The sequence below is a fragment of the Epinephelus fuscoguttatus genome, linkage group LG10 (assembly GCF_011397635.1).
Source record: "Epinephelus fuscoguttatus linkage group LG10, E.fuscoguttatus.final_Chr_v1".
Taxonomy (NCBI): Eukaryota; Metazoa; Chordata; class Actinopteri; order Perciformes; family Serranidae; genus Epinephelus; species Epinephelus fuscoguttatus.
The window spans coordinates 5609825-5898182 of NC_064761.1; the positions used below are offsets into that span (position 1 = coordinate 5609825).

At 40.8% G+C, this 288358-nt stretch overlaps 2 protein-coding genes across 2 annotated transcripts; one reads left to right on the forward strand and one right to left on the reverse strand.

Annotated features, from left to right (window-relative positions):
- The first annotated feature begins 9080 nt into the window (after positions 1–9080).
- si:ch211-51h4.2 (uncharacterized) lies at positions 9081–152026 on the forward strand. Its single transcript, XM_049588059.1, has 18 exons — positions 9081–9269; positions 26110–26151; positions 28277–28350; positions 32606–32674; positions 33097–33196; positions 43947–44085; positions 56141–56206; positions 65312–65435; positions 88936–89035; positions 91855–91913; positions 93068–93132; positions 110107–110256; positions 130385–130427; positions 139394–139508; positions 145513–145615; positions 147595–147664; positions 147802–147905; positions 150809–152026. Exons 1-18 carry the CDS (start codon positions 9119–9121, stop codon positions 151017–151019), a joined length of 1785 nt encoding a protein of 594 aa, XP_049444016.1. The 5' UTR covers positions 9081–9118; the 3' UTR covers positions 151020–152026.
- A 3642-nt stretch (positions 152027–155668) lies between these two features.
- On the reverse strand, positions 155669–224694 carry tbl1xr1a (TBL1X/Y related 1a). The gene is made up of 16 exons (XM_049588060.1): positions 224399–224694; positions 193974–194038; positions 170794–170895; positions 168082–168227; positions 167721–167946; positions 167253–167385; positions 165465–165606; positions 164641–164704; positions 164143–164240; positions 163374–163434; positions 163167–163288; positions 162725–162799; positions 162370–162497; positions 161519–161684; positions 160422–160523; positions 155669–159095 (listed from the first exon to the last, which is right to left on the reverse strand). The coding sequence occupies exons 3-16, from the start codon at positions 170849–170851 to the stop codon at positions 159069–159071; spliced, it is 1548 nt and encodes a 515-aa protein (XP_049444017.1). The 5' UTR covers positions 170852–170895; positions 193974–194038; positions 224399–224694; the 3' UTR covers positions 155669–159068.
- Positions 224695–288358: the final 63664 nt, after the last annotated feature.

A 288358-nucleotide genomic window follows, 5' to 3' on the forward strand; every position in this document is an offset into this window, starting at 1 on the left:
GCAACATTTGTCACTTAGTCGCAGAAAAAAACAAACAAACAAAAAAACAACCGCTCAAACTCTATTAGGAGCTGCACCTGTCAAAATAAATTCAAAAATATATGACCAGACCATGTGGGAATCTAATTTGAAAGGACAGACACAGGAAGTGACCACGCTCAGCAGGGGTCACATTAATTTATGGGGCTGGAACCTGCTGTTAGCACACAGACTAGTTAATAACATGTTGGGCAGGAAATCTTAAGTGTGGGATCATTTTGAGGTGAAGGGTTAACCCAAGGTGATATGTGAACTTTGCATCATTCAGTGACTACAAACATGACATATCATCTGAAACATTTAAGTAGCTACATGCCCAATAGTCACAGTCAATACTGCTTTGAATTAAGGTTCCTTGGTACGGTTTTGTATTTCTCTGTGATGTAGCACAGTGTTAACGATGTAATTTTTCTATTCTTTCTTAGACCTTGAACTCAAAAAATTGTGTCGCCCTGCCCAGAATATAATTTAATAATTTAATTGATATAGTAAACATGTGGCCGACTAGTCCAGTAATGGCCCTAAATGACGTCTGTTGGTCGACCAGGAAAATTCTTAGTCGGGGGGCAGCCCTAGTTTGTTGGTCTGCAGCTTGGCAAACCAATAGATGACATGCTGTCCACCATCCCCTCCACCTCCTGATGACAGAGTCAGCTTATACTGTATATTATGTCACTTTAGGAACATTGTTCTGATACCTATGAAATGTGCAATGTAACATGTTTGTGGTTTGAAAAAACTCACAATGCCAACATTTTCTTCTGGAGACTGAGAGCTGGCACACTATGTAGCACTGACACAGATATAAACACGTGGCACATAAGCTGGTCACACTGCTGTGACACATCTGACAGATTTCGGACATGTAAAAAAGGGATTTTGATCCCAATTGGCCTGTTGTGTAACAGTATAAAAGTCTGCCTCACAGCATGAATCTCCTGCACCTGTTTTATTTTGTACTTGCATGATAATACATCAAAGCAGAACTTCATCATTTCTCACTCATTATTGTGCTATGACTTCATGTTCATGTGTTACACTGTTGTACATAAAGATTTAAAGTGGTTCTTAGCCTTTTTTGCTTAAAAGAATGTCTTATTGTTTCTTCTGAGTTGGCTGAATAATGACAAGCGGGAACTTTAATGTCAGTAAAGCATAATATTACATTAATGTGACGATTTGCAGTACAAAATGAATCATTGCACAAACAGGACCTGCACGTACCTCTGAAGAGGTCTCAGCTCACAGGTTGAAAAAATACTTGACTTGGTTGAACCATGAGCTGTTTACTGTGTACAGTATTTATGTGGAAATTGGGAGGTTTAGGTTGACCTAATATGCAATGGTACATCATTTTTCATAGATTAAACAATACTAGAAACTGCTGTATTGTGGAATTTGCACAAAATTTTGAATGTTCTCTGTGATGTTTCTGTTTCAGATGAATTCTCTGAACATTTGCATTTACCCAGAACTAATGCTTACTCTGGACTCCATTATTACTTTTCTGAATTGTACATTTAAAAAAAACAAAACAATTGAAGATGGCTTGAAAACCTTTGAAACATTAAGAAGCTGACTCTCATATTGACCACTGTTATTATTATTTGAATCATCCGATGATTCCATGTGGCCTGGTTTCTGTATGCATGACATGATTACTTCAGTAGCTTAAGCAGGGATTTTCCCGGCATGTTTTATCTCCTCTAAACTGTTCAAGTCTTGAAATTTTAATGCAATAAAGAACATTTCAAACACCTGCCTCTGCTCCTGCTAGTGTCACACACAACTGGAAAGACAATACATAAAGACATAGGGCTCTAGTTTCGCAGACCGGGCGAGGTGGAGGCGCAGCACACCTGCACTTCGCCAACTGCTTGTGGCCAGGCGGATTTTGCAAGTTTGCCACACCGTGCGTGCTGGCGCAGCTACTCCTCTTTCCCACCTCCGTCCCTCCTACCTGCACAAGTCGGAAAGAGGGAGGAGAGAAGGCGTGGAGTGGGTTTTACACACATCACACCAATCAAATGAGCCCCTCTCCTCGCCCTTAAATGCGCCACGCGAAGGCGTAATGAGAGTTTACTCAATTCGCCATGGCAGAAGAGAGCAGCAGTGTCAGACAGCCAAACTTCTCCCAGGAGGAAACTGATGTTTTGGTCCGGGAGGTCCAAGCTCGCAGTGTCCGAATATACGGAACTGCGAGCAGACCTCCACGGGCTGATGATGCAAAGGTAGCCTGGGAGAAGGTCACCACAATTGTAAATCAATGATGTGTTTCTCTCATGCGTGCACACTCTCTCTTTCTCTCTCGCAGTCTCACTCTGTTTCTTTTCTTTTGACTTTTCTAAGATGACAGATGCTGAATATATACTATATATAATATATACTGAATATATATACTATCTGATGCTGTGGCTGTTTGTGGTTGGCTGAGAGGGATGTGAACTTATTAGTTTGCAGCTGTGTTAATCAAATCAGGTTGGGTTTCCATTACGCGTGCCAAACGTGACAAACGGTACCAATCCCCTTTGAGTTTTAGTTAGTTTAGTTTAGTTTATTTACTTTATTAATCCCCCTGAGGAGAAATTCAATGTTTTCACTCTTGCTTGTCAATTACACACAGGTCCAAAAGACACACACACAAACAGGACCTATACATGCACAAAGTGGAGAGATGTCAGAGTGAGGGGGCTGCCCTTGGTGAGGCGCCCCAAACGGTTGGGGGGTTCGGTGCCTTGCTCAAGGGCACCTCAGCAGTACCCAGGAGGTGAACTGGCACCTCTCTAGCCACCAGTCCACGCTCCATATTTTGGTCCGGACGGGGACTTGAACAGGCAACCCTCTGGTTCCCACCCCAAGTCCCTATGGACTGAGCCACTGCCGCCCAGTGACATCAGATGTGACGGGACAGTCGATATAGAGATACATTTATGTGCTGATTGCAGATAGTTGCATTGAATAGTGTTTTTTTGGGTATTTATTGCATTGTTAATGTGCCTGACATTCTGGAAACCTGCCTGTGAGGTTTTGGTGACGTGTGCACACTGTCCACCTTTCAGCCAAACTTCGGCTTACACCGGCTGCGCTCCACCTGCGCTGACAGTAGACCTGGTTTCAGACGGCGAGCTTTTAGCGCACCTTCGGCGAAGCCTTTTGGCACGAAACTGTCACTGCACCAAGCTGGATCTGTCAACACCTCCCCCTGCTGCGCCGCCACTCCCATCTCAGCGCACCTCGGTCTGCCAAACTACCAAACTGAGCGCGCCTCGGGTTGCTCTGCTCGAAACTAGCTCTGCGTGGGGTTCGCCACCCTGTGCCGTGCCAGGAAACTAGAGCCCATAATCAGCACAACAAAGTCCTGTAATTCCAACAAACACTTCTGCTTTCTAACAACTTACTTTTGTTAACCTTGTTGCAATGGTAGAGATGTGTGTAACTACACCAAGACATCACTGTTGGGTGTGGTCATAGGTGTAAAAAAACACACCTGTGACCACACACCACACCAGTCAGAGGTGCAACAGACTGGAAATTTACAACCAGAGAGGGCATCGCTGGAATGAAGCTCCTCTTAAATGTAAACTGTACCAGCCTTGAATTATTTTTTACTGCCTAAACTGCCCAAACTAATTACATTGCAAACCACACAATATTTCCCTTTGCTATAACCTGGCTCAGGAAGGGACTATACTTTAGATCACATCATGGAGTGTGCATTTAAAGATATGTTTTTGTTCAGCCACAACAGAAATATAAACCAAACTGGAAACATGAAACAAAATCACTGGATCTGTGGTGCATAAACGAGAGAAAGATGTACTGTGGGAGTGTTTTATTTTGCAATAAACACGTGGAAACTAATTTAATTCTAAAGTCATTGGAGAGTGGCAGAATGAAAGGAAATAGGGCAGTAGTGAAGAAGTATTCAGATCTTGTACTTAAAGGGACATATCACCTTTAAAATCAAAAATACACTCAATTTTTTATTTCTTAATTTCCCTTTAACTGTAGTAACTGTATTCCCTCTCTCTAATTTAATGCAACTAATTGGCACTCAAAGCACCAAAAAAACAGTTTAAAAACTAAACAGCAATGTCTCTTTCCAGAAATCACGACCTGGTCACTCAAAATAATCCATAGACCTTGTTGTGAGCAGTTTCATGTAGGAACTGTTTTCTTTCTATTCAACTGTATCACCCAACAGAAGGAAGCATGCATCTACTGCTAGCTCACTTAGCACCACAGAGCTAGCTGCCGAGGAGGATGCCATTAATAATTACATCTCACATTGTTAGGATCATGAGCCTCTCGTCTGTGAGTAAATGCACACTTCCTTTTGCAGATGATACCGTTGGTGGGTGTAGTTCAGTCTATAGTTTAGTACGGTATAATGATTGGATTATTTATTTTAGGGATAAAGAAATTCTACTATATTGATCCATTGATTCCAATTACTGTGTTTTCAGTTCCTCTACTGACCAGTGGTGGAATGTAACTAAGTACATTTATGTTAGTACTGTACTGTACTTGAGGTACTTTTATTTTACTTGACTATTTTAATCTCATGCCACGTTTTACTTGGACTCCACTACACTTCAGAGAAAAATATTCTACTTTTTACTCCATCACAGTATTTTGATAACTTTAGTTACTTTACAAATGAGATTTTTGGGCACAAATCATATGAAAATATTCAAGTGCATCTGAAATGATTAGTTGACTGATTAAAAAATTAATTTGCATCTATTTTGATAATCATTTAAATCATTTGGCACAAACTGCATTTCAAGAACTCAATATATGATGTAAATGTTTCTTAATATGTGTTTGCCATCAACAACCAACACACCAAATCACACACAAACTGCAAAAAAGGTCGACATGCAAACCACGTCTCTCCCTCTCTCTCCCTCCGTCGCCCTCTCCATCTCTCTCTCATACAACACACATACATGGTCCACTATACGCATCATTACAACATCATTTGAAACGGCAAATCTCCACTGACTGGATTTTTACAGCCCCAAACATTCCATATTTTGTGTCATAATGAAAGCCAAGGCTGGTGCCATGAAGTGACTTAAATGCATGTCCTACCTTTGGAAGAGTTGCAAGCAGCGACTGTTGGTGCTGAACCTCCTAAGGACAGTGTCCTTCCACTCAGTTGTACACTTTCTGGTTAAGTCCCTTTCAAGCGTCAGCTGAACCAAGTGGGCCTTTCTTTTGTGGAGCATTACGAGTCTGTGGTCCGAAAATATGTTTCTCAGGGTGGAGAATGAGTTCTCACACATGGCTATGGAGGCTCCAAATGTTAAAGCATGTTTGAGAGCAGTAAAAACACTGGGCACTGCAGTGAGATGCAAGTGGTATTTGGAGATGATGTGCTGTACAGTCCATTCCTCCTCGAATGGCTGCGATTGTTTAGCAACCTCAGGCTCCATCTCAAAAACAGGCAACCATGGAAAGTCCATAATGTGTTTCACAGCTTTCACATCCAGAAATGTGTCACTTTCTGGGTTCAGTGCAACAAGTGCATGGGCCAACTCCGAGTTGCGCTTGCTGAATCTGTCGTCCATTTCTCCAAGTACTGAATCAGTAGTGTTGTAGTACAGTGTCTTCCAGTTCTGCTGTGTCATCATCATCCTTGTGTCCTGTGGTTCCCACAACGACATACCTATCCATATTTGTGGCCGCTTGGCACCTCTTTTTGGAAATTATGGGTCTCAGCGAGGTGCTTGCACACAGGCTGTTGCGCTAGCTACGATACTTAAACCTGTCATCAGGACAGTGTCCTCTCTATGAAGAATCTTGTTTGATGGATCCAGCAGGGCAAGAACTGCATGCACCAAGTTAGCATATAATAAGGTCACATTAACACCAGGATAGTCCGGGGGACTTGTTTCCATTGGGCGGGGAATGCCAAAAAATTTCATAGCTTTATTTGGTTCAGTTCACTTTCACACTGCACTTTTTAAAGCGGACCAAACCACCTGGACAACGTCACGCAGTTACAACAGCTGCTTCTTTGGGGTGGTATTACCCAAAACGACCACTGAAGAAATAAAAGCATGAGGAAGAAGAAAACCCAGCTCATCGATTGGCCAGGACCGAAAATGGAAATCCATTCCCTTCAGCCGGCTTGGTCACCACAAAAACAATGGAGCCCATATATGACCATATATCAATAAGCTCCTGCACCTCTGCACTACTCCACGTCTGCCCACGAGACATTTTCCAACTTTTTCTTTTTTACCTCTGCGTCTCCTGGTTTGCATCGTTGGCTTCGTTATTTTTCTACCCAGAATGCACTGCGCTCTACGTCACTTCCCCTATTGGTTCACTTCCTCTCTTTGGTTCACTGGATAGTCCGTTTGCATTTCCCACTGTAAGCAAACTGCACCAGGGTTCACTTGCAAGTGAACCATCCCCCCAGTTTTCAATCTTCTAAGAATCTAAGAATCTTCGATGTGTACAGTCCAGCTTCATTTAGCTCCACCAAAACAGTGTCTGTTAATGTCTGTGCATCACCTTTAACAGCAGTTGCTATGGTTAGCAGACGCATCCAGTGTTTGAGACCTGTCATGAACGCTAATTGCTGATGGCAAAAACAAAATGCTGCATCGGCTTTGATGCTGTATTCAAGCCAGTCTCGGTTGTGATACCAGGCAGGGACAAATGAACGCTTCCTTCCGCTGAAAATGCTGGCATTGTACTGCTGTAAAACAATTTGGTTGGGCTGGTCGGTCCCAAAGTCATCCATGGGTGCTATTCCACAGGTAGCACTTAATGCTATAGTTGGTAATGTTGGAGAGCTAGCAAGATTTGAAAGTGGCACCTCCTCTAAGCTCCCCTTCCCCTCCTCCCCCTCCCGTCAGTGCTCCGTCCAAAGCCACGCCCCCACAAACTTGAACGCGCATCCTGCAGTACACTGACAGAGAAGCTAACTGTCTAACATCATCAGTCCAGCTATTCATGATGCTGTCATATGGTTCACACTGACAGCATTATGAATTGATGACTGACACATGTCACCGCAGTAATGGCGCCACCGCAAGATGGCAGCATACACAAATCGCTCGCCGAATTTGTCTATTGGATAAAGGAGATACCCCACCATAGGCTTATCCAATGTTAAGAAAACGGTTACTCTTCCTGTCTCCTAAGTGGGCGTGGTTAGCTCTCTGAGACGGACAGGGCTCAAACAAAGTTAACTTTCTCTTGATCTGTGCGGATGAAAAATGCAGCTTTAGTGTCAGAATGTTGGTAAGATGTGTAGCTTGTGGAAAATGAACCCAATATTTACTTTAGTGACTATAGGGCGAAAGAACTGACCACAAATTGTGATCACATTCATTTTCCTCATTGACGACAATACATTCAGAGCTGCCGCAAGTCTTCTACAGGGGCATGGCGCTGATGTCACTGAATCAGGAAGTGAGCTGAGTGGGGTATCTCACTTTATCCAATATCTCTGGCAGGACGAGACATGAAGGCATCTGATTGGTTCTTTCCATTCAGACCGAGAGGCAGGGATTGGTCAGAGTTTTTACAGGCCTGCAGCTGCCACAGAGGTTGAATTTTTTTCATTCCTTTTTCTGAACACATTATGTATTGATTACTCTCAGGATGGAAGGACCATTTTACCCAGTATAACAAAAAGTGTTTCTGAACAGGATTACCAACTATAGCTTTAAGCTAGCAGGTGCATTGCTAGCTGGCTCTTGCTCTTAGGGGGCAGCAGTGCTGTGGCCGGCCGCATTTGCTCCCTTTTCCATAGATGGTGCTTGAGGAAGCCTTGAAGAAGCAGCACCGTGTAACCACTTTCTTATATCCGTTCTCCATTCGAGGTGTTATTTCAGACCGATAATAACTTGCTCTTGCTGTGAAAAATGCTTACTGACCTCTTGACGTAATGGCAACAAATCAAACCAGTAGGTCATAGGTCAAGCATTGGACCAATGAGCATAATCCCAGAGATGTGATGCAAATATAACCAACAAATTGTGTTGTTGTTTTTTTTATTATTATTATTTTTCTTTTTTTTTTATTTTTTATTTCGTTAAGATAATATACATTTACAGTAATTATTAAAATACGAAGTTGCACAAAGGCTTGCCCTGCTTGTGGGTGAGTTACCACCCATAACGCTGACCCTGTAGCTGCACGAGGCCCAATGTGTTCTGTGATAAACTGCACATTTTAGAGCGGCCCTTTACTGTCACCAGCCCAAGCCACATCTGTGTAGTAATGATGTTTAATCAGCATCTTGATATGCCACACTTGTCAGGTGGATGGATTATCTTGGAAAAGGAGAAGTGCTCACAAATACAGATTTTAACAAATTTGTGACCAAAATTTGAGAGAAATAAAAGACCTCAGCCTGTGAAAAATGGGAGCAAAAACAAGGTTGTATTTCAATCTGTTGTGACTAAAGTTCTAGCAGAGTAAAAATTATAACATTTTGCTTCTGAATTATAGTGGAGTGGAAGTATTAAGTGGCATTAAATAGAAACAAGTACTTAGTTTAATTCCATCACTGGAGTGGAAGCATAGCCGTCACTTGGACCAGGTAAGATAGATTTGAACAAGAAATGTAATTTGTGGTAAAAAAAATATTTCCTGTGTCTCCTCTGAGTCCCTATTTTGTAGTTTTCTGAGAGTTTATTATTGAGCAATGTGGAACCATTACACTTAATGTTTATTCATACCTAATGAGCCGCTGTAAAGTTTAATTTGTGTCACTACTTGTGTCTGTGAACCATTCCAGCTACACTTTGTGGTTTAGTGAACTGAAGTGTCTGTGGCTTTTGGACAGAGAGTCGTCTGTATAATCTGTAGCTGCGGATGCTGCATGTAACCCAGCAGACTACTCCCTGTCTGTATGTTAAATTAGGCTATGGCTGTCATTTTAATGCCCTGAAGCTGCACGTTGCTCATCCTCGAACAGGACCAGGAAGCATCGTCGGGCGCGTGCAGCATCTGGAGGACCGTGCGCGTTCACGCGCCGCGAAAGAGAGGGGCGGGAGAGGAGGAGAGTGGCAGAGAGAGGAGGTGAAGGGGGGGAGAGAGAGAGAGGGTAATGAAAATGATGGCGACCGATGCAGAGGAGATAAGAATCCAAACAAGCCCCTGTCCCATCCCCGACAACAGTCTCAGCACTCTGTCCATCAAAATCACGCGGAAAAACCAGGATAAACACTGGAAGTTGCGCTTTATTTACCTGCAGTGCTGTGAGTACCGACACACAACACGACGTTCAGAGCCAAACACCGGCACAGGCTTCACGAGCCCGCTGAGGAAACACTGACAATGTGTCTGCCACATTAGTCTGACCGACATTAGCTTTCTCACCATAGAATAAATGCACGTTTATCTTATTCTTGAAGAACCCGACCTCCATTTAACGCGGTATGGAGGGGGTTGGGGGTGGGGGCGGACCGGGATACAACGCACGCGAGGACAAACATGAAGAAACATTGGAAAATAAATAAATAAATGTTGCTTATACTGCAATAAAGATACTTAACGTTACCTTACCTATTATCAGTGAATCCTTTGAGCATATCATTTAATTCGGCATGCATTTAACAAACCAAGTAATGCTTATTTATTTCAAATTTAACCCTTTTTTTGTTGGGTTTATTTACAAATAGCCTATTAAACTATTTCTCGTGTGAACTGTTACTAAAAGTTAACATTTTATTTAAGTAACGTTAAGTGCCTCTTGGATTTGCGCTACAGGTTTGTAAAGCAAAATAAAATTAAGCTGCCTTTTCTGTTATGTTCTCCAACAAGCTAATGTTTCGCATCATTAAAGTATAGTAGGCTACTGGCCTCAGTGACTAGTGTGGGCCATTTAAAAGTCCCATATTATGAAAAGTAGCCTATGATTACAATGTGTATTTATAATGAAGCAGGAATGCCTCTGGCTAATATATGAATACTTTGAAATATCAAAATGCTTAGTAGGCTACTCCAAGAAATTAACATGGTCTGTATTCAGAAAACGTGCCTTTAAATGAGCTGTCAAGACTATAGAAGTGAGCCTATCCCAGCTGACACAGGGTGAGAGGCAGGGTACACCCACCAGACTATTGCTAGGCTTACACTGACTTTTTTTATGACTTATATCATGACACTATATTACACTGGTGTAATATAGTGTCATGATATAAGTCATAAAAAAGTCCGTCTGACTTTTTTGACTTTTTATGATACACCATAGGCAAGGCAGCTGTATTTGTATAACACTTCATACACCAGGACAATTCAAAGTGCTTTACAGAGCAATAAATATAAAACATACCAAAGGATACATATTTACAATACAAGAGGAAGGAGAAAAAAGATAATTACTTTCAGTTAAAAAGAATAAATTAAATTAAAAGTAGCAAAAGTGCAGACAAGAGGTGCAAAGAAAAAAAATTGATTACTTAAAATCTGAAAAAAAGTTTTAATATACTTTTGCATTCATTACAGGGTGGAGTAGGCAGTCTGTTTTTAGCTTTGACTTAAAAGTTGTCAGAGTCTGGGCTGTCTGACATCATCTGTGAGATTTATTCCAGGTTTGTGCTGCATGATAACAAGATGCTGCTTCACCATGTTTTGGTCTAACTCTTGGGATGGTCAATAGGCCGGCCACAGATGTCCTAAGGCTCCTAGAAGGTTCATATGTCACAAGCATGTCAGATACATTAGGGCGCTGAACCACAGAGTGATTTATACACAGGCAACAAGTTTTGAAATCGCTTTTCTGAGTGACAGGTAGCCAGTGTAAGGATTTTAGAACTGGACCAATGTGGTCATATTTTCCTAGTTTTTGTCAGGACCTGAGCAGCAGCATTCTGAGCAAGTTGAAGTTGCCAAAGAGCTTGTTTTAAAGGCCTACAAACAGGCCATTGTCGTCATCTAATCTACTGGAAATAAAGGCATTTGTAAGCCTTTCAAGGTCTTGCTTTGACATTATTCCTCTGACTCTAGCAATGTTTTTTTAAATGGTAGTAGGCAGATTTGATGTGGGTCCAGGATAACACCAAGGTTGGTTGCTTAACTCTTAGTTATTATGTCGGTCTTGAGAAGATGTTGATGCATCTAATCATAGATTTGCTCAGTAGAGTGCCAAAGACATTCTACAGATCTATAATAACCTGATGAAAGCAATATGAATATTTGCATGTCATCTGCATAATCATGGTAGTCGACTTTATTAATTTGTATGATTTGGCCTGATAGAAGCATATAGGGATTAAACGAGAGGGCGACCCTTCATGTTAAGGCCATCTGCTCTGACTTATAGTTACTAATTGAGACAAAGTACTTCCTGTCATGAAGATATGACTTAACCCTAAGGACAGTTCCAGAGAGCCCAACCCAGTTTTCTAGTCTCTGTAACAAAATTGTGTGGCCCACTATAGCAAATCCAACAGCACTAAAACAGAGATTTTGCCTGACTTGGTGTTCAGGTGAATGTCATTTATTACCTTAATCAGTGCAGTCCCAGTGCTGTGATGGGGCAAAAAACCTGACTCAAAGTTATTAAAGCAATTGTTCAGCTTTAAAAAGTTGCCAAGTTGCTGGTAGACAACTTTTTCAACAACTTTACTTGAAAATGATAAGTTAGATAGATAGATAGATAGATAGACAGACTTTATTGTCTGTCACAGTGTGACAGAAATTCATCTGTGACAGGCTCATAAGTACAAATACAGAAACATTAAAACAACATTAAAAGCACAATACCAAAGTATACAAACAGGGGCTGTTAAAAAAGCAACATGTGTCTATTTCTGGTTGTTCAAAGTGGTTATTGCAGAGGGGATGAAGGATTTTTTTGTAAATGTTTTTCCGGACCAGTGGAACCTTACAGCGTTTCCCTGATGGCAGCAACTGAGAGCAGTGGTGGAGGGGGTGAGAGGGGTCTTCTGTGATCATGGTGGCTTTCCTGATCACAGACCAGCTGTGCAATTCTGAAAGGGGAGTTTGTGGTGATCCAGTGATTTTGGTGGCCTGGTTAACTATGCGGGAGACTTTCATGTGGATACCACCTGACATGTTCCACGTACTCAAACACCATTACAAACAAAGTACCCCCCCTCATGGCAACAGTACTCCCAGATGGCAGTGGACCCCAGCAGGATAATGCACCATGCCACACTGCAAACATTGCTCAGGAATGGCACAACGAATATGACAAAGATCTCAAAATGTCAATGAATGAATGAGTGTCTGTGGCATGTGTCATTAACCCATCTCATAACCCACTGGACTAAATGGATCTGCCACCAACACTGGTGCCAGACACCGCAGGACACTCCCACAGATCCTGTGTGCATGCCTTCACAGGTCAGAGCCAAGTCTGATCCAAGGAGATCCCACCTTGAATTAGGGGTACATCTGGGGTACCGGCACATCAAAAGTATCCATGTGCAGATTGGGACCAGGGAAATTAAGAAGCCAGGTCGACACCTTAATGGTGTTTGAGTGGGTGGAACATATCAGGTGGAATCCACATGAATGCCAGAACCACTTCACCTGTCAGTGCTTTAAAGGGCCAGTGTGTAATAGTTGGCATGGTTTATTGTCAAATCTGAATCTGAATCTGAATATTCTACCCATTAATATGTTTATGTAAGTGTATAATTGCTATAAAATAAAATTTGTTTGGTTTTCGTAGCCTTATAATTATGCTTTTATGTATATCTATATATATATATATATATATATATATAGCAAGGGCCTTGCTTTAGAGAGGTCGCCATCTTGTGCCTCCATGTATGTAGGGCAGACCGAGCGGACAATCCAGCCAGCCAGAGAACGCGTTTCGCGTGTATAAATGAACCAACGAAGACAGCGGAAGGAAGGAAGAAGGAGGAGGAAACAGCAGAGAGTGTTAGTAGTTCGTCGATAGAGAGTAGTGAAAAGTTTTTTTAGTTATAAAGTTTGCGAATGGACCACACTTACCACGCAACAGGAGAGAATGAACCCGAACCGTCATCTGTGAGGAAAAGAAGACGCAACTTCACTCCTTGTGATGCACTCTCTGCGGCGCTTTCCCTCCTGATGACATATCTCCCCAACGATGGTAGCAGTAGCGCCTAATCCCATTCTGTGCAGCAAAATGGGAGCGGAGGATTCAGCCTCTCTTCTCGCCCGCTCAGCATCCAACACATTGAGTTCCTCATCTGTATGCTCCAGCTCAAACAGGTATGGCTCTGGGTCTGTGTCCGCTACAAGAAACTCTTCAAAATATTAAAAAATAGATATAGGTATTGCTAGGCTAAATAAACAGTTGAGTTTTGTTTACAGGCTATGTCTGTGCCTGCTCACCGGTGTATCCCTCCGCAGATCACAGCGCAGGACGTACTGAAAATTTTAGTCTTATGTCAATAACAGACAATAGGATAGCAGTGATGTTACTCCTATGTACCCTGCTGATTGGATTCAGTGCAGCTAAAACCACCGTTTATTACTGAACAGTACAGGTTACTGTTGGCCGTAACCACGCCAAAACAACCAACAAACAAGAATTTAGCTGTAACTCCAACTGTGCACTGCTGCTCTCTCCTCCAGCTCGCTCATACACACACCAGCACGCACACTCACACAGCCCTCATTCCCGTCACACTCGCACCCCGCCCCCCTACCTATACTCATTCAATCCCAAACATGCCATTAACTCACACAACACTGACATTATAACAGAACATTTACTGCAGGGTAGCGACCCAGTGGTGAGTATGGTAAGCTGTCAGTCAGTGTGCGGGCTGGAGATTGGTGGAGCAGAGAATCAGAGAGGGAGGGCTGCCCCGCTGGGTACTGTAAGTGAGTATGTGTGTATGAAGTGTGTGTGTTACGCTAGAAGAGTCAGAGTTTGGGACGGAGTCTTTTACCCCCTGGAGTGTTACTGGAGTTTTTGGAGCGCTCAAATAAACGGGTCTTTTTCCCGAATGCTACTCTGGTCTCCTGCTCGTGAGGGATTCATTACAATATCGTAACATGGTTTAGATTTCTAAATAAATATTCACCTCGTCGTTAGATAGACCTACTCCTGAAAAACTTGTGTCTGCGCAAGGCTTTTGGTCCTACAAGGCCACCGTCATTTGCCCGACGGGAGGGGTGAGCGAGTGAGCCCTGCAATCTAGAATTTGACCACTGATGTCACTGTTTTCAACCCATTTTACACACTGGCCCTTTAAATGTTTTGGCTGATCGGTGTATATCATCAAATGTAGCTGGCTCTATAGCCTAGAGGTTAGTGAGGTTATAGCTTGAGTCCCTGGGGTGACTGAGCCAGTTGGGAAATTAAGTTAAAATAGTTATCAAGTGAATGATTAAAGTTCCCTCCAATCCCAACAGCTGCTATTGAGGTCCCCTTGAGCAAAGAACTCAGACTCCATTTCCTCCAGTCATTGTTAACATTATTACTAACACCTGTGCTTTGCCTACTTTCACAAGTCACAGTGTCTGCAGTGAGAAAGAACTATGGTTGTAGTGTTGCAGTTTTGGCTTGTGGCCGAGTTTTGGGTTTGGCGAAAGTAGTAGCACTCACTAAATTAAAGCTAATTACGTTATTTTAGAGCTATTTATACCTGTGGTGAAGGTCAGCTGTTGCACTTTTACGCATACCAATAAGTGATCAGATAGAGCATTCTCAAAGATCACTGTTAAAGATGGCTTATTGTCTGTAAGGAATGGTATTGTGGTTTAGTCACTAAAGTTCTCATTCAAAGTTGAGTTCACCCTCAGAACCACTTGGAGTTGGAGTAATCCATGCTGGAATTGCCTCTGGGTCTCCATGAATTCTTTCCCAGATTTGTGCAGTTTGCCCTTGGGCTGCTACTAAGGATTATTTGCATTGCAGATAAATGTACTGAATATCTCCATTAATCCATTACTCCTTTTGTCTGTAAAATGCCAGACAATAGGGGAAAAATGCCAATCACAATTTCCCAGAGCCCAAGATGATGTCATAAAATGTCTTGATTTGTCTAATTATATCTGGAACCCAAAGATATCCAGTTGAGTGTGCTATTTTACTGTGTAAGACAAAGAAAAGCAGCAGTTCCTCACGATTTAAGAGATGGAACCAGTAAATGTTTGGCTTTTTTGTTTGAAAAGTGACTCAAATTATTTGAATCTATCAGCATTCCTGCAGATCCTTAAAAAAAGCCAATGAATATGTAAATCTAAGAATAAGGCCTTCATTAGTATTAAAATTATTACTAAAATCTTCATGATTTTAGTAATCTTTTTTTGTTTTGATGTTGCATTCAGGGCTGAAACCGGAAATCATCTGTGTAAACTATCTGCATTGAGGCTTCATTGTTTGTTGCACTGTGTTTTGTACCAAGGATTATTGCAATGGCACAACGCGCTTATACTGTGGACAGGTGACGTTAAGAGGATGTGTCAGACTTCCATGCTCCCCATGATCTCCCCCGTTCATCCACCGGCAAATGTCTGAAGGGAAATCCTGAGACCCCTGCAGGTGAAGGAGCGTGGAGTGCCAGGCAGCACAGAGCGAAGACAAACTCCATACAACTGGACAAACTGCACAAATTGCGTTGACTCAAAGCCATCTGAAAATCGTTAGAGATTCCCTTTTAAAAACATTGCAGCATTTTGTTTCCTGTGTTTAAAACTGAGCTAACCTAAAACCATGGAAATTTAAGTGTTGCAGTCAGTTTGTTAAAGTCTGAGCTTCATTCATTAGTATTATTATCAGTCACAGAGTCACACAGACACAGTTGTGGCAGTTTCTCTATTAAGGAAACCAATTCATTGATCATGTTTCCAGAGATCTGTCTTATTTTCTCTTATACTGTATATTTACTAATGCTCTTTAATATAGAGAAGGTATTTCTTATCTGATGATTCATTATTTGATGGATTAATCGATAAAATACAGTACTGGACTCCTAAAATAATCAATAGCTAGAGCCCTGGTTGCATTGTAAAATCTCAAAATAACTGCAGTCATCCTCCTCCTTCTCCGCTTATCTGGGTCTGGGTTGCGGGGGCAGCAGCCTCAGCAAAGAAGCCCAGACAGTCCTCTCCCTAGCCACTTCTGTCAGCTCTTCTGCGGGAACCCCGAGGCGTTCCCAGGCCAGCCGGGTGATGTAGTCCCTCCAGCGTGTCCTGGAGCGGCCCCGAGGTCTCCTCCCGGTTGGACACGCCCGAAACACCTCCCAAGGGAGGCGTCCGAAAGGCATCCTTACCAGATGCCCAAACCACCTCAACTGGCTCCTCTCAACATGGAGGAGCAGCGGCTCTACTCCGAGTCCCTCCCGGATGTCCGAGCTCCTCACCCTGTCCCTAAGGTTGAGCCCAGCCACCCTGCGGAGGAAACTCATTTCGGCCGCTTGTACTCGTGATCTCATTCTTTCGGTCACTACCCAGAGCTCGTGACCATAGGTGAGGGTTGGAACGTAGATCGACCGGTAAATTGAGAGCTTTGCTTTTTGGCTAAGCTCCCTCTTCACCACAACAGACCGGTTAAGCGCCTGCATCACTGCTGACGCCACCCCAATCCGCCTGTCAGTCTCCCTCTCCATCCTACCCTCACTTGTGAACAAGATCCTGAGATACTTAAACTCCTTCACCAGAGGAAGGACCTCCCCCCCGACCTGGAGTAGGCAATCCACCCTTTTCCGGCTGAGGACCATGGCCTCAGACTTGGAGGTGCTGATTCTCATCCCAGCCACTTCACACTCGGCTGTGAACTGTCCCAGCAAGAGCTGGAGGTCACTGTTCGATGGAGCTAGGAGGACCACGTCATCCGCAAATAGCAGGGACGAGATCCTCCCGTCACCGAACCTGACACCCTCCACCACTCGGCTGCGCCTAGAAATTCTGTCCATGAAAGTTATGAACAGAACCGGTGACAAAGGGCAGCCCTGGAGGAGTCCAACCCTCACAGGGAACAGGTCCGACTTACTGCCAGCCACGTGAACCAGACTCATGCTCCTTCGGTACAGGGACTGGATGGCCCTTAGCAAGGGGCCACCAACCCCATACTCTCGGAGCACCCCCCACAGGATGCCCCTGGGGACACGGTCGTAAGCCTTCTCCAAATCCACAAAACACATGTGGACTGGTTGGGCAAACTCCCATGCCCCCTCCAGCACCCTGGCGAGGATAAAGTGCTGGTCCACGGTTCCGCGTCCGGGACAAAAACCACATTGCTCCTCCTCAATCTGAGGTTCAACTATCGACCGGACCCTCTTCTCCAGCACCCTGGAGTAGACCTTACCGGGTAGGCTGAGGAGTGTGATCCCCCTGTAGTACACACCCTCTGGTCCCCTTTCTTGAAAATGGGGACCACCACCCCAGTCTGCCACTCCAGAGGCACTGCCCCTGATGTCCACGCAATGTTGCAGAGGTGTGTCAGCCAGGACAGCCCTACAACATCCAGAGCCTTGAGATATCCAGGACGAATCTCGTCCACCCCCGGGGCTCCGCCGCCTCGGAGTTGTTTCACTACCTCAGCAACTTCTGCCCCAGAAATTGGACGACCCGCCCCCGAGACCCCCATCTCTGTTTCCTCACTGGAATACGTGTTGGTGGGATTGAGGAGCTCCTCAAAGTATTCCTTCCACCGCCCGACAATGTCCCCAGTTGACGTCAGCAGCTCTCCGCCCCCACTGTAAACAGTGTGAGCAAGTTGCCGCCTTCCCCCCCTGAGGCGCCGGACAGTTTGCCAGAACCTCTTTGGAGCCGATCGATAGTCTTCATCCATGGCTTCACCGAACTCCTCCCACGCCCGAGTTTTTGCCTCCACGACTGCCGCCGCTGCGCTCCGCTTGGCCCGCCAGTACCCGTCAGCTGCTTCCGGAGACCCACAGACCAACCATGCCCTGTAGGCCTCCTTCTTCAGCCTGACGGCTCCCCTTGCCTCTGGTGTCCACCAGCGGGTTCGGGGATTACCGCTGCAACTGGCCCCAGTGGCCCTGCGGCCACAGCTCGCAACCGCCGCCTCGACAATGGCAGAGCGGAACAAGGCCCATTCGGACTCAATGTCCCCCTCTGCCCTCAGGACGCGGTTGAAGCTCTCCCGGAGGTGGGAGTTGAAGATCATCTGGACAGGTTCTTCCGCCAGGTGTTCCCAGCAGACCCTCACTGCTCATTTGGGCCTGCCAGGTCTGCGCGGCGTCTTCCCCCGCCATCTGATCCAACTCACCACCAGGTGGTGATCAGTTGACAGCTGTGCTCCTCTCTTCACCCAAGTGTCCAGAACATATGGCTGCAGCTCAAATGATACGACTACAAAGTCAGTCATTGACCTGCGACCTAGGCTGTCCTGGTGCCACATGCACCGATGGACATCCTTATGTTTGAACATGGTGTTAGTTATGGCCAAACTGCGACCCGCACAGAAGTCCAATAACTGAACACCACTCGGGTTCAGATTGGGCAGGCAGTTCCTCCCAATCACGCCCCTCCAGGTCCCGCTGTCATTGCCCACATGAGCGTTGAAGTCCCCCAGCAGAACAATGGAGTCCCCAGTCAGGGCACTGTCCAGCACCCGTCTCAGAGACTCCAAAAAGGGCGGGTACTCTGAACTGTTGTTCGGCGGATAAGCGCAGATGACAGTCAGGACCCGTTCCCCAACCTGAAGGTGCAGGGAAGCAACCCTTTCGTAAACCCCAACGTACAGGCAGAGAGTCTGGGGGCTATCAGAAAGCCCACCCCGGCCCTCCGCCTCTCACCTGGAGCAACTCCAGTGAAGGAGAGAGTCCAACCCCTCTCAAGGACTTGGGTTCCAGAGCTGGAACTATGTGTCGAGGTGAGGCTGACTATATCTAGCCGGTAGCGCTCAACCTTTTCCACAACCTCCGGCTCCTTCCCCACCAGAGAGGTGACATTCCATATCCCAAGAGACAACTTCTGTAGCTGAGGATCGGACCGCCAAGGCCCCCGCCTTGGTCTGCTGCCCAATCCACATTGCACCGAACCCTTCTGGATCCCTCTGCTGGTGGTGGGCCTGCAGGGGGACGAGCCCATGTAGCCGGTTCGGGCTGGGCCTGGCTGGATCCCATGGGCGAAGGCCTGGCCACCAGGCGCTCACCCACGGACCCCAACCCCAGGCCTGGCTCCAGGTCGGGGCCCCGGTAACCCTCTGGGCCGGGTACACGTGTCCTTGTTTTTATCCATCATGAAGGGTCTTTTGAAAGACCCTTCAAAATAACTGATTTTTAAAAACATATATTTTCCAAATGCCTCTCGAATTAACAGATCAGGATAGCAGAACATATTTGGTATTGTTCGTCAGAATGCTCAAAGCAGAGGATCCACTGTCTGCAAGCTTGTTGTCACAGGGGATAACTCTGAGAAAATTAGATTTCAGTACAATTTTGTGGCATGGCCTCAACTGGAACAGTTTGATTACTGTAGCATTGGTCCTAAATGTTATTCTGAGTGTCATTAAAAAAGTGTTAAATTTAATTTGCTCTTAGCTGTTGTAGCTCTGTCTGTTGTGCGCAATCAAGACTACACCTTCTGCTTTGTCTTTGCAGCTGCTGCCTGATGGCCAGGCATGTAGTGGTGGAAATGTGACACTCATTTTGAAAAAAGGGGAACAAAGCAAAAAGGTTGATGGTTTCAGTGGTCAGAGATTGTGTTTATGGCAACATGTGCAAAAAGTTGGGAAGTGACCCCACTAAGTGTGGCAATTCTGTTTAGCAACTTTTTGAGATATAAACAATATTCTTTAGTTTGTGTAGTCAAACTTTGGTGTGTTGGATTATAACGTGCAAAAGATGGGACAACTGGATGAGGCATCAAAATCAAAATGCCATTAAATGTCCATTAGTGTTACTTTGTCCATGTGTCTGTCTGTCTGTCTGTATGTCTGTCTGTAACACAAGTTATTGAGTCATTACATTACATGCCTCAGCAGCTGTGAGAACACAGACAATATGAAAAAGATTATGATGACATGTGTAATTACTTACGCCATATGTCCCTCAGCCATCTTCAGGGGGTGGTGGGAGAGCACTGAAGAGGACTGATATGAGAATCATGAAAAATGATCGGGCTGATCCAAAATGACAGCTTATTTCTAGTGATGATGGGAGGTCCGCAGAGTGCAAGTGATGGATTTGAATGCGACAGAAAAGTGACCTGCCTCATCAATACAGCCATCAGCATGTGGTGACAGAGGGGTTGGTTGATGGTGTTTATTGTCATCACAGTAAAGGATCTCGCAGCTGCCTTACAGTGTGTAGGAATGAACTTTCTGGAAATATGTAGTGTAAGCATGAAAGCTTTTGCATCGAAGTCAGCCTTCAGAAAAAAATATTATTTGTTTTGTGCTGTTTTCAGAGTCGATTACTGCATCCAAAGGCATTGTATGAATGTACTATTGACATAAATATGAATTTCAAGTATGAATAGCATAAAGGAAGCCTTGTGTATTCTAGATTTTTCTTATGGTCAACAAATCCTATAACAAGATCAGAAGCAACAATGACAGCAACAGTCTATTTGTCGATACTTTCCAAGGTTTTCCGCAGGAAATTGGCTAATGGGGATCCAACATAGATACATATATTACTCATAGCACTGCAAATAAAAAACTGATTTGATTCTGTAGCGATTAGCCAACCCAATCACCCCAAAAAAAAAAAAAAAATATTGGCACTCTTTGCAAACTGGATACATTGAAATTTAATTGAACTCTGTTAGGTTTAGGTACAAGAAAAGATTATGTTTTGGCTTGAAATAACTGGGTTCAGGAGCAAAAGCAGCCATTTCTCATTAGCAGCAGGACACACGGCAATAGCCATGTTTCCATCAGCCTGAAGAAGAAGAATGCAAGACTTGTTTTGTCTCCGGTTCTGCGGAAAACTCGGGCGAGTTTGTAGTTTTCACCACAGTCCGTACATTTAATGGAAACACACAGGATTCGTATTTCTTTTGATGCACATTTCCCAATGATTCAAATGACTTTTGGATGGAAACATAGCTAATGACTCAATAAAAAACGGGGTCTGCCCACTGGTCCAACAACCCATTGGTCTGACACCCCATTGTTCCAACCATATTAAACCCATTGTTCCGAAGTACCGTTGTTCAGAAATCATCATGATGTCCTGTGGTTAAGGTCTGGTTAGGTTTTGGCACAAAAACCACTTGGTTAGGGTCAGGAAAAGATCATGGTGTGGGTTAAAATGAAAAAGAAAGTGGCAAACACATAAGCCGTGAGCCTGCTCCGCCTCAAGCCTTTCCCAGCTGACCCAGAGCCGGTCGCGGCGCACCATCAAGCAGAAATACGCCCGCCGGGAGCCGTTCAGCACCACAGAGAGCTCCCCACACAACCCCGACCCCAGAGATAATAACAGGAGGTTATGGTGTTTCATTCTCTCCTCTCTATGACACTTGTATCTCGACCAGTAGCCTACTTTTGTTGCATTGCTTGTCCTCTATGGTACACAAATACAGTATAGCCTAGTATAATCAGATATCAGAACAACGGGACGTGGGACTAATGAGAGGTCGGAACACTGAGAGGTCGGAACAATGCTATGGCACCTAAAAAACAACACAAGTATTGATGTTTGTTGGTCTGCAGCTTGGCAGGCATCTTGCCTCGGGGTGTCTTGCCATCCACCATCCCTTCAACCAATAGATGACAAAGTCAGCTTATATACTATGTAATTTTTGAAACGTTGATATGTCTAGCAATATTTATGCCTTTTTCAGTAACATAAGTGTGACCAAAACAAATCACTTTCTTTCCTTTTTGATCTTTACCATAGGTCTTTGGTCAATGTAATCCTTCTGAGTTTAGCGTTTTCAGTAATGCTGTATCAGGGCATCCAGAGCACCAGGATAAAAACCCAAACACATCACTGGCTGTATGATAGGATCCAGACCACGAGTTTCGCTCTCAGTGGTTTCTGTGACATGAGAAATACTTTCAAAATAAGTAATTTGACACAATGCCACAGTTTTCTATGATTTAAACATTATCTGGAAAATAATAGGGTGCGTCCCCCAAACACAGCGTTTACTGTGTCCTTTCAGATTTTAATGCATCATGTATGCAGAATGCGTACCTAGCAACATCACTGAGCAGTAGCTGCTAATGCTAGCATTGCTTGCCTTGTATGGGCTTCACCTCTGTTACTTTACTGTAATCAAAGTGTCATTTTTCCCTGTAGAACTGTGTATAGCTCCAAGCTACCAGGTGATGCTGGTTTCAAATACACTGTCAAGGCTTCAAATTTGTACCCACAGTTATTCAAACCACCCTTTTAGTCAGTTAAGTTTATTTTTCCTGAGAGGGAAATAGCATCCATAAGTTTATTAGAGAACATTAACAAATATGAAAACATACACAAATGGCAGCCAGCATCATACGAGTATAACAACTGAACAAAACTACATACTGCAGTATAATAACCGTATGCAGTTTGTGTAACATCATTCCTGTTGAGTTGGTTGTTATGTTGGGGTCCTTAGGGTGTGTATAGCGGATGGTTACAGCCTCTTTTATCTTACCTATTGTTGTGTCAGTGTATGTTGATACCTGCAGCTGCAGTTTTAAGGTAGGTGAGGTAGAGTCTGTGGTCAGGGTTATTTTGCTATAGTGTTGGCCTTGAATCCAACAGCGATATCAGTGAGGTAGGACACACTGATTGTGTGAGAATGAATGATCTCAGAGATGATGTGTGCACTGTGCAGTTAAAAGAAATGTATTTTGCTCTACAACTGTGAGTAGATTGAAAAAGCAGATGGAGCAGTAGAGGGGGACCAGCTGCTATGAAAGCTCAGCTGAGATATCACTGCTGGTACTAAACTTATTTGAGTTTGTGCTGGCTGTGGGTCATGTGGGTTTGTTTTTTCAACACAGCAGACTTTCCAGTGCAGTCCTGCCTATCATATATCTGCTTTTCTGAACTGTCTCTGACACAGCCTTTAAAATTAAAGAGCTGACTCAACACCTTTGTGAAACAGTCTCAACAACTCATAGAATTATTATTATTATTATTATTTTAATACTGACGTTTGTTAAATTCCAGAAATGTGGACTGATGACTTGGACTCGTGTCAGACTCAAGTCAAGAGTCTTGACATTAGACTGGCAATCAATGACTTTAAAAATATTCTCCAGAAAAGTGTGCAAATCAAATCATGTTGTCAGTCTTCATCTTGACAAAGGATACTTGCAGTAAAACAGAGTCTCAGCTGCTGTTGACATTGCACTAGCAGGAGGAAAAGGTGCACTTGGCAGTGCACATCGACAGACTCATAAATAATGACTCTTGTCAGTCCTGTGAGGAAACATATTGGACACTTCTACTTTTCAGTCTTTCACTTTCGCAGTCATATCTCTGAGTTAGACCCTCTTTGTTTAGAATTGTTGTTTTGTTTTGTTTTTTGGCTCGGGGTCATGATACAGTTGCAATCAAATGTATTCAACCCCCATTGCATATTAGGCTTATTGGCAAAATATACAATTTCTCAGCTGTTTGCAATAAACAAATTACACAAGAACTGTTTAAGTAGTTCGATGAAACTAATATTACAAGGGTTTTGATCCAAATTCAACACAAAATGCTACTTTTAATGACTACTGCAGTCTCAAAATTATTCAACCCCTTCATGACAAGCATCTTCAGTACTTAGTAGAGTACCCTTTTGCTGTTATGACCTGCTGCAAACGTGATGCATAGCCAGACACCAGCTTCAGACAGCGTTCCTGAGGAATCTTAGCCCATTCCTCATGGGCAATGGCCTCCAGTTCAGTAATATTCTTGGGTGTGCGTTTTGCAACCGCCTTCTTCAAATCCCACCAGAGATTTTCTATGGGGTTCAAGTCAGGCAACTGTGACGGCCACTCTAGAATCTTCCATTTCTTCTTCTGAAACCAAGCCTTGGTGGACTTTGAGGTATGCCTGGGATCATTATCCTGTTGGAAGGTCCAATGACGCCCAAGCTTCAGCTTCCTCACAGACGACATGACGTTTTTACCTAAGATTTCCTGATACTTGACTGAATCCATCGTGCCCTCCACACGCTGCAGGTTTCCAGTGCCAGAGGCAGCAAAGCAGCCCCAGAGCATCACTGAGCCACCGCCATGCTTCACTGTAGGCAGGGTGTTCTTTTCAGCGTATGCTTCATTCTTCTTCCTCCAGACATACCGCTGTTCCATAGGCCCGAAAAGTTCCAGTTTTGTTTCATCGCTCCACAGAACAGAATTCCAAAACTTCTGTGGCTTATTTATATGGTTTTGAGCATAATGGAGCTGACTTATCTTGTGCTTTTGGGTCAGTAGTGGTGTACGTCTTGGAGTCCCGGCATGGAGCCCTTCGGTGGTTAGTATGTGCCTTATTGTGCAAACTGAAACCTCAGTGCCTGCTGCCACCAAGTCTTCCTCGTCACTCGAGGGTTTTTGACCACTTGCCTCCTCAGGAATCTGGTGGCAGCCGCTGATAGTTTACTCTTTCTGCCACGTTCAGGTAGTGTAGCCACTGTTCCTTTAACTTTGAACTTGCGAACTATGCTTCGAACTGTATCTCTAGGAACATTCAGAGCTTTTGCTATCGTTTTGTATCCTTTTCCTTGTTTGTGCAAGGCAATGATTTCTTCTCTGAACTTTTTGGACAATTCTTTTGACTTAGCCATATTTCTAACATGCAATCAAATGTCACTCTCAACAAAACTCTAGCCAGTCCAGGTATTTATGTGTTCTGTCTCAAGCACACCTGAATTAATAAAGCCCTTGATTAGTTGCACCAGGTGTGCTTGAAACAGGGGGTTGAATAATTGTGATTAGTTGCATCAGGTGTGCTTGAGACAGGGGGTTGAATAATTTTGAGACTGCAGTAGTGATTAAAAGTAGCATTTTGTGTTGAATTTGGATAAAAACCATGGTAATATTAGTTTTATTAAACTATTTCAACTGTTCTTGTCTACTTTGTTTATTGCAAACAGCTGAAAAATTGTACATTTTGCCAATAAGCCTAATATGCAATGGGGGTTGAATAATTTTGTTTCCAACTGTAGCCATGGCTGGTTTTTGGGTTGTTCGTCCGTCCATATCTCAAGAATGCCTTAGTGGGAATTTCTTGAAATTTGGCACAGACATCCACTTGGACTTAAAGAAGAACTGATCAGACTGGTGGTCAAAGGTCAAGGTCACTGTGACCTTGTGTCCGTTTTATTCTTGTGAATGCATTATCTTAAGAAGGCCTTGAGGGAATCCACTTGGACTCAATTATGAAGTGATTAGAATTTGGTGGTCAAAGGTCACCAAAATATGTTTTTGCCCATAACTCAGGAATTCATATGCTAATTATGACAAAATTTCATACACATGTCTAAAAGGATAAAATGATGACATTTTGTATGCAAAAAGTTAAAGGTTGACTCCACCGTGACATTACATGTTTTCTGGTCATTACTCAGCGTCATAACTCAGGAACATAGAGGGAGACATTTGGTCAGATACTGAGTTGGTGATGGTGCTGATTGCACAGATCATCTGTTCTGCTTGATTAAAGATGGATGTGAAACATCAGTGTTTTAGAATATGTATCATACAGCCTTGAGGGGAAAATTTAGTTTTTTACTTTTTTAATACTGTAAGGTAGATCACAAATGTTAAGTTTGACCCTCCGTTATCCTGTCATAAGAATTTGCTATGTGTTGCTAAATATAGCATGTTGATTGGTTAGTGAGAGTCATGTGAGTGTGCATGAGAACGTAACAACATTACCATGTTTTCAGTTTGTTGTTGGATGTTGAACGGTGCTCACTGCATTGACAGCCTAGCTTGCTGTTCTGTGCCTGAGCTAGAGGCCACAACCCAACCTAAAAAGCGTGCCATTGAGATGTATGTTCTGTACTTACTGGCTGAAGTCCAGTAAAGTCTACAAATGAAGATTCCTTGTTGTGTGAAGTACTTTCCACCCACGCACAAAGGATTACAACTCATCAAAAGGTCCGAGCACAACAATACCTATTATGAGAAGAACTTGTTGACTTTTTTTTTTTTTTTGTATTTGTAGGTGTGAATTTTGTGACTTTCTGATTGATCTGACAAAGCTCTGTTTGTGTACCTAGATTTCTTGACCATTGCAACGATACTGGGAACTGGAATCTTAGGTGAGTAATTATATCTTCTTACTCAAGATAGAAAAATCTGAAACATTAAAGGTGCAATACTAGACATTCAGAACAATAATAGCAGAAAACCATTATTTGATACGTGAAGATATAGAGTAATGGAGTCCTTGAGGGCACACACACCGGGGCCGGTTACATAGGGCAATCAACCAGTTGTTTGGGCCAATGCTCAAAGAGTTAACCCCCCCCCCCCCCAAAAAAAAAAAACAAAAAACAAAAAAAAAAACATTCAACTTAAGTAATTCTCTGAACTTGCTTAGCGAGTGACATTACTACCTCTGGGCTGCTCACCGAAACTTCTCTCTGCTTTGCCTGTGTTGTTTCCAACTTTGACAACAGCTGGTATGACCACAGAGATGTGAGCAACGGCTAACGTTAGCTTGACCCTGTCCTGTGCATCTCGAGTCAGTGTTTGAAGAGGCAGTGTTTGATGTTTCTGTAACAAGCCAGCCGTCACTCACATCTCAGTGGTCAAACCATGCTGCTAAAGTTGGATTGGCACCCGTATTCTGACCTGTAAATGCATTAAAACGGCACAGGATACACACATGACTACATCTGCTTTTAAAATAAGGTGTTACCACAGTGTAGATACAGTACATATTTGGAAATAAGGTTAATTAGGTTATGTTCACTGGAAGTATATAAAAAAAAAAACCATTACCTGCTTGCTTTATGAATTAAGAAATCCCTCTAAATTGTGAAGGAGATTACTTAATTAAGTTGGGTTGCTGGAAAAAAACATCCTGACAATGAATGTTATCATTGGACCCTGCAGACATTTGGAGGAGGCCCTCTGAGACGGCTCAGTCATCCAAAAAACTACACTAACAGTTATATTTAGAGCAGAGGAAAATATAGAGTGTTTTATTTAAAAAAATATTGAAGCACTTTCTTTGATTTAAAAACAAATGCAATGTAAGTGCAATGTTGTAACATCAAAGTCATTGATATTTATTACATTTTCCTGTTGAATTGTTGAAATGTTGAATTTACCACATGATTAGACACTCTTTCTGTAGACTGAATGTGCTTGAATTGTAAAACAAAGAACTTGTGGAAAAAAATCGGATTTCATAATGCCCTAGCAATGCTGATAGCACTGTCAATGCTGTCAGCTGACTCTGAACATCGTATATTGCACCTTTAAAGGCAACTTAAGAGAACTAGCGGCAAAAAAAGCCGACTGTTGCGTTGCCTCACATCATCTGTGTCTTGGCCAAAAGTTGCATGTGAACACACTGCAAAGACTAGTGCTGACGGCCAACCAGCACGTCTGTTCTGCGCCTGCATGACACCATACCAGCAGACAGCAGTATTCTGTAATCATCACTCAAAAAGGAGAACAGGAAGACTGTCTTTTTGCTAGTTAGCCGGTTAGCACACAACACAAACCACTGTTGAAAGAACAGAGGATATTTCCTTTGCACCAGTGAACAAAAACACAAACCTTCACAACATCACATTTCTGCTAAAGAGCTCAGTAGCTAAAGAAAAATAATCTTACCCAAGAGAACATGTTTGTTTCGCAACATTCATTTCATCCTACATTTCACACTCCCTTTGACTTAAGCTGTTTGTTAACTTCCTCGCTAATATTATCTGACTCAACTAATATGATGGTAAAAACTTTGGTGAACTGTATTTGTTCTTTCTACAAGACTTCCTTTTTATAATATCAGTTCATTTGGAACATAATTAAGGCTCTGTCCATCTCTTGGCTGTCATTGGCAGAGCAAATTTAACGGTGGTTTATGAAGTGTAGTTAACACCAGAGAGATTTTTGTAGAGGTGGAAATTACATGGGACATTACATTTAACTACTTTGTTTTCAGCAGGGTCTTCATGTACTTCCACAAAGGTGGAGCCCTTCCAAGTTAATACTTGTTCAATCACTTAAATCTCATATTGAAATCAGTACTATCCATAAAGTTTTATGGTGAGTTTGAGCCCGAGCGGACAGGAGTGCCATGAGCGAGAAAGACGAGCAGAGACAGTGATAGACAGGCAGGTAGATATGCTGACAAAGAGTCGGACACATGCTTTCAGAACTACTGAAGTGGGATCAGATTCACAAATGGTTGTACATCATTTCTGTTTCTAGGTCTTCCAGTAACGATAGCCCATGCTGGACTGGTGCCTTTCCTTGTCTCCTTTCTTGTTGGCTTCTTTGTCCAGGTAAGTGATACATTGCTTCTTAGGACTCTTATTTTCTGTAAAGACTGGCATGGTCTGTGTAGATTAAAGATAGTGTGAAATGAGCACAAATCAGTCTGATCAGTTAGACCCTTAGGAATCATCACAAGCAGATGCACCTATTATAACAAATATTAATATAATTCACTTCTAGTATGTAAGATTGCTAGAGCTCAGCCTAAGGCCTTTAACAAAAAGAAATGACACAGGTGAGATTACTCAAATTCTCCTGTAAGATGGAAAAATGAATACAGCCCCTCGCCCTATTATGGCCCCCTAGTGTGTTTCACATTCAACATGTTCAACATTCTGAGAACACTCTCAGAGAGTTCCTTCCTTTGCCTAAAATATTTTAGTAAGTAGTCCCAGGTTAAGAGTGATTTAGGAAAGCTATTCTGACCAAGTAAGTGACAGAAACTTTTACCTTAGTAAGGAGGTGTGGCTGACCCCATTGCTAGGTATGATGCATTATTTTAACAGATGTGATTGGTTGTCACAGACACGCCCCTTTGTGGGGCCTGCAAGGTGTGGACAACCAGTGGAAATGAAATTAACTGCTGACTGTGAAAGTGTTGTCATTGTCAGTGTGATCACTGCTGCACTGTTGCATTTTTCCAGTTTTCCAAATATCTTAGCATTGTGATCATTTTATTTCTGGTGTTAAAGTGTTAGGAGGGAAATGAATGTGTATCCCTAATGGCATCAACCACACATATTATCCCTGCATGATTTAATTGGTAGCATTTCATTTATTCACTGTCATCCAGCTTTTGGAGAACATTTCTCTGACCTCTTTGTGTTTTCACCATTTTCTCCTGTGCTTAAAGTGCTTTTAAGCACAGGAGAAAATTACCTCTTAGAGGTCCTCCTCCCTGCTACTAACAGATTTTCATCTTAGGAGCTCTTTAAGGTCTAAGAGGCTCTGTGAATAACTTTTATCTTTACAAGGACCTCGTCTGAACTTTTTGGGGAAGAAAGAAGAGAACATCACAATTCTTAGATTCTGTTAGAATTTCGTCATAAGGAGCAACTCTTTGTATTAGGGAGCTTTGTGAATATGGTCCCTGATCACTACTTTATATTAAAAAGAAAACTGATTGCAACATGTTTCTCCTGTAGTGCTCAACCTACAAGGCCTTCAGATATGTAGGGCTGTGGTCAACCAAAGAAAATCTCGGTCAACTGAAATCCCACCTACTTTTTAACCACTGATTGGTTGATGGGGGAAAACATGGTCTCTGATCTATACTGTGGTGGAAACGCTAAACAGACCTAGGGTATAGGTATCATGTCTGAAGGGTTACTTTTGGTTACAAAGGTACCATGCCATGTTTTGTTTGGTAAAAACATGGCTATTGTGTGTCCACTAAAGTGTATCTTTCCTGTCAAGAGGCTCAACGTTCACACTTGATTGGGTCAAGTAAACTGTGTTTGGACAAGTGGAATGCCTCATGCAATTGTTTGATTGGCAGGTAAAAAATAAATGTGATATCTAATGTAATGTTAACTGAAAAAAAACCTTCTGGCTCTAACTCTGAAGCAAAGCTTTTCCAGGAGCTGAGTTCGTGAGTCCTTCTCACGCCTAAGCATTGAACAAGACTGATGAGAAAAATCGGACATGCTGGATACTATAGAAGTTAACTTTGTGGTCGACTGTATCATATGCAACATAACGTTACTAATGTTAAATATCTGTGGAAAGCTAGCTGTCCTGCCAGTCCAACAAGGGCTCCAGTGCACATCCCTTTCAAATGCTTTGTAATCCTGCTTTGTCATTACTGTGACTTTGTAAAATAAATTCATCATTATAATCTGAAACTGAATGTCTTCTGGGATTATTTATCTGTTTTTCTGATTGAAAAATGAAAGCTCAGCTTGTTCAGCTTTTGGTAAAACACTGGTCACTGTCACTTTTTACCCAGCTGTTCAATCACAGTGGAGAGGGGGCAGAACAAATACCACAAAGACTTACCTTGACATACATGTTGAAAGTGCTGACAACAACTGCTGGCGTTTTCAGCTGGGAAAAAAAATGCTGTGATGGACACATGTCCTTATCAGAGTCATACTAGTGATTTTCCAACCGATGAAATTCTGGTCAGTCAAAACATATCAATGAACCAATCAATCAACCAACGGGAAGGGGCCAAGGTGAGCCAGGCCCGCGTAGGATCAGTCACTGGCAATCGACTCACAATGCATTCTGCTTAGATATCTGTCCCACTTGATCCTGACTGTGACGACATGCAAATAAAAGCAAAAACAGCTTGATCTAAGAGCTGATTGGTTTAGATGTCAAATCAATCAATGTTGTATACAGCCTATGATAGTTCTAGTGCACAATAGTAATGTTACTTATTCAACTCTATAGTCAACACTGTCCCTGCCAGAGGATTACTTTAAAGTTGCCAGCCACCGCCAGCATTTTCAATCATATTCACTAATCTTTCTTGATCCACAGAATATTTTGTTCTATGAATATATGAACAGTACATGAAACTAAAGAGGAGACCTTCTGTTTTTAAACAAAAAACCCCCATTTTATTCTATCTTATTCCATTCCTTTTTTATCAACACGAATTTGTGCATTTTCAAAAAAAAAACAAAAAAACCCATTTCGGACAAAAAGCTCATTTACAAGTACAAAATCAATTTCACATTTATATTTTTCGTTTTTTCGCATTTCCTTCTGTCAGTTTGAATTGTATAAATGAAAGTAATAATAATAATGATAATAGTCTGTTTGAAGTTTAGCGGAAAACCTTGCCAGTTTCAGTGATTGTTCAGTGTTCTGCTGTCTCCCTCTCCTCTGTGGTCGTCTTGTCTGTGTCACGATCACCCTCATGGTGATCCTGTTTCGTCCCACCAAACTCGTTTGCTTTGTCCAAATCGGATTCAGAAGTTCTGAGTCCATCAACATCTCCAGGGCAACCATAAATTTTTCCATCAGCCCCGCATTTTCATGTGGTTTACAAGCTGCTACATTACTGTAAACAACATCTTCTTCTGTTTTTTTGACACAGCAGTGCTGTTTTATTTCACAAGATGTGTAACAGTGCCCCCTGTCTTATAACAGTGAAAACTGGATTGCCAGAATACCTCGTCAGTGGCAGGACAGCATTCTGTCATAAATGACAGAAAATCTCATCAATGGCGGGGATAGTGTTAAAGCATTTTGTCACCACCGTGTGCTCTAACCCACTTTCCAGACATGGCACAGGTTATCTTATCGTATCTTACCACAGGTTATTGTATATTTGTTGTGACTGGCCTGAAGCAGGACAGGGATGGCGGAAATCTTGGTTGCGTTCAGCCCCGACAAAATGTAGTGTGATGTTTATTTAAAGAGAAACTGCAGTAGGTTGAACAGCCTGTTGTGTTACGCAAGCACAATGCCTTTTAATATGTAGTTTAATTCAATTCAAAGGAGCATTTTTGGTGTTGAAAAACAAACTGTGTTCACATTGTCAAAGCAGGATGTGAAATACAAGCAAAAACTCCATGTATAAGTAAATATCTTAATATTTTCTAAATATTAGAATTTGCCCAGCTTGCACTGGACATCAGTATGATGTCAGAAATATGGTGGACCCTTTGTCAGACAGACGTTAAATTTTGGTTGGAATGAAAATGGGGTTGACGATATTTTAAATGTCCAATAGCGCTGCAATTCCACGTTGTGTGGATGTTAATTTTATGAAGTTTTGTAGACGTTGGGTTTTGTTCTTAATAACTTAAGACTGAATGTTGTTACTCTAGATCAAGATGAGGTTATGATGAGATGTTTGGAACATGTTACATTTTGGTGACCCAACAACGCAACTAAAAACAAACAAAATTTCACCTTGTTGACGCTGACATTTGACGTCCTGACATAGAATCTTGGTCACCTAACGTCACAACCTAAATTCATTCATATTTATTTATTTATATAAACGTTGCTACACCTAGGACACACCCACAAAATGAGAGAAATCGTATTTCAAAGCACGTTGCACACTGTTTAACACCATTTTAAGAAAACATGTCGTTCAACCTGGAAACCAAAGCAAAACAGTGCACACTGTTTTCAGATTGAATGTACCCGTTTGAACAGAAGGGGGACCAGACACATCTGCAAGAGCGAATAAAACATGAGCTCACAGATTTGTCTGTCTCTGAGGCTACATGCAATGTCATGAACTTACTACATCCATTTCAAGTACTAAAAATATATTTTCTATCCTCTGTTATGCAGGCCTTGCTTATCTACTTGTTTGTGGAACTTCTTCAGAAATGTCAGGTGATGCAGCTAGAATCTCTAAAGGTAAGCAGCTAAAAATAACCTGCATGCCTTTTACTTGTTAGGCTCTATTGGTAACCCTGAGCGCAGACTTTGACACCCAACACCTGATGAAAGCAGAACCTATTTGAATACACTGAGGAGCCTCAGTGACAATGTAAGACACTGACGGAGTTTATTTATGGAGATGTTAAGTGACTGAAAATTAAGAGGATGACAGCCAAACTTGCCATGCTGTTTCTTTTGACTGGACCAAGCAGATGTGTCCAGGACATCGGCAGATGTGTCCAGGACAGTGGAACTAGCTAGAACTAACTAGATCTGCACACCAAGTAAAGCTCCCGTTAAAATGACATATATTATAGTATACTGTGTCATGAATTTTGGTGATAAATGTTGACAGGGGAACATTTTTTTAATTATAACTTTGATTCATTTGATCTTAGACAGGTGTGGCAGAGTGTATTGTGATGGATCAGGTGGGTGTGGAGGATCAAGCCCCCACAGAGGAAGAGGAGGAGGATGATGGTGAAAATGCAGAAGCAGGTAAAAAAAAAAACCCTTTTTGTTAAGGGCATTCTTTGCTGATTTTCAAACACCTTCGTATTACAACAGTGTGGGTAGTGTCTGTAAAGGATCTGTGGTAAACCTTCCTCCATCTCGCAAGTGCCCAGATCTCCCTGCTCATTTGCCAGTGAAAACCTGCTGGATGATGCATTTCATTTCTCACAGCATATTTTCACTGGCTTTCAAGGTGTTGCACAAACTTGTACCTCTGCATTTTCATTTGCCCGCCATTATTTAAGCTTTTTTTTTTTTTTAAAGATTAAATCTTTCTGTTAATATGAATAATATAATAGTCATGGAGTACCCAGATAACTCGCTAGAATTAGTGCAGTACATGACAAAGAATACTGTGGTGCACAAGTCATGTTTAACTCATTCCATTCATCTCTTTAATGGTAAGAATGAAATTGAACCTTCTTAGGCCCTGACTGCATAGAGAGCATTTTGCAGGTTGCAAAAAGTGAAGTGCACTGCACTGCGTTGAATGCCACGAGTAAAAATACACTTTCTGCGCCTTTTTGTTGTTGCCAGGCAACCACTCCATGACCTCCTTACCCTAACCTTCCCATGTTATCAATCTACTGTTTATTTCTTTATGTTTTTATTTTATTTATTTCACTTATCAGTAGTTAGTAGCTAGTTCCTAAAATGGACAGACAGAGGCTACTTGCTGTACCTCTGGTTGAGGGTGGGAGGCTGTCAACAAATAGCACAGGGAAATAGAGATCCGGGTACATGAGACCCTAAAAAAGAGCGTGGATCAAGTGGAGTACCACCAGTTGGTCCAGGAGCTTTGCCTCCATGATGACCATTTCTAGACTTACTTTATATACAGTGGTGGAAAAAAGTTTTCGGACACCCCATGCATTTGTGAAATATTGCATTAAGAATCACTCTTAGGTCTTCAAGTGCAATTTCTTTTAGTACAGTCACAGCCAAAATACTAAATAAATCCTAAAAAATTGATTGGTTCCATAAAAATACATAAGAAATTTTGAGTATTGGGTCATTTTGGTACCAGTGATGAAAGTCGTTCTTTTTATTAAAAGACACAATTTTTGTTGCCAAGCTTCATGTCTACATAAAGCCAGCACATTTGAAAGTTCTTCAGACACAAAAATGGCTAAAACAAGGAACCTAACGCAGGAAACACGCCTGAAGATAAAGATTCTCAGCCAGGAAGGGTACAGCTGCCGCCAGATAGCCAGGAAGTGCAGATGCAGTCCTTCAGCAGTTGGATACACTCTGCAGAAATACAGACGAACCAACAGCTTGGAAGACAAACCAAGATCTGGGCGTCCAAGGGTTTCTTCAGCAAGAAATGACCGCATCCTGAGCCGCATGTGCAGGCAAAACCGCCGAATGACATCACAGGAGCTTCAGCAGCAGTGGTCAAACCAAACTGGTGTCCAGTGTTCCACCCGCACTGTACGTGGCCGACTTTTAGATCATGGCTTAAGGTCCTACAAGGCTATCAAGAAGCCCCTGATCAATGAGAGACAGAGGTTAGCCCTCCGACTTTTGCCCAAGGCACACAAAAACTGGACAGCCAGGAACTCGAAGAAGATTTTCTGGTCAGATGAGTCCAGTTTCCAGCTTTATCTTCCTCCTACTAATGTGAGTGCACAGAAGGCCAGGCGAGCATTATCTCCAGCATGTACAGTACCTACTGTCAAGCATGGTGGAGGCAGTATCATGGTTTGGGGATGCATGAGTGCTGCTGGTGTTGGTCATCTCACTGTCTGTGATGGCACATTGAACTCTACCAAGTATTGTACCATTCTCGAAACCCACATGCTCCCTTCTGCGCGTGCACTGTTCCGTCGAGGTAAAAACTGGATGTTTCAACAAGATAATGCCCCTTGCCACACATCCAAGGCCAGTAGAACTTGGCTGCAGGAGCACAGTATCCAGGTCTTAGAGTGGCCAGCTCAGTCCCTGGACATGAGCCCCACTGAAAATCTGGATTATCAAAAGGTCTGTTTCAAAGCATAAACCAAAGAATTTAGAAGAATTAAAAGCAGTAATTCAAGAAGAATGGGACAAGATTACCCCTCAACAGTGTGAAAGGCTCGTGGGGAACATGCCAGCCAGGATTACGTGCCAATGGCAGGACTACTAAATATTAATTTGATGATGTGATGGTTTATTTATTTTTTGTTCAGTTTTGAACACATTCTCTGTTATTTGTTGACTTTGATACCGACAATGTTGAGAACTGACATATTGAAACTGTCAAGAATTTAGTTTTGTTAGTTTTTCTTGTAAACAATAAACAAAAAAATATAATTTGTATTTGTTTGTATCTGTCTAATGGAGCCACACCTTTTGAAACACAAAAAGATTTTTCCACAAATATTTCATGATAATATTTGAGATTGTTGAGATTGATAATTGAGATTAAAATTTTAAGGGTGTCCGAAAACTTTTTTCCACCACTGTAACTCTTTGTATAACTCGGAGACAGTTTGACAACCTGCTGTCTATCATCAGGCCATATAGCTCTGGTTACCCAGCAACTGCTAACATCAGTTTCTCCACCATTGTTTATCAACTGTAAACTTGTTGTTGTGACCACCACAGAAGGCCCACCTCTCAAATCATCCGATTGGACAATGGGAAAAAGTGGAGATGACATGGGGCATTTTCCGCACTGAATTGAAATTTTTTCAACTCGAGCTCAAAGCACTCTGGCAAAAATGCCAGGGATCAAGAGCACAGAAACGCAAGAACAGTGAGCAAAAAGCTTAATTCTCATTAAAAACAATTACAAAAGGCTGCCTCCAACTGCTAAAACCTTTTCTGTGTGATTGAGGCCTTTGTCTGCTTTTTCCACTCATCAGGGCCTACTTAGACTTCCTGTCACATTGCAATCAAACCCTGATTTGAGTAACTAAGGGCAACTATTGACTATTTAATACTGATCCAAATAGCCTTCAGTATGATGAATCACACACCTCTACTCACATGCAAACAGTTGTTTTTGACAAATGTCATATGCCCTTATTATATTTATAATGATTTAACTTTTCAAAAGAAGAGATTACATACCGAAAAATGGTATATGCTTGTGGTAAAATATCTAACAAAGGGATCATCTAGAAATTAGGGAGTATTACAAAATTGAGATTCTGAATTGCAAGGTCACAGTTTTCTCTCAGTAGATGAAGAGGTATCAGGATTTATTTCTTCCAAGCAGTTTCAGAACTATAAGATTCATCAAGTTACAGTGCAAATGTCCACACTATTGCAACACACAGTATTGAATTGCATCATATTGCACCATAACCTGCTACATCAGGACAGGGCTGATTTGAATTATATCGATCTGTTAACTAGATGTTTCGGATCACTGATTGTATACTGAGATATTAATCAAACTGATCTCTGTTGGCGAGATACACACACTAAAGCCTAATTTGTAAAAGTAATTTCTGGAACATTAACTAGCGGGAGAATACTTGTTATTCGCAATGTCTGTTTCATGTGTATATTATTATATTCTAGTAGTATCTTGATAAATTTAGGAAAAAACATCCACAGCACTAAATCAGTACAACAATGCAGTCATGTCATTCTCACCACAGTGGTGGTGTTGATTGAAAATTTTCAATAATTGCTGTGTTAATGCCCTTCGCACTGGCGACAGATGTGGCCAACAGCATTTTGCTCTCTGGTTGTCACTTTGCCCCATTCTCCTGAATGCGATATCTCAAGAACAGTCATGTCTTCAAATTTGGCACAGATGTCCACTTGGACTCAACGATGAACTGATTAGAAGTGGTGGTCAAAGGTCAAGGTCACTGTGACCTTACCTTCATCTCATTCTGTCAGACATATCTCAAGAACACTTTGAGGGAACTTTCACAAATTTGGCACAAACATCCACATAGACTCAAGAACGCACTAATTGGAATTTCATGGAAACTGTATTGATTGTATAGATCCTCTGTGGTGTCGGGTTGAAGATTTGATGAAGCATTCACGTTTTTACAGAAATGGATGTAAACTGTAAGAGCAACTTGACTGGTTCACTGAGGCATACAACTGTACAGCCTTTATTAGCAGCTGGCCTTTATTTGTCTGTCACAGCCATTATTCAAAAATTTGAAAATGCCGCTATCTAACTTAAGAGCATCGTGAGTATGTTTTTTTTTCCTCAGTGATGTTGCATTTGTGGCAGTACAATTCAGTAATTATCACGCCTCAAATACGATTTCGTGTTAAGCTGTTTCATGTACTTGAACCCTTTGGACAGAAATGAAATCCTAGCATTGTTATTTTATCCATGCAACATTAGACTTCATGTGCAGAGACTGTTAATGTGTGGTTGGGTTCAATAACTCCTCTGTCCAGTGGCCCTTTGTCTCCAGCTGCATTACATAGTCACCAAAGGCACATATTTATCATATGTGTATTAGTATGTGTGCATGCACCAGTGTCGCTAGTCCTTGCCCTTGGTTTGGATGAGCAACCAGCATGACAAAGCCATCTTTTATACACTGAATAACAAAAGATGTTTTTCCCCTCAATGGGAAAAGATCTGCTGAAGAAAAATAGCCAGCTACTATTTTAATATTCAATTGTCAAGGTTTAATCCCCCCTACATACACACACACACACATACACACACACACACACAACTACACACCTGTCTGTTTTTATCATCTCCATTATAAGCGTCATGTGGCCAAACACTAACAGATGTATTTACACTTTCAGACCCACAGGGATATCAGACAATATGCAGAAAACCTTTCAGGCATGATTATTGGTGGTGGATTCGTGATGAGGCTTATTTCAGGCTGAGCCTATTATTTGCTAATAAAGTGCCAAATTCTCTCGTCACACTTCTGAAAGGATAGCGGGTTCATGTGGAGAAAAAAAAACAACATGTTTCACATATTCACAAATGGCACTCATAACTTGATCTTGTCCTTGTTTTCAGCCGTGTGTCTGTGTATTAACGTTAACAGCAACAAGATACCAGAGTCAGATTCTTTGTATGTGCACATATACTATAACATTCTTCTAGAATTCTATGTGCCTAGTTTAATGGTTCTATTGGTTTGCTTTGATGATCTACTGATGTGGAGACACATCAGACATGACTACTGCTGTCTGTTGTTTTTGTTTTATTTATTTTGTTGATGTTGTAAATTATCTATGCTGTGATAATTTAATATCTTGTATTTTGCATTTTCTGTGGACCCCTGGAAGAGTAGTCTTTACTGTGGTATCAGCTAATGAGGATCCTCAATAAAGAATAAAGAAAGAATAAATGCTTGGTTGGTACAGATGATAACATTTCTTCCCTGTGCTGCCTTGAATGAAAATTCTGACAGATAATGGCTGTAGATATGTTAATTGAGAATTATGGCAATCATGGAACACATTCATCAGTCATAAAGTGCCTTGTGCCTGATTTTCCTCATGCTGACAGTTTTTGGAGCTCTGCAACAAAAGCCCCAGATCAGAAGCAAATCAGCGTTGGTTGGCGCTCACATATCAGCGTTGAACTGTTTAAAGATTACTTGAGAGGCTCGGCGATGCATCACAGATGCTCCCCAGATATCTAGCAGGCAAAATATCAATATCTGTTGGGGACTTTGTTGATGAGCTACAGCCAGTGAGAGCGAGAGACATGTTAGGGACAAAGACAAGCAGCACTGCAGTGCTGTGCAAGGTGTGTGTTTTTTAGAGGGAGAGAGAGAAAGTGAAAGAGAGAGAGGAGGAGAAGGGTTACTATTGCACTCAGTGTCTCTGTAAGTTATTTGCGTTATAACTTAGTCTGAACAAGACTTTGTCCATTTTTGACTTTGATTTTTTCTAGTTAGGGGTCCTGACCGTGGGTTGTGGTTTAACCCGCACATCACAAGAATTATTGGTGATTTCTCCTGGTGAAAGATCTTGTAGTGTGTGACCCCCTTCACCTGTCAGTCATGTAGTGGGAAAAACACACCGACTTCAAGACCCCTGTTTACAAGACAGGAAGTTGTGTAAACAGTACAGCCATCTGAGGACTTTAAAAGCCATGTTGTGTGACGTAGGCTCTAAGCATGTAGCTCTGATTGCTTTAAATCACTGACTGACCTCTCGTGGTACTGTATGTGTGGAGATGGTTGGTCATAGGCAGTAAATTCTCCAGTATGTAAATATGTGAAATAAGAGACTGGATGTGACAATCACCTACTGTATCTCAGAAGCGTATTGTGCAGTTGTGCATGAAGAGGCATTGGAAACAAAGTAGACAATTATGCCTGGTACACACTACACGACATTTCTGTCTGTTCTGACAGTCACTATGTCACATTATGCGATTGTGGAGTCATAAAATCATGCCGTGACTTGGCCAACAGACATGACTTAGTACACGATGGTCCACACCAATCATCCCCCGTCATCTTTCACGACATGTGTGATGTCATCAGGTTATTCTTTTCCTGTTTTTATTAGTTTTACTATTATTTCAGTCACTGTGTCTGTTCATGTGCCAGGAGCTACATTTAAAGTACCGTATGCAAACATGCAAGTCACTGAATCCTCCACAACAAGTTCCTGCAAATGTTTCACGATAAAAGCGAATTTAGAAAATGAAGGGATTCTCTCAACTGAAGTTATACGGGGCTTTTAATTTGAAAAAGATAAGGAAGTGTTGAGTTTGAAATTACGGCGCAATGCAAATGGGAGCAGATAAAAAGTAAAGATATAAAAATACAGAGGGATTAATAAATAACAGTCCGTTTATAATGTAGTCTGTTTAAAATTAAGCTGGTAGCCTCTGCACTATTTTTGTATTTTCTTACTTTATGTCTGTCTCCATTTTAAAGAAGTAACATTGTTTGCTAGCTTGATGCAATTGGCTGGGTTGATAAAGTTGTTCTGCAGTTTAACGCCATAATTTTTCCTTTTATACTCTGTTGTGGTAACATCCCTAGAGAATGTATCTAAAACCCTGGGGTGTTGTCATACAGTTGCCTACAGCAGCAGACCACTCTGTGTTACTATTGGTCAAAGTGACGGGAGCAGTCGTGAACGACAAATCGAAAATCAAACATGCTAGATTTTCTGTGGGAACATCGTGAGGCGTCCAAGACATGGCGTCGGTTGTTGTTAACTATGACAGACTACATGAGATGAAATGATGGATTATCGTGTACGACACTCGTTGTCGTTCATGATCCATCCCGACACTGTAGGTCACTGCGCTGGTCTAGAATCGAGCTGATATCGCGTAGTGTGTACCAGGCATTAGACCTATTCACCAAACACAACATAGCTCTTCAGGCTATGTGTCAGCGAGTACCTGCTACTTATTTTCTAAACTTCACTCTGATTCTTTTCCCTTGACAGGATAATTGGCAAGTGTTAAAAACCTTTTTTTTTTTTTTTTTTTTAACTTGTCACGTTTGCTCAAGCGTAGACTACAGGAAAATTTATCAATTTAGTGAAACCAGTAGTTTCTTAGGTCTACATTTGTCAGCTGCTTGTACTATGCCACTGAGTATAATGGCTAATTTGTTGTCTGTGTACCTTGCCATATTTTGTCTGGCCATCAGTGTTTGACTGGTTGTGTAATTACTAGTTCTAACTAGTACCACAGAGCAACTCAAAGCAAGTTCAATGGGATCATTACTTTAAAGTCAATGGACCTAAAAATCATCTGTCAGCTAATTTCTACCATCATTGTATAGTTCTTAGATCAACAACAGATAGTGCCAGTCAGGCATGTTGGCTGGCAAATTGACAAAATTCAGTGTCAGAAGTTTGCAAAGAAACATCTGAATAAGCCCGATGCTTTTTGGAAACAAGTCTTGTGGACTGATGAAGTTAAAATATAACTTTTTGGACACAATGAGCAAAGGTATGTTTGGAAAAAAAAGGATGCAGAATTTCATGAAAAGAACACTTGTCCAACTGTTAAACACAAGGACGGATCAATCATGCTTTGGGCTTGTGTTGCAGCCAGTGGCACAGGGAACATTTCACGGGTAGAGGGAAGAATGGATTAAGATAAATTACAGCAGATTCTGGAAGCAAACATAACACCATCTGTAAAAAAAGCTGAAGAAGAAGAGAGGATGGCTTCTACAAAAGGACAATGATCATAAACACATCCTGAAATCCACAATGGACTACCTCAAGAGGTGCAAGCTGAAGGTTTAGCCATGGCCCTCACAGCCTCTCAACCTAAACATCATTAGAAATCTGTAGATAGACCTCAAAAGAGCAGTGCATGCAAGACAGTCCAAGAATCTCACAGATCTAGAAGCCCTTTGCAGGAAGAATGGGTGAAAATCCTCCAAACAAGAACTGAAAGACTGAGCTGGTTACAAAAAGCATTTAGAAGCTGTGATACTTGCCAAAGGGAGCACTACTAATTACTGACCATGCAGGGTGCCCACATTTTTGCCTCAGCCCCTTTTCCTTTTTTCGTTATTTTAAAACTGTAAAAGACTGAAACTAAAAAAGTAATCATCTACTTACTTAACTACTCACAGTAAACAAAATTTTGACCAGGGGTGCCCAAACGTTTGCATGCCACTGTATGAAGCTTCTTTGCAGCAATATGCATATTTGAAGCATTGCCTACTGTCACGGCAAAATGTGAGTCTGGACAGACATGGATGTAAACTGTAACTGCAACTAGACTGGTTTGTGAGGCATACAACCACAAGGCGGTAATTCTAATTTCTTTGGCTTTCTCTGTCTTTAAATAGGCTTTTAACAAGCAATGTGAATCACAGCTGAGTTGACAGCGGTGCTCTGAGTTACCAGTGAGAGGAGCTGCACTGCTAAAAGCTTCTGGTTCGTGCAGTGACAGTGTTGACTCATGGAAGTCAGTTCACTTTGAAAATACATTTGTTGATACATGTACTGAACACCTGTATTTTAAATGGAAGTATTGCACTTTTAACTCCACTACAATTTTTTTTCTGACAGCTATTCAGTTTCTAGTTAGTATGTAGAGAAATAATTTACAACTAAACATCTGATCAGTTTATAAAACATGATACATTAAATACAATCCAGTATTTAACAATATCATTTTTACTTGTCATACTTAAGGTACATTTTGCTGATAAGAGCAATTGTGATTATGGTGAAAGATCTGAATTTTTCTTCCACCACCAGATTAGAATTTGTATCCACCAGTATAAAAGCATTATCTAATCAAATAAGACAGTAACACCTCTTATCCATTAAAGTTGCATGTGCATTCTGAGCAGTTGCTGGTGTTGAGGACTGGCACATTCTTTTATTTAAACTCAAGCAGTGGCACAGATGGTGACGGTGGTGTGTTTCAGTGTGTGTGTGTGTTTGTGTTTTCAGTACCCTACTCTTATATTACGGACTTCTGCATTGCCATTAATTTAACATGCTTGTTTTGACTATCATGTTTAATAATGTACACTCTGCCAGGAACACTCACATTAAAGTTATAGCGCCATAAACAGGCAGTATAATTATGATTGGCTGCATGGTTTCCGCCCCCTCCATGGAGCATGCACGGGAGCTCAAACCAAGAAGAGCAGCAACAGACCCTCTGCAGAACATGCTGCATTTGTTAAAGTTCAGATAAGTTGACAGTTTAAGGAAGCTTTAAGATTCTTTAAAAGAGCAACACATAATGCAGTTAATGTATGTGAAAATAATGAATGATATGGTGGAGCTGAGGTTGGTAATGAGGGGTTGTGATGTAACCATGCTAGCAGCCTGTAAGTCTGATAGAATATTTAAACAAACTTTTGGCTGCCATTGTTTTTATGCCTCAGCAACAGCAGCAGCTGTTGCCGAAGGGGTAATGTTTTTGGATTGTCCATCCCTCCATCCATTTGTCTGTCCCACTCTCTTGAACGCAATATTTCAAGACTGCCTCTAGGGAGCTTCTTAAAATTTCGCACAAAGTTCGACTTGGACTCAATGATGAACTGATTAGATTTTGGTGGTCAAGGGTCATGATCATTGTCAACTTGCTCATGTATTATTTTTGTTAATGCCATATCTCAAGAACACCTTTGGGGAAATTTTCAAATTTGGCACAAACATCCACTTCTATATATAACTAGAGAATTCAAATGCAAATTATGACATCATGATGACATGATGACAATATATATCAAAAGGTAAAAGGTCAACTTCACCGTGACATCATAATGTTCTGCAGAAACACTTTTCCAGCTATTGTTTAGCATCATAACTGATGAACAGGTCGTATACTGAATTGGTGACACTATTCTTGGGTGTCCACCTTGAAACTGTGCTAATTGTATAGATCAGTGGCCCTCAAATGACAGCCCGCGGTCCGCATCCGGCACACGAGCTGCCTATTTACGGACCGCGGACCGCACTTTTTTACTTTCGATTTTGAAGCGGTACACTTATCGATACTTTGTCAGCAGGAGGAGCCTAGATTGAATAAAAACAGCATGTTTCAAGTAGGAAAGAAAAAAAAGGTGTTGAAAGGTTTTGTTTTATTTGAGTATTTATTTTAATTTATGTCAAAATGGAAATGGCATTTCATTTTATTTTATTGTGTATTTTTGTTGTTGTTTTGAACAAAAAGGACACTTTGTTTTGAATATATAACTATAATAAATGGCATGCAAGTATTTTCCTACTTTTCTCATCATCTGTAGTCTGGATGACATTTTCAGAGACGTAGGAGGAGTTTGCAGTAGTTTCAGGTTTAGTGTATTGACAGCCTACATCTGTCTTTGTCTTTCAGATACAGGTTTACTGCAGCAGGATGCAACAGCTCTACACAATCAAGCTGAGAGCCTGCAGCCCAACCTTCATCTGCTTGGCTACCTCTTCCTCTCCCGGCCTATGAGCCACGCCTTCAACTGCATCCTCCTCTTCCAGTTGTAAGTTACCATGATGATGACAGAGCCCATAATTTTGCAGGATCTTAAATATGCAACATTTACCAATTGCACAATCAACAACACTTAGTGTAAAAGAGAGGATGTGGGTGGATGTGTTTTTCCCATCACTGTAGTTCATTTGTGCTGTATGTGGAGTTCTATCTTAGTTATTAGGCTGTGAGCTGTTTTCTCAAAGAAGTAGCTCCCATTTAAGATGTGCATACGTAAACAGGGGTGATCACAATTGTCTCCCAACAGCATGTTTGAATCGTTTCCCCCAGCATGTTTAGTACATCTCCACGTCACCACCAAATATATTAATTGTTATTTTCAATCAATAGAGTGGGGTGTGGAGACCTTAAGAGGTCTTTTAGGGGTTAAGTGAAATTCACACACAATTATCAGAATTATACAAGAATGACTATTTAAATGATTGGTTTCACTGTAAACACAACAGTGGGTCCGGTGTCCTTATAAAAATTGTATGAATTTGTTCCAAAGATGATCAACACTCTGTTTTTGTTTTGTTTGATTATTATTATTATCATTATGACTTGTTGGGCCATATTTAAATGATCTATAGCGCATGGTCAAAAGTGCATGACACATAATCTGGGAGCAAAATAAGGCACAAGGAGCAAAGGGGTTTGATTTAGTCCATTCATTAATCATAGGTGTGTTTTGGGTGTAACATTCAACCAACCAAAGTGTCATCTCCCGTTCCCTGGGAGCTGGGTATACCTGTACCTGGCGCACTGCTATTTACATGGCAAATTTTGGCAAATTGGATATGTTTTGTATAGTTTTCTGCTGAGAGTAAGGGTACAGTTACATATGAGCAAATGTAAGCGTGTGACCATCGCCTGCTGACATGATATTTGGGCTGAATGTGGGCAGTGCCAAGTGTGATGCAAACAGACAGATAGCCTGCTAGCTAACAAATGAATGTTAGCTAGCTAGCTTGCTAATAAATACTGCGTAATATGACGTTATTGGTACATTTTGCATTTTCTTAAAGTTCCTGCCTGCCTCCAAGGCAGCATCTCTCATGTCGGGTAGTTTGTACTTTTCTGGCTGGTTAAACACATCAACAATAATATCTCCTCCACACATACTTCTTTGCTCTTGGGACTGTGACTTCCCCAGTCAAAGTTCACTAAAGTTAAACTAAGGTGACCAGATTTCTGAAATGAAAATCGTGGACATTTTCAGTGCGGCAGTGAAAAATCATTAAATATTATCATTACGAAATAAAAAACGGGGACAAGTACTTTTTCGTGTATTTTGACCAGCTTTTATTACGAAAAAGGTTGCAATCAAACAAATGAGTGACATCACCAACCATCCATCCACTGAGGAAGACAAAAATATCTTAATCTTGTTAGCTTGAGTTAGGATGGATTTTTTTTGGTCAAAGGTTTCAACTCAACTGAATACTGAACTGATATTTATGACACAAAAGGTGGCAATAAAAAAAGGGATGACATCACCGTGATCCCCTCATTCATCCACCTCCGTAGCCTCCGCCTCAGGAGCCTGGGTAGAATAAGAGCAGAGGAGAACATGAGAAAAACTGCAAGAACAGAACCAATAGTAAGTGAATAGTTTCTTAAAGAAATAACATCAGTTTTGGTAATATACTTATATAATTTAGTCATTGTGCTCTTTTTTATCTGCTCTATGTAACTGCCTCTGTTTGAAATGTGCTACATCAGAGGTTCCTAAACCTTTCAGACCATGTATCACTATGTACCAAACCAAACACACAATATAAATAAGTTCATACACAACATATCATTTAACGCGGCCGCTGGTCTCCTCTTCTCTCCTTTCTGCCGCCTCTAGATTGTTGTTGTTGATGCTGCTGTGTCTGGTCATGCTTCCTGATAACGTCTGTACATCATACGATGTCTTGCGTCGGTGATGCATTTACTGACTACTGTAATAACTGGTGTTTGAGTCTGCTCGCATTTTTCCCCCATTCAATGTCAAAATTGAGGACATTTTCAGGGACAGCTTTTACCAGGGACAGGTCACCCAAATCGGGGGCTGTCCCCGGAAATCAGGGACGTCTGGTCACTGTAAGTTAAACTCCAGGTGATGGCAAGATGTACATTTGCTTCACCACCAGAAGCAAATATGTTGTCCACCCCTTCACTCGCACTGAATAGCAGCAAATGGAAGGTGAATGTTCAGCAATGTTAATTTCTTGTGTGTGAACGGGCCCTAATGCAGTCAGAGCAGTAATGTCACTGCAGCAAATATTGTGCAGCATTTAAGCACCAAACCTAAGAACTGTAGTAATAAACTTGACAGAGGAAACAGAACTAAACTTTAAGCTCCTACAATAATCAATGAAGTTACGCTGCTCTTGTGTGTAAAAGTGCACAATCTCTCTAATGGAGAGTCAGACAGCAGCTCTGCAGCTCTTTGTCACAAGCAGAGTGTACACGTCTTGTGAAATGACCTATGTAGGCACGTCTTAGTATCTGAATAAAGCACCCCTTAAAGAATAGGAAAATACTGTGCCATTTTGACTGAAGATCAGGATTTTGTTGGTCACCAGTGCAGTTGCTTTCTGTTGTGAAAATATATCAATACACAAACAATGCACCTGATCACACCGCATTGTAAGTTCTACCTGTGTAGAAGGAATCCGGAGAACCTGGGGAAAACCTGCTGCAGCATGTACCAAGCTGTGGATAAACCTAGTGCCTAGCTGGTGAGTATGGTGGAGCATTCATAATGAATATTGTATTCATAAGGTGGCCAGAAACATGAGTCCAAATGAATGCTAATGTTGCTCCATGTCTGCTGAATGTGCAAATAAGCAGTGTAGTTTGTTAACAACATATTAACCTTTATAGATATTAAATTATTGTAGCATTGACAGCTTGTTGCACTGCCCCCAGTAAATGCAGACTTTGATGTTTGATTAACCCCCAGAGGGAAATTGGTTTGCATTGTGGGTACTAAATTTGACATACACAACAAAACATTAACAGAGAAAAAGAAAACAATTAGCAGGCAGTCAAAGACATAGACACCCACAGTAAACAGTACACAGTACAACACGACACAGACCTGCTGCAGCGCTTATAATGTTTTTGTTTCCAATATGACTGCCCACTGCCTTTTGAATATGTTTTACAGTTGGACTAAATGAACTAAGAAATAATTATAAGCTAACATGAAGCTAGATACTTTACTTTTTCTTAAATATAAGATACAAAGCCCTTATTATGACTTACTCCTAATTTCAATCCAGGTCATAATAATGAAGACATATAATCAGAACAAAAGATGGAAAAGCTTCCATGACTTGTTTTTAACAGCATGTGAAAAAGATATGGCACAGATTTTTCTGTGTACTAACATCAGTACAGACTGAAGCTAAAATACTGACCCAAGACATATTATATCATATATCATATTGTCTCAATTAAAAGCCACATCTTAGCTTGTGTGCTGTATCAATGTTGCCGAGTCATTTCAGTTTCAGTGTTCTGGACCAGCCCAATCTCTTTCAGCTGAGCCAGGGCCACAGACTTGTATAAAAACTGTCCTTGAGCTTCAGACTTAATATCTTTGGCTTCTACTGCACAGTCTTGAGATATTGAGAGTTACAAGCCTGAGCCAAATCCTGATAAAATATGATCATTGCTGCAGCATCTGCAGTCCACCAACTTTTTAAGATTACCAGCCTGTTTTCAGTCTGTTTTTTGTCCTTTATGCAAATCTGACAACTGGTAAATGACACTTGTTATTGAAATCTGAATCCATTGTGACTGGTTGATTTAGAAATTATTCTCAGTATGTAACAATACACAATGCAATTAATGCTGACACAAAAATACTGTACATTGTTATAAATCACAAATATACTGTAATTTGAAGAAACTCACACCATATTCTTTTTATAAAAGCAAAGGGATGTTTGATTTCCCTAGTTGAGAACATTTTGTTTCTGTTCTGTTTCTCCAATGACCACACACTAGTTGTCTGTCTGCATCTTTCAGTCGACTAATGGTCTGAAAAGTCATTGTATAGGCTGATATTTAATTTTTATCTGAGAAAAACACTGATGCTTCACCCAAAAACAACCCTAACCTACATTAGAGTTAGGATCAACTCTGGCTGCTGGGACAGCCAGTGAATGGACATTTACTTGTCTGCCATGTTATATACATCCATTCATCCATTTTCTAACTGCTTATCCTCTTGAGGTTCGCGGGGGGTGGGAGTCTCTCTCAGCTGACATTGGGCGAGAGGCAGGGTACACCCTGGTCAGGTTGCAAGGCTATTGCAGGGCTGACACATAGAGACAGACAACCATTCACACTCACATTCACACCTATGGGCAATTTAGAGTCACCAATTAACCTATTCCCAACCTGCAAGTCTTTGGACTGTGGGAGGAAGCCGGAGTACCCAGAGAAAACCCACGCTGACATGGGGAGAACATGCAACTTCCGCACAGAAGGAACCCTCTTGCTGTGACAGTGTTAACCACCATGCCCCATGTTATATACAGCATAGTAATAATAAAGAATGTGGGGAAAAAATAGATTAACTTAAGTATCCCAATTTTATTTTCACAGTTTTTTAAAAATTGACATTTAATGCCTTAATCAATAATTCAAATGCAGAGGTGCCTCTTCTACTGTGGTAATCTGCAAGTAAGGTGATGTCATATCCTTTCCAAGAAAAAGTTGAAGCAAGAAAACAGAATATGGCGGACGGTCCGAGCACACACACCTTCATCTGCTTCAATGGCATCTTGAATTCAGCCAGCCCAGCACAAACTTCCTGCTCGATCAGCAAACTTTCTGTTGCTGCCATTACACAGATAAGACCCAGCTGCTGTGAACCCTGGTGCTGGGGTTTGTATTTTGGAGAGGAGGAGCAGTGTGGTTAGTTAATGGGCTTGGGTAGTATCATGGTATTACAGTATACCAGAGTATTTAGAAATGCCAATGGTATGGTTTTCAATACCGTCAGAAATAGAGATGCTCATCTTTATATTAACCTTATACTGTTGAGGCAGTAATAAGGATGTTTTTATGTAGCACACATCATGTTCCACATCAGGTCAGTCTGGTGCAACAAGCAGCTGACCTCACTGCAAGTGGTGGGGAAAACATCACAGGACTATAAAACAGTGTCCGGATCAACATTTATGGGCGTCACACAGAGGCACCAATTAATGTTGTAGATTATTCTGGTGATACTATAAAAGAGGGGATAATATGTGTTGTGATCTAGGCACCGGTGCTATGCAAATGGCAGCACCATTTGTTGGGACTTAAGCCTTAACATAGGCCTGACCTTGTAATAGATCTCCAATTAAAGTATCAAATTGGTGGAAATAATTAGTAATTATTAATAATAATTATTATTGATTATGTTAAATAATGTGACTTTATTTACATCAAATGACCTCGTGGGGCACGATTCCCGGAAAGGGAAAATGATAGCCAGTTAAAGATAGCAGTCTCATAAAGTTTACTTAAAGCCACAGTGTGTAGGAATTTCTCCCATCTAACGTTGAAATCATATATTGTGTTCAAATGGATGGCACACTCTAGCGCCTCACTGTTTCAAACACGTATTGCAACAACTGTAGCCACTGTGTACCAAAAAGCTATGATAACACTGATGAAACCATGTCATCCGATACTACATGGAGTATTCATTCAGGCTCCTACACAGACACACGCAATGCGAGTTGACAAACCCCCTCCTCACCATGCTGGCTGTGTTTACAATGTAGGACTGTTGGGGCGGATGTAAATTGAAACAAACCTATCACGTCTTGTCCTTTGACAACTGACAAGTGGCTCAACCTCACACACCTCATCCCTCTCCTCGCATTACTGCGCCACTAACAGCTGTTAGTGGCCAGCGGCACTACTGCCGCATAACAAAGTCCCACTCTTTGAGCATAATGCAGGATCATGTATTATGCAGCATCACGGGAGACGGAATCCTCGTCGCCAAGAAAGTGCACAAGGAATCAAAAAGGCAGCGTGACCGGCAAATTAAAAAAACAAGGGTCAGCATTGGGGTTGCCTTTCCCAGGTGGAGAGAGCTGCTGAAGGAGAATGGTAATACAAACACAGGCCAGCACTAACAGCGGCTAACAGCCAACAGCAGCGCTGGCCTGTGATTGCATTACCATTCTCCCTCAGCAGCTCTCTCTACCTGGGAAAGGCAACCCCGATGTGGGCCTTCGTTTTTTTTAATTCGCTGGTCACGCTGCCTTTTCTATTCCCTTTTGCGCTTTCTTGGCGACAAAGATTCCGTCTCCCATGATGCTGCATATGCATGATCCTGCATTTTGCTCAAAGAGTGGGACTTTGTTTCAAATTTGCCAGGGTAGTAGCAAAGCGCCTCTTGCTCCTCTCCTTCGGCTCCTCAGTCACGCAGTGCTGGCCTGGCTCTCAACGAAAACGCCGAAGGCGGTGCTGTATGTCCCTTGCTGGCGGGTGTATTCTCAAGATGGCGAAACGTAATGGAACCCCACAGACGACTTACCCGCACAATGTACAAACAAATCCGAAATTCTCCTTTTACGAGAATAAGTCAGATTATTGGTGGAGGTAATAGTACACCAATGATGACATATTTATGAATGCAGACATCAGTTTTTGCCAATAAACAACTGAAAATGTTACACAATGTCCCTTTAACTATCAATTTGGAATTTTGATTAATAATTAAATTAATAAAAATAACCAAATTTCATAGTACAGCCTGAAGGATTTCGGAGTTCTTGACGCAGCAAAGGTTGACTATTCACTCACTCCTGTGCAATATTAAACAGACAGCAGGTATGATTCCAAAGAATTATATTTATTCATAAAGTGAGCAAAGCAAAACCAAAACACTCAAATTCTAACAAACAAACTATATACAACCTTGGTGTGTATATGTGTGTGTGTGTGTGTGTGTGTGTGTGTGTGAGAGAGAGAGAGAGAGAGAGAGAGAGAGAGAGAGAGAGAGAGAGAGAGAGAGAGACAAAGGTGGGTGTGGTGATCAAGGAGCCGTTTGGCCTACAAAACAAAATAGATGACAACAGAGAACTACACGATGGTTGAATCAAAGCTGGCTTCAGATCGGGGGAGGTGTTTGTCTGACCGTGTGGTCAGGACAACGACAAAGGAAGAGAAGCGGGAACTTTGAGTTGCCTCTTTGGGTGTAGCTCTGTTGACAGCCTATTTCTTAATGAGTGTATGTGAATGTGATTTGTGTGCATAGGGTCTGGATCAATGCAGAGGATGTTTAGTTGCATGCAATATGTTGTCTGTGAACAGCGTTAGCAAACTAAACTCTTAGCTTTGGCGAAACCAACTAACCAATAACCTAACTGCAAAGAATCACAACAATAACTCAGTAAACAGCATAAAATCACATACAGCAAGTTAAACAGTCTTGCTTAGCCTGTACAGCTGTGATAAAGCTATGCCCAGTTGTTACGTTACTCATCCTTGAATGGACGGAAGAAAGAGTCGCTTTGTGGTGTGCTGCTTTTGTTAGCCGGCAGGCTGGAAAGACCTGTGGTTCCAGAAGCAGTCTTTGTTGTGTCCTTCTTCCAAAGTTGCAAATCCAAGGAAGCCAGTCACTCAGGGTCCTTGCAGAATTAGACGCTGGGGTGCTAACTCAACTTGGCTCTCCTTGTCGCTGGAAAGTTAGCTGCATACCTTGTGCTTGCACCTCTAACTTCTTTGGATCAAGTCAAGAGAGTCTGTGATCAGAGGTGTGAATTAGAGGTGTTTTACAAGGAGTTAACAAGGCAACTAAGCCAACGCTAGTCTTAGTTCAACGAAAGGGGGAAACTTGGATTCAGAAACTGTGGTAGGGTTGATGGTAGTATGATACTCATAACTGTTGGGTTTTTTTTTTACTTGTTCATAATCACTTAAAAATAAGAATCATTGTGTTGTCGTCACCTTAGAATCAACCAGTTATATCTACAAACAAAGTGGGTCTGCTTTCATGGAGTCTGCCATGAACACTGGCCCTAGATATGGCCATTCAAGTTTTTGTGTTTTCACGTTGGCCACCACACACTTGGCACACAGGAGAAGTTTCAGGTGTTTGCAATGTTGCTACATCACTGCTAGATATCACTAAATCTTACACACTAGACCTTTTAAATACATTAAAAAAGACATAGAAAATGAATAGGTGTTGGTCTATGTTGATATTGTGGGAGCCCCCACAATAAATCAATGTATGGGAAACACTACAAGCTTGATAAGGAGGGACAGCTAAATGTAGCAGTTTGTTTACTTTAAAAAGTATAGATTTTTTTTCACTATTGTACAAACATCTTAGTAAATAAGTAAGTGAAGTATATATAATAAAGTACCTTTCACAGAGCAAGGTCACACTGCTTAACTGGATTAAAACTGTTACATAAACACACTAAACATTGATTTATTACCACCTCTCTATGCAGGTGCTGCAGACATTTAAGTCAGAAATACTGATTGACATGAGATGTGCAATGTTTTTGTGATTATGTCTCATGATATACAGCTTCTAGAAGTGAATGATTTCAACTTTTCCCATGGTCTAGTGTTAAAAACGCAATTTACAGTAAAATTTAATCCTAATACTTTTTTTTCTATTATTAATTACAGGCAAATAATAATACACATAGCACAGATGACAACATGACATGACAATGTAGTCTCACAAACAAAGAAAACAAAAAAGAACAAAGTGAATAAAAGAAAGGACATTAAAGTTAGTCGGATCACATCAGTAATAAAAAAGATGAAGATGATAGTATTAGTACATAAAAATTACATTTATGTGACAGGTAGAGCGTAAAACAGACAGATATTGAATCTGCACCCAAGTATCAGGATAGTAGTGAATCAGGAGATAAGTATATCGCCCCAGCCTTTGTAGTTATTATTAATATTGTCATCATTTTTGTTTATTTTTTTGTGTAGCATAAATCAGTATTGTCCGGTATTGTTTGTATGATATGTTTGTGGCATTGACAGGGTTTTGTGTGTATGTGTGTATTTTTTGATGTGTGTGTCCTTTCGGGCACAGAGGGACAGAGCTTTTAGTATTGCTTGTGGAAGGTCTTGTTATCAGTGTGCGAGCAGCTCTGTAACACCTGGCCAATCGATAGTTCCCTCATTGTGTTCAAGGAGGCTTAGTGGTCGATCAATGCAGAGGCTCCACCGCACGCACGCACACACACACACACACACACACGCACACAAAACATGACCTGCATCTTTTACCCTTGCCACCCCTTGGTCTTTATGTACTGCCCTACATGGTGGAGCTGTTGTACAGCACACACAATGACACACTCACACCGTATGTAGCACAAAGAAACATGCAAATATACACACAGAGAATTCAGTGAATGCACATAATTCAAAGTGACCAATAGAGAAGTTAGAGATACCAAAAAAAAATTGTTTGCTGATGACAAATTAAATAATTGCACATAATTAATACACAATAAAATTGTGTGTATGTATTAGGTGTACCTGCTTCAATGTAATATATCTAACTATTCATAATTAAAGTTTGGAGAATGAAACATAGAACTATTGTACTTTATTCTGCCCCACTAAGCCAGCTTACATACACATGCACACATGCAGACGGTGATAAATTAAAGGGAAATTCTCTCTAATGAGTGGATAACACAGCAGAAAATAGCCGAAATACTTCCATAGAGGAATGAAGGTAAAATGTCCAAAACATTTACAAAGATCTTTGCTGTCCTTACTGAACTTTATCGAAAACTTATCTTAATTTTCATGTACAGTAGCTATGTTTGTTAAAGAGAGAATCTTCATGCAGATGTGCAGATTCTTTGAGAACTGCCTCAAAGAATCAAAGAGCAGTGCCTTTTTTGCCAGATCTAACTGTGTAACCATTTGCTATAAGTACTCAGTTCCTTGATGTTATTTCCCCTGACTGAACTTGGAGAATCTGTCTCAAGGAGCACTGAAGTTGTTCTGGAGGGTCATGGTTGACAACTTTAACTTCCCTTAATTTGTCACCCATCTGTATGTATTGTGTTGATGGATCATTTGGAATCACTCTCAAAGATGTTGTATATAATTACAGTCTTTGCACAAGCATGCTGGTAACATTTATGTGAGAGTGTGTATCAATGTGGATTAACTCTTACACTGCCATTCTGCTTTCTACCTATTAGATTTAGTATCAGGCTTCACACAGATTAGGTTTAGAGTTTGCAGTAATGCTTGGTATGGTTTTTACTTGTTGGCATTGGATAGTATGTGTTATTGACCAATAGTAATGTGTGGACATGAGCTCAGCAGTCCTATTGTCTCCCAGAAAATAAGTAAGTAGTGCACTGTCACACCCCATACTGATGGTCAATTTTAGGTGTTACACTAGAAATATAAAAGAGGTCTGGGAGGGCAATAAAGCAGCACAGATGCACATAACTGGGGCTTTTCAATTGGCACTTTTGGCCATGCTGAGTCAAACCATTCTCTGTGGATCTGCATTATTATTACTAGTTTAACCACACCAAGTTGTGCTGAGCTGTGCCCGAGATGGACCCTCTCCAGGGTATGGCCACCAGTGTACCCACCTGTCTCCCCCTAAAACAAGTGTGTGTTATGAGACTCAACTCATGTCTGTGCACGAGACCAGGGAGAACAACATTTTTCTGTTAGGGATGCACTGATTTATCGGCTGAGCATCGTTATCAGCCAATATTCACTATATTAACTGCCATCAACCTATCAGAAAATAAGATGACATTCACTGATGGCAGTGGCCAATGTTTCTTTTGCTGTGTCACATTGGTTTTGCACAGGCTAAAAAGCACTGCTTGGGACTTGAATTAATGGACAGGTACAAGAAGAAAACAATAACTGTTTGGTAGATGGGCTTTGTGATCTCAGTGTTGTGTGACAAGATGTCTAGCAGCAACCAGCATCCTGACGTCCAGAGGACATTAGAAAATGTGTTTAGGACAAACCAAAATCTTCCTTGGGACACTGCTGTGATGAAAGGATGCAGTAAGCTCACTACTTATGTGTCAGAGGATGCACCCTATTGTTATCACTATCACCTATCACTCAAGACAAGCCATCATCAGTTAAAGATGCACTTTCAGGCAGGTAGCCCTGTTATAATGGAGATTCTTGAGCGCCAGAGAGTTCAAGAGAGTCAGAGTTTCTATCCAAATGAGCAAAAATTAAGCGCTTAATCCCTGATGATTTTAGTTACATTAAAATATAGTTCATATCTTGAGTTTGAATCATCTCATAGCTTCCCTGACATCACACATTCTCTGTTCTTTGTTTTGGAAAGTTATTCTTGTTTTAAAATGTGGCTCAGACTGCTGAATACGAGAGGACTGGCCTGCATGAAACTTCCTAAATTTGTTGGTATTCCCTTTTAAGATTTAAAAGCGAGGAGATTTGAAAGTGTGGGTGTAACTCAGCTCTCCAAAATAACACTTAGCTGTCTGGAGAATCTGCTAATGGATTTGCACTCTCAACAACCAACTGTTGAGAGATTACTGAGGCTTAAAGTTATAAGGAACGGAACAGATGTTGAGCTACAAAAACCTTGTCTTGTCATTCACTTTGGATTGAAGCCTACTGTAAAAACACTCATTTTGTTAAGCAACATCCAGCATCTTTGTGAAGGCACAACATTTTCCAAACAGATTTCTGGCTTGATATAAGTGTGTGATGCTCAAAGCACATACGAAATGTATACAACCAAAGCATTTGCTTTAAGTAGCCCCCAAAGGCAACTTGTTTTGAGGAAATCTGAAGTAGAGAAGTTGTTGAGGATCAAGGGAACTGCGCTGCAAACAAAAAATGATTTTAAAATTAAATCTCTTAGCTGTTCATAGCCTCGGGTGTTATGATGAGGCAACATCCTAATGTTTAATACAACAGAGGAGTGCTTGTTTAACTTTTGACTTTATTGTTAGAGATGACAAGTAACCAGGACAAAAGATGATCTAACAACCTCTCTTTTCTCCTTTTTTCTTTCTCTTCTCTTCTTCTTTCCCCAGCATTTCTATTGGAATTAGTTATGTCTTAGCTGGCAGTGAGGCCTACGCTGCTATTCTTAATGTCAGGTAAGTCTTCCACATACATACAGAATCTTTAAAAAATGAAAGACATTGTCCAAACTGAGACATATAACTGCAATTAAACTGACACTGACTCTTCCTTATAATCCTAAGTAACTTGAGGTTACATAGGTTTGAATTTAGTCACAATTTATTGAGGTCTGTGGCAGGGGAGGGGGGGGGGGGGGGGTTGAGCAGATTGTCCACTATTTGGAAGATCGGCAGTTTGATCTCCAGTCTGTATGTCGAATTGTCCTTGGGCAATATACTTGCTCCTGATGGCTGTGCCATTGGTGTGCAAATGTGTGTGTGAATGATTAGATCACAAATTAGGTTAGATCCTGATGAGCAGACTGGCACCTTGCATGAGAGCCTGTGCCATCTATGAATGTGTATGTGCATGGGTGAATGTGGCATGTAGTGCAAAGAGCTTTGTGGGGTCGGAAGACTAGAAAGGCGCCGTCCAAATGCAAGTCTGAATCCAATATCAAATTTGCTCTTTTTGTCTGAATCCTTTCAAATCTTAACCTTTTAAAACAGACCACCCATGGACGGCTGCTGGAGATCATTGTCTGCATAATTCTGTTTCAAGTAGCTCTAAAATAAAAGCCATAAAAGATAGAGCATTCATTGATTTTGAGCAGAAATGTATGGCTTCTGTCCTGTCAACATGTCATTACCTTATATTACCTTATCTTACCGTGCAGTGCAAACATAGTATTTTACCATAATTATGCCAGAATTTCCTTGTAATAGTAGCAGGAGATTGTTGTTTGCATAATCCTGTGTATATGGATCTAAAATGGCAATGAACTATAATATTAACACGAGTTACAGTCTTCCATCAGGAATATTTGCCATTCAAACCTCAAAAAGTCCTTCCTGGGAATCTGCTTATGTTATGTGGTCTGGCAGATGTGTCTGGTTACAGAAATGCCACTGACAACCTTGAGGTCATTTCAGCTTTTCAAGTCAAGAATTATGAAGGCTTTAATCATCAGGCCAATCAATGTTTTTATCCTTTTATTCATGTTTTACTCACCTCAAGTTTGCTCGCTTTTTGTGTGTGAGTGGTGTGTTTCAAGCTATTTTGTCATTAGTATTATTTCTGTTTTCCAATATGCCAATAACATAGGTCCTGAGTCCAGGGTGAGTGTAATTGTAACACCCACAGTGTAATACCCACTGCATATTCCACATGCAGTGTGGTGAAAGGAGCTTAGATTATCTCCTTTGTAACACATGAGTCATGTTCATTCTGAGTTATGTTTTCCTCCTACATCTAAATCAGTGGAATTCTTTTTAGGGTTAGCAGCTCTTAAGAGTGTGTGACTCATTGAGTCATTCAAACAAAGAATTAGCAAAACACTTCACTCAGCAGTGAAAAACATAATTGAAAAAAATAAATAATGTGCAGAGAAACTCTAACATCTTGCAGCTTTTCAGACTGTCGTATGGAGGAAAGAGTGATTATTAACAAGAACCTTCTCCCACACCAGTCTGACCCTCCATCAATTCCACTTTCATTTCTCAAGAAATGAAAAAGTTGAAAGTGAATTGTCAGTTCAGGGAAGTGTTGCTTAAGGCTTCACGATCTCACAATAAAATCTTTTTAGTGAAAAACCTGATGCAATCCTGAGAGATGATAGCTGCCCACTAGAGTGGGAGGCTCTGAAAGCATTGCATGAACTTACAGCATTCATTTTAATTAGAGCAAACAAACACACACAGTAGAGATGTTTCCGCGGGCAAAAATATTCCATTTTCTGATGATAAGGATTTATGTATTATTTTTAAGTTCTGTTGGATGACCCTAGACTGAAATTTGAATCTCTACTAATGAATACAAAATAATTAGCTGGAAGCCTTCTTATCTGTCACTCACTTCACTTTACTCTGTGGCCACTACTTTCAAGTGAGTAAACTGGCCTAATTGATGCCATGAGTATGAGTGTTTGTAAATGCCCTCATGTTTCTCTGAAAATAAATTAAATTATTGTGTTTTTTCAGATTATTTTTCAGAAGTTCTCTATCGTATGGAGATTATCTCAGTAGTTATATCGTAACAATGGGAAGTATCCCCATCTGGAGAAATCCACGTGGAAAATGAATTATCTTTAAGACACACCATTTTACGTGGCCGGCATGCACCAGGCTATAAATGCCCCACCTTGCGTTTGCACCCACTGATTCATTGATTTCCACCTGTCGGAGTTGAAGTGAGAGCAGAAAGAAAAGAGAGAGGAGTTAAGCATTTTGTCCACTTACCTTCGTTTATGTTGGAGAGCTGGCCTTTATGGGTCCCTCTCAAGGATAGCTAAACGCTGTTTCTTCTTCTTGACAATAAGGAGTGAAACAGCTGAGAGGGGTGCCATATTGGTGTATTGCAGCTGTCTGTTTACGCACGGTGGAAGCATAGTAGCTCGCTCGAGCCTGACTCAGTCAGGGGGCAGCGTCCCTCTAGGACCTTAGTCACTGACAGGTGGACCGCAGTCCGAGTCCGGACTCAGATGTCGTCCTATATGGACCCAGACCTATAACCAGTAAATTATTAAGGAATTAAAAATTTTGACGGGATGCTTCTATTTTAACTTTTAACTTTTCCAGTCTTTACAGCACCGATTTAGCTGATCAGGAAAAGCACAGACCAATTGCATGGGAGTTAAGCCATCCCACGTGATGCCATCCAGCCAATCACATCTCTGCATTCCAGGCGATTAACATTGTGACTGTATACAGTTAGATGAGAGATGTGAGAGGCAAGTGACAAGCGGAAAGACAAAAGAAAAATAGAAAGATAGAAATATAGAAGGATAGAAATATGGAAAAAGAAAGAAAGCAATACAGGGAGAGAAGACAGAGAGGAAGAGGCGAGTGAGCGAGGGACAGAGAGAAACAGAGGAAGAGGCGAGAGACAGGCAGAGAAACAGGAAGCTTTATTTGATTTGACAGTCAGATGTGAATTACATGCAGACGTTGATACAACTGCTAAGCTACTTCAGTATATATCACACTAAATAATAGAGCGAGTTAGACATTATGATGTAAGGAGAACTATTATGCTTTTCCTCTTTTCTGACCTATAAATGTTGTTACAACGCTGCATACTTGTGTTAAACAATGCCAACGCGTCAAATAATGAGGTTCGTGCATTTGGAAGTGAGCCCTGCAAGCTGTTTTGGATGGCTCTGCACACTGTGTTTTACAGTCTTTATTTAAAAAAGTGTAGTCCGTGTGACGTTAATGCGTGCCGGACTTACTTATATGGGCATGCCCAGGCATGCCGGCAGCGCTCAGCAGCCCTTTGGAAGTCCTCGGGAGTGTGACCAATCACAGCGGAGTGGGCTCGGCGGGAGGCGAGGGCTGGGGGGTGGAGTAAATTACACAGACTGTTTTCGCGGGATGCAGGAAATACAAGGAAGCAGTGCGGAGAGAGGCACAGCGTCCTGAGGATTTACAAAGCTTTGTGTGCAGGTAATCGTGTGTAGCTGCTCTATAGGAGTCCAGAAATCAAATACAAAGGCCCGAAAATGAGTATAATAGGTCCTCTTTTAGGACACCTCGAGGGAATTTCTTTGCACAAACATTCACTTGGACTCAATGATGAACTGATTAGATTTTGGTGCTCAAAGGTCAAGGTCACTGTGACCTTAACTATCTCATTCTTGTAATTCTTGCGGTATATCAAGACGGCCTTAAGGCAGTTTTCTTAACTTTCGCACAAACATCCACAAGGATCCAAGAATGAAGTGATTAGAATTTGGGGGTCAAAGGTCACCGGGACCTCAGAAAACATGTTTTTGTTCATAACTCAATAATTTATATGCTAATTTTGACAAAATCCACACAGTCTAATAGGAATATAAAAATGAAGTGATGACATTTTATATCCAAAAGGTGAAAAATGAACTTCACTGTGTCATCATAATGTTCTGCAAAAACATGTTTCTGGCCACAACTAAGCGTCATATCTCAGGAACAGAAGGAGAGACATTTATTCAGATGCTGAATTGGTGATACTGATCTTGGGTGTCCACCCTGAAACCTGATTGTATAGATCTCCTGTGCTGCTGGGAGAAGATGTGTGTGAAGGATCCACTTTTTTTTTTTTTTTTACAGACATGGATGTAAACTGTAACTTTGCAACCTGGCTAGTGTGCGGAGGCATACAACTGCGGAGATGTAATTCTAGTGTCACAGATAATCTGTCTCATTTACTTTTTCCAGAATATAGTGACAGTTTCAGTAAATACTGTATGACAAAACTGATTTTTATAAAAGTTACAGACTGTAGCTTTAAAGGCAGCTAATTTCAATTGTCGTTGAGTTATTGGTAAGGAAATACTTTTTCAATCCATAAAGTGTAATTCATAATTGATAACATTTTCACCTAACTTCTTCAACACTGGTGACGTTTTTATTTATTTCTTGAAATGACAGTAGAGTACAAGTTTAAGTATCTTCTATCACACAGTGGGACTGCATGACAAATGTAATTCTACACACTATATCCTTTAGCCTATATAATTTCAAAACCTTTATCATATGTGGGAAATAGATTGTCCACACCAGAACACTTTATATGACTCGTGTTTAACAGCTGACTCTTGTTTTAGGATGAATTCAAGTTGCCATGAATTGTCTGCCCCAACTCTGGTGTCTTTTATCATGAAGATGATCTCCATCCCCCCAAGTCATTAGAACAATATGAAGGATAATGCTGTGTATAACGAAAAGAAGCTAAATGTTACTGTTTGTAAACTAAATTTGTTCAAACTGAGTAGTGTGATATCATACTGGTGTTGTTGCCTAACTCCTACAGCACTCTCAAGTTCCTGAATCTAGAATCAATGCAGCACCGTTAGCCATTGAGCCGTCAAGTGATCGTTGTCTCTCCCACACCTCCTCTCCCAAGCCTGTAATTACCTTTATCAGTTAAGAGGACTAATTTATTTTGTCATGCCCCAGTAAATACTTAACGCAAATAATATTATTCAAACTCTGCGGGTCGCCTGGGTGCTTCATTATCAGCCTGCTCAGTGCCAGGGGAGATGCTGTGATGCGTTGTGGGAGTGGGAAGGCAGGGTTACTGGAGTGAAAAAACCTTGGGCATCCTCCTTCGGATAAACCACCTTATTCCCCCTCCCTAAGGGCAGCAATCAATAGGTTACTACAGGTCTCTGCACAAAAAGTCTCCTCTCAGTCCCACTGCTGGAGGATAGTGGGTGTCTTGGAAACAAACCCCTCGGAGCTCTACAAGGTTTAAAGCATTACTGAGATTCAATTTCAACCTAGGGACCAGATTATTGTCTCTTAATATTCCTTCAGCAGAGTTTGGGGTTTAAAAAGTGCTCATTTTCTATCAAGCTTAGAATATTAGAGAATTAGAGTACTATCTAAAACTATTAAGAAGTTTAATCTCATGTGTTTAATTAAAATGAATACAAGCTTACCCTTGTCTCTGCAGCTGGTGAAGTTAAATCTTATAATCTTACTCCTGATAATAATTATCACAGTTGACCATATTTTTGTTTATTTTATTGCTTATTTTGATTGTTTCAACTTATATACAAACTAGAAAAGCACTCGGAGAGCGGAGACCTCCGCCAAGCAGCTTGGATTTCCCGCCATTTTATTATTTTATCCACTTTGCTTCAACCGATCACCACCAAAATGTTGTCATTTGTTCCTTGTCCCATTATCAACCTTTCCTGAAAATTTCATCAAAATCCGTTCAGAACTTTTTGAGTTATTTTGCAGACAAACAGACAAACAAACAGACAAACAGACCAACGCCGGCGAAAACATAACCTCCTTGGCGGAGGTAATACCCATTTGTAGCAGTTATTACTCCTGATAATCAGTTTGACATAATAATGAATAATAATAATCAATTATGTATTAAACTGTTGAGGCGATAACACACATTTTGTGTGTAACAGAACATTTTGTAAATTATTACAATAATTATAATTTAAGTGGCATTCAAATGTTAAGCTCGAATTACCTCTTTGCAGTTGTTTGTCTTTGCAAAGGCATCAAGTAGCACTTACAGTTTTTTCATGTCAGTAAAAACATGTATGCTTCACAGATATAATTAGTGTAAGAATTCCTGAGTTAAGGCCAAAAACATGTTTGTAAGGTAACAGTGACTTTGACCTTTGACCTTCAACCATCAAATTCTAATTAGTTCATCCTTGAGTCCAAGTGGACCTTTGTGCCAAATTTGAGGAAATTCCCTCAAGGTCCTCTGAAGATATCGTCTTTATGAAATGAGATAGATGCAAGGTCACAGTGACCTTGATCTTTGACCACCAACATCTAATCAGTTCATCGTTGAGTCCAAGTGGACATTTGTGCCAAATTTGAACAAAATTCTCTCAGGATGTTCTAGAGATATTGCATTCACTAGATGAGACAGATGGGGTCACAGTAACCTGGACCTTTGACCTGTGGCCACCAAAATGGGATCAGTTCATTATTAGGTCCAAGTTGACATTTGCCAAATTTGAAGAAATTTCATTTCTTGAGATATCACATTCAGGAGAATGGGACGATGGACAGACGGATGGAGAGATAGACGGACAGACGACCCAAAAATATAATAATGCCTCCAACCATGGCTATCTGTGGTGCCGAGGCATAAAAACTATAACAGTGTAACATACTATAATTTGTAAGCCAATAAGAATAAATACATTACTTTTCAATCAAACTAAAATTTGCCAATATATCTTTACACACCAGTAAAGGCTTTATCATGGATTCCAAAAGAAAATATTCAAACATATTCATTATATTCATTGGAAGATGGCTTACAAAGAGAAGGCACACAATATGTGGCTTCATGTGTTTGCCCAGATTCTTCAAGCGGAATTGTCTTTATAATTGTAGAAGGAAAACAGTCAGAAATATTCAGCTATTTTTATTGTATCTGCAGGACTGAATATCAACATGGGCAGAGTTTACTGGCGCTATCCTGCTGAAAACAGCAAGCATAGGGTTTGTTATGCACCGCACTCAGTACCACCACAACGTGCACGCTGCAGAGCATAAATAAGAGAAGGAGCAGGTTTGCAGTGTCCTGTTTTGGGGATTTTTATGTCTACCTGGATGCTTTGTCCTTTATACCAAATTTATTGGGCAAAGATTACAGAACCATATATTATGAAAGTGTGAAAATGGCCATAGCCAGATGTGCAATATACACCTACACATATCATGCATTTCATATCATACTATATACAAGCAAAAGCACATGCACATCCACACATTGGCTGCCTGCAGACAGATAATGTGCAGTATAATAAGATATTTTTTCACTACTTTATATGGACCCTGCACAATATGCCCTCTTTGCACTCTGAGCCTTGATTCATGAATTCAGGCCACTTGAAATTCTACTACAACAGGTTAGGAGAGGAAACAGCCAAGAGTCAGTACTGAATAGAAACACGTAATGTAATTCAAACTCATTTAAAACAAGTGCTAATCCAGCATGTGGCCTCCAAACCTGCGGTTTGTTCACTGTGGGAATAAGTACACAGATTCAGTACAAGCAGCAACATCAAGATGTAAAACTTGCCTTTTGAACGCAGTGGAGTAGAAGTATGAAGTATCTAATGAAAAAAAATCAAGTGAAGTGCATGTACTTCAAAATTGTTCTTAATTATGGGACTTGAATAAATGCACTGACTCTGTGACTGAATCTCTGGTGAACTGTTGTTTTTATGTGCAAATAAATTATTAGCCTTTGGCAGTATCTGTTTTTTCATACCTTTATGAAATTTGTCAGTGTATTTGGTATATGACTTTATTTCTGTGTGACACTACCTATTGCAACTTTGCATTTCCTAGGATAGCAAAGGCATGAGATGCCCTACTTTGCCTTACTCTTACCATTTACTTACATTTTGAGTCCTAACCAATCTCAGTCCTCTTGTCTAAACATAACCAATCCAACCAATGAAGTCAATGAGTACTAGGCAAAGTGAGGGAGAGTCGGCCGTGTCAGGCCTTTGCTAAAACAGGAAATGCAGATTTTTCTACCTTACCTTGCCTGCACACACCCACACCAGCAAGCAAGTTTGTTACATTCCAAACGCTGTCTTAATTTTTTCAGTCTAATAAATAATATAAACTCACAAAATGTCAAGAACGGTAGTATTCTTACACTTATTTTCTTCATTAAACAGAGAAATACAACCGTACACCTTGTGAAGTTTCTCTCTTTCATCAAACTAAAACTAGCATTAGCTTAATTAGCCTTGTTAACTTATTGTAAAACACACGTCATTCAAATTTGACAGAAGGAAAATACACCTCACCAAAACCATCTTAGTCTTGATAGTTAGTCAGTCCACTGTTCTGACAATCAGCAACTCTGCTTTGCTTAAAATAAACCCTTAATTCACAGAGTACGATCAGAAAATATGCCCTTTTTCCATGCAGTCACTCTCTGGTGTCACTGGCCAACATTATAGTCCTGTAATGTTATCCCCACCACTGACTGGCCATGTTTCTCAGCTAAGCTGCCTGTTCCATGAGTAGAGATTGACCTCTGGTGGCTCATGATGTGCACTACATGCATTACATCCTCAATACTGGCTCTCCATATGAGGTTAAGAGAAAGGTGAGTGTTTGTATTGTTGACAGTTTTGTTAATAATACATGTTCAAACTGTCCAACAGGCATATTGATGTGTTTTCAAGCCTAACTGTGAACACACCAGATGCTGCCTTTGTTAATGAGAGCAGCAGGCAGATTTTTGTTTTGGAGGGTGGCTGTAATTTGGACCACAGTTTGGAGGAGGTATTTCCTCACCAAGGTTACAGAGTAGCAGCCTTTATTTTTCCCACATCTTGGTCACGAACACTTACTGCTTGTGTTCATATTTAGCAGTCAGGTAATGTTTACTGTTTGTTGATGAGGATCGTGCAGGTGACAGGGATGTTAGAGGGAAAAAAAATAAAGGTTCTCTGTGTCTGCAGTCACCATCATTTACTACATGTGGGAAGGGCTCTACTGGGTCCAGACAGAAGTGTGTCCTTTATTTTACATTATTTTTCATTTTCATTGAAATGTGCAACTGCTTGTGTGTTTTTTCCACAGACACATCTATATGATCCCAGCCTTCACCTGGATTCTAACTCTTGCTATCTTACTGGCCCACACAGTCATCCAGCCAATCACTTCACTGCTTACCCTGCTGAAAGGAATCCTGCTCATTGTCACGGTAACCATTCTTTTATTTTTTTAATTATTTTCTGTGTTTATACTTTCCTTGGTAAGTATTTGTCATCCTTATTAATAATATAATGGAAGGGGAAACACTGGTGATTGTATGTCTGTTAAAGGGAAACTAATGGACCCTGTTTTCTCATGTTTTTATGGAACACAGAAAGGCTCTGAACATGTATTTTGACATCCTGGGTGTGTTTTTTAAAAAAAAAAAAAAAATGCAGCGTGATGATAGAAACATTTTATACAGCAGATATAATGCGGACCTGCCAAGTCAGCTGTCTCTGTTTGCCTCCATTAGTAGAGACTCCACTCTGCAGTGTAGTTTATACACTTTGCTGATACACCACAGAATTACACACTGGACCTCATTATTTTTTTTTTTTTTTTTAGATATTTTTTGGGGCATTTTAGCCTTTAATGGATAAGACAGACAAGCGTGAAAGGGGGAGAGAGAGAGAGAGGGAGTGACATGCAGCAAAGGGCCACGGGCTGGAGTCGAACCCAGGCCGCTGCGGCAACAGCCTTGTACATGGGGTGCATGCTCTAACCACTGGACTTCATTTTGTCCCTCTCTCTTACCGTTAACTATAAATTTAATACTGATTTAAAGTCATTTTACTTCACATCCTTGTATTTATTATGTTCATCTGTAGTGTAGGATTATAAGGGGGCAGAAGCACTGAGGATAGGCTACTTACCAATACCCTCTTTTTCACAGCCTAATGTTGGCCGGTATGGAGGAGCCAGAACTGTTGTTTGCTTTTCTTGTGTTAGCAATAGTGATACCAGTTTGATTTGGTTAGGTCAGGGCCATGGAATATTAAATCATCCATATTTTCTCACCACATCTTAGCCTGTCTTACCCTCAGGTGTACATAAACTACAGGTTATACGCCTACGTTATCTTATCAATTATCAGCCATGAGAAGCAGTTAATTATCCGTTATCGGTATTGGTTGAAAGAAATCCATATCGGTGCATCCCTAGACAGAATTTTTTCCTCACATACAAAATGGACTGTCCCAAATACTAAACTAAAAGACAGGTGATATGTACGTAGCCAAAACATACCCACTAACAGGAGCCCACATTGGCCAACGCAGTCTGTTTAAGTGTCGCTGAGTGTTCAAACACTGTTTCATTTCACATTTCTATACACTGCCACTTTTTTTATTGGGAAAGGAGCAGCAGCTTGAAGATCTTGTTTTCTGCTGTGCACTCCTCATTTAGAAAATGGTTCTTTGATAATGGAGATGTAGCTACAGGCCCAAATTAACCCAGTCTTTACTTCTTTGTTATCGTTTGGTTTAAAACTATAATATTTACCCTTGACAGTGCTGACAGCCATGTACATTAGACATCATGTCATTGATTAAGGTTGAGAAACGATGCACAACCTCAAATTTAGGGAAAATGTATGTACCTTAGTGTAAGTTATGTCATGTCTTTGTATCTTAATCTTAAAGGATTAGCAGTTCACACATTATGAAATATGACTTTCCTTATTGAATTTAAACGGTAATTAGAAAACATAATTATTAAGAAATAAGATAGTAGTAGTATATCATTCATCATGCTTGGTTTTATTCTGTCTTTAAAAAAAGAAAAAAAGAAATGGAAATGTTTCAACAGTCTCCACTAACCTTCGTGCTTCACACTTTCTAAGCTTTTAAGCTTTGTCTTTATTCACTCCCTAAAAGTGTATATCCTTCGGCCATTTTTGATGGATGTCATGTCACTTTGACATGTTTTCGTGTGAGGTCATGCTGGTAAAATGGATGGAAGTGGCATTGTGTGCTGGTCACCTTATACAGATGCCGTAGTGCTCATTGAGCTCCCACTGTGTGTGTGGTGGTTTTGAGCTTTTCCAGGTCAGTGCTTGCCAACATCAGGGAGTGTCAGCTGCTCAGCAGGAGCTCCTGAAGGAAGTCTTTAGGCTTGAGTCAGAGTACATTTAACAGCATCGTATTCCACAAGGTTACACTGCCTCAAAGGCAGCTAGCTGCCACGACTGCTCTGTTAGGTTGTCAATTAAAGTGTTAGCCAACGCCCCTTTCTGTATCATACTTACATGATATTACATTAGATTAACAAGTCAAAGGATATGTTCCATTTTCATTTCAATAAAATGCTCACATACATGTACATTGATAGAATTGGATTTTGACCTCCATCTCTTAGATATGAACCAATCCACTGCCCATACGGACAAGAGGAATGACTTAAGTGAGCAAAAACATATAAAATGTACATAAGGCATGTGGATATTGTCCACTATGAGACAGACTTGAAAACATGTAAACATGTTCCAAACACAAAAATATTGTAATGGTGGATTTCTACTCTAGATACACTCATAAATCATTAGCAATTTCTTTTTAGACTAATATACTTTAATATGTGTTCTTTTTTCTGTCCATTCCAATAGATGGAGAATCTGAGTCCAGAAAACACCTAATAGTAGAAATTACACAAAATTAGTCTTAACAGACCTTTTTTCAACAGAACATTACGTGATTCATTTTCATTAATTGGTAAACTCGTATAAATGAATAAAGTGATGCTTTGAAATACATTGCATATATATTTTGTATTGTATCTGTGATCCTGATTTTCTGAAGTACATAAGTGTAAATAATCAAAAAGATGCATTATAATCTGATTGTGTCAGTAGAAAACTAAATCAGAGAAGTGTTTTCTTATTTGAACGCGTAATTCCCCATTCATTTTTTAGTGGCACTCACATACCCTGTCCATTCCAGTGGATGGATTTTTATGCCTCTGTGCAGGCGATAGCGGTGGCTGGAGGCATTATGTTTTTGTGTTGTGCATCTGTCTGTCTGCAAATCGGTCCCATTCTCATGAACATGATATCTGAAGAACATCTGAAGGTGTTCGAAGTCAAGGCCAGTGTGACCTGTTCTGCCTCACTCTTGTGAATGCAATATCTCAAGTACGCCTTGAGGAAATTTCTTTAAATTTGACCCAAACGCCCCCTTAGACTTGACAGTGAAGTGATTAGAATGTGGTGGTCAGTGCTCATTGTAACCTTGCGTCCAACTTATTCTTTTGAAAACAATATCTCAAGAATTTCTTGAGGGAGTTACCTCAAATTTAGCACAAACATCCTTTTTGACTCAAGAATGAACCAATTAGAATTTGAAAGTCATTATGACCTCACAAAACGTGTTTTTGGCCTCAACTCAAAAATTCATACACAAATTGTGACACAATTTCATGCAACTGTGTGATAGGATATAATGATAAAGTGATTGTATTTTATATCCTTGATGCATTCACAGAAGCATGCAATTGCAAAGCAGTTATTCCAGTTTAACATTAGAACACCACTTACATTATGATGTATCATATCTCAGAAACAGAAGGGGAGACATTTGGTCAGATACTGAGTTGGTGACACTAATCTTGGGGGCTCATCTTGAAACTGTGCTGATTGTAATGATCATCTGTGCTGTCAGGAGGAGATGGGTGTGAAGCATCCATGTTTTCACAGAGAACTGTAAGTGCAACTTGACTGGTGTGCGGACGCATACAACCGTGAGGCAGTTTTTTTAATTAAATCCTGAGTAAAAGTAATTAATCTTCGTATTATTTTTTGACATGTGTAAGTAATATAACATCTCATGTTTACTTAAAAACTGTTTGAACATCAATTATGAACATGAACAGTATGATTAATAGATTAAAATGGGCCTTTTTCTTCCTCCTTGCCTTACAGTTGGCCATGTTTGGTGAAAAAGGGGGTGTGGCTCTAATGTAGTCCAATTTAGGTGATGTAAAACACTGTAATTGGCTTGTAGACATCCAGTCAAATGAATTTGTACATTTGGGTGGAGGCAGTTGCCAGTAATCATAAATCTAAACAATAAGAAAACAATGACGAAAAGTTATGCCTATTGGAATGGACCTTAATGGGCTGGTATTACTTTCTGGTCAAGCAACCAGTCATATTACTTTGAGAGCAAGACATATGAATGTCTAGCGAAAGAGTGAGACGACTGATTGCTCTGTGTATACAAACGTAGATCAGAATCTTGTATTGGGTGCTCATGGAGAAAGGGAAACAACAGGCTTGACAGGACATATGAATGTCTATATAAAGCCAACAGTGCAAATACTCCCACGGTCCACAGACATGTAGGTTAGGTTCATTGCTGACTTTAAACCACCTGTAGGTATGAATGTGAGCGTGAATGATTGTCTGTCTTAATGTGTGTTAGCCCTGAAAATGACTGTCAGCCGGGAGATGCTTCAGCTCCCCACAACCCTGCAGAGGATAATCAGGTATAAATCATGGATGGATGCATTTATAACTATTATTTTAATTGGACAGCATTACAATGTGGCCACCTCACAGTATGATTGCCCCCTGGGTGCTTACAATTGCCTGTGGGTGGCTGAGCTCCTGAGCACCCATGCAGTCGAGGCATATGTTTTTGACTAACAGGCTCAGCTCTGCCTATGACTGTGTATAAAATTAGCATTTAAAGATATCGTAATCTCCAGGGACTTTAAGTCAGTTAAGAATGGAGGAAAATGTGTGTTTTTAATGTACTGTAAATAAGATCTAATGCCTTTTACTTTGTAGGAGGAAAGCAGAATATCCTCTGTACTTCTTTATGATCAAATACATGATAACTTTTTAAAATTGCAGCCATTGATAGGAACTCTGAAGCACCTAAATGTGTTGAGTACTTGCTGTTGTTTGATGTCTCAGTCTGAGACATAAACCCCATATAAAAGTCGACGACATGACGGTAACGCAAAGTGAAGCTAAAACATCTTGATCACTTCCTGGTGGCTGACTGCAGTATAGATAGGATGGGACGAGTAAAAAATCAAGTGCATGTCAGATTTGTTTTTCCCAAAGATAGATTCTTAAATTTTTGGTAGTTCTTATTAGCTCATGTGTGTTCAAGTGTCTATTCTTGAATCTTTTTGCTGAGAGATATGTATAGCTGCAGATACATTCTGTTTGAATTGTACACGACATTGCTCCTACCACTAGTACAAGACAAATCCACCATTGCAACGGTTATTTGAACCCTGCTACCACAAGACAATGTAGTAAATAAATATGAGGCAATAATCCACTTTCTAATTCATAAACATAGAGACGTGATTCTCTTTACAGGTAACAACATGTAACCCTTAACTGATTATTTTTTTAACCTAGCACTAGCTAATAGCTAACTTAGCATTTTTGGTGGGCCTTCCGCTTCTAGGCAGAGGGGCGAAGGGAGCTGATTCTGAACTTAAGTGTAGGTATGATAGGCGAGTCATGTAGCTAATGGGTGGGCCACGTAGATGCTTCAGCTGCAACTATACCTACCCGCTTTCCCGATCACTACTGCACAGACTTATGATTTTTGGAAATTTTGGCTTCATTTTTATACAGTTGGAGGAAATAGAGACGTATCATCCATCTTTATGTATAGTCTTCGGTTTGAGAACTCCACAAGGTCAAGTCTCTCCATCTTCCTGAAACATTCTTTTGTAAGTTTTTAACTTACAAAAGAAATGTCTCAGTCACTTGAAGAAATGCTTATACAGCTTTCTGTTATTTTTCTACTGGGCTCGCCTCTCTTTGATTTCTGTTGCTAAAGACAGTTTGTCACAATTCTTTTATAAATCAAATCTCCTCAAGGGCAGAGCATTCACTTTTCTTCCATGCCCTCTACTTTGTTCCTCTGTGCTTTATACATTCTGTTGGTTCAGCTTCTTCACTGCCATACCGGTAAATGAGCTGATGCTGGGTTAGTAACGGAGGAGATCAATGTCAGTGTTAGGCTGGGTTCACACTGGACGTGTCACTGCAAAGTGTGCCGATTTTCCATGGAGCCATGCCCTCTTGCTTTCGGTGCACATGTTAACCGATTGGGCTAACACGGTGCAGCACCACATGCCCTGGCTGGCTCGTGATCTGCACCAGTTGTTTCAGCGTCTGGTCTTTTTTTTCCGTGAGAAGGAGAAAATTCATTGAAAATGTGTAGTAAATGATATTAAGTACTTACTAAATATGATATAAATGATCTGACTGTGATAAATGATAGAATATGCGCCCCATGCTTCCACGTATTTGTCAGTTGTGTCTAATGAGAGAGTGAGACAGACAAGCAGAGCCACACACACATTTGCACACATGCAATCACACACACGCACAAGCAGACAGAGACAGAGCTCTACATGTGATTTAAACAGAGCAGAATGCTTCTGGTGTGATCAGCAAGGCGACTGCTGGCAGGCGCTGCATGACAATAATTGGGGCATTTCTGCAGCATTCACTGTATTTCAAACCGAACCCTGTTAAGTATTTTTCCCATTATTTCTGACTGTGATTAATACAACTTTACTGATTCTTTCTTCTCTGCTGCAGCTTCATAAAACAAAAGTTCAGTCAGGTAATTACTTTGTCCTCCACAAACCAGAATAAATACTGTAAAATAGTAACTATATTGATATTGATCCTGTTCCGTCCACTGTGGCAGTCTAGATGCAGCAAAACACATTTGAATCTGCTTTGTCCTACAATTTTCACACATCTTATGAATCAGTGTTCTCAGTCAGTGTGCCTTTCTTTCAGGAAGAAGGTGTGTCCCAGGTGTAAGAAGTACATTGTCATACATACACAAGTACTGTATTTAAACTTCTTCATGGCACCTTGTGTTTGTGCACACCAGGGGCTGGATGCACCAACTAGGCTAACACCTGGTCTTAAGCTATGTCAGTTGTAATTTGTCCAACCCAACAGTTACTCCGGTTCCACCATCCAGACTTTAGCCTTCTTCTCGCCAAGGCCAGTTATAAATCTATGATTCATTAGGAGCAGGCATAAATCAAAATCTTGACTGCTTCTGTGTATCAGCAGCCTGGTATACAACACAAGAACCACAAACGTTGAACGTTGAAAGCATGCTGTTTCAGATTGTCTGTCTGTTTGTCCATCCCATTCTTATGAATGTGATATCTCAATATCGCCTTGAGGCATTTTCTTTGAATCTGGGACACAGGTCCACGTGGACTCACAAAACATCAATCAACCAATCAGTCAATCAATCAATCAATCAATCAATCAATCAACCAGTCAATTTTATTTATAAAGCCCAATATCATAAATCACAATTTGCCTCAGAGGGCTTTACAGCATATGACATCCCTCTGTCCTTAGGACCCTTGCAGCGGATAAGGAAAAGCTTCCCCCCCCCCCAAAAAAAACCCCTTTAACGGGAAAAAAATGGTAGAAACCTCAGGAAGAGCAACTGAGGAGGGATCCCTCTTCCAGGACGGACAGATGTGCAATAGATGTCGTACAGAACAGATCAACATGATAAAGTAACAGTAATCTGTATACAAAATGATACATGAAGAGAGACAGAGAGAGATGCAGGACAGACAGTAATGACAGTAGCTTACAGCAACATTAATTTAAGTAATAATATTATAATAATAATTACGGCTATTGTGGTACAATATGTTGTTGGTATATATTAATATATGATAGTATATGTATGTGACAAAAATCATATGTGTATAATAATAGTAGAAGTATGACTAATGATAAACAGCAGCAGTAGGCGGTGTCAGGCAGGACCACGGCAGCAGTTAATATGATGAAGTGATGACATAATGTATTACAAAAGTCAAAGGGTCATCTTCACTGTAACATTACAGTCTTCTACAGAAACACTTGTAGCCATTATTCAGTTCAGCTTTAACTCAAATACAGAAGGGGAGGCATTTGGGCAGATGCTGAATTGGTGGCATTAATCTTGGGTAACCACCTTGAAACTGCGTATAATGTATAGATCGTCTGGGGGGAAGATGTGTGTAAACCCCCTATGTTTTTACAGACGTAGATGTTAACTGTAACTTGATGAGTTTGTGTAAAGTTATCTTACCAACATAAACTTACGTCTTGTCCTTCACCTGGACTTACTGATCAAGAGACTAAATAAATGTTCACCTATGAAAGGTGCACTTCTAAATTCAGTTATAGCTAGCTAGCTTCCATACTAACGATGGCACAGATAAACTATTAGCTACACTAGCATTAGCAGGACAACGGGAGATAGTTAATAATGTATCATAGGATGTGCTGCTTGCTACAGCCATAGTGGCACATGGAATATGCATCGCTGAGAGCAGGCTAAGAATAGGATTAAATTTTGTTAGTGTAAGCATCATAAAGTAAATTCTAAAGACTTAACTGGTGTCTTCAAAAATATTGATTTGCCGATACATATCGATTCTGAATATTTGAAACGGTTTTGATTCTTGTTTTCCTCAGTATTGGTACATCTACACTTTCTTGCCCTCTTTTACTGTTACAGCAATATTTACCACAGTCATTCTGCTGTTCTCTGCTTCTAACCAAGAAAGAAAATTTGTTGTTGTCACTTTATTTTTTAATTAAAATTGAAAACTGAATGCCCTCCATGTCCATTTTCCCCATGTTATCAGAAATGGTATCAAATATCGATACCTTCAAGGTATTGTATCAAAGTTATAAATTCCAGTACTGTAATCACAGTAGTCTTAACAAAGACCGAACTTCCAGTTTGGACCAGGCTTAATAAAGACCAATTGGTGCAACCTGCTCCAGTTTACATAGTGGCTCTGTGGTTTAGTGTCTGGTGGCCAATAAAAAGGGCCAGGGCTCAAACTTCACTGTGCATTCACTTATTTCTGCCTAAAGTGGTGACAGAGAGTTGTGGTTTTTGGTTATGAAAAACTTGACTTTGAATTTGACATTCAAATAATAATACAGTAATATCACTAGAGGCTGCAACTGACCACTTGTGGGTTTTTTTTTTTTTTTACTTTTTTTTACTTTTTTACTGCTTACTGTTTTTACTTAGTGTTGTAATGAGACATCAGATATATGAACACCATCTCACCTCCACCTGCTGCAGTCAGACATGCTTATTATGTCACTCCGTCTTCTTTTCATTTCCCCTGAAGTTGGTTTCATGTTACATTAATAACATAATTCTGTGTGTGTGTGTGTGTGTGTGTGTGTGTGTGTGTGTGTGTGTGTGTGTGTCTGCTGCCTTCCGCCTCGGGTCTCCTGAGCGCTCGCATTGGACGCTGCTCTTTTCTAGTCTCAGACTGTTGAACGAGAGGACTCATGCTGACGGGCATGAGTGCGGATTCTGCACCGACTCGAGGATTTTAGTCTCAGATCAAAGACATTTCTGAGACAGGCAAATTGTGTCAAAAGTCTTGTAGTCTGCTCTAGCCCTTAATTGCTCTCTGAATTAATCTCTGCTGAGCGTAGGAGACACCCCTTGAGGTTGACTGACATGCAAGAGTCATCCAGAAATAAATATGCCATGAAATAAATAAAAGACGGAGGAAAAAGAGTGAAATGAGGTTTTGAAAAACCTGCCTACAAATTGCTATTCGGAATTAATTAGAACGGTATAAAATAGAGTGGGAATAGAGTTTTACAGTAATAAATAGATGTTTGTTTATTTCCCTTGATACTTATTTATTTCCTTTGACATATTTTCCATTGCCTATATAATTATTCCATTGTCTTTGTATTTATTAATTTTTGGAGAAATATTTATTATGGGAGATTTCTTTCATTTAAGACTGAATTATGTATTGTCTTAGTAAATGTCTAATTTGTCATTGCCCTTTAATAATACCCTAGTCTGCCATTTGGAGCTTGATGAGGTATGCATTGAAGCACTACCTTTCAACAAAAGTGAGAGCACTCAAAAGTGTCTTTATCTTTGTGCGTGGTTCTGTATGTGTGACAGGGAGAGAGACTACCAGCAACAGTTCTGTTTAAAGTGTTTCGTCAGCACACTAGGAAATGTATTTAAAGACTAACTTGCTGGTTGGCGACCCCACTGAATCAGTGTGGAGCAGAAGTGATTTTGAATACTTTGGCAGGTGTTTGTCTGTCTCTTTGTCAGTTGGTCGATCGGTCGGTTGATCGGTCAACAGACATTGTGATGCGATGGCAATACAGCCTTGCAAGATGCAGTTAGTGCACTTTACAGGTGTGGAGTCGAGATCAAAATGAAGGTCAAGTGTGAAGACAAGTATAATCTGTGCAAGTGCCCCTTAAGTAGGAACTAGGAAAAGCCCCTCGACCATTTTCCCCTGGCCCAGTCGCACATTACTGTATTGCAGCTGGAGTCATTCCATCACAAGATGGTCTCTAGTCTTTATGGCAGTTTTCATGTCTCCACATCGGCCATCACCACATCACATATGTTTTTGGGTTGTCTATCCATCCGTCCATCCGTGCTTACATGCGTATGTCTGTCCATCCATCCCATTCTTGTGAGCATAATATGAATGTGTCAAGGTAATTTTTCAAATTTGACACAAACGTCCACTTGGACTTAACGATGAACTGATTAAATTTTGGTGGTCAAAGGTCAAGATCAGTGTGACCTTACATCCACCTCTCTTGTACATGATATTTTAAAAACACTTATGTCCACTTTGACTCAGGAATGAACTCACTAGAATTTGGTGGGTGAAGGTCAAGGCAACTGTGACCTCACAAAGCACATTTTGGATATAACTCAAGAATTCATATGCTAATTATGACAAAATGTTTCACAATTTGCTAAAAGCATATAGTGATGACAATTTATATTTAAAAGGTCAAAGGTCAACTTCACTGTGACATCATAATGGTCTGCAAAAACACTTTTCTGGCCATCACTCAATGTCATCACTCAGGGACGAACAAGGAGACATACTGAACCAGTGACACTAATCTTGGGTGTCCACATTCAACTGTGCTGACTGTATAGATCTTCTGTGCTGCTGGGGAGAAATGTGTTTGAAGCATCCATGTTTTCTCAGACATGGGTGTAAACTGTAGGTGCAGCTACACTGGCTTGCAGAGGCAAATAAGCGCAAGGTGGTAATTCTATTTTTTTATGCACAGATTAAAGAAACTGACCTGATCAAATTTTAATGCAATTGTATTCTATCATTTCATGTGACAAATAAATTGATTGATTAATTGACTGAGAAGGCCATGTCTGCAAGATTTGCAAGGTGCCACTAGTCGCCATGCAACCAGTAGCTTTCCACAAAGTGTCATCCCTGACCTGACAGATGCTTGTGAGGTTGTTAAATGTAGCTTACAGAAAGAAAAGTTATTCAGAAGGACTCTAGATGATTAAAATATAATCCATGTATTTTGCGTGATGTTCAGGGGCCATACAAAATGTTTCTGAGGGCCACCATTGGCCCATGGGCCACACAAAAGTGATTACACTAACATCTGCAGTTGTAAGGGATATTTATTTCAGCCTGAATTTTTTTAAAATACTTAATGTACTATTCAAACATGTGGAAGCATATGGTAAAGAGAACCATCCACTGTACTATATATGTACAGTGTATATTTAGACCTGTACCTTGTCCTAAAATGCCACAGTAGAGGTGAATGAATAGATGTTTGGGCTTTAGAACAGCTATGCATACAACAACATCAGATCAGTGGCTTCATCCGTGCGGGCAGGAGGCAGCTAGTGGAACCTTTATGACTCCCTAAAGGATCTCATGTCCTTGAAGAACAATGGAGAAATTGGACAAATTGATTTTAAATTGCATTGATAGCACACACACAAACACACCCTCAAAGCACTATAAAGGTATTCATGCACAAACTGAAGCATGTTCTCAATCTAACCTCAACTGAGTCTGTGTCACAGAGGCATTACCTCTATTCTGTAGTCATTTCTGAGGCAGAAGGAGGTTGACAAAATAATCCTAACACCACAAAAAATACTTACTATCTGGTATTGCTTTGGCGAGGCTGCTGTTGTTTCATATATGTCCTGTAGATGGAGACATTTACAGAGAAACACACTCATTTGTATCCATGTGCACTCACACATACACACACAATAGGAGAGAAATGTGTCCTAGAGCTAAGTCCCAAACAGGGGGAGGTGTTAAGATTTAGAGGTTCAGTTGTGGAGCAGGGCACTGAGAGCCATTCCCTGTACTCTGCATCAATATGAAAGAGAGCTGGGCAGGCAAGGCCGACTGCACCAGAATAAAACACACTATCGTCAAGCACCAGCCATTTATGGCCCAGCAAATGTGATTTTTCTCTTTATGGCTGAAATATTAATGTTTCTATCTTGGTATACTTAGAAAGAAAACAGCAGTTTCCAGGCCCTGAGCTGCCAAGATAGAGGGGGTAGAGAGAGAGAGAGAGAGACAGGGGAATTTAATAAGTGATGTCATGGCAAATAAAAGGGTGGGTGAAGTATGACCTTCAGTCAGTGACTACGGTTAAGCATCAAAGCCAAAGAAACAGACAAAGCATGTTTTTCTATGTTTATTTTAAGCCAATTTTTTAACCATTTTAACCATCCCCTGCACATCCCAGTGAAAAACTCAGTTCATATACTACATCATTTTATAAATGTTGGTATTGTACATTTCTACAAACCATGGATACTGCATGGGCAGTTACATTTGTACATACCAACATTTATAAAATGATGTAGTATATGAACTGAGTTTTTCACTGGGAGGTGCAGGGGATGGTGGATGGTGTGTCACCTAGGCTAGACGCCTGCCAAGCTGCAGATCAGTGTTTAAGACCAACAAACAACAAAACTGGTTGTCTTTAAGCCAATCAATGCTGTGTTTCCAGCGGCTTTATAGCCAACAAATGTAGGTGTTTTTTAGCCACCAGTTGCTCTTCCCATTGGTGTAGTGCCAAAAAAACTGGTTGTTTGTTTTAGCGAGACATTGCTGCATTTCCAGCTGGGATAGAGCCACCAATACTGGGTATTTTAAAGCCGCTACAAGGAACTTTTAACTGGACATGCAAAAGTCTCGCGTTTCTGCTGATGTCTGTGCGTGACCTACAACAGCAAATGAGACCATCGGTGTGAAGATAAGCTATTTCTATATAGTGTATATCCATACATTTAGTGTGTCTGGGTCCGCCGCAGGTCACTTCCAGGACGAAACGATTTACAGGACTCAGACGGCACACGTCATCTTACCTAGCTGCTTACATTTATAGTGCCTCTTATAAATAGTCGCTATTCCTCTGCGGGGAGTTAAAATAGCATCAATCATCGGGTAAAAGTTCTGTGAAAGCACTGGACTCACCAACAGTCAGCCACGTCTCAGTCACACAGAGAAAATCCAAACCTTGGGAAGTCAGGAAATCCTTCAGGATAAATGTTTTGTTTGCTAGCAATCTAGCATTTACCAGCCCAATCCTGGCAGGAGCAGGCGGGTCCACGGCGTTAGCTGTCCGGGGAGCCACACACAGAGGCCACAGGTTGCACAGATTCACCCCGCGCCAGCAGGGACGAGGAGAGCAGGGGCCGCGGGGCTGGAACACCTCATCCGGGCTGACGACAGGGTCCAGCAAAAACACAATCTTTTCCAAACCACTTTTTTTGCCTAAACCTAACCACATCTTAACCACAGTGTTGTTGAAACATAAGCAAAGATTAAGTTTTAATGTTTCTGCTGCATAATAACATACAGATAATCCATGGTTTACAGAAACAACGCCAACTTTTATTCAGGTGATTGTGTTGCCATGAATGTTCCTTAGTTATTATGACTTACATCATTACATAATGAAATTATTAATATCATAACAGCAAGAGGTAACATTAGTTGAACAGGGCAGACTGATCCCTCCTTCACCGAGCCAGTCATTGATCTTCTCCAGTTTGCCCGTTTCTCATTTCTCTCCATTCTGAACATTTTGGTTCTGAAAAGTGTAGCTGCTTCTCCTCTTCCAGGCATCTGGACTCAGAGCTAGAGTTGGCATTAGCTGAAATAAGGTTGATTTCATGTCTTTAGTTTTGTGTTTAGAGGACTTTGATAGTTTAAGTGGGCTTGTTGAGGTAACTGCTTCAGTGACAAGCTGAGGCCATGTAAGTTGCCAGAACCGGAAGGTCATACTCGGCTCTTTGTTTAACATTACCTGGCACCAAACACCAGCCGTTCAGAGTGGGCAACTTTAGTAAGCTGCTTTTCACCAACTGATGTGAGGCTGCACAATGATTCACTTAGGCTTTTGATATTCTTCAAAGAAAATACTGCAATGTGCTTGTAATTTTTGAAACTACTTCAGCCTAATCTTAAAAAACAACAGCAACTCTGCCTCTAAACTTCTGCCCACATTTCCCACTGAAAAATGTAAAAATGTAATGTTGAAGTGCTTACTACTCTGAATACCATGAAGTCACATTTTGTTTGTAGAAAATAAAGTTATCACAAATATGTATCGCTGGTTATATACTAAAAATGTGGGTTTCCTCACCTGACAGACTCCAATTCCCAAAACAGCCAATCATGAAGCATTCAGCCCGCTGTAACACCTGTGTTGAGGGATGAAATATTATAGCTGTGTCTACCGTCCCATTTCAGAGACCGTTTGTATTGGCTGATGTGGTCTTCAAAGGACGTGGCGGACGTAGACTTCGTCCTTCAAAGGCTGCAGCCCCTGAATTGAGACACAGCTATTTTCTCATTGATGAAGAGATGACCTCCTTTTTTACTACCATGAGTAGTACATCATGACTTAAATGACTTAATGACCTATATGTGTGTGTGTGTGTGTGTGTGTGTGTGTGTGTGTAGATATAGATAGATATATATGGATACATAGATAGATATAATATATAGGTATATATTACTAATAAAGTAGGGTACCTGTTATTCCCAGCAGAACTAATTAGTAACACATTCTGTATAATTTAGTTGTACAATACATTTTTATGAACTGAAATATGATAATGGAAAGGGAGCAGCGGACCTTGGAAAAGAGGCAAAATTTGACAGGACCTAGTAAAGGGTTAGGGTTGACTTTAATATCCTTCTTCCATTTCTCTTTCTTGCAGGAACTAAGTGTGATAACACAGCCCATTTTCATTCCCAGGTTGTACCGACGCTTTGTCACACCTCTAGTATGTGGCACTGACGCCAGAGGCACCCTCTAGCATCTTCATGAGACACACAGGGCTTTATTCCAGTGTAACCCAGAGAGGTAGATGAGTCAAACAAAACTGGACTTTCATCCAAGAGACCACAGTTCATATCTTGTGTAAAATCAAAATGACATGGTTTTAACATTACGTGACTTACAAACCTACGTTCCATGTGAGTTTTAGCTTACTATTTTGTAATTTTAAGTAAAGTCATTGCGCACTGACATTGGTCATGTGATGTACATGCATCACGCTATGCGATGCTGTACATTGTTACAGTGTGCGCATTCGTAAGTCCAATCTGATACTCAACACTAAAATGAGAGCTCTGAGAAACAGAATGTTCTTTTTCTGTATCAATCAATGAACACTTAAGTCAATCATGCCTTTATTTTGCTTGGTGCTCTGCTGCATCGTCCCCCCAGACTGAGTTTCCAGAATATACTCTACTGCTCAGAGACTGTGGTGTTTTGAATAAGTGAACAGTACACTCCAACAGTTCTCTGCATTTACTAAAGGTTCAGTTTGTGCTAGAGTGTGTTCTGGTACTGGGAGTGAGTACTCCCAGAAGCACCCTTTGTGTTTCAGTTCACTTGGAGACAATAAAGTGTGCCCTGTGTGTCGCTATTAGACAATGAGGGGCATGACAAAGCATTAGTATTTGACGACCTGGGAATGAGAAAGAGTTGGATTATACTGTCATCTCATAGAGCTACAAGAACAGCATTGGGCAGTTACACATTACTCAGTAACACATTCCAGTTACTAAATATGTTACAGTCACTAGTTGTGTCTGTGCATGCAGTAGAGAGTCTGGTCCAGATGTATTCTGTGTTGAGGCTCCAGGCTAGAGACCCCTGAGGGAATGTTATGACTGCCAAGGCAATGGTCACATGACTATTGTGGGCATTGACTGACTGACGATAGCATGTTTGCTGCCTGCTGACCACAATTGGGGGTGTGAGCTATGTCATGCATTGTTACCTCATAGACCATACGTTGTGGGTTTGACAGTGTTTTATGAGTTTTTACAAAAATGTTACAATAGATGCATTTCAGTAGGGATTAATGATTGAAATGATTTGTCTGTCATCATGCCTTCTTCCTCAGCTGTTATTCTCATGAAAACAGAAATGTTCTCTTGCAGAAGAGAGGACAGACCTGCACTTTAAGGAATCAGGTGTAACATTATGCGATAATAAAACTGTAACACAGAAATGGGAAATAAAAGAAACCTCATTAGTTTCCAGAATCTGATTGACCAGAAGTTTGAATTAATATCCCTGAAGAGTGTAATATCATATTTTGGAGGGAAGTTGGCTGCTACATGTCTAGTTTGTCTGTCTCATCATCAACGTTGTACAAAAGAAAATGACTGTGATCTTTAGTACATAGGAATGTGTCAGGCTGCTTTCCTGTATTTTTACATTTTTCCTGTAGAGAGTTTTACTAACTTTCAAGGACAGTTGTGTTCTGTGCTTCTTCAGTGATTCACTGACAAGTGGATGAGCTAGCAAAGCTTTTGAAAAGTAGCCCAGTGACGCCTTTGGCTGTCTCTGTCTGTCATGTGACAGGCTGTAGCGTCCCTCAAGAGTCTGCATGCCCCAGGTGGGGATAGAAGACAAGCTTTTGACTAAAGAAGAGTGAAACACCTTTAGCAACTCTGAAATTGTGTTACTCACATGTTGTGTTGGTAGCTAGAAATAAAGTGGGTTTTTCTCAGAGTTGGAGGGTGTGTGAACCCTGTGGCATGAGGATGGGAATTCTGAATTACTCCTGCATACACTTGGGCTGGGTGTTTATGGTGGGTGAGTAGCTTAAAAAATAGGTAGGCTGGCTGCTTATGAAACTTCATCTCATTTTCTTTTTCCCATCTTAACCCTTAATCATCCTGCTCAACCATTTGGTAGCATATAGAGTCACTATATATTGGGACGGCTGTGGCTCAGAGGTAGAGCAGGTTGTCCACCCATTGGAAGATCAGCGGTTTGATCCCCAGCTCCTCCTGTCTGCATGTCAAAGTATCCTTGTGCAAGATCCTGAACCCCAAAGTATGACTTTTGAATTGTCATTATGGTAAAAGTAGACATGCTAAGATAAAAAAATTTACGATTTTCTAAAAAATAAAAAAGACGAAAAATCACTGTTTTTAATTCCACATATTTGATGTAATTCCAGTATCTATTTGTTAAGTCAATTCAGTTTTATTTATAAAGCCCAATACCACAAAACGACATCCCTCTGTCCTTTATATCAGTGTGATTTTTTTTCATCAATTATGAGATGTTTTAAAGGGATTGTAATGATAAATATATACATGTCAATAATACAAGTACTGAAAACTCGTGATTACATGGTGACAAATTGATATATGTTGACATACTAACACAAGCATTATAACAGTACATGGTTTGTAGTTTTTATTTTTTTCTTTCTGCCTTTCTAATACCATGAGGTGACATCTTAACTGTTTGATAGAGGCCGGTATTTAATAAAACATATTTTTTCCACATTAAAAGACAGAATATGTTTGGAAATGGCCTTTACAGCATTTACCAGGATTTCCGAATGTTCTCAAAACAAAATCAATGCTGGCGTCTCTTTGATTGCCTCCCTTCACAGAAATATAATCCTAAATAAAGCAGTCCATAATTTATTCCAATCTCCAAGCAGTGGCCTCAGGGAGATGTTTCTCCGCTGCAAAAAACACTTTATAAGAGCCAAAGTTAGATTGGTGCATCCAGCCCCTTTTAAGTCAACTTTATGAAAAGTGAATGTGAAACCTTGGCAGTAAACAACTTCTGAAGCTGACTGGTGTTTTGAGGGGGATAAATAAGATGTTGTTGAAGGTCTATAGAGAGGCAGAGTGGGACACATGTAAGCATCCCTCAGGGCAGCTTTGTTGATTGGGATTGATTCTGGTGAAACAAAGGCCAGTGTAAGCAACCTGATGGCTTCAGACACACAGATACATCAGCAGTTTGTTTTCTTTTAGGACATTAATAATGGAACCCACTTACGTCTTGCACCCTTTACTACTGTCGCAGTGATGTTGAGAGTGGAAATTTAATTTTGAGTGAATTCATCAGCAAATCCTCCATGTCTGAGTGTGGTGTGTGATTTGTAGAGTGTGTGTATCTGTTTTAAGGATCCTTACCTGTCAGTTTGGGTGTTCTTGTGTATGCCAGACAGGTATACTGAGCAGCCATAGTCTGTACAGAAATGTCTGTACACAGAACTAGGAAAAGTATAAGAAGCCAAAAAATTAAATCTCCTGTGTAGGTGGACCATGGGTGTGCAGAATACTCAAACTTGCATCTGTAGTCTCTTTTACACAGAGATGGGGCTACTGGGACACTACAAAGTCCCTTCTCTGTGCATCCTTTTCACTTTTACATGGGTACAAACAATGGTGGCATCATACTGTTCCAGTATGTGATTAAAGATAGCATGCTCACATCCCAGAAACAAAAAGGTGTAATGGATATGATGTTCAACATAACGTTGCTGGCCTCTAGTGTGACATATATCATAAGCGTCAGCAGCACTTTTGAAACAATAACAATGGCATAACATGGCAATAACAATCATTTACCATCTCTGCTATATGGCAGCTGGTCTCATCTGCTCGGAGGGTATGTAGCTCCTGAACCCTATTGCTTTACCAATTTGCGGACATTTATGGCCAAACCCTGATCAAGAGAGGAATTAATGTTTGTATGGTTTTGATTACAGCACATCATCACAAGTGTTCTTTAAATTAATGTGAGGTGTGACCTGGCTTTACAGTGTTGTTATGGTGGTAACATAACGTCTTGCGACCATAGTGTAGTTCGTTTATAGCCTCACATTAGCGTTTTACTTCTGGCAATTGCTTTTAGGCTTAAATAATAGTGAAAATAGGGTTCATTTGTGATTATCTTGCTGAACAAAATGTGTAAGTATTGTAAACATTTATTTGCCACAGAGCTTATTTCCTGCAATAATCCAAAATCCAATGCAAAAAATTCTGTTGGCTATTTGACGAGGGAACCAATACTAACTTCTCCATCAGCCTACAGAAAAACGTTGTCTCTGGAGAACTTTACTGGTACTACTAATTACATTTTTAAACAATACCCAGCACTAATAATGAGATACTGCATTGTCTAACTTGTCAGTAGTTTGTATATATTTTGATTCAATACACAGTGTTGATTGGAATTAAAAGAATAGTTGTCAGTCTTGGGAATTTTTTTTTTTTTTTTAAGATATTTTTAGGGGATTTTTGCCTTTAATTGATAGGAAGGCTCAGGTTGAGGGGGGAGAGGGGATGACATGCAGCAAGGGGCCAGAGGTTGGAATCGAACCTGGGCCGCTGCGGCAACAGCCTTGTACATGGGGCGCCTGCTCTATCCACTAAGCCACCGACGCCCCAGTCTTGGGAATTTTATTGCCTCTCTTGAGTTGCATTACAGTTGAAGATGATTGATAGCAATCTCATGTCTGTCCATTTAGTATGGAGCTGGAGCCAGGAGGTAGCTCACTTAGCTTTGCACAAAGCCTTGAAGCAAGGGGAAGCAGCTGCCATGCTCTGTCCAAAGTTTAAAAGGTATTCCAACCCTTCTAAAACTCACCAGTAAACACTCTGGAATATATCTTTTTATTACACGGCTCTATTAAATGCTGTATTCTGATTGGTCAGTCGCGGCATTCAGAGGTCTGATATTACTGTGTAATGACCGTTGCTATGTAGCCCAGCGTTGCTAGAGACGCTGCCCTGACAACAGTTACTTTTTTATCAGGCTAACGTAGCCGTTACCACTTCAAAATAATAATTTACAAGATACAAAGATGGAGTATTTTCATGATATTTCATGATTTTCATTCTCTCTTGATTCCCTGTAGCTATTGTAGTGCAGATTCAGCCGTTGCCAGCAGTTTTTTTTCCTCTCCTCCCGATTTAATTTATAAATCAATAAATCAATAAATATATATCGTATTGTATAATTAATCAATATTCTGTCTCAAATTATTTATTTAACTGATAATTAGCCATGTAATAAGCAGGATAATATATAATGATCCCACTGCGCGTCGGGGTTCTATTCCCCTGTTGGGAGTTATTTTCCCAGTATTCACCGGCTCATTATACATTATCCCTTACATATTTCTCAGATTTCTTAAATATCTCACTGAACTTTGGTCAGGGCAAGGTTAGCTCTGCTGCCCTGCTTCCAGTCTTTATGCTAAGCTAAGCCACTGTGATTGCCTTCTGGCTCTAGCTCCATACTTAATGGACACAAGGAAGGTATTAATCTTTTCCCCTAAGTCTTGGAAAGAAAGTGGACTACAGAATAAATATGAATCAGGCCAAGGCAGTAATTTCCACTTGAGAACCAGACAAATCTATGACCTCATTTGTTATGTGCTCTGGCAAATTTATCTGATTCCCCTTTGCTTTGGACAGATTTCCAGCAGCCTGTGACTAGCGGGCTTATTATAAGGGTTCATCTAGTATGGGGCATGTTTGAAACAAAGACTATAAAGAGGAGAACCATTGAAGCTTTTCCAAAACCAACCAAGATGACTGCACCTACTGTTGCAGTGGCAACAATGTAACATTCTGCTAACTGCTAACAGCTAACTGTTACCAGAAGCTTCAGGTTCACAGCAAAACATCAACACTTCTTCAAAATACAAGCACCAATAGTTCAGCTTTATTCATTGAATTATAACAATGCTTTATTTAACTTTATCTTTGCATTATCTACTTTAATTAACTTTATTGTGATATTATTTGAAAGCCATATAGCCAAGCCCTACATATAATAGAACATTATCACACTATCTCTCATAAAGTAACAGTTATCTAAAAAGGTAAAAGGATTTAAAGTAGAGTTAGTGCTTAATTAGCCGGAGGTTAAGAGGTTTACATAATATACTAGCATTACTATGGACATCACAGTTTTTGGCATCTCACAAATACTCAGTAAAGAATAAAGTCACTCCTGCTTCTCCCATGTGGGACCTCTCTCTTGTGAAAATTAATTCTCTTCTCCTCTTCTCTCCCTTCTACGTCTTCTCTCCTCTTCTTTTCTCTTCCCTCCTCATCCAAATCAGTGTGCTGTGCAGCAGCTTCTTTTGGCCTGACTTCTAAATGATTGTTTTACACAAAAAGCAGCAGCTTAGTAGAATAAAAGTGTCACCCAAATGAAGTTGATACATCTTGATAAGAGCTCTATTGAGTCATTATGAAATAGGCCTGAGTGATGCTTTAGCTGTTACATCAACTACACATAGAAATGTGGATCAACACACACATGCACACACTTTTTAAATGAATCTCATGCACTGAGCTGTGGAATTGTGTTGGGAGGTAGATTATTCACGGAGAATCGACTACAATTTCACGGTTTTCTGAAAATAATTAGCGTGACATTTATTCAGGCTTTATAATTGGTTAAGACTCCAGACCCTCACCTCTAATAAAGTTGTCATTGAACCTTTAATGCTGCTGGCTCCCATGACAGCAGGGGTATATTGCAGCCTGGTGCAGGGTGGTCAAATCATTCGAAAGAGGATAATGCAGTCAGGTTTATGGTGCTTGTGTGAGTGTGTGTATGTGTGTATGGTGAGTAGTTAAATAAAATATGGTCAATTGTTCGTCTCAGGCCTAATGAAACCTGCCCATCGTGAGATGAGGACACAATTTCTTAAAGATTTTTGAAGAACCCATGCTGATGTTTAAGTCCATCTAGAAAGCATTAGTTAGCATACAGGATTTTCACTTAGACATCATTAGAATCAATCATCCTGTCTTCCTCAACCCTCCTCCTTGCCCCTTTTCTCCTCTTTATCCTCTTTGTACAATTTTGTGTCTTGTTATCTTGTTCGGAAGGGGTTTGCTGTTGTCCTCATCTCTAGAGTTCTCACATATCTATTTGTCCATTAGGAAATCAGACGATGGTGTGTTTTTATGCCTCCACGCTAGTGATGGCCGTGGATGGGGGTATAATGTTTTCAGGTTGTTCATACATCTGTCCCTCTGTCCGTCCATACATCAATACATACATACATCTTAGTCTTGTGATATCTCAAGAACACTTCAAAGGAATTTCTTTCAATTTGGCACGTATATCCACTTGGATTTAACACTGAACTGATTAAAACTTGTTGTGCAAAGGTCAAGATCGCTATGACCTATGGCTGCTTGATGATGGCAGAAATAATAATCACAATTATTTTGATTGGTATTGACATCAATCACGATTAGTCATTGGCTTTGAGAACATCATGCATTTATTGAACATAAACTCTGATGTTTCTTTTTAACACTGGATGTCGTTAAAATTTAAATACAATCAAACTGAAAAACAATTAAATGAATGAGAATAAATAAATAAAAGCAACAGACTGTGATCCAGTGGCAGCAGTAGAGGGGTCTTTTTATGCTATTTGTCCTTTTATAACTTGGTCATACATCACTTTTTGAGTGGACTTACAGTGCTGAAACAAATCGGTTGTTTTGCCTTCTAGAAATTCTTAAAAATCTTCTTAGAAATTCTACCAACAAAGTTTCAAAACAACTGGAGAGGCAAGCATCGTGACTGGCTGTTTTCAACTCACACTGAAACTTCTGTTTGGACTTTTGGGGGAGGGGCCGAGCACATCTGCTGGGAAGGGGTGCACTTGATGTATAAAATAAAAGACAATTTGGAGTGCAGCATGAATGGTCCGCGGAGGTATACAACTGCAAATTTATTTCTAGGTCTAGTTGTTGCTCTAAAACACAAAGGTTGCTCTTATTTTGGTCTGTTTTCTGGGCCCTCTCTTTTTGACCATTTATCTTTCTGAATGTTGCACAGGTTCCTGACTTCACTGTGGTGGTTAAGTGGTTTTACCAAATCTTACAGTGTGAAAATTGTCCTTTGCAATGCAGATCTTTATTAGTTAAGTAAAACAACTTTTTCAGATATACTGTCTTTCCTGATATGTGCTAGAGAAAACGAGAAAACAACTGAGAGTAACTGACAACTCTGTAATGAGTCCTTTTCAACTAAAAGAAAAGGACAAAAGTATTGACCAAAGTCCATTAAGTCGTAGCTATTACGGCTCATGCACTCTGTGTATGGATAACTGCAAATACATGAATACAGCAAAAACACTACGTATGTCACAAGGGACAACATCATGGGGAATATGGGAGACAGTTACTCTAATATACCCAACTTTTTCTTTTATGTTTATCATGAATTGTTCAGCTAAGCTCGTATGGTTATACTTTCAATCCAAAAATGCTTTTTGCACTTACAGCAATCAATGCTCAACAATTAATCATCTAACATCCTCATTCACTGTTTGCTTTAGAAGAAAAAGCTAAATGTCTCTTTGATATTGCTGTTTGTGCTGCTGTTGAGGGTTTAATTATCTGTGTACATGACAAATATCCTCATCACCTTGACAGAATGCTTTGTGTTTGCATTGATACAACAGACCTGTGTGTGTGTGTGTGTGTGTGTGTGTGTGTCTCAGGTGGCTGTGACATTTGCCGTAGGTTCAGAGGTCGGCCTTCAGAGCAGCAGTGACTTCAGTCAGATGGGGAAACCTTTCCTAATGGGCACAGTGGCTCTGGGTGAGAATCAACAAAATGTCTCACTTTCTTTTTTTCTGTCTGTCTTCATCTTTTTACTTTTTTTCCAGTTCATGCTCCTTCTTTTACCATCCTTTTTTTCTTTCCGTCTAAGAATACTGAAGGCCCATGATGGACCTACTCCCAGTGCACCAGCCACAAATAGAGTTTTCAGATTTGGAAAACTAACGAGTAGCACATTTATTCAATGTTAAAAAAAAATGAAGCCACAAGAAATTGAAAAAAATCAGAAGTCTCATATATAAAGCAGTGCGAAGGATCTGTACTAAAAGTGTATGTGTGGACAGAAGCAGAAAATGGAGCGCACCAAAAAATATTCTGATTGATAAACCTGTCCATACACCTGACAGTTTGCAATTTTCTTTTATGAATCTGAAATCAACTTGGAATTTGCCGCACATGGATCGGCCCTGTAGATGCCCACATTCAACCATAAATGGTCAATGCAAAGCACCTCATGAAGGGTAATGTATAGAAATGAGCTTGCTGATTAATGGGTCTTTACAGGTGATTCACGGCAACAACCGATTTTCACCACAGTTTTAATATATATTTACAGCATTTAAACTGCTCGCTTCACACCTCACTAACATGATCATAATAATCACTGTATTCACAACCTTGTGATATCGCTTAAAGATGAAAGTTTGATCGCTGAACACAATTTATTTATTTAAGTTTGTTACGGCGGCCTTGGCCTGCGTTATAATTAAGACTTATAATGAAGATATGGAGTTTGATAATTGTGCAGTAGGTGCTGCTGGCTTTATTTTCAGACTTAACGGATTTACACAGTCCATATATGCAGGTGGTGAAGATATACATAATTTGACTGGAGAAGTAAAAGTGTGTTGCAGCCACCCCAATGTCTCCAGCGTGCTCTTCATGTGTTGTTATGTTCACTCCATGGAACTAGTTTTGAAGTACTATTGAGGTACAACTATACTTGAATGGGCCAGGTATAGTTTAAAAAAGTGATTACACGCAGATTTCTTTGCCAGTTTCCATCAAATAAGTTCAGAAAGTGCCATTTGATTTCCATTTTTTCTTCGCCCTCTTTTGGTTATATTTATTTATCTGATTTTAACAGCACCCAAAAGCCCTTTCCCCTGAAATCTGCCTCACATATTTTGGTTTATATCAGTTATTTTAGTTTATTGTAAATGACACACCTGGCTTTGTGTTGATTCCGTTTCCCTGTAACAGGCTGGTGCATAGCAATAATTTTAAAACCCCATCTGAAGATCTTAAATGTTGTTGGAAGTATCTGATATGAAATAGCAAGCTTTATACCTGCCACCATTTTAGTGATATATCAAACAATTCTTCCAGTAGAGTTGAAATTCCTTTGGAAAGTATGGCTAAAATATGTTAGACTGCTGCCCCCATACTCAGCTGCCAGACTCCATTGACAGAAACAGTAATTTCACTTTGCAGAGCAAGGAGAGTTGCTGTTCTACCACTGGTTAGTTAGTTTGTGCTGCTCCTGTAGTGGTGTGTGTACTTCACCACACTGGGAGCATGTCAACCACCATACAAGTGTAGATAATACACTAACTGTGGATCTATAAATGTTTTAGAGTAGTATAAAAATTGGTTGAAATAGACAGTGTAAATGCAATATTGTACTGAAACTCAGTGTGTCCACCTGCACCTAGCACCCTCTTTCACCTCCATATATACATGATACAGTCACAGTCAGTAGAGCTGTCAGCGAACGGGGCATGTATGTGTGTGTGTGTGTGTGTGTGTGTGGTGGTGGGGGGGGGGGGGGTGTTGAGGGAGAGGAGGGCATTGCCACTGTAACCTATGTTAGTGCTTTTTGCAAACGGCTGTGTGGGAGTTTCCATTTGAAAATTCTGCAAAAAGAATGCAGATGGAGTCGGCCTTTAACAGAGATTAAAAGTGCCTTGTGGAGTTTTTGACCTCTATTAGCACTATGGAGCTGTTCTGTGTGCATGTCCCTGTACTTCTGGTCTGTGTGTGTGTGTGTTTGCCATCCACACCACTAGCATGTACTTTGACTTCCTAAAGTCTCTACAACACATCAGTTGTGGCAGGTTCTCACTGTGTTTCATTAGGGTTTGTGTTTCTGTGACAGCTCTGACTCTACTTCCCACTAGCTTTCATTACTTAGAGCCATTTGAACATGCAAACTGCCAACCGTAATGGCTGCTTTACAGTTTGTCATTGCCAGTTGTGGGAACAGTTTATAGAACAAGTTTTAAACAAATTAAGATAAAAAAAAGAGGATCAGGGGGCGGTACGGTGGTGTGATGGTTAGCACTCTTGCCTCACAGCACGAGGGTTGCTGGTTCGATCCCAGGTGTGGGAGCACTTCTGTGTGGAGTTTGCATGTTCTCCCCGTGTCAGCGTGGGTTCTCTCCGGGCACTCCGGCTTCCTCCCACAGTCCAAAGACATGCAGATTGGGGACTAGGTTAATTGATAACTCTAAATTGTCCATAGGTGTGAATGGTTGTTTGTCTCTATGTGTCAGCCCTGCGATAGTCTGGCGACCTGTCCAGGGTGTACCCTGCCTCTTGCCCGATGTCAGCTGGGATATGCTCCAGCCCCCCCGCGACCCTCAAGAGGATGAAGCGGTTAGAAGATGAATGAATGAATGAAAGAGGATCAGGTTTACTTGAGAACTGTATTCTCTTTAGGGTTTAAAGACCTCTGAAACAACATTCAAGCTATGATGGGATTCGGTGAAACACAGGTTGCTTTGCTGCTCCCTAAAGTAAAGAAATAGTCAAGAAATCTGTGGGATTAACCCGCTGTTTTGTTTTCGTCCCAACAGGAGGGATTGTAAACGTGATGCCTCTGCTCTTCTCACAGATCTCACACAACAGAACACAGGTAGGTATATCTAGTCCTCTCCTATGTCCTCAACTGACTCCTCATTTGTACACTTGATGTACTGAATTAAAAAATGGCTTATGAGGCACTGTATTGTTCATCTTTTGTAATGGTACACTGAGAGAGTAAACTGTAACTTGGGAAGCAGTGAAAGGCTGTGGTGACCCTGTAACAGGCTGGCCAGTGTGGACATAGGTTGAGCAGGTCCAGTAAATCAGCTCAGTGGACAGCTCCTGGTGTTCATTTGTACATTTTGTTGGTACATTCCCTTGACAGCTATTATTTGAAAATATTAAGTATAGGTCTGAAATTGTACCTTGATTTCAGTGCTTGGCACCACACACTTTTAAAGGGACTCCCCCAGATCAAAAATATACAGTTTTCTTAATACCTGTAGTGCTGTTTATCAATCTAGATTGTTTTGGTGTGAGTTGCAGAGTGTTGAGATATCGGCTGTAGAGATGTCTGCCTTCTCTCCAGTATAATGAAACTAGATGGCACTCAGCTTATGATGCTCAAAGCACCTAAGAAAAAGTACGTTTGAAAAACTTAACAGCATTATCTGATGCTTTGCATTTCCATCTGCTACTGTTATGTGAATATTAAGAGCTGGGTGCATCAAGATACTGGAGGGAGATGGTGGCACTAATTGTTCAATTGGGTGTCATTGCAAACCGTTGCAGAATAAGAGGTTATAAAAAGATGACCTAATTGCTGGAAAACCAGGTGAAAAAGATGTTTCTTGTACACAACATATGTCTTGATTTATTTGCAACGTCTGTTTCCATTGCACTTTTTTTAATATATTTTTTTTACTTGTGTGGTCCACCAACTTTTCCACTTCAGCCAAGTTAAAAGGCTTTTTTTTTTTCCTTTTCAAATTTCCAATCCACAAGTTCCCATCAGGTTCTTTTTGGTACATGTTGAATATGCAGATAAAAACAGTTGGATGTCTCAAAGCAAAAAGTACCCTTTATATGTCTTCCTGCCCCATTGTCATTGGCTGCGACCCTGCCTTTCTGCTACAGCAATTTCTCAATGTCTTTGTTACAATAACATACTCTGCTTTGGTTATAATCATACTGTGTTATTGTAAAATTCTGTTGTAACTTTGCTTTGGTCAACATGTGCTGCATTACTTTTTTTATGTCCAGATCCTGTGGTTTCGGAGAGCAGTGCTTGGAGGTCTGACAACCTGCACTGTGCTCAACATCCTCTGGTAAGCACATTCTTCTCCAAACTCTTCTCTTCTGGTCGTGCTCTTTAATTGCCTGGGTCCAGACCTTTGAATCTGCCCATGCTACGAAGTTTGATTGAACTGATTAGTCTGGCATCATGACATGAAACAGTTTCTCGATTAAAATTTAAAAAAAAACAACCAATGAGCACTGTGGTGGGACTCAATTTGCCAATCACAGTCATGGTTAACCTATTTTCAGGCATTGCTAAGTGGTGCCCCAGAACCAATGAGGAGTCAAAACAGTAGGCAGCTTTGGCTTTGCCATTGAGGCTGTCCTAAATCGACATGGGTTTTCAATATCACCTGACATCATAGCTTTAGTTTTGTTTATGTTTTGCTACAGTGTGGACTTAAAATGACGTTAGATTGGGAAATTGGTCGGCTCCATTTCAGTGCACTGGTGCTCCACTTAAGGTGTAACAGCGAGGGCCTGGAAAACTGTGACCAAACACACATCAATGTCAGCCTGCAGGGCAAAAGCCATGGTAGCTTTCCTAGTTGACAAATAAATGCTTGCATGGACAGTGACACTCACAATGTGATTTTATTTAATCCTGAATGACATTCATTAGTTCTCTATCTCACCAGTTTCCCTTGACTTGTTTGTGTTTTTATGAACCATGTAGTCATGATGACCTATATGCCGCTCTTGCCACTGAAGTTTAGTGGTGGATTTGATGTGGCTGCCAGCTGAGACAACTGTCAAATGATGTGCAGACTCCACCTATTCCATGCAGGCATTTGCTGGCGTTCTAATGATGCAGATCCATGCAGGTGGATACACTGGTCACTAGTGATTGGTTGGGGAAAATTGAGTTCCCCTCCCCAACAGAAATCAGTTCGATTGAACACAATGTCAGACCGAAGATAGAAACAGACTGAAACAAGCTGACAATTTTGTTTGATGTCAGGGAAGCTCTTTAAAGGTTTAGTCAGTAATTCTGGAAAAGTATCATTGACTGTTGAGTCTCATATCCAAGTTTCTAAATACCGATGAACTTGGGTTGGTATTCTAACCAAACCAGCCCAAAGCATCAGTGTTTGACAGCCTGAATGACACTCAACAATCAACTATATTTCTCCAGAATTACGTCCTGCACCTTCTGTATTAATAAAAATGGAAAAAAGATTATGACAAAGCAAATTTAAGCCAAAACACATAGAAAACATTATTTTATCCAAAGTGCTATTTTCCAGTTTTCTAAATTTACTCTTGTGCCAAGGCAGAACCCCTCCCCCCCACCCCCCCCAGGAGAGCATGTGTTTTATTGTCTCCCAGGCGAGAGCACTACAGGACGCTGATCTGTTTCTGTGAATAACTGCCACAACCTCTCCATAGGCAGAGGGTCAGGGATTATGGAGGCAGGAAATTCAAGGGGATGACTTTGTTTTAGGCAAAGAAAGGAGGACTGGATTGTCTAATGTGTTAAAATCCTTGCCAGGAAAAAGATTTGTCATACTTGTGGCAATAGGTGGTTTGTTAAAATAATAAGATTTTGCTGGATGATTCTAGAAGTAATAAGAAACTTGTGCGATACAACAGGGTTTTGTAAGAAATGCCCATACAAGTTGAAAGTAGAGATGACAGCAGTGGAGAATAGCAGATGTAAGATTGCTTGGTTGGGATGAATGCTGAAGCCTGTCATGCCTAGAAAGTTTTATTGGGTTCAAAAGGACCCTTTTAAACCAATAACATACAGAAAATTCAGCTATTATAAGCTGATTTGTGATCGACCATGACTGACATTGAGCATTGTTGTCAGATGATCACATGTGCCCACACTGCAGGAGACAGAGAGACAGAGACCGTCAGCACTGGTTGAAAAGGCAGGATTCTCTGAGACCTTCAGCAGACATTTAAGGAGAGCAGTTAAAGCGTCACCCAGGATGGGAGAGCAAATACGGTCCAGAGAGAGGCAATCTTGTATTACAACCATCAGCAGTGAACTCCAGATGCACCTGAGAGCACAGACCATCCACAATGTCCGTAAACTGAAGAGTCTAAGACGCATGTGGAGAGAACATTTAACATGCTATATTCTACCGTTAACATAGAAACCAGCCTCAGGGACGTTGAGGTTCAGAGTCAGACTGCACTTTTTTGCAGTGGAAATTAAACTCCACTCTCCTCATTAAATATAGATAGCAATCCAAGACAGTGGCCATATGAACATAACAAATGTGTGATGTAGTCTGCCACAATGAGGCTAATATTTTCTGCCTTGTTTGTAAGTGTATGTTTTTTGTATTTACAGTGACATGCAAAGGTTTGGATACCCATGTTCAAAATTTTGTTTACTGTGAATTAGGCTTGGGCAGTATCTAATTTTATAGATACCACCCAAGCCTAAATCCACCCTGTGTTTAACAGTTGGACAGGTGTTCTTTTCATGAAATTTTGCACCCTTTTTTCTCAAACATATCCTTGCTCATTGCATCCAAAAAGTTCTGTTTTATCTTCATCTCTCCACTCCAGCACTAAATTTTTGTGATGAGGACACAGGAAAGGTTTCCCTCTGATGACTTGCACACATGTCATGAATCCAACAATAATTTTGCATGCACAATTATTTTGTATGCAAAGAACATTTCTACGCAGATACTAGTGAATGAGGCCCAATGTTTTTGAAGTTTGATCCCAACTAGGCACTACAGTCAGGATACCTCAGCCTCTGCTATTTTTTTTTTTTTTTTTGATTGTGACCTTTTATATTTTTAATTTGTCTCTCACAAAGTCCCCAACTTTATGGCAGTGCAATTCTATATCATTGGACTATCACTTATGTCAAAATAATAATAGTGCAAATAATGGAATCCTTGTACAAACACAAACAGCAAGGATATCATGGACCAGCCCGCTTTCATTCCCAATTCATCAGGTACAGCTGCTTTGTCAATGATTTTGGCTTCAGACACCATCATGAGAAGGCACCTTTTATGGTGATATGAGGGTACCAAGTGTGTCATATGTAGACATGAAAGTCCAGTCCACTGACAAAGCAATATTTGATGAGTTGGGATGAGAACGCATTGCATGGACCAGTAGGCCTACTCTCCTAACACAGTTCAACACGCTCATTTCTGTCCTACCTTCTTTGCTATGTTACATTACTTCTTGATTAACACATTTTACAACTTCTCTACCACCAAGAAACTGACTACACATACCAATGAATGCATTTTCAACCTTTTTATGTTTTAAGTGGATATTCTACATATCATCCCGACTCTTAGCAAGACTGACAAAACACGAAACCTTATATATGATGCTATATCCATCAAATCCAATAATTCATGTCTTAGTTCAGAGCTTTCACCTCTCTAAATTCAGATTGTGCACCATGTTTTTCAGGCAGATTTTAAAAACAAATGGGAAAAAAGCCAAAGACTTAAAATATAAAATGAACAGGTACTACGTTTTAATCTCAAGAAAATACTCTGCTGCACTGCTTGCATGAGATACACAGCCGTGACAAATTTCACCGAGCTATGCCCAACAATTGGCTGTATCTGACCTTTGATGTACTTTACTGATCAGCTTCTGGCAAAACAACTTACAGCAGCTCCACACAATAAGTCTCTCTCCTCTGGGATACTTCTCTGAGATTTATGAGCTTCAGGCTGCTGTTTTTTTGTTTTGTGTCCAACCTACACACCAGATTCTGAGAGCAGTGTTCCGTGGCAAAGCAATGCTCTATAATGGCAAGTTTTTTCACAGGGGAGCTCCATTTATCGATTCATGATAACATTTCAGAGTTATTTCAGTGCGCTGTAAACAGGTTTTACTTTCTCTCTCCACATATACAGAGTTCTTAGGTCAATGCATGCACCGCAAAAACCTAAACTCTCCTTTTACTTTTAGTTCACTGAGTGCATGGTTAGATGAGCCTTCAGCTAAGTGCTCTATTTCATATGGATCTAACAGGGCTGTGTGTTTAACTTTTCATCCATGTGGATTCACACGGAAGCTGGATGAAATGTGGTGTACACTGGATGGTGGGAAGGTCGGCCTTGTTTTCAGTGCTTTGTCACCCTCCATCTAGTATACTTCTTCTGCTTGGGGCCAGATCATGTTACGCCCGGATTTTGAGATTGGCCGACATGTTTGCACTGTCAGGTCCTCTTGGTGATCTGGCATAAGGTGCACTGAGTTTACTTGTATGTCATATATATGATCTGGATGGTTTTATTAACTGACATTATTTGACTAGAATTGTCTAGTCATATTTGTGAAGTGTTCGGCTGTTTGGCAAGTGTCTGTCATGTTCTCATAATAAATAATAATTTGAACTACAGTTAATTGTCTGGTATCTTCAGCTGTCACTCAATAGGAAAAAAATCAGCCTTTTAAACTTGAAAGAAAAAATGATTTGACTTTTTAGCATGATAATTACTAATATCAGTTAATATGGAAATGTTTATCGTAATAACATTTTTGGCCATATTGCCCAGCCCTATCTTTGTATATAATTACCATGAATGAAACTAGCCACAACCAATTTTAGCTATGGCGTAACATAACAAATTTAGTCATTACTTCACCAAGCTTCCAGCACCAGGTACTCCAATAAATGAGCAAATAAATGTAATTGTGCCGCTGTCTGGTGTGAGCGGGCACTGAGTGTATGTGTGACCTCTGTCTGCAGGACTGACAAGGAGATGTTTAGGAGAAGGACAAGGATGAAGTGAAATAGCTAAAAGAAATACCTCCTGGTGGCCTGGTTGTTGATGGTCTCCTTTGGTGTTTTGTTGGTGTCCACTTACAGTCCCTGAAGACCTTCACCATAGTGAAGCTGTAGCTTGTGTGTTGTGCAGCTGTGCAGTTCAGTAACTGATTTGGGGCGAGTGCCACAGTTACAGAAAGAGTCCCAACTGTAGTCAGGCTGGACTCAGGGAAGATTGACATTGTCACCCTCAATGTTTTGTGATAGGAAGGTGTTCCTTTGTTTCTGCTTATTTGTCTCGACCTCCAGCAGCTAAAGAGAAGTGAGCAATGCTGCATTTCCCCTTTGTTACAAATTCACTAGTTATCCATCCTTGACCAGCTGTTGTCAGCCAAGCAAACGTCAGCTTTCTAGAGAAGCCAGGAAGGATCTTTCATCTTCCTGGAAAGACAAATTTCACCTGTTTAGTCCTCATGCATCCTCCCGGCAAAAATGCCCTTCCCACTGAGGAGATGAGGCTAGCTGCCATCCCATGCTGTCCCTCTAGGCAACACAGCAAGAGGGGCTGACATCACTTAGTTCAGTATGGCTGCTCCGCCTGTGTCACACCACGGTGAATCTGTCTGAGACAGACAGATCTGTCCTCTAAATTTGTCCTCCGGGGGCTCCAAAGAAAGACAGGCAGGCCAATCTGCATGATATACTGATAGCTCCCAACCAATGGATCCATAGTGGAAGAGATCTCGGAGGTTGCCTCTTCATCAATCTTTATCTGATGGATGCATCAGGGAGTCTATTAAGGTCTATTTGGAACTGTGGTTCAAATGACTTTTAAGAGATGAGTTGTTCACTATCAGTTTACCCCTTGCCACTTTTTTTGGAATCCCAATTACACATGTGCCTCTTCCTTAGTCTGTGCTTTGCACCTCTAGGAGCACAGTGCATGTGATTCTCAAGATCCTGGGAACAAAAGGACTTCGACCAATGCGGTGCCATTTGCCTCAATGAGTTTGTAGAGTCTCATAGCTTCATTTGCATCAACGATCAGCAAGTCCAGCTAAGTTCAAAGAGGCTATCACTGTGACTGCAGGTTCATTTTCTGTAAAACAATAGTCAACAAAGCCCAAAACTACAGCATATCTTACAGTTCACACCTCTTTTGCACTGACCCATTCAATCAATCAATTTTATTTATAAAGCCCAATATCACAAATCACAATTTGCCTCACAGGGCTTTACAGCATACGACATCCCTCTGTCCTTTGGACTCTCACAGCAGATGAGGAAAAACCCTTTAATGGGGGAAAAAATGGTAGAAACCTCAGGAAGAGCAACTGAGGAGGGATCCCTCTTCCAGTATGGACAGACATAGATAGACAGTTTGACAGTAGCTTACAACAACATTAATTTAAGTAATAGTATTCTAATAATAATTACGGTCATTGTGGTACAATATGTTGTAAGTATATGTTAATATATGATAGTATATGTATGTGACAATAATCATGTGTTAACAGTAGAAGTATGACTAATAATAACAGCAGCAGTAGTAGTAGGCGGCATCAGGCAGGACCACGGCAGCAGCACAACCACATCACACAATCCAGGTGCAGCTGTGATACGAGGTAACCTGCCACATAGTGAAGCACAAAGGCTCCGGAGAAGAAGTCGAGTTAGTGACATGCAGTAGAGCCGAGTTAGCAAGATGCAGTAACAGGACATGAATGTTAGCAAAGGAGAGAGCGAGGAGAGGTGCTCAGTGTATTATAGGAGGTCCCCCGGCAGACTAGGCCTATGTCAGCCTAACTAGGGGCTGGTCCAAGACAAGCCTGAGCCAGCCCTGACTATAAGCTTTATCAAAAAGGAAAGTCTTAAGTCTAGTCTTGAATGTGGAGACTGTGTCTGCCTCCTGGACCAAAACAGGAAGATAATTCCACAGAAGACGATCCTGATAGCTGAAGGCTCTGGCTCCTGTTCTACTTTTGGAGACTTAAGAAACCGCAGTGTTCTGGTGGGATAATAGGGCACTATGAGCCATTCAAGTGATCCATAGGCTCTACCTTGGCTGTAGAATGTTGGGGTCGTTAAAAACCTATAGTTAGCTCTTACAGCCTTTTTAGAAAGCCCAGTTGCCAGGAAATGTGTTGGCTTTGTGTGTTTCTGCAAACCATGGATATGTTATATTTTCATGTTATTATGTAGTGAATATGTTGAAAGTTTTTTTTTCTTTTTTTTTAGCAACGCTGTGGTTAACCTGCGTGTAATTAGGGTGCCCGGTTTTGGAAGCAAAATCCCTGCGGGGAAAGCAGCACTGTCTCTGTAAAAAACAACTGCTTTTAATGGTTCTGTGCCTGGTGGAAAACAGCATCAGGTATTTAAAAAACAGCCACATTTGGTGTCTAAAAAGTCAGAGGAGACACAGCGATGAGTCGCTAAATCACCTGATCACCCAATCCTCCTGAAAGCCTGTGATCTCATATGAGGACACTGCATTGTGGGTTTCCTGGACCTTCTACTTCAATCTGCTTAACCTAGGCCTGTTGTCCTCATTCGTGGATACTCTTTTTGTGCCATCTAGTGGTAATAAGAGCACAATACACTAATTCATGTGAAAAACAAGGTCAGTCTGCAGCTGACCCTGACACAAAAATGGACAAGGTACAAAACCTGTTAAATTATTTATCATTAAAAACGTGTAGTTTGATATGACAGAAATTTGACCAATTTTAGCAACAGTAACAAGCTAAGATAGTGGTAATGAGAGAGTACTTGTTTGAAGACATTGGGAATTTATCACCGTTGCCAAGTTTTTTTCTCAGCTAGGAGAAATTAAAAATATATACCATACAAAAGTTCAGGTTCAGGAGGACATACTGTGTCACTTTCAAAACGTTGATATGATAAATATAAAACATACAAATTTAATGTATTCGTGGCAGAAACATAGTATGCTAACATTTTCTTCTGGTGACTGGACTGGTGTAACACAACAATGAAATTGTATTTTAACTGTCTGTTAACATCGGCAGAATCCATGAATTTTGCTACCATGCCACTTCACAAGGCTCAAAACCTCAATGAAATGGAATTAGTGTGCATTAGGGGTCATTATGTTTTAAATAAAGTATTTGACATCAAATAGCATTTGAAAGGCCCCCTCCGCATCAGGTAGGCCAGCTTTATGAAGCAGCTAGCCAGGTATGCATACTTAAGAAAGGGCAGGATTTCAAAACCTTCACGCTCTCACTTCTGTCTTTACAATTGCAGCACCATGATGCCCTCAAGGAGAGGCTGTCCTGAAGTGTGTGTTGTGTTGTTATCCCCATTTTAACATTTTTTATGCTTTCTGCATATCTTTATGACGGAAGGGGTTTTTTGCATCATGTTCTCCTCAGTAGTTCCTTGTGAGGTTTCTACCATTTTTCCCTGTTAAAGGTTTTTTTTTGGGTGGAGTTTTTCCTTATCCGCTGTGAGGGTCCAAGGAGGTGTCATGTGCTGTAAAGCCCTCTGAGGCAAAGTGTGAATAGTGATATTGGGCTTTATACAACAGTTAGTTCCGGCCCTGCAATCTGATTGGTCGAGGGACAGTAAAACAGTGATGATATTGGAGTACAACATCACGGTTATTTCACTGTGTATGTATCACTCCGCCTCACAGCTGATTGCAATCAACAATCAAATCAAAACTGACTGTTAGTGTCAGTTAGGTCAGCAGTTGCGTTGTAGGCTAATTAATTCATCCACTGTCAAACAGCCAAAAATATGGATTTATTTCTTAAAATAAGTTTTGAATTGAACTATGAATGGTCATCAGAGGAAGATGAGGGAGAGGAGAAGCTGAATCCACCTGAGCACACATCCAGGTTTGTCAGTGTTTCATCAGCGGAGCTCAATGACTTGGAGAAAAGCAACATACTGTCAGATCAGAAGGCAGAGTCGGCTGTGCCTGTGAAGCGACAGTCCACCATGCAGTCACCAGAGACTTATTTCACCGGCTGCACAATTAATGGAAACGTGCTGATAAATGTGTATAAAGAGTAAGTGCCTGGCGCACCATGTCTGCGTTACATAGCAACGGTGACAGCAGAGTCCTGAGGGAACTATTTTTGTTGGCGGAAGACAAATAAAATTCTTAAATTATCTATTTTGTCCTCATTTTTCAACATTTCTTAATCAGCCTTGCTTATTTAACTGTTGAACTGTTGTATAAAAGCAATATCATGCTCGAGCTCGTGATGTTGTACTGTGATATCGTCACGGCTGTAATTGTCTTCGGCCTTCGACCGAATCACAGCCGTGATGATATCACAGTACAACATCACTCCCTCTCGTGTGATATTGCTTAATTATAAATAAAATCGAATTAAATTGAATCTTCTAGCACAAACATGGTAACAGCTAAACACTGTTGCCCTCAGGTGCAACACATTCTACAAGCTAGTTACTTTCAAACACTGAACCAAGAAGTTAATGTAAAGCATTTGAGTTGTCATTATTTGTTCTTCAAAAGGCCTGTAGTCTGGCACAGTTTGTTACCATAAGTTGACTGAAATCATCATAGCTTACAGTGCACAGATGCAAATCCTCTCTCTCGCCTTGCTTTCTCTCACCTCTCTCTCTCTCTCTCTTATCACACTACTTCTTTTTGGGGTCCTGTTCCTGCTTGACGTCCTGGTAAGCAATTTCCTCTGCCTCCATTTTTTAGACCATAATTTTGATTGATAATTATCGTTGGGGACATAATTCTGTTGAGCCACCCAGCAGAGTGAAAGACTAGTAGAATAAAATAGAAATGGTGTGTTGTTGGGTGCATTCGAGCGTAGCCACAACAAATGAATGGATAAATCTCTCAGAGCTGCACTGTGCACTGCCGATTCAATGAGACCAACAGCCAGTGCCGCAGAGAGAGGAGAAAACTTACTTGTCCATGACTTGCTTTCTCTCTCTCTCTCTCTCTCTTCCCGCAGCCTAACTTTATGGCCTTTGGTTTCAAACAAAGAACTTGTGATTCATCCTCAGTTTCCCAGTCTCCTGCTTTTGTTTTTTAGAAAACCTTCAAAGACTAGCTGTACCCTAAAGGATTATCAGGCTGATTTCCACCAGACTTAAACACTTTGCGAATCCAAGGGGAAATCCCTACTGGGGGCCTTTTTGGGACTGCTGGTCAGACATGATTATCTCTCATAATACACATATCCTAGCTGCAAATAATACCACACTTGATGTAGCAGTTGACAGTACAGTCTCAGTTATATTGTTATAGTCTGAGATACTTTATCCTTTGCATAATCTAGTGTGAACATCTTCAGATTAGATACCAACAACTACTGATGGTACTACTGATGGTAACTGAATGATAGGATGGTAACTTTATTCTTGACTTTGGAAACAGTAAATGACAGAAAAATGACACCCACATATCGTCATTCAGCAGTTTGTATGATTACGAAAATGCACATATAATGGTTCATATGATAACTTACTAATTAGATTCGACAAATGGCGTCATCACATTACATACATAATGTAGAGCAGCTTATCCTCATAGAATGGTTCATATGATATCCCACAAACTAGTGCACCGCGAATGACATTACGTCCTTAACGTAAAGTTGCGCAATTAATGTAAAATTACTGAGGATTGGTTTAAATAAGTAAAGATGCTGTGGTTAGGTTTAAGAAAAGAAACACAGTGAAGACTTACACTGAAATGGTGTTCACTCAGATTTCACATGGTTCTGAACACACATCTCCTGGGGAAAGTCTGGCTGGCTCATCATTACATGGGGTACGTACGAATTTGGGTGCGTTACTTTTCATAGGAAGACATAAGTAAAGTTTATGAGAAGAGCTTGCATAAACTTACTGTGGTTATTTTTAGGAAAAAAAAGATGGTGATGACGTACCAAGTTCACATGGTTTCATGTGTAACACGAACATCAGTCACCTGGGGAAAGTCCTGTTTTCTTTTGACCCATCCACCCCCTCAACATGGCTCCTGACCAAGGATGGGTACCGAAACCCAGTATGAAACGGATCCCAGGGGAAAATTATTAAAGACCATAGTTTTGATAAGGCCCAACGTTAACGGTTCTATTGGTATTGGAGAAATTCATAAGATATATTTCTTGTTTATTTATGTTACATAAACATTATCTTGTACAGTTATCTCAACAACTCACTTTCTAATTTGCAGTAAGATTAATACATTAGTCACTGATGCATTTTTGCTCTTCAACCCAGAGGAGAGCTCTGTGTGTCAGAACCTCACAATCTGCTGTATGTGTGGGAGGTGGGGCCAGCTCTGCCACTCTGGGCTCTAGTTTCCCGGCACAGCACAGGGTGGCGAACCCCGCACAGAGCTAGTTTCGAGCAGTGCAACCCGAGGCGCACTCAGTTTGGTAGTTTGGCAGACCAAGGTGCGCTAAGATGGGTGTGGCGGCGCAGCAGGGGGAGGTGTCGACAGATCCAGCTTGGCGCAGTGACAGTTTCGTGCCAAAAGGCTTCGCCGAAGGTGCGCTTAAAGCTTGCCAGCTAAATCCAGGTCTACTGTCAGTGCAGGGGGAGCGCAGCCGGTGTAAGCCGATGTTTGGCTGATCGGCGGACAGTGCACACACGTCACCAAAACCTCACAGGCAGGTTTCCAGAATATCAGGCACATTAACAATGCAATAAATAGCCACAAAACCACTATTCAATGCAACTATCTGCAATCAGCACATAAATGTATCTCTATATCGACTGTCCCGTCACATCTGATGTCAGATCAAAGGGGATTGGCACCAGTTAGCATCCAGTTGCTAATGGCTAACGTTAGCCTACAGTAGCATAGCCTCTGAAATGGAATCTTCCTTGTGCGTTTCCACTTACTAGTAATGTTAACGTTACTATCTAATGTTAGCACTGTAACCTTATTGTAAAAGTCATCAGTCATCACTGACTCCGGTTAAGTTTTAAAACTCCAGGGTTGTGTTTGACTGTCTTTGTTGTAACGTTACACTTGCTCTCCTCTTCCGTGTATCTAACGTTACCTTGCCAATGCCTACGTCTATCATAGACATAATGAGGACATAATGGAGGAGGGGGGAGTAGGCCTTTGGAGGGAGGTGGAGTTGCAGGAGCAGGGGAAGGGACTTTGGAAGGAGGCGGGAGTTGTGGATGTTCAAATTTTTTCTGAGTGCTGTGTGAAATGCAAGAAAGGTAAGAGCTGCTTTAATCCCTGCAGCATCTGAAGGCAGCAGGACATGGATGGTGATAAATCTGCAGCCTCTGGTCTGAGTAGTGCCTCACCAGAGGGCAACTGTGTTTACCTTGATTGGCTCATGTGCAAATAACATCGGAAATTTGCAGAAGAACCACACACACCTCTACACACATCAGATGGGTCAGTTATAACTCAGTATCCTGCTTTTCATGAGGTAAACGTTGGTTTACGAGGGTTTATTAATCCTGTACATCGCAGCCTTCTCTCCAACTTCCTTTTTAAGCCACAGTGGTGTCTCTTGTTTCATTCCTAAATGCAAATGCTGGCACCACATTAATTACAATATGATGTGACCATTTATAACACGAGATACAGCTGAATTAAAACTGATAAGTGTTGGATTGACGTGATCATGTAAACAACTTCAGCAAAAAAAATGATTTTCTTCTTTATTTATAACCCAGGTGAAGAAATGAACTGTAATATAAACGCACACTATTTGCCTCTGACTGCAGATTTGTGGTGCTGTGTGTTCACCACTCAAAACCTTCCACACAGCAATATGATGTCCTTCGCATTTGTTGAGCTGTTGTCATCATGCATCACTGTTATTGGCTGAGCTGTATCAGAGCTATAAGAGCAGTAATGTTATTGGCTGAGAGTGTATTTATGATATACCACACCCTCCGATATATATTCCACTTCACCTAGGCCTTTTGCACTTTGCCCTGCTGCACATACATGAACCAAAATGGCAGTCGAACCTGGGGACACCCACACGGTCTGTTTGCCCAAGAACACTTTGTACTGATTGTTTTGCTCACATGATGCAACCAAGGCACTAGAACCTAAAATAATAGATATGAAAGGCCAAAGCTAATTGACATCAGAAAAGACGAGCTAAAACAATTAGAATTGCACAGAGTATAGAATTAAGCCACTAAAGTTACACAGTCAAATGTGATCTTCTGAATAGGCTTTGCTCTTAAAATTCTTCCCTTAATAATCATTCAGTGGGGAGTACAATAAAGCTCACAGGCAGAGCACCCAGTAGACATACAGCACTGAGCGATGCCGTAATAATACACAAGGAAATGAATGCCAATGTCAAGTATAGTAGGAGTGACACATTGTCAGTTTCTAAAGATCATCTCATCTCCCTGATTGAGCATGTTTTGTGATTCAGCGCAGTGCCAGAACTAAGGTCATGCTTCATTTCAGCCTAGCACGGCTCAGTCTTGCTGATAAATGTGACGTTAATTCATGATGGTGTCCTTGCGAGGCTTTAAAAGTATAAGTCTCTGTTTCCATGTCAAGCTTGGAGACAGTCTTGTCTCAAAAAGGGAAGAAGAGAAACCAGGCCTAAATAAGACTGCCATGCCTTCAACATTACGCAGTCTCTTGTAAAGTCTCCAAAATAGTTTGGGCCACCCTGTTAAAACTAAAATTCCCTTATAAGACCACAAACCTCCACCATAACTTCCCACCCAGCCTGTAGAATATGAATGAATGCATAAAATTTGAGAAGGAAAATACACATTCCTGTATTTATGATATCTAGCATTTTTTTCTTCTTATATTGAAGCAGTCCCCAAAAACAGTTGTGATAAAAGTAATCTTATTTGGAATGATTTACCAACCCCAATTATGTGTGGGTACTGTGGGAGACGATATAAATCCATCTGTCAGCTTATTATTAGCTTATTATAGACCCACAGCCCAAAGGGTGGGTTCGGAAGGATTACTAGAAAATAACGGGTTATTAATTATCAGTAACTCACAGGAACATTGCTAGCAATAGTCCACCTTCCACCTTCTCCCCCTCTCTCTGTTACTCTCTCCCTCACTTACACACTTGCACACCACGGCGCTCAGTCTATGGGCTCTAGTTTCCCGGCGCAGCGCAGGTTGGCGCAGGGTGGTGAACCCTGCGCAGAGCTAGTTTCGAGCAGCGCAACCTGAGGCGCGCTCAGTTTGATAGTTTGGCAGACCGAGGTGCGCTGAGATGGGTGTGGTGGCGCAGCAGGGGGAGGTGTCGACAGATCCAGCTTGGTGCAGTGACAGTTGCGTACCAAAAGGCTTCGCCGAAGGTGCGCTAAATGCTCGCCAGCTGAAACCAGGTCTACTGTCAGCGCAGGGGGAGCGCAGCCGGTGTAAGCCGAAGTTTGGCTGACCAGCGGACAGTGCGCGCACACAATTGTGGTGACCTCCTCCCAGGCTACCTTTGCATCATCAGCCCGTGGAGCCCGTGGTGTGCTGGCAGTTCCGTATATTCGGACACTGCCAGCTTGGACCTCCCGGACCAAAACATCAGTTTCCTCCTGGGAGAAGTTTGGCTGTCTGACGCTGCTGCTCTCTTCTGCCATGGCGAATTGAATAAACTCTCATTACGCCTTCGCGCGGCACATTTAAGGGCAAGGAGAGGGGCTCATTTGATTGGTGTGATGTGTGTAAAACCCACTCCACGCCTTCTCTCCTCCCTCTTTCCAACTTGCGCAGGTAGGAGGGACGGAGGTGGGAAAGAAGAGTAGCTGCGCCAGGGCGCACGGTGTGCCAAACTTGCAAAATCCGCCTGGCCACACCCAGTTGGCGAAGCGCAGGTGCGCTGCGCCCCCGCCTCGCCTGGTCTGCGAAACTAGAGCCCTATCGCTATGTCCTCAGTCCCGGCACTGTGCCACTACAATGCATAAAGATGGCAGATTGTAGGTTTGGGTGGCCTTTGTAAATGGAATGCAGCATGTGCCATATCTTTATGCAAGACGGGAGACAAACTCAAAGCTCTCACCTACATTTTATTTAACACTTTTTTTTCACATGCTGTTATGTAACTTGTAACATTTTGTTTTATTTACTTTTAATTTATCATTATAGTATTTTTTTTATTTATAATGTAACACTTATTGATTAAATTATTCAATAATGAAAGGCTGCTTTTGTCTAAATACTATGTACTATGGAAGTATAGGTGTTTGCTTGGAAAAATTCTGGACCTTGGACAAATGTAGCCAATGACCCCTGTTGTGGAGGGTATTTATATTTCTGAATGTCAGTAACCAACCCTCAATAAATATTTGGATGGTCATGGTGAAGCAGAGATGATGAAACCAACTAAAACAGTCCAAAATGTGCATGCTGCATTGTAAAATTATTGTCAGTAAACCTGAAAAGTAATTTACAATTAGATGGTAAAGCTGCTGTTAATGTTGCTAACATGTGCAAATAGTTGCCTGTTTAAACATTAATTAACAACATTAAACATTAGCATTGGCATTAGCATGTTGTTTCTGGCCACCTAATAAATGCAAGTCCAGTATTGACTCACATTTAGCTCTGTTTTGCTCTCCACCTACTGAAGGGTAGGTGCTAAATGCTTCACTGTGTTGCTAGTCTGGGGCCGTTTAGTGGCCGTTTTGGTACGGAACCAGAACCAGGGCGAGAGAGACAGGATCCGGAATTCGATGGATGTGCCTTTCCGTCAAAATAAAAGCACCAAGCTAATAAAAATGCGGTGAAACTTTTTAATTTAAAGAATATAATTTACAAGAAAAGCCCCAAGCCATTAAGTTAACCTTTTTCTTTTATTGTAAATCGATGGTGCGCCAGAATTTAAAGTTTTACTTTGGTGAACACTTTTACTTTGGTGAATTTGGTGAATTCAACAACACAACAATGAGCTACTAATGTGGAACACTCAGCAGAGCCAAGGGGAACTGCAGAGTTGGATGATAATTCTCTGTGGGTGCCTGTTCACATGACACGTAGTCATTTCATCCATTGTTCACATAAATATATAGATTAGTGCAGCTTAGTGGCAGTGGTGGTTAAGCTCTGTGTATGTGTGTGTGTGTGTGTGTGTGTGTGTGTGTGTGTGTGTGCCAACATTGGCCAGTTAAGGAGTTACCTGTTAGTCTGTATAACTGTTTATACCTGTTTAATCCTCTTGTTTTTAGAATGTGTCAGTGTGAAGAGGAACTGGGCTACATGCAACAATGCATCTTTTTTTTTTTTTTACCTTGATCCAGAACAATTGAACCAAACTACAGGTGTGAAAGCACCCTAATGCTGGGCTCAGATGACACAACATTTTTATTTATCATTTATCATTATTGCTATTATTATCTTGCAAATGTCTCACGATAGAAATTTAGGAAATGAAGGGATTCTCTAACCCAAAATGATAAGGGACTTTTTCATTTCTAATTTTAACAGCTACAGCAGGTGCAATACATTAACTTTAACAGGGCAAACGGGGGCTGATTAAAAGTAAAAATAGAAAAATACAGAGGGAATGAGAAAGAAAGGCCTGTGTCTGGAAATAAAAGCCTAATACTAATGTTTACTATTGTACTATTGTACTACTATTTACTAATGTAAACTGTTTCAAATGAAGCTGGTACCCTCTACAGTTGTGGTTAGTAAAAGCCCTGCGACTAAAAATTTAATTGCTGTGACATAACATACTGATGATGATAATGATGATGATGATGATGATGATGTATTAATTTTCTCTGTAGATCTAGGGGTGGGTGGGGAGGTGAATCGCCACGTGTATATGTGAGGAGAGAATGGCTGCTTATATTGTTCATTTATGTGCATATGTAACTACATAATGTATGCCACTTCTCTTCTATGTAGGAAACAAAAAACAAAATAATTGATCCAAAAAAACTGAATTGAATTGAATTGAATTGAATTGAATTGGTCAAATTAACGTCTGTAATGGCAGAAGTCGTGAAAGACAAGAAAATCAGACATGCCAGACTTGGCATGTCTGGACGTTGTGATGCATCCCAGATGTAGCTCTGCATGTCGTCTACTATGACACTAACCGAGATAAAACAATATTCGCACACGTCACTTGTCTTTCACTATGCAAGCCGCCACCATATGACAGCTGCATTGGGCTGTATTTCGGGCTGATAATGTGTAGTCTGAACCCAGCATTGGTTGGAGCTTGCATATTGAGAATGGCAACACATGAGTGGATGTATATGTGCTCCACTGAATGCCATGTTTTTAATAATGAGATACTAATTTGGATCTGCCCTAAGTAACTGTCAGTGTGTGTATGTGTGTGTGTTTCAGGTGCTGGGCAGTGCTGGAAATCGTGCCCCAAACATCGATACCAGAGAGGCGGCTGGCAGCTGAGACAACAACCCAGCCCGACCCTGCCAGCCTGTTTGGTCCTCCTCCCTCTGTCTCCCCTCTGCAGTACTCCAACATCTCACTAGAAGAGTGAGTCTTTACTCTGAATGATCTCTTGTTCTTTTTTGTGCATTTCATCAAATCCAACGGGCCCACTTCTGCAGTCTATTGCTGTCTAAACATATTCTCTGTCATTAAGGTCAGGCACTTCCTAATCTGCCCTGCAGTGGGCATGCTTTACAGTTGATTCAATTATGTTTCCACAGACATTAGATGAACCAGGTTTCATCACTTCTAAGTGGCTTGTCTGAAGTGGTTTGAGTCCAAAAAATCTGATTGCAGTCCAGTTAACTGTAGCATGGCGGACCTGTCTCTGATCTATGATATAATAGATAGATTGATTAAATCCAATGAGACATTGCTACATTTTTTCCTTGTTCCCTGTATCCTTGTATCCTTGTTACACTGATATGAATATGTGCATCAGTCCAGAGTGTTCCCCCTTTTATCTGTAGGTAAATATCTGATGTATCCATCTCCATTTTTGCATAATGGTTTGGGATCTTCTCTTGTAGTCAGTTTGGATTATACTCACTGTACTTACTTTACTTACTGTAATGAATCCCACCACATTATTGATTAAAGAGCAAGATTTTACTGTAAATGTCTCGGTGCAGTACGGGGCAGGGCATTGCTCTTACCTGATCAAATGAACCAAAATTAAAGAGTGAATGCTCCACAGGTCACTCTGTGGCAGATGAGAACAAGCCTGTACATGATCTTGGGACCAAGTCAAAGCATTGATATTGGGTTGCAGAACAGAGCTGTAAAGCAATGTTTAGTTTTGTTTTCCTCAACAGAAACTTTTAAGAACATTCTTAGAACTCAGAACTGATTTAGCATTTTTTCAGTCCTCAGGCACTGCAATTGTGTGCATTTCTGTCACAAAGGAGACATTAGTAAAACACCTTGGTCACTGCAGAACTATGATACTGCTAGTTTTATTGAAGTTGACAGTTTATTTTTGACCTTGTAAACAACAGTTGACAAACAATCTCAACTCAACTTACCATATTATGTGATCATCAGCAGTTGTAGCGTACTCAGTCGTGGTAGATCTTCAAGGCCCTGAAACACCAAGCCATTGGTCAATGTTGGGGCGTCGGTGAGTGTCCGATGCCCTAGTCTTTGCTGTGCGTCCCGCACCGTTGGCTCTCGTCAGCCCTTGTCAGCATTTTTTCAGCCGATTCAGCATGTTGAATCAGTGGAGCCCAGTGGTGAATAAAATCAGTCTGATTGTCAATTCAGCTTGGTGCACGAGAAGACAAACAGAAGTGACGAAAAGTAAACAAAGAGCTCAAGTCAAAAGGGAGTGAGGTCGAAACAAACTAAGGTAAAAAAAAAAAAAAAATCTTAAGCCACTGAGCTCTGATGGTTTGTGTTTATATTATATGTGTTATTTGTGCTAACTGGCTAACTAGCATCATGACGATCTACTAGTTCCCTTTTTTTGAATATTCATTAGAGACTACCCCTGTCTGCTATTGTGGAGAGTTACTTCCTCTCATGCAGGTGTAGATGGTACGTGCTGTCTGGCCGACGGCTGTTGTCTTGTCTGTGTTCATATGCAACTTCTTGGCCAAGACACAGGTGACATAAGGCCATGTGACAGTCAGCTTTTGTAGCTTCTCGTTCTTTGATGTTGTTTTGGTGTGTTTGAGCCTTTAGAGTTACACTGAAATAACATCAAGCAGCGGCAAAGTGCATCTTGCTGCAATACAGACATTTCTGTGCAGCTGGGAGGTGTGTTCATGTGTTTCAGATGGGAGGAAATTCTATTGTTACCTCTCTCAGTGACAGCTTACCGGCTCCGAACTGTAGTTTGGAACAAGCTGGCTTATTAACATTGATTTAGCTTGGATGGTTATTAGCTGGTAATTAGCTTCTAGCAATCCGGACCACTCTGCAAAAGGAAGGATGGCGAGGCGTTTGGATGCTGTTCTCTAACATTGGCTTTATTGCAGTCTTCACCACAAAACAAACATGGCCTTTTCATGAGTTTAAGATGTAGCCCTGACCTTATCTAGACACTTAATTCTGCTGACATTCATCACTATTTGCCGCCTGTCATCTTCTCCATGACACCCACAGAGAGCTGCTTCCCTCCTCACAGGTTACCCATAAGGCCACCGCCGTTAAAGAGGAGTAAGGGTGTGCCGGTAACACTATGTAACATAGGTCAACATGTCTCGGGAGTGACAGGACTCTGTTAACTGAGTGGCTGCGGGTATTCTTTGGCCGGAATCAAACGGCTGCAGCTTGGACTGGGGGCTGCAGCTTTCCATAGACTAGACCTTGGAAACAGTGGTGGACAATAACATCTCAAATCAAGGTCTACTTACTCTTTTGTTCTGGAGTTTCAGATAGTTATAAAGCATGGAGAGGGAGACTCAATAATAGATTTTATATACTGTGGACATGAAGAGTGATGTACTACCAACTATAAGAAAAATAGAATCAAAAACATTATTCCAAAGTTATTTGAGGTAGAATCAGATATTGTAGAATAACATCCATTGACATCAGCTCAGCGCTTAAATAATTTGGCCGTCATGGAGCTCTTTCTATGCCATTACATTGTCATTTCCCATTCTGAGATGATAAAACAGCACCAGATTTCTAATAATAAGTCAGCTTTTTGTCATCACAATCGTATAGTGTGCTATTCCGTTGACGCCCAAAGGTGACAGTGATGATACATCAGCAGAGAAGTGTGTGAATGTGCACAATTAACAGCTCTTGTACTGAATATGTAATTATTTCAAAGCATCTTTGAATTGTAATAGCTCCTTGGCTCAGGCCTTTCCTTTCCATTAAATCCTCCTTCATTCCACTGATTTGCAGAACAATCGTTTCTCATTCTGATTGCTTGGCATAATTTTTTATTTCTATGTTATTCTTCCCCCCTTACCCATCACTGTTCATCATTCATCTATTTAAAAAGCACAGCTCCTGTGACCCACATGGCTGAGACAACCTCAGCGACAGGTACTCTCCTCTGGCTGCTCGGCACAGCTGTGGCTTTCACAGACCAACAGTGCCCCCTAGTGGATTTCTGTCAATTGTGTGGGGAGAAAAATCACCTGTTAGGAGTACATGGTTGTTACAGTATACCCCTTAAAATCCCAATCCTCTAACCTTGTTCCTTTCCTCTGTTGAGTCCATAAGAGCAGCTCTGTGAATTTAAAGCATTATTAGGATGAAGAGGACAACAGCTTTACAGAAAATACAGTATACCTGGCTATGTTAAATTAGTTAAAATTTACTGAAAGAAAACAGTCCTTTATTCATGCAGACTGATCAAAAATTGTCACCAGTAGGTCCTCCAGATCTTTCATCAGGTGCTCAGTGATGCAGTAAGCTAGCATTTATGGTATATTTTTGTTCTGAGAGAAATGATTACCTTGTCTTCCAAGTAAAATGGGAACCATATTTGTACATCTATCAGTAAAGCTTACATATTTGTCTTTTGATTGGTGTCTGTAATTTATTTGAATTCATTTGGCAGACACTTTTTACCATAGAAATGTACATATGAAGTACAATACAAGCCGCAGCAGATCAAGAAGCCTTTGAGAATAAATGCTTCAACACCCACTTCTATGTTTCACCTGATGCAAGTGCAACAAGGCTTGCAGGTGCATATAGTAACATAAGTGCCTACTCACAGTTGAGTTTATGACTAGATGTTACAATACCCTGATGCACATACTCGAGACTACGATTGGGAGTAATAGTGCCATCCAGGGGATTCTGAGTGGGAGCCAAAGGGTTAAGGTTAGATAGATATAAAAGTAGGAAAGAGCACAGAAAAGTAAGAAGAAGCCTAGGGAAGGCAGAGCCAAGGAGAGACGTCTGTGTGTACTGAACTCTCCCCCACCAGACTGGGCCATACTCTCTACCTCCCCCTACTCCCACATTTTGATGAGGGAAGAGAGGGGAGAACAGAGAAGAAACTCACAGGAGAAAAATTTACCTAACTTTATTCGAGATGGAGTTTACCTGGTCCATTGTTGTTGCACATACTTGCAATTGTGAGTGATAGTTGGAGCCATGCTCGGGGAGGGGGTTTGGGTTTAGGAAGGGTTAAAGCTTCACAGGGGTCATCAGGTGGGTACTCTCTTTCAGTGGTGTTTCGATGATAGGCCCAGAGGGCTCATGTGGCATCCCAGGTGTGCCTCCCTCTTCTTTTACTCCCTCCAACCCTGCTGTTGTAAGTGTCATTTCAGGGCCCAAGTGCTGTCACTCATCTTAATCCATAGCCACCTGCTTGCCTGTTCGGCTACACCAGAGAGGGCTGATGTTGGGCTTGGCATTCCCATTTCTTTGAGCAGCCTGGTAGTTGACTTGCCTACAAAGCCTCTGCAGCCCACCTCAACTGGGCAAACCTTCGCTTTCCAGCTGTGTTGCTCAGCGTCAGCTTCCAGCTCAGCGTACATAAGGCTCTTGCGCTCGTAGGCCTCCTCCACTGTGTCCTCCCAGGGCACAGTGAGCTCAATGATGTAGACAAGGCGCAGTAAGGACGACCAAAGCATGAGGTCTGGTCTGAGATTAGTAGAGGCAATCTCAGATGGAAAGCACTACGCTGATTCAGAATCAAGTGTGGTAACTTATTCCACCACTGAGGGAAGGACCATACAGGAGAAGAGTTTTAATTGAGACATCAAGCCTCACAGTGACAGTATAAGTAGTTGTTCATTTGCAGATGGAAATGAATGAGAAGGCTCATTAATCTGAACGAGGGAGTCAACAATAAGAAAACAGTGGGCTTACAAAAATTTGGCCAGCCTGCATCAAAATTGTTGCCTGATATCAGACAAAATTGTCTCTTGGTTTCACTTTGTTTCCATCTTTAGTCTGACATTGTGACCACTCAAACCGGTTTCAGTGGGGTAAGGAGATTTGATTTTCCGTAGCCAGCAGATACGCTGGATCTGCCACTAAATATCAGTGGTAAAAGCAGTGTATACGTCACCATAACCACATGGCCCACAAACAAGTCAAGGGAGATTGATGAGTCAGAGAACTGATGAATGTAATTCAGGCTTAAATAAAATCAATTAATTGTCATCTAGGAAAACTACCACGGGTTTTGCCCTGTAGGCCGACACTGATGTTTGTTTTATCAGCCGACAGTTCCGTTGTTGCTGTTGCTAGCTGAGACATTACACTCCATTTAGACAGGTTACAGTTTTCCCGGGCCCTCATCAATTTGTGTTAAGTGAAGCACTGGTGCACTGAAATGGAGTAGACCCAGTCTAATGTCATTTTAAGCCCACACTGATGCTCAGCCATGCCAACATACTGGTTTTTGGCAGGTCTTTAAGAGTTGAGCAGCGAGAATTGAAAACAAACTATGATGGTTCTAGCATGTGGCTTGACAACACTCAACAGCTTGACAACATCCCACCCATAGCGCTGATTGCCTAATTGAGTCTCACTGCTGTGCTCATTGGTTGTTTTTTAATTTTAACTGAAAAACCCCTATTTCATGTCATGATGCCAGATGAATCCGTCATCTCGAACTTAGCGGAGTGGTCGTACTCAAAGGTCTGGCCCCAGGCAATCAAATTTGTGCTTTTGTTTGGTTCTTAAAGACAACCAGGAGGAACTAATTCAGCAAATTTTGATTCTTCTGTGTTCAGTTTTTGCAGATAAAATGTGTGATTTTCAAATGTTGGCTGTCCAACAGCACCCAGTGACACCTTCTTTGGCAGAATTGACAGCTTTCAAACATCTCTAGCTGCCTGTGAACATTGTGAAGGGGAATTTAGTCTGTTAGTAGTTTGTTTCCAAAAGTTGTGCAAACCTTGAATACAGTCAAATACAGTGACAGATAATGCTTTCAATGTGAATTTTCAAACAGAAAACTGCACAGTTTTTTTATTTCGTTGTTTGGAAATGTAGTTAATGTCAGACATTTTAAAATGTTGCCAGGAAAACACTGATGAAAGCAAAGAATGATAACATTTAAACAAAATGTTGCACAATTCATCTTTTTTGTTTTTTTCAATATTTGGAAATCTAACAGTTTTAAAAAATATTATTCGGAAGGCGTTTTTTCACCTTATGTGTCATTTGCTTGACTCATGGCAGGAGATATAATTGAATCAGTATCATGAGTTGATCAAGGCTGAGGCAGATGAAAGGAAAAACTTCACCAACTTCCACTCATAGAGAGAATTGCTGCAATAACTCAACTCACTTTTATGAATACGTTCAAGTGTAGACCAAAGAAAGTTTCGTATTATGATTAAAGGCCTTTAAGCTGGAAAAAAATTCTTTATGGGGGTGGAGAGACTATTGAAGACAAAAAAGTGTTAAAATAGGAGTCTGTGTTACTGAGAAAACTACACTGAATCTGAATTTAATACAGATGACAACAAAGTACACTTGATACCCCAGCACCAAGGATAAACAAATTAACACACACCACACACTCCAATGAGTATGTCCACTCCTGTGAGAGCTGTAACCTGTTCATCAGGATGGTTAAGGAAGACTGTTGCATGCTTTCATTCAGGGCATTCAGATGAATAGATGTGTCAGTTGTGCCGACTTGGCATGAGGCATAAAAGCTCTTCTTAGAGGTCAAACAGGCGAGTCAGCACTTTGCCCCAGGACAGCCACCTGCTGTCAAAGAACAGCAACAGGTGGGAGACTTCCCAGCTCATTTGCATCTCTACAAAGTTGAAATTAAAGTGCCCCTCCAGCCAGTTTTACTCCCTGTTTAATGGCTAACATTCTGTCTTAAACAGAATGGGGATGTGTATAATAATTGAACATAATGTTAATCCATAACCATACCAACAAGATTGCAGTAGCTTGGAATACAGCAATATGGCACTTTGATTAATTCCCTGTTTATAAGAGCACAAATTAGACAACAATTAACACAACACCGTTAGTCCCTCTTTCACTCACTCTCTTCCTAAATATCTCCTCGACTTTTTCAGATGTTATTGGAGACTTTTTGGAGACTCTGACGTGAAAGCACGTATCGTTCTTATTCTCAATGAGCAGCGGATGCTGCCGTGTGTATAGATATCATATACAGTAGATACCTCGTTGACGGCTTTGGCCCGTTTCAGCGACATTTATGAATGATCCATATTTGTATTGTTTTTAATGTTTTAACCTGAATCAGCTGGTTTCTGTTAAAAAGGACACACGCCCACAAATCATTAAACGCTGAGGACGGCTTTGAGCTGAAACGCGTCTGTTCAACTGCTGCTGTGCAATCCACTATATTAAAAAGTATTATACTTATTAGTGAGTGCTGTTGGGTTTTTCTGCTTTGCTGTAATTTTTTGGACCGGCACCCAATTACACTTTGAGACTTTTGAGTGAGCACGCCAAGTTTGCTGAAGACTTATCTTCGTGACCTCCCCAAGATGGCCGCGACGTTGACGCACAGTAGCCACAGGAATGCGTCATCTATGATTATATATATCTATGGCCGTGGGCCCCTCCCAAAGCACTCACAGGTGGCCCAGTCCTCAGTCCCAGCTGCAGTCAGAGCAGGAGATACTAACCCCTCCACGTCCAGACTGCAAGTCAATCGCGCATGTGCGGAACCGCCGCTGGCTGATCCCGACCTGGTTTACAGTCAGGGCGGGATGTAAATCTAAATTTTTCTTTATCTAATATAAATCACTGAAAGAAGGTTCATTTGTAGTTCTAAACGTATTCAGGGTGTTTTTTACTTAGTTTTTGTCTCTCCCACGACGTTATTCCTCTCTCCTACAACTTCCATTACAATTACATGCATATGGACAATTATGCAAATTAGGCGATGACATCATTTAGCGACTTCTAGCGACTTTTAGGACAGCCAATAAGCTACTTTTCTTACTGAGGAGTTGGCAACAGGGGGTTGTAGTGACAAGTAGTGAAGCTGCACCACCATATGCCGGCCACAGTCCAACGAAGAAGGATAAATAAGTTGCTGAGGTCCGCTGTTTGAAACGGAGATATGAGACGTTTTGGAGATGCACCATCCACCAGCATCAGCCGCTCTCAGTTCAGCACCGCCTCTGCCCCAGGCAGCACTGTGATACTTGTTATTTTCTAATGGGGCTTTTCAACTTTTTGACTGAGAGTTGTGCACTTCCCAGTGTCCCGCCCTGTTAGAGGCCAATGCTGGTGGATGGTGCAAACATTTCAGCATTTCAGACGGTGGTCCTCTGTAACATTTCTGTTCTTCCTGCAGTGCACTGTGGCTGGGCAAGCGAGTGAAAGAGAGAGTAGGTGTGTTGTGATATTTCTGCCGGTTGGATTTGGTGTAATTCACCGTGTTGATTGCAGCTGTTCGCTGTACTGTACATAGACTACTAGTTGACTAAATAGCTTTTAATGATGTGTATAATGTTTATAACAGTGTACCTGCACAAGCTTGGAGGATGACGTATGACTTGCAGAGTTTACTGGTCATATGTCATCTTCCCGTTTTAGCAGTAATGTTCTATTTTTAACTTTGAGCAAATGTAACAGCAAATGATCAGTGTAACCACAGCCCTGGATGCTATATGGGAGTTAGCATCTCTGTGCTGCTCTTAACTGGATTTCAGTCAGACAACTCACGTTTAAATGTTGTTTTCAACAGCAGAACCTAGTTAGATTTTGGCGTCTAGATTCCGGCCTTATCACTTCCCGCAGATATGTTTACATGAGATATTGGGAAGTGATGATTTAAGCTTTTCCCCCCAAAACTGCATGGATTCAGAGCCTAGCGCTGCTAATGAGGATTTTCTATGTGTAGGCCTAGGTACCGGCCGCAGTGTGGCCATTTCCCGTGAGCTCCTCGGCTACAAGGGGAATTAACAATCTAGTGAAACTACTATGTGTGGGCCTAGGCATCAGCCGCCCTGTGGCCATTCCCCATGAGCTCCTCGGCTACAAGGGGAATATACTCTCTGGTGAGCAGCGGTTTGCTTAAGCACATTGACAGATGCTAAGATGGATAACATGCTAACCCAGCAAAGCAGCTATGAATATGTATTTATCCATTAAGGGTTGCATGAGCTTATGAGCTTTTGTGCCGACAAGATCTCCTTTTTGTGGAGCCCGACATAGTGTTAGTAAGCAGATGATGACCAGCGGCCCAGGGATTTTAATGTTTAGATTGGCAGATGGAGAGCTGCAGTTGTAGCCACGCCATTTCTCAGAGAATGAGGTGAGTAGCAATCAGGAGGTATGCCACAGCTCAGGCAGAGATCATGCAGCTTTGAGGTGAACCAGGATCTCGTTAATGGTTTGCAACCCTCGTGATGAACAGTGGTGCCAATGGTGGGTGGGCGAGCGATAACGCAGGAATTTCATCATGGAAGAGAAAGGACAGAAAGTAGTATTAGTTTTGGCAATGACAATTGGCAAGATCTATCATAATTTGAGTGTTTTAGGTATACTGAGCACAGGTGTTCTTCTATGGTTAAATCAGAGAATGTGAGATCGTGCTGAGGATTAAAGGAGACAGATCTGGTTGTGTATTCACTGCACCTTGCCTGGAGGACGTGCCTTTTTCAGGCCGTTGAGGAGCAGCTGAATAGAAGGATTTCCGAGAAGGCTCTGGGATGCTGGGTCCTGGCATAAAATATAGAATTGAATCCCTGCTAGCATGGCTTTAATACTTTGCATTTGAAGATTGTGGGATACAAATAAAAACACAATAAATGCACAGACTACAGAGATATTTACTGGTAAAAGACTAAGGAGGAGGCTGGCACAAAAGGAACAGAAGAAATACCAAGCTGAATCATATGCTTTAATTGTGCTTTTGGCTAGACCAAGTCTCGTGTATTTGGGGTTTGGAGGTGCTTGATCGAGAGTCAAAGGACTGAATTTCAGCTGGCCAGACATCTTCAAACCACTCATTATTTTAGAATCCCCCAAAACCAACAGAAGGGGCTGCATCGATAAAAAACTGAAGGGAATCAGAAGGCTCCTCGATGTCATTATAGAAGAAAGAAATACCATTCCATTCATCACATAGCAAGGACCAGAATCGCGGATCTGAGCAACAACCTTCATCTAAGACTACATTGTCATTTAGATTTGAAACGGAATTAGCCAGTGCTAGTAAGTGTGAAATGAATGAGCAACCGTGAGGAATGATACGCATATCAAAGTTAAGGTGGCCTAATAGAGATAAGAGATTTCTTTTGGAGATAATGGCAGCTGCGGACCAGGATTTAATAGCAGCTCTGATGCAAGACAGCTTGTCTTGAGGCAGGGATGCGTGCATGAAAACACTAGCGAGCGTGATGCTGAGAAATTCTAAACATGTGGAAGGACTCACAGTTTTCTCTTCTGAAAAATATGCCCACTTCATGAAAAAGGCTTTTGACTGTGGAGATGCTGCGAGCTGGTGGAGACGATGGAAAGTCACCTACTAGGAAATCATCTAAAAGATGCAGGACAAAAGGGCTGAGAGATCAATAATAAGACTTTTTTATGAGAATATATTTTTGTAGCGACACCTATGGGGACCTATCATGTAGCCCTTTTTAACCTTTTGACAGGAGCTCATCTACTACTGCTGGCTCCTTGAGGGCAGACTGCAAGCTTTGACAGACATGGGTAACTTTGGGGAGCCAGCATAGGCCTGCTAGGAATCCTTGAACTAAACTAGTGATCAGGTAATAAATAAAGCATCTGTTAGGATGGTTTGAAAAAGTCTTGTAGAGAGCTGGGACATTCATTGGAGTGGAAGGATGCTTCACGTTTATTCCCCCGATTTTGCAGGACGCAGCCTCCGGGGACACACAGAGCGTGGGTGGATGTCTCCACACCAACTACACACATACATAAATTTACAGTTTGGAAATGTACAAACATTTCGTTGAAATTAATGCAGATGGGGCAGTTATATCCTGAGGGGAAAGGTACTCGTCGCTTGGGAGGATGGCTTACAGAAATTAGCACAGGATTTTTTTGGCTGGGGCTGAGATTTTGAAATGGACAGTTCTTGCAGAGCAGTTCTTGGACAGAGGGAGGTTGTATGGGAGAAGGAACCACAGATGGAGCAGGCAAGGGTTTTGTGGCCAGTAAAATGTCAACTGATAAGTGCCAGATCGACTATGGACCAATTCAGTCTCTGACTGAATTTTTGGATGTACATGGCAGCTTTCGCGGAGAAGGATTTCTGGTACTCATAGAAGAGAGAGCCACCATAGGAGAGAGCAAGGTCTGATATAATAGCCAAATAGGTGTCAAGCTCTTCCCTACGTTGTGGATTTATTTCACAAATGGTGTCTCTAAAGACGCCAAAAGCAATGTTAAAGCTATAGTGCGTAACTTCTACATGTCCGTAAATGTCCATTTCACCCAAGCCACTACTAGAGGAGATGACACAATGCTGATTAAGCCAATCGGCTCCTCTAACATCTCGCGGTATTTTTCAATATATATCATTTTTAGTTTGCGTGTCGACCGGCGACATTCCTGCGCTGGCGCACAGGAAATGCCGCGTTTTACCACACAACAAGAAGGGAGGGGGAGGAAGAGCGGAGAGTCTCAAAGCAAGAGGTAGAGCGCAGGTAGAAAGAGAAAGCAACATGGCGGAGAACCCAAAGAAGCGGCCGAGATACGGTTCAGAAGTGGATCCTACCACAAAGAAAAAGCCCGGACGTTCGGCTGAAGGTCTATTAGCAAAGAAGGAAAGTGACCAACGGAGAAGGCAAACAAGGATTTGTATTGGCGTCGCTTTTCCTCGGTGGAGAGCCCTGAAGGAAGAAATTGGGCTGAGGGCAGACACGGATGTTGCCTTGCTGCTGTTGGATAAGTAAGTGACTTGGTTTATAATTATATTATGAGTAGTATGTGTTGCTGTTACATGCACTGAACCTAGTACTTTATTATTTTCTTGGAAATGGTGCTACGAACATAATGTAGGCCTAATGTTAGCAGCCTGGTGTTCGCCACGTTGTGTAGCATTGTGTACACGGTGTGAAGCGAGTGTTACTCTGTGTACACGGTGTGTGGTGAGTGTTACTCTGTGTACATGGAAGTGCCGGCTTATCTGTTGTAATCACGCATTATCCACACTATAGCTTTAAATTCTGCCAGTGTTAACGTTTTTGACAGCCTGGGATCACTATCTTTTATCTTTTTCCTGGGGGAACTCGGAGTGCGGGGACAGAGTTTGAGGAAGACAGTGAAGGAAATGTCAGATGAAGCAGCTAGATCTAGTCAGTAGATTTGGATAAGGAGCAATAAGGGTCCAGCAGGGGGACCTACTAAGCAGGGTACATAACTCCTTGAGATCAGGTGGAGAGATCCACCAATCAGTCCTATCAGGAGAAAATCCAGGAAGAGGAAGGTTATTTAAGTGTGGGAGTGGCCTATTTGAGTGTTTGCTGATTCTATGAGTTTATCTTCTTTATCTCCTTTAACTATAGCTTATATTGGAGTTATGGTATGAAGCATGTGAAATAGGGTATGGTGAATGCGCTAGGAAAGTTAGTATCGGCACGGTCACTACCTGGAGCTTGCGTAAACAGAGCCTGGGTTTGTTGAAGGTGGCAGTGCTGTTTGGGCTGAGAAAGCCATGTGGTAATAGGTTAGGTAAAGGAGGTTGTTTTAAGGGCTCATCTTGGGGAGGAAGACTGTACAGCCTAACCCAGTGGGGGAGTGTTACAGCCTTAATTAGGCTACTCTCCCTGGCTCTACCTCCTCTATGGTAGTATAGGTAAGGTAGAAATTGCTGTGAGGGCTCGTCTTGGTAGACTGTACAGCCTAACCTGGCGGGGGAGTGTTATAGCCTAGCAAGGCTTCCCTCCCTCGGTCTACCTCCTCTGTGGTAGTATAGGTAAGGTAAAGGAGGTTGTTGGGTCGGTGCGAGGAGCAGTGAGAGCTGGCATTAGGGGAGTGTCTTTGGGACTACCCTACCTATACTACCAAAGAACATTCAGGAATCAACAAAGTGATTAACATTCATTTGAGGGGAACATGAATATAGTTATGCTCCAAAGTTCAGTCTATTGAATATTTACCAAAATCTTGACCAAGCAACCGGCATTACCATTACACCATTAGAGCTCTGCAGTAAATGACATTTTTAAGGACAGTTGAAAGTCACAAACTCAATAACTAGTCTAAAACAAGAGTGTATGAAGGTGCACTTCACCAATGTCATGTCAAAGTCAAGCCTGTGAAAAGCTGCATGTTTTCTGTTGCTCTGGAAGAGTTTTGACTAGTCTGTCAACATAACACTAACAGCTTGTAGACAACCAGTTTTAACACAAAGTCAGTGTTACAAGCTACAGGTGTGGCTGACTGTAATCGGAGCCAGTGTTTTTGGAGCTTAATAGATACTAAGGAATAAAAGTCAGGATGTCTTTGCCCCTGCTGCTTTGATTTAGGTCAGTCTTTTGAAAATTTGTCTTTCACTAGTTTCCCAACTTTGTTGAATTGCAATGGTAGATAATTGGAGTACTTGGAACTGTAAAAAGGATTTTTTTTTTTTTACACATACCTAGAGCCTCATGCACAATTACATATGTTGCACATTACATTATTCCTTGTTGAAAATCTGTACTGACACACTGATAAGTCTAGAAACAGAAGATTGGCAGAAGTGTTACATGTATTTCTAGCGCTCTTTTCTTCTAGAGTTCTCCAATGAAATCAAGGTGGCGTCGCACTAACAACACAAATCACTTCTAGGTAGACAACTGGCAATTGATTTGAATAGTGGAGATAAATGAAATCTGCAAACTTGTTTCCTTTTTCTTTTGTCATTTTCAGTACTAACTTTAACGTTTAAAGATATATAGTTAAACACTGTGTCTTTGATAAACTAAATCTACCAGCGTAGAAGCTCAACAATGTACTGCTGTAGATGTGGCCGCAGCAAACGTATTTTGGTTATGTATGCTGTATTTGGAATATTTTCTTTGCTTTACCTTACATACTAACCAATCAAAGCAGCAGTAGACGGGCAACTCCCCTGCTCTGGGAAGTAAAATTACTGCCAATGGAGTCTGGTGGCTTTTAAGGTAACGGCTTCCGTTCCCTGTCGGAAAGTGCTGTCTGACAACAAGGTATGAATTTATGTACATGACATGGGTGTTTTCTAACTAGAAGGTATTGTAAACAAACATAATGGTGGGGTCTATAGACCTTTTCACTGCTACCCTGTTGCTAGGGCCACCCCTTTGGTCCTTGTTTACTTCCTGCCAGCTACTGCATTAACAAACATTCCAAGAGGAAATATAAAGGGACCCATTAAGAATTTATGTATGGTGTCATTAGGTACACAACCAAAAGCCTCCACTAGAGACAGAGTTAAAGCAAACCAACCTGCATGAGAACACACAGAGAAAAAAAACTCATATCAAGACAACAAAGTCAACTCCAGAGTGAGATGGAGTTTCTTATGAGTATCAGGAAACTGACCCCAGGGGAGAGAAGGGAAGGGCTCAGATGAGAGATGTTTAGAAGGCAGAGGGAAATGGAGATTGAGCACAGAGCAAGAGTTGCTCTAGAGGATCTTCAGAGGTGCACAACAGAAAAGAGGAAGAAGACAAAGAAACACAAAGAGAATATTGAGGAGGAGGAGGCAGAAGGCCAAACAGCAAGAGCAAATGAGCAAAAGGCGGAGAAAAACAAGACTGACTGAAGAAAGAGAGGCTTCAGTGGAAAGAGGTGATGATGGTGGAGGAGGAGCAGATCAGAAGGCCCAGATTCACTTTGAGTGATCTGATAAAGGAGCAGTAGAGGAGGTGCGAAGAGGTTGCGCTTTACCCCCTTTGAGGAGTAGGCGATGCGATGCTTTATGAGACTGATCTCTGAGCTGAAGGGCCAAGGGCAGAGAAAAGGAAAAACTGTGCAACAACAGAACAGAGAACACACATCGAGACTGACAAAGAGGGGCACCACCCAAGTGGCTCCACCGCCCCCAACTGAAGTCGTGTCATTGGACAATGAAAATGTGACGCAAAATTCTACTAGCTCTGTTTCACACTTGCAACTTCTAGCTGCATGTTTAGTGTAATTTCAGAGGGATAACCCCAAAAGCCTAAGGTTTACCCTGCCCCGGAACAGGGCCAGCATACCCGAGGCAAAGTCAGGGTTAGCCCACTTTGGAATGTGCCGGGATTCTGCCAGTGTGAAAGCTTTATTAGCACAAGGCTAACAGCTCACTCAGGCTGGGGCTAAGTGCAGTGTGAAAAGGGTGTTAGGTATCATCCATTGGCTGCTGGACGACTTTGACAAACACAACTTCCCTTCCTGCTCCAACAATGTATCTGACTGCTGTCGAACTGATATCTGTCAGGAAAATAAAAAGATACTTTGCTGCACACTTATTACAATGTCATCTTTATATGTTAAGTCCATGGGAAGACACAAGTAATTGCCTAAATACCAAAGACTTGTGGCTTCAATAAGCTGTAATCTGCAGGTATTTTCTTTTTTGGTCAAGTCATTAAATCATGACTCCAGGCCAAGTCATATGACTAGAGTCTACATTTACATGTCACGTGATCCAGCTGCACTGGAGTGACATAGTTTTAGTGCAGTCGTAGGTAGATAGGAAAGTGTTTCGTCTCCATCATAGATTGTATATAAAGATGGACGACATGACAGCTCCCCAAAAGTGAAGCCGTAACATGTGGATCACCCCCGGGTGGCTGGCTGCAGTGCAGGTTATAAAGCCCACCCTCTCCATGTTAGTGGATGGAACACAGGCCAAACTAAAAACTCAAAGTACACATCAAATGAAGTCTTTTTAAAGATGGTTTCTGTCATGTAAGGTAGTTTTTATCACGCTGCTGTATGTTCAAGTGTTCATTTTTCTGGTAAAGTTTGGTTTTAATTAGTTATTCAGTGCTATTAAATGCAAATCAAGCCAATCAGTAGGCTCGCATTCAGTGGCACTGCTCGCGAATAGTCAGACGGTTGTATGGGCGGGAAAGGTTATACTGTGGAGAATGCTACTGCGCAGACTCTGGCTCCAAATGACCTTACCAGAGCAAGTTGCAGCGGCCATATCTGGGATATTTTAGCTTCACTTCTGTACAGTGGGGGAGACACATCATCCATCTTTATATACAGTCTGTGTTCTCCACCAATAAAAAAGATTGTCTGTCTAATAATAATCATATTAATAATAATAATAATAATAATAATAATAATAATAAAAACAAGACAAAGGGAGGAAATTTAAAAATACAATTTATACTTTTTTTTACAACACGGTTTTAAGGGCTTTTCATGCAATTTGATACTCCCCGTGCAGAAACAATACATTTGAATCCACAATGAATGACATAGAAATGTATTAATTTTCAAGACTTTGGTCATTTTTCCAAATTGTTCATCAAGTGTAAAATTTGGCCTGAGGAGAGATTCCATGAAAGCTCAGAGGGTCACCAGAATCTTTAGGACTTTAGTTATCATGAATATCTAAATACCAAATTCTCCTAAAGTTTGGACAGTTTACTTAAAATCAAGTTTACAAATTAGATTCACTAAATTGCTTTTAAAAAATTGAATTTATTTGTGCGTTACCAGTTGAAATCCTTTTTAAAAGTTTGTTAGGAATTCACTTTTTGATCGACTGATTAGCCTTCATGTGTGTATAGGAATATGATATCCATGATCCATCCATTTTCAACCGCTTATCCGAAGCCAGGTCACGGGGGCAGCAGGCTGAGCAAAATACTTCAGACGTCCCTCTCCCCAGCAATGCTTTCCAGTTCCTCCTGGAGGATCCCAAGACCTTCCCAGGCTAGATGAGGTCTGTCCTGGGGCCTCCTACCAGCTAGACTTGCCCAGAACACCTCTAATGGGAGGCACCTAGGAGGCATCCAGATCAAATGCCCGAACCACCTCAGATGACCCTTTTCAACGCAAAGGAGCAGCAGCTGTATTCCGACCTCACTCCAGATGTCCAGGTTCCTTACCCTATCTCCAAGGCTGAGCCCAGCCACCATATAGAGGAAACTCATTTCAGCCACTTGTATCCGCGACCTCATTCTTTTGGTCACTACCCATAGCTTATGACCATAGGTGAGGGTTGGGACATAGATGTAGTAAATCAAAAGCTTTGCCCTCTTGCTCAGCGGCGTGCCAAACTACCAATCCATCTCAAGCTCCATTCTACCCTCTCTCGTGAATAAGACCCCGAGATACTTGAACTCTTTTGCTTGGGGCTGTAATTCACTCCCAACCATATGTATTCGGGCAGTTTGACTTTGTGACCACTATGTTCATGCAGGACGCACAGTGGTTGTGTAACAGATGTCATACACACAATGTGCACCTGTGCTGTTTGTGCCCTAGGCTCATGTTTTCTACATGTATTAAGTCTTTCAGTTGTCCCCACCTGTGTTTAGAGTGAAGGTCTCTGCTCTATTAGCTGGGCTGCAGAGGAAAGCAGAAACAAACAAACTAACCTACAGCACTTCACAGCAGCAGCAGACAAATGGCCAAAATTAGAGTTTAAAATGGAAACACTGATTCATAGGTTTAGCCCTGGCCTGCCATATGTTTTACAACCATTTGGGCCCCATTTAATATTTAGGACAATATTTTCCCCGACTGTAGTATTCTTGTATCTCCCCAGGAGACTCCTCGGCAGGCTGGGAGCTGGCCAGCAACCAGAGAAACAGAGAGAGCCAGGCTCTATATCAATGACTCCTAATGAAGATTAATTAATGTAGAGGACAACTCTTCATGAATTATGATAACTATTATAAATGTAAAGGCACAAACAGAAGAATTTAGTATGAAACCAAACTTGAGCTTTGTGATGCCACTGAGCACACAGGAAGTGTCAATACATACTGATCGCATGTTTCTGTTCTGTAAGCAGAAGATTGGTCTGTGCTATTTCTGTGCCATCACTAGAGTACAGAGGGCAGAGGGATGTCGTATGCTGTAAAGCCCTGTGAGGCAAATTGTGATTTGTGATATTGGGCTTTATAAATAAAATTGATTGATTGATGCTCTCTCCAAAATCACATGAACCACTTCATTGGTAAAGTGTATTTTGTGTATTGTTTCCTACACTCTGCTGTAATCTTCAACCTATAGCCAAATGAACACTTACATTCAAAAGTGATTGATATAAATCACACACTATTCTCTACAGGAATATGCTGTTATTGTATATTGTGTCCACATATGAATTTAACTACATCAATATACACCAATTAAGTGGCATGTCTTAGACATTAAACAGGATTATGCAACTGTTTTACCTTAAAATAATAACTTCAGTATCCTTTTGATGGTACACTGTAGGCCCCAAACACCTGCACTTGCGCTACTTATCTTTGGTGAGCGATCTACTTAAAGTGTGTAACCCTTTACAGCACTACATTACACACCACCATGTATGAAAAAACTAGGTCAATATTCTCAGTTCGGACATTATGGCAGAGGCAAAGGAGAATTGTAAAAATCCAAACCTCACACACCGTTAGCAATGTATGAATTATTCTTTGTAATTAAACTAACTAAACTAATGAGGGGTTGCAAACTCTTTACAAAGTCTTGATGTAAGCTAAAGTGATCTGTCTCACAGCTTAAGGGAAAACAATGACAATCAGACATCCAGCATTTCCCATACTTTGATTTATTTGTGGTAGCACGCTACAATGTCAAAAGTGACCGCCACATATTGATTTTCTATTTATTTTACTGTTTGGGTGTTTTATTATTTTATTTACTCAGTCCTCCGTGCTCCACCCCTTCTATCTCGCTGTTTATCTAACCACATATGAGACAAGAATTAGCTAGCTGCTGTCCCTTCACCTCACATCCCACCACTAGGGTACTTCGTCAGCGGGAAGAGAGTGAGCAGCAGCTCAAATTCAGCCTGCTCAAACCCCAATTTAGGATCATTGTCCTGTTGTAGAAGCCATCTCTTGTTCATAATCAGCTTTTTTACAGAAGGTGTGATGTTTGCCTTCAGCATTTGTTGGAATTTAATTAAATCCATTCTTCCCTCTACCTGTGAAATGTTCTTTATGCCACTGGCTGCAACACAAGCCCAAAGCATGATAAATCCACCTGTCTTTAACAGTTGGACAGGTGTACTTTTTATGAAATTCTGCACCCTTTTTTCTCTCCAAACATGCCTTTTCTCATAAGTTCTGTTTTAACTTCATCAGTCCACAGGACTTGTTTTTAAAAGCATCAGGCTTGTTTAGACATTCCTTTGCAAACTTCTGATGTTGAATTTTGTGGCGAGGACACAGGAAAGGTTTTCTACTGATGACTCTTCCATGAAGGTCATATTTGTACAGGTGTCACTGCACAGTAGAACAGTGTTCCACTGCTCCGAGTTTGCTACATCTTTCTAACAATCCTACGAGCAGCTCTCTTGGAAAGTTTTCTTGGTCTTCCAGACCTCAGCTTGACCTCCACAGTTCCTCTTAACTGCCATTTCTTAATTACATTATGAACTAAGGAAACAGCTACCTGAAAACACTCTGCTATTTTCTTAGTCTTCTTCTGCTTTGTGGACATCAGTAATTTTAGTTTTCAGGGTGCTAGGCAGCTGTTTAGAGGAGCCCATGGCTGCTGATTGTTGGGACAAGGTTTGTATATTACCTGCAGTTTTGTAATTTGATTGTATTCCTATGATCCAGTAGATGACTGAATGTATGTATTGGTTTAACAAGCCTGTGGGACATCTGATGAAGCACCATATGTTTTTCTCATGAAATGAAAATGCTTCATTTCAACTCATGTTAAATGACAGAAACAACATGAATTTACAATGGGAATTATTTCTATTATTTTTCTTTTAAATACATTATTGTGTTTTTTTTAGTTATTTTATATAATTTGTGTTACCTATATTTATATATAGATGCTCCTGTTGCTCTTATTTATGAACAAGACTGAACTGCCCCAGTGTATAAAATGTGATATAATGTTGCAATTGCTATTCTCTTATTTTATATTTGTATTTGAATTGACACAGTGTCTGAAGACCATGTGGGTGACAGAAAGCAAATGACAACAATGTTGAAAGATTTATGACTCTGTTGTCAGGGTGGTGCAGTCAAGTGGCACTACAGCTGTTGAACATCAGGTTCTCCCTGGGTAAAGAATGCGTTGCTCATATCAACATTAGTTGAGGGAGCGACCACTGATAAACTTACTATCCAAACTTCCTGTTTGTGTTTGTTTTTCCCCTCAGGTCTGAGAAAGCAGGAGAGATTGCAACTATTCCCCTGACCAAGGTAAGACTCCACACTCTGTTTTATGTGTTGGTGTTGGTGTTGGTGAGGTATAGAACATTAGGAAGATGCACATAATGAAGTATTGTGAATTTCATTTCTGTCAGCTGAAGCAGTTTTCCCTCTGGTAAGCATTTAGCCTTCTCTCACACCCTGAAGTCACATGAATACCAGGGAGTTCCCTGACAGTCAGTGGAGCTAATGAGAAACAATTTACAAAGCATGGAGCCATCCAGTTGCCTTTGACTTCTAAACATGCGATCGTCTAGATGACACTGAATATTCTTAGATATATAATAATCATAATCATAATTGTACGCTTTATTCCCACAGCACCTCTGGAAACAAAGTTCCAAAGTGCTTTACATGGTTGAATCAGGAAGAAAAAAACATTTCAGGACTTCAATAAATTAACATCAGACTATTGAGCTGGAACTGAGAAACAGCCTGCAGAGTCCTTCTGATGATCTGAGGCTGCGCGCTGGCTCAATGTTACTGGGAGCTGAACCATGCAGTGCTTTAAAGGTCATCAATTAAATCTTAAAATGAGTTTTAACTCTAAAGTTTTCAAGTGCTTTTTAAAGGCCGAGCAGCTGCTTTTTGTACCAGCTGAAGGTGTGAGATGTTTTTTTTTTCATCCTGAACACAGGCATTGCAAAAATCTAACCAAGATTAAATAAAAGTATTAATGACCTTCTCCGGATCAAGTTGACAGAAAAAAAATGACCTGATGATGCTTGAGATGCTCCTCAGGTGATAAAAACATGATTTAATGACTTCTGTAATTTGTTTTCCAAATGAAATATCACTGTCAAATATTACAGCCAGGTGTCTGGCTGCAGGTTTCACATTTGTGGACAAGGAGCCCAGACGTTTCTCTAAAAGAGAATAATTTTGAGAGACTGAAGAGAATAACATCTGGGTTTTGTCAGCTGTAGGATATATGTATATTTATACGATATATACACCAATCAGCCAAAACATTACATTTGCAATGCACTGACAGGTGAAGTGAATAACTTGGTTCTGGCATTCATGTGGATGCCACCTGACATGTTCCACCCACTCAAACACCATTGCAGACCAAGTACCCCCCACCTCCCTCGTGGCAACAGCACTTCCCAATGACAGTGGCCCCCCAGCAGAATAAAAGCAGCATGCCACACTACAAAAACTGTTTAGATGTGGACTGTGGAGTGTGACAAAAAGCTCAAGTTTTTGACCTGGCTTCTTAATTTCCCTGGTCCCAATCTGCTCAAGGATTCTTTTGATGTGCCGGTACCCCAGATGTACCCCTAATTCAAGGTGGGGCTTCCTTGAATTGGACTTGGCTCTGACCTGTCAAGGCATGGACACAGGAACTGTTGGAGTGTCCTGCAGTGTCTGGCACCAGTGTGTTGGCAGCAGATCCATTTAGTCCAGTGGGTTGTGAGGTGGGTTAATGGCATGTGCCACACATGCTCATTCACATTGGGGTCTGGGGAATTTGGAGGCCAGGTTGACACTTCGAGGTCTTTGCCACATTCCTCGGGCCATTCCTGAGCGATGTTTGCAGTGTGGCATGGTGCATTATCCTGCTGGGGGGCCACTGCCACTGGGAAGTGCTGTTGCCATGAGGGGCTACTTGGTCTGCAACAGTGTTTGAGTGGGTGGAACATGTCAGATGGTATCCACATGAATGCCAGTACCAAAGGTTTCCCAGCAGAACAATGCATTGGAACAAAATAATCAAAGTTATTCACTTCACCTGTCAGTGGTTTTAATATCTGGCTGATCAGTGTGTATATATACAGTACAGGCCAAAAGTTTGGACACACCTTCTCATTCAATGCATTTTCTTTATTTTCATGACTATTTACATTGTAGATTCTCACTGAAGGCATCAAAACTATGAATGAACACATGTGGAGTTATGTACTTAACAACAAAAGGTGAAATAACTGAAAACATGTTTTATATTCTAGTTTCTTCAAAATAGCCACCCTTTGCTCTGATTACTGCTTTGCACACTCTTGGCATTCTCTCCATGAGCTTCAAGAGGTAGTCACCTGAAATGGTTTTCCAACAGTCTTGAGGGAGTTCCCAGAGGTGTTTAGCACTTGTTGGCCCCTTTGCCTTCACTCTGCGGTCCAGCTCACCCCAAACCATCTCGATTGGGTTCAGGTCCGGTGACTGTGGAGGCCAGGTTATCTGCCGCAGCACTCCATCACTCTCCTTCTTGGTCAAATAGCCCTTACACAGCCTGGAGGTGTGTTTGGGATCATTGTCCTGTTGAAAAATAAATGATCGTCCAACTAAACGCAAACCGGATGGGATGGCATGTCGCTGCAGGATGCTGTGGTAGCCATGCTGGTTCAGTGTGCCTTCAATTTTGAATAAATCCCCAACAGTGTCACCAGCAAAACACACCATCACACCTCCTCCTCCATGCTTCACAGTGGGAACCAGGCATGTGGAATCCATCCGTTCACCTTTTCTGCGTCTCACAAAGACACGGCGGTTGGAACCAAAGATCTCAAATTTGGACTCATCAGACCAAAGCACAGATTTCCACTGGTCTAATGTCCATTCCTTGTGTTTCTTGGCCCAAACAAATCTCTTCTGCTTGTTGCCTCTCCTTAGCAGTGGTTTCCTAGCAGCTATTTGACCATGAAGGCCTGATTCGCGCAGTCTCCTCTTAACAGTTGTTCTAGAGATGGGTCTGCTGCTAGAACTCTGTGTGGCATTCATCTGGTCTCTGATCTGAGCTGCTGTTAACTTGCGATTTCTGAGGCTGGTGACTCGGATGAACTTATCCTCAGAAGCAGAGGTGACTCTTGGTCTTCCTTGCCTGGGTCGGTCCTCATGTGTGCCAGTTTCGTTGTAGCGCTTGATGGTTTTTGCGACTCCACTTGGGGACACATTTAAAGTTTTTGCAATTTTCCGGACTGACTGACCTTCATTTCTTAAAGTAATGATGGCCACTCGTTTTTCTTTAGTTAGCTGAATGGTTCTTGCCATAATATGAATTTTAACAGTTGTCCAATAGGGCTGTCGGCTGTGTATTAACCTGACTTCTGCACAACACAACTGATGGTCCCAACCCCATTGATAAAGCAAGAAATTCCACTAATTAACCCTGATAAGGCACACCTGTGAAGTGGAAACCATTTCAGGTGACTACCTCTTGAAGCTCATGGAGAGAATGCCAAGAGTGTGCAAAGCAGTAATCAGAGCAAAGGGTGGCTATTTTGAAGAAACTAGAATATAAAACATGTTTTCAGTTATTTCACCTTTTTTTGTTAAGTACATAACTCCACATGTGTTCATTCATAGTTCTGATGCCTTCAGTGAGAATCTACAATGTAAATAGTCATGAAAATAAAGAAAACGCATTGAATGAGAAGGTGTGTCCAAACTTTTGGCCTGTACTGTATATGTAGATAGATAGATAGATAGATAGATAGATAGATAGATTCTGTAAGCATAGTCAGCAACAAAACTCAGCATTTAAACAATGCTCAGCTGGTACTAAGGGGCTCAAAGTGTGCCAAGAAAATATCCCCCACACCATTATGCCACCACCAGCAGCCTCAACTGTTGATATAAGGCAGGAAGAATTCATGCTTTCATATTGTTAACGCCGAATTCTGACCCTTACCATCTGAACATCACAGCACAAATCCAGATTCATCAGATCAGACAACGTTTTGATAATCTTCTGTTGTCCAGTTTTGTTGAGCCCGTGTGAACTGTAGCCTCAGTTTCCTGTTGTTAGCTGACAGGAGTGGCACCCAGTGTGGTCTTCTGCTGCTGTAGCCCATCTGCTTCAAAGTTCGACGTGTTGTTCGTTCAGAGATGGTCTTCTGCATACCTGAGGTTGTAACGAGTGGTTATTTGAGTTCCTGTTGCCTTTCTATCATCTTGAACCAGTCTGGCCATTCTCCTCTGACCTCTGGCATCAACGAGGCATTTTCACCCAGAGAACTGCTGCTCACTGGATATTTTCTCTTTTTCCAACCATCCTCTGTAAACCCTACAGATGGTTGTGTGTGAAAATCCCAGTAGATCAGCAGTTTCTGAAATACTCAGACCAGCTCGTCTGGCACCAACAACCATCGCACATTCAAAGGCACTTAAATCACCTTTCTTCCCCGTTCTGATGCTCGGTTTGAACTTCAGCAGGTCACCTTGACCATTTCTACATGCGTTATACTTGCATTAATTAGCAAGTTGAACAGGTGTACCTAATAAAGTGTGTATATCGACAGGAGAAAAGACTTTGACACAACACCGGCAAAGAATCCTCAAACCTGCAGCACAGAGCAGACGAGTTAGCATTAGCACAGTGAACAACAAACAAATGAAAGATGCTAACTACACTTACCACTCTGAGCTGACTTTGGTGCGCATCAGACTCCTCATCTGAGTCTGACAGAGGCTCAAACGTGTGGCTGAATCTCTCGATGTTTTCTCTTACCCTTATGCTAACCATCTTGATGCACACTACTCTTTTACATATCGAGCTAGCATGAGCAGCACTGGGGAGCAGGAAGTGGGAAGGGAGAATGAGATGATCAAAGTTGTTTAACTATTATGTTGGAAAACTATGTCAAACAAAATTGAAATTTAGTATTAGTAAAATTAGTATTACTTTAAAATACATCTGGAGGGGGACATTAAAGGTCAGTTGAAAAAGAGAACACTTGTAATTATTCACTTCATCTGGAGTGTTTGATTTTATTCCACTGACAGAGGAGGCATCAGTTTAATGTTCCATGGGTGCTTCACTGGAGTGACGTTAGATGTTAGACGTTTATTCAGCCTGGCTCCCTCTCTCAGCAGTACAGCAGTTTTTACACGTCTGTGCCCAGGGGCCCATCGCCTCACAATCTGTGCCTATTCAACAAATGTATGCATGAGTTATTACTGTAACCTTCTGCTGCATTTAGTGATAGTGATTGCTCATGATGAAGGTCACTGAAAATGGCATCAAGATGCTTCTATGGCATTAACGACTTCAGGGGTTAGATTCAGCCTCATATCTCACTTCTGAATGTTTGATGGAGTAGGCTACTTAAAGTCTTCAGCTCAGCCATGATGAAGTATTTTGTTAGGTGCATTCAAAGTCCTTCTGGAGCCTAACAGAACAGTTCATTTTCTATTTTAAATAAAATATCAATCCATGCTGTGTCTGAGATGCGCATTGACATCATAGACTGTATAATAAAGATGGACGACATGACAGCTCCCCAGAAGTGAAGCCAAAACATCTTGATCGCCCCCTGGTGGCTGGTTGCAGTTCAGGTCATAAGCGCCACCCCCTTCATGTTAGCAGATGTATGGAAGCCCATTTCCTTGAGGGAAAAAAATAAGATCTAATAAGTCAAAATAATGAGATACTAAGTCAAAATAATGAGTTATTACCTCACTGTTTTGAGTTAGTATCCCTCAATGATGTTATCCATCGTGACTGAGAGATGAAGAGTATGGATTGTCGAAGGCTGAAACTGTACTCATTCACCTCATTATTGGACTTGGTATCTCATTATTTTGACTTAGTATCTCATAATTTTGACTTAGTATCTCATTATTTTGACTTAGTAAGTTGTAATTTTGACTTAGTATCTCATTATTTTGACTTAGTAAGTCATTATTTTGACTTAGTATCTCATTATTTTTGACTTAGTATCTCATTATTGTGACTTAGTAAGTCATTATTTTGACTTAGTATCTCATTATTTTGAGTTAATAGATCTTATTTTTTTCCATCAAGTGGCGGAAATGGGCTTCCATACAGATGGCACATTTTTCCCAAACATGGTTTCTGTCATGTTAGGTAGTTCTTATCATGCTGATGTGTGTTCAAGGGTTCATTTTTCTGATAAGGTTGGTTTTAATTAGTTATTTGATGCTGCAAAAAAAGTCGGTGTGACCTCATGATTGACAGCTGTGTGTGCCAATCAATGTGCTCGCAATCAGTAGCACTGCTCATGATTGGTCGGTCAGGTGTATTGGGAACTCGATATTTCAGAGATTACTACTGTGGGCAAATTTGCATCTCCCAGGATAGTAAAGGAATGACCCACCCTATGATTGGCTACTACACATTGCATTCATTGGTTGTATTGGTTAGGTTTAGACAAGATGAGTGGGATTGGTTAGGGTAATGGTACGAATGTCAGGGTAAGCCAATCAGAGGCAAATTGAGGCAGAGGAAGGCGGGCCATTCCTATGCTATCCTAGGATTCACAAATTTGCCTACTCTGCTGATTCCAAATGACATCACAGTGCAAGATGGCAGCGGCCATATTCGGGATATTTTGGCTTCATTTTTGTACAGTGGAGATGCGTTGTCCACCTTAATGTATAGTCTATGAGCGAGATACTCACGGGTTGTTTTTTCTCTTGATATTCATCTCAGCTTTATTTGATTGAATTACATGAAAGGTATGTTTTAGCCACTTCCAGCTATAGCTGTATTTTTGGGTTGTCCGTCTGTCAAAATGTCCCTCCGTCCCTCCGTCCCTCCTACCCATTCTTGTGAATGTGGTATCTTAAGAACATCCTGAGGAAATTCCTTTGAATTTGGCACAAACATTTACTTGGACTCAGTGAATAATTGATAAGATTTTGGTGGTCAAAGGTCACTGTAACCTTGCATCAGTCTCATTCTCATGAATGTGATATCTCAAAAACACCTCGAGGGAATTTCCTCAAATTTGGCACAAACGTCCACTTGGACTCAAAAATGAACTGATTAGATTTTGATGGGCATGTGTTTAACATGAAGGTCACTGAGACCTGGTCCATCTCATTCTCTTAAAACATGTAACAGCATCATAAAATTAGGCCATTAGACACCAGTACCTATTGGTAGTGGAGTCATAATCCAGGGGGTTCTTTGTTTACTTCTCCTTGTACTGTCTGTCTTTGTTGCATAGTGGTGATTTTAAATAAGCCATATTACTGTATATTCTGTCTCTGTGTTAAAGGCTTATAAGTGCTCTCAGAGCCACATGCAGGACTGGATAATGGTTTGTGGTGAAATGAACAGCAGCAACATGTGGTCAGACGGTGTTTGGATCCAATTACACAGGAAACAGTGCATCTACCCAGCTAACAACTGCTAATGGAAACATGCAGCAATTAGCTGTAGTGGCTGGCTGGGCCTGGCTCACAAACTAATTGGTAGTCAGAGATGGCACAGTGGAGCTGGCCTGGCCAGCCTCTTTAAAGGAAATATAACTCAGGGAATAAAGCTGCACCAGGTAGAATTGGTATAACAATCTTATCAGCCTAACTCACAGAGAGAAGCCTGGGTTGACACAGATGCACGACAAATCCACCCTCTGACTCTCTATTACTATTAGTAATGGGATCCAAGTTAATTGTGTCTGTCATGAGATAGTGCTTTATCCAAATGGAGAGCCATGAGTCTGCAAGCGTTCATTTCAAACAAAGTGATTTCATTGATGAGCACAACTTCAGAGACAGAGGTAATCAGTGAAAGACAAGGAAGCTCTATGGTCAGAACAATAACCTGCATAATGGAAGACGGAAAGATCAGAGAGGGATGACAGCAGGTCCTTCAGCGAAAAAAGACATATAGTGTTGTTTTAACACATCCGTGTTTTAAAATGCATTATCACAGCAGTAACACACTGTATGTAGTGATTTAAATGTTTTACCTATAACACATAAAAATTAAAACTGCAAGCAGTGATGACGAGTCTTCACTGCTTTGCCCATGTCAGGGGCGCTGGGTGGACGCCAGTTCCTGTGACTGTTCATTGCCACTAATGTTGGATACTGCGTGAAGGAGTGAGATTGTATTTCATGTGCGTAGCACGGCCGCTGGAAATAGCATCTGTCTACGCTGTGAGGGTCCAAAGGACAGAGGGATGTCGTATGCTGTAACGCCCTCTGAGGCAAATTGTGATTTGTGATATTGGGCTTTATGAATAAAATTGATTGATTGAAATTGAGTAGGCAGTGCAATGACACCTAGTTGGCATGTTGATGTCTTCAGGTCTGGAGTCTAAGCAATGCCATTCAACAAAAACTCACAATTTTTACAGTAAAGCATCATCAAGGTTTTGGCGCTTTTCAACACAAATTTGGGGGATCTGATCAGCTTGCTTTGAGCAGTGCATCAAAGTAGCACCACCTTTTTGCCACTAGGTGGTGCTACAACTATAACTAAATATTAGCATATCTGAGATGTGTTCAGGCCAGGAAACACTGAGTTTGGGGCACATTGGACCATGTGCAGTGGAGTTACAAACCACTTCCTGCTTTGTGGTAAAACATGGAAATTTGGCACCTTTGAATGAACTGAATTGAATGGTGAGACTGTGGCACCTTGCCACAGTCTCACCATTCAATGAAAACTCAACCTTTTAAATTCTTTTAATCTCGAAGAGTTATAGATGGCACAGACAAATTTTTAGTCAATCGGGTAAAATTTGTGGGAGTTTTTTAAAGTATGATACCAAACAAAAAAAAAAAAAAGACAAAACTTGCACAGTAAATTCAAAATGGCTGATTTACTGTTGGGTTTAGAGTATGGCTCAAAGAGTATTTTTTGTATGACTTGGAATGTTACATGTGCCTCCCAGTTTACAGCGTACACACCTGAACATGAGACCCGTAAAATATACATTTTTTTCACCTGTTTTATGTGTGTGCAAAGTTTGATGAGTTTTTGAGCACCTTTTGTTCCTCAAAGGTGTGATTCATTTGCATAAATATTAATAGTAGTAGTAATAATAATAATAATAATGATGATGATAATTCCTTGCATTACAGTAGGGTCCTTGCACTGTTTGGTGCTTGGGTCTTAAAAACCTTTCTTAGTGTGCAGTTTATTTCAAAACTAGCTTGAAGATCCTCTAAAGTACAAAAACATGCCTCCCTTCTTCTTCCTTGTTGTGTCCTCATTTTCAACTTCCACCAACATCCATCACCCTCCCCACCGACCCATGTAGATTATTAATGAACGTTACAGGGCGTACTCCTGGGTGGCTGAGCTGATCCAGGTGTTTATAGCCATCAGCGTCACTGTGTCCTTCCTGGTAATGGGATCTGCTATGAAACACACCAGTAAGTTTCCTCCTGCTTGAATGTTGTTTTGTCATTTACTTTCTTACTATTAATGTCAGTGTTGCTGTCACAGAGACAGTTAAAATTAAGAGGAAAATAGCTCATGTTACTGTTATTGTTACTGTCATAGAAAGAAGTCTAATGGTAATAACAGTGGTCATGGCAATACTGGTGGTATATGGAGGTAGTAGTGTAAAAACAAAGTTACAATTCTTAATTTTTTTCTTAATCATAGAATTATAAAGTTCAGATGAATAGGTCGACATAGTGAAATATACACTTTTTGATTCTCTTGCAGAGAGTTAGATGAGAAGATGGAATATCAGTCTCATGTCTGTGGAATAACTATGAAGCTACAGCCAGGAGATGATTAGCTTAGCTTAGCATAAAGACTGGAGGCATGGGAAAACAGCTAACAGTGACTTCCCTCTCTGGGTGTCTGGCAGATATTTGGTCAAACAAAATTCCTGCACGAAGTTCCCATAGAACCACAACTTGTCATTTTTGCACATTTGTGCACATTAAACAAAATATGTAAGTTGTTGATTAGTGACCTTTAGAGGTGCTGGTAGGTGTATTTTTTTTGGACAGAGCCAATCTCGCTGTTTTCCTCTACCTTTAGATTTTAACTTACGTATTGTGTTCATTTTCAGGGTCATACTTGTATTTTGGGTTTTTACTAGAACAAAATTTTGCATTGTTGCCTCACAGCAAGAGGGTTCTTGGTTCAATCGCGGGAGGGAGCAGGAGTTTGCATGTTCTCCCCATGTCAGCGGGTACTCCAGCTTCCTCCCATAGTCCAAAGCATGCAGGTTGGGATAGGGCAATTGGTGACTCTAAATTGGCCGTAGGTGTGAATGTGAGCGTGAATGGTTGTCTGTCTCTACAGTACAGGCCAAAAGTTTGGACACACCTTCTCATTCAATGTGTTTTCTTTATTTTCATGACTATTTACATTGTAGATTCTCACTGAAGGCATCAAAACTATGAATGAACACATGTGGAGTTATGTACTTAACAAAAAAGGTGAAATAACTGAAAACATGTTTTATATTCTAGTTTCTTCAAAATAGCCACCCTTTGCTCTGATTACTGCTTTGCACACTCTTGGCATTCTCTCCATGAGCTTCAAGAGGTAGTCACCTGAAATGGTTTTCCAACAGTCTTGAAGGAGTTCCCAGAGGTGTTTAGCACTTGTTGGCCCCTTTGCCTTCACTCTGCGGTCCAGCTCACCCCAAACCATCTCGATTGGGTTCAGGTCCGGTGACTGTGGAGGCCAGGTCATCTGCCGCAGCACTCCATCACTCTCCTTCTTGGTCAAATAGCCCTTACACAGCCTGGAGGTGTGTTTGGGGTCATTGTCCTGTTGAAAAATAAATGATCGTCCAACTAAACGCAAACCGGATGGGATGGCATGTCGCTGCAGGATGCTGTGGTAGCCATGCTGGTTCAGTGTGCCTTCAATTTTGAATAAATCCCCAACAGTGTCACCAGCAAAACACCCCACACCATCACACCTCCTCCTCCATGCTTCACAGTGGGAACCAGGCATGTGGAATCCATCCGTTCACCTTTTCTGCGTCTCACAAAGACACAGCGGTTGGAACCAAAGATCTCAAATTTGGACTCATCAGACCAAAGCACAGATTTCCACTGGTCTAATGTCCATTCCTTGTGTTTCTTGGCCCAAACAAATCTCTTCTGCTTGTTGCCTCTCCTTAGCAGTGGTTTCCTAGCAGCTATTTGACCATGAAGGCCTGATTCGCAGTCTCCTCTTAACAGTTGTTCTAGAGATGGGTCTGCTGCTAGAACTCTGTGTGGCATTCATCTGGTCTCTGATCTGAGCTGCTGTTAACTTGCGATTTCTGAGGCTGGTGACTCGGATGAACTTATCCTCAGAAGCAGAGGTGACTCTTGGTCTTCCTTTCCGTGGTCGGTCCTCATGTGTGCCAGTTTCGTTGTAGCGGTTGATGGGTTGTGCGACTCCAGTTGGGGACACATTTAAAGTTTTGCAATTTTCTGGACTGACTGACCTTCATTTCTTAAAGTAATGATGGCCACTGGTTTTTCTTTAGTTAGCTGATTGGTTCTTGCCATAATATGAATTTTAACAGTTGTCCAATAGGGCTGTCGGCTGTGTATTAACCTGACTTCTGCACAACACAACTGATGGTCCCAACCCCATTGATAAAGCAAGAAATTCCACTAATTAACCCTGATAAGGCACACCTGTGAAGTGGAAACCATTTCAGGTGACTACCTCTTGAAGCTCATGGAGAGAATGCCAAGAGTGTGCAAAGCAGTAATCAGAGCAAAGGGTGGCTATTTTGAAGAAACTAGAATATAAAACATGTTTTCAGTTATTTCACCTTTTTTTGTTAAGTACATAACTCCACATGTGTTCATTCATAGTTTTGATGCCTTCAGTGAGAATCTACAATGTAAATAGTCATGAAAATAAAGAAAACGCATTGAATGAGAAGGTGTGTCCAAACTTTTGGCCTGTACTGTATGTGTCAGCCCTGCGATAGTCTGGCGACCTGTCCAGGGTGTACCCTGCCTCTCGCCCAGTGTCAGCTGGGATAGGCTTCAGACCCCCCCGCGACCCTTAAGAAGACAAGTGGTTACGAAAATGGATGGATGCTTACATGTTTTAATTTTCTTTTCTTTTCTTTTCTTTTCTTTTCTTTTCTTTTCTAACACTTTCTTTTCTTCATACTTTCTGTGCTGGAACATCCAAAGCTCTATTTTAGTGCCTGTCTCTTTAAATCCCTCCTGAAAAAGACTAAGTCTGCTCTGATTGGTCAACCCTTGCAGGTCTTCCATATCTCAGTGTCTCTGCACTGTCATTGCAGCCGAGAGAGTGACTGTAACGGAGAAAAGAGGCCCTTTCTACTGTGAGAAATCACCAATTAAAACTTGAAATAAAACTGGACATGTTTCATAACGAATATGATCTGTAATTGGGAAGAAATTAACAACATCAGCAACCAAGTTAACATGCTTCCCTGACGTTATCATGTAGCTACATATAGCAGTGTATGTAATGCAAACACTTGCAGTAGTTAACTGCAGACGATCGTATAAAGAATTCTGCCACAGGCTGCTGTCAGTTTGTGTCTAACATAGAAAAAAATGTTTGAAGCAAAGTAATCAGAATGGTCTGAAATATCAGGTTTTTGTTCACAGGGATTACTTTTACATATACTTACCTCATTACTTGAAACTTTGGGCATGTTTAATATGAACATCCGACATTGTAATATTTAGCTGTAAAGCAAGAATTCTCTGTGTGTCCTTTGCATATCTCGGAACATTTCATCCAATCCACTTTGGATATTATTATATCCACTTTAATATTAATAAACTTCGAATAAACAAGCAAATAGCAATCTGTCTCTGTGCGGGGGCGGGGCTTCAGGGCTCTGTGGAGAGCAGACTGTGAGCAGAGCATATCTCGTTATTTATATTTAACTGAATTTGTGACCACGAGTAGAGGCGATCTTTGGTCTATTTCTTTGCCATATTAACTTATAACCAGGGGTGACAGGAGGTTGGTATGGTCCAGTCCTCTGTACCACTAAAAGATTCAGTGCCAGTACAGTACAGGGAAGAGGGGGAGCTGGCTGCCTGCCTAAAAGCAGTTCAGTAAAGTTGGAAACATATTCATGGAATCGAACTTCCCAGGCAACTCATCAGCGAAATATTGTTAAAGCACAAACACTTCTTTCCAACGAAAACAACAAGTTACAGTCTGATTTTACAGCCTGGTCTCACTTCCAAGTCATCAAAGACTGGTGCTTGGTCAGTGACTTCTAGCATCAGACACCAACGAAAAGCTGTCCTTTCATGTAGGCATGATACGCAGCTGGTCACCATTATTGTTTAACTGTGTTGTTGAAGGAAAAAAAACATAAACTTGCAGTATTTTACCAATATAGTGTGTTTATTTTGAAAGAGACTATGCAAACTGTACATTTCCTGTAAAAACAGAAGTGTATTTTGAAAAGACACAATGCATGTAACAGGCAAAATTTGACACGGTATCCTAGAATGATAATCAACGCTCCCAGGGTACCTTGCACATAAAACATTGATGTGGGAAGTCCATGACCAAACATCAGTAGTCAAGGTTGTTGTATGAATGTGTTGGATTTTAATCAAAACAAGCCGCCCTCCAAGCCAGACAAATAACGTTGCTCTTTGTGTGCAGCCTGCTGTGAGACGAAAGCATAGGGGCCGTCTACAGAGTGCAACCCCCCAAAAAAGACGCTAAAAGAATATTTCATAACCTCACACTTTCAAAGTGTTGTGTCCCCCATATCACTTCACACATCAATGGTCTCATCTTGGTTGTGACAAAATATTTTGTTTGAAAAAAACATCTTTTACATACCTTGGTGATTTGTTTATCGTGAAAAACAACTTCATTCTTATACAGTGTAGTCTCCCTAAAATCACCTCACACATTACAAGTCTCCTGTTGGTTATACTACAACACTTTGTTTTGGAAAAATATGCTTTTGTATAATTTGGGGGAACTTGAAACTTGAAAATATTAAATAAATTCAATTTTACTTTGTAGAATATTCAAATATTCAATAACTTAACTCTTAGCAAATCAAGTGACAGACAAAGTGTTGCTGATGAATTAGGTTGTAATAATCTTCTAATTTAGAACAAAACAAATTGGGATTTTGAAAGCTTTTTCAGCACTCAAATTATTCTGTGGCGCTCACACCATTTGTATAAATTATTTGCTATATGTGATGAAGTGTTTCTCATTTCTTTCTACACCATACAGGCATTAAAAAATGTAATGCATGTGTTCGAGGATGCATGAAGCAGAGGGAGGGAGGAGAATAATAAGTGGTGAAGGCTTGTACTTAAATTTACTTAACTGTTTTACGGTGGAGCTTTCAATACTAATATAATACTGGATGGTTTAATGAAAAATAATGCATCATATTGTGATTGTTATATTTTGTGATTAGAGTCTGAATCTGCATCGTAACCAGTAACATGTCACTGTCAGGTAAATGTAATACAATATTTTCCTTTGAAGTACAAGTAGAAGTACACAGTGAGTAAGTAGTGCCGGTGCTTTGCATTTTTTAAAAGTGCTTTGGGGGCCTTTTGTAAGTGATTCTGGGATACAGTTAATAAGTTTAAACGTCTAGAAGTGTTATAGAGCTGCTTTTTTCATGAGTGGGTTCCTGTTTTGTTTATCTCGTGCATGAGTTTGGGTGACAATACACAGTCCTGCCCATGGTGTCATACTACTTCACTGATCTCCAGGTGGCAGTATCATGCTTAGGTGGGAACTGCCCATTGGTTCAAGAGCCCATTGTTCCAACCATATTAAACCCATTGTTCCGAAGTCCGTTCCAAAATCATCATGATGCCCTGTGGTTAAGGTCTGGTTAGGTTTAGGCACAAAAACCACTTGGTTAGGGTCAGGAAAAGATCATGGTGTGGGTTAAAGTGAAAAAGAAAGTGGCAAACACATAAGCTGTGAGCCTGCTCCGCCTCAAGCCGGTTGCGGAGCACCATACACCCGCAGACAGTCGGACTAATGGGATGTCGAACCAATGACATGGACCCGCTTAGGTAAGGTAAGGCAATGTGCCAATAAGGCGGGGAAGAAGAAGACGACTGTAAACTTGTAAACAATACAGAATTAAAAAATATGTAAAAACTCAAGTTGCAAATGTTTTGTGAGGACGGAAATGCATTCAACACATTTACACACAGTGGGCTTTGGTGAAACTGAATGTAAACATGACTCTTGTTTGTTGACAAGAAAAACTCCACAGGGCACCTTTAAGCTAAGGCTGGCTGTAACTTCATATTGATTGGAAAGATATTATAATGGCATTGATCTTCTAACTCCTCAACTCTCACCAAGAAAGCAAAGAAGTGTTTTTCCCTAAATGGAGATGTGTTCCTTTAATCATTGGGTATAAAGTGTTTTGTATAGACTGACTGGTTGTGCTTCTTTCAGTTGACGGTTTGGTGAGCTCGTTGTGGAGCAGCAGGCTGGAGTGGCTGTCTACAGCTTGGGAGCGAAACCTGCCAAACAAAGAGCACATCTGCTCAGCGAGAAGGTGAGCACGGACATGTCACAGCAGTTTGTGCTCTCACCTCTGCAACAAAGAAACAAATCTGGACTGATATAATGGTTAATGTCAGAACCTGTCAGGAAGTATGGAGACACACACACCTTTTCAAAATCTGATGGTCTAGGTGTTAGGTTGGTGTGCCAGGTCCACATATAGCCAATATGGCTTTTTACACCTGGGTGTATAAATTCCTGGGTCTTCTAGCAACATCAAAATGTGACATTAACATGAACAGGTCTATTCAGCTATTCTGCTAAAGTTAAAGTACACAGTGTGCATTCTGCCAACATTGACTCACAGGGGATTGAAACCCATTCATCCACCACCTCTCTCTCTCCTTCTGTAGACTGTCACTTTTTATACTACATCACCTGACCTACTGGCTTTACATTTGTGAGTTTTTATGCATCCGTGCCAGAGATAGCCATGACCGGAGATACTATGTTTTCAGGTTGTCTGTATGTACGTATGTTCATACACCTGCACATGTGTCTGCATGTCTGTCTGTCCCATTCTCGTAAACGTGATATCTGATGAATGCTTCCAGGGAATTTCTTCAGAATTGTCTCAAACATCCACTTAGACTCAAGGATGAACTGATCAAATTTGATTGTCAAAGAACAAGGTCACTGTGACCTCACAAAACATGTTTTTGGCTATAAGTGAAGAATACATATGCTAATTACGACAAAATTCACAGAGGTGTCTATAGGATAAAATCATTAAGTGCTGACATTTTGTGTCCAAAAGGTCAAAGGTCAGCTTCACTGTGACATCATAATGTTGCTGCAAAAACACTTTTCTGGCCATTACTCAACATCATATCTCAGGAACAGAAGGGGAGACATTTGGTCAGATGCTAAACAGGTGACACTGCTCTTGGGAGTCCAGCTTGAAACTGTGCTGATTGTATAGATCTGCTGTGTTGTCAGGGGGAAGATGTGTGTGAAGCATCCACATTTTAAAATGTATAACTTCTTTGCAGCAACATCCATATTTGAAGCGTTGTCTTCTGTCATGGTTACATATGAGTCTAGACAGAAATGGATGTAAACTGTAACTGCAACTTGACTGCTTCACAGAGGCATATAACCACAAAGCAGTAATTCTAGTTTTTGGTAAATTCACCACCTTATCATCAGAGAATATTAGTGATTGGCTAGTGCTATCCCTAACCATGACCTCTTTGCCCTAATCCTAACCGCCTCCAGCCCTGATGCACTGACGTGGTGAGTACTAACCAATCACAGCGCACAGTGGGATCCATCATAACGTGTTGTAGGGATTGGTTTAAATAGCCAAACAACTGCAGCGTGACTGTTGTCACCCAGCTGCAAACAGACACTGCTTAACAATAAAATGGAAAAAAAATATAATAATTTCAGTCATTACAACATGGAGTTTTCAAAGCAGTAAAAGCACTGGTGTAAGTAATAACACTGATGATGGCTGCCTGCAGTTTAAGTGTAGTGAGTCATGTCAGAGAGCCAGCAGCACAGGAGCAGGGCACCAGCACTGACCCATCTAAATGGAGTACAGTCATTATTAATGTTATTAGTTACACATGTACTTTTGCTGCCATGTTCATGCTCAGGAGGTGATTTGAGATACATTTCAACCAGATGTTGGAATAGTGTAAAACCATATGTCACTTGGAGATGCATGTTTTGAAGTTGAACTTTAGTAAGAGCTCTGGGGCAGTAGCCTCTGTAGGGTGCATCCCCTGTGATGACAACAGCTTCAGTAAAATAAGAGATTAGCCGTTGCTCTCCCTGTCTCTACAGCAATTTCCACATGTTCATTATTATTCCACCTGCAGTTTATTTCCTGTCTCCCTTCACAGAAATGAAGATGAAGAGACTTGTTTTGTGAGACGTATGATTCATCTCAAACACTTCTCAGATGATAACTCTGACTAATTAAGTTGATTCCATGCTTCTTCTTCTTCTCTGTCTTTCTTCCAGCATGGTGAAAGGATTCATGTCACTGCTCGCATTCGTTGTCATCTTTATCGTGTCAGTGTGTGATCCCAGGGTAATGATACAAACACACACACACACACACACACACACACACACACTAATAGTGATGATTGGAGATGGAGATTAATGATAATGAAGTACTCGCCCAGAATTCTGCCAATCACCAGTGTTTGCCTTCTCTCTCTTCAGGGTTTTGTTGTCTTGTTGGACAAAGTTGTTTCGTTCTCTCTCAACACTGAAGTGGGACTGTTTGTCTTCATCATGTTGAGAGAGTCCAGAGAAGATAGATTCCAGTGAGTCTCTTTGCTATTTACAAATACATCTGTCATGTGAGAGATATGAGAGTGCTTGATAAATGATTTTTGACTGAGGGTGAAGCCAGTGAGCAGATATTATGAAAGTTTAAATATATGTTTTTTGAACAAAACCTATATTTTTATTATCTTTATTACTGTTTTTATCTCCACCAAGAAAGTTATTTATTCAGTTTGTTTGTTTGTTTGTTTGTTTGTCAGCAACAGAAAAACTACTCAATTGATTTTAAGGAAACTTAGTGGAAGGCTGTAACATGGGCCAAAATAGAACACATTAAACTTTGCAGCGGGTCCTCATCATGGGACGGTATATTATATTTTTTACTTTTTTTAACATGTGGAGACAGAGTATGTGGCCTTGGAAGAATAAATGCCATACATCTTGAAATCCTCTAGATGGTAGTAAAGTTCAGTAGTGATGAAACATAGCTGGTTGTAGTTGCTCACACTTTATCCAGTCAGCAGTGTTTATGGAGCACTTGGGGTCAGTGGTTTACTGGGAGAACTGGTGCAATTGTAACACTGCCAGAATTGTAACAAAGCTTTTTTCTTAAACTAAGGTGTGGCCATGAAAATGTAAATATACACATACTAATACACGCAACTATTACACTCTTACTCACATCCAAATGTGACTCGTCTATAATAAACTCCAGCAGAGATATTATGGAAATATCCCAACATAGATGTGGTTGTGCTTGCAGATTCACATATCATAGAAGACTGAGTGCACCTTCTTGTTAGTACTATTTCTGCTACTGTTGCTCCTCTGAATAACTGCTGCCAGGGTGCAGGTGCAGATGGAAGACATGGTTGCCTACAGTATCTTCAGGTCAACCAAAACAGCCTGTGAGAACAGCCTGTTTCATTTCAATTCAATGTTCTTCTGAGAAACCTTTGGGTCCTGGCATTCATGTGGATGCCACTTCACGCGCTCCACCCACCCGAACATTGTAGCAGACCAGCTAAAACAGCTCCGAAATGGCCAGACTAATGTAGCAAATAGCCCAAGGCAGCCTCCAAGTTTCCCTGAAACTAATTGCATTCAGCAGCTTCTGCTGGAAGTGCTGGTACTCCATGATCCACAAGACTCAAAGCATCCACCACCAACGCCCTGGTGCCAGACACCACAGGACACTCCCTCAGAGGGCCTGTGGCCATGCCACGACAGGTCAGAGCCAAGTCCGATTCAAGAGGGCCCCCTGCATCGACCAAGGGTTCCTCTAGAGTCGGGGGGTGCCATATCATATCGTTCACAATAATAGTGGTATATTTTTAATATGATATGAAAAATTCATATCGTTATACTCGCAATATTTCAGATTTTTGATGTATTGGCATCATACCCACGGCAACAACAAGCATGGCTGAAAGCAAAATCATTACAGACTCCAGTTATTCCGCGAACAGCAGCACAGCATCTCCCTCTCCTCTCTCCCTGTGCACACACAGGAATCAGTGTTGTCAAGTGATCAAAGTTTGACAATGTAAACCTATGTGACGCTCACGGCTCGACAAAAAAACTACATATATGTGAATGTGCAATAGTTCTGGTAGCATAACAGCCTGTCACAGGTTACAGTGTGATGGTTGAAGGAGAAATGAGCATAAAGTTCCTGGTGGAAAAACTCCCCCAACTCAATCACTAAGGATTTTGCTAAAAGAAGGAAATCACCTGCTCATTTATACATATATATATATATATATATATATGTAGATCCCAGGGTACACTTATATGTATCTGGGAGCTGTTGAAATGTGTAATTTGTGGCAGATTTTATTTTGTTGACCTATTAATGTTGTATACACAATCTGACTCTCACTCTGAGTTACTGTTGTTGTTTACAACTGAAGAAATGAGAGATTGTTTATCTTGATTTTTTACTGGATATCTGAAGGCAAACTGTTAGGTTATCATGTGAAATTCTATCACGTATTTTGTCGCAATTCTATTTTCTTAGATTGATAATAAAATCTATATATTTCTACTAATATTGTTATCGCAAAAATACCCTGAAACATTGTGATATTTTCTTAGGGCCATATCGCCCACCCCTACTCTACAGTACCGGTAAGTCCCACAAATGCTGGATCAGATAAGGATCTGGGGCATGTGGAGGCCAGGTTGATGCCTTGAGCTGTTTGTCATGTTCCTCCAGCCATTTCTGAGCAGGTCTTGCGGTGTAGCATAACACATTGTCCTGCTGGGGGGCACTGCCATCATGGAGTGCAGTTGCCATGAGAAGGGATACTTGGTCTGCAACAGTGTTTGGGTGGGTGGAGCCTGTCTGGTGGCATCCACATAAATGCCAGGATCCAAGGTTTCCCAGCAGAACATTGCATTGTAACAAAATGGTCAATATTGTTCACTTCACCTGTCAGTGGTGTTAATATTTTGGCTGATCAGTGTATGTGCTTATATGTTCATTACGGCTGCCGTTATATTGAGCCTATTGAGTTTCTCTGTTCATACCAGCTTTGATGTGAAAACCCTTCATGATAAGCAGTTTGCATGAAAGCAACCTTTTTATTAGAGGACAATTTTTTAAATATATTTGAGTGTCAGTATCAGATTACAAAGTTGTTTTCAGGAAACGTGTTAGAAATATAATAGAAAATAGAAAATAGAAATATTTTAGACGTTTTTTGGATCATTTTCTACAAAATGTCCCAAACTCAGCTTGAGATATTTGGTATGTTTGGGAACATTGGGAGCTTCACTAGAATTTAAAACGACACTGTGTGAGTTTGAATGTTTGGCTGCACAGCTCGGTCAGTGAGCTTTTACCAAGGATGAACGGCAGTCAGGTGCTCTCTCTCTCTCTCTCTCTCTCTCTCTCTCTCTCTCTCTCTCTCTCTCTCTCTCTCTCTCATCCTTTCAGACACCTTGCTGTCCCTCTGCCAGTAGGTGACTGTGTCTTCAGCCTCAGTTGGCTGCTCCCCACCTACTTCCTGTTTGCAGTAACCTATGACGTCCTGCAGACCCTGGCAGACGTGGCTCATTACCTGCCTTTCTACAGTCACAGTCAGGAGCCACTCCACCACAATGTGACTGAGAGTTTAACAGCAGCCAATGTCTCCATCCTGCTCTGATCCTCAGGCAGCTACATCACAGATGGACCAGCAGGAATTGAAGTTGCCAAAAACCAGAAGCTTTGCAAGTGCTTTTATATTGTATTCACTCTTAGTAAGCTCTTGATACAATTTGAGCATTTTAAATAGAAGCATCATTTGCTTTGAATGGCATCTTTGGCCATTTCTTGTGTTTTTGCACTCCACTTTTTTCATGACTACTTATCAAACAGGGCTCATTTTCTTTGCCTCTTCAGCTATGGTGGCCTCAGTGCTTTATACACCTGATGAATTGCAGAGGTTTAGAGTTGAATGCATCTGGTCGCTGCTGTTGTAGAACTGTAAATATACATTTTATGGAAACACTATATAATAAAGTATAGGTTAAATCACTATCAATGCTGTATGCAGAGAATAAAAATGGAATTTATCTAAATGACAAAGTCTATTATTATGTTCACTTATGCTTGATTATTATGAAATTAGTCAATTTAACAGCTATCTATTTACTGTTTGAGTGAAGTGGTCCCTTAAAAATGCACCGTGGACCATTTTTATACTGATCATGTGACCGCAGATGAGCCAGCAGAGGGAGCTGTTTGTTCTCCATTCTGTATCAGTATGCGCAATGAAACATTAAGTTCAGATCAGTCCGTTCACATGCATGTTCACACATCAACTACTGATGGGCATGATCCCTCTCTATTTATCCTCTCAACACAAACAAGCTTCGTTTTCAAGTTAGAAAATGACTAAACCTATAAAGTTACAGAATTCTTTTATTCAGTTTGTTTTTTGTTTTGTTTTTTTTGCATAATGATGATGTTTCATCTTGCCCTATTAGCAAATGTTCCCAAGTTTAGGACCCAGCCCAGTCGCCAGAGGAAAATGTTGGCATTATACATTTCTGCAAACCATATGTTAGATTTGTGTGTTTGTTTCATATAAAAATTTCTAACATGACGTAATGTATGTGCTGACTCTTGGCATCCAGAGGTGGAGGTGGATGGCATGTCATCTAGGCAAGATGCCTGCTAAGCTGCAGCCTACCGTTAAAGACCAACAACACTGATTGTTTTTCGGCAACCCTTCACTGCGTTTCCACCGCTGTTTGTGGCACTGAGCCCAAGTGTTTTTGACCAACACATCACATCATTTCCCAGCAGCTTTTATGCCACTGGATGTGAGTATTTTAAGCCATAGCATCATCTTTGGTAGCCATAACTGTGACTTTTGTGCCTAAACCTAACCACACCTTTCAAGATTCCTGTCCCTATTGGGAAACTTGTCTCGGACAGGAAGGCTGCCTGCCGCATAAAAATACATACATACATAGTGCAGAAACAAGTGTAGAGTGGATAGCACAGCCAAGTGCTGACATAAAGAGCACTCAAAAATGCAACACTGCTCCTCATGCTACACCTTCCTGTTGTCCTGAGTTTAGGTGATTCACTGACAGAGGGATGTTAGAGTTCTTATACCTATTCAGGTGTCTCCTCCTGCAGTGGCTCCCAGCCTTTTTCCTAAAGGGACCCCTATTCTGTCATTGAGTAAACTGACGACCCCTGGCTGAGTGACATATTTTATGGATGTTTCATATTATATACAATGCATAACAGTACAGAACAAGTGATAAACTGCAGGCCATGAAGCTCTGGTGACCCAAAATTGGAGCCAGGTTTGGGAACCAGTGTCCTACTGTATTGAACCGGAACCCGATAACATCAGTTGGTGAATACAGGACATGAGAGGGGTCTGTGATAATAAATAATAATGATTTAATTATAGTCTTTTCAAAGAGCATTTGGAGGGGGAATGCTTCCTCACCTCTCTCACTTTCATGGCTGTGTGGACCAGGGTTGCAGCAGTTTACTGGTTTCGAAGTATACCGTGGTATGAAAATTTATGGTTATTATACTGTGTACATTTGCTTATCTATGATGTTAAAAAAAAAAAAAAAAACCAAACCTGGACGCAGAATTTCACCTTTATTTTCAAAAAGGAAATTTTTACACACTTCCATAAAAAATGGTTTCAATTGTAGTAACAAAACGTTTGTTCAGCCAAAAAGAACTGTTCCATTTTCATTCCTTTAAGGGTCAGTCTGACTGATAATACCGTAAAACTTCAGTTTATAGCCTGGGCTATTATTTCCTTAAACTACGCATATCAACAGGTGTAGATATCTATATAGGACAGGCCTTTATTTCCTTTTACACAATACTGTTAATCAGCAAAGATCACGAAATACAATCAAACAGTTTATTTAAAACAGTATGAATATTACTTAAATAAGAATTAGGCTCCAGATTATATGTCAATTATGAATCATTCATTTGATCTAACTCCAACAGACAGAGAGATCACAGAGGATTACGGCACCCAGCATACCGACACAACACCACTTTATCCTCTTAAAACAATACTCACAACTTGGATTAATTTTTATGAAAAAATATTTTGGTTCTTTTGATCTAAGGACCATTACAGACTAAAGGAATATGCCTAATTTACAGGTAATCAAGGAATGGACACATAATTTGAGGTAGACAACAACCCACTTTTATACATGTGAAGAATCTGGGCATCATCTGGGCATTTAATTGAAGATTTACGGTAATTCTGTAATACTGTGAAACCATGATATTTGCTAACACAGTACCATAAAAATCTCATACCGCTGCAACCCTAATGTGGACCAGTTTGTTTATTTGTGATTTTAACTTACGTGACAAATTACCAAATCAAGCTGAAATTTCATTATGCCATGTACTCTCTATCACAGCACAATTAAAAAAAAAAACATTATTACCCTCTGTCCAATCCCAAACACCGTGAGTCTGTACAGAGCACACAGCGTTGTTAAGAAACATCAAGTTACAACAAATCTGCTACAAAACATAATGTACAAATGTGAGGAGTCCTTGGTTTGCAAAAATGTACAACACGAACATTTTTTTTTTTTATGGTGATTGGGTTACAGTACCAGTGTGCAGCCCAGGGGCCAGGAACCTCTGCTCTGGTGAACTACAGTGTGAATTTGTTTACTGCTCTCCCATCCACATTTATTTTAGTCTCATTTTGTTACTGCTGTAAGATCAGATCCTATAAATATGAATAAATACATAATACAGCTGTGGAATCTGTTGTATGCTGTTGGCTAACTCTGCAGATAGTGGAAGCTACTGTGAGGTTTCATTTAGCAGAGACAAAAGTCCTTAACTTCCCTTTACATGAATGTGATGTGCAAAAGATAACCTGATTCAGCCACTTTGAAAGTCACTGCTTTAAAAAGTCCACACTGAGAGTGAAGCATGCCTCTTTAGTTTGTGTGTGCTGTGTACCTCTGAGAGCACCAGCATGAGGACGAGAACATGAGGGAGGTTCAAGCTCTTTGATATCAATGTTTTATTGGTTTATTAAAACTGTTCTTTTTGTCTTGACACGAATAAAACATGGATTCATGACTGCCACTGACATGAGTACTCTTACTCCTGCTTATTAGCTCAGCATTTCTACACACACACACATGCACACACAAATAAAAACTCAAATCTCTTATCAAAATATATTTTATTCTGGACTTTTGTTTCACTGATCTGACTTGAATGACAACAGATCGATGTGATGCGAGTTGCAGAGAAAAAAACAAAGGCTTTGAGAGCCCATAGGAGAGATGCTGCTGGGCTGACATGATGCTGACATGTTGTGGCGGCACAGATAAAGGCTGACTCTGCGACTTTGGCCACATTAACCCAGACACACCGTGTGGCACAGACCTAAGGATGGCATGGACACATCAGAGGAATTTGCCAATGTGAGATTTTTTTCGTAACTGTTGGCTGAAGTGCTTTAAATACAGGGAGGAAAAACAAATAAATAGTACACAGGACTCTGAATGGGAACACATGAAATTTCTGGATGTCCGTTAGTACAGAAGTCTGATTGATTACAGGGGTACAGGAGAAAATAAAGCTGATTTGTTGTTGTACAAACATTTCTCAGGAGCAGAGCTCTGGAGGCAGAGGTAATGATTTCTAATGAAGCCTGAAAGTGTAGATTAACTAATTAACATTTAAAACTCAATTGTTTAGTGAAAATCCAATCAAATATATAAGGTAATAGTTTGAACAATTTATGATGATTCTGGATGATTTGATTAGTGTTTTCACTGGCTAATATTATAATGGTCATTCTGCTGCTGCAGCCACTCAGGTTTATGACATTTTTAGCAGATAAAGATATTTTTGCACAATTATATTTTATAGAGTCCATCCTTACTGCCTGAGTGACCAGTGATCCTACTAATGATCTGATTAAAGAAAAAACAGCCAATTAGAAACCACAAACTCCAGCTGGCTGAAACTGAAGCTCACTCTGAACACTCTGCAAAACTTTTTTTTTTTCCCCACCAACAAATTCAACACAAATGTAAGTCCATAATCAACCAGTGAGATTATGTCTGCTTCCAGAGCAACTTTATCCACAAAACATCTGTATGACTCCCAACTGTCACAATGAAATAAGGGAACCAGAAGAATTCCCTTAAGTCTCGGCTTGATTGAAAAATTACAATTTTATTCCATGTAAAGAGTTAAATGGTTTTGAGTTGTCGTCTGTGTAAGTGTCATTTCGTGGGACAAAACTTTGCAAAAAGATTCAAGCAAAAGAAAAAGTAAAACATTTCTTTATTAAAACATAGACAAATTTAGTGGTGATTTGCTCCGGGGGACAAAGTGTTCCCCAGCAAGGTGCCTTCAGAATGACAGCTCAGCTCAGTGAGCCTTACATTACAGGGTCAACCTTTACTATTTGCAATAGCATCAAAGTAACAAAACAAAAAAAAAAATCTTTCAAATTTATAGAACATGTAAATTAACACTGCCAATAAATCATCAATTCACATTTTTTTCAAATCTACAAAGAAATTACAAAAATGTAACTTTAAATTTGTCTTTAAAAGAGTATAAAACGTTTAGTCAGTAAGGAACCTCCGAGGGAAATGTGAGCAGAGTTCTGGTGGTGATGACCCAAGAGCAACAGTGAGAGGACAGATGAACTGAACTCAACATTTTACTGTTTTCAATTCACCAACGCTGTTGTAGATAAAAAACTTCAAATTTGACCTCTTCATGTCTGATTTGTCTTCAAATGCTAATAAAAGCAGACAAAAATGAAAATGTCCACATCTTACTTTAATGTTGGATCAGCTTTTAAGCTTAACTGTGAGTAGTGAGCTAGTATTAGCCAGTATGAGTCAACAGTGTTTGACATAAACCTTCATCAGGGCAGAGCCAAGGAACACAAGTTAAAAACCAATCTCTTTTCTGATCTCACTTTTAACACCCCTCAGTGTCTCATAGCAACACACAGCAACCCTTTAGAGTGTCTACATGACACATTGTCACACGCAATTTATGCTAGGTTAGGTTCGGTTAAGGCAATAAAACTACTGTTAGCTTCTGATTAAAATAAGTAAATCTGTTACATGACGTAACATAACATGACCTAAATATGTCATTTGAGTGATGTCAGTGTGTGACAACTACACATGAATTACGTAATGTCACTTTACAACATTAACTTTTGGTTTCTCATCAGATGCAAACTCTGTTCTCCTGGTTAAAGTCTTGTTTTGTTTGACTGCTCCCCTCCACCCATCGTGGACTTTCTCACTCTTTTTACTGCAGCAGTGACTCTCAGCGTCAGCTACTGCCACAGATGGGTTTACAGTAGAGTTAGCTGAAAACCTGGTGCGTCTCAGAGAGACACTAAAGGGTGCCTTTGGTGTTGATATCACGCTGGGGAGCGTAACAAGGCCTCTGTATTTGATGACCTGGGGATGAGATCAGGCTGGGAGTTTCCCCTCTGTGGAAGAGTTAGCAAACTGACAAATCTACATGGTAAAGACTCAATTTTAGTTTAAATACAATTTAAAGGAAATTGAGCATTTTACCATTCATTCATGACCAGGGAAGTAGCAGACTGAAAAATAGGCGATGTCACTACCTCAGGCAGGTGTGGCCATCAAGAGGTTGGACCTGATTAAGCTGGCTTGCTAAATACAGCCAGGCCGTGTTCCAAATCACTCCTGAAATAGTGCATCATTTTATCCGACTATCTGAATGCTCTGTACAGTGCTTTAAAAAAAAATCATAAAAAAAAACAAACAACAAAAATACAAAAATTACAGTCGTGGGACACAACACCTGTCACTGATGACGTGTCCAAAAACCTTGCTGTAATGTCACTACAGAGTGAACTATTTAGTGTTTGTTATATAGAGTACGAATGCGGGATTGTTTCCATACACAGCTTGACTGAATTTCAGTGCTGTGTTCATTTCGGTATGTTTAGACGACTACATAAATTCAGGATCTGAGATATCAGGTGTTTCTGACAGCTTGATAAAAACCACAAACTCTCATTTAAATGTCAAACTCATTTATAAATGACTGCAAAGCCACCACTGCTGCCAGTCTCATGTAAATAATCCCATTCTACTCTAACCATTCAGCTAATTAAAAGCAAACTACAGCCTGTTTGTTCTTGGTTTTGGGCCAGTAGTCTTTAGAGCTGACAAACAAACCAAACAAACCCTGTAACTTCTTAGCAGAGGTAGGAAGAAGAGCTCAGTGAAGGTACTGGAATAAGGTGTAAACACTCCAAAATGAACAGAGAGTAATATTCTACTGTCTTCATGGGAATGCAGCAACAGAGCTGAGCTCTACAGTCATGATATTATTTACTCAACAGGTTTTTTCCTTGGCTCTGCCCTCTGTAGTTTTAGTCGCTAGGTTTAAATTATCTTGGCCTCCAGAACATCTACCTCTGACAATCTGCAAATTCTAAACATTGAAAAACACTTCTGTTTTTTCACCACCACATGTCAGGACATCATGTGTTTGCTGATTTGAAGCCTCCGAGTGTGAATCACATTAGAAATGCTTGGAGTCTCACAGATGCATAAACTCTGTTTTGTACAGGTAAAAAGAAGTAATGGAGTCCTACTGGCTGAGGACAGTATGTAATGAGAGATGGGACCTGATTTACTGTTGCATTACTAAAAACAGCCTTGAACATTCAGACAAGTGGAGGTCAGCTTCTTGCCAATTGAACCTTTATGTTTTAAGCCAGGTAACTGTTATGAGAGGAGAACTGTGGGTGAGACCATCTAGATCCAATAGTGCACACAGGAGCTGTTTTTAAAGTGTCTGGATATACAGCGTCTGTGTCATGTGGCCAGGTGGATATACAAGGGGAATCCAGAGTTTGTCCTCTGGAGAAGACAACACTTGAACTACTGCATTTTGAGGTTAACCGTGTGAGCCACTTGCAGCTGCAGAAACCACGACTGAAATACAGGAGAGAAAAAAGCCTTTAGATTTGCCACATTGGTTTGATGAGGACACTGTTTTTGAGAACTGTTTGGTGTGCGTGTCCGACTGTGTTTGTATGCATGTACTTCTCCAATTAATAAAACTCTGACCTGACCGGCCCCTGTCCCCTCCCGGAAAGATAAAAAATATAAAAACATTGAAACAAGAGATCTGAAATTTAAAAAAACTAAGTGCCATCCTATTTTATGGTGGAGAAGTTGATATGTCTGCACAATGAGATCCAACTAGTAACAAAGATCAACACTTTTTTCATTGTTTTTCATTTTCATGACGATGAGCATGGTTTAAAGATCAAAAAAGCAAAATAGCTTCCAAATTTTGGTACATATACGGATCTGTAACTTTTTTTTTTTTTTTTTTTTTTTGTCTATCAGTTTTTTCTTTTTCACTGCGTCCCTTCTGCATCTCTGTAAGAGTCTGCACAGATAGAGAGGGGCGCTTCCATCTGCCCGTTTATCCATCTGTCTGTCTGTCTGTCCGTCCATCTGTTCATCCCTGTGTCTGGACCTGCTGTGTCGGGTGCTTGCTTCCTGTTCCTGTTTCCTGCTTCCTGTCTGTCGGTGGGCGGGGCCATAGTCATAAGCGTGAGCAGTACGCAGGGCAGGCAGGGACAGTCATTTGGCTATGTACACATTCATGGTCGGTCCATGGCTTCCAACAAACAGCAGCACTATTTCCGAAGGTCTAGTACACACACCTGGGGACAGGAGAGACAGAGAAAAGAATCACTGAAATGCCATTAACAAACATCAAAGGGCCATAAAAATGTTAAAGTATAGTCTGCCATAAAATGTCATACTCCGTCATAAAAATGTTTGTGAGGTCACAGTGACCACAAAATTCGGATCAGTTTATTCTTGAGTCAAAGTGAACATTTGTGCCAAATTTGAAGAAATTTTCCTCAAGGCATTCTTGCAATATCGCAGCCATGAGAGTGGGACGGATGCCAGGTCACAGTGACCTGCGACCAACAAAATCTTATCAGCTCATTGCTAAGTCCAAGCAGACGTTTGTGCCAAATCTGAAGAATTTCCCTCATGACTTTCTTGAGATATTACATCGATGAGAATGGGAGAGACGGACGCACAACGCAAAAACATAATAACTCTGGCTTCGGAAGAATAAAAGTGACTGAACTGTTTTCAAGTAATTTTAGCCCTTCATTACACTACTTTCAAATGAACACAGTCAGTCATACACATTTATAAACCAACCTTTTAACAAAACCTTTTTTACATGAAAAACAGCTTTTAAAAAATGCATATATTAATTCCCTCTCTAATACAAAAGTAGATTTTACAAGATTACATTTAAACGCATCACGATAATGTCATAATTTACTTTCACCCAAGACCCATTTTTACTAAAAGAGCTTGAATGAATCATAATTTAACTCAATGCAACTTCTATCAACAGTTAGTTCCAGCCACTAGCTACTAACAGCTAACAGCAAACAGCTAGCAATAACTAGCTCTCCTCCTGCCGATGTCAACACAGAATTGTTGTTCACAATGTAGCAATATCAGGGAAAATAGAGTGTGTCCTGGTGCTTTCGTCTCTAAGACATCGCTGTGATGATCTCCGTTCATACCAAACACATTTTTTGTTACTGTCCCTGGGACGCTGTTAGTTTCATCATGTCCTGTTTTTAAGCCTGCACCAAAATTGATGTGACAGAACAGAAAAACATCGGCTGCTGCCACCATTGAATGTCATCTTATTTGCTGATAAGCTGTGGCGAATATTGGTCAATAGCGTTTTTTTTTAAATATTTTTTGGGGCATTTCTGCCTCTAATTGATAGAACAGCTAAGCATGATGGGGGAGAGAGAGAGGGGGGTAATGACATGCAGCAAAGGGCCACAGGCTGGAGTCGAACCTGGGCCGCTGCGGCAACAGCCTTGTACATGGGGCGCCTGCTCTACCACTAAGCCACCGACGCCCCCAATAGCAATTTTTTGAGCAATAAATCAGTGCATCCCTGGCTAGAGAACATCCATCCAAACAGTCCTGTGTATACTTACAGATCCGTCTGATGCGCTGGCTCCCACTTTGTCCCCTGCTGCATTCCAGCAAACCTCAAAGATTCCCCCCGTCCCTCTGTAACTGTGGACTAAAGCGCCCGTCTGCAGCACAAGAGACAGAAACAGGGTGAGGAGACAGATAAGAGGAAGGATAAAGGCTGATTCTGTGAAAAATAAAACACATTATTTAATGTGAATTCTTTCTTTTTTGCTATATTTTGGTCAGAACTGAGCACAGTGGTGTACATAAAACAACACAACAGACCACAGCAGGAGGCTTAACATTGCAGTAATTGATTTCTTTGGCCACTTGGGGTCTGCAGTCCACTTGTATTTCTGTCCATCTGGTGAATGTGAGCCCAACAGCCTAACAAACTGCTAAATCTCCTGTTTAGTGCTGGGCAGGTGGCACACAGTCAGTTTATTGGAACTTCTCTGTAGAATACTGCTGCAGCTGGAAACAAGGTGGCACACAGTCAGTTTATTGGAACTTCTCTGTAGAATACTGCTGCAGCTGGAAACAAGGTGGATTACCCCTGCAGCAAAAACCTAAACAATGAGCTAAATGATATTGAGCTATGGTTAATTTAAAAAATATTGATTAAAGAAGCTTGGAAGTATCACATTCGTCACCTGGGGGTTATAAAAAACTCATTCTCGGAACCCATCGGCTGTATTCGGCATCTGACTTCTGGCAGACGGCGATACAGCCTCTGGGGGCAGACTCTCGATTTTTTGGCATTCCGGTTTGATTTGGGCGGAGGAAGCGAATTTCTGTTTCCAGCTTCCGTTTATATATATATAAGTAAATATGCTGAACCTTTGCGATGGATTCAGAGTTTGCAGTGTCAACACCTTCAGTAGCTACGGACTAACCTGACCATGGCTTTCAATAGAAAGATACATAGAATAGACAGAAAGAACTTTATTCATCCCTGAAGGGAAGTTCAACTGTCCAGTATCTTATAAAAACCACAACCACACTCCCCTCATCAACAATAATACAGTGGCATTAAAAGAGACATAAAATAAGAATGAATAAAAAATAAAAGGATATTCAGTTGACAAACACAAAGTTCATCACATTCTCTTCCTACCTGTGTATTCCAGATGTGTACACATTTGTCAAAAGAGCCACTGGCCAGATGCCGACCATCAGGGCTGAACGCCACGCTGTAGACTGGCTCCTGATGTTTAGTCAGCGTATGGATACAGATGCCTCTCTCCACGTCCCAAAGACGAACTGTGGAGTCAAACGATGCACTGTGGAAGTAACAGGCAGGGACAAGCAGGGTTACAGAAATGCTGCTGTGGAATAGGGACAATGTTTCAAAAATGTAGCCTTATCATGCAGACGTGCACAAATAAATATTGTACAAAGTTTAGGTTACTGGGACACGGAAAGACATTTTGCTTCTCTGCTACACTGAAGGCAGAAACTGTCAGATTGTACGGCATAATGCATTAAAGCTGTATGTCTCAGAAACTCAATATTCTACAACACTGTTCCGCACGTAATGTTGAGTCAAACATATATGAAAGCTTGAGCTCTGTGGGTGGCAACCTCTTCTGCTGAACACCATTAAAGTGACAGCTGAAAGAATAGCTGCCAAAAAGGAAACTCTTTTCACTGCAGCAAAAGGTCAGGAATATAATCTCTTATTGAAGGCACACTAAGGGCAAGAAAATGACTAACTAATTCAAAGTTAGTTATCATTCTAGCAGTTGTTTTTTTTTTTTTTTTTTAATTTTTACTGGGAAACCAACTAGTGAGCTGACCAAGCAAAGTAAATGATGATGGCATTTGATTACAAAGTACTACAAGCAACACATTTGGTGTGTAAAGCAAGCTAAAAGGCCAGTGCTTAGTAGAGAGAATGTACTTCTTTCCTCCTTCTACTGGCCAACTAACTTGCATACCATTGTTGTTTGTAACGCAGACACTCACCTGGCTAGCATGAGGTTAGCACTGGGATTGTTGGTTCCAGGGCCGGTTGGACTCCATTTGATGGTGTAGATTTCTTTACTGTGGGCTTGCAAGTCATGAACACACGAGTCCTGCTTCATACTCCAAATCTGGTAAGAAAAAAAAAAATCATCCTTCACTTAAATTCATCATTAAATGGTAGGCATAGCAAATACAGTTACACAAGTCATTGTAGAGTTTGACCACTGTCTGTCATCATCACTGTCTGAATTTCCAGTCATCGTGACCACATCATTACTTTCTTTATGGTAGTAGTAACAGTGATATTAATGACACAAGATGTCCAGTATTTCTCAGGGTTTAGCTCTCAGCTCACCTTCAACGTCATGTCGTCTGAGCAGGAGGCTAGCAGGTTCCCTGTGGGATCCCACTTGATTGCATTAACTTCATTCTGGGGAGAGAAAAGAGAGGGGTGAAGGAATGTAGACGCACAAACACAGAGACCTTTTTGTGGTGTAAAGTATATACAGTATGTCATGTCTTTGTGCCATCCAGCTCTCTTCTTGCAATACTATTTACAAATGAAAGTACTGTTTTAATAAAGCTAATGCATAGAATGTAGTTTATGTTAAGCCTAGGTCCAACTGAATGGTTACAAATCCATCCTAACGAGTTGAGACCAAATATTCATATGAACAGTGACAGTAACACTTTTCCAATCTCCTTTAGGTGCTTCGCAAAGATACACATTGGCAGTGAGGATACAAATGTGTAACTGTATATACACACACACACACACACACAAACAAAGCACTTACTGTGTGTCCCTGGAATGTTTTAATGGGTCTGTCCTGTCCCAGTTTACAGACATGGATGCACATGTCTGTACTACAGGAGGCGAACGTATTGTTGCTCTGCCAGTCCACGTCTAGTGCTGGAGCTGTGGGAGGTAGAAAGATGGATGTTAGCACGATCAAACAGCAAAGCTGGAACATTTCAAGAGACAAGAAGAGAAGCTTTTGTACCTGAATGGAAGGGAAACTGTTGTTTGGCTTCTCCTGTATGGGCATCCCATATGATTGTTGTCTGGCAGGACACATGTACATGTACAGTTAGGGCTAACAATGACTGCACAGTACATTTGTTTGACTTATTAAAACATTACATGAGAAATAGGGCTGGGAGATATGGCCTGAATAATAATGAAATAACTCAAAGGAACAACTGTTTGTTTCTCTTTACTCTGAAGCAGCTCATCTCGGGCCAAATGTGTAGATGTTTTAGCGAGTAACTTGAGGCTTCCGATCAACAGTTAGATGATAGCAGGTAACAGAAAGTTAACCATAAGGATTTATCAAACAAAGTAACAGCTCTCCAGCTTACAAATTAATAATATTTGCAAGATGCACTGGTGCTCCATGGTTGCAAAACTAAAATAAATGGTCAGTTTCTGGAGCCCTGCAGATACAAAACACATTCCTCGCCTGCTCACACACAATCACCCAGAAGAGATGGATGGGTGGGGAAGTGCATGTCACATAAAGTGTTTGTGTGTCATCTTTCGTGTGAGTGTGTGTGTGTGTGTGTGTGTGTGTGTCTGTGTGAGGGAGAAAGCAATGAGAGCAATCAGGGGAACCAAAACGCCAATGCGAGCCTCATGCCAGTAGCTTTAACAAAAATGATACAAAAATTTATATTAAGAGTTAAGTCAATTTATCTCCCAGCCCTAATGAGAAATCATGCTAAAAGTCATTTAACATATCGACCTGATTCAGAGAATAGATGCTGGTTTACCTTGTCTACTCCTGCACTCAGGATAAAATTGCCTTTTTTATTCCACTTTAGGGCAAAGATGGGACCTTTGTGTTGGCCAAGTGTGCTGGCTAGGTTCCCTGGGGAGCAAAACACACAGAGGGGAGGAAATCTGTAAGTATCAAATTTGTAAATAACAACAAGCCATTAAGGGTCTAAATAACACAAAAAGGGTCATCAGTTGAATGGCAATATGCAAACCTGCCTCTAGGTGGCAGCATTGTTCAAGGATTAACTCAGCCATGTAGCATATATGCTGCAGTACAGGATAAGCAAAAAAAAAAACAAAACAAAAAAACACCACAACACACTCATTATTAGCGTTACCACAGCAACACTCGTGTTCACTCTGTCATATTTGCAAATATACTATGTATATAAATACACTTTTATATGTTATTACTCTTGGTATACAATTCTGTCTTAAATCTCTGGTCAAAGACCACATGCTAATGTTTAATAATTTTTAAGTCATCTCACCGTCCTTCGTCCATATTCTGGCAAAGCCGTCATAGGAGCCTGTTGCTAACAGTGTGCCCTCACTCTGCCAGAGAGAGAGAGAGAGAGAGAGAGAGAGAGAGAGAGAGAGAGAGAGAGAAGTGTGAGAGTGGCTTAGAGAGTGTGTGTGTTGGACAGATGAGCCTGGCAAGGCCAGTTTGGACACGTTTACAGGCCCACGTTGTCTTTTGCAGTTTCAGAATTTGCCTCACAGAGTCCAGGCTGAATGAGCGTTAGCTGTGATTCAGCTGAGATCAGAAGGGAGGCCTGTGTTTTTCATCAGCATGGACGCTTTCCAGGAAATTTTTGCCTCTGCCCCTGGCTCAGGTTTACAATCCACTGGCTCAACTAAAGGAAAATTCCACTCTCTGATGATCTTCCACTGTTAGACATCATTAACAGTTATGTTCACAGCGCTCTGGGAGTTCTTCTGTGATGAGACATTTGTTGCAATTTGCCTTTGTGGTGTATATATGACTGTACATGCAAGACATTCAGTACAAAGTATATGTTGTTGTTTTTGCTTTCTATGCATGGCTATTAAGAGTTCAAACATTTAAAATAATAAGCAGTAGCAACCTAAGTCCAAGTATTTTTCTGTAGATTGGAAACCAAAAAAAAGGGAATATAAATATATTTTTTAAAAAGTTTGGCTGTCAAGTAGCATGATATCATATGAAACAGCACTCTCACATATGCGACAAATATTTATACCATTCCTACAGCTTTGACCTGTTCCCATATTTGAAATGAATGCACCCATGCAGGGTGACTCACATGTTACATGAACGTGTTAGAGCGCTTACATTCCAGTCTAGCGAGGTGACGTCTTTGTTGCTGGGGACGTCCTGCCCTCCCTCTCTTATGCAGTGTCTCAGGACCAACTGTGTAGAGCTGCTTGTACTGTTTTCACTCAGGTTCCAGATACGAGCTGTTGAATCACCAGACCTGAGACAGACAAATACATTTCAATATTAATCACGTTTCAATAGAAAACAAGTTCCTCTTATGCATTGTTTGTCAGCAGTTTTTCTCTGGATTTTATCAAAAACAGCTAAAGCTGTAGCAGTATTGTATTCTTCATCATTAGATTTGATTTGAACTGTTGTTTCATGTAACTTTGCCATATTCACTGATCACACTGTGGCCATCAAACAGCAGCTGGTCAAAGGTCAAAATCATTGTCACAATATCAGTGAGAAATCTTATATCAATTTATATCACATTACGGCAAACGTGTACAACATAACATTTAAAAAAACTCAAACTAATGTTGTTATGCAGTACTTTGGAGACACATTTAAATGTGTACAAAACTTTCAGTAACTCCTTTCTTTAGTTTTTAATTACAATTCAGTTGACATCATTAATTTAGACAACTGAAATGTATTTAAGACGTGATCATACTATCACAACAACATGGCACTCAAAGTTATGACACACTGATTAAGCAACTTGTGCAGCATTTCTTGTATGAAAGGTGTATATAAATAAAGTTTATTATTATTATTATTAAGTTATCATGTAACGCTAGAATTACCGCCTTGCCGTTGAATGCCTCTGCAAACCAATCAAGTTGCACTTACAGTTTACACCCATCTGACTATAAAGCAAAGAATCTTTGTCTGTCTGTCTGTCTGTCTGTATGTATGTATGTATGTATGTATAGGTCACCTTTACATATCTCAAGAACTGTTCATCCAGTCACTTCAGATTTGGTGAGTGTATTGCTGGGGACCCAGGCATTCGCACTATCGAATTTGGTGCGACTTAGAAGTGCGACATGTTCAATATTATTAAATTTGAATAAACAAAAACATGTTTTATGAGGTCACAGTGGCCTTGACCTTTGACCACCAATTTATGTTCATTCTTGAGTCCAAGTGGATGTTTGTGCCAAATTTGTGGAAACCTCCTCAAGGCCTTCTTGAGATATCATGTTCATGAAAATCAGACAGATGCAAGGTCACAGACTACTTGACCTTTAACCACTAAATTCTATTCAGTTAATTGTTTAGTCCAAGTGAATGTTTGTGCCAAATTTGAAGAAATTCCCTCAATGTGTTTTTGACATATTGTGTTCACGAGAATGCGACAGATGCAACATCACAGTGACCTTGACCTTTGACCTATGACATCCAAAATCTGATCAGTTCGTTGGTGGATATTTGTGTCAAATTTGAAAAAAAATCCCTCAAGGCCACCTTGGGGTATCGGGTTAGAGAGAATGGGACAGACAGATGGACAACCCAAAAATATCATGCCTCCGACCATGGCTATCGCCCGCACAGAGGCTAAAAACCAAACACTTGCTGGTTCCAGCTTCTAGAATGTGAGGATATGAACTAAGGGTATGGGTCATAGTTTGGAAAAAACAAGAAATAAATGGACCCCTCCGTGGTTTAGGGTTTAAGATGCTGACTTGGTTGTAGTCCATCTGGGGACCTTTGCCCAGTATCTCGACCTTGTTTCATATCACCTCTCTACTGGCACTGCCTAATAAAGGCATACAATGATAAAGAATCGAGACACACACACAAGCATAGAACAAGGGTTTAGGATAAGTGTCACAAGAGAAGGTATGAAACACCAACCCCGATGCCAGCAGATCACTGACTGGGTTCCAGGCACAGATGAAGACCTCTGACTCGTGGCCCCTCAGGACCATGGCCTTGTTCTGAGGTATCTCCACATCTCCATCCACCTCCATCAGGTCTGCATGGTTGTCTAAGCACACAGTTTGAGGGGTGAAACACAGCCAGGCAAGAGGTCACGTTATCAGCAGGAATTCATAGAAAATACATTATCAACTTTTTTGGAAGGTCTTTGCCATTCTTTACCACTGTAAGTAAGTGTGAATGATCAACTCTCACAGTGTTCTGTAAAGTAATATTTCATTAATAAAGAATTACAGTTCTTGGATTTTTTTGTGAAACTACTATTCCCAGGGTCAAAACATTTTTGTTCTCCTTAATAAACATACTGTTCACATAGCTTAAAAATTGCAGGTAGCTAACCATTGTCATCAGACGTCCTTTTCTATTGGTAAATATATTACTCACTAGCTAAGGCATGGGCTCCGTTCTCCTCCCCGTTGGCAGTATTCTCTCCATTCTTGGTGTTGCCAGCGATGCTGCCTCCAGTGGCCGATGTCGGTGCTGAAGCAGCAGCCTGCTGCTGGGCCATTTTGTCTCGGTAGGCCTGCTGCCTCGTCTGAACCACGTCTGGCATCACAGCATCAATCAGGGACAGGGACTCAATGGGCCGCCCATCGAATAACGTGCCGTCCTACACAGTGGGAGAAATAATCAGTTAGAGAGGGAGAGGGAGAGGAGAGGAGAGGAGAGGAGAGGAGAGGAGAGGAGAGGAGAGGAGAGGAGAGGAGAGGAGAGGAGAGTTTCTATTATGTTGTACATGTCCCACCTCATTGATGCTGACTTCAGCCTCGACGTACTGCAGGCCCTTCTGGATGATGCTGATGAGGGCAGCAGGGGGAACCAGAGCACCATTGATATTGGACTGGCTGATGTGACTCTCTATACCAAAAGTAAACGCTGAGTGGGAGAACCCTGGAAAGGAGGAGAGAGGGAGAAAGAGGGCAGGAGAGGAGAAGATATTTTGAACATTGGACAGCAACAGCATAATGCTCTGTATATCACAGGAAATAATATTTCCCTCATGATTTATTGAAGAACTACATTTTGTGTTTTGTCGACTGCCATGGAGCCATCTTATTCCTGCTACTATTCTTTACTTTTCAATTTCTTGAGCATTTCTCAGAGAATGCTTGTATTGCAACCTCTATTCAACAAAGAGGATTTACATGTTGGACTTAAAAGACCAATTTTGCAACAGCAGCGCCAGCTGAGCGCAGACCCCTCCATCTATGAAAAATACACACATGAAAACATGGCTGGGCTTGTAATCTCTCACAGTTTCCTGATTGCTTTTTGCTCCACTTTCATGCTTCAATAAAAGATGGAACAATACAACTGTGAAAGGATTTTTGATTTACAAGAGCCATCTGTGCCTTACAAACTATATGATGTAATAAATACAATATGTAGCATAGGATGGGAAGTTTCAGACGCTTTCATTCATACACACACATGACAGTGGAGCAGTGCCAGCTGAACTGAGCCTTCTGGCAGCTCCTCCACGGTGATATGGGGGTTTTGGTTTACATAGCTCACCACAGAGGGATAAAAGTTATTGTCACATCTACAGGTCCACACACAAAGGACAGGAAGCCTGGGAGTCTACTGGCCAATGAAGTATTATTTAGAGACTCATTTTAATTATCAAGTTTTTTGTCAGGGTGAAAAGCACCACCATTTATCCAACTGATCTTGAGTTCTTTCTCAATGTGCACCCTACAGCCCCTTTAACACTGCGCCTTTAAGGTGGGAATTTCATGCCATTATTCTGCCTCACCATTATTTATAAAAGGTATAATCATAGTATGGAGGGACACAGTTGACTCAGCTTTAAGCCAGCATCAGAGGTAGTAACAGTGCCAAAACCAAGTCAGTAGAAATGGGACAGGCAGCAGGATGGGATCATGGGTGGCACAGGTGCAATGATTTCACAACATGTTATGTATGAAAAGATTTAAAAGGCAGCCGACAACTGTTAGCAGCTCACTCAAAGAAGAACAACAGCAGCCAATGCCAAAATAATGAGGTCCAGGAGTCATTACCCTCCGACCAGAGGATGAGATGAGCTGCCATATAACAGGACAGTAAATGATTGTTATTACCATGTTATGCTGTTGACATGGTATCCCATCATGCCTCTTTCACTCTCACAATGCTGGCATGCTGTCTAAAATCATATAGTGGAGCAGCATGATGTTGCCATTGGTTTGTTCTGTGTAAAATGCAAAGGCGGCATAAAGAAGGGACTTTGCAGCAGCCCAATAGCACGATCTCTGTGTAAAAAGGGCTGAAGTCACTACTTTGCATGGCAGCTCCATGTATGTGTGTGTGGGTGAAAGCCTCTCTTCATACAGCCTTCAGCACTGTTTCTCATGGTAGCGCTGCTACATAAACACAGCCTGTTTACCACCTATGACTGATTAAGTAGTTATAACCCCCTCACTTTATCCCACTCTATGGTTCATTCTGAAAGTACACTGACACACACACACACACACTGACAGAGGATGTGTTTATCCATCTGTATGGTGTCATTTTCCATCAATAACTTCTCTTTACTAAGATGTGCCTTTCATACAATATGCTGGCCCATACTAGATGCTGCGTTATGTATACACAGTAACCAAGTTGACTCAGTAAACTAAAATGCAGCTTAAAGGGGCCTGCTGGATATATCTTCATTACAAGCAATAACAGAGATGGCTACTCCCCTCAATAGGCATGGCCTGCACAATATACATACACATTTATACACAAAACCAGTGAGGTAGAAGTGTGGACTTGTATATAAAAGATGGGGGACATGACGGTCCATGGTGGCTGGCTGCAGTGTAGGTCACGAACCACATCCCCTTCATGTAAGCATATACTTTTTTTCACAAAGATGATTTCAGTTGTTTAGTTAACTCTTATCACACAATGTTCAAGTGTTCAAGTGTATTTTTCTGATAAGTTTGGTTTTAATCAGTTATTTGGTGCTGTAAAGGGGAATCTGACGTCAGGATTGACAGCTGTGTGTATCAACTGTGTGATCATGATCACTGGTGCTGCTTGAGACTGATCGGACAGGTGTATGGACAGGAGCTCCACGCTGCAGAAATTGCAACTACGTAGACTCTGGCGCCAAACAATGTCACCAGCACAAGATGGCAACGGTCGTCTCCAGGATATTTTGGCTTCAATTATGAACAGTGGGGGTAAGTGGAGACACGTCCATCTTTACATACAGCCTATACTTTGGACCTTCAGTCATTTAAATTCATTTGCAACTGTTTCCATATCAAACCAAAGCTAAATTTAGAAATAATGAAAAACAAAACAACATGACATTAGATGTAAAAATCAGACTGGTAGGAAAGCAAACTCATAAACTAAGCACAAATAAAAGTTGGTTAATAAGAAATATGTTATGACATTTTAAGGCAACAAAAAAAAAAAAAAGATGCTTGATAAATATAGTAAGGATTTGAGAAGATACCTGACTCCTGTAGGTATCTGTAGACCAGGAAGTTGACCTCATCACTGCTAATGCTCATCTTTACTCCTGTTACACCATGAGGTCAGCACGCACACACCTAGCCTGGAAAACAGAGAGAGATTCATCAGAGAAGGGAAACACTCACCATTAACACTACTGCTCGATGCACAGTGACTGCATCTTCATAAAGATAATTTAAGTGTGACTTGATCTGTTTCTTTTATTGTCAAAGCATCAGATTCAAATGAGGACTTTAAAAATCGTCACTGCTAAAATGATTGTGGAAATGTGATATATTGTTGACCTACTACATGCCAGAGTTAGGTCTAGTTTAAGTGTTACCAAGTAGGTAGGCTGTCCTACTAAAATATGTGTAATTATAAGAATGTAACAGATCTATCTCATCTGTTTTTTTATTTCTGTATCTTTGGGTGAAATGTCACCCATAAGGCCCTGTGTAAGCCAATCAAATACATGCAAGCACACACTGTAATGTCAATGCCTTATATCTATTAAGCATAGACGGATACATCGGCCGGCCGATATATCGGGCCGATATTTGAGTTTTTTACTTGTATCAGCATCGGCCGATACGCGTGTGGGTTCGCGGATTTATTTTTCCCTGGCATAATTTACAGACAGGCATCCACAGGCAGCTCTGTGTTGCCGGAAGACCCTGCAGCGCACATGCAGCGAATCCTACTGTGTACAGTAGTTGTTGTTTTATTTATGCTTCAGCTTAAATATTTGTTTATTTTATAAAGACATTACTGGAAGATTTAATGAGCACTGAACTCTTTTTTTTATTTGAATGTATAATAATAATAACAATAACAATAATAATAATAATAATAATAATAATATTCTACCTGTTCTACCTCAACTTTCCATCTTGTTTTAGTATTTTTTACTGTTCAATAAATGTTTCTTATTTTAAACTTGAGACCTGTAATATTTGTTATCATTGTGTCATTTTTTTGATGTAAATTGAGGGAGCAAAAGCAGTATCAGCCCCAAATATCGGCTCAAGAAAATCGGCAGTCCATAATCGGTCATCGGCTAAGGGTGATGGAAAAAAATCGGTATCGGCATCGGCCCTAAAAAAATCCATATCGGTCTATCCCTAATATCTATCATTACCTCACAATTCACACAACAAAAGATAAAGCCCTGGCTGTAATTTTTGCATACTGAGATCCAATCACAATGCAGACAAAATCAAGATAACAAGAATGTCTTTTAATGCGAGGTGGAAATGCAAAGGTGCTGAGATCAGTTATCATTATCCAGATACAGATCAGATGTTAGTAATGGGTGGAAGGTTGAGGTTGAGGTTGAGGTTGAGATCCTGGTTGACTATTCAGACCCATCTGGCATCAGGCCCATCTATGACACAACCTTCAAACATCAAGTTTCTCAACAGGTTTTATCTAGCCTGGAGAACATTTCCCACCAGTGCTGTAACATTACTGAATTTTCCAGTTCAGCGTGGATCAAATGAACAGAAACGGTGACTTAAGTACGACTCTTCACAGCCTTGACAGCTTAAGGCTGTTAAATTACAATCAGGAACATTCTGTTGTTGAAAGGCCTATGTTGGATGACTTATGACAGCTTGAGGTTATCTGGTGTATTTCCTCATAGTGGCGACAGTCTTGACTGGAACTACAACATTTTGATGAACTCTCCTCTCTATTCCCATGTTACCTAAAAGCTTGCTATGTGTATGCTGGTATGCAAAGCAGCTACTTCTCAGGAGGAACAGTATGTACGGATTGAAGATTTTCTTCAGCTGTGCTTCTTCAGTATTAACAAATACTCTTTCTCACTCTGAAAGATCTGGTCTGTAGGATTTAGTGGCAACTAGCAGTAAGGTTGCAGACTGCAACCAACTTTAACTTCTCCCATGTGCTAAGCATGAATTTGCATTTTCCTGTGACAGCAAAGGCATGGCCCGTACTTGTCAAGCCCTTTTTACGCAGAGATCACGGCAAAGGGCTGCTACAAAGTCCCTTCTTTATGCCGCCTTTGCATTTTTACACAAAAACAAACATCGGTGACATCTCATGTGATGCATCGTGAATGCAAAAGAGGCTTAATAGGCGTGACACAAAGGCTGTGCAATTAATTGTCTGGTGATTGTGATTACGATTTTGAGGTCAAACGATTTAAAATGAATGAAATCAAGGGTAAACGATTTTTGATCTGGACGCCTCGAGATGTTATTTTGTCTTCTACGGAAGCCGCGCATGCGCAATACCGCCCCTACCCTCCTCTCCTCTATTCACTCCACGAGCCAGTCAAGTAGGTGAACTGCCCTGCAGCCCTATGTGACACATAACACAACAGCATTAGCCTCTAGTGTGACTTATAACATACGCATCGGCAGTTCTTAATAAACAACAGCAATGGCATAACATGTCAATAACATTCATTTAGTGTCTGTTAAATATGGCTGCTGATCTTGTCCTCTGCTAAGAGGGTAAGGAGCTCCTAGACCTCATTTTTGGCCACTGTTCTTCTTTGAGTTAGCTGCCAACTGCTATCAGCTCCTTTTTAAATTTCCTGCAGTGGGACGCACACATAACACGTCAAAACGTTACACCCGTGGTGCCCGTGAAACAATGTCTGTTATACAGACATTGTTTCGGCACTGTTAATACCTCCATTCCCAGCTCAGAGGCAAGGATATTCTGTCCCCCCATTCCACTATTGTACCGTTCATACAGAACTGCAAGGCAGGAAGGTGGCATAAAGGCATGATATTCAAGCTCTGAACAAACTCTGCCTCTCATTGGCTTACCCTGACATTCTTACCCTAACCAATCTCACTTATCTTGCCGAACCTTCACCAGCCAAACCAGCAAAGGCAACAAGTACTAACCAATCACATGGAGAGTTAGGCAGGTCACATCTGCTGTATCCTAGAAAACTCAATTCTCAAATGAACTACAGCAGCAAATGCAAAAACACGAATAGCCCTATCCAGAGCAAGTGTTTGATTTATCCATTCCAGGCACCTGTAGAAACAACATGGCGGACTCTGTGGAAAAGGACCTGCTCCGTATGTGGATAAACAGCTCACTCCAAGGTAACAAAAATACAAAAATTCTTTGTTTTAGGTGATTATAAACTAGTGATGAATATTATATACCATTTCTGCCAATATATCCCCCTACATTCTACACACTGGACCTTTAAAGTGTGCTTTCTCCCAGAGCTGCTTTTCCCTCCCCTGATCTGAGTACCAATCCACTATTCAATTTAAGTTATTTTTTAAGCCGAATATTACAAATCACAATTTGCCTACAACAACATATTACATCCCTCAGTCCTCAGACCCTCACACTACACACTATGAACTGAAAAACACAAGTGGGGACACCTCCTGTGGTATGGCTTCTTCAGTCTGGGCATGTCAGGGGATCACAATTCGACACTGCTTTTGTCTGTTGTTTCATGAACTAAAAAGGTTGGGAACCACAACTTTAAAAACTCACTCGGAGCCAGGGAGCCAATCCCAAATAAGGAGCAGCTCAAAGCCCATTTCCCCTGAGAATAATCAGCCATGTAATGCCTGGAGCTCAGTGTCTGCAGCCCCCTCTCCCTGGAGAAGGAGACTTTCTGTGCATTTAATGGCATTTAAGTGGATGAAACACTCTCATGGGTACTGTGAGCTCGAGGTTACATTTCACTTCCCAGGATGTTAGATTTTCATCGTCTGGCACAGCAAAACATTTAGTATGACCTGTGGCCTTAACATTTGCAGAATGTCAAACCCCGGGTGGGGGGGTGGCACAGTCAGGATTCGAATGTGTTAACCATTTCTCGCTCTCCTGACTAACTAACATGATCAACAAACTCACACAGTGATGCTATTATCATATACTTTCCACAGGTAAGTTGAGGAGATGAGATTAATCTTTAATGATATCTTGAGGGGAAACTGGTCACTGCTACAGCAACCAGCACATATGGCATTGTGTAAAGAAAGAATGGGCCTACTCCTGTGACCAGTGATAACATTTGCTAATCCTGCAGAGTCAAGCTATAACAGCAGCAGCAGCCTCCACACTAGAGCCAGTTGCATCACGTTCACAAGAGAATACGGCTGCCATGGCTGAGCTGTTTGGGATCCGTCTACCCAGGAGACAGGCAACATTATTTGGCCAAGACAGCACAAAAAGAGGTGATATCATCCTCTGGCATGTTGGCTCAGCGACACATATCTGTGACTGGACCCTCTGTCTCTATTGAGAGAGGACTGGAGTGTCGGCAGGCAGACAAAATAATGCAACCATCAGATGAGGAAATGAGCTCAGAAGTAACTTGATCACGATTAAAAACACCTACCGAAGTAGCTGGATGCTAACTGGCAACATTGTGTGATGGTGAAATGAGTCGTTACTGCCGCTCCATGAAGCACAGGCATTGCAGACACACTGTACTCTGAATTAGAGCTATTATTAAATCATAAGCAGCTGTCGGGCTGCTTTCACTTCCAATTTACAACAGTTCCATACTGCAAACATTACAGCTCCCTGCTAACCATGCCACACTGTAGTTACTGTGTGTTTATGACAGAAATTTATGACAGCTTCTGTTGAAAATGCCTCAGTGGGGCAAAAACAATCTAACTTAGAGTATTTTCAGTACAAGATAATTAGAAAAATACTTCACTAGTTACGCTCCTACAGAAATAAATACATGGATCAACCAAAACAAACACCTTCAAACTATTATGCACTTCATGTTGTTGAAACCATGCTTTAACTCTGATCATTTTTGAGGCTGTCGTTTGTGGTAGTGTACTGAGACAACATTATTGCATGTTTTCTATTTTCAACCATCCATCAAAAAAAAAGGGCGTATTACTAATATTCCGTTTAAATAGAATGCAGTCCAATGCAAATTCTCAACAACGACCACAAAGCTGAATCAACATTGGCAAACGCACACACAAATAAAATATGTGAATAGCTAGGCCTATGTGGTACATTGTGCATTGTGCTCTCAATACACTGGCTCCACTGCCTAAATGCCACACATGGCTTATAGTTTGACCACATTCATGACAGGTAACTCCAAAAATACAAGGTTTTGTGTGGACTTAAGGCAACAGTTACAGAGAAACTGATAGACATGACATTACTGCAGCTGAGTTGGCCACCGTTTGAGGCAGAAGTCACTGCATCACCACTAAAACCTCATCTACACTTGACTGTATTCCTCTCACTATTATCGTATGTGGAGAAAACCTGCAGAGAAAAAAGACAGTGTCTTTTTTGACTCATGGACAAAATCTTAAGAAATTACATTTGTTTTTCTTTAATGTTGAAGCCCAGACACACAAAATCAATATCAAATAATTAGTGGCGACAAAGGCTGACTGTCACCTCACCTTGCTTATGTCTCACACACAGCAAAGACTGGGAATCACCAGAGGCCCCCTGATACAAAATTATCACCATACTTAGGTCACAATACAATATTATTGCAATTTTAAATGTTTTGCAATATTCTGAGTATTGAAATAACATATATTCCAATATATTGCAATTTATTACCTTTATACAATTGCAAATTAAGGAAACACTTTGTCAGAATCTGTTTTAATATAATAAAATAAAGTTTTCAGTTTGTTCATCTCGCTTCATTTATTTTTATTGCAGCAATGTGGGATGAAAAAGCAGATGGTTTTATTTTTCTAGCAGGCTACCAAAAGTTTAATTTGCATTTGCAATATTAAAAATGTACTTAATAAAAAACTGATACTTCGCATTCCAGTATGTTCCTACTAGGGATGGGCAGCACAAGCAAAATCACTATTCGAAAATCATGGCAACTATTCGACGATTTTTCGAATAATCGCCTCCCCCCTCCCCTCCCGGAGCCATGCACACACAGATCCATTCATCATTACGGCCGGGCTCCACCGGCTGCAAAGCGTCTTGTCAGCATAGCGTCGTGGCGTATTCATTTGGGCTCCACTGACTGCGTATGGAAGTGACATGTAGAGAAGCCAGCTGGGTTGTTTACCGTTTGCTGAGCCGAGAGGCTTTATGTAGGTTGCATGAAATGTTAAAGCATTTTCCACCTAAGTTATTACATATATTTGAGTTATCTACAAGTTTACTGTACTGTTTGTCCTCTACTCGCTTTCAAATGTCCACCACGGACATTTTCACAATGTCACGGATAAACATGGGTAAATGCATGAAAAAAAAGTCATCACATATCACCTCTGATAATGGTTTATTCATTTAAAAACACATCGTGCTTGTTTAGCACACTATTTCATGTAGTTTTTATCTGCTGGAGGGTCGCATAGGGGAGCGTAGCGCGACAAAAATAGAAGAGCCGCGTAAAATAGAGAGTTGTCACGCGACAGACGGGGGTTGTCGTGCTGCTCCCGTTGCCAGTGGAGCCGCTGTAATTGATTAACAGGGGGGCGAGCTGCTATGGGACTCGCGCTGCAGACGTGTCACGCAGCTGAGCCCGGCCGTACAGTCCCTCGCCGCCTCCTGCGTGCATCGCTCTCAAATGACTGTGCATACTTGTTGTATACTTGTGATACGCAAGCTTTGCCTCACAGAGTTTGCACTGCACCTCATTTTCGTTTATTTTGTCAAAGTTGTTCCACACTGAACTTTTTGATGACTGTAGTAGTCTCTGCATGTTTCTCCTGTTTGTAGAAGGGCATCAAACTAGCTGGTAGCACATTTCACACCGCTGTAGCAATCCTGTACTGCCCTCGTGCGGTTAGGAGCTGAATTGCATGTCAAATAAAGGGGGGAAATAAGACGGCGAATAGTAATAGTCGCATAAATCCCTGGCTACCGCGTTTATCTCATTATTAGACTCCATTGGCTTCAGTCAGGGTGTACATGAACCTACTCATTGTTTTAACCATACCCTCGATCTAGTTCTGACGTATGGAATTGAAATTGATAACCTAAAAGTCTTTCCACAGAATCCCTCGCTATCGGATCATTATCTGATTACTTTTGATTTCTTTTTACTCGATCACACGCCACTCAGCAACAGTTACTAAACTAGATGTTTATCAGATAGTGCTGTCGCAAAATTTAAGGAAAAGATTACTCCGTCATTAAATTCAGTACCAAGTCCCTCAGTAACAGAGGTTTCCCGTACCGACTTTGATCATTTTGTCGATAGCGCTGTAGGCTCGCTGCGAACAACACTTGACTCTGTAGCTCCTCTTAAAAAGAAGTTAAAAAAGCAAAGAAAATTCGCTCCTTGGTATAACTCTCAAACCCGTAAGTTAAAACAAATATCGCGAAAGTTTGAAAGGAATTGGCGATTAACCAAACTGGAAGAATCTCGTTTAATCTGGACAGACAGTCTCAAAACTTATAAGAGGGGCCTCCGCAATGCCAGAGCAAACTATTTCTCAGCATTAATAGAAGACAATAAGAACAACCCCAGGTTTCTTTTCAGCACTGTAGCCAGGCTGACTGAGAGTCAAAGCTCTATTGAGCCTTGTATTCCTTTAGCCCTTAGCAGTAATGATTTTATGGGCCTTTTTCATGACAAAATTCTAACTATTAGAGGCAAAATTCATGACCTCCTGTCCTCAGATAGTACCTATCTATTCTCAAACACAGCTGTAAAACCTAATATATATTTAGATTGCTTCTCCCCAATTTCTCTTCAAGAATTAACCGCATTGATTTCTTCATCTAAATCATCAACGTGTCTCTTAGACCCCATCCCAACCAGGCTACTTAAGGAGGTCTTTCCTTTAGTTAACACTCATATATTAGATATGTTCAATGTATCCTTATTAACAGGCTATGTACCACAGTCTTTTAAGGTAGCTGTAATTCAGCCTCTACTAAAAAAGCCCACCCTGGATCCAGAGGTGTTAGCCAACTATAGACCAATATCTAATCTTCCCTTTCTGTCAAAGATCCTTGAGAAAGTAGTCGCAGACCAGCTGTGTGATTTTCTCCATGATAACAATTTATTTGAGGAATTTCAGTCAGGATTTAGAGTGCATCATAGCACTGAGACAGCACTAGTTAAAATTACAAATGACCTTCTGATTGCTTCGGACAAAGGACTTGTCTCTGTACTTGTTTTATTAGATCTTAGTGCGGCGTTTGACACAATTGACCATCAAATTCTATTGCAGAGACTGGATCACTTAATTGGCCTAAAAGGTTCTGCACTAAGCTGGTTTAAATCTTATTTATCTGATCGTTTTCAGTTTGTTCACGTTCATAATGAATCGTCCTTACGTACCAAAGTTTGTTTTGGAGTTCCGCAAGGTTCTGTGCTTGGACCAATCCTATTTACTCTATATATGCTTTCTTTAGGTAACATCATTAGAAATCACTCTATAAATTTCCATTGTTATGCGGATGATACTCAGTTGTATTTATCGATGAAGCCAGAAGAAAGTAATCAATTAACTAAACTCTAAAGTTATTGTTCTCGGCCCCAAACAACTCAGAGACTCTTTATCTGATGACATAGTTTCTCTAGATGGCATTGCTCTGGCCTCTAGCACTGCCGTAAGAAACCTCGGAGTAATATTTGATCAAGATTTGTCTTTTAATTCTCATTTAAAACAAACCTCACGGACTGCATTTTTTCATCTGCGTAATATTGCGAAAATTAGGCCTATCCTGACCCGAAAAGATGCAGAAAAATTGGTCCATGCTTTTGTTACCTCTAGGCTGGATTACTGTAACTCTCTGTTATCAGGTAGCTCTAGTAAGTCCTTAAAAACTCTCCAGCTAATTCAGAATGCAGCAGCACGTGTACTAACAGGAACTAAGAAACAAGATCATATTTCTCCTGTTTTAGCTTCTCTGCACTGGCTCCCTGTAAAATCCAGAATTGAATTTAAAATCCTACTGTTAATTTAAGAAGCTCTAAATGGTCAAGCTCCGTCATATCTTAGAGAGCTCATAGTGTCGTATTATCCCACCAGAACACTGCGCTCTGAGAACGCAGGGTTACTGTGGTCCCTAAAGTCTCCAAAGTAGATCAGGAGCCAGAGCCTTCAGCTATCAGGCTCCTCTCCTGTGGAATCATCTTCCTGTTACGGTCCGGGAGGCAGACACCGTCTCCACATTTAAGACTAGACTTAAGACTTTCCTCTTTGATAAAGCTTATAGTTAGGGCTGGCTCAGGCTTGCCCTGTACCAGCCCCTAGTTAGGCTGACTTAGGCCTAGTCTGCCGGAGGACCCCCCTATAATACACCGGGCACCTTCTTCTTCTTCTTCTCTCTCTCTCTCTCTCTCTCTCTCTCTCTCGTATTCTATTACTGCATCTTGCTAACTCGGCCATTCTGGATGTCACTAACTCGGCTTCTTCTCCGGAGCCTTTGTGCTCCACTGTCTCTCAGATTAACTCATATCGCAGCGGTGCCTGGACAGCGTGACGTGTGTGGTTGTGCTGCTGCCGTGGTCCTGCAAATGCCTCCTGCTGCTGCTGCCATCATTAGTCATTAGTCATACTTCTACTGTTATTATACACATATGATTATTGTCACACATGTATACTACCAGATATTAATACATACTTTCAACATATTGTACCACAGTAGCCAGAACTATAACTATAATATTATTACTTTCAATAATGTTGTTGTAAGCTACTGTCATTAACTGCATCTCTCTCTCTCTCTTTCTCTGTCTCATTGTGTCATACGGATTACTGTTAATTTATTATGCTGATCTGTTCTGTACAACATCTATTGCACGTCTGTCCGTCCTGGAAGAGGGATCCCTCCTCAGTTGCTCTTCCTGAGGTTTCTACCGTTTTTTTCCCCCGTTAAAGGGTTTTTTTTGGGGGAGTTTTTCCTTATCCGCTGCGAGGGTCATAAGGACAGAGGGATGTCGTATGCTGTAAAGCCCTGTGAGGCAAATTGTGATTTGTGATATTGAGCTGTATAAATAAAATTGAATTGAATTGAATTGAATTAAATTGATTTTTCAAAATAAAACGACTATTCGAAAATTCGAAAATCGTGACCCATCCCTAGTTCCTACGTCTGCATGATCATTCAAAAAGGAAACCAGAAGACCGACAGGATGTATTCAAGACACTAGTTAGCCAGTTAGCACATTAACGACACAACCCAATGTTGACAGAACAAAGAATATTTTCTGTACTCCAGCAAACAATGACACAAAGAATTCTGAATCGTTTCTGTAAAAGAGCTCAATAGCTTAAAAAAATGAATACAAAAAAAATTAACGTGAGGTTTGTTTTGATCCTCTGACGCAGACTCACTCAGACGCTCACCAAGTTATACAGTTAGACCTGCAGCACAATACCTTCACATAAAAGAGTACTGTGACAATTAATTGTTACAAAGTTAAAAGTTACTGAGAGACAAAACAAGGCGGCAAGCTCTCATTCTCACTGATAGACCCCTCCCCACTCTATGTGTGTATCTATCTTTCTATTAGGGATGCCAGTTAACCAGCTCAAAGGTGGACAAGATCAATACAGGGTAGTAGAATGTGCCTGTAGCTTATTACAGGCATAAATCACCCAATAAATGTACAATTGTGTACTGTTATTTAAAGCGACAGCATCAACACTACACTGACATGCAACTTTTAGGCCCATTGGTTTACAATGTGTCTGCACAGCCTGCATAGTAAAATCAGGACGTGAGAGGAGCTGCAGCCTCTGTCCTCCATCTGTTTCTATTCAGAGTGCATTCAGGCACAGTACTGAATGTAGCAGCACACACTGTAATCTTCCAAAGAGTTTTATTTGATTTTACAAGTGGAAGGTGCCAAAGTTGGACATATTTCAATTCTATGTAGAGTGAATTTAAACACCTGTCTTCTTAAAACAAGCAAACAGTCAAACAGAGTGAGAATATTTAAACCTGCCTTACCCACACATACTTTTCTTAAACACAGGAAACTGCACAATGTAATTGACTCATGATAGAAATTCTTCTTGATTTAAAAAAAAACAAAACATAAATATGAGGCAGATAATAACATTAAGCAACTCTTGATAATCAAGACATTAGTCGTAACAAATTTATATAACAGTAAATTTCATTTCATAGTCTATGGTATTTGGTACAGAGAACAGTCAGGCTGTAGAGCATGCACAATTTATTTGAATCAAATACGACAGCAGCTTGGATCAGTACACTTAAAACAAGATGGAAGGCTGAGTATAAAGTCAAATTGCCTGCTGTTGTGTTGGGTTGAAATAAAAACCTGCAGCCTGTTGAGTCACAGTTCACTGAGACCCTCTGCTCAAATCCCTTTTGACAGCAGCAATGCCCAGGGAGGACCACAAGTTTGTAAACAGAGCACTGTAGTTCCCTCCACCACCATCCCACTGCAGTGGCGCTGTGGAGCCACCATCTGCAGCGAGGATCCTCTGTGTTGACAGTGTGGGAGATCAGAGGGGGATGGGAGAGAGGGGAATCTCTGTCTCTGCATTTCTTCCCTCCTCTCTCCATCTCTCTCTCTCCCTCTCCTTCTCTCCCCTTGTGACTGCTGCCAGTGGCAAACTGGCCTGTACAGTAAATCTTAAATCAAGTCACAGCTCAACGAGCAAGGACGAGAGAGAAAGACCCGCAAAGACTATCAATCAACACCAAAGGAAAATCAGGACACAGCAATTAAATACATGCAGCATATACCCTGTTTCCTAATTGTGGTGCGTTACCGAGGAAGCATCACTGAATTCATATTACTCAGAGTGAGAGAGCCTCTGTCCCTCACAATATGAAATCAATATCACTAAGTAAATCATATTTGCCTTTGGTTATCAACTGGCATACATAATTCATTAACCAAAACATGGGCTAATGAAACATCCAATCAAAGGCTGTAGCTTGCTCAAAGTCGTGTGATAAAAATATAACACCTTATCAATATGCGGTAATGCGCCTCTTGCTGTCACAACACATTTAACTTTATACCAATCAAGTATTCTTCTTTGCAACAGAAGTGATAACATGCATGACTGATGTACATGCAGACATAAGGGAAGTGCGTAAGTGGCGCTTGTTTTTGCTGCCAGTGCATGCATTACACACACCAACTTCAGTCACTACTCATACATTGTAAAGCCACTGCTAATTATACTGCAGTTTCTGCTGAGCCTTCTCAATTGATAAATACATCCTGCAACTAGAAAAGTGCACTCAGTAGAGTGCTAATGTCTACCCTGCAGATGTATTCCAGCCACTCTAGACCATACACGTGGAACAGCTGCGTCTGATTGAATTGTCCCTTCTGGCTTCCTTACAGTCGAGAAGGCAGCAAAGATAACGAAAACAGCTGACTTATTCATCTCGTATTGTGCCTAACTTTAGTGGATCATAATATATCGGTTGTGGAATTAATCTACAGATGCTCCAGATGCTCAATACAGCATAGTATCGCAATATTTTGCATGCCGATATTGTATCGATACATAAACGTATCGTAAAAGTATTGATCTCTTATTATGTACATTATTACATTTTGCAAATACACAATTTAATACAACTTTTAGTCCCAGAACGATACAATCAATTGCTTTTTGGTCCACTTGATCTTGTTAATGTTTTTTTTTTTTTTCTTCGTGAGGTCAGCAGAGGTGTCAGCCAGTGGCATTTGCCAGGAAGTTCATCAAAACAAAGATGTAGGCACTGGAGAAAGAAATAAGAAATGCCCCGTCAGTATTTGTATTAAACGTCGGGACTTATTTTGGACTTTTTTACCAATGAGGGAAAGGAGGACTTGGATATGACACTTGCGATTTGCAAGCAGTGTCATATGAGGAAAAAATACTCTGAGAATACTATGAATATGAAGGCTCACCTAACACTCAGGAACAATGAGACAGCGCGCACATCCACAAACAGAACTGTGCAGGTGCTAAGCCTTCAGAGCAGTGGTTGAAATGTTGTCATTATTAGGTGAAATAAACCTCACTAAATAGGAGCCCTGCAGTGTGCAAGCTTTTTTCACTTTTGTAGTTTCTCACCTAACACTCCACCATCCAGAGATAGCGTTAGCCGCTGACTGCCAAGCTAATGTTAAACCCGCTCCGCCAAAAAATCAACCAACACTGGACACACTTAGCTTGACAAAACTACCATCCAACTCTGAGAGAGCAAAGAAAATAATCCATCCATAGGTCCATCACCTACTTCCTGAGTTAAAATCTACATCCATACAGCATTGTTGATAACAAAGGCTTTTGCTACTTGGTAAATGGCAGGTGTTTACCCTGAAAACCTGAAAAATGGCTGCGGAAACTCACAAACTGCCACCCCACACTAATGTGCCTTACTGCATTGTATGTGTGTGGTTTTTTTTGTTTGTTTTTTTTTTGGTCCCTCCCGGGCTGTGATAATAATATCCACCATGTAGGTTTCATGTTCTTTGAAGATTCTGCTGCATCAATACGTAAGGAAGACCCAAGCTGTGATGGCTGCTGCTCTGATTCTACTCTGCAGGAGGAAATGGGGCTCATTCCTATTTAAAAAAATCTGTCTGAGACCTGGCAGTGTGGGCCTATTTTCAGAAGGCAGCGGGGGATGGGAGGATTTAAGGCAAACTGATATTTTTCATAGTCTCTCACTCTCTAAAATGCATCCAATAGTCCTGTACCCCAGTTAGAGTCACACATGAAAAATAGAATCTCACTTATTGTTGTTATCATAAACAGGCAAAATAAATTGTGAGCCAAAACCAAAGATGGTTTAGTGTCAGTATGCAGTAATCCATACCTGTGGCTATAATCCAGACAAAAGAACTGCAGATGTGCAAAACATGGAGCTGTACTACAAAAATATACCTGAGCTTAAACTAACTTGCTTTGTTATTCATTCAAAAGGTAGCATGCTTGTTAACGTTAATGTTAGATAGGACCATCCACTGCTTTTACTCATTTAGTCTGTTTACAGGTCTTCAGAGTCCTATTGGACATGTGCAAAAATCGTTGGAAAGCGTCTTGTGTCTCCAGAGAAAACTGTGCAAAAACTGATAAATTGCCTCAAGTGATGCCACATGAGTCAGCATTACTTGAGGCTAGGAGTGACTCAGTGAGGAAAGTGTCTCATTGGTCGAAGTCATAACAACACCGGTGTTACTGATTGCACCGGACATTTTACCAGAAAAGATCAGATCAGTAATTCTCAATATCTGTAGAGCGCTGCTTTAAGTTACTACTGCAAACCAAACATTTCCTACTGTTAAAAGAGTATTACTGGTGAATCATGCGTTTGCTTTTATTATAAAGTAGTCACAGGAAAAGCAATGTTTTGGTCAGTGAAATCAGCACTACCGCTATCATTCACCAAAAATTTGTCTACAAAACAAGGCAACTGTCATTTTCAGTATTAGTTGACACGAATCAGTTTGAATTACTGCAGGGAGCAATGGAACAGTCAGGTGCAGCCATGGTGCGCCATTAGATAAATAGCTGCAGGCAACAGACTGCTGCCAGGGGAAATGTGGCGATATCCTTGGTCGTGGCTCTTAAGTGGTGGTCCTATGTTGCACAATGAGAGAGGTTCAAGGATGGCCGTTGTCACGGTATTGCAATCAAAGACAGCCTGGGATCAAATTCTTATAGTGTCAGAAATTTAGGATGGCCATCTTACTGTGTGACTGCTGTAACAACCTACGTCTACAAACCAACCAATAGCAATGCAGCATGAAATGACGCACTGGCGCTAAACCCAAACAAACAGACAGATAGCAGCTTGCCATGGAGGCAAAATGTGGTAAAAGGAATGTGTGGGATTCCAGCCAAGAGAAAACCTTGTGGAGTTGTGGCAGCAGAAGCCTTGCCTGTATGATGTGTCCTCCAGCTCTTACTATGATTGCGTAAAGAAGAACGAAGCATGGAAATAAACAAACAGCAAACACACACACAGACACACCGCAGTATAGAGAGCCCACCCTCTATATTGTGCGTCACAGTTGGAGAAGTAATAACCTGTGCAGCATCCTTGCACACTCTGTATGGGAAGCTATTGCATCGTACATTGTAGCCTGTCATTCAGTAGGTGCTGTCAGCATACAGTCTGCATACATCAAACTTGCTGGTAGCACATCAGCAGCCACACAGTGTGGCTTGCACTTAACTTATCAGACCGCTAAAATTGCACAGTCTGTAGGAGGCTACAGCGATGTAACCACATCCTTAAGTCAAAGGGGATGTTGGCACCAAATTTGAATAAACTCGCTTCAGGTGTTTTTGAGATATCACTTTCACGAGAATGGATCGGACAGACAGACGGGCCGATAGCCTCACCAGCACAGAGGCATAAAAAAGGAAAAACAGCAATGAGGGGATTGGGCAATCATTGAATGCACAAACACTGTGTAACACCAACTGCCGCAGCAAGCCTAGTTGAGGTGAAGACTTTAAGTTTGAAAATGAAAAAACTTAAAAGGTGTGGAGTTAGAAAGATGCCCAGAGGTTTGCTCAATGTGTCTCTGCTCACTTTGTACTATTGTTGGTGTTGCAGAAGACCAAAGAGTAATAGCAGGTTAGCTCTTTAAGAATCAGGTTCTTAGCTAGCACTTGACATAAAAAGTTGTGAAAATATAGATTTTTTCAGCAATCAAAACTCATACATAAATCAATATGAAAACATTTCAAGTTATAGATTGACAGCGCTGCAAACCCCACTCAAGTTCCACTGCGCAGTGGTGTAAGGTGCAATGACAACAGAAATGAACTCCAATCTGCACACAGCTCTCCCCTCCCCCTCTCCAGGGTTACTGGTCTGTTGGAGTGACAGATTGCATTGACAAGCCTAGCTCTGCCTCACATGGCCTATGCGAGGTCAGCGAGGCTAGCTGTCTGTCGGTGACAGATGGTAGCATGTAGGCCTTGCCAGCTAGCCTCACTTGATGGGCAGCTAAACCTGCTCTAGGCAGCTCGTGTCCATCTGAATGCAGCAGGTCAGTGAGGGCCACCGATTCAACAGTGGTTATCTCACTGCAAGCTGCCGTGCTGGCTCAGATTAGAAAACCTTGCCACTGTCAGAATCCCAATCACTTAAAGATCTCTTTAGAAGGTAAAGTCTGTCACACATACCAGGAACAAGTCATGGTTACGGCTTGCTTTGCACACAGTGGTACTGGATACCACACTGACCACAACAGACGCAAGTGGACAAACACAACAAAGTAAACCATCATGGGCCAGGGGTACACTAGTTAACATCAAGGGTGAGATGTGTTTCTACAAACACCCCGATCACTGAAATGACAAAAGACCTTAAATAACTACAGAACTAGAAGCTACAGCTAAAATTACAGCAAGGTTTAAGTCACCACTATCAGTCAGCAGCATCAGAAAAATATTAACTGCAGCATGATGGTAAAAATGATCATGACATAAATCATTAAAGCATCAGCTGCCCAAGAACAATGTCATTATACACCCTGACACTCATTTTAATATGTTAAACTCCATATATTTGGGTGATTTTTGATTGATCTTTAAGTGCAACATTTAATCAAACTTAACAAATGCTAATGAATTCATTCTGTAAAGAGTTTGCAGAGTCTTTACACTGTGCCAACAACCCAGATTAACGCCTTGTTTCAGTTGTTTTGAGTGGTTTTATTGTAGTAAGCTGTTAATCCACAGACCCTTACCTAAGAACCTGGCACGCATCTATTTCCAGTAACAGACTGAGGAAGCGGAGGTAGTGCGACAGACAAACAGGATGAGCCAATTTATTGACAGCTGGGGGTATTAGGTGACAATAGATAGGTGTGAGTGTGGCTGGAGTCTTGGGTTAAAATAAGATGTGGTAAACTTCATTTCCTGTGGAAACTTAGAATGACCTGCCACCCACAACACAACTTTAATACAAGGAAAAACAAATGTGGCTTAGTTTAAGCATAAAAGCAAATGTGTGGGTCATGTGTAAGCTCAGTTAAGTGGATAATTTGTTAGTTATTCATTTACAAAGGAGCTCGGAGGTTGGGTGGGAGTTATGCATGAAGAGAGCAATTGAAGCTTCAGTCTCTTGATATAAACTGCATGAAAAAAACTCATTTTCAACTTCAACTTATTTTCTAAGCTTTTGTCATCATTACAGCTCACTGCAAACAGTCAAATTCTTCCCTGCTATCAAAGTGATACACTTCATTGTTATTTTTTAACAGCCGACTGAGTTGCACATATAATTGACTCCTATGGCTTCTTCTATTGCTGCAGGGATGACGATTTTTTAGTCCAAACCAGATGGTAACGTCACTCTGGTTCCCTCGACAAAAAGCTAATGGGACTGCTCCCTGATATCTGCCATCTTTGAACCTCTGTTACTGTGCAACGTAGGACCACTGTTTCAGAGCCAGGACCAAATACATTGCCACGTTTCTTTCATGATGATCATCTCTCATCTGGGACAGCCCAAAATCGCAGAGTGTATACAGGGCTCAAGACATGTAAAAGCTTCAAGTTCACAACTGGAGTATTTGACATTTACTTTAGGTAGACTTTATTTTAGATATCTAACCAAAACCCATCTCTGCTGCACTCTGTTGTCTGTTAATCTTAGAAATGTACTATCCCATGATAAAGCTCATCCATGTCATGTTTAGAAAATACTTCCTTTGAAAAGAAGAGGAGGACCAAAATCAAAGAAAACAAACTAAAATGCAACTACATAAAGAATGAATAGTAAATAAGTTGTGCTCTATGTACGATACATTTCATGTATCATGCATCTAGAATGAAAACATTAGTTTAAAGGTCAACTGACACCATATAGTAGCACTGTGAAATTTATCCACATATCTTCATGAAATATGGGGGTGCTAGATGGGACTGCCCCTTTAAAAAGCTGGAGATTTGAATCATCAGAGACCCCTCAGTCAACTGAGATTGCTTCAAGTTGAGCAGTTTTTTTTTTTTTTTGCAAGTCAGTGTGCTGTTCAGTGTACTTCTGGGGATGTTCTGGTTCCCAGATTTTACTGCAGAGTGAGCGCTCGACTTTCACAATACTTGTTACAGACAGCTGCAGACACAATGCTGTGCCACAGAGGGGAGAGACTTTGTACAATAATGCACCAAGACAACATTATCTCCTCTCTTCTGCTAGGAAGTGATGAATTTACAACTCACAGCAAGTTAATATGAGCCAGTCTCTAGCTTTTGTTTGATACCTAGTGTCAGCAAAAAATGTTGTTGCACATTTCTGATCCATCGTTAAATAGTTAACTTATTTACTATATAACGTGAATGTCACTGACACACTTAACATCCTGCTCAGCCCGTTCAAACTTCAAAACTTCATATGGAGAGAAAATAATCGTCATTTGTATTGAACAGCAAAATCTGATTGGACTGACGTAATCCTAAACCAGTTACAGCCCTAGTGCTAGAAGTGGATGTAGTGACTACTCACAGAGTTAGTAAGTAAACCAATGTAGCTGCAACAAAAAAAAAAAAAAAAAGCTAATATGCTAGCAGGCTGGAAACATGCTAGCCCTGGATAGTGAGGATAGCCCTCCTATCTTCTTTCTATTTTCTTGGTGCTCTGCCATTTTCTCCCAGCTCACACTTTGTCCTCAGGACTGTACATCAATTCATTATTGAAGAGGGGGAAAAGCTCTCTGAAGTAAGTCGCTTACAGGACAATAATTCACGCAGTTTATCCAAAAACACATCAAATCCTGTAACTGTCTGAAAGAAATGTGGCTGTCAAATAAATTAAAATTTGACTGTGACTGTAAGTATTTGAAATGAAGTGTAATTCATTCAAGAGCCTGACCATGACTTTTGTGGCATATTTTTGTGGTAACCTTAGACTGTCTTATTGCACAGCTCTTACTAAGCTCCAAGAAGTATAACTGAAGAAGTATCTCTGCCAGAGACAAAAAAAAAGGGCAGTGGCAAATGTAAACTCATGCTCTATTGCCCAGGCCTGTATATATCAAACTATACCTTCTATGGGACATAAGAGGCTTTTGCACACCAGGGTTAACCAGGGACAAACCCTTTGCAAGAGGTGTGAAATTTTTGGCTTCCTTGAGGACCCACTGGAGAAGTGTCTGAAATATTTGTGGTGTACTTTTTAGAATGAGGGCACACTCTGAAGGAGGCCTAGCATACAAGCTAATTTCTAGGCAAACTGCCCCACTGAATCAATACTGTGGGCTGAATCATTTCAAAACAAAGACTTCTTTCTTCTCTCTTTTCCACACAACTGCATGAATAAAGAAAACAAAACACATCCTTAAATCAGAAGCCATGTTTTCTAAAGACTCTTGGCAATTCACTAGAAATGTGACACCCTGCCAAATTTCCCCTTCAACCAGTGGGAAAGGCAAGACTCTGTAATGGTGTCAGTCATGTCATTTTGTCTTGCTCCTATGGTTTGAAAAACATTTTGCATGTGCGAAACAATAGAGCATATCAGTGTGAAATTAAAGACAGAGTTTGGAAAATCAAAGGTTTCTTTAGGGTACATACAAACTGTTGTGTTGGTTGTCCTTAACTCCTGGCCTACAAAGCTCTGATTCAAAGTTAGTATAGAGCTACTCCAAAACACCAGAGCAAGCTGAGCTCCATGCCATCTTCAGAACAAAAACACACAAAATACTCAAGGATAAAATCACACAGTAAAACAGGCAGTTGAGGCCTATATGCTCCTCTGACATCACATGTTCCTTTTCCCTGAACAACCTGATCAATCTGTTACACATTAACATCACAATAGAAAACTTGTTCCTGTGCTATATGCAAAAATGTCGTGATTCTTGGTTTCTTGTGCTGACTGTTATGAAAATGAGAACCATGCACCAGTGCGTATAATCTACTGATGTAAACAACACACTGGATGACTAAGAACTACAGTGCTGAGTTACAGCATCATGAATGAGATAAAACAAGCAGAGCTGAGGGCTCTGCAGAGAGGAAAACAAAGCCTTCCAATAAGGCTGACCTGACATTAACACAGCGAGCTGCCAAAATGGGTGGGAGCAGTAGCATAGCTGTCACAGCAAAGCATCTTGGTTCAAGCAGAGAACCAAATGAACAATGTCACCAAGCCAGGCAGAAAGTCCTTGGCTATCCAAGCGTAAATAAACATGACCATCACCATAGAGACTGATAGCTTCTATGGGTCCTGTCTTGTATTGTACATTGTGCACTGCTGGGTAGAGTTCACAGGAAATCTGCTGGATTCTTTAACAGTTCAAAACAGGAAGAGTGTGCTGTTCTTCAAATGGAAATCAAACTAAAGCTTTCAAATCACGGATGGTTACCAGAGCAAAAATAAACTCACTTCCAACACGTTTGTTCTCCTCAGTAAAATAAAACACCGGGGAGAAGAGGGGATACAGGAAGCAGCAGGGTTTATGGTAAAGGGTTTATGGGAAATGTCCGAATGCGGGGAAGCAGTGGCACCAACAACACCACTTGTGTATTGTAGACTCCAACCTTGATCTGACCCAGCTACATGGCATACTCTGCGAATTTAAGTTAAACAACTGCCTAAAGACCTTTTCACACCAAACAAAGATAACTATGAGCCTATCCACACTAAATCCAAAACTTTCATTTTCTGAAGAACTTATTTTTTCCCACAGCTGCAAAGTTTCCCACACATTCATTTACTTGTGGCGGTCTGCCACGATTAAACATCTGCCACCACGTTTTGATTGTGTATTTTTGAAGCAGCACTGTTCATTAGGAGTGCTGTTGAAATATACACCGATCAGCCAAAATATTAAAACCAGCGGTGGGTGAAGTGAGTAACATTGATCATTATGTACAATACAATGTTCTGCTGGGAGACCTTTGGTCATGGCATTCATGTGGATGCCACTTGATGCCCTCCACCCACCCAAACACCGCCGTGGGCCAAGTAACCCACCCTCACGGCAACGTTACTCCCCAGTGTCAGTGCCTCCCCCAGCAGAAAAATGTGCCATGCCACACCACAAAAACTGCTCAGGAATTGCCTGGGGAACGTCACAAAGAGCTCAAGGTGTCAATCTGGCCTCCAAATCTCCCTCACTCCAATGTGATCAAGCATCTTAAGAATTACTGGTACCCCGCCTCACATTTGACAGGACTCGAATGATCTGAAGCCAAAGCCCCTTGTGCCACACACCACAGGACACCCTCCAGAGTTCCTGTGTCCATGCCTTGACATGTCGGAGACAAGTCTGCTCCAGGGAGGCTCCACTGTGGATTGGGGGTACCTCTGAGGTACCAGCATGCCCCACAGATGCTCGATCTCACTTGAATCTGGGGAATTTGGAGGCCAGGTCAATGCCTTTAGCTCTTTCTTACATTTTTCGGGCCATTCCTGAGCAGTGTCTGCAGGGTAGTATGGTGCATTTTCCTGCTGAGATGGGCATTGCCATCGGGTAGTGCTGCTGCCATGAGGAGAGATACTTCATCTGCACAGGTGTTTGGGTAGGTGGAGCGCATCAAGTTACATCCCCATGAATTTCTGGACCAAAAGCTTCCCAGAAGAACATTGCATTGTAACAAGATCATCAATGTTACTCACTTCATCAGACAGTGGTTCTAATTTTTTGGCTGATCAGTGTATACCATTAAGTTATTCATTGCTCCACATTCTCGCAGCGTGCACCCTGGCACAGAGCAGCAGAATGCCAGGCACAGTGAAAATGAAACATAACCATTCATTGTGCTGGGTCTAAAAGTTTGCTTTTACTCCCAAACAGCTGCTCCTCTAATCCATCGATCTGATCAACACTGACTGGATCTCTTGGATGTCAATTACATAATTCTCTTAATACCGTCAAACAATATGGATATTGATTTCATTGATCTCACAATATAGTGTAGTCTTTGACCAAAAAAAAAAAAAAATCATAAAGACTACAAATAGAACAGGCACAGCTGGGGAAGTGTAGCAGCTGGACATGCTTGTGATGGTAAGTAGTCCACAAAAGAGGGCAAAACATACTTTAATGTAATATATGAACAGCATCCATTTCCATGTGTCAGCATTAGCTGACGTTAATCTGTGAACATCAGTCATTGTGAAAGGTGTAATACAACACCTGACCATTTAAGACAAGTGGTAGCGTTACATCAAATATCATCATCATTATCTTTATTATTATTGTTACCAACATTTGAGGCATGTGATGTTATAGTCTTTCCTAGAGAGCTCCAGTATTATAAGCTGACTATTATTAACTGATACGATCAAGTCTCCTGTGTGTAGAGTTGAGTGTGGGTTCGTTATAGTAAAAACAATGGTGAATACATGACCGTGTGATGATGCAAAAATGTAACTATAGGAAAAATGCACAGAATATATTCATGTCAGCCTTCGTGTGAAAGGTCTGAATGCTGAAAATACTCCAAAAAATACACCATATTTACGTTTTATTTTTTATTTCTTCCCAAGTGGGAAAAGACATTCAACCAGGTGCGCTTTACATACAGGGAGATGAAATCAACCATTTCTTAGCAGCTAGCCTTAGAATTAATTGGGGTTTGAAACTGAACTAAAAGGGAAAAAACTTTACCAACTCATCCACCAATTATGGAGCAGCATTCCAACTATAAGCTTGAAAAAGCCCTTAGTCAACACATTTCTTTTCACTTTTGATCTTGGTACAGCACCAGTCCTGAACTGCATTAGATTGTCGAGATGTTCATGGTCCTGTGACTCACCCGGGTGTACTGTATTAGAATTCCGCAACATGACCTCATATCTGCTACACTACTGACTGCAGTACAAAATCTTCTTTGTGTAGGTGTTTTTATTGATCTATACATGATATAGGCCAATAGGTATCCTATAATTTGTAAGCTAGCAACTGCCCAGTAACTCAAAGAACGTGACAAGGATGACACTTATAAATAAATAAACAAACAAATAACAAATTAAATATGCAAATGTAACCTAAGAGATATATTTAGAAGGATCATCATCAAGGGTATAAGATTTTTTTTAAAAGGATGAGGTATTTTCCTGAATATGAACAACAAACTTTAGTAACAAACATCAAGTAACATGAACCAGCACCAGAACTAATAACAGGTTATTCAAAAGCTATTATTGTGAAAGGACAAATGTCAAAATCAAATCTGCCTTGAGAGTTAAAGATAGTTCACATTTTCATGTATAAGCTCAGAAGACTAATCCTGCATGACCTATGGCGAGAATGGGCAGGTAGAAACATTTTACAAATCGATCACTCACCACAGTAGTAAGTCTGTTTCGCCACCAGTATGTTCAGTCAGGGCCTTGTACCATGGGCTCAGAACCTGCAGCAACAAGGGTGGGACACTCAGTTAGAGGCTTTCTGAGTAGATTAGATGAAAGGCAACCAAAGTATTTTGGAAAGTGCTTTGGAAATGGGCAGTACTGTTGCATAGAAAGTCAAAGGTCACATCACACCAAAACACAACCCAAGTTTTACAGTGTTTCTATGCTAAAGAACTGTACAAGACCTGTAAACAGAACAGAGCTGCAACTAGTGCCTCTCTTCATTGTTGGTTAACCTCTTGATTATTTTCTCAATTGATCAATAAGTTGTTTGGTCTATAATATTTCAGAAAATGGTGAAAAAATGTCAATCAGTGTTTTTTTTAAAGATTGTTATGACGTCCTAAAATATCTTGTTTTGTTCTCAAAAACGTTCAGTTTACTGTCACAGAGGAGTAAAGAAACCAGAAAATATTTACATTTAAGGAGCTGGCCTTAGAGAAATTTAATTTTTTTAAATTTCTTAAAAAAAAAAAAAAAAAAAAGACTCAAATCCATCAATCAATAATCAAACAAATTTGGCAATTAATTAAGCAGTTGACATTAATCGATTAGTTGAAAAATCGCTGCAGCTCTACCTATAAAGAGAATATTCAACACAAACTATTTTTCCACAAAAGTCCAAAGGCAACTGGAAGGTTTATTTATAGTAGTTACCACAGGGATGCATGATAATATTGGCTATAGTATTGCGACATGCTAATATTTACAGCAAATTACAATATTGGCTTTAAAACTAATTATCAGAATCGGCCAACATGCTTTTTCTTATTTTGAACAATGAACGAATATTATACACACTGAAAAGTATTGTATTTCATGTCTCCATCTGCTTGTGGGCTATCACAATAAGAGTATGCATGCATAATATGATGTTACTGCACTATAGAAGAGATTTGATGATAACTAAAATTAGGTGGGGAAAAAGTGGATATACCGATATCTGTATCAGTTATAGGTGAAATGAGTTGTTATATATCGGCATATCAGACACAGGCAAAAAAAAAATCCAATAACATGCATCCCTGATAAACACATTTTGAACTTGAATTATTTGTCATTTTAGAGCGTATGTAACATAAATATGAATACTGCATGTTTATTTTAAATTAGGAAAGAGACTGTTCTTGGTGGTAATGTGTCAATAAGCTTGAAAATACTGCAGCAAAGGGCAGAGGAGAAGCGAGCAGACGTAAACAATGCTGGTTAGAAACTCAAACAACAAGCTTTGCACTGAGGAAGGGAATGCATGTTCGTTAGGCCTCAGTGTCACACACAATCCTTTATGGTGAGACACATTGTATATAGGTCTGCAACGATTAGTCGACTAATTGATGACTAATCGACTATCAAAATAATCTGTGACTATTTTAGTATAGTACTGAGTCATTTTTCATAGAAAAGCACTATAAAAGTACTCCAAAATACTGTTATTGCAGCTTCTTATGTTTAAATATTGGCAGCTTCACACAGACTCCCATGATGGTAAACTAAAAACCACTGGTGTGAGTACGAAACAAGACATTAGATGACGTAATTTTGGAGTTTGGGAGAGACAGACCGACATTTTTCAACATTTTAACACATTTTTCGATAAAATGATTAATTCAACTAATCGAAGAAATAATCGACAGATTAGTCGACAATGAAAATAATTGTTACTTGCAGCCCTAATTGTATATAAACATAACTGTTATTCAGTCAGACACCTTTAAAGCAGATTTCAGTGCATTTCTCACTTATTAAGGGCTGAGAGATATTTTCACCGTCTGTATCTACACTGGTTAAAATCATCAAAATGTAATAATCCCTGACTAATGCCGTGAAGTGTCAGCCAGCAGTACATGAGGACTGAATGGTCTAACTATGTGACTGACACTCATTCAGAAATCCGAACAATGGTTCACCTCTTCAGTGTGAGGACAGAGGGAGACACAACACACCATGACAGCATGTTCACTGCCTGTGTTTACAGCACATGGCCTGAACACCTGTGAGATATAAAGCAATGCACTGCAAAACCCTGCAATCAACACTACCATTGTGAAGCCTATAATGTTCCATTTTTGGTCATACTGTGACTCGATTCTGTGGTAATTATCATGGCTGCAGACTGAGGTGGTGTTAGAGCATTGTTGGATTGCATAATACTAAGAAGTGCACTGGAAATCACTGAACATTTCCTGGCTCCTTCTCTTGGCTCACTGCTTCCTTCCCTTTTTTTTCCCTGACCTTGATTCCTTCTGTGCCTCTTTCCTTTTAGTCATCCTTTCCCTTCATTCTTCTGTCTTTCTCTCCCTCCTCTCTCTGCTGCCTTTCTCTACAGTGTTGGAGAGGCTCTGGCAGAGGCTGCAGAGCACAAGCAGTGATAATGTTACCACAGAGAAAGCAGAAGTTGGGTGTGGCCAGAAAAACACACAGTGTTGAAGGTTGCTGAGGGCGTGCTGGAGGACATGGCCCTGGCATGACAGGAATGTGGTTTGTAAGCAGTCTGTTATCTCTTTGATCGAAAATGAAACATGAAACACCTGTGCGTTTTTATTCCTGCCTCCATCAGTTACCATTTTAACAGGGAAAGATGAACACCAGCATACTCTCATATACAGCAGCACCAATGGGGAGTAGCTGAGGGTGGGCGCTGCGCTTCAGCACTAACCTCCATACGAGGGCAGTGCAGTAATGATTAGCTTACCAGTGAAAGATGAAGGTCTAGGATGTGGCAATGTTGTGAATGAAACAACGCAAATTGAACCAATCCCCATGAATTAAACACAACTCTGCAATTTTGTCCAGTCACCGCAATTTTCCCACAAATTTGACCAATCATTACAGTTAACTGTGAGTTTCACCAATCATGGCAGTCCTCCATGCAAATATGCATTTCCTAGGATAGCAAGTGGATTACCCATCCTACTCTGCCTCTGATTGGCTAATACTCATTGCCTTCATCGGTGTGGTTGCTTAGGCTTAGGCAAGAGGATGAGACTGGTCAGTGGTTAGGGTAAGAATGTCAGGGTAGCTGCTTTCGCTATCCTAGGAAACGCAAATTCAGGACCCCCACATATCATCACCACACATTCACCTCATCTCTAGTTGTGAAGATGCAGACGTGTGACACAAACGTCTCATATCCACACAAAAATTACTGCAAATGACCACGCAAGGCAATTCCCTTTTTTAAAGACAAATAACACCTACAGAAAGGCATTTTCAACAAATCACCAAGACAGAGGTTGTTGCATCCAGATCTACTGCAAGCACCGAAAGATCATTTCATCAGATTAAAGATGCATGGTCAGTGCTAACGTTATCGTACTCGAAATCACAAACTCAGAACAGTGCATTATTAATGAAGTATACACAAAAATTTAAACTATATTTGCAACTTTAACTGCAATTTCATTGCAAAAAAAAGCCTTAAAACATGCACACTTTACAATTTCTTACAAAACCTGCAGTGAAATCAGGCATTTCAGGCCGGAACATTCCCCAAAAAAGCTGAAGGAACTGACTCGTATTCACCAACTCGACTTCATTCTGTGCTCAGGGCGCCATTACTGAACCATATCTTTACATATCAAATAGCTGTTTTCTGCTACATAAATGTTCTGAATGTCAAACATCGCACCTTTAATATAAGCTAATCTAAACAACCTATCCACTAACCCTACTGCTGATGCTGCTGCTAGATAGAAGTTCAAAGAGAAACGCTGATGCTCTGCAGTTCTTTCAGAATGCACTCTATAACCAACTGGGTAGATTTGAGAGAGCTCCAAAGGTGATTTTTCCAGAAAAAAAAACACTACTTCAACTAAGTGAACAGACAAGACACCCTAGCTTGGTGCAGTTTACTTTGACTTATTGATTAGGATTAGAGTACTGGAAAACCAACCAGAATTCTTTTTATTTAGCACAGCTCATTGTATTGTAGCTCAAGTATCAGCATTGGAGCCATTTCAGTATATCAAGTCAGATTTTTAGCCAGTTTGTTTATCAGACAGGGGGGTGCAGGCAGGTGGTTGGTGTCTGTGTAACAAGTTAGCATTGAGCACAAGCCCGAAATCTGTCAGGAACTGATTTATTTATTTTTTTTATTTTTTATTTTTTTTTAGCGGTCATACCCAGAGCTCAATTCACAAATGGTAAGGTAAGGTATTTATACAGCTACATTCCATCTGGCTGTGTATTTCTACTGGTCAAACAGAGGCAGAACAACCACAACACTGTCACACTGTAGCTGCTGTGGCCGGGCCCTCAGGAACTGCACCGTGTTGTCAAGCAATTTTGCAAGTAAGATGCAATTTAAGATTCAGATCATCAATGGGGACCCCTGAGTTGACTGAGATTCTTCAGGTCAAGCAGTTTTTTGTGTGTGTGTGTGTGTATTTTTGTCATTCAGTGTGTAGTGTACTTCTAGGTACATTTTGGCCTCCTAGCTGCAGAGTGAGTGCTCCTCGCTTGCAAGCTGCTCTGCAGTGCAGGCAGTGAGAGGATGGCAGCTGCCCTGTGGAAGAGAGGCTTAGCCCGGTCAGACTATGTGGTAACATTATCCTCTGCCTTTTGCTTATAAGTGGTGAATTTCTAGGTCATAGCAACTGAAGTCATTGCAGTCTCTGGCTTTCATTTGATATCTAGTGTCAACAAAAAATGCTGTTGCAGATTTTCAATCGGTTGTTGGCTAAATTAGCATGTATTAGCTCATAGGGCTAACTAGGCTTGTTTACGGATTATTATATGAACGTCACTCTCACCTTCAACTATAATCTTCTATTATCATAAGAATGGGTTTCTGTTTCTTGTTCCTTTTGTTTTTTGTGTGTTTTTTTAATTCTGAGGTTTCTGCAGGTCCGTGAACGCAGCACAGGTGGAACGTTTTTTTTCCTTGGCAGCAGTTTGTGGAGTTTGGAGTCAAGGAGTGGATCGATGAATGACATGAGCAGCAGTTCGTGAATGAAAGCAAAAGTCAGACCCCCACAACGAACAGTTAAGTTTCGTTTTCACTGCTCCATCTGCAGAGCAAATCATAACCTAACGGTATATCCATTTCAGAAAACGGAAAACATAGAATTCCAAAAATAGAAGATCAAAAACGTGGTGACAGATGTTTTATTCGTGGCAGCCCACCACAAACAAATGAATGTGTGGGAACCCCTAATATCAGAAAGAGGAAACTCGTCATCTCAAGATTGTACACGTTATGTTCTTACACTGGGTTTACACTGGACGCGGAAGCAACCTGATCTCTTCATTGTCACGCAATTGTCCATCAGCAGCTGCCTGGCTGTTAACACAAGCGCCATTTCTCTGTGCTGAGCAGCAGGCAATTCTGCTCTCTGCTCTGTTTAAATCACGTGCGTGCGTGTGTGTGTGTGTGTGTGTGTGTGTGTCTGTGTGTCTCTCTGATTGCGTGTGTGGGTGTGTGTGGCTCAGGGGCTCAGCTCGTCTCTGACTCTCTGTTTAGACACAACTGACAAATACATGGAAGCACTGGATGCATATTCTATTCTTTATCATAGCCAGATCATTTATATTATATTTAAATATACACTTTATGTCATTTACAATGCACTATCAAAGTGCTTTGTTGCAAGATTTGCTCACAGCGCATGGAAAAAGTAGACCAGGCACCTGACATTATGCACGTTGCACGTTGCGAGTCTGCCTGGGCACTCAGCACTGCCCGGCATCCAATATGTACAGCCCAACATGGGCCCAACATGGGCGCCAAAAGCATGGGGGCAGCACTCCCTTCATGGCACTTCTGCATCCATTGTGAACCCGGCATTATGTCCTCAGGTCAGTGTCAGCTTTGCCCATGTTGATGGTTTCATTTCAGCTTTACGGAAGTATCCAGTCTGTATTACCAGATTAGTGAAGGACAGCAAAGACAATTAACACATTCTTCTAGGGTGGAAATGGTGTACAGAGGGGCAGGCCATGACAGTAACAGTGGCTTGTTAGATCCCAGTGTAACTAAGAGACTTCCAGTCCATTAATACTAGGGCTGCTTGACTATGGCAAAAATCATAATCACAATTTTATTCGTCAGTATTGAGATCAAGATTAGTTATGATAATTATTCGTTGACTCTGGAAACATTATGCAACTGTGGATTTGACTCAACCTTTAATGTAGTTCAACTGTAGGCGGCTTACTGGACGTAATTCTTACTGTTCAGTTAAGGCACTCAAATACTGGCATATTGTAATAAAAAGAAATAAAACAGTGATGTAATGTAATTCTCCAGCATAAGGCTCTGACCTGTTGATAATTCCTGAACTGCAGCTTTGCCTGGTTTACACAGGGCAGGCAAAACAAACTGACTAAAATGCACACAAGAAGGCACACTGTTGCAGGGCTCAAGCACTTTGACAATATGCTTAATTCGGTATTCTCTACCATGTACAATACATGCAAGCATGGTCAGATATCCAGAGCAATTCACACACAATACCATTAGTGATTACCTAAGCACAGTGTGAATCTGCAGTGTGAGGCTGCCTGAACACTGTGTTCCACTCACAGTTCTGTTCTGCTAATCGACATGTTCAGGTGATGCCTTCATAAATGAAATGTAAGCAGGCATCCTGAGGGCTCCACCTCATAGCATAATGAGAGCTCAATGGGCTACACCTGCCATGGCCGTGGTGGCAGCAGATTATATTTAGAAATAAAATCACCAAAAGTCCAAAGCTGTGTTTACTGGGGGATCAGTCGCAAATACCAAATGTATCCAAGTGTTCATTTTCTGTTATGATGGAGGGTCTAATAACTGTCTTTCAAGTTATCGTAAGACACTGGGATACAACAAAGGCTCCAGAACTGAGAGAATGGGTTCATGCAATGGTGGAAACAGCATCTTATGAATGTATGCTCAGTAGAATAAATGGCGATCAGGAGAACGGAGTAACCCTGTGGGACCGGTTTTGGACTAGTATCAAAACAAAATATAAGCCTACACAATTATGAACTTGCTTTGTGACTCTGTGACCCTGCAGAGAAATGTATCAGGACACATGTCCTCATTTGTATGAGGTTACTGTTTGTTAGCATACTTTCTTCTCTTCCCTTCCAGACTTAGTTGTTATTTTTATTAATATAATTATTATTTTTACTGTTATTTCTTTTTTTGTTTTCTTTTTCTATGTACTGGAGTCCACATAAAATAGAATCACCAGAGGGTCTGAAAAGTTGCTTAGTCCAGCAAGGAAGTCACCAAGTTGGCAAGACTGAGCACATCACTGCACACGTCAGGGGTGCACTGGATTTATAACATAAGACAAAATAAGACCATCATTATGAAACGGAATGCAGCACAATAATCATTTCATCTTAATTACTTGCCGTGCCTGATTAATACCATCAAGAAATCAGATCATGTATGAAAACATGAACGGATGCCTAAAAAAGAGAGACAAAGCCAGTGCAGTTAATTCCCTGTAAACTGGCCTAAACTTTTAACAACCAACCTGTTGTTATGGTCTTTTAAGTGTGTGTGTGTGTGTGTGTGTGTGTGTGTGTGTGTCTGTGTGTGTATCAGTAAAGTGCATAAACTACACTTAAGTGTGGGGTCTCTACTAACAGAGACAGCTGACTCATATGAACGGATGTGCATTGGCAGGTCCACATTACATCTGGGATATTAAATGTTATATCCTCACGCTGAATTTTTATAAACACACCCAGGATCCATCTCACTGTCCCACGAAAGACTAGCCATCAACTACAAGGTAAAATAACGATGCGCTATTGATTCACTCTCTCTCTCATATTAACACTCAAGTCAGACAGATAAGCAACTGTGTTCCACATACACACTGCCAGAAAGAGAGAGACATGCTCCAGACTGGGTTGTCAGGTAACGATACAAATAATTTCTAACTGTAGCATCACATGGCTAGCGGTTATTAATAAGTTTAACAACAGAGTCAAGCCTTATTAAAGCTTGATGTTGGATGTAAGCTGCTGCTGCTAATTAGCTCGTGCTAAATCTCTGGAGTATGTCTGACAGTGGAAGTTTGCTGATATGGTGGGGTATTGGGCGATCGGGGATCAGACCCTCGGCACAGGCCTGTTCTTTTCCTGGAACTGTGAAAGACGTCCATATTGCAACGTGTTTTGCCCTCTCAACCACTTGCTGCAGTTGATGTTGTTTTTCTTCTCTGTGTTTGTTGGCAGCTCGCAAACCAACTTTAAAAAGGTACATGTACCGCCACCTACTGTGTCAGGGTGTGTAGATGCTGCCCTTGTTAAGTCAATGAAAGCAGTCTGGCTTTGTACTATCAGCGCTATTTATCTGCTATAATATTAATTATCAGAATAATGCATAATCATAAAAATCTCCCATTATCGGCCGATAATTTATCGGTCCGACATACAGTACAGGCCAAAAGTTTGGACACACTTTCTCATTCAATACGTTTTCTTTATTTTCATGACTATTTACATTGTAGATTCTCACTGAAGGCATCAAAACTATGAATGAACACATGTGGAGTTATGTACTTAACAAAAAAAGGTGAAATAACTGAAAACATGTTTTATATTCTAGTTTCTTCAAAATAGCCACCCTTTGCTCTGATTACTGCTTTGCACGCTTTTGGCATTCTCTCCATGAGCTTCAAGAGGTAGTCACCTGAAATGGTTTCCACTTCACAGGTGTGCCTTATCAGGGTTAATTAGTGGAATTTCTTGCTTTATCAATGGGATTGGGACCATCAGTTGTGTTGTGCAGAAGTCAGGTTAATACACAGCCGACAGCCCTATTGGACAACTGTTAAAATTCATATTATGGCAAGAACCAATCAGCTAACTTAAGAAAAATGAGTGGCCATCATTACTTTAAGAAATGAAGGTCAGACAGTCCGGAAAATTGCAAAAACTTTAAATGTGTCCCCAAGTGGAGTCGCAAAAACCATCAAGCGCTACAACGAAACTGGCACACATGAGGACCGACCCAGGAAAGGAAGACCAAGAGTCACCTCTGCTTCTGAGGATAAGTTCATCCGAGTCACCAGCCTCAGAAATCGCAAGTTAACAGCAGCGCAGATCAGAGAGCAGATGAATGCCACACAGAGTTCTAGCAGCAGACCCATCTCTAGAACAACTGTTAAGAGGAGACTGCGCGAATCAGGCCTTCATGGTCAAAAGCTGCTAGGAAACCACTGCTAAGGAGAGGCAACAAGCAGAAGAGATTTGTTTGGGCCAAGAAACACAAGGAATGGACATTAGACCAGTGGAAATCTGTGCTTTGGTCTGATGAGTCCAAATTTGAGATCTTTGGTTCCAACCGCCGTGTCTTTGTGAGACGCAGAAAAGGTGAACAGATGGATTCCACATGCCTGGTTCCCACTGTGAAGCATGGAGGAGGAGGTGTGATGGTGTGGGGGTGTTTTGCTGGTGACACTGTTGGGGATTTATTCAAAATTGAAGGCACACTGAACCAGCATGGCTACCACAGCATCCTGCAGCGACATGCCATCCCATCCGCTTTGCGTTTAGTTGGACGATCATTTATTTTTCAACAGGACAATGACCCCAAACACACCTCCAGGCTGTGTAAGGGCTATTTGACCAAGAAGGAGAGTGATGGAGTGCTGCGGCAGATGACCTGGCAGTCACCGGACCTGAACCCAATCGAGATGGTTTGGGGTGAGCTGGACCGCAGAGTGAAGGCAAAGGGGCCAACAAGTGCTAAACACCTCTGGGAACTCCTTCAAGACTGTTGGAAAACCATTTCAGGTGACTACCTCTTGAAGCTCATGGAGAGAATGCCAAGAGTGTGCAAAGCAGTAATCAGAGCAAAGGGTGGCTATTTTGAAGAAACTAGAATATAAAACATGTTTTCAGTTATTTCACCTTTTTTTGTTAAGTACATAACTCCACATGTGTTCATTCATAGTTTTGATGCCTTCAGTGAGAATCTACAATGTAAATAGTCATGAAAATAAAGAAAACGCATTGAATGAGAAGGTGTGTCCAAACTTTTGGCCTGTACTGTATATATTGTGCATCCCTAAATTTTAGAGGAATGCATAATATGGATTGTTTGAAATTTATTTAATTTTTTTTTTTCTTTTTTAAAGAAGTTCATAACCTGTAGTTTATGCACACCTGAGGGCTATAAAGCTAACATGAACAGAGCAAAAGTGTATACAGGTCAACGTATCATACACAAGTAACTGAAGTAAGTGTATCCTTCAGTCAGCGTTGGAATTAAACATCAGCCACACACAGGTAAAATATGCAAGTTGGCTACTAGATTTGCTTTTTTACCAGCCCAAAAACACAATGGTAATCTCTTGAGTGGCAGGTGGACAAAAAGTTCATTTCCATCCCTGCCCTCACTACAAAAATAGAGGATTTTTTCCCACCCACTGACTTATTCGTGATGGGCAGCAACTACATCAACACTGAACTGCCAAATTTTGATTTTCCTTTTTTACAACATATAATGTGTAAACTCTGACTTGATCGTAGAGCTGCACGCAGTGTATTGATTTGCTCAGCTCTCTGTCCCTCTGTTTAACGTGAGACAGTAGCCCACACCGCTGGCTGCCTGCAGACACAAACACACACACACACACACACACACACACAGGACTAACTGTTAGCATCACGGCCAACATTACCTGACAGTTATTATAGGTTTAACAACATCACTTGGCGAACATTAGGGCTGCACAATATATTGTTTGAACATCGCCATTGCAATGTGCGCATGTGCAATAGGCACATCACAGGACATGCAATGTTTTCTCTTTTTTTAGAACATGTAAACTTTTGTTTTGCTTCAGAAAAGCAGGCTTGAAGCTACGCTCGCTCGCCTCTCTCTCCGTCTCTCCCTCTCTGAGCACTAAGCAGCCCCTCCCCCTCCCATGCACACGCTGCAGTTACACCACACACTGAAAATGAGCGACATGCAAGAGGGAGAAACAGTAAAGGAGGATTTATGCCTGGGACACACTACATGACTTTGCTGCCTGTTCTGAAAGTCACTATGTCATATTACACGATGGTGGAGTCCTAAAATCGTGCCGTGACTTGGCCGACAGACATGACACACTACACGATGGTACTCACCAATTATCCCCGGTCGTCTTTCACGTGTGTGATGTCACCAGGTTATTCTTGTCCTATTTTTATTACTTTTACTATTATTTGAGTCACTGTGTCTGTTCATGTGCCAGCAGAAATGTGACATGGCAGAAGCTCCATTTAAAGTACCGTACGCAAACATACAAGTCACCAAATCCTCCACAACAAGTTCCTACAAATTATTCACAATAAAAGCCGATTTAGAAAATGGAGGGATTCTCTAAGCCTCTAATTAATTATTAATTGTCAGTAACGAGTTCAACGACAGAGTGGAGCCATTTCAGTTGGCGTCAGTGTGGTATGTTGGGACCATTTAACAGCTCGAATGTTAGCCAACGGTGCTGTGTTAGCTCGAACTAACCTTGCAGACATTGAACTGACCGTTTGCTGGGAAGGCGGCAGCTCCAGGAATGGTCCTTAAGTGCTGCATCTAACCAGTGTAACGTTGGCAACAGAAAGAGATAAGACCCCAGCACAATCATGTAGTCTTCCTCTAAAACAGTGAAAAACGTCCACACTGGCGACATCACGTCTGGCTCTCTAATAAGCATGCTGCACTGACCCTTCTTTTTCTTCTTTGTGTTTATTATTGGTGTGAATGCTGAGGTAGTGAAGTAGAGAAAAGCAATTTGGCTTTGAGTTATTGGCTCTATTCCTCGGTTATAATTTTAAATAACAATATTATTTTTTCCACTATTGCCCAATTATATCATGCAGCCCTATAATTTTACGTTATTTTTTCGTTATTTGTAGTATTTCAGGAATGTTAAACAAATATTGTAATCATACCTTTATCATGGTATTTTCTACCACAATGATTATAACATAAGAATTTCATGCAGACACATGCCTGGATGTCAACTTTGTAAAAGTATATAAACATTTTTTTTAATGTTGAGCTTGAAACCTAATGTTTTACAAGGACTAATACAGTCAACATTAATGCCATTCATAACACATCATATCAGCTGTTCTCTAGCACTACTTCATTCTATTATGTGAGTATGGGAAGGTAACCCACCACAGAAGGGCAGTCAACAAAAATAAACCCCAAGAGCAAAACGTTCATAATAATAAAGGTTCTATTTAATTCACGTTTGTCAGTTTCTTTGTACCCTTTCATTCTGCACTGTAGACGAGCTTTTGGGCTGCCCCTTAAATCTCTATTCTCTTCCATAACAGACACTGTAATCCATGTCAGACACAACAAACCCAATCATAAGCAAGCTTCCACTGTAACATCACACCTTCCAGAAGAGATAAAACACTGCTTCCTTGTATATATGGAGCTTATGGACCGCGAACCTTTCACTCAACAACATCACATCACAAACATGGGTCATATTCCTAGGTGTATGTTAACACCACAAATCCATGATGACATCAGTCTTCTTTTCATACTGTCCAATCCAAAGCCACAAAAGGCAAGCTCGACCAAAGTACTGATCCTTCAGATTTAACCTTGCATTACTGATAAACACATCAACCTGTGAAGCAGCACTGAGCCCCGTCTATCTCTGATAATAATGCAATACAATACTTCAGAGTGCTGCAAGGATCCCATGACATTTAGCCGGAGTTAAATACACCACTGCTTTCTCTCTCTCTCTCTCTCATGAAGTACACAAGCAGCATCAGAGGGAAGAAACCCCATCTACTAAAATACTGAACAGAGAGCCTATTAGAGGGTGAGATAGACTGTGGGACATTTTGGGCCTTAGCTATTAACAATATTTTATTTAAACAGAAATTCATATTGCAACAATTCTGAAGTATGTTAAAATGGCATCCTCGGAAGGTGGTGTTCATAATTTTCTTATTAGTATATTAATATATAATTGACATCAACTGTGCAAATTTTACATGGTCTGCTACTTTGGATCTAATGAAACAGTGACACTTCTGTTCCCTTTATAAATGTGGTTACTTGTTTTATGTATCAAGGCCATATTTAGTGCCTAGACCCTTTCACGTTTATCATTTCAAAACCCATTCAGCTAGAAACATTAAACATTAAATTCAGATATTGTTTTCATCTGAACCCGCTCAGTTTGTTAATTAGCTAGCTACAGCTGATAAAATCTGCAAGCAACAGTCATGATTTTAGCCAGAAAAATCATAACTTATTGGCTAGAAATGAAACACCTGCTTTTGTTCACTTCTGTGTGACATCAAATATTCATTTCTTTATACTTAGAGTGGTTAGTCTGCCATTGTTATTAATGTCAACTACCTATGCCCCATGTTAGCCTGGCAAGCTTGACGTGCTTAGCAATACGATCAATTGAAGTTACTCAGTGAAGCAGAAAAAGCACCAGATAAGGAAAAGAAACACATTGAGCAGGAACAGAGGTAGCAGGGGTGCACAGATAACAGCAGGCCAGTTGTCATATCTTCAGGTATCAGTGGACAATCTCCCACTGCACAGGCAGAATCACTAATGTAAACACAGGAGCACATTTAGAAGCACAGGCTGCCCACGGTACAAGTTTTATACAATCAGTACTTCTGATGTCAGCATGGACAGAACTCGTCTTTTAAGAACTAGTCAGTCACAACCACAAATTTCTGTCTCTACAACAAAATGTGTTTATATTTTGAACAAAATATATCATGATGCTGCCTCATGATAATGATTTTGGACAATTTTTAATGTTCCACCAACTGCTCCATACAGGGTTGTTCTTGGTGGTTTCCTGAGGTGGTAACCGTCCTCATAATGTGCACACATCTGTATCCTGTCTTTAAACACTTTTAAAAGGCATGGTAATTTAGGAGTTCTAGTATTTATATGATTGAAGAAAATGAAAATTATCATATTTAAGCATATTTCATTAAAATATTAAAAAATAAAGGCACCCTGTTTCTAGCTGGTCAAATAAACAGCATCTCCACAGTAACTATAATTATTACCTTTTAAAGTTGTCTGCACTGTTTCATTGCAAAGCTGGAAAAATAACATGATGGGATGTTAAGTTCATTAAGAACGATTAGAAATAAAGAAGACGAGGCTGGACTCTGGTGACTGTCTGCACAGTGTGTGGTCAATGTGCTAAATTGAGGCCAAATTGTTACATGGATAGTCCATTTTGTTTACAATGTGAATTCCTGAATATTAATGTTCATCTGCAATTTTCTCTGGTCCTAGTAATACTTGTTTGTGGACTGAAGAAGCACATCGTGTGACATTGTTAAACTATGTTTGAGAATTTGAATGTGACCACAAATATAAAAATACTAAATATCTTTCAAAACAATAGAATTCTGCTGTTAAAGTTTAAGCAGGCATTTACCAGTGCAGTGTGCTGATTATGATGGTGCCACCACACTGGCATACTGCCAAATGTAAGTAGAAATAACAGAAATCCATAAAGTGCAACCCTTGTTAGAAAAAAAGTGTTTTCCATGAAGACACCTGCAAGACTTTTGTTGAGAGCTGGAGGTGGCATGAAATTTAACAGAGGTGGCCACCTTGTAATACTCTATGTAGGAAAAATCGAGAGTACGTTCCAAACACTTAGACAGTATTAATGATAGAACCACTACGTTCACAGGTCTCACAGGCACAGTATTAAGTTTGACATCCCATCAAATCAAGAACTCTAGCTATGCCACTTTACATCTCATTTACCAATGAACAGACCTGCTTTTTACTTCAAACCAGGTCCACTTCATCAAAAGTAAGAAAAATGTTTAATGAGACTGGGCCTTAGGTCTTATTTTGAGTATTTTGTTAAATGTGCAACAGTAAGCCTACTAATTGGATCTTAAAAACACAGGACTAGGGATGTCAATGGTTCACCATTAATCTCTTAAACACTGAGAATATTTATAACCGTTTATGCTTGTCAGTCTATAGGTTAATTTATCTGCTCACTATGTCTCTGCCAGTTGACATGGAATTCCCTCTAAATGGATAGTGCTTTGAAATGCAATACTGAAGCTCACTGAGTCAATGGAGCACCAGACTAAAAGTAAAGCATCTTGTACTTCACATTATTTTGTGTTTTTTGAATTTTTTTTAAATCAAGTGCTTAGTTACCGGTTAATGGATGTCAGGTTATCGAAAGCAAAATGAACTAAAACTGACATCCCTACACAGGACACATATAAAAATGGTTTTTAAATAACAGTAACTTATTAAGTAGCCCTGTGTTGCTGCATTCACTAAGTAGGCCCTTTTACATTGTAATAAATTGAAATATACATTTTACAAATAATCTACACTCCCACTGGCTTAGACTCAGGGGTCGCGTTAACCGGATATTCTCGGCCATTGACCGTTTTTTTACAACAATGACCGGAAAATCTGAAGGCCGGTCATTTGACCGGTTGCAATTACCACCCCTGCCCACTTGGCGGCGGAGTGCACAGTCAGTGGTTTAAGTGGCTGCTGTTTTCACACTGCAGAGAAAAAGTCATTCATCTGCTTCATGTAGCATTGTTAACATAACAGCCTGGACACACCACAACTTCAACAGGTCATTTTAAACATGGGTAAGTCCATATTTTAATCGTTTTTTATAACGTAATAAGTTAATGCAATGACAATTTGTCATTGCATGTCCATGTATTGAGCGTGTTGGATAAACACTGAATGAATAGGGCATATTGTTCTGACCATTTTATTTATGTAGACCTAGTTATGTCTGTAGGCTCGGTGACACAAAATTTTAATTGTAATGAAGTGATTAGGGTATTGAAAAATGTGTTTGATTATGCACTGTTGTGTTATTTTAAATTATAAAATAATAAATAAAATTAAAATGACCGGTAAAAATAGATTATGACCGGATTTTTATGACCCTGTCGGTCATAATGACCAGCGACGAAAAAGTCTAGCGCAACCTCTGCTTAGACTAGTATCATTCTCAGATTTCAGTCTTACTACACACCCACAATGACACTCCTTAGACAAAATCTAACATGTATGAAATAAAGAGCACTGTACTGGGCCACACAGCAGTCCACAGGTGGTTCAGCAGTTCACACTATAGGATCAAATCTGCTCTCACAGTGCAGTTGCAGCATGGTGTTCTTGTGTTGATGGGTCAACCCTGTACTGGAAGCCACTGAATGCCCACTGTCCTTTTGTCTTTTCTCTCGCTGTATTTGGGTGTTTCCATCAGCCAATTAGTAAAGTAAGCATTCCTGTCACAGTTTACTATCAATTGTGATGCTTGTGGTGCAATCAGAGACGCTTGCGTCAAGGTGATGACCCTTTATAGTAAATGGTCATACATGTAAATTTGGCTGTACTCTTTGAGGGAGCATTTAAAGCATCGCAGCAGTGACAACGATTCTGCTGGGAGAACTAATCCCCTATTATTAAACATATAGGGGGCAGCAGTAGCTCAGTCCATAGGGACTTGGGTTGGGAACCGGAGGGTCGCCTGTTCCAAGTCCCTGTCCGGTCCAAAATATGGAGCGTGGACTGGTAGCTGGAGAGGTGCCACCTCACCTCCTGGGCACTGCCGAGGTGCCCCTGAGCAAGGCACCGAACCCCCCAACTGCTCGGAGCGCCTGTCATGGGCAGCCCACTCTGACATCTCTCCACTTAGTGCATGTATAGGTCCAGTTTGTGTATGTGTGTGTTCAGTCCTGTGTGTAATTGACAACAGAGTGTAAAAAATTGAATTTCCCTTCGGGGATTAATAAAGTATATAAAATTAAATTAAAAATTAAATTAAAAAATTAAATATATGAGCATTAAATATCAGTTAAATTATCAACTCTAACAATACAGCACATGAGGAGGAGGTTTGGGGTGGTGGAGGGAGCTGCAGAGGCAAGAGCGATTGCATAAGTGTATCAGTGGAGTAACAGTGAAAGTGTCAGGCTATAATGAACTTTCACCTGCATTAATGTTATTGGACGTGATTAGTCAGCTGATAGCCACACAGCCATGAATGAGGCGGTGATTGTATAGCATGAATTAAACAGCTGATGCCATTCAGCTAATGAGGGTGCAACCTCTACCAAACTACACCCCCCCCCCCAGCTGCATCACCACACAGAAGGAAGCATGCACCTACTGCTAGCTCACCTACCAGTAGAGGACACCTCTGCTTGATGTTTAAATTTTGTGCTGTTACAAGCTTGAGCCTCTTGTCCATGAGTAGAGGCGGCTAGCAGGTGTATTCTGGTAGAGAGAAAACAGCTCCTACATGAAATCACTCACAACAAGGTCTGTGGATTATCTTGAGTAATCGAGGCATGACTTCTGGAAAGAGAAATTGGTGTTGAGTTTCTTAAATGTTTTTTTTGTCTCTTTGAGCTCCATAAACTGATTGTCAGCTAGTGCCATTATACTGGAAAGAAAGCAGACAGCTCTACAGCCAATATCTCCAACACTCGTCAACTCACACCAAACCAATCTTGATTGTTAAAAAGCTCTACAGGTAAGAGGCAAAATATGTATTTTTTATTTGGGGTGAAATGTCCCTTTAAGACTACTGGCAGTAGGGTTATAACGATACTACATGTTACATCCTACAAGCTATTCTACAAGGCATGTGTTCTTGAATATATCTGACTTGCCAACAGTTTGTTGCCAGATGAAGTTGGACTGCACATGGCATAACTGCCCAATCCTTAATTCTTCTTTTCAACATAGATGACTCTAGTAGTACATTGCATAAAGGTATAACAGGAAAGGGAAAAGTTGACCAAGGTTTTGCTGGGTTCCAAGCTTGCTTATTGGAGCACAGAATAAAATGGGGCAGGATTTAGGAAGGGCTTTTTGTGGAGGAAGGAAGCATCTGGAGCAACATCCCTTGCTGAGCCAACCCGGTGGTTTCACTGAAACAAATGAGGAGGCTGCGTTATTTTGAACCAGTACTATTTTTGCCAAAATGTGAGAGCTGACTTGCCTGATGTAACTTGTAGCCTGCAAGTGAATTATGATAGTCCATATGGCACAAATATTTAAGCAACTCACAAAACACAAAATGAAACCGTCCCAATCTTAAGGATCTTTTAACAGGTCATCACAAAGCTGGATTAATCACTTTTGATGGAGCGGTAAAGCAGTCCTCATACTGGATTATCATCTGTACCTGTATTAGTTGCAATGTATTCTACTTGTATATATCACTATATCACATTCATTTATTCAACACTTTAATCCAAAGCAATTTACAGTAAGTGCCTTTAACCATGTGGGATCCACCTCAAAACTCCAAGAATCACGCAAGTACATCAATTTCATCAAATATGCTGATCTATTTCATGTGCTACATTTAGAGACACTAAGATAGAGAGGTGTTTTTTAATTTTGATTTCATTCTATAATGTATCAGATATGTCATATCAGAAGATCAAGGGGTGATCAATAAATCACATGTACTTGATGCATCACGGCTTCTTCCACATGGGATGAATAAAATGACACGAGCGTCAGGTATAACTGTAAATCATTTAAGACACTGGCATGAGACTTGCTTTGACATTTGGTTCTCTTGAACTCTCCTGTGGCTCTCTCCCTCTCACAGACACACAAAAAAAACCAAAGAAAGAAAAACATGACTTTAGTGTCTGCTGGGCTCCAGAACCTGACCATTTAGCCCATTTTGCAACAATGGAGCACCAATGCAACTTGCAAATATCATTTTTCTGAACTGAAGAGCTATTAGTTTGTTTCCCACTCACAGTGAATATATCCATGTTTAACAACATCGCTGTAACAGTTTAACTCTCCACTAATTTTACTGTTGACTGGAAGCTTCAAGTTTACCAGTCAATACATCAGGCCCTACACAAACCAGGTGCTTCAGAATAAAAGCACCAATGGCTCTGCTTGGCTTTCTGCTTTATCTACCTTTATTGGAACAGTATAAAGTAACAGTAAAATGTGAATATTCTGGCTGTACTATTGTTGTCGGTGAGATCAGTATGTTATTTTAACATTATTCCTTAGTCTCTGTGACATATTAGGATGATTTTATGACTATTACATATAGCTCCTTTAACTTTATTATAACAGTACTTTATTTACCTTTATTGTAAAAGCGCTTTAACTTTATCAGCCCATAACAGTATTTTATCTACCTTTATTTTATTACAGTACTTTATTTAACTTAAACTGTCATTTATTCAACTTTTATGTAACAGTGCCTTAATTACCTTTCTCAAGACAAAACTAACATTATTTAACTTCATCAGGCCATAACAGTACTTAATTTATGTTTATTTTATTACATTACTTTTTATTCATTATAATTTCATTTCATTCATTATTATAAATGTACTTTACTGTCCTATATTTTAACTGTTTTATCTTTATTATAGCAATACTTTATTCATCTTAATTACAAAAGTACTTTATTTAACTTGATTGTAACAGTACATTTTTTAACTTTATTGTAACAGTAGTTTATTTAGTAGTCTGAAGTAGTTTAGAGATTTCAATCATCAAGATGTATATATTGTGTATAGCAATAAAGCCTAAAAACACACTGCCCAGCCCCAAGGTAATCAAGCATCTCTAATTTATATAGCCAACAAAACTGTGATTTTCCAGAGGTTGGGACGGAAGCTGGAGTACAAATAATCACCCTGGGTCTCTGTGCAGCAAAGAGAAGAGGGGCTGCAGGCCAGTAAACTTCAAAGCCTTGTGGGTAAGGAGGGGGAGGGCCACCAAGCACAGACACATTCTTCACAGTGTTGAACTTGACCCCTGGGGTTGCCACACACACACCATGTGAATCCTGTCAACTCTGTGTGTGTGTGTGTGTGTGTGTGTGTGTGTGTGTGTGTGTGTGTGAGCAGACCTGCGGAATGGGTATGTTTGAGCATCTACTTTTATCTTTTCCTTCAAAGCCATTTGTGTACTTGTGTACAAATCATAGAGCTGTTCTGCATTTTCTTTGAACAAATACACTCAAAAGGACCAAAATATAATATGTATTTTTGCACATGATGACTTACAACATCCAGGATATAATTTCTGCTTTTGTTGTTTTTTTTGTTTTTTTCCTTTCTTCAACAAATTGTCTATCGTATTAACATTATTATGACCAATTTCAGTTCCACACACTTGCAGGCCAAGTGTTTTACAGTATAGACAGTCAGCCATTCACACCTACAGGCAATTTACTGTCGCTAATTCACCTAACCTGTGTGTCTTTAGACTGCAGGGTATCAAACCCCCAGGTAACCCCCACAGACATGGAGAGAAAATGAAGACATCACACAGAGCCAGCCAGTGGATTCAAACCAACAACCGTCTTGCTCTAAGGTCTCATTTTATTTCTCTCTTTTAGCATCTGCGTAAGTGCAAAAGCTAGCATGGCAGAAAAATCATCCTCTGCCCATGTCCACAAGGAAAATACAGGCAGAGCGCAGAGTCTCTGAAGAAAAATACACCACCACACTCTTCTAGTGGGTCATAATTAATTATTCAGAGGGGTTACTTCTGTATGTGTCTACACATCGTTTTTTAGGAAAATCCTTAAGTATATTTAATGTTGCAGTGTTTCCCACAGAATATAGGGAGGGGTTATGGATCCGTGAATGCAGCGCAGATGTAGCTCAGCAGCAGTTTGTGGAGTGGATTATTCATGTGTGGATCTGTTCGCATGTGTGGATCTGTTCGCAGCTGATCTAATCAGATCGATGGATGAGAGGAGCAACCACTGCCATTGGATGCAAACTTTTACACACAGCAAATGAACGACTAAGTTTGACTTTTTATGCGCCTGATGTTCCGCTGTCCCTGTCTCTACCTGAGGTACTCTCTGCACTCCAACAGTCAGTACGTTTACATGACATTCGAGAAAAATCTGTTTATTGTGTTTGTCTGACTAAAACCGGACTTTTAAAATAGATGTGAACATGTTAGTCTGACTGAAACTGTACTAAATCAGTGTTTCCCACAGGACAGGAATCTATTCGTGGTGGTGTGGTCCTGGTAGGGGGGGTATTAAAAATATTTTTCAATACTCATCTGTGTGAAGAAGTGAACATCCAACGTCAGAGTTAATTACTAACGAGCAGAACGACACGGCCGGGCTCCACCAGCTGCAAACCTACGTCACGTCAGCGTAGCGTCGCGGCGTATTCATTTGGGCTCCACTGACTGCGTACGGAAGCGACACGTAGAGACGCCAGCGGGGTTGTTTACTGTTTGCCGAGCCGAGAGGCTGCATGTAGGCTGCATGAAATGTTAAAGCATTTTCCACCTAAATTATTACATATATTTGAGTTATCTACAAGTTTACTGTTCTGTTTGTCATCTACTTGCTTTCAAATGTCCGCCACGGACATTTACACAATGTCACGGATAAACATGGGTAAATGCATGGAAAAAAAATCATCACATATCACCTCTGATAATGGTTTATAGCGCGACAAAAATGGAAGAGCCGCGTAAAATAGAGAGTTGTCGCGCGACAGACGGGGGTTGTCATGCCGCTCCTGTTGCCAGTGGAGCCGCTGTAATTGATTAACAGGGTGGCGAGCTGCAGTTAACACTACTAACAGCGTGAGTTAATGTCCCTGCACATGTTGAGCTTCCACCTATGTTAATACAGACACAGGCTAATAAAACAGCTAATATAACATGATGAGTTAGAGTTGTTTGGACCACTTTTGGACTTGTTTGCCCACATATTTGTACCGAGAGGTCTTTGGATCCGTTATGCTACTACGTCTGCTTCTTCTTCTTCTGGTGGACCAGCTGCGTTAAGTGCGTCTTTACGATGCATACCCCTACCTATTGCACCGGAATTGTAATGACAAGCTACATTAACAGACACTGAGTCCCATTATAATGTGTTTATGAGCGAGGTCAAACAGGTAGCGCCAAAAGCAGAAAAATCTATATGTGGTGGAGATAATTTATTCGTGAGGCACCGCCACAGATAAATGAATGTATGGGAAACACTGTAAATCAAATTCCTCAAAGTCGGAGTAACACACCACATGATGCCATTGGGAGTGGAATTACTCCTGCATGTATACAGTCGTACCCAAACTGGCCTTGGCGGTCTAAGCATGCTCCACAGTTTCCACCCTGGTCTTTGACCTGGAAGTTGATGAAATTAATTGAGTAACAGAAGAAGAAGCTGGTGCCAACATGGCAAAATCTATATCCAGAGCAATGCATTTTTGGATGAATGGAATGTACAGAGCTGTTAAGTTGCAGCTAACTTCAGTGTTTCCCCTACCATTATATTGGGGGGGGGGGGGGCCTAACCCAATGCCCCCAAGTGTGGTGTTATAAATAACCGAACGATATATATATATTCCAATAGCACTCCTAATGGGCGGTGGTATGGGAGCAGAGGATTTAATCATGGCAGGCCGCCACAAATAAATTGAAGTGTAGGAAACCTTGTGTCGGTTATAATCAGTACTGCAGCTTTTGTGGTTTAAAACGATCCTCATTATCCTTTTAATTGTAACTCATAAACAAGACTGTTTTTAATCACCGGTGTCATATTGAATAATGTGTTTTTATGTAATGCTTGTGATTTATGTAAAGATCTCCCAAGACTAAACAATATCAGCTTGCTGAATGATTAACAGGAATGCATCTTCAGGTTGTGCCTTAACTCTGTGACCATTTCTGAGGTTGTACTGTGGTGTTATTGTTCTGCATTGCATAGTTACGTGTTAATAGTATTTTTGCCACGCCTTTCCCTCAAACACCATTATGCAACACTGTATAGTATTTCTATCTACAACTCAATTTAATTGAGCCAACCATCATCAAATTACCAGCATCACTAAAATTATGCATGCAAACTATGGACTTTGTGTGTATGTAGGCTAAGTGTGACTCATATATAATATACATTATAGCAAATCTTTCTCCTTATCTCTGCACATGTATAGGATCCAGGGCTGTTCCATATCTGTGTCTTCCTCCATCTCATGTCAGGCCATTACCTAACCGAGAAAGACATTTTCACTCACTGCACTTCTTTGTCCATTTTGTCTTTCCCTTTTCAATTCACAACACTGACGAGAACTGGTTACATAACTGTACTACTCCACCACTCGTCCTCTGTGATTTAATAAGGCCAACTAATCAATGTGTCCTGTGTAGATAACATGACTCAGCTGCCTGCTCTGTAACTAACCGTATTCTTGTGTCCTGAATTTGCTCACAACATCGAAGACATACGACCAAATCCAATATACTATCAGTATTTACATTGTATTTCAAAGACCTTTCTGGTCACAGCTGAACTGCACTGTAGAAGATTTAAATGTACACATCTAGCTTTCTTCTCAGTCTAAATTACCAACTGAAGCTTCACAAGAAACAAGTGACTACACCCCAGTTCAAATTCTGGTGTCAGCTACAGTATGGTCATTAATAAGCAAACACCAGTCAGATTTGCATGAATCTTTGCTTCCCCACTTTTCTGTAGTGCATTCGTTCAGGAAACTGTGAATTATAGCCATTCAAAGCTTTCTAATATTCTACAACTTATTTTAAAAACTGGAGAAAAAAAGAATTGCTACATCCATAACCAAGGCAAAGAGTAAGCACTTCATTCATGTCACACTTCTTACTACTTACAATACTGTGGAATCATGAAAGGTGAACCAAAAGTAGCAGAAAAGATGCATTGCCAGTTGATGACACAAGATCATCTGTTGCTTACATAACTCTACTGATGTAACAGTTTTCTTAACATTACCTATTACCGCTACTGGAGGCAATAATACACAGTTGTTACTTTCAGGACAAGTTGTATTCTGCATTTACAGAAAACACTTCGCTGATTTCTGACTATAAACACATATCCTGTATCTATGTTTGTTTGTTTTTTAAGATATTTTTGGGGCATTTAGAGATAGGACAGTTGAGCATGAGGGGGGGGTAATGACATGCAGCAAAGGGCCACGGGCTGGAGTCGCACCCGGGCCGCTGCAGCAACAGCCTTGTACATGGGGCCTGCTCTATCCACTAAGCCACCAACACCCCTGTATCTATGTTTACAATACTTACAGATGTACTATTTATCACTTTAGCCAGATGAGGCAGTCTAGTTTACTTCCATAATTCTCTGATGTATTCTGAAGGACCACAGAGCACTCAGGTACAGATTAGCTTTGTTTTCTCCTCTCAGCATCAGAGAAAAACCACTATGAAAAGGGATTTTTAGTAGCAAAAAAAACTACATCTGCTGTTAAAACATGATCAACTTGGGGGCAGACAAAATATCAGATACAATTTGTGGCATAATACAACATAAGAGAGCAGAAGAGAGCCCAACACACAGTGCATATGATCAACCAATTAATTGCTCAGACCCTTTTTTACCAAACAATACACATTACGTGTGCAGGCATGACCCTGATCTTAATGTGGGTCATCAACAATGGACACAGGACAACCTTTTAACATGAGCTATCGACCCACATTGGATGTGAGTTAAGCAACAGGACTGCTTCAGTAACACACCTGAGAGGTTATATTTTCGAGGTGCCCAGTTCTTGAGTGGTTAGTAGAGCTTGATACCATTAAAAATATGATACCAGTGCCAGTACCAGTAATCTTAAAATAACATCAATACCAATAGAGTGCTTCAATTAATGCCTTTTTGCAGCAGTTCCCCCTGAAGTTTTCTCCATAGTTTCAACCATAGTAATAAAATGCCTGTTTAACCAAAGGAGCCCTTCCATTTTCGTTCACTGAAGGGTCATTCTGACTGATAATAAATTCTATAATATATGATACTGGAAAATGGCAAAATTTTCTGAGACAGTTATCAAACCACGAAAATCTGATACCATTGCAAGGCTACACCAGACTGTCTGGGTTGTAGCTGTTGCAATAGTGGGCCAATCATAAGTTGCATTAGGCTAAATCAAATAATGCTTGTGGTGACTGGCTGCAAATAAAACCATACAAATATTCATTTTTGCTGGATCTGGGTACAAAAAGGAGCAAATGCAGCAATCGTTTGACTGGAAAAGCTTTGATGCAACTACTACTAGGTTAGTGCCATTGAAACTAGAGAGGTATCGGGTAGCGATACCCAGTCCTAATGGTAACCAACAAAATCATCAAAAATATTAGTCTAGTAATAATTACTGAAAATTTAACACTCCTGAGGCCTGTACTACGAAGCAAGATTTGGAGTTAGCGAGGTAACTTCAGGGTTAACTCTGGGTTTTCAGTACTACAAAGCTGGTTCTCTTTTAACTGGGATAAATCACTGTGGCAACTTATGCTGAACAGCTAACCTGCTCCAAAGCAGGTTAACTTCAGATCAGGTGATCTTCAATCTTCAATCTTCAATTCAGATCACTGAAGAAAAAAGTATCCATGAATGAAAGTCCAGAGTGACATGTGAAAAAAGAGGAGCCTATGTGCCGTTATACATCAGTAGAATCATTTAATTTCCAGGGCTCTATTTCCACTGGTTTTAAAACAGAGCTTTTAACAAACACAGAGATCATTTACAACACTAAACACATGATTTTAGCACTATTTGAAATTGCTAAGTTTATTTCAGTCTGCAGTGACTGCTGACAGTGGGGCTACTTTTACACTCTGATTCCATCACTACAGCTCAAAATAACACGAGACACCTATGTGATAGGGCTGTCAACGAATACTCTAAATTTGAATTTGAAAAAAATGGACGCAAACATTTTCGCTACTATTTCATCAAATTTGTGCCTACTTCATTCATGGTTCTGATGATGAGGCTCACAATTAACAACCCTGCCCCTTTCACATGCACTGGCTGGATAGGAAAACCCAGAGTTGACTGAACTGGTTGATAACTAGTTTTGTAGTACCGGTTATCCAGACGGCCAGTGTTAGCGTTAGTATAGTCTGAGTGGGTGGAAGTTTGCTGCATAGATCAGTTTCTCATTGGGCGGAACGAGCCACCCACTGAAGTCCCGCCCTACTGCCTCTGGTTGTGTAGCAGTTTTCAACTGTTTTCAACACGTCCTTTACTAACTTTTGCGGTGTTTGATCTTGCGGGGATGTAGCCATTTTTCTGCCATGGTTCGCGTCCTGTAGGCGATATTTTTGTGGGCGTGTTACACCAAAACCTGTTTCCCCCCGGCAATATTTTTGCAAGCGTACCGTTGCTGTGGCACCGCCCAGAACGATTGTGATTGGTTGAAAGAAATACAAGCAGCCGGGATGTTTTTTTTCTCCAATCTTAAAGTGAGAGTCAGCCCAGCCAGACCTTTCTTTTCTTGAGAAAGGTCTGGTGAGCGAAACTAGGGTTAGTAAAACCAGGTAGCGAGAAGATATCCTGGGTAAGTTGAACTGGCTTTGTAGTAGGGCTGCTCAATTAATCGAATTTTAATCTAGATTACGATTTGGCCTTTCAACGATCATGAAAACAAAATATAAATAAACTGACAAGAAGTGCATAAAACAATTATGCACTTCTTGTCAGTTTACTCTCGTTGTCTTGTGTTGCAAATCAAATACACCCGGAAGCCACGCATGCGCAATACCGCCCCCTCTCCTCCTCTCCTCTCCTCTATTCACTCCACGAGCCAGTCAAGTAGGTGAAATCGAAAAATGTGAGGGGCAGGTGGTCGCCGAAGACTTCAAAAACAGCGTGCGAAAAATGGCAGAGGGAGAGCAAGAGAGGTTGGTCTGTGTGTGTGTGTGTGTGTGTGTGTGTGTGTGTGTGTGTGTGTGTGTGCGTGTGTGTGCCCGCGCGCACATCAGGGCCGAACTCCGCCGTGAGGAGAATTGTAAACGCGCAACCATGTGGAGACAGAAATGACATGCCGTCGTGTAAATAAGTCATCACGTGCACTGCATAATGGTTTGCATAATCGTGATTTCAATTTTGACCAAAATAATCGTAATTATGATTTTTTCCATAATCAAGCAGCCCTACTTTGTAGTACAGACCTCTGGTACTTAATTTCATATCAGTCAAATAAATAAACATAAAAAGTAAAAGAACTGAAGGCTGTGATCATGATAGCAATAAAACAAAAATAATAGATGACATATCTTGTGTTACTTATCCCCTACAGTCTCAATAAAATGGATTTTTCTTTCCAACACAGTGCCACCCAAACACAGAGCCAAAATCACACCATGCTCCTGTACTAGCTTCAGTTCCACTAGCTTCCATTCCACAATATATCAATGCAAAGAGCATTTCAAACAAATGACACTGGCTTTTCTGTTTGTACACTAAGCTAAACAGACCCTACAATTGTTTTAACACAATTTAGACATCCAACTCACTAGAATATGGTATTTTAGCATTTAACATCTACAGATTAAATACATCAGTGACCATGGAAAACATGTTTCTGTGTGTCTGGCAGGTGTCCTTGCTTGACACACTGAGCCAACCTCAATGCAAAAGCACAAACAAAGACCGAATGGTGTGTTGCCTCAGATCTTCTGTTATGAATTGCACTTCAATACATGACAAGGACTGACAGCCAGCTGACATGCACATATGTTGTTCACTTTTATGAGAGGAAATAACTAGACAGTAGTCAGTGATGGGAATCCAAAAAGAAAAAAAAAACTAATTATATCATGCTATCAGAAGAAAGCTTATATATGGGATATAATCAACATGCTCAACCAGCTAAATACTGGAAAATTCGGAGCAACTAAAGTCAATGATTCCTGACCAAATACAATAACTACAGGTAACCAATGACCACAGATGTTCTGCTTCATGTTATGTTTTGTATTTATGTTTAAAAAATCATAGACATATCTGATATAAATTCCAAATCTCAATAGTAGTGTGAATTTCAAAAAGCCAGTATTGGTTGAGCTCTGTGACAAACAACCAGTAAACACTGCATCTCCTTTATTTTGCAAAGTGGGTATGGTTTATTTGAGATAATGCACTCAAAGGTTTTCCAGTATATTAAATAATGGATTAAGCACCTCTACCTCATCAGGACACTCTCTTATATACTATTATTTAGGCTGCATAACCTACTTTAAGCAATACTGAGTGGTGCAGGAATGAGTCCTAAAACCCAGAAATGAGTATCCTTGATGACTTTCCATTTGTGTTTTTCTTTCCTGTGTCCATGTGTATCAGTCCCTTTCCCAAATTCAGCATTGTTTGTGGGCCCGTCAACACAGTGTAGTCGAACTTTATTTTGAGTTGCAGGGGTGATCAAATCAGTGGGTGAGAGGAGCAGCTGTTTGTGAGTGAAAGCAAATTTTTAGACCCAGCAAAATGAATGGTTATGTTTCATTTTCCCCGTGCCTACAGTTCTGCTGCTCTCTCTCTGTCCAGAATATGCTTTATGCTACGAACATTTGGTGCAATGAATAACCAAATGGTGTACACATCACAACAGTGCACCAAATAAATGGTCCAGCTCCAAACATAGAACATCAAAACTAGGGATACACCAAATATTCGGTAACCGAATATATTCAGCTGAATATTGAAAAAAACCACACACGGTATTCGGTGGAATAAGTGCAAAGCAAGGCCGAATAATAGCGGCGTGTCTTGATAACACAATCAAACAGCGTGCGGTGACGGACGGAGTAAAATGTCGGCAGTGTGGCGATATTTTACTCCGTCTGTCACCGCACTCGCATTTGCGACTAAAAATAGTTTTCATTCAGCACGCTGTGCGAGTACAGATTTCAACCAGCAGCAGAAACGAAACGGAGAATCCCGCTGGTTGTGTGTTGAATGGGGATCCCAATTTTGATACTGTGACAACACTAATCTGGAGGGGGTTTATCTGCAAAAACTAATGAAAAACTAAACAACAGTACTCGGTATTCAGTACTCGGTATTCGGCCAAGCGTTTAATTTTATTCGGCTTCGGCCACAAATTTTCATTTCGGTGCATCCCTAATCAAAACATAGCGGCGAATGTTTGAATCATGGCGGGCTGCCACAAATAAATCAATTTGTGGGAAAATCTGCACTTGCATTTGCGCTTCAAAAATCATAACAGTGGTGTTAATAATCTTGAATCTGAACTAAATGTGTAAGTATCATAATCATTTGTTTGCCACAGAGCTTATTTCTGCAATAATCCAAAATCCAATGGGATTTTCCCAATTGGCTTTTTGACAAGGGAACAAGAGCAATGCTACTTTCTGCAACAGCCTAAAAAAAAAAAAAAAAAACTTCATCCTGCAACACTCTGTTGGATCAGAACAATACAACAAGAGCAATTACTCAAGTGGGCAACAGGATAATAGAAACTATAAGTAATTTAGAAAAGAAGTTTGTTCAACAACAAAATATTTGATTTACATTTCAAGTCACACCTAAAAGTACCTTAACCCAGTTGGTCTGTGAATTCTGACTGTAGCTAAACAGAGTCTGTACCAGCCTTTTCCTTGCTAGCACAGATACTGAAGGCTTATCTGGGACTGGTACATTGTGTCATTGAGTTGAGCTTCACAAGGTTGGCAAGTGGCCCTCCTGGGTGTGTGTGTGTGTGTGAGTGTATTCACCCCTCCCCCACATTGCCCATGGCTTTGGAACAACCAGCTGCAAAGCACTGTAGAAAGCTTTGAATAAGACTGACACAAAGGTAATAAAATAGTATCTAATAGAAAAATAATACAATATTGTATGTTGCCGACAATCAAGGTTAAACAGCAACATCATCTTTAACTGGTACTAACTATGGGCCTGCAAAGAACAACACCTAACTGGTGAGTACAACTATAGGACACAGTGCTAACACTGCTAAAACTACAGTTTCCGTTTCAATTTATAACTATTCGTAACTGTTGCTGGTTTATAACAATATTCTAACTTATTTTAATACTTAAATATGTATCAAAACAGGTACAACATGCATTTAAACACGGTGTAGTTACAGTAATGTTAAGTAAGAAATAAAAGCATGAATACAAAATGTATAAAGTATTTAAATTCACAAAAACAAAACAAAATAGTAAAGTAAAAAGTTAGACTGAAAAGCAAAACAAATTAATTTTCAGTGCTGGTTCTGATAGCATGACATGTATGTTATAAAAGATATTTTCATGGTGAAGATTAAAAATCACTAAAGTGGTTTTAATTCAGTGCTAGCAGTAGTTGCAGGAAGGAAGGGCGCGCTCACAAACACAAACCGACCACGAGAACTGCCCTACGAACACATGCACAGTGCGCGCGCGCCTACTCACGCGCTGACGCTGCCCATCCCCCACCCCGAGAGAAAATATAAAAATAAACGTTCAAAACAGCGCAATAACCCGCCCAAACCTCGTATATACAGTCTTATGTGGTCCCGCTACACGGTGGTATAATTTATAACGGCAATAATAACGTAAAATGACGATAAACACTCACCAAAAGCTCCAAATCACACAAGGGGGGTGCCTTCTCCTCTGTGCTCCTAATATGGAATCTCCTCCTCCTCCACCACCGTTGTTTTCTAGCTCTAATTAAACCTCGAAAAAGCGTTATAACGGCCTTCAGACCCGGCCAACCGGTGCTAGGAATCCCCAATGACCGATGTGTTTTGGATACACGGGCATATATAATGATAAATCCCCTTAAAAATGAGCTGGATGGACAGTTGGGTCTAGATTGTAGGTTTGCTCGCTAGTAGAGAAAAGAGCCAAACGGTTCAGTAGCAGCCAACGGCTTCAGACTGAAACACAGAGCAGCTGACCTGCCAGGCGAAAATGAGGTAGGCCTGAGCTCCTCGCTGCAGGAAGCACACTCCAGTCACATAAACATCAAAATGGGTGTCGCAGTATGGAAAAGGATAGTGTAGTCGGGCCGAGGTTGGCGGTAACTCTTCACAAACATTTGAAAATTAATTTTTGACCAGTATTATTTTTAAAGCTCAATATTATGATTAATAGTCTACATAGCCTTATTTGGATTGTAGCTTTTTAAAAATGCTAGTTTTGCTGTTGTAAGTGAAATCCACAGATAAAATAAGATATAGACCACATTTTTATTAAATTGTATGTTGCACCTAAATTATGTAATGTTGTTATTTATTTTTAATATTTGAGGTACATCATTGCCTGAATAATCAGTAATAGCAGTTAACTAAAATACTTTGAAATTACGTTCCAGCATTTTCTGACACAATTGAATTATTTAAGATATATTCATTTTAGTTTAGTCATACAAATATTAAGTTAATTTTAATTATAGACTAATTATACCTGATCCACGTGTGTCTTTGATTTAAACCATATGTAAACCCAAGATGTTGTTTACAACAATGAAAATGTATCTTTACCAATTCATAAAAGTACCGTTAAATTCAAGTAGAAAGTCTTTACCTATATGCATGCACAGGTGAAATAGCCTTTTAGGCTTTGTCACTGCACCTTTATCAAATTACCCTAAAACTTGAATTAAAAACCTAGTCCCTGTTTTTAGCCTGGGTTTGTTTTGAGAAATAAAGGCCTATATCAATTTATGTGTCCATTCCTTGATATCTCTGTAAGTTATTCATATTCCTTTAGTCCATAAAGGTCCTCAGATCAAAAGAATCAAGTGTTTTTCGTAAAAATTAACCCAAGTTGTGAGTATTATTTTAACAGGATAAAGAGGTGTTGTGTCAATATGTCAGGTGCTGTAATCCTCGAGTACCATATCCATATATAATTAAAATTTTTATTTATCTATACAGTCCAATCTGAACAAACCGACAGCATTGTTATTAGACCTCAACATATCCACAGGCCCCTGGTAGCACATTCTTAGACCTAATAAAGTAATTTAGCAACCATAGCAGTACTACTAAACACCATATCATTACAACGCAGCAGACATGTTACAAACAAAAAGGCCTGCCCATGACCTCTTAAAGCTTTCAACTTCATTGTTGACCCTAGCTAACATATGTTCAAATGACACAACTTGTAATATAGATTCCCTCCATTTAAAAAAAAAAAATCTCGGGCGTCGGTGGCTTAGTGGATAGAGCAGGTGCCCCATATACAAGCCTGTTCGACTCCAGCCTGTGGCCCTTTGCTGCATGTCACTCCCTCTCTCTCTTTCCCCCTTTCACTCTTAACTGTCCTATCGATTAAAGGCAAAATGCCCGCCCCCCCCCCCCCCAAAAAAAAATGAAATCTGGAGCTGATGTATTTTCCCAGAATCTGAGGATCACCCGAGCAGCTGTGACGACCCCTACATTTATCACAACAAGGTCATACTTTGATACCTTTGGCAATTCTGTTCAGTTCCCCATAAGGCATACCCTTGGTGATTTATGTACCATCATACCCAACCACTTCCCTAGGGTTAACCAATTTACGTTCCCAGATTGCATGTAAAAATGTTCCTGTTTATGACATTTCAAACAAAGATTATCAGCCAGAAGACCCATCCTGTGGAGCTGAGAAGGTGTAAAGTAAAGCCTATGAATTAAATTTTCTCCCTTGTTTCCTTTATATATTTCCCAATATTTGACATGTACATAATTATATTTTGAATTGGAAATAATTTTAGTCTAGTTATGAACTAAAATGTCATACTCTTACTCTTTTGATCGTCGTCCATCAGTTATCGGTAAAAAAAAAGTTGCCCAAATGGGCTGAAAAATACAAAATTGTCAGCAAAGTAGTAATTAAGTAATTGAACCATATCGCAGCTGATCTTCAGTTGGTAGATTCGGTTTATTCTAATATATTTACTGTATTTTCCATTGCAGCATAGTAGCCTATTCTGTATCTTTTTGAAAAGCTTAACTAAAACCAGTGACAAAATAAAGAAATCAATGTGAGCTGGTCCCTGGTAAACATGTCATGTTTTGACACTTAGGCAGCCTTTTATATCGTATCTTGACACAGGGGTGTAGTGGTTAGGTTTAGGCGACAAAACTACTTGATTAGGAAAAGATCATGGTTGACATTAGGCTAGTCACATCAGTCAACTCACATCACTAACAACTCACATGACTAAATGACTCAATGTTGACTTTTCAGAAACATCAGGGACCAGTTTGGATGGATTCAAGTCAGGTGCCTAGGAAGTGCACTAAGCCTTGAGGACAATTTTTGTAGTGGCCAAACAGTGGTACTGTAGTTTCTGGGATCCAACACGTGATGTCCTGTAGCTCCAAAACACTTTTTTGACAGTTATGAAACAGGCTCAATTTATTACTGATGTCTCTGTATCAGGCGGCAGTGCAGCCCACTGCAGACAGACCTAGAGCTGGCTTTGTTGCCACCTTCGACCCGCAGACAGAACTCCGTAGCTGACGCCAGCTGCTCCTCCTCCAGCCAGTAGTTTTGTCTCACTGGCTCGCTGGTACCCACTGATGACAGTCCCCAGGGGAGCAGTGTCTGTATGCGGTACCCTTTTCTACACTGTAGCACAACAAAAACGATACGCAGATGATGAAGCAAGTGTTCTCAGGTAGCAGTAGGTAGAGGTGGAGGTTTTTCAGTGTAAACAGCATCTTTTAAGGAGAGACTGGAGTGGGAGGCATTGCTAGACTGATGCATAAAACACATACAGATGCACATTCTGCAGACATAAACAATAAAAAATAGATAACTACTCAGGCGTGCATGTATGCATTAACTGAAAGCATATGATCATCAACACACACACAAACACACTACAGCTGAGACAAACAGACAGAAAGCCTTGGGGTGGTGTGTAGTGTGAGCTTTAGCATGGCTGTAACAGGAGAGTGGAGGATGGGAAATTACTTTCGGGGGGGTGGGGGGGGGGGGGGCATCGCATCAGTGTATTTCCCCAGCCTTCACTCTCACATGCCTGAGGAGGTTTGTAGTACAAGAGGACCCCTACAATGTTGATAGGGACAATCATTTTACTTTGCTCTCATTTGAACTTTTTTTTGCCTGTACTTTTGTTTTGGAAGGAAAAGCAGCAATCCTAACAGTGGTAGGTAATTCCACTGCTTTTGTGTCCCATCCCTGCTGAATGAATGAAGAGAAAAACAGTGATGTGGAAACAGCGCCAGTGTGGCAAATTGTGAAGTGAAGCACCTCAGGGCGAAGCAGTCCACTGTCAGGGTAATGACTTTCTGGGAAACCACAACACATCATCTATATGCAGCACTCAGCCTCAGTGTTTTCCTCTTCTCTGTTCCCTCTGCAGCAAACACACCACCTCCTCTACCACTACTAATGACTTTTACTTTGATAAAGTATCCTATGAAAATCTTAATACTATAACATAGAACTACTCTCTGGCTACTGTGGGCTACATGCAGTCACAAAACTAGCATACTATTAGTACATGTAAACTCTGTGTGTGTGTGTGTGTGTGTGTGTGTGTGTGTGTGTGTGTGTGTGTGCTTGAAAATACTGTACAGGAGTATTTACACACACACAGTATAATAAAAGGTAATTCGATAGGTTCTTATGCAACAATCCGCAAACAAACCACATGATCTTGAGCTCAATTAAGTGAAACAGAAGAGATATTACTTCTCTACTTTCATGCATAAGATAGTCTGTTAATCCTTGCCTCACTATGTGAAAAAGTTCAGTTTTTATAAAGGGGGTGTACACGATATTCAGGTTATTGTTTTAACAGCAAACAACTATTTGCTATGTAAAGATGTAGTGGAGTAATGGTGTCTCTGAGCAGACAGTTGAGTCACACTTTCTGTGTGTGTTGTAAACAATGTTAGTTCAACTGAGTACTGTATGTGTGTGTGTCACACTGGCTAGCTAATTACCGCTTCTCACTGCACTTAAGGCAGATTTATACTTGTGTGTCAGCTCTATGCAGAGCCTACGCCATAGTCAATGCATGTGGCCTACGCCATGGTGAATATTTAAATAGTAGTGCAATAGTGTGTGTGTGTGTGTGTGTGTGTGTGTGTGTGTCACTCTGCAGTTATACCTCCAAAACACTAGTCGGCAGTGGGGTTTCTGTGTAGTGCTGTAGCGTTTAGTTGATTCAAAACACACATTAGACGCGGCTTAATAATGACAGTTTTAAACACAAGTACACAGTACGCTTCATTATAACTCTCAGGATTCACAGACAAAGCACTTGTCTTTTGCTGGACACATTTGCCCCACAAATACAACACACTAATGTTATTAGCATGAGCCAATACCATTTTACATTGTATAAATTAGCTTAGTGGCTAGTGGATATTTCCTCTGCTTATATGAAGCCAAGGACAACAGCAACATTTAACAAAGGTAACGTTACAAAATTTGGCTCCATTACAACTCACAAGGTTCACAGACAAAGCACTTGTCATACTAAACACATTTCCCAAACAAATACACCATGCTAATGTTATTAGCACAAGTCTACGGCATTTTACATTGTAAAAAAAATAGCCAAGCAACTAGCTGAGATTTCTTCTACTCATATGAAGCCAGGATAAATCACACACAAAACACAACATGCTATTTTGTGGGGACTTTATTGTCTTCACAATTTATCGTCCCTTCTTTGTCAAATAAAAATAAATAAAACCTTTGTTTCCACTGAGGGTAATGGTTTTCAGCTTACAATAATAGCCAGGAGGTCTGCGCCACTGCGACAAGTAGTTACATTTCTGGGGAGGTGCATGGCAGGCTACATCGTAGGGTACAGCATCGATTCAATGCAGTAGTATAAATCCCACTTCGTATGATGGGTACCACTGATAATGGCAACAGCATTGAAAGCGTAGGGCATACCGTCTGGTTCCCCCCAAGGTTTACACTGCTAGCTCTGTCAGCACTGTTGCCGCTGTAAGCACTGCTCAAGCTGTTTGCGCAGCTAGCACCATTAGCTGTGTTGTGAGCCTGATTCAGGTTGTCTGCACATGGCTCACAGTCTGGAGGTGGCTGAGAGCCATGTGCAGACAACCTGAATCAGGCTCACAATCGTAGATATCCTCTGAATGTTACAGACAGCGCCTTTAACATGTGTCCTTAGCTTGATTTTGCGACATATTGTCACTTTTAACTCATCAAATACTGAAGCTAGATCAGTGGCCCTACACTTGAAAATATTACGCTTAAGGTACCCCTTCAGTGTCAGTTTTGAATGCTCAGGGACGACGTATCAATTAACGCTTGTTATAGGCATTGTGTTTTTTTTAAATTAACTTCCGTTTTTACAGAAAATGTACAGTTTCCACTTGTTACATGCACACAGTCTTTTTCAAAATGAACCTAAAACGTAAGTAAAAAATCTCGTCTTTGGTTTTCCTCCTTTAGGTTTAGGCTGCAAATGTAACTGGTTAGATTTACAAAAAAATGTAACAATTAGTGTCTTTGTTACTAACATAATGTAACATCTTGTGACATATGTCACTAACCTAGCATGCTACTAGCTCACTACAGTGTTATTGAAATAACTCAACTGACTTGTGGTTTCTGTTGTCTCTTGGGTGAGTTTGTTTGACCCATCCACCTCCCCTTACACCCCCTAGGACCTTCTTGCTCCTCATACTACAGCAGTTGCTTTGAGCATTGAAAAGTGCCATGACTCTGTGCATCTCATACTGCCGCTAGAGTGTGCCCCATGGGTTGGTATTTGACACCAAGGACCACTGACCAAGCATTGGTACTTGATGAGCTGAAAGTGAGACTGATTTGAATTTTATTTTGCAGGGGTGAGCTTTTTTTTTCCCTATGTAATGGACTATATAATATAATAGACTAAATAAGAGTTGGCAGAGTTTACGTGTATACTCAACAGTGGTTTTGGCATGAAGCTATGGCATTTAAAGTATTTAAAGGAACAGTTCAGCATTTTGGGGAAAATGCTTATTTGCTTTCTTGTCAAGAGTTGGATTAGGAGATCGACAGCACTCTGTGTACCAAATAAGAAGCTAGAGCAAAAAGGCGATAAGCTTAGCTTAAGATTGGAAAGCATAGGAAACAGCTAGCCTGGCTCTGCCCAAAGGCATAAAAAAATGTGACTCCATCACTGGTAAAAACTCACTGAGTAACTGGTTGATACATTCTGTTTAATCAGTACAGAAACAGAAATGCAAAAACAAGTTGCGGTTTTAAAGTAGAGTACAAAGTAGTATATAATGAAAATATTCAACCGCTAATTAGTAATATTCAGTTTCATGGTCAGGCATACCTTAATATATGATCCGGATGAGGAAAACTTATATTGCAGATTTAAATGCACGCAGAAAATATCATGATGTGAATGCAATCAGATCGGCTAGACTACATCTGGAGGTGGTCAGGCACGCATTGTGGTCAGCCCTCAGCCAGGTGTAAATACAATCTGTAGTGTGAACACATTCTAAAGAAAAAGGTTGATTAAAAAAAGTAATAATAATTAATAATAACTGACAACATGACCAGCAGGATTATGTTGACACTAGATTTATTAGGAGCACTCAACTTGTGTAGGTATGTGTTTGCACATGTACACTGACAGTGTGTTCTGCCATAATGACTGAAAGGAATGCAACAGAACTAGTTACAAAGGAATGACATTGTGCCGTTTAAGCTTTGTGTCGTCTGTCCCAACCAACAAACACTTGTCATTTGATTTAGCCAGGAGGTATGAATTGACAGCTCAGCAGAGTTTCTTTCCCCGTGTTTACCTGGAGTGAAAAAGTAGGAGTTACAACCTGTGACACTGGAATTCTCCTTTGGAAAATACACTGATGAATTTCTCTTCTGTCATGTGAAGCTTTATTTGTATAGCATTATGTACACCAGGGAAAGTAGTGAAACCTGCCATGAAAAATAAGGTGAACAGTAGCACAGGAATATCTTACTTGTAACAGTCAAACTGAATCATAGTTGTGTATGAATGGTCAGACAAGATTGAAAGCACATTTGCTACTCTGCACACGCAAACATACTTCACGTACACGTATTTTAGAGGTGGGTGTTAAACTGTGGAATTCTCTACAGAATGATAAAGAGTTGTGTAAATATTTTTCAGTTTTAGAAAATGTAAGAAAGAATAATTAAACTATATGAAGTTTTCGTGCAGAAGCTTGTCCCTTTGTTAAAGGTGAGGTCCTGTAAATCTCCCTGCTCCTTTTCGCTCATGGAATATGTATTAGAATTTTTATATATATATATATATATTAGAGTTTTGATTGTGAATTTGATTGTTTTGCATGGACTAGAGCGGAACAAATTACACACACACATATATGTATATATATATATATATATATAGAGAGAGAGAGAGAGAGAGAGAGAGAGAAAGAGATAGAGATATATATAGATATATATATCTATATATATATACACAGGAGGTTGCGGTTCGAATCCCGGCCTGGGCGAACATCATCCAGTAAGGCTCGCATAACCAGTCAAGATGTATGCATAACCAGTCATTAGATACCCAGCTGGGATCATAAGTTAGCCAAAGGAGGAGATAGAAGCCACAGATATCAAGTCAAGAAAGTTCCTCGCCATGCATGAAGGGTTCCATCCCAAGTCCAGCACGCTAAGGCTATACACTAAGCGGAAAGATGAAGGCAGAGGATTGGTGAGCATCAGAGCCACTATCCAGGATGAAACATCCAAAATCCAGGGGTACATGAAGAAGATGGTCCCAAAGGATGAGATGCTAAGTGAATGCCCCAGACAACAGAAACCTGATGAAAAGCAAATAATTAGAGGAGCAAACAACATGGAGGGACAAGCCCCTACATGGTGCATACCACCGTCAGATAGAGGAAGTGGCTGATATCAAGAAGACCTACCAGTGGCTGGAGAATGCTGGACTGACAGACAGCACAGAGGCACTAATCATCGCAGCACAAGAACAGGCCTTAAGCACAAGGGCCATAGAGGCCAGGGTCTACCACAGCAGATCAGACCCAAGATGCAGGCTGTGCAGAGATGTTCCTGAGACGATCCAGCACATAGTGGCAGGGCATAAGATGCAAGCAGGATCAGCGTACATGGAGAGGCACAACCAAGAGGCTGGAATAGTGTACAGGAACATCTGTACCCAGTATGGCCTCGAAGTACCCAAATCCCGATGGGACACACCATAAAAGTTGGTTGAGAACAACAGGGCTAAGATCCTGTGGGACTTCAGCTTCCAGACTGACAAACAGCTGCTGACTAACCAACCAGACAAAGTGGTGGTTGACAAACACCAGAAGAAGGCAGTTGTGATAAATGTGGTGATACCAGCCGACAGCAACATCAGAAAGAAGGAACAAGAAAAGGTGGAGAAGTATCAAGGGTTGAAAGAACAGCTGGAACAGATGTGGAAGTTGATGTGGTCCCCATGTTAGTAGGAGCACTCAGGGCAGTGACCCCCAAACTGGGAGAGTGGCTCCGGCAGATTCCAGGAACAACATCTGAAGCCTCAGTCCAGAAGTGTGCAGTCCTAGGAACAGCTAAGATACTGCGCAGAACCCTCAAACTCCCCAGCCTCTGGTAGAGGACATATATATATATATATATATTTATATATATATATATATATATCCTCTCTCTCTATATATATACAGTGTGTATATATATATATGTATGTGTATATATATATATATATATATATATATATAGGATATATATATATATATATATCTATATCCTCTCTCTCTATATATATACAGTATATATATATATATATATATATATATATATATATATCCTCTCTCTCTCTCTCTCTCTCTCTCTCTCTATATATATATATACACACACACACACACACACATATATATATATACATATGCATTTGTATGTTTGGGTGTGACAGTTCACAAAATTCATGGTTCAGTTTGGTACCATACAGTGGTATCACGCAAAGGAGTAGAAATGCCAGAAAATTTTCTTTGATTTTTAAATTTTTCTTTTTTAAAATGTTGTTATTTTTATTCATTTATTTATTAAAACACACAGCATGAAGCATGATTTTTATTTTTATTTCATTTTTTTTAGTAATGACATGCCATCTCTGAGCGTCCAAAAGTGACTCCAAAGGGGTACATAGAGTGTCATTGTTTGATGTGAAGGGCCACTGACCATGCGTCAGTGTTTGATGAGTTAGGAGTGAGAACCCAACACACACATACATATATAACACATAGCAAACACATTATAGGCCTTCCTTAGACAAGATTTGCTGTGCTCTCAACTCCCATTTCCTGTACTCCTACTTTCCTTCTAGCTAACTGGAGAAGCCATACATATTCAGTACACACAAACACACACCTTTTTTCAGTCATTGCACATGCAACAATAACAGCCTCAGCCTTACCAGCATCATACTATGTCTACTTCAAAGGACATGTAATACTTTACCCCACCTCTGACATATTTAGTGCTTTGACAATGACAAGGTCTCAAAAAAGCATGGCTCCATAATATGTCTTCATAAGGCCTTACAGTAATGGCTGTTCTCTACCTACGGAGCTATAATTTACCCTCCATGGCGGAGATTGAAGGAGCACCGTTTGCTGTTGCTGTTAAGTGATTAAATTATTTAGCATGGCAGAGATGGAGACAGAGACAAACAGATATTGCGTGAATGTGTGTGGGGGCTTTTATGTTTGTGCGCAGGGGAGAGAAGAAAAAATAAAAGAAATTACTTGTATCTTTTATGTGTGCATCTGTGTATGTGTGTGTTTGTGAGTGAACGAATGAGAAAGAGGCATGGCGTGTTCTGCCTCATCAGGCTGATAAGACAAAGAGAGGAGAGTCGGTTTAATATCCTCATCGATCCCAGCTCACCTCGTTACACATTAACATTTACAACAAGGAAATCCAAGTCAGACAGTTAAAGACTCTCCTGAGTGAAAGGGAGATGAAAAGACAGAGGAGTGATCTCAGAGGGAGGAGGGGAAAACACCAATAATAAATCCCAGAGTGTGCAAACAAACCTGAGTTATAAAACCTACCTAGTGTCAGTACTGGTGATTTTGGCTGCTTAAAATGAGTCGTCTTCAACTAAAACTCCAAACAGCAATAATTCCTGATAACAGAGAAGAGATACTAAAATCTTGCAGATATGCTAACTGGAGGCCATGGTATATGAAAATTATTTGACACTGTCCTTAAATCAGCTAACCAGATATTTACAGTTGCTCATCTTTTGTACAGATTATTTTACTGGAAGTCTGATGCTGATCAATGCTGTAGAGATGCTCCAACTGTAGGAGAGACTGGAGTGGGAGGCTTTGCCTAAATGAAACAAAAAATACATATTTATAGTGAATTTAAGTCATCAAGTTAGGATTGGTATAAACAAACAAACAAAAAAATAAGTGGGAAAAAAATGACAAAAAAGTCAAGAAGGGGATGGTGGTAGTAAGTAGAATATACTGTAGTACATTTATAAATGGCTGTATGTCTACAGTATGTCCTGGTGGTTGTCTCTTTTGTTGTGGCAGGAAGTGACATATTTAGCAGCCAACACTGCACATTCTTCCTTTTCCACAGAATAAGGGGTCATTTCTCTCTTTCTGTTGGACCTTAGAACTCAGGGCAATTTTTTTCAAATTTTGGAAGGAATCCCTGTTATATGTTTGACATTATGTTAGGAAGGGTAATTCTGTCTCTATAGCTTCCTCATAATGTTGTGTCCGCACTGAGCGTGAATAAAACAATTTGCACAAGTGAATTATGTGTAAAGTCATTGTGAATGATGCAAGTAGTGCAATTTCATGTCATACACTTATTCGCAAGACTTGAAAATCTGAATTTCAGCAACTGATTTGCGCCAGGATAGCCAGTCAGCATTGAGATCCTTGGGGACATATGAGACCAAGGACAAAATGGAAGAGAAGCTGATTGTGTCTGTCTGTGGCTACCCCGAGTTCTGCGACACTACGTTATAAAAACAGGAATAAAAAAGAACTCAGACTGACAGACTCTTTTGGGCACTTGCATACATGCATTTTCATGTGCGTGTGATGTGCGTTATTTGCGCATGTGAAGCGAGTCAACACAAAATATTCTAGCGTTCAAACTTTTGCAAGTAATGTGACATGAAAATTCGCATTGCATTTGGTGTGAACAAAATGTTACAGTAGTCCCTCTTAAGGCCAATTTCCACCAGATGCGTGTTGGTTGCGTCTGCGCTCCGGCACGGCAGCGGAGCCGATAGGATTCCATTCTAGTCAATGTGTGTGTTTCCACCAGCTGCGGCTGTGCTGCGTTCCAGCTCCGTCTCAGCTCCGGCACTCCAGAGCCCTCCGCAACAGATACGCAGGACTTCTATTTTTGCCGGACGCCGGAGCACAACGCAGCAATTCAGCACAGAGCAGATCGTGCGGGGCAGGAAGTCGTACACAGAAACAAAATAAAACATCCGGTTAATTTTCAAAATAAAGTACATAGTGTTCACGGCGGATCATATTTCCCTGCACTACACCTTAAAAACTACATAATGGGCAGAGGCAGGCCTGAAGTCAACAGGTCAGAGATTTTCAGACGTCATTTCACCCCGTGAACACTATGGACGAGGAGATATTAATCATGGCAGTGCACCGAGATGTCTTCCGGCGGAGCTGCACCGCACCGCACAGCAAACGCAGCCGGTGGGTATTGACGGACGGCGGAGCACGCAGCGGATAACCAGCGCTGCCGTTCCGCAACGGACACGCATCCAGTGGAAATCCGGCGTTATACTGCCTCTTCAAGGCAGGAATTCCATGCTGCTATGGCGCCTCGTCGTACTGTATAAAAGGAGCAATTACAGAATGGGTTCACTGAGTTGTCTCGCCTTTAAGCCGGCATCAGAGGTAGTAATGGCACATCCCTTCTGTTGGGGTACCTAGCAGACAGATGTGGTACTAAAAAGTGGAGCTGTGAACACTGCAGTCTGTTGATTGGTCAGTAGCGGACGGTCACTCTGCTCAGGGCTGAGTTGTGGCTGGTTTTGAGGCAGAAGCCACAGAGTTTAATTTGTGGACTGTAACTATAAAGTATAAGGATGTTTTGCTGCCTCTTGCAGCAGCCGGAGTCTTAGAAATATTCACCAGGCCAACTGCCAGGATTGTTATGGTGGAACATTAACTTGTAATGTTACTCAATGCACAAGCTGACCACGTGACTCATTAACACTCCTTAAATAATTTTAATTTAATCTAATTTTATATACTTTATTAATCCCCCTGAGGGGAAATTCAATTTTTTCACTCCGTTATCAATTACACACAGATCCGAAATACACACATGCACAAACAGGACCTATACATGCACTAAGTGGAGAGATGTCGACAGCTTTGACCATTACTTAAGTTTTTATATGACATACACTTTTAGTAATGAGTGGATCTTCAAGCGTTCATATGTATTCATTTCGGCCGGTTATGTGAACTGCATATATTCTGATCTTCACTCGGGAAAAACTCACATAGTGTTGAGCTATGACAACACTGGACCTCAGAGCTTGCCTGATGAGGAGAGGAGGAGAGATTTGGCCCAGCTGCAGAAAATATTCACATTATTTGACTAAAAAAATATATGCATTTTAACGTGTGTGTGTGTGTGTGTGTGTGTGTGTTTTGTGTGTCTGTCTCTCCTCTCTGTGTACTCGGTTCTCCTCTTGGTTCTCCCCCGTGTTCTCTCTGTTCTCCTTTCTGTCCTCCAGTCTGATCTCTCTGCTCTCCTGTCTTCTCTGCTCTGTCCTCTCCATTCTCCACTCAGTGCAGTTCCACGCTACTTTCTATCCTCCTCTCTCTTCTGTCCATTCTCATCATCTCTGTCCTCATTGTCAGATGGCTTAGGTTTTTTTTAACAAATGAATCTAATGTATTCTGGAGAAAATGTTTTCTTTTTGACATCTTTCTTTCCCTCTTCTGTCTGATTTGTTTTTTTCCTGCAGGGGGGTGTCAAGGAGGTTGATCAGACCTTATTGATTACATTACATTATAATGCTTGAAGATAATTTGGAAGAGTTTGAATTATTGCATGTGATTATTATCAAATTCTAGGCTAGCAAGAGTAATGCAGCAACAACAAATAAAGTTTCTACACCACCTAACCTCTCGTAACCTTATTAGGTCATGAAACAGCCACCTGCATAACGTTAAATAACATTACCTTCGGCAGCATGGCAATGACTTAATGAGCTCACATCATGCATGATTAGCCAGTAGCTTTCAACCCATTGTGTCACAGCTAAAAGCTTCTAACATTAACGTTACTTAGCAAGAACTTAACTTTTTCTTAAACTTTAATTTATAGTGGGCTGCTTAGTCGTCGCTAAAATAATAATAAAAAATAATAAAAAAACTGTCATCCACTCACCTCGTCTGTCGTTTTCCGCGTTCCGCCGATACATCAGATAACTTCAAAATAAAAGCTGTCCGGTGTGTTAATATGTTCACCATGCTGTTTGGGGCTTCTTCTATTTTTTTTCTCTTTGAAATTTTTACCGAGGTCCAGACGTCAGTGACCTCATAGCTGGCTATGGCCATGGGCGTGCAGCCTCGTTCTGTGGACAATAAACCAGGTGCAGACCTCCCTCTGTGTCACCGATAAGGAAATACAGTGAGTGCTGGATGCAGCAGTGAGTGACAATAACAGTGTCTATGCCTTTCTTCAGGTTCTTTCAGGTACTTTAGCTATGGTGGTTAGATAGTGTGCCAGAGCCTACTGTCTATTTAGGGCCAGATATGTCTTAGTTTGGGTTGTGAGCGTGCAGTATCATTCCAATAACTGATGGAGTTTTCTTTTTCTTTAGTTATAATTTTTTTGGTCTAATCTTCTGATTTAAAGTGTAACTGCTCTGAGGCTGGCAGGCGTTCGTAATGTCAGCAGGTGAAAGGGTCAGCTAGCCTCCCGACCAGTTGGCTAAGGAGGCTCTTTTCTCTTGGCAGGCAAGGGTTTTATAATGAAAACAGACAGGGTTGCTCTTTTTTAATGTGGCTCCGGAATCTGATAAATCTCTTTGAATAAAAGTAAAGGATATTGGCCTAATTCAGCCCTGCATGCAGAGTTTCTTCTTTGTACCCAGGAATTACTTTTGCAGAGCTCTGCATTCAGGATTTTGACAGGATTTTCTGTCCCATTCTGTCCATTCATTTTGCAGTCAGGCTGTTCTCATGCACTGTTTCTATGTTTTCCTATAAAAAGTAATGCACCAAAATTCATACATATCCCACATAATCATGAGACAGTAATTTATGCATAGCCCATGTATTTTGGAAGGCTGCAATTATGTGACCATTCCTCTGATGGAAGTAAAGAAGTAGGCGATCCTCACAAGGATGCAGGTTTGGGCAGTGGATTGGTCACAAAACGCAGGACTTTCTCTCAGGACTTTCTCTCAGGAGACCTTTGTTCAGGCATTTTACAATATGTCATCACCATGTGTCTTTTACTAGACCTAACCACAGTCATTTAAATTGCCTAAACCTAACCTATATAACTTTATATTAAGTACTTAACTTTATGCAAAGGAAGACCTCATTGGGGGAGTGCTAATTCAAAGCATATCATATGAACCATTGTATGATAATACGTTGTTGTAGTAGGGATTCCCATACCTGACTGCCTGCATTTAAACAGATTTAAATGTTTTGAGCCATGTCCTTATTGGAGTTTGGATTGATGGCATAGAAAGCCCCTTTTGCCTTCTGTTTGATTTCCTTCACAGCACAGCAGAAGTTTCCTGTGAAACTAATTTGTAAACCTAGGTAAGTAAAAGGACTAGGTATCAAATGGAAAAGAAAAAAAAAACAGGACTTATATTTGCAGAGTCAGGGGCAATTAAAATAACTCCTTCCACTTCACAACTGTGGCCATAAAGTCAGGGTAACTAATGTTCATTCTCATTATCTGTTAATCTGCCAATCATATGCTTACTGAACATAATGATTACCCATCACTTCCCAGAGCCCATGGTGACATCATCAAATTGCTTGTTTGATTGATCAGCAGTCCAAAATTCAGTTCAAACAAGGAGTAAAATCAAATAGTCACATCTGATAAATGACTGAAACAATAAATCGATCATACAAATTGCTGTCTGCTGATGATCTTCAGCACCAGCACTGGGTGCCGTCTAACACGTCCAAGTCATGTCATATGACAAATTATGATTGACTTTCATAAATAGGGCTGCTCTGTGGGGAACACTTTGACAAAATGCAGTGAGAGGCTGTGTGTGATGGCTAATACCACATAGTGTATCTCCTCTTGAAAGGTCTGCAAGGAGCAGCATGCTGACTGTGTAAGTGCATTAATCTGAGACAGTCCACAGTGCAGCAATAATATTACACTGACCAAACATTGTGCAGTGGGGGTTTAGTTTTATTTTAAGCTCACTCTGCTGTTTCTAGCCCCGAGGTAAAATATGGATTTATATTTGATTCCAGCAGTAATAAGGATCCAGGCCAGATGTAAGTTTGAGATAATACAGTGAATATATAAATTAGGGTATACCTTCATATGTTGGACCACCTCTCTTAGTCTGACTTAGAGGTACTCTGTGGAATTTTCTTGTTTACAAACACATCATTTTTACAGTCAGTGTATTTCACCAAAAAGAATTGTGCTAAGTATGAAGCTACAGCCGGCGGGTTAGCTTAGACTGGAAGCGGGGGCAAACAGTTAAGCAGGATTTATACTTCTGCATTGGATCAACACTGTACCTATGTACAATAATCAGCCTTTAGATCTATGATCTCTAGCATGTTAATGAGTGAGCTTGAGAAGTGCTGGTAGTGCACAATGAAGCTAATAACCATCCATTTTCGTAACTGCTTATCCTCTTGAGGGTCACAGGGTTGCTGGAGCCTATCCCAGCTGACACTGGGTGAGAGGTCCAGAGTCTGGACAGGTCCCCAGACTATTGCAGGGCTAACACATAGAGAGTGATAACCATTCACACTCACACCTACGGCCAATTTAGAGTCAACAGTCGCCTATTCCCAACCTGCATGTCTTTGGACTGTGGGAGGAAGCCGGAGTGCCCGGAGAAAACCCCTCCTGGGATTGAACCAGGAACCCTCTTGCTGTGAGGCGACAGCACTAACCACTACACCACCATGCTGCCCTGCTAATAACCATAACTATGGGGAAAAAGTAGTGTCTGTAGGTATTCCTCTAAGGCTGCTTACAGCATCTACACGATAGACTGTATAAACGTAATGAATGGAGCCACCGTGATGTTACCCACTGGTTTGCGGACTCCCATTTGAAGGCTGGGCTTGGCATTTTGGCTGTTCCTATCTTGAATTTTTGGAGCAACTGTGGTGGCTGGGCAATCAGAGAGAATAGAAAGCCTTTATTGTCAGAATATACAGTGAGATCAGGAGTGCTACATCTAAACAGATGCCAACTAGTCATTAAAACAAGCAAGTAAAAAACAGACAACATAATCATTCATAAAATCGGAAATAAATGTCATATAATCTGCTGTATCAAGCTGTTGTATGAGTAAAAGAAATAGTGGATTGCCTGTAATAAATGGATTACTGAACTCAGAAGTAGTGGGTTGCACTATTTAATAAATAGTGGATTGCACCTGAGCAAGATCACAGTATAATAAAACCGTAACTGACACCTTTTGATGTAGACATCTGGATAAACTTTACTATTCACTAGAATTCCTCATGTGCTTTCAGAATTTTCTCAAACAGCTAAGTATCTTTTTTAAAAAAAAAATTAAGACAGCACTATAAAGATAGTGACTGTCTTCTGACGTTGTACTGAAAGGTCAGTAATTTGGGGTTTCAGAATTCAGTTTATTTTAACTTTGGCTCATGAAACAACTCCTCAAAGAACGAACTCAGAAGCCAAGGGTCCCACAAACTTCCTTATATAATTTGAAATGCTATTTAAAACAGTATTACGACTTTTCTAAACAACACATAGCGATGTGGGCTTCCCGTTATGTGATTTCATTTTTAAGAGATCTTCAAAGCACACAATAGTACTGAGATAGTGAGATGCCTGAAGATGATTTAAATGTATTCAGTTTAACAGACGGCCAATGCATCAAGTGTGTAAACAAGACCTCTATCACTGAGCTGTAAAATTCTATTGTTGCTCTATCAATCACACAGTCAACAGTCTCCCCTTTGTTATCATAGCTGGCACTCACAAGTTCACAATAATCCTTCACATCTTGGACACTAATGTACATGTCATGTAAATATATAACATGGCATATGAATGTATGTCAGTATTCTTAAAGCAATACTGCGTAACTCTTCAAGTTGGAAATACATTTCTCCTCTTACTAATGTCATGCTACATTTATGAGCAATAAAACTTACCCTGTTCAATTCAATGCACTCAGGAGTTGTGCAAGTATAGCCTTACTTAGTCTAGTGAAACCAGTATACTTCATCATGGTGATCTCTGTGGAAAATGCTCTATGGGCTGCAGAGGAAATAACAAACAGGACATGAGAGCATCTTCATCTTCATCTTCTAACCGCTTCATCCTCTTGAGGGTCGCGGGGGGGCTGGAGCCTATCCCAGCTGACATCGGGCGAGAGGCAGGGTACACCCTGGACAGGTCGGCAGACTATCGCAGGGCTGACACATAGAGACAGACAACCATTCACGCTCACATTCACACCTACGGACAATTAACCTAGTCCCCTAGGCCTTCAGTACCAAAGAGAACCAAGTTGGTTCAGCAGAATTTGAAACAACTGTTGAAATAAGTTCAACCTTGACATTCAGACGTGTTTTGACCTGCAAATTATGAACTCATTGCTAAGTGGGACATTAAAAACAGGAAAGAATGTTTCTGCCCTAAAGTACTCTCAGTAAATTAGAATGTAATGCTGCCACGAGAGTTTTGTTTAACTGAAGGGTGGCATCCAGCACGTTCTCATTTCCTGGGTGTCAAATACAGATGCTTTGTCATGCCCCTTGGTGTGTGATATTGATGCCAAAGGCACCCTTTAAAGCCTTTATGAGACACCCCAGACTTTCTGCTAATTCCAGTGTGAATCCTTTCACGGCAATAGTGGAGGCTGAGAGCAAAAGAGTGTATAGGGTAAGAGGGAGGGGAGGTTGATGGGTCACAACAGGACTTTCACCCAGGAGACTGCAGTTCATGTCCTGTGTGAAACCAAAAGTCACCATTGCTCTAACCTAATGTCATGCACCGCATGTTATGTAACAAATGTGCTTATTTTAACCCAAAACATCTTTTATCTAAACCTGAGTTGCTTTGTTTCCTAAACCTACCTGCGATTGTCTCAGCATTAACCACGTATTTAAGCTGTGCATCACACAGTAACACTAACAGATGCCCTGTGCGTGGCTATCAGATGCCAAGGGACATGACAAAGCGTCAATAGTTGACGATCTGGGCAGGCTCCCCCCATAAACTGTATAAACTGTAAAGTAATGTACCCAAATTTGTACAAGTCCCATGTAATCACGAGCAAGTAATTCTGGCATGACCCATGTATTTTGGAAGGCTGTGATCACGTGACCAATGCGCTGATAAAATTATACAAGGAAGCAGTCCTGAGTGGTCTTGTAAGGAGGCAGGTTGGGAGGGTCGATGGATCACAAAACACAGGGCCTTCCCCCGTGACTTCCCCTGGAAGTACTTAACTTGCCTAAACCTAAGCTCAGTGACACACACACATTAATTACGTAACTGTACGTTAAGGATATAACATTATTCGCGCTGTGCTAATTTGTAGAATATTTTATGAACTGTTGTGTGAACCCTTCTATGAGGATATCTGGAAGAGAAATGGAATTCAGTATGAAGGATGTGGTGGAAATACTAAAAAGATTCACTGAAACTCTACAGAGCAACACAATTTTAACATCACAGACTCGTTATATCTACTCAAACATCAGTGGGTGAATTCTTCATCTCTCTATTAAGGAACAGTTTTCAATACAAGGTCTTTCATTGATTTTCAACTGTGTAAAATGGCCTCCATCTTGTTTATTAGTTTTTGTCAATTTTTTTTTATGTTTTCACTTCCTAAGGGCAGTATGTGCTCAGGGACAACCTAAACAAAGCAGAACTGAAGGTGCTCTTTCTGTAAAAGCATTGCCTCCAATGAAAGACAGAAAAGGTGAGAGGCCCTGAGAATGGAGAGCACGCAGAAAGGTTTCCGAGGTAGGGAAGACATGACCAAGAACCTTGTGGTGAATATCAAATAGTGTGTGGGAGCAGTTCAAATATGTGACTCTCAATCCACCTAACTAAAGCCACCTCATACCAGGAATATGTAACATTGCTTGCTTAATCTGTCTGGAAAAAAACTTGCTTTTGGGCTTATAATTACAGGCTTTTTTAAGGTACTTGTTTCTCAATGGCTCTATTCAAACACAATAGGACTGTTCAGAAAGAGCAACAGTGCTCACACAATATTTGGAACCCCGAACATGAGAGTCAGTCAGCATATTTCCATGACATAACCACAATTTGAGTTGTCTGTCCATTTACAACATCCAATGTTTGGGCCTATTAGTCTGTTAAACTTGTATTCCACTTGAAAAGTGGAAGCTAGTTAGCCATCTTGCTGTTGTTACCACTAAAACCAAGGGATTATCTCTGAGTCTGAAATGTGAAGCCAATGTAGAAGTGCCTTAAACATGCATTCTTTCTAATGTCCAGCAAGAGGCGACTCCATCAGTTGCACAATGAAGTCCTATTGTATAGAAATCTATGACAAAATTACTCTACTTCTCACTTGATTGATTACCTCAGCAGCAGTGGTGCCCCCAGAAATTTTCAGAGGGTGGCCATATGGGGCTACTAAAAATCTTGGGGTGGCACACCAAAACCAAAAGTCATAATTAAATGTTAGGAATTTGCTTGTGCTTAGAAGTAGGCTAGTTGAAAACAATGTCAGTATTAGAGCTAACCCTCTAAGCGCCAAAGTCACAATATTGCAACAAGCAGCATTGCTGAATAAAACAGACCATAGCTCCAAATATACTGCCAAATCTAGTTACTACTTTGATTCCTAGGTGGCGAACATGTGCAGCATTTGTGGGTGTGTTTCTGTTCAAAAAGTTTAAGAAAAAAAGAATTTGAAAAATGGAGGGAGGGGCAGAGCACAGCAAGCGGAGTGAACACAGCAGGTGAACAGAGAGAGCGGTGCGAGGGCCAGCAGATAGAGAGCGAAATACAGCAAAAACACACAAAATGCCTATGGAAATTTTCACTGTTAATGAAGTACTTAGTCAGTTACTTGCCAATTCTGATTCTGATGGGAAATAATTGCCCTCTGATGACGATCGGTTGCTGAGTGAGTCTGTGCATCACATACACGATGACGGTCCACACAAAGCAGCACATGACATCAATAATAACCAGACTTTACTTCACCTTGGTTGGGGTGGCAGCAGGGATGGTAAAAGCAGGGCTGTAAACAGTGATGATGATGGCTGGGTTTACTTGAGAAATGAGGAGGTGGATCACAGGTAGATTAGGGACTGTTGGCTATCGTGAAGACACGGATCTCACAAATGCTAAACCCACTGATTTATTTAAATATTATTTGACCCTTATCACAAATGAAACCAACATAAATGCTAATCAGTTCTTATCCAGAGTACAGATAAAACCAAAATCCAGATTCAATGACTGGTATGACGTTACTGTCCCTGAGATGAAAGCTTCATCGTCACTTCATTTGTGCATGGGGCTTGTAAAAGTCTAAAAATTTACTGTGTAAATATGTTCAAAAAGTTTTACTGAGATTTATGAAATCCAATATGGCCACCGCCTAGTGACGCCACAGTATGCAAATTAGATGAGCTCATTTATTCCCATCACAAACTTTGGGTCATAATGAATAATTTTCTCATTTACAGTATGCCTTTATCTCTCACCACTTTCAAGCTACAGGATTTTGAAATGTTGAAATGAAAATTGAATATTTTCCTAAATAAACTCTAAACTCTATAAAATTTAATCCCACATACAGTTGTCATGAACACGGAAATAAGCTATAGAGACTAAAACTGTTTGGGTACCAGGCTGTAAACATGCTTATTTTTGTAAAGTTGGGCATTTTAACATGGGGGTCTATGGGGATTGACTGGCTCCTGGAACAAGCCTCAAGTGGCCATTGGAGGAACTGCAGTTTTTGGCACGTACATGTTGGCTTTTTTTTTTAGCCTCGGAGGTTGCTGCTTGCTACCATGGCAGTGTCCTCAGGCTCTCTCACTCCTCTATTGCTCCACCCTCTTATCCAAATATGGTCACTTGTCACTCCAAACAAGATGCCAATGGCCAATAGTACTCCACAAACCATTGGGTGACTTCACAGTGGCTATGTCCACAAGAGGATACTAAGGCCCTGTTTAGACGACAACGGTTTTTGTAAAAACAGAGAAGTCTGTCCTTTGCGTTTTAAAAAACGTCTGTGATTATATGACAACGTTACTGAAATGATCCCCGTTCACATGGAGCCACAGAATCTACTGGAAACGCTGTAGTATGCATGCCAGGCCAATGGGTGGCAGTGTAAATTTGCAAAGCAACACCATGGCATGGCACCATGCCCCTGCGCTGAAGCGCCTTCCTCTACAATGCAGTGATTGCAAACCAAAACAAAGAAGACACAATGGCGAAAGCATGCACAGATAACTTTGTCTGGATGGACGATGAGGTGGAGTTGCTACAGTAACAGATCTACACTTCACTTCAAATCAACAGGGAGAGCAGCACAAACAGAGCATTGTTGTTGTCACGGTCGGCATGCCTAGTGACTGGAACCGTAATGCGCATGTGCGAAAAGTCTCCGTTTTCAGAGGAACTGCATATTGCAAGTTTACATGACAAAGGAGACACTGCCGTTTCCAAAAAGTTGCACTCTGGAACCCATTTTCGAATCGTTGTGTTTTCAGGCACCCAAAACACCATGGTCGTGTAAACGATCGGCCAAAACGCAACTAAAATTTACCGTTTTCAGTTGAAATCATTGTCGTATAAACGGGGCCTAACTCTTTGAGTCCAAAACATGTACTTTAGTTTGCTGACCATTATTCAAACACATGGCTCACAGTTGTATATTTCTTTGTATTCTCCCTACCATCCTAAGAACCCACTGTCTTCCATTCATTTTCTTAAAAGTATCGGCTCTCAAAACTTGCTCAGGGTGCAACATCAGTCATGATGACATCAAGTTGACATACATTTTTATCAGTGTTATTATTGTGAAGTAATGCAATTTAAGTGTTGCTTGATTAATAGAAAGGTTGCATTACCATACAACAACAATGAAACTTGAAAAAAAAATACTGCAAGTATGAAGTCAGTCAGTTTAAGGAATGTAAATACTTTATTTTTTTGTCCGTATAATCAAGCAAATAATTATGTATGGCTAAGTATGTATGTACATATATTCATGTGCACATGTATATGTGTATATGTAATGTATAACATAAATTTTGTCCTGTGTTGCACTCTTATTATAAATTATGTTTGTTTTTTCCTTTCCTCTCATTTGTTTGGAGCTGATGGTGTTATTATGTTCCTCTCTGTGTGTGTGTGTGTGTGTGTGTGTGTGTGTGTGTGTGTGTTACTGTATTGTAAATAAGCTAAGCATGCATAACTACTGATATGGCTCTTAAAACTCAGTTAAATCAGGCCTTATTTGTAGTGAGGTGTGCTGTGCCCTGTACTACTTCTTACTGCTTATTTACAAAGAAACAGATACAGATACAGTATGCTAGAATGTCCAACAAGGGGTGCTATCGTGGAGGCAAGGTCATTTTGCCAAAAGTGGTATTGAAGCTTTATTATTGTCTCAGTGTTTCTTCTCTTGTCTCACTGCCCATGATGTCCATCTCTCTGCCTCGCTACTCAGATGGAATCATCCATCTCCACACAAGAGGAGAGAGGGAGAACAAGAGAGCGAGAGAGGAGTGGGGGAAGGGTGGAGAGAGAGGGAGAGAGAGAGCTTATTGTAAACTGTAAGAGGTGTGCAGCAACTGGGACAGATTATGTCTGCGGAAACGAGGACTGCAGGATCCCACCCATCCCCCACACCACACACGCACACACAGAGACACACAGACACACACACACACACACACACACACACACACACTGGAGCTCATTTGTGCCTGGCTGGTCACCTCACTGCAATAGATAGATTCCACCCCACCCCCTATCCTCTGCTCAGTCATTCAGACCTGGGAGAGTCAATAACAAGCTGACATCATCATTGGTTTTGTAGGATACAGTGCTGCCTTTATTGTAGCAGCCATATGAGGGAGAGAGTAGCATCCTCTGTGCCACTGATGAGGTTGGGGGCCGAGCGACCGAATGCAGGTCAGGGAGCAGAGGTAGAGATAGGTGGACACAAGCAGAGAGAGAGAGAAAGAAAGAGAGAGAGATGGCGGGATGGGGGAGGGTAAGAACAACATGGTTGGCTTTTCTTGTCTGGCTGTATCAGTGACACACACACTAAGATGCATATCTACCTACACATACACAGGGACACCCTAGTATGCACATGTACACACAATCACACGTTCTTACATGCACACACATGCTGCTATACACACAGTCATGTTATTACACAAAAAAATCTGAAACTAGTTCACCATTTTAGGAACTATGGTTATTTGCTTCATTTCCAAGAGTAAGATGAGAAGGTTGATATCAATCTAATGTCTCAGTGTGATGTACGGAGTTGGAGTCGGGACTTGGTTAGCTAGCTTAGCAAAGCCTGGACACCTGGCTAGCTCACTAACGTCGTGCCTGGACAGAGAAATGAACTAAAATCTCTACTTACCTACAGTCACTCCCTAAAAACTCCAAATCATATTTTTTGGTCATTGGTCATTTCTGGTCATGTACAGGTTAAACAAACGACAACAGCCCTGTTTCCACCGAGCAGTCAGGTACGGTTCAGTTCAGTTCATTACACATTTTTTTCCGTTTCCACTGTGAAAAGTGTATGGTACCAATGGAACTGTTCCTTACCATACCCATTTTTGGTCACCCGCTGGTTTATTATTTGGTCAACAGCAGAGAGTCACTCTGCTCGGGGCTGAGATGTGGCTGGTTTTGAGGCTTATGTAACCACTGTTCATACCGTGTCAAGTCTTACATATATTGGTAAACTATAACTATAAATTGAAAGGTTGTTTTGCTGCCTCTCACAGCAGCTGTAGACTGAGAAAAAAAATAACTTCATTCACTGGGCCAACTGCCGGTGACTTTGAAAAGGGAACGTTTACTTGTAATGTTACTCAAAGTATGAGTTGATGACGTGAATCCATCAGCACACCTTAAATTTCAAAATGACAACTTTGACCTTTCTATTAGTTTTCATTGTCTCTCTTGGATGACACGCACTTTCGTAATGAGTGAATCTTCCAAAGTTAAAAGATATAGATTAATTTTGAACGTTTTGAGCATCGTTCCTGTGGGCTCCAGCTACTCTAAACCCCTGCTCTTGCCTGAGAAAAACTAAATGCACAAACCTGCTGTTTTTAAATATCCCATGGAGGGAGACTATCACTGCAGCCTGTTTCATTTTGCTCTGAAAATGTCGATGTGTAACTCCGTTCTGTGGACGATAAATGAGGTGCAGACTTCCATCCCTGTCACCAATAATGAGGAAATACAGTGAGTGCTGGACGGAGCTGTGAGTGACAACAACCCTGCCCACATTTTAGAGTACTGTTTGCAGTGGAAACACCAGGGTACCATGTCTGAAGGGTTTCTTTTGGTTGCAAAGGTAGGCTACTATACCAAAAGTGTTTGGTGGAGACAGGGTTATATATAGTTTACATTAGTTAGCTTTGTGAGCTGATAGACTTATCTCAAGATAGATAATGCATCTCCACTTACATCCACTGGACAAAAATGAAGCCAAAATATCCTGGATACGGCAGCTGCCATCTTGCGCTGGTTACTGCATTTGGAGCTAGAGGTTGTACATCAGTGATCTCTGTGCTATCCAGTCCCCACCCAGTCACCCATCTGACCAGCCGTAAGGAGCACCATCTGAGCACACCCATCAGCATAAATGGCTGTCAATTATGAGATCAAACCGTCTTTTTAGGGTACAGTCAAACGTGTTATATTATCATTGGTGAATACTAGTGTCCTGTTTATGTCCATTCAGTGCAAGGCAGAAACAGAGAAGCAAAATCTCAGGCATACCGAAAGTGAAACTTAACCCCTCATTTTGCTGGGTCTAAAAGTCTGCTTTCACTCAAACCGTTGGTCCTCTCATCCATCAGTCTGATCAGACAGATTAATTATCCACCCTGCAAGTCACAAACTGCTACATGGAACATAAGAAAATAGAAAATGTACAAATAACATCATATTTTATTAGCAAACTAGCTAATATTTGCTAACAAGCTAGCTTTCTGCTTGCGTCACAATCAGTGTTGCCTATGTTATTGCCTCGCTTGCATTCACTCATCTGTGACCGTGCCCTTATAGTATCAAGTAACTAATTAAAACCAAACTTAACAGAAAAACGAAGTCTTGAAAAACTATCAGCATAATGCGATCTGCCTAAAATGACAGAAACCATCTCTAAAAATAAAGTATTTGACTCCTACTTTCATTTTCTTAGTTTGGCCCATGTCCCAACCTCTAACATAGAGGGTGCGGAGTTTATGACCTATACTGACCTATACCACAAGGGGGGTGATCGAGATGTTTCAGTTTCACTTTTAAGGGGTCTGTGGTGCTAGTAGGCAGAGAACTAGACTGCTGATTCCCTCTGACTCTGGTCTTAATGCTCAGCTCTATAGGCCAGGTTGAATTCAGTTTCAATTCACTACCACTCAGATTTTTTTTTCTTTTCTAACTACCACTCTGATTTGTGGCATTGACAGCAGGCCCAGCTCCCAAACAAAATGACTTAGGGTGCATCTGTAAATTGTTGGGGTGCGCTACAATGTGGGCCACAAACAGCAATGAAAAATTGTGTAGGAATTGCAGTAAAACAAGCAATCCTCTTCTGAATATTTTCGCTTTTCTCTTTTTTTAAAAAAAAAACATGGGTATTTATTTGGACTCACCTGCACAGGCTCTTCATTACTGAGGTTGTCTGGCACTTGCTGAGATTATGGGCCAAAGGATGGAGTGAGTGGGGTAGTGGGGTAGTGAGCTGATGGTAGACACTGAGTTTGAGACACCTATGCTAGCTTTGGCTGTCTTGTTTATAACCACTTTGCTGCTGGTAATGTTATGTCTCCACAATCTGCTTTGGTATGCTGTGAAAACAGTGGTGCTGGTGTTCTCCAGCCATTTTTAATATCCATTTTCACAATATTTGGACAATAGCAACATACAAATTTAGGGCTGTAATGGTTAATGTATTTGTAGCACACTGTAATGGTACATGGTTCATGGTTTGGTGCACGCAAAATACACAGTGTTATTCAGATTGATGCATGTTATGCAGGACCAAAACTTCAATTTAATGCTTAGTCCCAAATAAAAAGACCCAGTCCATTTTACTAGCCTGGTGTGGCTACATATTTTGACAGATAAAGGCCTGTCTCAATTAAATGCATGGTCTGGTTGCCAAGTAGTTGATTTTTTTCATAGAAGTTCTTTGGCTGTATAAATGCAGGTTGTTGGCTACCTCAAATTATGTGTTCATTCCTCGGTTACCCTGTAAGTTATTCATATTCCTTTAGTCTGTAAGGGTCCTCAGATCGAAAGGATCAAAAGGGTTTTCATGAAACATAATCCAAGTTGTGAGTACTGTTTTAACAGGATAAAGTGATGTTGTGTCACTTTGCTGGGTGTCATACCCCTATCTCTCTCTCTGGTGCACTGTCTGTCGGAGCAAGATAAAATGAATGATTCATTATTGATATGTTATCTGAAGCTTAATTTTTAAACAAGTAATATCCATAACGGTTCAAATAAAAAATGTAATTGTATTTCCCAGCCCTTGCTGAGCAACAGTTTCATATGAAAGTAATTAAAGGCCTGTTCCATGTAAATGCCTGTCTGAAATATAAACCTAGTGATTTCAGTGATTTTAGCAAATAATAGCCTTGGCTATTAAAGCGACACTTTCCTTCTTCTTTCTTTCTAGAAATTTTACACATTTCTTTGTTTAGGTTAAAATGCTATTAATAATTTGATGGCACACTAAAATGTAAGTGAATTCCACCAGAAATAAAAAACTCATAATTATACCATTCTCATAAGGTTCTAAGAAAACTCAGACCAACTCGCCGAGCATCCTGTCTGTCTTCCCCACGTGGAGGCCTCCAACTGACGTAACCGCTCGTGTAACGTAACGTTACCTTGCCAACGCCTACGTCTATCATAGACGTAATGAGGACGTAATGGAGGAGGGGGGAGTAGGCCTTTGGCAGGAGGTGGAGTTGCAGGAAGAGGGGAATGGGACTTTGGAGGGAGACAGGAGTTGTGGATGTACAAATTTTTGCACTGTGTGAAATGCAAGAAAGGTAAGAGTAGCTTTAATTGAAGTTTTGCAGTATATATCGACCCTTGGGCAACGATCAGATATTATTTTGATTCAATGTTACTCAGGGGCTTGCAATTAATATGAAATTATATAATCTGCCCATTTAACACAGTCTGATTCAGAAGAAGCTGGCACCCATTTCTTTTTTGCTTTTGGCCCTAACAGATTAAAAATAACACACAAATAATGTAAATAGCGGCACGGCGGTGTGGTGGTTAGCACTCTCGCCTCACAGCAAGAGGGTTGCCGGTTCGATCCCGGGCGTGGGAGCCCTTCTGTGCAGAGTTTGCATGTTCTCCCCGTGTCAGCGTGGGTTCTCTCCGGGCACTCCAGCTTCCTCCCACAGTCCAAAGACATGCAGATTGGGGACTAGGTTAATTGGAGACTCTAAATTGTCCGTAGGTGTGAATGTGAGCGTGAATGGTTGTCTGTCTCTATGTGTCAGCCCTGTGATAGTCTGGCGACCTGTCCAGGGTGTACCCTGCCTCTCGCCCGATGTCAGCTGGGATAGGCTCCAGCCCCCCCGCGACCCTCAAGAGGATGAAGCGGTTAGAAGATGAATGAATGAAAGGATAATGTAAATAATTCTAACCAAGTGCAGTAAAATTTACTTTAAACTGACTCCATTAACACATATAAAGCAGCACATGGGAAAAGTTCACCTTCTAAAATCCCTGTCTGGAAGAAATGTTTTCATTTTGTACAAACCATGACTTTTTTTCAAAATTCAGGGTTTTCTGGCTTAAAGCCCTGAAGGCAAACTTCTCACAACAGCCATACAACATGATTTAACAGCAACATCATTTAACTAAATTATAAAATTCCTCTTAGTGCAGCTGTTGAGGTTCATAAACAGTTGCTCGTCAGTAATAATTAGTTTAAGCATGTTTACATAGCAAATATTAGCCTAGCCACTAACAATTTACATGTATTTATGTATACTTTGTCTTACTCACTATTTGTTTAAGTCACTGCTGCTCCTGACAGAACTGCTCGGTTGAATTTCAAGCTTCATGCATGTTTTTCCGGCCTGACATGGCTGAAACAGAGCAGCTAATGTTGTTGCAGAAGTTTGCAGGGTGAGATGCCCGATGAGGCAGGTGATGTTGTGTTATGATTTATCTCGTTAATAGCATTGTTTATGTACAGCATGCATTTTGTCTGTTGACCCGAATTTTCTCTGACATCGAAAATATTTCCATACTGCTGATTTATTCCTAAGTAACATTTTCCTCATCTCTCTCTTGACCGCTTGCCATCTGCCTGGAACTGTTTGACAGTGACACTGAATTTCAAAATAAAGGCATAACCTAAAGATGACGATATGGGTCAATGTTTTCACCTTGCATCGATGATACTGGATCGTTGATCACTGAATTGATATATAGGTCCAGATCAGTGGATCGTTACACCCCTATAGTCATCAGCACTTTCTAAACAATTAAAATGGTGTTAATATGACAATAAAAATCATTTACCATCCCTGTTATACGCCAGTGGATCTCATCCTCTGCTTGGAGAGTAAGGAGCTACTGGACCTCATTGTTTTCCCAGTATGAGGACATTTTCGGCCGCTATTCTTCTTCTTTGAGTTAGCTGCCCACTGCTTCTTTTTAAGTCTTGGATCGCACACATAACATGTTGTCAAAACGTCACACCCTTCCCGTCCATGGTCCCAACCTGCTGGCTGTCCTTTTAACACAGACATGGTTTCAGCACTGTTACTACCTCCAATGCTGGCTTAAAGGTGAGACAACTTTGTCTCGCCATTCCACAACTGTATCTTTTATAAAGAACTGCGCTGCAGCGTAACAGTGTGTAATTCCCACCTTGAACAGGCAATGTAAAAAAAGCAGGATGACACAATGCATTTTGGTGAGAAATGCTTTTTGAAAACAGCAAACAAACAACAAAACTTCCCCAAGAACCTTTAGGTATGGAGCTGGCAATGGTATGTGATTAGCCTAGCTTAGCATAAAAAACTGCAAACAGCCCTGTCATCTCATGGCAAAAAAAACCCAACAAATTTTACAAATCAGGCAGCCTTAGATGTATTGGTGGGTGTATTTATGAATTTCGGACACAGGAAGGCTAGTGTTTCCTTTTGCTTTCCTCTTCATGCTAAACCAGTCTAACCATATCCTCATACTATGTTCATTGTTATTGCAGACATGAGGCTTACATCCATCATCTCATCTCACTCAAATAAACAAAGCAAATAAGCCTACTTCCAAATATGTTGTATGATTCCTTTAAGGGCAGACAGGCAGACACACACACACAGTATCAGTGTCTCAGCCATAACTCCGTTGCCCTTCCCCCATTTCACAGAGACGAACACACACACGAACACCCTGGCCTCTGTGAACACGCAGACACACACACACAGCCTACACAACATTCCAATCAATTTTCCACACTCGGGCTCAGCATTCCAGCCTGGCGTTGCTTTCGTCTCACTGCACACAGGAAGCTCTGTGTGTGTGTGTGTGTGTGTGTGTGTGTGTGTGTGTGTGTGTGTGTGTGTGTGTAAAAAGCTTCAGATGTTGCTGTAGCAGGGGGCCCCAGTGAAAGGCTTTCTCTGTCAGATCAGCTGCCCTGAGCTCAGCTGCTAATCCATGGCTGCAACACTCTGCTCTGCCTTCCCCAAACTGCAATCAAAAGTCTGTTTGCTACAACTTGGCCAGCAGGGGGCAGTAGCCACAGGTTTGTAGTAAATACAGCTTGCTGTTTCAATTTTCAATAATTTTCACACACACAAAAAAATCTTTTTCTTTCCTTTGTTGTGTTTCTTGTAAGAAGACATAAGTTTACAGTAAACAAGGCCCACAGCTCTAAAACTCTGTCAATATAATGTGAGAAGAAAAGTACAAAAACAGCAGATTATGCCACATTATACTGAGCAACAAAATCAAGAAATAGTAAAACTACTAAGGACGCATTCACACTGGTGCTATTTGGTCTGTTTTAAATTAACCCTGGTCTGCTTCCACAGATAGTTCGGTTCATTTGGAGTGGTGTGAACACTCATTTGAACTCTGGTGCAGACCAAATGAGCAAAACCTTGGTCCACTTGAAAACTGGGGGTCTCGGTTCACTTGCAAGTGAACCCTGGTGCAGTTCGCTTACAGCAGGAAATGCAGCACACTATCCAGTGAGCCAAAGAGAGGAAGTGAACCAAAGAGAGGAAGTAACATAGAGCGCAGTGCGTTTTGGGTAGAAAAAAAAACAAAGCCAACAGCGTGAGCCGGGGGAAGCAGAGGTAAAAAGAGAAAAAACTGGAAAATGTCTATCAATCAATCGATCGATCAATCAATCAATCAATCAATCAATCAATCAATCAATCAATCAATCAATCAATCAATCAATCAACTTTATTTATAAAGCCCAATATCACAAATCACAATTTGCCTCACAGGGCTTTACAGCATACGACATCCCTCTGTCCTTTGGACCCTCGCAGCGGATAAGGAAAAACTCCCCCAAAAAACCCCTTTAACGGGGAAAAAAATGGTAGAAACCTCTTGAAGAGCAACTGAGGAGGGATCCCTCTTCCAGGACGGACAGACGTGCAATAGATGTCGTGCAGAACAGATCAACATGATAAATTAACAGTAATCCGTATGACACAATGAGACAGAGAGAGAGAGAGAGAGAGAGAGAGAGAGATGCAGGTAATGACAGTAGCTTACAACAACATTAATGAAAGTAATAATATTATAATTATAATTCTGGCTGTTGTGATACAATATGTTGAAAGTAAAAATTAATGTCTGATAGTATACATATGTGATAATAATCATATGTGTATAATAACAGTAGAAGTATGACTAATGACTAATGATGGCAGCAGCAGCAGGAGGCATCTGGCAGGACCACAGCAGCAGCACAACCACACACGTCACACTATCCATGCGATATAAGTTAATCTGAGAGACAGTGGAGCACAAAGGCTCCGGAGGTGCAGGTGCTTACTGATATATGGTCAGAGGACTATATATCTCAGATGCTAGCTGCTGCTTGAAGGGGATGGATTTCCGTTTTCGGTCATGGCTAATCGATGAGCTTGATCGAGCAGCTGTTGTAACTATGTGATGTGGTCCAAGTGGTTTGGTCTGCTTTAAAAAGTGCAGTGTGAAAGTGAACCGAACCAAATGTAGGTGTGAAATTTTTCGGCACCATTACCTTCTGATCACTGGACAGCGCATTGAGCCACAGCTGCCCTCCTGCTTTCGTGACCTTAAACTGAGCCATTTATATCTACATATGGAGCAGGTCCTCTTCTACAGAGTCTGCCGCATTGTTTCTACAGTGGCCCAGAAGGGACAAACCAAATACTGGCTATAGATAGGTTCATCCGCATTTTCGTGTTGGTCACCGTAGTTCTCATAAGGCCAAAACACACCAGTGGCAAACACTGCATCTAAAAAATATGCTCTTTTTATTTTCAATGTACAACCCCACACCGGCAGTGGCTGAATGTGCGGCAGCACTCCCTGACATGCAGCCTTCACACCACTGTCCTAGTTACAGCCTTGCCACGAATTAAATGCATCCGTCAGGCTGTTACAAACTCAGTTTTGTGCCACATTATACAAAAGGGACTGCCCATTGTTCTGACAGATCATGGTTCTGGAGCCCCACTGGCACGAAAAAACTATCATTAGACTGAAAGCCCTTTTGTTGAACAACCCAGTATCCCTGAAACAAACATGCATTGCTCCGAAAAATAGGCTACATGCTCTCCTAAGCACATGGCTATGTTATGCAAAATTATCAATCATCAGTACTTTCTACTATAGCAAAGACATGGCCTGCCTTATTCTGCTTCCGACTGACCAGTTCTCATTGCTTCATTGGTTGAATTAGTTTGGTTTAGGCATGAGAAGTGTGACCGGTGATATTCGGTAACTGATAGGGTAAGAACATCAGGAGAAGCAATCAAGCAAGGTCCAATGACATCATTCTTCATAATAATGAGCCATGTGCTTCTGTTTCGGAGTGGGCTTGGAGGAACGGCCCTTTGGAGCAATTCGCATTTGTTTTCGGGATAGAGGGTTGTCAGACAAATGGCCTTTCAGTTCAATGGGAATTTTTGAAACCACTGGGGCTTCAGAATTATGATGGTAACAATGGCATGGCACCGTACAAAAGCTGGCACTAGCTGTCTCTACAGCTGTGGTGATTGCAAGGGAGTGTCAGAATTCACACCATCAGATAGTCTTTAACAGAGTCAAGGATAAATGTTGGAAGTGCTTCAATCATTCACATTTAATCCCAGTTTGAGTTTTGACTGTTACTTTATGACTTTTGTGAATTTAGATGCTTCATAAAGAACCCAAGTTTCCTAAAGTGACATAGTAGGTGCATGGCTACCTTTGCCTGTACACTACATTGATCACACTGGGAATACTGCACTTGTTGACAAAGTGAGTGGTTGAGTAAAATACTGCATACATCAAAAACTAAATGTGAAGAGGAATGCATGCCAGGTTTTCAAAAAGTCAAAAGACTCGGACAATCCCAAACACACTCCCACACACCTCTGGCATGACTGAAAACCCACATTTAAAGTGATGTAAGCTACATAAAGACTAAAACACACACACAATCCCCACCAACCTCCCTCACTCCATTGCTGTGGGCTGCACAGTGAACAAAATTAAGGTAATTTCACGGCCAAGTGAAGCTGACTTGTAGCTGTTTGCTTTCCTGTTGCAGTACAGCCAGTGAAATGTACAAGTTGGTGTGAATGGCAGTGACAACTGCAAAAGCTACAACATGTAAACTAGTCAGCAGTGTGTGATATGAAGGTCCAATCCTAATTTTAAGCTACTCACAGATGTTACTGGAAAATACTTTTAGATTTATTCAAACTGTCAAGTTTTCTTGTCAGTAAGACGACAATAGAACCCCAACCTGGGTGGTGCATACTGACTCAGTAGAGAGAAAGGCAAGGTAGAGTCTGTTTAACCTTTAGACGCTGTAGAAAATTCAAGGTATCCCCTGAAGTACTGAGGAATTTCTACTCCTCCACCATCGAGAGCATCCTGATGGGGAACATCACAGCCTGGTATAGAAACAGCACCCCACAGGACCACAAGCCCCTGCAAAGAGTGGTTCATTCAGCTCTACTGTAGTTACAGCTCTAACCTGCCTAAAGGATATTTACACCCAGTGCTGCCACCTGGATAATGGCCTTTTCTCCCTGCTGAGTTCAGAAGGATGGTTATGGACACACCAGGCCAGCAATGAGAGGCTCAGGGGGGAGCTTCTACTATCACACCACTAGGATCCACAGCTGTTTATTCCTATTAAAGTTTACCAGTGTGCATTAAGCCAAAAAAAATCTGCAGTATGAAATCATCCAGATCTTCTGCAAGTTTCGGTGAATCAAAGAATATTACAGTTCTGGACATCCTGTTGGAAGTTGATGCGGCACGGAAGTTTGTCAGTTTATTTCCAGCACCTGTACAATGGCTAGCAGGATGCTAGTTCAGCTGGTGCCCATTCTTCTCCATCTTTGCCTTGATGTTTATTGATGTTTACCTTTGAAAACCTCGACCTGCAGGGTAGCTAGCAGAAGTCGCCAAAAGCAGAGTTTACAGACTGGTGAGTTGATTTCCTCATCCTTATGATGACCTACAGCCCCACTCCTTCACTGTCCAAAACCAACCACAGAAACCATCACCAAGACTTTCAAAATAGACACAAGAGCCTAAATTTAGCATAACCTTAGTGCAGCTGAAAAAGAGGCAGCTGGAAGCATCGGTCCTGTAAGACGGACCTGTAAGTTGTGATTCCATGTATGACTACTATGGCCCAGGTGCTTGCTAGGATCCTATATCCCCCCATTGCATTACTGGAATTGTACCATATATGACAAAATGACAAAACTGATTGAATTGATTAACTGATTGACCTCTGCTGACAACCATTGTAATGAAAGCTTTTACAGATGCTGATTTGAAGTCACATTGGAATGTTTTTATTGTGTTTTTTCTTTTTTTTTTTGCAGACATTTAGTGCTGATCATTTATGCAATAAATAGACCATCACTCTACCTGCACAATATCTTGCCAAAGAGGACACTGAATAGATAGATGATCTCATCTTTAAAAAGGGGCTAGTATCAGTCGCTTTAATCAGTATAACCCAGCAGAAACACCTGGTGAGAGCGCACATTCCAACTGTAGTGATATTCACCTCCTCGACCTGTCAAGTCTCATGTTTCATACGTGAGTTTCTTGTTTTAGATTTTATCTCATAGCTGTGAAATGAAAATATATCTGACTGTCACACAGTCAAAGAACACAAAAACCCTTTCTGGCTTCTGTAGATCCTTATATGGTGTGTGTGGGGATCACGCTGGCCGGCAGTAGATAATGTCTAAATAAACTGATAAATCTTGATAGAGACATTTCCATTGTCTGCTGGTTCAGGAGTGGTATTGCTGTTTTAACTACTGCTGGGAAACCTAATCAAACTGTGTGTATGAAGTCAGATAAATGAAAGTAATATTTTAGTTCTTTGTGATCAACCTCTTTGTTTTTAGGCCAGATACCATACCTTGCCATACACAAATCCCTGGTTCTATCAACTGATGTTTAATCATAGTTTAGCAATCCTGACAAGGCATCAGGCTTGTAAAGCTTTGAATTTCTTTATGCTGAAGTGGTGTGCATGGAGCACTTGAGCAAATATTGGTATACTAAGATTTTTGGAATGGTGTCTTTTTTTTGGCCTGGATTAAACTGTGTGTTTGTCTGTTCTGGTGTGAGGTGCAACATTAGCATCACTAGATCCAACAGTAGTAACATAGAGTTACGTCCCAAGCCAATGAGCATATCATTAGCTAAAAATGTTATCATGTGGGTTTACGGGTCAAATTACAAAAAGCCCCATTCACTGTATGGGAACAAGATGATAAATGTTTTCTCATCCCAGGTCATCAAATTTTGATGCTTTCTAATGCCCCTTGCGTTTGATAATGACTCCAAAGGCAGCCTTTCATGTCTCTATATGATGCATCCTTCACGCCTGTATGTGACCACAGACTATAACAATAATGGACATAGTTACTGTCATGTCAACCATTGGTTTCTGGACTCCCATTTTGAGGCCTCGAGTTTGGCATTACAGCTGTTGCCATCTCAGTTTTTTGGAGCCAGAAGTGACCATATTTGGACATGCGCCTGGCAATGCGTAGGAGTGAAGAATGGATTTGACTGAGAAGCCAAGGACACTATCAGCAGACAGCCTGTCACGGAAAGTGGTCTGCCCTTAATTATGCATAACTTAAATCCCTACTAATATGTAAATGGGTGAATTATATAAAAATGTACCCCCCATACAGTTGTTACAAATGGGGGAAATTAGCCGTAGAGACCAAAACTGTTTTCTGTACCAGGCTAACAGGTAAACATGTTTATTTCTGCTGTAAAGTTGCACATTTTAACATGGGGGTCTATAAGTATTGACAGGCTTCTGGAGTATGGCCTCAAATGGCTGTTCAAAGAACTGCAGTTTTTGGCATATCTGTGTTAACTTCATTTTTTAGCCCTGGAGGTTTCCGCCTTTATGTGATACACAGTTCATTATTTTTTGGGTTGAAATGAGTAAGTAATGTGTTGTAAATACATCACATGAGTAATATAAGTAAGTCATGGACGAACATAAGTTACATAATGTTAGGTTAAAATTGTATTTACTTCAGGTTAAAACAGCACTTACTTTAGGTTTCACGTGGGGCACAAACATCAGTCTCATTGGTTGAGAATCTGTGTTTGTTTGAATTTTATGTGTTACTGAAGGAGCAGGTGGCACCCACTATGGCCACCAGTGTATGAATGTGTGCGTGAATCGATTAATGTGACATGACATGTATGAGTGATTGATAGATTAGAAAGGCACTGTACAAAAGCAAATTCATTTACCATTTACCATGCATGCAAATGGCTGTGACAAAGCATCAGTATTTGATGACCTGAGAGCAAGAAGGGGTGAGATGCTGCTATATGCGACTTTAGGCTAAATTTAGATGCTCAGGCCCATTTTTATTTAGTCTAGGGAACTGTACATGCCAACAACCACTGTCCCGTGCAATTCTTTATCATCTTACATAGTTACAGAAGATCAGCTGGCAATATTTGAAGTTAGCTTGAGACAGAGTTTTCAGCCGACTCAAGAAATTAACTAGCTAGCTACAGTTGGTAAAATTTGTAAGCAACATAATTTTTAGCCATCATCTGCTAGAAATGAGAAGCCAGTGCTCCTTTTCTTCTGTTTGAAATCCATTGTTTAAAAAATGACAGAGAACAGTGATCGCAGTGACACTGTAAACTGCCTGTGTGCAGTGCTAGAATGGAGGGGTGGGTCTTAGCAAAGGATTTCACTGCTAAGAGGCAGAGAAATAACTTAATAAAAGCCTGAATTCTTTCTTAAACTGCAACATGTTAGTCTGGAGGTTTTGACTCGTGCTCTCACAGAGTTGGTGGTTAAATCTAAACTTTAAACTCTGTTAGAGAAAACTGATCTGATCTGAGTTTAGACTAGGCTGACCAAATGTCCTCTTTTGCCCGGACATGTCCACTTTTCACATCCTGTCCGGGGCGTCCGGGGGGTGTTTATAAATTGATGATAATGTCCGGTTTTCCTTGTGTGTGTGTGTGTGTGTGTGTGTGTGTGTGTGTGCGCGCATAATCCCCGAGAGGCTGCCTTATCAGTGGGTCTCCAACACTCACAACGAGGAAGCAGCAGACACCAGCGGTGCAGCATTATTCTAAGCTTCCAAGATGCTAAAGCGCAAGTGCAGCTTCCAGTTTACCATCCGGTCGGGATATATGGGAGGCTGAGTGCACCGTGTGCAAAGCTGGCACATATGATTCTGTGTCTAATAAAGGTGCCAGGAAGCTCAAAGTTGGATTTTCTAACACAGAAGAGGTATTATTTAGAACATTATTTCATATTATTTATCTATTTGTCCAGTAAGACTTGAAAAGATAGCTATTATTTTACAAGCTGATTTTTCTAATACAGAAGAGACATTATTTCTATCATTATTTCATTCCAGAGATTTTACATTTATTTTACATTTATATTTATTTTTCTACAATTGAAACTTGTAAAAAGATTATTATTTTAAGCATAATAAAAGCAAGTTGAGTAACCTCTGAGAAGCCTATCTAAATTTCTGTCTTTGAGAGATATTATTTTGCAATATAGGCTAACTGAATTTTCTATCCATAGCCTACATATAAACTTTAAATATATTAAAATTAAAAGGCATCTTTGAGTAAACTGCGAGTATCATTTAAGTAGGCTATCTCATGGCTGGGGCAAGTGTCCTCTTTTTTGGAAATCAAAATATGGTCACCCTAGTTTAGACTGTTTACTTACAGCACAACTACACTCACAGATGACTGAACCTCCTACCTGCCTGTCAAACAGCATCCCATAAACCTTGAGTTTGGATGGAGCTGAGTCTTAGAGGGATCAGCTGTGAAGTGTGGCAGCCAGTGGCTGCTTGCTTCACTGCTGTTCAGTGGCTAACAAGCTAACAAGATTTCTCCTCAGTTTTTATTATCAATATCTATTTTTAGCTTGTCATCGTCTTGTTTTTGCCATTGAAAAAAGGTTGTTGACGAAAAATTGTTGTCATAGTTTTCGTAAACGAAATTGACAACAAAATACAGTTCTGTTTTCACAGGAAATGTACAGTTTCTGCTCATTAGAAGCATACAGTCTTTTCCAAAATACACTTATGTGTGGTTAGGTTAAGGCAACTAAACCACATTGTCAGGTTTAGAAAAAACCCCATCATGGTTTGGCTTAAAACTCACATGGGAAGCAGACTCCTAGATGAAAGTCTGGTGTTTGTTGTTCCCTTCCACCTCCCCTCTTGCCCACCGTATAGGTACCTTCCAGCTCTTTATATCACGTAGTTGCTGGCGGCGTATCATATCACCACATAAGGTGCCTTTGTGCATTGGTATGTGATGCCAATATCACTGACAAAACATCAGTATTTGACATGTTAGGGCTGACAACAGCAAATGTTGAGCCGAATGCAACTTTTTTTTTGCTGAACAATCCCACATTTTTGTCTGAGTCCTCTGTGTCAGGCTGTTGTCACATAGTGCTAATGTCTGAACACGGCCTTAATGAGAAAATAATAATGTAGCCTTAATGAGAAAATAATTATCTGTGACACTGTAAGAAGACAGTATTCTTTAAAGGGCCACTGAGTAAAATGGGTTGAAAACCGTTGAAAACAGTGACATCAGTGGTCAAATTCTAGATTGCAGGGCTCACTCGCTCACCCCTCCCGTCGGGTAAATGACGGTGGCCTCGTAGGGACAAAAAGCCTTGCGCAGACACGAGTTTTTCAGGAGTAGGTCTATCTAGCGACGGGGTGAATGTTTATTTAGAAATCTAAACCATGTTACGATATTGTGATGAATCCCTCACGAGCAGGAGACCAGAGTAGCGTTTGGGAAAAAGGCCAGTTTATTTGAGCACTCCAAAAACTCTGTTAACACTCCAGAGGGTAAAAGACTCCGTCCCAAACTCTGACTCTTCTAGCGTAACACACACACTTCATACACACATACTCACTTACAGTACCCAGCGGGGCAGCCCTCCCCTCTCTGCTCCGCCAATCTCCAGCCCGCACACTGACTGACAGCGTAGCCGGTAAACAGAGCTCAGCTGTTTATTTAGCCTAGCCATATCTCCGGACTATAGTAGCTGCAATGGACGACTTTGAATGCGATTTTGAAGAGTTTCTTGTAGCGGACGCAGACCCAGAGCCATACCTGTTTGAGCCGGAGCATACAGATGAGGAACTCCATGTGTTGCTGAGCGGGCGAGAAGAGAGGCTGAATGCACAGAATGGGATTCGGCGCTACTGCTGCCATTGTTGGGGAGATATCACCAGGAGGAAAAGCGCCGTAGAGAGTGCATCACAAGGAGTGAAGTTGCGTCTTCTTTTCCTCGCAGATGACGGTTCGGGTTCATTCTCTCCTGTTGCGTGGTAAATGTGGTCCATTTGCAAACTTTATAACTAAAAAAACTTTTCACTACTGTCTGTCGACGAACTACTAACACTCTCTGCTGTTTCCTCCTCCTTCTTCCTTCCTTCCGCTGTCTTCGTTGGTTTATTTACATGGACCGCGGAACGCATCTGAACAAGGCGCGGCCATAATTTCAAGTCACGCGGAGGGGGTGGAGGGGCATATGCATTGAAACAGACAATATTACTGACGTTGCGGAGCACTTTTTTTATTCCGACGCCACACAGTCACATCTACAGTACACGCATGAACACGAACACATGCTTGCTCAGATTAACCCCTCTGATCCCACTCTAACATTCACACACAACAGGCCAAACCTATTTATAGCTACATAAAGGCACAGATGAGGCCACAGTGGAAGCTGGATTAATTTGATCATTTTGTTTTTTCTGTTTACTTAAAGAAAATCAGATATCGACTTCTGTCTCTTCATTTTCCCAGATGCAGCCAGCGCAGGTGCCCGCCGTTAGCTCGCAACGCTCATGCATGACGTATTGATAAACAATGCACTTGATAGGCACACTAATATCAAATCAATATGCAGCACTCAGTGGGAGTTTTTTTTTATCGGCAGCAGTTGGTGAGAGTGAGTGAAGGTGTGTGGTGACTTGGCTCGTAAAAACACAGATAGGCTACAACTTAGGCTTTTATTCATATAAAATAGTTTGTCAGAGTAGAGCCCTGCGCGGGACTGTTTTCTTCATCACGCTCCTGCCCGCTCCGCTGAATTTCTGACCATTACCGCCCACAACCGCAACGTGTGTGTTACACTCCCACCCACTCCCGCAATGTGAATGTCCACTCCCGCCCGCTCCTGCAAAACTCTGAGAATTTATGCCCGCACAGTAATAGAGATGCATTGATTTTGTGTCTTCTCCCATCCCGCAGGAGAAAACACGTCATTTTATAGGCTATTAGGCCTAATAAAGAGATTCATGGGGTTGTTTGTTTCGTTCCCCTGGTCTGCATGTCTTTTGACGCACTGGTCAAGAATAGCGCTCCTATTTCGTTGTTTTCATTTAGTTTTTAATGAAATAAAGGCTGTTTCATATTCTATTCTCCTCCTCTGTATTTATTTAGGCTATTTTCTACCTTTATATAATCACGCAGTGATTGAGGTTAAGGTAAGCCCGGCACCAAGATGAAGTTACTGAGGGAGCGGTTAAAAATTACGAGGGGGCAAATTTTTATTATGCAACATAGGTTCACACAGTGAGTTATAAAGAGCGCGCAGACGTGCGTAATAGTCGCTCGTAATGAGAGCTCGTCGTCGGTGAAACACAATAAACTGTACGTTTTCTTTCATGTTTGTCTCATGACAGATGGAGCTGCTGACAGACAGACAGACAGGTGGAGCAAGCGGCAAATTGGTATGAAAGCTGGTTCAGGGCATATTCGTCCATTTATGAATAAATATGGAGTGGAAACGCTCATGCATGTGCACCAAGTTCCTGTGTTGACATCCCGTCGCTAGGCTACATCTTCTTCTTCTTATTATTTTTCTTCTTCGTCTACTGTTTAATGGCGGTTGGCAAACAGTGAATTGGCCCATTACCGCCACCAATTGGTGGAGTGTGGATCAAAATGACTATTACTATTTGCGTTGGGTCCCGCCGGGTCCCAATGCAGCCCTTTATGTCAGAGTACAAAAGTTACCCAGGCCATGGCCCCCCTGGCCCCCCCCGGTTCCGCGGTCTATGTTTATTTATACATGTGAAACGCGTTCTCTGGCTGGCTGGATTGTCCGCTCGGGCTGCCTTACATACATGGCAGTGCAAGATGGCGACCTCTCTAAAGCAAGGCCCTTGCTATATATATAAAAGCTTAATTATAAGGCTACGAAAACCAAACGAATTTTATCTTATAGCAATTATAGACTTATATAAACATATTAATGGGTAGAATATTCAGATTCAGATTCAGATTTGACGATAAACCATGCCAAATATTACACACTGGCCCTTTAAGAGACTGAACAGCAGGAGACCCCCAGACACAACAGTGTCAAGTCTTATACTGTCACAGATATACACCTAGTTCGAAGCATAGCATCTTACACACACACACACGCACACGCACACGCACACACACGCACACGCACACGCACACACACGTATACAGAGTGCCAAGTAACAGATACCTCAGCCGGGGCAGTGATAGCCCAGATGGCCTGCTTACAGCAGTGACCTACATAAACCCAGAAAGACCAACTGGAAGAACTGAGCAACACACAGGATGTGTGTGCATGTTTTGCTGCAGGACAGAGGGAAAAGGGAGCAATTACACAACATTATGAATGAATTTAAATGGAGACTTTCAAAGGGTCAAGTTTTATTTCAGTGGACTATTTAACATTAATCTGAATCTTTAACAGTCTTAAAAAGGTGAGTTAGAATGTCGCACTGCAACAAATCATCAGCCTACTCTACTGAAGGATGAAGTATTCTTGTCACACTCTTATCAAAGAGTAATGTTCCTCATTTTCATTTTATTTCATGATAAGGTGAGTTTTTAAAAAAGCTGCTCTGATAAATATTTGATATTACCAGTAAATTGGCCCTTTGCTATGTGACAGCCAAACATCAATATGTCCCTTTTCAAAAACAGATCTGCAAGCCAGCTTGTTGTTGGTATTGCCAGGTTTGAGCTGTCTGGCTTTATTAGCCAGACTGATGATGAGCTCTGCCTCAGCTCTCATCACTTACCCTTTAACCCCTTGGTTGTCTGATCAGCCCCCCTCTCTATTAAACAAACCGCCTCAGATCCTTCCTCCCGGATGGGCCGATTTTCTACTGATTTTATTTCACGCCAAATAATATCAGTGCTAGGATTCTGAAACCAGTACTATTAATAGTCTCCCTGCAAACATGATATTGGGAAGCATGCTCTTCTGTTATGAATTCAAACACTGGCTGGATTTCAACTCCTTCCATTCTAAATTGTTTGCATATGTCAGCAGAATAAGAGTCCTGTTTTTATTCTATTGTATTTTCTTATTATCATGGCTTTATATGAGCTTCACAAGACAACTGTCTCCTATTTCCACTTCTCACATATGTTCTGGTAAAATCCAGAAAGCAGATAACTTGTAGTTTCCTCTTTGGATGAGCACACCACTCTCTAGGCTGTAAAAAAATAAAAAAAATAAAAATCCTAGTTGTTTCACTGGAAATGACTAATATGTCAAACTATGCACCAACCTCAGTTTCAGAGTAAATATGAGCCATAATATTTACTCAGTTGTCATGATCTAAGTAGGTCTCTGTGTGTAACTGTAATCTTTCAGGTTTGGATGTTACCATGTGACTGAAGTTCCATATAATGACAACTAAGCCATCTCTGTGACAACTAAAAAACTCAATTTGCTGAAACAGCAAGATGTGACTGAAAGCTCTGGAAGACACTAGTAAGTAGACCTTGAGTTCCAATTTTTCAGTCAAATGGAATATGCAGAATATTTGTTCAATTTGAATTGCTTACAGAGATGTTTCATGCTTCAGTAGACACACTAGATAAAACCTCAGAGCATATTAGAACAATAGATGTGTAGGCCTACAGATGGTATGGCATTCCTGTTTTTACAAACACCAATGCAAAAAAAGTTAATTAATTACTTAATTTAATGACAGCTTTTGATACAAACCTTACAAATGTTAATTTTTATATTCAAATGACTATTTGTAATGTGGAAGGTGTTACTTTAAGTGAGGAATACAAGGCACTTTAACAAGGCACAGTTCAATGTCACTGTCTCATGGGATGTCTGCGGCTATAAGCCTGCCATGGCTGGCTATTAAGGTTGGCATTCTCCCCCGTTTTGGCTATCAGCGTTTTAACATTTTTCAAAACCCCTTTTGCTACAGGGAACAACAACAACAATCTCCGAGCTAACAATGTTCACACTGAAAATGACACGTTTTGACGAAGATTTGGATTTTGCAATAAGGCGTGCCTGCTTTCTTCTTTTGGTGAATGGTAAAGATTTACAACGACTAAAACAACTTGTTATGTGTTTTCTTCCATGACCTGTTGAAGTTGATTTGCCATATCTTTTAACTCTGGCATCAGTGTGCGCCAGTGACAGTGAATTATCCTTAAATTAGATCCCTATTGAATTACAGATCCTTAAATTAGTGAAGTCTTCTGAGCTTCTGTGATATCATCAAAATAATTCTGTAAATGCCACAAACAGCTAGGAAATCGTCTAGGGTTTTGACATATTCAGTGAGTTCTTCCAGAGCTAAAGTATAGGCAAGCTTCTCCTCTGAGGTGCTGATTATCAAATTATGTTTGTCTTTTTTATGAGTAAAAGATTGTAGTGTAGACAATCAGCCATTTTAGCGTGCTTGCCACCCCACATGTGAATGTTCCATCAAAACAGCCTCGACACTATTTCTCAAGAGCACCGTTGCTGCATCCTGGGATTAGCGCTGCCCAAGACGACTGTGATTGGTTTAAAGAAATACATACAATTTGGTGCATTTTTCCCTTACAGTATGATAATCTATCCTTTCAGACCTTTTTCTAGTGCTGATACAGTGCTGTGGTCTGGATACGCGAGACTAATGTCATTGTAGTAAAAGACAAAAACACATTATTTTCAATAATTAATTCTTACTAAAAAGCATCCATTGTTATATTTGAAAAAACAAAAAAACAAAAAAACAAACACTTATAAAACATCTTCAACCCACTGCCAGTGTGGTCTATACGATAACACTAATGATGGCTCACACAGTTAAGTGGTCTGCTAGCTGGCAGTAAACATTACAGAGAAATACAAAACCGTACTAATGAACCTTCATTAATATAGGCCGATATTTTACTGACAAGTGCACGTCACACACTGAGCGAGCCGTCTGTTAATTACGCTGTCAGCAAAGCAGTAATGATTGTGCTAAGTGGCTATGGGCATGTGGCTACTTTCATGATTCAGATGATACGTCATGTACGTCATGTTCCCACTAAACTCACAAGTCAGTCTTTAGACGCTTTGCTTAACTAAAGACTGATGTCTTTCTCCCTGATTTTGTGTTTAGATGGGCGGATACAATTTCAGAGTTTAAAAAAACTCCTTATATTGCAGAACCAATAGTAAATCTGCAGGGCGGTCCTTCGGTGGCTCGCTGAACTCTTGTGCTCGTAAACATAGTCCGACTAGAAACACGTGTAGCGGTACAAAATGGCTCAAGTCGCTGTAAGTCCTTCATTTCCACAATCTTGTGGACTGAACACATGTTTGATAAAACAGAGTTAAATCTCTCGGCATCCATTTTCAAGCTCTCTGTGTGTTTGTGTCCTTGCAGACGAGAAAAGGGGTAGCGCACATTTCCGGGAGGGCATGTCTTTTTCAAAAATGCAAGAGGCGTTGCTTTGTTGCCGGCTGTTTTCGCCGGTTTGTTAAACACACTTTAGAAAGGAGTGTCCCCAGACTATCAGAAGGCGGAGATCTCTGATTGTCTGGTGGCGAGACTATGTTCCCACACTTTGGATTTCCTGCCCGACATGTTATTAACTAGCCTGTGTAATAACTGCAGGTACCAGCCCTGTAAATTAGGGGCTGTGCACATGCCATGTCTTTAACCACCTGGAAAATGCTTGGTCGGGGGCTGCATGCTACTCTTGTGCCTTTTCTGTGCCAGCTTTCAAGAGCATGGCGGCAGGTTGTGTCTGAAGTTGCTAAGCTACCTTAACAAGCACTGTATGAGTGCAGAGCTGATCTTCTTCCAGGTTTGTAAGTGTGTGGGCCTATCACCCATGGGAGAGATGTAAAGCTCTGAGTAGCCCTGCACCAAAATACTTTTCCGTATTTATCACAGACTGAATTTTTATGGAAGATGGGAAGGATATCTTTCGGCTGTGATTGGTTTGTAAAGTGATTCCTGTCTGACTGCCGAGCATGGCCTCTTCCTGTGTCTGTCCTTTCAAATTAAATTCCCACATGGTCCAGTTATATTGGGTGACTAATGACTTTCTGGTCGTCTAACGTTTGGTGGACTGTGGAGACGCGTCGTCCATCTTTATGTACAGTCTATGGTTTGTACACTATGAAGCACGTTGGCTATTCTCAACATAGCTGCACTATAGGCTGCACATAGCCTAATGGTGACCTCTTAAGTGAAATGTGGAGTAGCCACACACAGATTTATCTTCCATTAAACCCGAGGGGATTCCAGCTCCATCACATCCCTCCTGAACTTCCTCCAGGATGTGAAATCCTGGATGGCAACAAACCCCCCCCCCCCCCCTCGTACCCATGCCAGAAATCTTCGTGTCATTTTTGACTCTGCACTCAAATTACACAAACAAATCGACACTGTGATGAAAGGCTGTTATTTCCAACTTAGAAACATTGCAAAACTCAAGTCCATCATCTCACACAATGATGTAAAGACTGTAATCACTGTGCTAATCTCCTCATGGCTGGACTATTGTAACTCTATATACCTGGGTGTCTGGCAGTCATCTTTGTCTTGTTTGCAACTGGTGCAGAACGCTGCAGCGAGACTTCCTACTGGTGCAAAAAAAGAGACAGTATTACACCAGTGCTAACATCCCTGCACTGGCTACCCATCAAATACAGGATTGATTTTAAGGGTCTTCTTTCTTTTTTTTTAAAGCAATGCATGTGCTGGCACCCTCCTTTGCCCTTACTCTAGCTCCCGACCTCTCAGATCCTCCGAACATTGTCTTTTAACTGTTCCGAAATTGAGGCTGGGGGGTAAGGGAGATCGTGCCTTTGCAGTCGCTGCTCCAAAGCTTTGGAATAGCCTTCCACTCTTAATCAAATGCTCCCCCTAAATTGACACTTTTAAGACAAATCTTAAAATGTACATGTTTTCAGTGGCCTTTGGTTTTTTGCAGTGTTTTTAATATTTTAGTATTTTATAATCTTTTCATGTTTGTAATTGTTTTCATGGGTTTTTATTCTGTTTAATATTTGTGTGCATTTTATTTTGCTATATATTTGTGTGTCATTCTTTTATTCTCTACAGCAGTTGAGTCAATTGTGGTTGTTTTTAAATGTGCTATATAAATAAACTTTGATTTCATATAATTTTATCCATGGTGCTCCAGTAAAGCTTGACCTGCTAGCTCCTTGTTTTACAGTGGGTTTAAATTGAATGTAGGGAGAAAGGGAGGGTGTGGTGGGTCATCACTGACCTATGGGTTGATTTACAGGTTTGTAATGCAATTTCTGCCAACAAGTATTGGACTGACATTGGACATATTCAAGATTTTTTAAAGAAAACAGCTAAACCAGACAGAAACACATAGAGACAGAGGTGACTTTAGATGTGTCTTAGAGGCTGAGGAAATGCTTTTGCTGGAAATCATGCAGGCAGGAATGTTTGGCAGAACACAAACCACCATAAAACAGTCTCAAGGAAAAAGAAAAAAAAAAAACTCACCCTGTTATCCAAGCCTCACATTCTTTTGTCACAGATGGTTCTCTTTAGCGAGCACCTTGTACTGAATCTGGATTGGATGGAATTTCAAGAGAACCCATGCTTTAAAAAGAAGTGGCTCATTTGGGGGAAACAAACGTCAGCTGCTTCTTTTCAGGCATTATGATTTGTGGTTCTTGTGGGCTGCTGCACATGGAATTTTTTCTTTTCAACTTGCTTGCCTACTTCTAGCAGACAACGTGAATGCTGTTTTTGATTGGTCAGAACTGAGAGGAGAGTAGGGGCTCATTTATACAGTACACATGGTACGGTTTCAAAACCAAGGCCATCATCAGAATTGAACTGTTATTTGGGTCCACCTCAACAAGGCACTGTCCCAGTTCTAGCTAACAGGGACAAACTAAGGGGAACAACAAACCACACCCACTGTTTGTCTTCTTTGCCAGGGTGGAAAAATCTAATTTAATTCAATTGGCTTCACACTTTCCAATTACATCTAAACCAAACACCCTGGTAAAAATAAATTACAGGGACTAACAAGCATGGTTTTATTTGGAGAGTGTTTTATTCTGTTATCCTGCCAGGTTTCTTTAGTCAAAACAGATCTGAGTCCAGTCACTGGAAGTTGGAATTATGTACTCGTCTACAGTCTTGCTGTGATTTCCCCTCCCTTGTATTCTTAAAAGGTAAGAAGATACGCAGAAATAACTGATAATTATTAGTCCAGACTGTGGTCAGCCCTCAGTTCGTTTTGTTATGTCAGGCGTTCCAAGCATGACAAACCCCTGACTATCAGATGTCAACATCTGTCTCCTTATACCCCTAAGCCCTTGTATGTTGGTACAATTTCACCCAAATTCCTCCTAACACTTTCAACACACTGCAATTGTCCTGGAAGTGAACAGAGACAATCATTCTCAGCCTTACAATACTTGGTGCCACCCAAGTTCACTGGCATTGTTCCCGTTTGGCCAAGCAAACCAAAGTTATGAAACACAGTCACCGGTCATATAATCTGCTCCAACACGCTTGGTGTGAACACACCCTCAGTCAAAAGGCTCTGTCTCAAAATTAGTCCTGGAGAAGAATGTGAGATTCAGAATGCAAAGGCATGCTTAATAAAGAGCATGTGTGTTGAGTCTGTTTTGTTTCATCATATTAGCTGATTGTCTTAATAAGTAAGTGCATGACTCCAAATCCAGGGTCAGAGTTCCATTAAACATTTACATGGCTCAAAATAGTGTATTGTTATACCTTCTTACCTATATTTATGGACATAAATGTACTACCAATATTAGACATCAAAAGATGATGGCATTCTTTGTTTACAAGTAGACTTGGAACCTATGCAATGTCAAAAAAAAAAAAAACGGTCCTCCCCAATACTTATAGTAATCTGAAATGACTGAATTTGTGAAGGGCTTGAAAATCTCTTTTGTCAATGAATTAATTAGTATAAGCAATGGGGTATTGTACCTGAAAAGTCTCTACCAAATGTACCAAACACACTGAAGGCAATATTGGACATGTCTGATGCTCCCATGGCACAATGCAGGCATCAGATTTGAAATGCCAACATCACAGAACCAGCTGTAGGTTAGGAAAAAGTCACTATTTATTTGTGGGCAGGCACTCATTTTGTATGCTTTGGAGATGACCCCCACTAATCTCTTTATACATTTCTATTTGAGTTCTTGATAATGTTTTATAGAGCAAGAGGACAACTGTTAGGTCTGTGCTAGTGGTCAGTTGGTTGGCAGTAGATCAGCGGTAGAGCCACTTTGGACCAGCCATCTCATATTATCATTATGTACCTGCTAGGGATGTCAGTTTCCGTTAATTTTGCTTTTGAAAGGCCGACACCTATTAACTGGTAACTAACATGTTGATCTTAAGAAAATAAAAAAGACATGAAATACAAGAGGCCTTTCTTTTAAGTTCTTTTAACTCTGTGAGCTTTAGTAATTAAGTAGTAAGTAATTTTAAGTAATTTTAAACCACTATCCATTTAGAGGTGGTGAAATTTAAATGTTATGCAGTGTAAATGTCTTCCCTTTTATGTCCTTATGTCTTTGATGACAGACAGCAAGCCAGCCATGTTAACATGTGGAAACATAGCTTCCACTGCCCACCCTCTGGTCTCTGCTGGTTTCTTGGCTGTTTTGTAGCCTACTGCGCACCACCTGGGTTGGGATGGAGCTTACATCAGCTAGTTTGCAGCACTGATAATTTGGTGATTACAGCTAGTGATGCTGTCCTGATGGCAGAACACATTACTATGGAAATATTGTACCCACCCTCCGGTCTCCATCCCAGGTTGTCCTGGTGATTAAGCAGCTTCATTTTGAATCTGAGAACATTTTTAGCAATGTTTACTGTGTTAGCATCACTAGCTGTGCTGATACTGCGACAATGACAACATATACACCAATGCTAAAGGGGGTTTTACAGCTCAAAAGTGAGCTGCTTACTCACCAGGGTGAGCTTGGGGTGGCCGAAGTGTGGGCACAATGTTTCCACAGAAAGGTTGTTGGGTCAGGACAACATTACTAGCAGCTCTGCCAACGCTAACTAGCGCCCACCAGACCCAGGTGGTGTGCAATGTGGTAAAATGAAGAGTAACAAAATTAATCTATAGACAGACATGTGGAACCAGTCAAAAGTATTCTCGGTGAACAACCAATTAACAGGTAACTGCTGACATCCCTCACTGCTACATAACCTTATAGTTTTATGACAGTAAATGTCAGTAAATGTTTATGATATCATACAGGACAGGTCTGCTATGTTAACTCACTAACAAGGGGCTTTTATTTTTAGTATCTAAGATTTACAGTTATATATCTGTTGGCAGTAGTAGTTTTTTTTTCACTTAGAGCTGAAAAGCTAAAATTTCAATTATACAACAGTTAGTCCAAAACATTTTCTATATACACAAAAGACCATTTCTCACAAATATTGTTCACAATATCTGTCTAAATCTGTGTTAGTGAGCACTTCTCCTTTGCCGAGATAATCCATCCCACCTCACAGGTGTGGCATATCAGGATGCTGATTAGACAGCATGATTATTGCACAGGTGTGCCTTAGGCTGGCCACAATAAAAGGCCACTCTGAAATGTTCAGTTTTATCACACAGCACAATGCCACAGATGTCGCAAGTTTTGAGGGAGTGTGCAATTGGCATACTGACTGCAGAATGTCCACCTGAGCTGTTGTCCTTGAACTGAATGTTCATTTCTCTACCATAAACCGTCTCCAAAGGCGTTTCAGACAATTTGGCAGTACATCCAACCGGCCTCACAACTGCAGACCACTTGTAACCACACCAGCCCAGGACCTCCACATCCAGCATGTTCACCTCCAAGATCGTCTGAGACCAGCCACCCGGACAGCTGCTGCAACAATCGGTTTGCATAACCAAAGAATTTCTGCACAAACTGTCAGAAACCGTCTCAGGGAAGCTCATCTGCATGCTTGTCGTCCTCATTGGGGTCTTGACCTGACTGCAGTTCGTCGTTGTAACCGACTTGAGTGGGCAAATGCTCACATTCGATGGCGTCTGGCACGTTGGAGAGGTGTTCGTTTCATGGATGAATCTCGGTTTTCACTGTTCAGGGCAGATGACAGACAGTGTGTGTGTTGAGTGGCCCATGGTGGTGGTGGGGTTATGGTATGGGCAGACATATGTCATGGACAACGAACACAGGTGCATTTTATTGATGGAATTTTGAATGCACAGAGATACCGTGACGAGATCCTGAAGCCCATTGTTGTGCCATTCATCCACGACCATCACCTCATGTTGCAGCATGATAATGCACGGCCCCATGTTGCAAGGATCTGTACACAATTCCTGGAAGCTGAAAACATCCCAGTTCTTGCATGGCCAGCATACTCACCGGACATGTCACCCATTGAGCATGTTTGGGATGCTGCAACTTCGCACAGCCATTGAAGAGGAGTGGACCAACATTCCACAGGCCACAATCAACAACCTGATCAACTCTATGCAAAGGAGATGTGTTGCACTGCGTGAGGCAAATGGTGGTCACACCAAATACTGACTGGTTTTCTGACCCCCTCCCAGTAAAGCAAAACTGCACATTTCAGAGTGGCCTTTTATTGTGGCCAGCCTAAGGCACACCTGTGCAATAATCAACAACCTGATCAACTCTATGCAAAGGAGATGTGTTGCACTGCGTGAGGCAAATGGTGGTCACACCAGATACTGACTGGTTTTCTGACCCCCCCCCCAGACCCTCCCAGTAAAGCAAAACTGCACATTTCAGAGTGGCCTTTTATTGTGGCCACCTGTGCAATATTCATGCTGTCTAATCAGCATCTTGATATGCCACACCTGTGAGGTGGGATGGATTATCTCGGCAAAGGAGAAGTGCTCACTAACACAGATTTAGACAGATTTGTGAACAATATTTGTGAGAAATGGTCTTTGTGTATATAGAAAATGTTTTGGATCTTTGAGTTCAGCTCATGAAAAATGGGAGCAAAAACAAAAGTGTTGCGTTTATATTTTTGTTCAGTGTATAAAAGAGGGGATACAATGTGTTGTGATCTAGGCACCAGTGCTATGTTTTACACAGCGGCACCACTGGTTGGGACTTAAGCCTTAACATGGGCCTGACCTTGTAATAGATCTTCAATTAAAGAATCAAATTGGCTATCGGAAATAATTAATAATTATTGATAATAATTAGTAATTATGTTAAAAAATGTGACTTAATTTACATCAAATCACCTCGTGGGGCACCATTCCCGAAAAGGGAAAATGATAGCTAGTTAAATGGACCTGCATTTGTATAGCGCCTTTCTAGTCATCTGTCCACTCAAAGCGCTTTTTACACTACGAGCCACATTCACCCATTCACACACACATTAATACTGCAGATCTTTTGATTGGTGGACGACCCGCTCTACCTCTGAGCCGCAGCCACCCCAATACCTATTTCAAGATATCAGCCTCATAAAATTCACTTAACTATCAGTTTGGAATTTCTATTAATAATTAAATTAATAACAATAACCAAATTTAATAGTACATCTTGAAGGATTTTGGAGTTCTTGACGCAGCAGAGGTTGACTATTCATTCACTCTTGTACAATATTAAACAGACAGCAGGTATGATACCAAAGAATTATATTTATTCACAAACTAGCAAAGCAAACCAAAACACACAAATTCATTATACAAGCTTGGTGTGTATGTATGTGTGTGTGTGTGTGTGTGTGTGTGTGTGTGTGTGTGCGAGAGAGAGAGAGAGAGAGAGAGAGAGAGAGAGAGGCAGGTGTGGTAATCAAAGGGCCGTGTGGCCTACAAAACAAACTGGCTGACAACAGAGAACTACAAGATGGCTGAATCAAAGCTGGCTCCAGATCGGGGGAGGTGTTTGTCTGACCGTGTGGTCAGGACAAAGACAAAGGAAGAGAAGCGGGAATTTTGAGTTGCCTCTTTGGGTGTAGCTCTGTTGAAAGCCTATTCGTTAATGAGTCTATGAGAATGTGATGTGTGTTGCAAATGGTCTGGGTCAATGCAGAGGATGTTTAGTTGCATGCAAGACATCTGTGAACAGCATTAGCAGTCTAAACACATAGCTCTGGCAAAGCCAACTAACCAATGACCTAACTGCAAACAATCACAGTTACTCAAGAAACAGCATTAAATCACATTCAACAAGTTAAACAGTCTTGCTTAGCCTGTACAACTGTGATAAAGCTATCGATCCTTGAATGGATGGAAGAAAGAGTTGCTTTGTGGTGTGCTGCTTTTGTTAGCTGGCAGAAGAAGGCTTGAAAGAGCTGCGTTTCCAGAAGCAGTCTTTGTTGTGTCCTTGTTCTGAAGGTGCAGATCTGAGGAAGCTGGTCGCTCAGGGTCCTTGCAGAGTTAGATGCTGGGGTGCTAACACAACTCGGTTCTCCTTGTTGCTGGAAAGTTAGTCGCAAACCTTGTGCTTGCACCTCTAACTTCTTTGGATCAGGTTAAGAGAGTCTGTGAGCAATTGCCCTCCCTTTAGTGGTTTGGGGCAATGGCCTCTGAGTTGGTCAGAGTCCAGGAGAAAAAGGAGGCCTGTCTGGGCACCTCTGGGCTGGTCCACAGCTCAGGTCGAAGAGATGTGAGCTGCTCGGCAGCTCAAGAGCAAGACAGCATCTGGGCTGGTCCCAGCCCAGCAGAAAAGAGAGTGAACTCTGAGAGAATGTAGGACTTATTTTAGAGTTTGTCTGGTGACATCACAGAGGGGCATGTCACTGTAACAGTACTGTCCAATCAAGCTTGACGACTGGTCTCACTGGGAGATGTGAGATGACCTCCTGTGGAGATTAGTGTCAAATAGCTGTCTTTGTTTGAAGAACAAAGAGCATGCAGAGAAGAAAAGCCTTCACATGTCCAGTTTAGATTTTTAACAAATGACAAATCATCTGTGGTCCTGTAAATCCCAACACATGTAAGACTTGCCACGGTGTGAACAGTGGTTATATAAGCTTCACAGCTAGCCACAACTGAGCCCTGAGTAAGACTGACTGTCCACTATTAATCAATCAATGGACTGCAGTGTTTCTAGCTCCACCTTTTAGTACTAGATCTGTGTGCTAGGTACCCCAACTGAGGGGCTACCGAAAATGCGGATGGTTATGAACAGTTTCATTGAACTTTTCACTGTGGAAATGGAAAAGATGCGTACCCAACTGAATTTTGTGACAATAATTTGCCACGTTATCATGTACAGCCTGCATAAGTTGAGAAGTTGAGTCAGCACAAATGAAACCTTATTACCATACACCACTTCAGTGCAAAATTAGCCATAGTACACTCCTTTAATTTGCATGTAAATGTCCTACATGACTTAATTGGGGAAATGCTGGTACCAGCAGCCATAGCAATGAATGTAGACCAGAGACAGGTGGACTTACATGTCTCAGGTGAGGTCCAAACACTGAATTGTCAGCAGTTGTGGGAGCTGTGTGTGTGATCCTGACCTCTAACCTTCCTGTTAGTTTTGCATTTTGAAAAAGTGACCTTTAGTGACCTGCCATACTTCATTTGCGTTCATCAGTTTTATCTTCACTTCAACTGTCATTATGAGTGTCAGATTTACTTTGGCAGGACACGCCGAATTCTTCCACACTCCCCTCTCTCTCTGTGCCATGTCTCCATTACACCGCCCGTTCCTTCCTCTCTCTCTCTCTCTCTCTCTCTCTCTCTCTCTCTCTCTCTCTCTCTCTCTCCCCCTCTCTCTCTCTCTCTTGCAGCTCTAAGTAAAGAGGCTTCCATGACTGGCTGCCTGTTTTCAGGCAGAGGAGAGCTTAACTCTAGGGAGCTCAGGAGATCAAAGTATTTACAGACACACACACACACACACACATACACACACACACACACACACACAAATGTTCCTGCTCTCGGTGTCCACAAATACATCCAAATGCATCCTCACATACACACACACAGATGGAGGGATGTGAAATATCAGCATCAAACTGGAAGCGACAAGGTCTTTCCCATGGCACTTTCTGCTGCCTCTTCATGAACACACACACACACACACACACACACAAAATATTTGAAATCTGTAAGGGCAGATTAGGAGAAATCTCTACGGGTGTTTCAACAACCCCTTCTCTTTGACAAGAGAATCCCTTTGTGTATGCACTGCACTGACAGCTTTTTAGTACTATGTGTGTGTGTGTGTGTGTGTGTGTGTGTGTGTGTGTGTGAAGGTTGAATAGGTGAAAGATTCCCTGTGTGCATGATTTTAGCTTTGACCAAATTAACATTTCCCTCCATTCCATCCACCCTTCATTTTCTCTCCTTTTCTCCAACTGTCTCCTTTCTCTTTGTCTTTCATACTGTAAGCCCCTCACCCCTCTGCAGCATCCTAACATTAATACAAGGGGTGAGATTATCCAGGCAAAGCTACCGTGGTTTCAACACAAACCCCAGGATCTCCAGAGAGCTCCGGATTCTTTTACATAACAGCTCATCATTTACCAAGTACTGGGGAGATTAGGACAAAGTTTTAGATCTGTCTCTGAAGGCGAATGATAAAGAGAGCCTTGGGTTTTCATTTGGCACTTGAATGGGATTGTTTGTGATGCTTCAAGCCCAGGATGGGAAGTTTAAGGATTCCGCTGTATGCAAACAATTCTGTTCCCTTCCTCCACTTAATCAAGTGTTCACAGACACACCAATGTTATATTTCTTGGAGGCTTGGCATGGAAGGACATTTCCTATTGTATTCAGATTCTGAAAAGGATTTAAATTTTTGTTGCTATTATTACTGAGTGAAATATCTTTACACATACTTTGAAGAAGATTGCTCTAAATATTGTACACATCTTCATGGTCCCCAGAGGAAAATCCCAAATGACTTTGTTAATCTTGCGCCACCATCAGGTTCACATTTGTTTTTTTTTTTGAGTGAAACTATTGACTATTGACAGGGGTGTGGACTCGAGTCACTTGAGATGGACTCAAGTCAGACCTGTGTCATAAATTTGAGGACTTGCTGAAAAAAATGATAAAGTTAATTTCATCCGTGAACAAAACCTTAAACGAATTGCAGTATGCAAAATGTGTTGATCTAAAATTGGCAAAGGAGATGCAACAATGGGAACTGCCCATTGGTCCGACAGCCCACTGGTTCGACAGCCCATTGTTCCGACCATATTAAACCAATTATTAATTATTATTTATCTGTTGTTTAAATGGCATTACATTTGGCTCATTCTAACTTGTTTAGGACTCAAAATTAAATGTTAAGTTTGTGGGACTTGAATTCAGACAGTCTTGACTTGTGATTTGAGTCTAAAGACTTGAGACTTGGGATTTGCAAAACAAAGACTATTGAATGGACTGCCATGAAATTTTGTACAAATATTCATGTTCCCCTCAGGATGAATTGTGATAACTTTGTTGCACATTACAGCTTCTTTGAACCAGTGGCATGTGTGAAACCATCTGCAGGACCGTGCAAAGCATCACCTGTGCTTGTGTTCCTGTGTGTCAGATGACAGATGAAGGCTGAGAAATCTAAATAAAAGCTGTACACTCTGTGGCAGGAAATAGCACAACAGGCAGAAATAAGGAGAGGTAATTTTCTTCATCAGGCAGATTATCAGGTGGGCCGTTCAGCAGGAGAAGAAGCTGTATGGTGCAGTTTTGCTTTCATTTTAAGAACTAGTTTGCTCTTACAGAGTGAACTTTCATGTACCTTTCAACAAAGCAAAGGACAAGTACTGTAATGTGCCAATAAGAAGGTCATTTAGATACATTACATGATTAGAGAATATTATTTTTTTATCAGAACTTTCAGTAAGTAACAATATGTCTTGGTAGAGATGTCAACACACTGATGAGCAACAAATGAATATATACACAAGGCTACAATAGAGCGAAGAAAAGAAAAGCTGATATCCTATGGAAGGCAGGAAATGTTTTTTTCATCAGTTTACACTCAGTTTGTTTGGCCTTTGCTCTAGACAGAAAGACAAATGTCATCTCTCCCAGGATCCACCGGGGGATTTTTAACATCCCCCCCGCCTTTGCTCTAAAGGTAAAGCAAAGAGTGTCCTCCAGTTATGCAAGTTATGTTTTGTGTCGTAGGGTGCTTCGTAATGATGGCATCTACAGCAGTATGCATATTTTGTAAAAGTAAATAAAACACAAAACAAATGTTACATGTTACACAAGTTGACATTTGTGGCTCTCAGTGAAATTTCTCAATGAATAATGGAACATTTCTCATTACCACGTACAGACATTCATGTTCCCCACAGGATGAATTACTTAATAACTAATATGCAGATTAGCAAGTGTTAGCATGCTAACACCCCAAACTAAGATGGGGAACATTATATTATCCCTGTTTAACAATAGCATGTTGGCAATAGCATTGTGAACATGTTAGCATTTAGCTCAAAGCACCACTATGTCTAAGTATAGCCTAATGTGGTGTTCACACCAGGTGTGAGTACAACAATTTGTGCAAGTGAATTACATGTAAAAGCAATGTAGAGACACGATTAGAAGCAAATTCCAGCCAGGCAGCACGAAGGACAAGACGTGAATGATGCATAACACACGAATTAAGCGCCATTAATTTTTTTTTTTTTTTTGAATGAAACGAGTAGCATGATTTTGTGTCATATGCTTATAGGTGAGAGTTGGAATAATATGATTTTAAGCGACCATGTTCTGCCATGATAGCCAATCAGCATTGAGATCCTCTGGGGACAAATGACGCAGAGGACGTACTGGCAGAAATTCATTCATAGATTCAGTGCGTATGGCATGAGTTATGCGTGCGTGTGGTGTGAGTCAACACAAAATATTCTAGTGCTGAAACTTGCGCGTGTAAGGCAACGTGTAATCTTGAATTGCGTTTGGTGTGAACACAATAGAGCCCTTAGCGTGGCATTCTCCATATCAGCAAACTGCGGTAGCCTGTATTCGTCATACAAAAAGGTACACTGGAAGACCAACATGATGCTAGTTAACCAGTTAGCACATTAACAACACAATCCGATGAAAGAACAAAGCATATTCATCAAGTGCTGGCGAACAGTAACACAAATAAATACAAACCATTCCTGCAAAAGAGATCAGTCGCTAAAAAATAATCTTATCTCATACAAGTTTGTTTTCATTTCACTGCCTCTTGAATTTAGCTGCTTGTTTGCTTTCCTCACTTCTCTTTCTCTTTTTGTGTGTTGAGCTGAACTGCCAATCAAAGTATAGTATAACACTGCTACCTCTCTAACATAAAAACAGATTTTAATGTGCCATTCGTGGCTAGCCTAATAGCTTTATAATGAAAACAGTTCATTTAGAAGAGACTTACAGTAGCCCCAATTCAAAAATAATGGTAAAGCTGAAACCCTTTCTTTGACAGTACACAAGATGAATTTCTAACTCATTCACCAAGCAATGATATGGTTGTTGTTTGGAGCAGGAGAGCTGGTCAGATATTTCAGGTGCTTGGATCATAAATAATTTGCTGTTTCCTTCTTGATTAATAACCTACACCTCGCAGATGATGGCAGCCATCTGATTTGGAAATATCTGGCACGTGTTGGCTTCCATCTGTTAAAAAATATTTTGTCTGTAGGCATTATTCTTAAACCATGTTTAATGTCTAACCATTTTTGTTTATGTTCTTGGACACTGATTAATATGGATTAAATATGTAGTGCCAATAATCTGATAAGAAAAAAAAAAACTCTACACCAAACCACTACAGCTGTGAACTGATCATCAGAGTAGTGGCACCCATGCTGTTTTATTTAAGCATTACCACAGAGCACATATTTATGCATATGAGGCCTTTAAAATGACTCTTTATCACCTGTTTTGTCATCACATTTGGTTTTATTTCAGCTATATGTAAATCACTGCTTTTATTTTGCACCCGTAAAACTACGTTTTCAGTTCTGAAAACCTACATGTTATACCCTGATAACACTGTAAACTGAAAATGAAAATGCAAGACGTGTGTATTAATAGTTACTTCTTATTATGCCCATAAGACGTAACATGTAAAATGTATTCAATATGTGATAACAGCAGAACAAATTGAACTGACCTGTGAATTCTGTTGATTTTGCTACACCCCCCGAGCATAATGCAAAATGTTTGTGCAAGAGGGAGGGCATTATAATGTTTCTTTATGTGTGTGTCTGTGATAATGTAGGCTGCCTGGATACAGCTGAGCCAATAACAGACATATCCTGAGTTTCCTTGGCAACACTATAGCAACCTTTGCTGTGAATGGGGCTGCTATTTCTGGGAGAATCAAAAGGATGAAAAACACATATACAGTATATGTACAGTTCAGATTATTTTGTCATTTTACAACATCTGCAGTAGGGCTGTTTCAAAAGCAGTTGCATGAACAGCATTACCATTAAAGCCTTGAGATGCATATGAATATGAAATCATTTTATCTGTTTGATGTTAAAACTATTGTGCATGGAGAATCATCAGAGACAGAGCCAATGCAGAATCCCCATTAGAATATCCTTCAGTGGGCACGTAAAACACCATCCATAACTATAGGTTTTCCAGCTTAAAAATTCATCTTCAAAAACTGAAAGGCGCATTAAGTGGACCGCTGATCCATGCAGCAGTTTGCATTGGGATGTTTCTGGATTGTTTGAATTTCCCAAACAAATCTGAAGTTATAACATTTAGCAAATAGTATTTGACAATTTTTTGCCAAAGCTTTCCCTCATGAGCTTTTAGCTTTTTAGCGTGACCTCCTTCTTCTGTTGTTTCTTATTTATCAGACAGGAAGGGACAGAGGAAGGAGGCAGGATACAACTGTCAACCAATGAGAGGCTTATCATAGCACTCTACATCTGTCTCCACTCTCACCTTATTTTGTATTTGAGCTCATGATACAGTATTAAACATGACTTTCATTAGCAATGCTCATAGCCACGATGATGTCCACACAATACCCTCAGCTGTTGCGTTACTTTGTTCAGCTCAGTCCTCTGCAGCTTCAGTTATAGCTGCTCATGCTTGCTCTGTTTATAGGTGAAAATGCTTATTAGTTTTAGTCATATTTTAGTCATTTCATCCATTTAATCAACTTTTAGTCATTACTTTTTAGTCATTGGTTGGGGAGCCCTTCTGTGTGGAGTTTGCTCTTTCCTCGTCAGCCTGGGTTTTCTCTAGCCTGGAAATCCAGACCCAATTCGAGAAAGATTTAGGGTCCGGCTATGAGAAATGCAAATGGCCCAACTCGAGGGGCGGCACCAAGCACGCATTTGAAAATATCACTGCACGCAACTGGATAACACTACGACCAATCAGAACAATACACAGGGTGACGTATCCAGAGCGCTACCAGCGGAGCTAACTGGTAGATTAGACTCTTGCCGTATCTGGTCAGCAAAACAGCCAAAACGTCCTTCTTGCAAAGGAAAGATTCAAGCGCTGTCTTCTGTTCCTCTTTTAGAGAAAAACCCAAGTCTAACTCGTTCACTGTAGCAGCCAAAGCCGTTTCAAACAACTGGTGTTTATCCGTAGCCATCTTGTAATGTTTACTGACTGATTCCAGACTTCAGCATCGCAGCGTTGTCGTCATCTGTTTAGCTCGCCTCTGGCCTGGCTATATCAGATACACCGATGTGATTGGTGCAGCTCAGCTCCAACGGCATGGGCAATGAGCATCATTACTGATTGCCAGGGTGACTCGCTGAGCAAATTCAAATTGTGCTCTCGCGAGAACTCTGGATTTCCAGGGTAGGTTTTCTCCGGGTTCTCCAGCTTCCTCCCAAAAACATGCAGGCTAGGTTAATTGGTGATTCTAAATTGGCTGTAAGTGTAAATGTGAGCGTGAATGGTTGTCTGTCTCTATTTGTCAGCCATGTGATAGTCTGGTGACCTGTCCAGGGTGTACCCCACCTCTCGCTCAATGTCATCTGGGATAGGCCCCTGTGACTCCTAAAAGGATAAGCGGTTATGGAGAAAATTAATAAATGAATGAATTAATAATTTTTTCTACAACTACAAATAATTTCCACACACTTGCAAACCTGCATTTCTCCATCAGAGTTTTGACAGATTTACGGGATGATTTACAAGCACACACTTTCTGATCATCATTTGAAAAGCTAAAAATCTCTCCATTTATGGTCTCAAAAAGTTTGAGACCATAAATAACTAATTTAAGACAACTAGACAACTATACTCACATGTGCCCAGATTCATTGTAAACTCTTTATACACACCGCACAGCTACACTCACAAACAGCCTATCAAACAGCATCAAACCATAAACCTTCTTTAGACAGTCCGGATCTGGGTGGGGTCCTGTGGGATCAACAGATGTGAAGACCGGCCTCTGGCAGCTGCTCACTCTGCTGCCGTTCAGCGGCTAACAATCAGAGCTACTTGCCAACAGTTACCACTGCAACTTACTCCAACTTATTTACCGCTGAATTACAGCTCACAACTCATGCTAATGGCTGACGCTGCTCCGGTGTGAGTGTTTTGCAGGCTAATGGAACATCCTGGTGCTGACTAGTTAATGGAGTTTTCAGCCCGATCTCATACCGCTCATACAGCATTAGAAGATAATTGGAAGCACTGCCATTCTTGGCTTCCTAATTTAAAACATTTTTCTAATTCATTTCATATAACAATCGATTATTCAGTTCTCCTCTCATCTCATTTTGAATGTCTGACAGTCCAATACTAACATTTTGTCTCATCTCTTAAATGAAAATGAAATATTTATTTCGTCAAAGTTTTTATTACCAAGATCTATTTTTTGACATCTCATCTTCATTTTGAAAAAAGATTGCTGACCAATATTTTTCAGCATAGTTTTTGTCAGTGAAATTAACACTACCTAAAATGACATATATTACCATTTTAACAGTTACAGTCTTTAACACGTCCCCATCACTGAGAAATGGTAGCAGTTACACTATAAAACTTCATGGTTAGGTTTTGGCAACAAAACTAGGTGACTGATTATGAAAAAAACATGGATTGGCTTTAAATAAGTACTTTTTTAAAGATTATTTTTGTGGGCTTTGTCCTTTAATGACAGGACAGAGAGTGAAATTGGGAGACAGAGAGAGAGCGGGGACTGACACGCAGCATACTACATACTATACTACGCATACTACACTATGTTATTAAAAGAAGTCAGCACTGACTTTGGGGCACAAACACCATGCTCCTGGGTGAAAGTCCTGTGCTTGTTTGACCCATCCAGCATCCCTCATGCCCACTCTATATGGACCTCTTCCATCCTAATACAACATAACACCGACTTAGTTGCTTTTTATACTACATCACCTCACTTCCTCTTCTGCTGTTGTAATAATAACAATGGCCACTAGAGTGCTGTCTTACAATAAATCTAAGTATTGGTCGTAATAAGCTGCTTGCACAGTTGATGGTATGGCCATTTTTTTCAGCAAGAGCAGGTTATATTCCACATAATTTTACTTTTGTTGTTGTTTTGTAATGTGTAGTTTTTATCCAGCCTTATTTATAAATCCTAATTATACATTATTTGGACCACATGTCCTGCTTCAGCCCCACCGCCTCAGTCCTCTGCAACCCTTGCTGCGTAGCTGCTCACACTTAAATGAAAAATGAAAAACTGTATTTTAGGTCTGATTTTATCACACCATCAATTCCCTTTGAAAAATGCTCCAAGAGACAAACCTCTTTACAGCATCTTTATTTAAACACAGTGCCCACTGACCATTTTAATCAGCAGTCAGTTCAATCAGCTGGCCTGAATTCAGTAATCAGGGCTGTAACCAAATCAGGATTTTCAGAGTAAATTTTTACAGTCTGATATAGGAAACTTACATGGTTAGAGTTTAGATAACAAACCTACTTGGTGAAGTTGAGAAAAAAAAAAAACGTGTTTTGGGTTGAAATAAATATTATTTTAATGTAATCTAATGCTCCATAAATATGTCATGTGAGTGACCAATGTCGTATTTTATTTTATTTTTTAAATTTATGTATGGTTGTCACACATTGCCGATGTGTGACAACCATACGTAAATTGTATAGCATTACGATAAAACAGGACTGACTTTTGGTTTCACACAGGGCACAAACTGTGGTCTCCTGGATGAAGTCCTTGATACTGTCGCTCCCTTAAAAACCAGACGAGCTAAACCTAAAACCGAGCCCTGGTTGAATGACAGTACACGGGAAGCCAGAAGAGAATGCAGGACGGCTGAGCGTCAGTGGAAGAAGGACAAGCTACAGGTGTCTTTTGATATTCTGAGAGACAGCTGGCGTAGTTACCAGCAAATTGTCAAGGCTGAAAAGATGAAACACTTTTCTGATATCATTTTAACCAACTGTCACAAGCCTCAGGTCCTTTTTAAAACTATTATTAATGATATTCTTGACGCCCCCCAGTCTGTCTGTCTGGATGCCTCCTCTGAAACATGTGAGCTCTTTCAAAGTGAGCTCAAAGTAGCCAACATTAGAGCTAGCATCACTACCCCGACACATGACCCCTCTACTACAGCCACCTGCCCCGCCACTTTTAGCCATTTTGAGCCTGTGTCTCTTTCCCAGCTAGAGGAAATAATTTCCCACATGAAACCCTCTGGTTCCCCCTTAGATGTCCTTCCCCCTCGCCTTGTTAAAGAGACCAGCAGGGCTATAGGGCCAAATGTCCAAAGAATCATGAATAAAAGCCTGGCAGGAGATGTACCAGCAAATTTTAAACATGCTGTGGTGCAACCGCTGATTAAGAAGCCTAGTCTCGATGCCTCTGTCCTATCCAATTTTAGGCCTATCTCCAAGCTCCCGTTTCTTTCCAAAGTTTTGGAAAAAATTGTGCTTGTCCAACTGATGTCATTTGATGTGTGAACACTCATGGCATTTTGGAAGCGTTCCAGTCCGGTTACAAAGCACTCCACAGTACCGAGACTGCACTCCTAAGAATTTTCAATGACATATTTTTGGCCACGGACTCTGGTGACTCTCTCATTCTTGTGCTGTTAGACCTCACTGCAGCTTTTGACACTGT

Excerpts from the sequence above, each read along its gene's own strand:
- si:ch211-51h4.2 (XM_049588059.1), top strand. The coding sequence starts at position 9,119 with ATGAAAATGATGGCGACCGATGCAGAGGAGATAAGAATCCAAACAAGC. Across the intron at positions 26,152-28,276 it reads ACTGGGAACTGGAATCTTAG|GTCTTCCAGTAACGATAGCC; the intron begins GTGAGTAATTAT and ends TTCTGTTTCTAG. Across the intron at positions 56,207-65,311 it reads GCTGCTATTCTTAATGTCAG|ACACATCTATATGATCCCAG; the intron begins GTAAGTCTTCCA and ends TTTTTTCCACAG.
- tbl1xr1a (XM_049588060.1), bottom strand. The coding sequence starts at position 170,851 with ATGAGCATTAGCAGTGATGAGGTCAACTTCCTGGTCTACAGATACCTA. Across the intron at positions 164,705-165,464 it reads TCACCTCGCTAGACTGGAAT|AGTGAGGGCACACTGTTAGC; the intron begins GTAAGCGCTCTA and ends TCTCTCTGGCAG. Across the intron at positions 161,685-162,369 it reads GCTAACCTCATGCTAGCCAG|TGCATCGTTTGACTCCACAG; the intron begins GTGAGTGTCTGC and ends TTACTTCCACAG.